This window comes from Stegostoma tigrinum, chromosome 7, assembly GCF_030684315.1.
Source record: "Stegostoma tigrinum isolate sSteTig4 chromosome 7, sSteTig4.hap1, whole genome shotgun sequence".
NCBI lineage: Eukaryota > Metazoa > Chordata > Chondrichthyes > Orectolobiformes > Stegostomatidae > Stegostoma > Stegostoma tigrinum.
In genome coordinates this window covers 101498096-101765595 of record NC_081360.1, presented here as the reverse complement: position 1 = coordinate 101765595, position 267500 = coordinate 101498096, and the positions used below count along the sequence as shown (strand labels likewise).

At 46.7% G+C, this 267500-nt stretch overlaps 4 protein-coding genes and 1 long non-coding RNA gene across 14 annotated transcripts in view; 2 read left to right on the top strand and 3 right to left on the bottom strand.

The window, feature by feature from the left end:
- Positions 1 to 24538, top strand: part of LOC125454451 (anion exchange protein 3) — a 169663-nt gene extending 145125 nt beyond the window's left edge. For 3 of the 4 annotated variants that reach the window (XM_059647564.1, XM_059647565.1, XM_059647563.1), the window contains 4 exons: positions 4119 to 4372; positions 17849 to 18018; positions 23382 to 23555; positions 24151 to 24518. In XM_059647564.1, the coding sequence (XP_059503547.1) occupies positions 4119 to 4372; positions 17849 to 18018; positions 23382 to 23555; positions 24151 to 24228 (676 nt within the window). In that variant the 3' untranslated portion in view covers positions 24229 to 24518. Of the gene's footprint in view, positions 1 to 4118; positions 4373 to 17848; positions 18019 to 23381; positions 23556 to 24150 lie in introns of all 4 variants that reach the window. The other variant, XM_048535249.2, reaches the window with a different exon arrangement.
- A 12755-nt stretch (positions 24539 to 37293) lies between these two features.
- catip (ciliogenesis associated TTC17 interacting protein) lies at positions 37294 to 100024 on the bottom strand. Of its 3 annotated transcripts, none has more exons than XM_059647560.1 (10): positions 99714 to 100024; positions 86394 to 86677; positions 74587 to 74772; positions 69575 to 69630; positions 65815 to 65901; positions 62009 to 62176; positions 60681 to 60805; positions 55602 to 55678; positions 53723 to 53811; positions 37294 to 37609 (listed from the first exon to the last, which is right to left on the bottom strand). In XM_059647560.1, the coding sequence occupies exons 2-10, from the start codon at positions 86656 to 86658 to the stop codon at positions 37388 to 37390; spliced, it is 1275 nt and encodes a 424-aa protein (XP_059503543.1). In that variant the 5' UTR covers positions 86659 to 86677; positions 99714 to 100024; the 3' UTR covers positions 37294 to 37387. The 3 variants fall into 3 exon arrangements, with proteins under 3 accessions (XP_059503543.1, XP_059503542.1, XP_059503544.1); XM_059647559.1 differs by having other exon boundaries at positions 86394 to 86674; XM_059647561.1 differs by having other exon boundaries at positions 37493 to 37609; positions 55606 to 55678; positions 86394 to 86674.
- On the top strand, positions 86597 to 92111 carry LOC132209830 (uncharacterized). Its single transcript, XR_009445969.1, has 3 exons — positions 86597 to 87122; positions 91489 to 91568; positions 91684 to 92111. It is a non-coding gene; the product is annotated as an uncharacterized LOC132209830 (long non-coding RNA).
- Positions 100025 to 106264: 6240 nt separating the features above from the next.
- pnkd (PNKD metallo-beta-lactamase domain containing) lies at positions 106265 to 152096 on the bottom strand. 2 transcript variants are annotated; one of them, XR_009445968.1, is made up of 10 exons: positions 151939 to 152096; positions 143735 to 143850; positions 139759 to 139871; positions 139000 to 139058; positions 137774 to 137866; positions 129124 to 129287; positions 118349 to 118435; positions 115238 to 115353; positions 107412 to 107911; positions 106265 to 107271 (listed from the first exon to the last, which is right to left on the bottom strand). XR_009445968.1 is itself a non-coding variant. In XM_059647562.1 (9 exons), exons 1-9 carry the CDS (start codon positions 152094 to 152096, stop codon positions 107738 to 107740), a joined length of 1080 nt encoding a protein of 359 aa, XP_059503545.1. In that variant the 3' UTR covers positions 106265 to 107737. The 2 variants fall into 2 exon arrangements, 1 of the variants encoding a protein (XP_059503545.1); XM_059647562.1 differs by having other exon boundaries at positions 106265 to 107911.
- Positions 152097 to 177122: 25026 nt separating this feature from the next.
- The window catches only part of tmem198b (transmembrane protein 198b), a 109495-nt gene continuing 19117 nt past the window's right edge, over positions 177123 to 267500 (bottom strand). For 2 of the 4 annotated variants that reach the window (XM_048533734.2, XM_048533733.2), the window contains exons 2-8: positions 248323 to 248483; positions 234146 to 234259; positions 193369 to 193598; positions 191322 to 191557; positions 187221 to 187796; positions 185619 to 185776; positions 177123 to 182297 (exon numbers count right to left, since the gene is read on the bottom strand). In XM_048533734.2, the coding sequence (XP_048389691.1) occupies positions 182148 to 182297; positions 185619 to 185776; positions 187221 to 187796; positions 191322 to 191484 (1047 nt within the window). In that variant the 5' untranslated portion in view covers positions 191485 to 191557; positions 193369 to 193598; positions 234146 to 234259; positions 248323 to 248483 and the 3' untranslated portion in view covers positions 177123 to 182147. The remainder of the gene's footprint in view (positions 182298 to 185618; positions 185777 to 187220; positions 187797 to 191321; positions 191558 to 193368; positions 193599 to 234145; positions 234260 to 248322; positions 248484 to 267500) is intronic. The other 2 variants (XR_009445967.1, XM_048533735.2) reach the window with 2 other exon arrangements.

Sequence of the window (267500 nt, the reverse complement as noted above, 5' to 3'; positions counted from 1 at the left end):
CAGCTTTTTGAACTGAAACCCATACTGTTTCAGTGTTTAACAGGAATAAATTGAGGGCAAAATTATTGACATGGCTATGAGCAATGAAAGGTGTTAGGAAGCAGGCATGGTCATCAAATTCGCGTACCACAGGGATCTATGTTAGGGCACCAATGTTCACATCATTTATTAATGACTTAGATAATGGCATGGATCATATATTGAAATTTGCTGATAACGCAGCTACCTGACAGTGTAGACAGTGTGGATGATAACACAAAACTTCACAGGGATATTGATAGAGCAAATGAATGGACAAAACTGTGACAGGTGGAGTTCAATATAAGCGGGAGTGAAAATATTTATAAAGGATAGATCAGGGATCTTTCTCAATAGAACAAAGAACAAAGAAAATTACAGCACAGGAACAGGCCCTACGGCCCTCCAAGTTGATCCAGATCCTCTGTCTAAACCTGTTGCCAATTTTCCAAGGATCTGTATCCCTCTGCTCCTTGCCCATTTATGTATCTGTCTAGATACATCTTATATGACGCATTCATGTCTGCCTCTACCACCTCTGCTGGCAACGCGTTCCAGGCACCGACCACCCTCTGCGTAAAGAACTTTCCACGCATATCTCCCTAGATGATATGAAATTAAATAAGAGAATGTCGAAAGCGACTTGGAGGGTTCAGATGCATAAATCTTTAAAATGTCGCAAACAGCTACAGGAAATAATCAAGAAAGGTAATGGAATGCTATTCTTTATAAATAAAGGCCTGGAGTATAAGGATGTAGGAGTTATGCTCCAGCTATACAAAAGCCTGGTTCGGCCACACCTGGAGTGTTGTGCCCAGTTCTGGTCACCTCATCACAGGAAAGATGTGGAAGTGTTGGAAAAGGTGTAGAGGAGATTTACCAGGATTTTGCCTGGAATGGAGGGAAGGCCTCACGAGGAAAGGTTGAGAGAGCTAGGGCTTTTCTCTTTGGAATGATGAAGGATGAGAGATGACTTGATAGAGGTGTGCAAAATGATCTGAGTTATAGATAGAATAGACAGCTAGAGACTTTTTCCTAGGGTGGAGGTAGCTATTATGAGGGGGCATAGTTTTAAAGTGAGCGGAGATAGATATAGGGGAGACATCAGAGGCAGGTTCTTTACTCAGAGAGTGGTCGGGGCATGGAATGCATTGCCGGAGAAGATCGTGGAGCTGGCCTCATTAGGGGCATTTAAGCAGCTGTTAGATAAGCAAATGGATGGTAGAATAAAGTAGGGGTGGAGGTTAAATAGAACTTAGGTTTAGCGTAAAAGTTCGGCACAACATCATGGGCCTAAGGGCCTGCACTGTGCTGTACAGTTCTATGTTCTAACCCTGCGAGCAGATGTGCGAACCATATCTTAGGAAAGGTATTTGTTTCAAGTCCAGTCACTCTTTATCTGAAATGATGAAGAAAATTAATCAGCTCTGATGAAGAGTCGCTGGCCTCGAAACATTAACTGTACTTTCTTCCCTCAGGAGTTTCTCCAGCAATTTCTGTTTGTGTTTCAGATCATCGAATATATTGGCCTCAGGGGGAATACAAAGGGAGGTTCACAAGAATGATACCTGGAGTTTGGGGTTTAGATTGGAGGAGAGATTATCCAAATGAGGCTTTTTTCTCAGAATTTAGAAGGTTAAGGTGTGATCTGGTCAAAGTCTCGAGGGATTTCCAGGAAAAGACAGGGCAGGTAAAGAGAAAATATTTCCACAGGTTGGGGATCCTAGAACTAGGGACATAGCCTGAGAGCGACGGTCAGACCGTTCAGGAGGGATGTTGGGAAGCACTTCTACACACAGAGGGAGGGAGAGGTTTGGAGCTCCCCTCCACAAATGGCAGTGGATACTGGATCAGATGTTAGTTTTAAATCTGTGGGAGATTTTTGTTTGTTAAGCAAAGGTATTAAGGGATACAGGCCAAAGGCAGGTGGATGGAGTTAGGCCACAGATCAGCCCTGAGCTCTTTGAGTGGCAGTACAGGCTCAAGGGGCCCGTTCCTATGATGTAAAATTGAATCTCACCTGGACGACTGGGGCTAGTTTTGATTGGGGTTGATAAGCGAGAATGTTTGGCAATGAGGTCTTGTGTCTCTGCACCATCTGCTCAGTCTGCCTGATGTCAACACAATAACAAAAAAGGTGACATTTTAAAGAACTTCTCGAAACATTAGGACTTCCAGAACATTCCTTCACAGTCAATGGAATATGTTGTCAGCTGTTGTTAGTCAGGATTCAGAGATAGCAATAAAATTCATAACCGAATAGCCTATTTTATGATGTATATTGAGGGCAAACTGGGAAAAGGAGCCCTAATGTACTTCAAAATACTGTCCATAGAATTATTACATTTACCCGAGAGGGAAAGATATAATGTCTGACAGACAGCAGCTCTGACAGTGCGGCACTCCCTCAGTACTGATCCTCCGACAGTGCAGTGCTCCCTCAGAACTGACCCTCCCACAGTGCGGCGCTCCCTCAGTACTGACTGTCTGACAATGTGGCACTCCCTCAGTACTGACCGTCTGATACTGCGACGCTCCCTCAGTACTGATCCTCCGACAGTGCAGTGCTCCCTCAGAACTGACCCTCCCACAGTGCGGCGCTCCCTCAGTACTGACTGTCTGACAATGTGGCACTCCCTCAGTACTGACCGTCTGATACTGCGGCGCTCCCTCAGCACTGACCCTCTGACAGTGTGGCGCTCCCTCAGTACTGACCCTCCGACAGTGCGCCGCTCCCTCAGTACTGACCCTCCGACAGTGCGGCACTCCCTCAGCACCGACCCTCCGACAGTGCGGCACTCCCTCAGCACCGACCCTCTGACAGTGCGGCACTCACTCAGCACTGACCCTCCGACAGTGCCCACTCCCTCAGCACTGACCCTCCGTCAGTGCGGCACTCCCTCAGCACTGACCCTCTGACAGTGCGGCACTCCCTCAGCACTGACCCTCTGACAGTGTGGCACTCCCTCAGCACTGACCCTCTGACAGTGCGGCACTCCCTCAGAACTGACCCTCCCACAGTGCGGCGCTCCCTCAGTACTGACCGTCCGACAGTGCGGCACTCCCTCAGAACTGACCTTCCCACAGTGCGGCGCTCCCTCAGTACTGACCGTCCGACAGTGCGGCACTCCCTCAGTACTAACCCCCTAACAGTGCGACACTCCCTCAGTACTGACCGTCTGATACAGCGGCGCTCCCTCAGCACTGACCCTCTGACAGTGCGGCACTCCCTCAGAACTGACCCTCTGACAGTGTGGCACTCCCTCAGTACTGACCGTCCGACAGTGTGGCACTCCCTCAGTACTGACCGTCTGATACTGCGGCGCTCCCTCAGCACTGACCCTCCGACAGTGCAGCGCTCCCTCAGTACTGACCCTCCGACAGTGCGGCACTCCCTCAGCACCGACCCTCCGCATTGCGGCACTCCCTCAGCACCAACCCTCCGACAGTGCAGCACTCCCTCAGCACTGACCCTCCGACAGTGCGGCTCTCCCTCAGCACTGACCCTCCGACAGTGCGGCACTCCCTCAGTACTGACCCTCTGACAGTGCGGCACTCCCTCAGCACTGACCCTCTGACAGTGCGGCACTCCCTCAGCATTGATCCTCCGACAGTGCCCACTCCCTCAGCACTGACCCTCCGACAGTGCAGCACTCCCTCAGCACTGATCCTCTGACAGTGCAGCACTCCCTCAGCACTGATCCTCTGACAGTGCGGCACTCCCTCAGCACTGACCCTCCGACAGTGCGGTGCTCCCTCAGCACTGATCCTCTGACAGTGCGGCACTCCCTCAGCACTGACCCTCCGACAGTGCGGCACTCCCTCAGCACTGATCCTCTGACAGTGCGGCACTCCCTCAGCACTGACCCTCTGACAGTGCGGCGCTCCCTCAGCACTGACCCTCCGACAGTGCCCACTCCCTCAGCACTGACCCTCCGACAGTGCCCACTCCCTCAGCACTGATCCTCTGACAGTGCGGCACTCCCTCAGCACTGGCCCTCCGACAGTTCGCTCCACCCAGACCCAGTGGTGTGGAGTGAGGCTGGGAAGTTGTGTGGATGCTAACCCCATGAACTGAAGGCAGTTTTCCTCCTTCTCAGTCTCATCGTCAGTAAGAAGGAGCGGCGGCTGGTCAAAGGCTCTGGATTCCACCTGGACCTGCTGCTAATCGGCTTCGCCGGTGGCTTTTGTGGCATCTTCGGGCTCCCGTGGCAGACCGGTGCTACCGTACGGACAATCGCCCATGTCAATGCCCTTACGATGATGAGCAAGAGTACAGCTCCTGGAGAGACCCCCAGGATCAAGGAGGTGAAGGAGCAACGTATCACCGGCATCACGGTGGCATTGCTTGTCGGTGAGTCATCATCGCTAAACCCTAACTACTGACCCCAACTGTACACACTGACCATAATCCTAACTACTGACCACAACTGTACACACTGACCATAATCCTAACTACTGACCACAACTGTACACACTGACCATAATCCTAACTACTGACCACAACTGTACACACTGACCATAATCCTAACTACTGACCACAACTGTACACTCTGACCATAATCCTAACTACTGACCCCAACTGTACACACTGACCATAATCCTAACTACTGACCCCAACTGTACACACTGACCATAATCCGAACTACTGACCCCAACTGTACACACTGATCATAATCCTAACTACTGACCACAACTGTACACACTGACCATAATCCTAACTACTGACCACAACTGTACACACTGACCATAATCCTAACTACTGACCACAACTGTACACACTGACCATAATCCTAACTACTGACCACAACTGTACACTCTGACCATAATCCTAACTACTGACCCCAACTGTACACACTGACCATAATCCTAACTACTGACCCCAACTGTACACACTGACCATAATCCTAACTACTGACCCCAACTGTACACACTGACCATAATCCTAACTACTGACCCCAACTGTACACACTGACCATAATCCTAACTACTGACCACAACTGTACACACTGACCATAATCCTAACTACTGACCACAACTGTACACTCTGACCATAATCCTAACTACTGACCCCAACTGTACACACTGACCATAATCCTAACTACTGACCACAACTGTACACACTGACCATAATCCGAACTACTGACCACAACTGTACACACTGACCATGATCCTAACTACTGACCACAACTGTACACACTGACCATGATCCTAACTACTGACCACAACTGTACACACTGACCATAATCCTAACTACTGACCCCAACTGTACACACTGACCATAATCCTAACTACTGACCACAACTGTACACACTGACCATAATCCTAACTACTGACCACAACTGTACACACTGACCATAATCCTAACTACTGACCACAACTGTACACACTGACCATAATCCTAACTACTGACCCCAACTGTACACACTGACCATAATCCTAACTACTGACCACAACTGTACACACTGACCATAATCCTAACTACTGACCACAACTGTACACACTGACCCTAATCCTAACTACTGACCACAACTGTACACACTGACCATAATCCTAACTACTGACCCCAACTGTACACACTGACCATAATCCTAACTACTGACCACAACTGTACACACTGACCATAATCCTAACTACTGACCACAACTGTACACACTGACCATAATCCTAACTACTGACCCCAACTGTACACACTGACCATAATCCTAACTACTGACCACAACTGTACACACTGACCATAATCCGAACTACTGACCACAACTGTACACACTGACCATAATCCTAACTACTGACCACAACTGTACACACTGACCATAATCCTAACTACTGACCCCAACTGTACACACTGACCATAATCCTAACTACTGACCACAACTGTACACACTGACCATAATCCTAACTACTGACCCCAACTGTACACTCTGACCATAATCCTAACTACTGACCACAACTGTACACTCTGACCATAATCCTAACTACTGACCACAACTGTACACACTGACCATAATCCTAACTACTGACCACAACTGTACACACTGACCATAATCCGAACTACTGACCACAACTGTACACACTGACCATAATCCTAACTACTGACCCCAACTGTACACACTGACCATAATCCTAACTACTGACCACAACTGTACACTCTGACCATAATCCTAACTACTGACCCCAACTGTACACACTGACCATAATCCTAACTACTGACCACAACTGTACACACTGACCATAATCCGAACTACTGACCACAACTGTACACACTGACCATAATCCTAACTACTGACCCCAACTGTACACACTGACCATAATCCTAACTACTGACCCCAACTGTACACACTGACCATAATCCTAACTACTGACCCCAACTGTACACACTGACCATGATCCTAACTACTGACCCCAACTGTACACACTGACCATAATCCTAACTACTGACCCCAACTGTACACACTGACCATGATCCTAACTACTGACCCCAACTGTACACACTGACCATAATCCTAACTACTGACCACAACTGTACACACTGACCATAATCCTAACTACTGACCACAACTGTACACACTGACCATAATCCTAACTACTGACCCCAACTGTACACTCTGACCATAATCCTAACTACTGACCACAACTGTACACTCTGACCATAATCCTAACTACTGACCACAACTGTACACACTGACCATAATCCTAACTACTGACCCCAACTGTACACACTGACCATAATCCTAACTACTGACCACAACTGTACACATTGACCCTAATCCTAACTACTGACCACAACTGTACACACTGACCATAATCCTAACTACTGACCACAACTGTACACACTGACCATAATCCTAACTACTGACCCCAACTGTACACACTGACCATAATCCTAACTACTGACCCCAACTGTACACTCTGACCATAATCCTAACTACTGACCACAACTGTACACACTGACCATAATCCTAACTACTGACCACAACTGTACACTCTGACCATAATCCTAACTACTGACCCCAACTGTACACACTGACCATAATCCTAACTACTGACCCCAACTGTACACACTGACCATAATCCTAACTACTGACCACAACTGTACACACTGACCATAATCCTAACTACTGACCACAACTGTACACTCTGACCATAATCCTAACTACTGACCACAACTGTACACACTGACCATAATCCTAACTACTGACCACAACTGTACACTCTGACCATAACCCGAACTACTGACCACAACTGTACACACTGACCATAATCCTAACTACTGACCACAACTGTACACACTGACCATAATCCTAACTACTGACCACAACTGTACACTCTGACCATAATCCTAACTACTGACCCCAACTGTACACACTGACCATAATCCTAACTACTGACCACAACTGTACACTCTGACCATAATCCTAACTACTGACCACAACTGTACACACTGACCATAATCCTAACTACTGACCACAACTGTACACACTGACCATAATCCTAACTACTGACCACAACTGTACACTCTGACCATAACCCGAACTACTGACCACAACTGTACACACTGACCATAATCCTAACTACTGACCACAACTGTACACTCTGACCATAACCCGAACTACTGACCACAACTGTACACACTGACCATAATCCTAACTACTGACCCCAACTGTACACACTGACCATAATCCTAACTACTGACCCCAACTGTACACACTGACCATAACCCGAACTACTGACCACAACTGTACACACTGACCATAATCCTAACTACTGACCCCAACTGTACACACTGACCATAATCCTAACTACTGACCACAACTGTACACTCTGACCATAATCCGAACTACTGACCCCAACTGTACACTCTGACCATAATCCGAACTACTGACCCCAACTGTACACACTGACCATAATCCTAACTACTGACCCCAACTGTACACACTGACCATAACCCGAACTACTGACCACAACTGTACACACTGACCATAATCCTAACTACTGACCACAACTGTACACTCTGACCATAATCCTAACTACTGACCCCAACTGTACACACTGACCATAATCCTAACTACTGACCACAACTGTACACACTGACCATAATCCTAACTACTGACCACAACTGTACACACTGACCATGATCCTAACTACTGACCACAACTGTACACACTGACCATAACCCTAACTACTGACCACAACTGTACACACTGACCATGATCCTAACTACTGACCACAACTGTACACACTGACCATAACCCTAACTACTGACCACAACTGTACACACTGACCATAATCCTAACTACTGACCACAACTGTACACACTGACCATAATCCTAACTACTGACCACAACTGTACACACTGACCATGATCCTAACTACTGACCACAACTGTACACTCTGACCATAATCCTAACTACTGACCACAACTGTACACACTGACCATAACCGTAACTACTGACCCCAACTGTACACACTGACCATAATCCTAACTACTGACCACAACTGTACACTCTGACCATAATCCGAACTACTGACCACAACTGTACACACTGACCATAATCCTAACTACTGACCACAACTGTACACTCTGACCATAATCCTAACTACTGACCCCAACTGTACACACTGACCATAATCCTAACTACTGACCACAACTGTACACACTGACCATAATCCTAACTACTGACCCCAACTGTACACTCTGACCATAATCCTAACTACTGACCACAACTGTACACACTGACCATAATCCTAACTACTGACCCCAACTGTACACACTGACCATAATCCTAACTACTGACCACAACTGTACACTCTGACCATAATCCTAACTACTGACCCCAACTGTACACACTGACCATGATCCTAACTACTGACCACAACTGTACACACTGACCATGATCCTAACTACTGACCACAACTGTACACTCTGACCATAATCCTAACTACTGACCACAACTGTACACACTGACCATAATCCGAACTACTGACCCCAACTGTACACACTGACCATAATCCTAACTACTGACCACAACTGTACACTCTGACCATGATCCTAACTACTGACCACAACTGTACACACTGACCATGATCCTAACTACTGACCACAACTGTACACACTGACCATAATCCTAACTACTGACCCCAACTGTACACTCTGACCATAATCCTAACTACTGACCACAACTGTACACACTGACCATAATCCTAACTACTGACCCCAACTGTACACACTGACCATAATCCTAACTACTGACCACAACTGTACACACTGACCATAACCCGAACTACTGACCCCAACTGTACACACTGACCATAATCCTAACTACTGACCCCAACTGTACACTCTGACCATAATCCTAACTACTGACCCCAACTGTACACACTGATCATAATCCTAACTACTGACCACAACTGTACACACTGACCATAATCCTAACTACTGACCCCAACTGTACACACTGACCATAATCCTAACTACTGACCACAACTGTACACTCTGACCATAATCCTAACTACTGACCACAACTGTACACACTGACCATAATCCTAACTACTGACCACAACTGTACACTCTGACCATAACCCGAACTACTGACCACAACTGTACACACTGACCATAATCCTAACTACTGACCACAACTGTACACTCTGACCATAACCCGAACTACTGACCACAACTGTACACACTGACCATAATCCTAACTACTGACCCCAACTGTACACACTGACCATAACCCGAACTACTGACCACAACTGTACACACTGACCATAATCCTAACTACTGACCACAACTGTACACTCTGACCATAATCCTAACTACTGACCCCAACTGTACACACTGACCATAATCCTAACTACTGACCACAACTGTACACTCTGACCATAATCCGAACTACTGACCCCAACTGTACACTCTGACCATAATCCGAACTACTGACCCCAACTGTACACACTGACCATAATCCTAACTACTGACCCCAACTGTACACACTGACCATAACCCGAACTACTGACCACAACTGTACACACTGACCATAATCCTAACTACTGACCACAACTGTACACTCTGACCATAATCCTAACTACTGACCCCAACTGTACACACTGACCATAATCCTAACTACTGACCACAACTGTACACACTGACCATGATCCTAACTACTGACCACAACTGTACACACTGACCATGACCCTAACTACTGACCACAACTGTACACACTGACCATAATCCTAACTACTGACCCCAACTGTACACACTGACCATAACCCGAACTACTGACCACAACTGTACACACTGACCATAATCCTAACTACTGACCACAACTGTACACTCTGACCATAATCCTAACTACTGACCCCAACTGTACACACTGACCATAATCCTAACTACTGACCACAACTGTACACACTGACCATGATCCTAACTACTGACCACAACTGTACACACTGACCATAACCCTAACTACTGACCACAACTGTACACACTGACCATGATCCTAACTACTGACCACAACTGTACACACTGACCATAACCCTAACTACTGACCACAACTGTACACACTGACCATAATCCTAACTACTGACCCCAACTGTACACACTGACCCTAATCCTAACTACTGACCACAACTGTACACTCTGACCATAATCCTAACTACTGACCACAACTGTACACACTGACCATAATCCTAACTACTGACCCCAACTGTACACACTGACCCTAATCCTAACTACTGACCACAACTGTACACACTGACCATAATCCTAACTACTGACCACAACTGTACACTCTGACCATAATCCTAACTACTGACCACAACTGTACACACTGACCCTAATCCTAACTACTGACCACAACTGTACACTCTGACCATAATCCTAACTACTGACCCCAACTGTACACACTGACCATAATCCTAACTACTGACCACAACTGTACACACTGACCATGATCCTAACTACTGACCCCAACTGTACACACTGACCATGATCCTAACTACTGACCCCAACTGTACACTCTGACCATAATCCTAACTACTGACTACAACTGTACACACTGACCATGATCCTAACTACTGACCACAACTGTACACACTGACCATGATCCTAACTACTGACCACAACTGTACACACTGACCATAATCCTAACTACTGACCCCAACTGTACACTCTGACCATAATCCTAACTACTGACCCCAACTGTACACACTGACCATAATCCGAACTACTGACCACAACTGTACACTCTGACCATAATCCTAACTACTGACCACAACTGTACACACTGACCATAATCCTAACTACTGACCCCAACTGTACACACTGACCATAATCCTAACTACTGACCACAACTGTACACACTGACCATGATCCTAACTACTGACCCCAACTGTACACTCTGACCATGTTCCTAACTACTGACCCCAACTGTACACACTGACCATAATCCTAACTACTGACCCCAACTGTACACTCTGACCATAATCCTAACTACTGACCACAACTGTACACACTGAATATAATCCTAACTACTGACCCCAACTGTACACACTGACCATAATCCTAACTACTGACCACAACTGTACACACTGACCATAATCCTAACTACTGACCACAACTGTACACTCTGACCATGATCCTAACTACTGACCACAACTGTACACACTGACCATGATCCTAACTACTGACCCCAACTGTACACACTGACCATAATCCGAACTACTGACCCCAACTGTACACTCTGACCATAATCCTAACTACTGACCACAACTGTACACACTGACCATAATCCGAACTACTGACCACAACTGTACACACTGACCATAATCCGAACTACTGACCCCAACTGTACACACTGACCATAATCCTAACTACTGACCACAACTGTACACACTGACCATAATCCGAACTACTGACCCCAACTGTACACTCTGACCATAATCCTAACTACTGACCACAACTGTACACTCTGACCATGATCCTAACTACTGACCACAACTGTACACACTGACCATGATCCTAACTACTGACCCCAACTGTACACACTGACCATGATCCTAACTACTGACCACAACTGTACACACTGACCCTAATCCTAACTACTGACCACAACTGTACACACTGACCATAATCCGAACTACTGACCCCAACTGTACACACTGACCATAATCCTAACTACTGACCACAACTGTACACACTGACCATGATCCGAACTACTGACCACAACTGTACACACTGACCATGATCCTAACTACTGACCACAACTGTACACTCTGACCATGATCCTAACTACTGACCCCAACTGTACACACTGACCATAATCCTAACTACTGACCCCAACTGTACACACTGACCATGATCCTAACTACTGACCACAACTGTACACACTGACCATGATCCTAACTACTGACCCCAACTGTACACTCTGACCATGATCCTAACTACTGACCACAACTGTACACACTGACCATAATCCTAACTACTGACCCCAACTGTACACACTGACCATAATCCTAACTACTGACCACAACTGTACACTCTGACCATAATCCTAACTACTGACCCCAACTGTACACACTGACCATAATCCTAACTACTGACCACAACTGTACACACTGACCATAATCCGAACTACTGACCACAACTGTACACTCTGACCATAATCCTAACTACTGACCCCAACTGTACACACTGACCATAATCCTAACTACTGACCACAACTGTACACTCTGACCATGATCCTAACTACTGACCACAACTGTACACACTGACCATAATCCTAACTACTGACCACAACTGTACACTCTGACCATGATCCTAACTACTGACCACAACTGTACACACTGACCATGATCCTAACTACTGACCACAACTGTACACACTGACCATAATCCTAACTACTGACCCCAACTGTACACTCTGACCATAATCCTAACTACTGACCACAACTGTACACACTGACCATAATCCTAACTACTGACCCCAACTGTACACACTGACCATAATCCGAACTACTGACCACAACTGTACACACTGACCATAATCCTAACTACTGACCACAACTGTACACTCTGACCATAATCCTAACTACTGACCACAACTGTACACACTGACCATGATCCTAACTACTGACCCCAACTGTACACACTGACCATGATCCTAACTACTGACCCCAACTGTACACACTGACCATAATCCTAACTACTGACCCCAACTGTACACTCTGACCATAATCCTAACTACTGACCACAACTGTACACACTGACCATGATCCTAACTACTGACCCCAACTGTACACACTGACCATAATCCTAACTACTGACCCCAACTGTACACTCTGACCATGATCCTAACTACTGACCACAACTGTACACACTGACCATAATCCTAACTACTGACCCCAACTGTACACTCTGACCATAATCCTAACTACTGATCCCAACTGTACACACTGACCATAATCCTAACTACTGACCACAACTGTACACTCTGACCATAATCCTAACTACTGACCACAACTGTACACACTGACCATAATCCTAACTACTGACCCCAACTGTACACACTGACCATAATCCGAACTACTGACCACAACTGTACACACTGACCATAATCCTAACTACTGACCCCAACTGTACACTCTGACCATAATCCTAACTACTGACCACAACTGTACACACTGACCATAATCCGAACTACTGACCCCAACTGTACACACTGACCATAATCCGAACTACTGACCCCAACTGTACACACTGACCATAATCCTAACTACTGACCACAACTGTACACACTGACCATAATCCTAACTACTGACCCCAACTGTACACACTGACCCTAATCCTAACTACTGACCACAACTGTACACTCTGACCATAATCCTAACTACTGACCACAACTGTACACACTGACCATAATCCTAACTACTGACCACAACTGTACACTCTGACCATAATCCTAACTACTGACCACAACTGTACACACTGACCATGATCCTAACTACTGACCCCAACTGTACACACTGACCATGATCCTAACTACTGACCACAACTGTACACACTGACCATAATCCTAACTACTGACCACAACTGTACACTCTGACCATAATCCTAACTACTGACCCCAACTGTACACACTGACCATGATCCTAACTACTGACCACAACTGTACACTCTGACCATGATCCTAACTACTGACCACAACTGTACACACTGACCATAATCCTAACTACTGACCCCAACTGTACACACTGACCATAATCCTAACTACTGACCCCAAATGTACACTCTGACCATAATCCTAACTACTGACCACAACTGTACACACTGACCATAATCCTAACTACTGACCACAACTGTACACTCTGACCATAATCCTAACTACTGACCACAACTGTACACACTGACCATAATCCTAACTACTGACCCCAACTGTACACTCTGACCATAATCCTAACTACTGACCCCAACTGTACACTCTGACCATAATCCTAACTACTGACCACAACTGTACACACTGACCATAATCCTAACTACTGACCCCAACTGTACACACTGACCCTAATCCTAACTACTGACCACAACTGTACACACTGACCATAATCCTAACTACTGACCCCAACTGTACACACTGACCCTAATCCTAACTACTGACCCCAACTGTACACACTGACCATAATCCTAACTACTGACCCCAACTGTACACTCTGACCATAATCCTAACTACTGACCACAACTGTACACACTGACCATGATCCTAACTACTGACCACAACTGTACACACTGACCCTGATCCTAACTACTGACCACAACTGTACACACTGACCATAATCCTAACTACTGACCCCAACTGTACACACTGACCCTAATCCTAACTACTGACCACAACTGTACACACTGACCATAATCCTAACTACTGACCACAACTGTACACTCTGACCATAATCCTAACTACTGACCACAACTGTACACACTGACCATAATCCTAACTACTGACCCCAAGTGTACACACTGACCATGATCCTAACTACTGACCACAACTGTACACTCTGACCATGATCCTAACTACTGACCCCAACTGTACACACTGACCATAATCCTAACTACTGACCACAACTGTACACACTGACCATAATCCTAACTACTGACCCCAACTGTACACACTGACCCTAATCCTAACTACTGACCACAACTGTACACACTGACCATAATCCTAACTACTGACCACAACTGTACACACTGACCATAATCCTAACTACTGACCCCAACTGTACACACTGACCCTAATCCTAACTACTGACCACAACTGTACACACTGACCATAATCCTAACTACTGACCCCAACTGTACACACTGACCATGATCCTAACTACTGACCACAACTGTACACTCTGACCATGATCCTAACTACTGACCCCAACTGTACACACTGACCATAATCCTAACTACTGACCCCAACTGTACACACTGACCCTAATCCTAACTACTGACCACAACTGTACACTCTGACCCTAATCCTAACTACTGACCCCAACTGTACACACTGACCATAATCCTAACTACTGACCCCAACTGTACACTCTGACCATAATCCTAACTACTGACCCCAACTGTACACACTGACCATAATCCTAACTCCTGACCACAACTGTACACACTGACCATAATCCGAACTACTGACCACAACTGTACACTCTGACCATAATCCTAACTACTGACCCCAACTGTACACACTGACCATAATCCTAACTACTGACCCCAACTGTACACACTGACCATAACCCTAACTACTGACCACAACTGTACACACTGACCATAATCCTAACTACTGACCCCAACTGTACACACTGACCATAACCCGAACTACTGACCCCAACTGTACACACTGACCATAATCCTAACTACTGACCACAACTGTACACACTGACCATAACCCTCATTACTGACCCCAACCACTAACCAGGATCCCACCCATGAACGTATCCACTAAAACTGTCCATTAACCTTAACCATAACCATTAACCAGGACTCCATCCATGAACCTAAACTCTAACACTATCCATTAACCTTAACCTTGACCACTGACGGTGATTCCATCTCCAACACTAACCACTAACACAATCCACCAACCTCAGCGCTAACCATAACCCTTCCCCTAACCCACACTCAAACTACCGGCCTTCAACATAACCAGTCACCATGATCCCAACCATAAACCTAACTAATAATCATGATCCTAACCATAACACCAATCTCTAACCCTAACCATTATCCCTAACCATAACACTCACCAAATTACTAACCATTAATTTTAATGACTAAACAGAATCGTAGCTACTGATCACTAACCATAACCATTAACGTTAACCATAAAAATTACCTCAAACTACCAGCCGCTAAACATTACCCTAACCTCTAACCATCAACTCGTCAAACAACAGCCTGACACAGTCACACTCACAGAATCATACCTTACAGACAATGCCCCAGACACCACCATCACTGTCCCTGGGCACATCCTGTCCCACCGGCAGGACCGACCCAGCAGAGGGGGTGGCTCAGTGGGATACAGTCGCTGGGTTAAAATCCTGGAATTCCCTCCCTAATAGCATTGTGGGTCAATCCGCAGCAGGTGCATTGAAGTGGTTCAAGAAGGCAGCTCACCCCCACCTTCTCAAGGGCAACGAGGGACAGGCAAGAAATGTTGGGCCCAGCCATTGATGCCCACATCCCACAAAATGAATAGAGAGCAAAAGTCATAGAGCAATCAACTAACCCTATCCAGTGACCATAACCAGTAACAAAAACATTAATCACTAAACATGACCTGAACCAGTAATCCTAAACATTAACCCTATAATCCTATTCTTTAGCCCTATCCCCAACACAAAATCCTTCCAACCAGTGGTAACTAATGAGACTTGGAGTCAGGCGTTGGCCTAATGGTATTATTGCTAGAGTACAAAGAGACTCAGATAAAGTTCTGGGAGCCTGGGTTTAAATCCCAGGGTGGCAGATGGTGGAATTTGCTTTAAAACTAGAAATTAAGAATCTTGGGAGGGAATTCCAAGATTTTGACCCAGCGACAGGGAAGGAATATATTTCCAAGTCAGGACGGTGAGGGGCTTGGAGGGGGTGGTGTTCCCATGTACCTGCTGTCCTTGTCCTTGTAGATGGAAGTGGTCATGGGTTTGGAAGGTGCTGTCTAAGGTTGTCAGGAAGAAAACCTCTCTGTCTTCCTTAACAGACATAGTAAGAGCTGCCGGTGCTGGAGTCAGAGATAACACAGTGCGGAGCTGGAGGAAAACAGCAGGCCAGGCAGCATCAGAGGAGCAGGAAAGCTGATGTCTCGGGCCGGGACCCTTCTTCAGAAATGGTGGGATGGGTAGATTTCTGAAGAAGGTTCCCGACCCGAGACCTGGTAAGGGAGACATTACACAGTGTGCAGCTGGAGGAACACAGCAGGCCAGGCAGCATCAGAGGAGCAGGAAAGCTGAAGTTTTGGGTCGGTACTCTTGTTCAGAATTGGTAGGGTGGGTAGATTTCTGAAGAAGGATCCTGCTCCTCTGATGCTGCCTGGCCTGCTGTGTTCCTCCAGTTCCACACTGTGCTATGTCTCCCTTACCAGGCCTGGCCTACTTGTGGTTGACCTTGAAATGGCTGAGCAAGCCATTCTGTTTAAGGGGCACTTAGGCCTGGACAACAAGTATTGGCCTTGCCACGGATACCACACGAATAACGAAGATTGTGCAGTGGAATTAATCTTCGAGGGAGGAGAATTGGCATTCTGCACTGTTGTTGATGCTGCTTCTTTCTCTCACTCTTTCCTTGTCTCCAGGTCTCTCTGTGGCCATGAGTAAGATTCTCCAGTTGATTCCAATGTCTGTTTTGTTTGGAATCTTTCTGTACATGGGTGTGACATCACTATCAGGAATCCAGATGTCCGAACGTCTGCTGCTGCTGTTTATCCCTTCGAAACACCACCCGGATCATGTCTACGTAACAAAAGTGAGCGCGACGCTTCATTTTGTGATGTTTCAGATTTACTCCTTTGCCCCTGGGAGGGCCACCTCCAGCGCTGGGCTATTACGTCTCTCCTATTTTCATCAAGAAGGAGTTAGATAAGGATCTTAGGACTGAAAGGTATTTGGAGAAAATGGGAAAAGGTGAATGAGTTGCATTCTCCATGGAAACACCTCCACCAAACAGACTGTCCTTGCTGACCAATCAGTACAAGCAATGCACACGGTAGAACTAATGAGCTGGAGTGTGTTTATTTCCATGCAGAGTGTTATAGGTAAGGCAGATGAACTTAGAGCCTGGGTAAATACATGGGACTATGATGTTGTGGCCATTACAGACAGAGAGACAGAACTGCCTGCTCAACGTTCCAGGGTTTTATTGTTTTAGACGAGAGACACAGGAAGGGAAAAGCGGTGGAGGAGTTACATCACCAATCTGGGAGAATGTTACATCTGCACTCAGAGAGGACATGCTGGATGGTCATTGACTGAGCCAATATGGGTACAGCTCCGAAATAAAACGGGTGCAGTCACTCTAATAGGATTATACTATAGGCCCCCCCAACAAGGCATTGAGGAACAAATATGTCGGCAGATTATGAAACGATGCAATAACAACAGGGTTGTAATTGTGGGTGACTTCAACTTCCCAAATATCGACCAGGACTCCCTTAGAGCAAGAGACCTAGACTGGGAAGAATTTGTTCAATGCCTCCGAGAGGGATTCTTGAAACAGTATGTGGATAGTCCAACTAGAGGAGGGGGCTGTACTGGACGTTGTTTTGGCTAATTAGCCTGGCCAGGTGTCTGAGCTTTCAGTGGGAGAGCATTTTGCAAACAGTGATCATAACTCCTTGAGTTTTAAGATTGCTACGAATAAGGATAAGTCAGGAGCTGGTGGGAAGGTACTAACTGTGGGAGGCAAATTATGTCAGTATTAGGCAGGAGCTTGGGGGTGTTAATTGGGAGGGGCTGTTATCGGACATGTCCACATGTGGGAGCTGTTTAAAGACCTGCTGGGGAGAGTTCAGGACTGGAATGTTCCAGTGAGGAGGAAGGCTAAGGATGGCAAGATAAGGGACCCTTAACTAATGTGGGAGGTTGCGAATTTAGTCAAAAGGGAAGAAGAAGCAAATGTAAGGTTAAGGAAGCTAAAATTGGACAGGGTCCATGAGGAATATAAGGAAAGCAGGAAATACTCAGGCAGGGAATTAAAGAGCAAGAACGAACCATGAAATGACCTTGGCAAGTACAGTTAAAGAGAGTCCTGAGGCATTCCACAGATACATTAAAAACAAATGGATAGGATCACTGAAGGATAAAGGAGGGAACTTGTGCTTGGAGGCAGAGGATGTGGATGAGATAATAAATGAGAACTTTGCATCAGTATTCACCCAGGAGAAGGGTATGGAGGACAGTGCGAATAGTGTGGAGCATGCTAACATGCTCGAGCATTTTGAGATCCAGAAAGAAGGGGTGTTGGATCTCTTGAAGAGCATTATGGTAGATATGTCCCCAGGGCCCAATGGTATCTACCCCAGGTTATTGAGAGAGGCAAGGGAGGAGATTGTTGGAGCCTGACCGAGGCCTTTGTATCATCATTAGCCCCTGGAGAGGCCTGAAGGACTGGCGCGTAGCTAATGTTGTCCCTCTATTCAAGAGGGAAATAGGGATAATCCAGGAAATGACAGACCGGTGAGCCTCCCATCGGTGATTGGGAAACATTTGGAGAGAATTCTTAAGGATAGGCTTTATACGCATTTGGAAAAGCATGGCTTAGGGACAGTCAGCATGGCTTTGTGTGGAGCAGGTCATGTTTCACTGACTTGATTGAATTTTTTGAGGGCGTGATGAAAGCGATTGATGAGGGTAGAGCAGTGGATGTTGTCTACATGGATTTGAATAAGGCTTTCAACAAGGTCCCTCATGATAGGCTCAGCCAGAAGATTGAGGTGCATGGGATCCACAGTGACTTGGCCGTGTGGATTCAGAATTGGCCTGCCTGTAGAAGGCAGGGGGTAGTGGTGGAGGGAGTTTTTCTGGCTGGAGGTCCGTGTCTAGTGGTGTCCCACACGGATTGGTACTGGAACCTCTGCTGTTTGTGATATATATAAATCACTTGGATAACAATGTAGATGGGTGGATTAGTAAGTTTGCAGAAGATAAATAGATGGGTGGAGATGTGGATAATGTAGAAGATTGTCGTAGGATAGAGTGAAATATAGATCAGTTGCAGATATTATTAGATTTGATTAGATTCCCTACAGTGTGGAAACAGGCCCTTCAGCCCAACAAGTCCACACGCCCCTTGGAGCATCTCACCCAGACCCATCCCCCTATAACCCAGCTAATCCACACATCCCTGAACACTATGGGCAATTTAGCATGGCCAATCCACCTAACCTGCATATCTGTGGACTGTGGGAGAAAACCGGAGCACCCGGAGGAAACCCACGCAGACACGGGGAGAATGTGCAAACTCCACACAGACAGTCGCCCGAGGGTGGGATCGAACTTGGGTCCCTGGTGCTGTGTGGCTGCAGGACTAACCACTGAGCCACCGTGCTGCCCTAATATGGGTGGAGAAATGGCAGATGGAGTTTAATCCGGGTAAGTGCGAGGTGCTATGCTTTGGGAGATGTTAAGGAAAAGTGTAACTAATGACAGCATTGATGTTTGGGGTTTAAGTCCATAGCTCCCTGAAAGTGACCTTGTAATTAGATAGGGTGGTAAGGAAAGCGAATGGCATGCTTGTCTTTATTGGTCAGGGAATTGAGTACAAGATCAAAAACAAAAACAATACAGCACAGGAACAGGCCCTTCGGCCCTCTAAGTCTGTGCCGACACATTTTGCCCTTCCATACTAAAATTGTGTCACTTACAGGATCCGTATCCTTCTATTCCCTTCCTATTCATGTATTCGTCCGGGTGCTTCTTGAATGAACCATAGTGTCTGCTTCCACCACCTCCTCTGGCAGTGCGTTCCAGGCACTCACCACCCTTTGTGTGAAAAACCTGCCTCACACACCTCTTTTAAACATCCCCCGGCACCTTGAACCTGTGTCCCCTAGTAATTGCCCCCTCCACCCTGGAAAAAAGCCCCATACTTTCCACTCTATCCATGCCATTCACAACCTTATAAACTCCTATCAGGTTGCCCCCCAGCCTCCTGTGTTCCAGTGAAAACCCAATCTATCCAACCTTTCTTCACAGCTAAAGCACACCATACAAGGTAACATCCTGGTAAACCTTTCCTGTACCCCTATCCAAAACATCCACATCCTTCTGGTAGTGTGATGCCCAGAACTGTACACAATATTCCAAGTGTAGCCTAACTAAAGTTCTTTACAGATGTGGCATAACTTGTCTATTTTTATACTCAATGCCCCTTCCAATGAAGCCAAACATGCCATAAGGCTTTTTTACTACTTTATCTACCTGTGCTACCACCTTCAGTAATCTGTGGACCTGCGCACCCAGATCCCTCTGCATATCAATACTCCTAAAGATTCTGCCATTCGCTGTACAATTTTTACCTGTAAAAGTCAGGACGTCATGTTGCAGCTTTATAGGACTTTGGTTCGGCCACACTAACATTATTACGTTCAGTTCTAGTTGCCACATTACAGGAAGGATGTCGAGGCTTTAAAGAGGGTGCAGAAGAGGTTTACCAGGATGCTGCCTGGATTAGAGGGTATGAACTGTAAGGAGAGGCTAGAAAAACTCAGGCGGTTTTCTCTGGAGCAGTGGAGGCTGAGGGGAGGTCCTCATGCTGTGTGAGTGTTGGTTTTCCCCTTGAATTGGTATTCCTGCAAAGTGTCCTGACCAATGCAAGACTAAAAGCTTCCACAAAAATGTGCCCATTTTTAGCAACACTCAGACTGAATTTAACTTATTCCCCTTTCCACGCTGGGATTTGAAACATAGAAAATAGATGCAGGAGTGGGCCATTTGGCCCTTTGAGCCTGCACTACAATAAATTATGATCATGGCTGAGCATGCAATCTCACTACCCCATTCCTGCTTTCTCCCAACTGACCCTTCCAACTGCTAGGGCCATGTCCAGCTCCCTCTTGAACATGTTTAATGAACTGGCCCCAACAGTCTCCTGTGTGAAAAAATTCCACAGGTGCCCAACTCTCTGAGTGAAGAAACGCTTCTTCATCCTAGTCCTGAATGGCTTACCCCTTATTCTTAGGCTGTGACCCCTGGTTCTGGTCTTCCCCAACATGGGGAACATTCATGAGATCACAAGGTGTAGAGCTGGATGTAAACAGCAGGCCAAGCAGCATCAGAGGGGCAGGAAGGCTGACGTTTCGGGTCGAGACCCTTCTTCAGAAATGGGGGAGGCGAAGGGGAATCTGAAATAAGTAGGGAGAGAGGGGGAGGCGGATATATAGAACATAGGACATTACAGCACAGTACAGGCCCTTCAGCCCTCAATGTTGTGCCGACCTGTCATACCGATCTCAAGCCCATCTAACCTACACTATTCCATGTACGTCCATATGCTTATCCAATGACGACTTAAATGTACCTAAAGTTGGCGAATCTACTACCGTTGCAGGCAAAGCGTTCCATTCCCTTACTACTCTCTGAGTAAAGAAACTACCTCTGACATCTGTCCTGTATCTTTCACCCCTCAATTTAAAGCTATGCCCCCTCGTGCTCGCCATCACTATCCTAGGAAAAAGGCTCTCCCTATCCACCCTGTCTAACCCTATGATTATTTTATATGTTTCAATTAAGTCACCTCTCAACCTTCTTCTCTCTAATGAAAACAGCCTCAAGTCCCTCAGCCTTTCCTTGTAAGACCTTCCCTCCAAACCAAGCAACATCCTAGTAAATCTCCTCTGCACCCTTTCCAAAGCTTCCACATCCTTCTTATAATGCAGTAGAAGATAGATAAAGGAGAATATAGGGTGAGAGGAAACAGACAGGTCAAAGAGGCGGGGTTAGAGTCCTCCCTGGACTGACCTATCCCCTCCCTAACTCCCCACCTACATTCACCTTCACTGGCTCTAACCCGACCTCTTTGACCTGTCTGTCTCCTCTCACCCATCTTCTCCTTTATCCATCTTCTATTCGCCTCCCCTGTCTCCCTATTTCTGAAGAAGGGTCTAGGCCCGAAACGTCAGCTTTTGTGCTCCTCTGATGCTGCTTGGCCTGCTGTGTTCATCCAGCTTCACACCGTGTTATCTCAGATTCTCCAGTATCTGCAGTTCCTACTATACCTGGGGAACATTCATTCCTTGCCTAGTGATGTTATCCTGATGCCACCAGCTCCCAAATGGTCTTAGTCACAAACAATCCAATTGGTTTCATCGAACGTCCTTTGCTCGCCTGCAGGTCAAAACGTGGAGGATGAACCTGTTCACAATGATCCAGTTGATCTGTGTCGTGATTCTTTGGGTAATCAAGTCCACCATCATCTCCTTGGCATTCCCATTTTTCCTGATCCTGACCGTGCCGACGCGGCGATACCTGCTGCCAAAGGTTTTCAAGGAGCGGGAACTGATGATGGTGAGTGAGATTTGGGAAGCGGGTGTTGGCTGTGAGCTGGGTGTGCCCCCTTGCTGGGACTGGATCTGATCACCAGTTTGTGGAGTGGACCTGGGCCAGTCACTGTGGTCGCTGGGACCCGGGATCCTTCACCTGGGTCAGAACTGCAGATCACGGGCTGTCCTCAAAGGGAGAGAAATTCAAACCAAGCTGTGGCAATGTACAGAAGAGTAACAAAATAGCAGCAGGCGTGGGCCATTCAGCCCTTCGAGCCCTGACTGTAAAGCATTTAAAACGCTGATCTGTTTGTGGGCACCACTCCATTTTGCTCATCTGCTGGCTGTTTCTGGGGGACTGGAAACCGGAGGGAGGGCTGTGTGCTGCGGGAATGTTTGCATCTCGTTTACACTGCCAGGGCTAAAAGAAAAGTTGGACTCTCTTAAGCTGTCTACTTCTTTTCTTATCTTACTCTAAGTTAAGTTGAATAGTGTCATTTATGTACAGCAAAGGTGCGCACTTTTCACAGTGCTTATATATTGAATGCATGTGGCAATAAATGATTCAATTCGATTCAATTTCTCTCTCTCTGTTTCCTTCCCATTCTGAAATCCCTCAGCTGGATTCTGACGAGACACATCCCAACCTCGATGAGGATGGGCATGATGAGTACAGTGAGCTGCACATGCCCCTGTGACACAGGGCAGAGGAAGGGACCTGCCCCTCTCCCTTGCCCCCACGTCTCCCCCCTCTGCCCACTCCCCTTTCCTCCCCCTCTCCCTGTTGCCAGCTTTCTCCTCCTCCTCCACCCCTACACCTCTTCTCTTAGCCCCCCCCTCCACCTCTCTCCCTCACTGCTGCCCCTCTCTCCCTCCTCTTACACCCCTCCGTCATGCTGTAGACCCTGTTCTGACTCTGCCGCTACCGTCCATCAACCCCCCCACCCCACCCACAAGCCCCCACTCTGCCCCTCTGTTCCTCCTTCTCAATTCCTCCCTCTCTCTTCCTCCTGCTCCCCCCCCCCCCCCCCCCCCCGCAACTACATCAGTGCCTCCTTCCAATTGGCCACCTATCAGTGGGAGCTGTCTCATCGGGGTGCCCCTCACCCCTGCCCCCGGAAGATGGGAGCGGAAGAGAGTGAGCGAGGAGATGAGGGGCGGAGAGAGAGGATGCCGCTGGTGCTGAGAGGTTTCAGTCCCCTTCTGAAGAAGGTTCAGGAAGATCCCAAAACAAAAGCTAAGACAGATTGCAGTTGTGTTTTCTGAGTGTGACCCCTTTTGGGTTGTTTTATATTAAGTACTCAATCAACAAGACAAAACAAATTCCCCCAACGCAAGCTTTACTTGATATAAAAATATAACTGAACGTCTTTATAAAATTAACAGAGATCCTGTCATGTCCGTTCAGATCACTGTTGTCAGGTTATGGGACCCAAGAAATGGTGGGTGAGGTGTGGGTGGGGGTGAAGATGGGGTGGAGGGATCAGTGTATTTATGGGTGGGGGGGAGTGGTTTGCGGTGTGGCAGTGATGGGCTGGTGCAGTGGGTGTGAGTGAGGGAGACGGTGCAATGTGGGTGGGGCTGTGGTGTTGGAAGGGATGTGGTGTGGGGGTGACGGGATGGGATGGTTTGGGTGCAGATGGAATGTGGTCGTGGTGGGGTGTCGAGGTGGGTTGTGTGGGTGGGCGTGTGGGGTGGGGAAGAGGTGGGGGAGTTACACCCCCCCCACCCCCCCACCGTGGGAAAGTTTCTGAATTTCTGCCTTGAATTTCTAATAAAACCTATCCTTACTGAGCACCTTTCATTAACTCAGTCATTTGGAGGGGTTTTTAATAAAGGCTGGGTATTGAACAAGTGTCTGTATGGAATATGAGCAAAGCGATAGCACTGTATCCAATAAACTCTGAGCAAACTGAGATGGGGAATTACAGAGACACTGACCTAACAGATTAAATTTGGTGGCGAGGACTTTCCGGAAACAATAATTTGGAGCAAAATGAACAGGCGAGTTTGGAAAAATGCTGGCTAATTAAGGAGAGCCAGCTTTGATTTCTCAAAGAAAACAAAACTCTTGTTTTACAAACTTACTGGAGCTTTTTTGATGAGGTAACTGAGAGGTGATTAACCATGTCCTTGAGACTCTCTACACTTTTATCAAAGGCCCATAATAGTTTGGCATAGGGCCATTCTCAATGTTCCCCTGACTGGTTTCTGATTTTCCACTCTCTGTAAATGTGAATACATCCTAAACTCTTTCGCCTTTATCCGAACTTGCACCAAGTCCCATTCAGCCCATCGAATCCTCTCTGCCATTCAATGTGGTCACAGCCGATTTGATAATCCTCAACTCCACATTCCTGCCTTTTTCCCATTTCCTGATGAAAAATCTGTCTCAGCCTTGAATATACTTAATGACCCAGCCTCAACGGTGTTTTGTTTATCACACAGAAAGTGGTGAGAACGGGCTGCCAGAGGGGAGGTGAATACAGTTTTGTCATTTAAGAAACATTTAAGCAGGTACATGGATGGGATAGGTATGAAGGCATGTTGACCAGACACAGGCAACCAGGGCTAGTTTAATTGTGAAAACTGGGCAGCATATGCAAGTTGGGCTGAGGGGCCCGTTTCCATGCTGCAGACCTTTATTACTACGAGAGTAAGTGCTGTGCAGTTGGGGAACAGGGTTTACTACTCCCTCTGATCAGGAACTGCTGAAACACTGTAGTGGATCAGGAGGTGGTGGTGTGGGGGGGGGGGGGGGGGGACTATGGTGGGGCAGGCTTGAGAAGGAGGGGAGTTGAACAGGTCAAATTACGAATTTTGGACCTCGGGCACCCAGGATTTTTTTTTACCTTACCTGCTCAGTGGTCTCTCTTTTGCAACTTGTTAAACGGTCAGCCTTGTCCTCATGCCCAGGTCTTGTTAAAACGGCCTGACATTGCATTTCGAATCCTGCACTTTGTGCTGTGTATGGTAACAGACTTTTTTATATCCCCTGCTCCCACAGCTGCCTGGGGGACGGGTGTCGGGTATTTATGTATATGAGCATACATTTATAAATTATTTTATTGAGAATTGATGTAATGACTTAAAAACTGAAGCAAAAATTTTAAAAGAAATATTATTGCTAAGATGTTCCAAGGCAATTTGAATTGTAAGGAACGAGATATATATAAAAGTGACCTTCTTGCATCAACAATTTTACAGATTTCTGATCCTTCTGTATGTTTGAAGCTGTGCCATTCAGTGCGAGCTGTCTGCTTTGTATTCTAACTACAAGAAGTGTTCCTTTTCTTCCACTCTGATTCAGCACATTCAACTTCAATAAAATTTAATGTGTCACAGTTTCTGGCTCCCTGGCATCTCATTTTAATCAATCACAACAAGGATGTGTTGCTGCAGTTGTATAGCGTATTGGTGAGACCATACCAGGAATATTGCACAGCTTCTGTAATAGGGAAGGATGTTCTGGTTATTGAGGGAGTGCAGAAAAGGTTTACCAGATTGATTCCTGTGTCGGCAGGACTGAGGTATGAGGAGAGATCGAGTCGGTTAGGATTGCATTCATAGAACATAGAACAGTACAGCACAGCCCTTCGGCCCACGATGTCGTGCCGACCTATTATCCTACTAGGATCAATCTACCCTGCTTACCGTACATTTTACTATCCTCTATGTGCCTATCCAAGAGTTGCTTAAAAGTCTCTAAATTATCTGACTCCACTACCACTGCCGGCAGCACATTTCAAACACTCCCACCACACTTTGTGTGAAGAACCTACCTCTGACATCTCCCCATACCTTCTTCCAATCACTTTAAAATTATGCCCCCTCCTAATAGTCATTTCTGCCCTGGGAAAAAGTCTCTTACTGTCCACTCCATCTATGCCTCTCATCATCTTGTAAACCTGCGTCAAGTCACCTCTCATCATTCTTCGCTCCAATGAGAAAAAACTCTAGCTCCCTCAACCTTTCCTCATAAGACCTGCCCTCCAGTCAAGGCAACATCCTTGTAAAGCTGGTATTCCTTGGAGTTTAGAAGAATGAGGGGGATCTCAGAGAAACCTGTAAAACTCTACTGGACAGGTTTGATAGAGGAATGATGTTCCCAATGTTGGAGGAGCCCAAAACCAGGAGCCATCATTTAAGGATAAGGGGTAAGGACTGAGATATGGAGAGATTTCTTCACCTAGACAGTGAGGAATTCACTATCACAGAAAACAGTTGAGGCCAAAACAGTATATGTTCTCAAGAAGGAGGTAGATGTAGCTGTTGTCGCTAAAGAGATCAAGGGATATGGGGGAACAGTGGGATTAGGGTATTGAGCTCAATGATCAGTTGCGATTATATTGAATTGTGGAGCAGGCTTGAGGGGCCAAATGGCCTACTTCTGCTTCTAATTTCCATGTTCCCTTGGATATTTATTTGAAAGTGATAAATTTAGAAGGTTACAGGGATTGGGCTGGAGAATGGGACTAGCAGGGTAATTCTTTCTGGAGCTGGTACAGACATGATGGGTTGAATGGCGTCCTACTGTCTTGTAAAATCTGTGTTTCTATATTTCTATGACTTGTGTTGTTCAACATGATGTATTCACCCATATAGGGAATGCTGATGGCTGTCTTCCTAATGCAGTAGTAGCTGTAATTCAGTCCTCATTTCCTTTTAGAGATAGTTCTCCTGTAACACGATAGTTGCGCTCTTGTGTGACCTCGCGCTGTAGAAAATCGTGTTATAGGGAAATCTCTGTGGAAAACACTATTTCTGTACAGCAAAAAGTTAGCTTTATTCAAACAGCATCCACTATTCATCAGCCACGTTACAGCCAATTCACGTTACCGAAACACACGTTATATCAGAACTACCTGTACTTGGGCATGGGACCAGGGAGTCATTGGCCAGGCCAACATTTGTCATTGATCCCTCATTGAGCTTGATCTGACTGGCCCACTTGGACATTTCAAAGGGCAATTATGAGTCAACCACATTGTTGTGGCTCTGGAGTCACATGTAGGCCAGACCAGGTAAAGATGGCAGATTTCCATCTCTAAAAGACATCAATGAACTGGATGGGCTTTGATGACAATCGATGATGGCTTTTATTGGTGTGAATACTTCCCTCAACGTTAGCCCTCTCTGATGAAGGGTCTAGGCCCAAAACGTCAGCTTTTGTGCACCTCAGATGCTGCTTGGCCTGCTGTGTTCATCCAGCTTCACACTTTATATTCATAATGATTGGGTTCTGCTTAAGACAGAGACCTTGAAGTTGATCACAAACACAAACTATTCACACTGTTGTAAGACCTCAGGCTCACACATAGCCTAGGTTCTGTATTGCTGATGTTATATCTATATTACATGACTGTGAGACTACATAGGGGAGCTTGTAATGACTACACACTGCATTGACACCTTTGTACTGTGACTAGAACATAGAACATAGAACAGGACAGCATAGCACAGGTCCTTCGGCCAATGATGTCGTGCTGAACTTTTACCCTTAACCTAAGGTCTATCCAACCGCCACCCTTACCTTATCCTATCATCCATATTCCCAGCCACTCATGACCCCACTTCCCTCTCTGGCAATGCATTCCATGCCCCTACCACTCTCTGAGTAAAGAACCGACCTCTGACCTCTCCCCTGTATCTACCTCCGCTCACTTTAAAACTATGCCCCCTTGTAATAGCTACCTCCACCCTAGGAAAAGGTCTCTGGCTGTCTACTCTATCTGTACCTCTGATCATTTTGTACACCTCAAAGGGCAGGGGAGGAACTTCATGATGAATATTACATATCATGGTGGCATCTAGCTATCTTTTCAGTAACTGCCTTTCTGGGCTCCATACAATAATACAACAGTCATAATCATCATTACTGAGACTAGCTATACATTCCACAATTAGTAACTCCAGTCAGACTGGCAGCAGAGCGGTGTGGAACGTAGGAGCAGTGACATTGAGGTTCAAAGGAAGCAGTGAGAGCAAAGGGCTCCCAGAAACAGACAAGCTGGTGACAGGCTAGTGTGGGAATCGGGAGGTGCAAAGGAGCAGCGAGAGAGGAGAGGCCCCAAATACAGACAGAATGGCATTGGACCTGTTTCAACAATATTTCACCTGATAGAGATTAGTGGGTTCTAGTTATTTGACATGAACAAGAACACTTCTTCCTCTCTATACCTAAGTAGGATTAGTAAAGATAAAAGTCTCCATAATCCTACCAGACACAGGGCTGCTCTCTCATCAGAGAGATAGAGAGAGAGAGAGAGGACTGTAAAACCTGTAAAACTCTACTGGACAGGTTTGACAGAGGAATGATGTTCCCAATGTTGGAGGAGCCCAAAACCAGGAGCCATCATTTAAGGATAAGGGGTAAGGATTGAGATATAGAGAGATTTCTTCACCCAGACAGTGAGGAATTCACTATCACAGAAAACAGTTGAGATCAAAACAGTATATGTTCTCAAGAAGGGGGTAGATGTAGCTGTTGTCGCTAAAGAGATCAAGGGATATGGGGGAACAGTGGGATTAGGGTATTGAGCTCAATGATTAGTTGCGATTATATTGAATTGTGGAGCAGGCTTGAGGGGCCAAATGGCCTACTTCTGCTTCTAATTTCCATGTTCCCTTGGATATTTATTTGAAAGTGATAAATTTAGAAGGTTACAGGAATTGGGCTGGAGAATGGGACTAGCAGAATACCAGACACAGGGCTGCTCTCTCATCAGAGAGATAGAGAGAGAGAGAGAGAGAGGACTGATGGTGGTTTAATCTGAGGGAGATCACGCCTCAAGTGAGGGAAGAGGTTGAGAAGGTGATTCCTTCATGATAACCTCTGTCAGTGTGGAATATGACCCCATGTTGTTCGCATCAGTCCACATCACAAACCAGCCATCCACCCAACTGAGCTACCTGATCCCCTTAAGACTGTAAGAAACAGGGACAGGAGTAGCCCTTGAGCTGGCTCTGCCATACAATAGGATCATGACTGATCTCACATTCCTTAAGTAGGGCTAAATGTTGAAATAAATGCATATTCTATTTAATTAAAGGGAGTTTGGGGGAGATCTGGCCCATCTTTTACACACACGGCCCCATGTGGGAAATCCAAACCGCCCATGATGGTGAGGATGACCACATGTGTAAATAGTACTTCTGGTTGGATTAACTCAAACTCCAGCTTTTGAAACTTGAGGAGCAGCCGGGGATGTGACAGAGTCTCGATGAGACTGAGGACTTCGTGGGAAGGAGGTTTTCAGGATGTGGTCACCCTGCACCTTAAGGGCCTGCAGAGGCAGAGAAAGAAAATGGGTGACTGCCAGACAGGGAAAGGATACTCAGCATTTTTAGAATCCTTACAGCATGGAACCAGGCCATTTGACCCAACAAGTCCACGTTGACCCTTTGAAGAGCATCCCAACCTGACTCAACCCCCCACTATCAGCCTATCCCCGAAACCCCACATTTCCCATGGTTAATCTACTGAGCCTACACATTCCTGGACACTTTGGGAAATTTAGCCTGACTAACCCACCCTAACCTGCACAACTTTGGACTGTGGAGGCACCCAGAGGAAACGCACAGGGAGAATATGCAAACTCTACACAGACAGTTGCCTGAAGCTGGAATTGAACCTGAGTCCCTGGCACTGTGAGGCAGGAGTGCTAACCACTGTGGTAGTGAGGGAATTCCCTCCCGTGCATCCTGCTCATAAACTGTTTTCCAACCTTAGAAAGTGGTGGGAGAGATGATTCCTTGGCGGTGGTGAGCCAACCCTGACGCCAGGACATTATGGGTGAAAGGCAAGTTCATATACAAAGATTCCCAGGTCCCTCTGCAAGTGTCTCATCCCATTGGGGAATAAAAAATCTGCTTCTCTTGGACTCAGAGCACCAGAGAATTAAGGAGTACAATTCTGTATTATTCCACTTTTCCTCTTCAGCAAGGAACAGTCAATCTGAAGTTGTTAACTTTAATAGTGAGCAGGAAATTTTCACATGGAAGTAGTGGCCAATTAAACACAAATTGATCTAATCAGGGCCAGGTGCTCAGAGAGCATTAATAGCAGGCTGTGGGGTTGGTGTAACATAGCTGAGGATTGGTTTAGGAAATTTTTACAGAAACCAAGTTAGAGGTGGGGGAAAGAAAGGCCAAACTATGAAGTCAGTTGCTCTTGTTGCTAAGCCCAAGTTAGCTTCAGTGTTGGGCAAAGCTGAGAAAAGAAAGACTCTGTTCAAGAGGAAAAGCAGATACTCATCCTACATTTATAAAGTGCTGAAGCAGGTAAGGAGTGGCTTGATTCCACTTTAGAACTGTTTTGATCTTTGTGAAACTTCTGCCTTCATACTATAACATAAATACTGAAATTTCTTTCTAGAAAGCCTTTTCACAAGCTTTGTTTTTATATAAGCCTTCTAATGACTAGCAATGTTAAACTTAATTTGTCCCCTGACTCTAGAGCATAACATTACTCATGCACATCCCTCCATCATATCTACCAGACAGTGCAGTATCTGACATGTTGAAGTGACTCCCCTAATGGGGAGGTGTTCTACACCTTCAACCACAAATTACTAATTCTTTAAGTAACAACTCTATTCCTTACAGCACAAAGGGGTTTTGGTCCATTTGAGTCTCTCCTCATGTGGATGTGCAGGGGGAAGGTGTAAATACCACCTTCACCCAAGGCTGAAATCAAACCTGTGTCCTGGTGCTGTGAGGTAGCAGTGCTAGCTACTATTTGTACTCTAATTCTATGCTAGTTCTAATTCTGCATTAGTCCTAACTTAATACATTTGTCCCTTGACCTTGTACTTCAAGTGATTATTCAAATTTTTAATAGCTGGCAGGGTAATTGAAGCAGGAAAGTATTTGGTTTTTCTTTTGCCAATCCCTTTGAAACAACCTGCCTTTCACTTCAATATCCCTCTGCTCACTCCTAGTGTAGAATGACTGCCTCTAGTAGAATTTCAGTAGCATTAAGCTCTTTTGGATTGGTCACTCCCAATTTGTCTCTCCCACAGACTTCTTGCTGTAACTATCTGTCCCTCAACACTAATCTTTAACAATAAATTACTTTTGAGATGCTAATCTTGCATTACTACATAAACATTAAATGTTCCTAACTATTTGAACAAGGGTAGATGGGCAGCATAGACCTTCTCACTAGAGGTTACATGTGGCCCACTGCTATCTTCCTGACAACTGGAAATGGGTTATGGAGTCATACAAGATGGAAATAGACCCTTTGGTCTGACTAGCCCATGTTCCCAAACTAAATTAGTCCCACTTGCCTGTGTTTGACCCTCAACCCTTTCCTAGTCATGTACTTGTCCAAATGTCTTGAATGCTGTAAGATACCTACTTCCACCACTTTACCTAGAAGTTCATTCTGTAGGAACCATGTATTTGCTTCAAAAAGCTGCCCCTAGTCACCTTATTTCCTCACATTAAAAATATGCACCTAACTTTGGTCTTTCCACCCTAGGGAAAAGACTTTGGTTGATCACCTTATTGATGCCCCAATCACTCAAACCTTTTGGGTCTCTCCTTGGCATCTTGTGCTCAGGTATTTAAGTCCCAGCCTTTCCTTGTAACTCAAGCCATCCTCCTGAACCCCCTACCAACTTAATATGCTTCTCATTCTCAGGGTAATGAACTGCACACAACTTGAGGTCTTAATGTTGACATGACATCCCAACTCCTAATTTAGAACTTAATGTAGGCTGTGTTAACACCTCTAAATGTTATACCTGAGATGCAACTTTCAAAGAATTATTTAATTGAACCACTAAATGTTTGAAAACACTACCCAGGGTCCTAATGTCCCTTTTTGTAAAAGAAACAAGACTTCACTTATTCAAACTCAACTCTATTTTCCACTCCTCAACCCATTGAACCAATAAGTGTACGTCTCTGGTCAGTGATGCACTCATGTTGAGTGTGCTTGTGCTCCTTTCTAAATAGTATGGAGTCACTTTTCTGGGGGGGGTGTGGTCAGAACACTGAGCATATTATTACTCCAAATCAACTTCCAACTGAAGTCAGGGATGGTCTCAAGCTTGAACAAGCGCAATTGTGCATTGAGGAGTCTTTCAAATTACAAGATGTAAGCTAAGTTTGAAACCTTTCATTGGAACTATGGAAAAATCAAACAAATGAAGTGGCCCTCAAGGTGTGGTGGGGGGTGGTGGGTGTGGTGTAAAACAAGACTTTTTTAGATTAAGAAATGGAACATGAACAAGTTGGTGGTTCTCTCAATGGAGGATAAAATGACTTCTGAAATAACTGCGCTTAGAAGGGAGGAACTTTGAAACTTCTTTCTGGGCAAACAGAATTATAAACATGTGGGTCCAGATGGTATTCATTCGAGCCTTGTTGTTAATGAGTGAGCAGACACCAAACTTTATCAAGTTTCCTAAATTCAGGAGCTTGCCCTCAGACTGCAATGTAGCAAATATACCCCTGCCCACTTCAAGGAGACTAGTCTTCTGGGTGATGCACTATAATCCCTGTAATAGGAAGTTGAAAAGCCTCACTTCAGTAAAAGGAATTGCAGCTAACAAATCTCAATGTGCTGTGCATACAGCAGTTAGTACTGTTTCACAGCACCAGGGATCCAGGTTTGAGTCTATCCTTGGCTGACTTGAGTTTGCACATCCTCCGAGTCTGTGGGTTCCCTCCAACATATAAAAGATGTGCAGGCTGGGTGGATTGGAATACTAAATTGTCAATAGTATTCAGCAATGCATAGGTTGAGGGTTGCTGATGGACCTGTTTTCATACTGTAGGATTCTGAGCCTTAGCAATACACTGAATGCAATCCAAGATATTGTAGGCTTTAGTTTTTTAAACTAAAAAAGCAAGTTCTGTGTAGAGTCAGTATGGTTTTAAGGACTTAAAGCAAAGTATTAATGAGTTTACAAGATAATGGAGTACCATAAGTACTTGGAACCTTACACATTACAATCAATAACTTGGATGAGGGGAGCAAAAGCTGGATAGCTAGTCACCTGAAATAGAAAAATGTGTTCAAGGGCATCTGTTTGCAGATGGGTAGATAGGAAGCCTACAACCCAATAGCCTCAATATGGACTTTACTAGCTTGAAAATATCCCCACCTGGCAACATCCCATGATCAACCCTGCCTCCTCTTGACCTGTCTTCCCAATTCTGTTCCTCCACCTCACTGTCCCACCATTCTACTGCACTCACCTATCACCATCCTACCTACCTGTCCCAGTCCACCCTCTCTATTTCAGAGCTCCCTTCTCCATTACCCATTTCTGAAGTGTCCTGACCAAAATGTCGGCTTTCCTGCTCCTCTGCTGCCTTTTGTGCTGTGTTCCTCCAGCTCAACTGTTATCTGACTCCAGCAATCAGCAGTTTGTAACATCCCAGATGTAGGTTGATTGGTTGAAAAACCAACCTACCAGATTTTACCTAATCTATCTTCTGGCAGTAAAAAGAAAACATGCATATGGAATGTTCTTCAGAGGGTTGGTACAGACTTGACAGGCCAAATGTCCCCTTTGATACTAGTCACTGTCTATAATGCCACCTAATGTTGGTCAAACTTGGATGTGGCTTTCTCTACACTACCAGTGTTCCATCATACCTGACATCTACCTTCTGTTGACAATGGCTAGCCTAGTCAACTTTGTGCTGCATCTACTTTTGTCTCACTCAGGACTTTTTTAAAAAAACAGGCCCAACCAGGAAACAGGAGTTCCAAGGAGTTGATGCAGAAGAAGTCATCTCTGTTTGACCAGATAGCCACTGAGGCTGCCAGGCTAGCGTTCTACAACAAGAGACACATCATCACCAGCCAAGAAGTTCAGAATGCTCTTTGTTGTCTTCAGAGGATCTGCTAAAACAGCTGGAATAGACTCCTCTGAATTCTGATATAACTTGATGACTGTTTTTAATGTTTTGAATAAAGCTTTATCCATATTGAGTAGTGATGGGTCTTAATCCAACTCTGGCACTCAGCACATTCAGTGTAATATACCAACTACAACAATTCTCATAACCCACTGCAGGAGGCCCAGAATTGGAGGGGGGGGGGGGGGGGGGGTGGAAGGAGGAGTTAAAATGGTTCATGACTAGGAGATGCAGTAGTTTATTGAGAACTAAGTGGAGGTGTTCTGCAAAGCAGTCCCCAAGCCTCCACTTGGCTTCCCCCCCCCCCCCCAAATGTAGAGGAAGCCACACTGGGTACAGCAGATGCAGTATACCACATTGGCAGATGTGCAGGTGAATGTTTGTGGAAAGCCATCTTGGGGCCAGGGATGGGGGTGAGGGAGGTGTGGAGGCAAGTGTAGTACTTCCTGCAGTTGCAGGGGAAGGTGCCAGCAGTGGTGGGGTTGGAGGGCAGTGTGGAGCAGACAAGGGAGTCTTGGAGAGCGTGGTCTCTCTGGAAGGCAAATAATTCTTCTGCTTAGGAACCTTGCAGCCCAATGGTATCAATGTGGGCTTCACAAGATTCAAAATCTCCTTTCTTTCCCTTCACCCCCACCCCAACCCACCAGTGCATCCCAAAACCAGCCCAGCTTGTTCCCCCCACCACCCCATATCCCCCAAAACCAGCTCATCTCATCCCCCACCTCCCTAACCTGTTCTTCCTCTCCTACCCCCTCCCCCTACCTCCAAGTTGCACCTCCATTTCCCACCAACTAATCATCCCACCTTGACCTGGTCCATCCTCCCTGGGCTGACAAGTCCCCTCCTACCTATACTATCCTCTCCAACTATCTTCTCCTCTATCCATCTTCAGTCCACCTCCCCCTCTCTCCCTATTTATTTCAGAACCCTCTCCCCATCTCCTCCCTCTCTGAAGGGTCTAGGCCTAAAACATCAGCTCTGGTGCTCCTGAGATGCTGCTTGGCCTGCTGTGTTCATCCAGCTTCACACTTTATCTTGCTAGTAATGGCCCTTCTCTTTCAATTATCAGCCTTCCCTTCAAAGTTTGCTTTTGTTTTGTTCCTGTGAAATTCCAGGATCCTCAGGATGGTCACTACACCCCAGGTATTGGCCACAAGTGAGCTAGAATTTGAGGTATGATTTTTTCCCTTCCATGTGAGTGAATATTAAGATAAGGATTGAGTGGCATGTTTATAAATACATTGACCCAGCTTCAAGTGTCATCAGAATGAAACCAGGGCTGGGTTGGAAAGGGCACTAGTTCTAAACAGTTTCTTTGCTTGTTGTGATTCTCTGCAAAAGAGACCATTTTAGAATGGCCTGATGAGGATTAAACACCACTATTATCAGAATTTGTGGTGTCATGTAAAAGCATACATTTTTGGCTCAATCACCATCCAAAAGGTGATAGCTATTGTGGGCTTTTAATGCAAGTATACCATGGTTTAGCTTCACTTAGGTTCCCAAGTACCTGGGATACAGGAACAAGTCTGAGTGGATTGTTGCTTTACTGCATTAACACCTGATTGAGAAATGTCTAAATCCTCTCCTTTGGTTGCCTCACCAGCGTTTGTAGCTTTACTGCTGACCACTGTACAACAGGCCAGGCAGCATTAGAAGAACAAGCAAGTTCAGGTCAGCCCCCTTCATGGGGGCCCTTCATTTCCAGCTCCAGCATATCTACGCTGACTCTAGCATCTGCAGTTCTTGCAATCACTGCACACATTCACTTCTGGACATTTGCACTTTGATTTTTCTTTCCTACATGATCTGAAGCTGTGCATTGAGATACCAGACATTTTCTTAGAACAAAACATTTTAGATATCGTGACACAGCCGAATTACATGAAGTGAGAAGCACTTTGGGCTACTTTAATGTGAAGTGCTACACAAACATCGATGGTCAAAAAGCAAATAGTATAACAACAAAATTTTTCACTTTAAGTCTTCCCGTTCTTTGAAGGGGCTTGGCTTGTTTGAGGTGTGGAAGGCATTTCCTTCTGTGTGGAAAGCGGAGAAAGGGGCAAAATATTCTGCAGCAAAGGTGATGACATCCTCTGGTTTCCGGAGGAGGAGAAACTCCAGGAAGTCAGCCAGTAATGATCTCAATTCTGGGTGGTGTCTCAAGTAGCTATTGTAGTCAGCTTTGAGGGCCTCCTGAAAGACAAGAGGTGTGTTATTAACTAGCTTTTTGAACATAGAACATTACAGCACAATGCAGGTCCTTCGGCTCTCGATGTTGTGCCAACCTGTCATACCGATCTCAAGCCCATTTAACCTACACTATTCCATGTACGTCCATATGCTTGTCCAATGATGACTTAAATGTACCTAAAGTTGGTGAATCTACAACCGTTGCAGGCAAAGCGTTCCATTCCCTTACTACTCTCTGAGTAAAGAAACTACCTCTGACATCTGTCCTATATCTTTCACCCCTCAATTTAAAGCTATGCCCCCTCATGCTCGCCGTCACCATCCGAGGAAAAAGGCTCTCCCTATCCACCCTATCTAACCCTCTGATTATTTTATATGTTTCAATTAAGTCACCTCTCACACCTCTCAACCTTCTTCTCTCTAATGAAAACTGCCTCAAGTCCCTCAGCCTTTCCTCGTAAGACCTTCCCTCCATACCAGGCAACATCCTAGTAAATCTCCTCTGCACCCTTTCCAAAGCTTCCACATCCTTCTTATAATGCGGTGACCAGAACTGTACACAATACTCCAAGTGCGGCCGCACCAGAGTTTTCTACAGCTTCACCATAACCTCTTGGTTCTGGAACTCGATCCCTCTGTTAATAAAAGCTAAAACACTGTATGCCTTCTTAACAGCCCTGTCAACCTGGATGGCAACTTTCAAGGATCTGTGTACATGGACACAGAGATCTCCTGGCTCATCTACACTGCTAAGAATCTTACCATTAGCTCTGTACTTTGCCTTCCGGTTACTCCTACCAAAGTGCATCACCTCACACTTGTCTGCATTAAACTCCATTTGCCACCTCTCAGCCCAGCTCTGCAGCTTATCTATGTCTCTCTGCAACCTACAGCATCCTTCGTCACTATCCACAACTCCACCGACTTTAGTGTCGTCTGCAAATTTACTAACCCATCCTTCTACGCCCTCATCCAGGTCATTTATAATAATGACAAACAGCAGTGGACCCAACACCGACCCTTGCGGTACACCACTAGTAACTGGTCTCCAGGATGAACATTTCCCATCAACTACCACCCTCCGTCTTCTTTCAGCAAGCCAATTTCCGATCCAAACTGCTATATCTCCCACAATCCCATTCCTCCGCATTTTGTACAATAGCCTATTGTGGGGAACCTTATCGAACGCCTTGCTGAAATCCATATACACCACATCAACCGGTTTACTCTCATCTACCTGTTTGGTCACCTTCTCAAAGAACTCAATAAGGTTTGTGAGGCACGACCTTCCCTTCACAAAACCGTGCTGACTATCCCTAATCAATTTATTCTTTTCTAGATGATTATAAATGCTATCCCTTATAACCTTTTCCAACACTTTACCAACAACTGAGGTAAGGCTCACTGGTCTATAATTACCAGGGTTGTCTCTTCTCCCCTTCTTGAACAGGGGAACCACATTTGCTATCCTCCAGTCATCTGGCACTATTCCTGTAGACAATGATGAGTTAAAGATCAATGCCAAAGGCTCGGCAATCTCCTCCCTGGCTTCCCAGAGGATCCGAGGATAAATCCCATCCGGCCCAGGGGACTTATCTATCTTCACCTTCTGAAGGATTTCTAATACCTCTTCCTTGTGAACCTCAATCCCACCTAGTCTAGTAGACTTTATCTCAGTATTCTCCTCGACAACATTGTCATTTTCTAGCGTGAATACTGTTGAAAAATATTCATTTAGCGCTTCCCCTAGCTCATCTGACTCCACACATAACTTACCACTACTATCCTTGATAGGGCCTAATCTTACTCTCGTCATTCTTTTATTCCTTAAATACCTGTAGAAAGCCTTAGGGTTTACCCTGATCCTATCCACCAACAACTTCTCATGTCTCCTCCTGGCTCTTCTGAGCTCTCTCTTTAGGTCTTTCCTGGCTACCTCGTAGCCCTCAAGTGCCCTAACTGAGCCTTCACATCTCATCCTAACATAAGCCTTCTTCTTCCTCTTGACCAGAGATTCCACCTCCTTCGTAAATCACGGCTCCCGCACTCTACAGCTTCCTCCCTGCCTGACAGGTACATATTTATCTAGGACACTCAGGAGCTTTTCCTTGAATAAGCTCCACATTTCTAATGTGCCCATCCCCTGCAGTTTCCTTCCCCATTCTATGCTCCCTAAATCTTGCCTAATCTCATCATAATTGCCTTTCCCCCAACTATAACTCTTGCCCAGTGGTACACACCTATCCCTTTCCATCACTAAAGTTTGGATACATCAAATAATTATACATTCTCAGAAATATGTGTGTGTGTGGCAGTAGAGGCAGAATTAGGGCTGGAATAAGGCTATTAGAACATAGAACATAGAACAGTACAGCACAGAACAGGCCCTTCAGCCCACAATGTTGTGCCGACCATTGATCCTCATGTATGCACCCTCAAATTTCTGTGACCATATACATGTCCAGCAGTCTCTTAAATGACCCCAATGACCTTGTTTCCACAACTGCTGCTGGCAACGCATTCCATGCTCTCACAACTCTCTGTGTAAAGAACCTGCCTCTGACATCCCCTCTATACTTTTCACCAACCAGCTTAAAACTATGACCCCTCGTGCTAGCCATTTCTGCCCTGGGAAATAGTCTCTGGCTATCAACTCTATCTATGCCTCTCATTATCTTGTATACCTCAATTAGGTCCTCTCTCCTCCTCCTTTTCTCCAATGAAAAGAGCCGAGCTCAGTCAACCTCTCTTCATAAGATAAGCCCTCCAGTCCAGGCAGCATCCTGGTAAACCTCCTCTGAACCCTCTCCAAAGCATCCACCTCTTTCCTATAATAGGGCGACCCAGAACTGGACGCAGTATTCCAAGTGCGGTCTAACCAAAGTTTTATAGAGCTGCAACAAGATCTCACGACTCTTAAACTCAATCCCCCTGTTAATGAAAGCCAAAACACCATATGCTTTCTTAACAACCCTGTCCACTTGGGTGGCCATTTTAAGGGATCTATGTATCTGCACACCAAGATCCCTCTGTTCCTCCACGCTGCCAAGAATCCTATCGTTAATCCTGTACTCAGCTTTCAAATTCGACCTTCCAAAATGCATCACCTCGCATTTATCCAGGTTGAACTCCATCTGCCACCTCTCAGCCCATCTCTGCATCCTGTCAATGTCCCGCTGCAGCCTACAACAGCCCTCTACACTGTCAACGACACCTCCGACCTTTGTGTCGTCTGCAAACTTGCTGACCCATCCTTCAATCCCCTCATCCAAGTCATTAATAAAAATTACAAACAGTAGAGGCCTATTCTGCTCATCAAACCTGTTCCATTGTGAGACAGTAAGATATACGTGCAGAAATGGGCCCTTTGGCCCAACGAGTCTGCTCCACCACTCAATCTTGGCTGATACCTTTCTCAACCTCATTCTCCTGCCTTCTGCCTATAACCCTTGATTTCTTTACCAATTATTACAGACCAGACCAAACCCCTTCAAAACAAACCAAAGCTCCACTCTAACTTTTATGAAATGCACTGTATTTCAGATGTGATTCGATTGGTCAAACTACTAGGCTTTAAGCAAAAGCACACTTTATCCTTACACAATTCTTACACCGCAGTTAGGATACTAACAAAATAAACACTGGCATAACACTATTGAAATACTTAACAAAATAATATATTATTTAACTACTACTCATCAATTTTTCTAATACGGTAGCATCCCAGAAACACACTCCTGTCAAAGGCAAGTTCAGCAACACTGATTTCCTTCACTAGCTATCCCCTCCAGTCCAGGAGAAGGAACATCGACAGAATGAATCTAGCAGCAGAGAGAGAACCCAAGGTCAATACAGTGTGGAGCTGGAAGAAGGCAGCGGGTCAGGGAGTATCAGAGGTGCAGGAGAGTTGGTGTTTCAGGGTTACACCCTTCATTAGGATTGTGGAGGGGGAAAGGGAGCTCAAATAAATAGAGGGAAGGTCGGGTGGGGTTGGGCGAATGTAGGTGGAATATAGGTAGGGGGCTATGAAGATAGGTCATGGGAAGGGTGGGCAGATAGTGGGTGAGAAAGAAGATGGACAAGTTGTGTCACATCAAGGGAGCAGAGATGAGAGGGAGGGATGGACATGGAATGAGGCTGGTGATGGGGAGATTTTGAAGTTGGTGAATTCTATGTTGAGGCCATTGGGCTGTAGGGTCCCAAAGTGGAACATAAGGTGTGGCCGGATTGGTGGGAAGGGTGGAGCAGATGAGGGAGTTGCAGAGTGAGTAGTCCCTTCAGAAGGCAGATAGGGATGGGGAGAGAACTAGCTCTTTGGTGGTGGGGTCTGATTGCAGGTAGCCAAAGTGGCAGAGAATGAAACTTCAGATGCAGAGGTTGGTGGGGTGGTATGTAAGGACTAGGGGGAATTCTGTCTTTATTTTTGTTGGGGGAGGGCATGTGAGGGCAGAAGTGTGGAAAATGGAAGAGATGCATTTGAGGGCATTGTGAATCGCTGGAGGGGTAAAGTTGTGAACTTTGAAGTAGGAGGACATCAGAAATGTCCGGGAGTGGAGCGCTCCATCCTGGTAGCAGACGTGGGATGCATTCCACGCTCAGACATTCCTGATGTCCTCCTACTTCAAGGACCGCAATTTCCCCTGCTCTGGTGATCAAAAATGCCCTCAACCACATCCCTTGCATTTCCCACACTTCTGCCCTCAAACACCCTCCCCCCACCAAAAATAAAGACAGAATCCCCTGGTCCTCACATACTACCCCGCCAAGCCCTGCATCCAGCATATCATTCTACAACACTTCCGCCACCTGCAATCCAACCCCACAACCAAAGAGAATTTCCCTCCCCACCCCTATCTGCCTTCTGTAGGGACCACTCACTCCGCGACTCCCTTATCCGCTCCACACTCCCCACTAACCCCATCACCCCCGACACCTTTCTCTACAACCGCAGGAGGTGTTACACTCGCCCCTACATCTCCCCTCTTACCCCCGTCCAAGGCCCCAAATAATCTTTCCAAATCCAATAGGGACTCACCTGTACATCCTCCAACCTGGTCTACTGCATCCACTGCTCCTCTACATCAGTGAGGCCAAGCACAGACTCAGTGACCGATGACTCTGTATGAGATAATCAGCAAGACCTTCTGGTTGCCAAACATTTCAACTCCCCCTCCCACTCCCTGGGTGACATGTCCATCCTGGTCTCTTCCAGTGTCATAATTACACCACTAGTAAACTGGAGGAGCACTGCCTCATATTCTACCTCAAGAGCCTACAGCCCAATAGCCTCAACATAGAATTCACCAGCTGCAAAATGCCCCCACTCCTGACCTCCTCCCATGTCCATCCCTCCCTCTCATCCCCACCTCCTTGACGTGGCACGACCTGTCCATTCTCTTTCTCATCTATCTGCCCCACCCTTCCCATGACCCATGCCCACATCCCCGACCTGCATCTACCTACCTTCCCCCAGCACCACCCTGCCTTCCCTCTATTTGTTTCTGAGCTTCCTTCCCCTTCCCCAGTCCTGATAAAGGGTGCAAACCCAAAACATCGACTCTCCTGCGCCTTTGATGCTCCCTGACCTGCTGTGTTCCTCCAGCTGCACTCTGACTCCAGTTCTTGTTATCTCCAAGAGGGAACTCAAGCTTTTGGCAGCAGCAAAGAGACAGTTGCCACGAACAGCTTCGACTCCAAAAATGCAACTTCAACAACTGAAAGTAAAAACTAAAACCCGTATCTATGTGAGCCTGACTGCACCCACTCATGCTTTTATAGTCTACTTTAAAAAAAACCCCACATCTATTTTCACTGCTTTCCATGGGACAAGCACCTGAGCACCAAGTGTACAACAATTCCCTCAAAAGGACCAGGGCAGACAAAGCCCTCTCAACGCACATATCGTTAGACCAATCACGAAACTATCTAACTGTCTTAAATACACTCAATGACTTAACCTCCACAGCCTTCTGCGGCAATAAGTTTCACAGATTAACCATTCTCTGGCTGAAGAAATTCCTGCTCATCTTAGTTCTAAACGGTCATCCCTTCACTCTGAGGCTCTGCCCTTGCATTCTAGTTTCTCCTACTAGTGGAAACATCTCCCCTACATCCACTCTATCCAGGCCTCTCAAAATCCTGTAAGTTACAATCAGATCACCCCATGTCCTTCTAAATTCCATCAAGTTCAGACCCTGACTCCTGAACTGCTCCTTAAATGACAAGCCCTTCATCACTGGGATCATTCTTGTAAACCTCCTCTGCATGGCGAGCATGTCCTTCCTTAGATACGGGTCCCAAAACTGCTCACAACAAAGAGATCTGACCACAGCCTTACAGAGCCTCAGCAGTACATCCCTGCTCTTGTATTCCTATCCCCTTGAAATGAATGCTAACTTGCATTTGCTTCCTGAACTGCTAAGTGAACCTACATTTTAACCTTAAGAGAACCTGAACTAGGAATCTCAGGTCCCTATGTGCTTCAGATGTCTGAACCCCCTCCCCATGTAGAAAACAACCTACACCGCTATTCTTCCCACCTAAAAGCATAACCTCTCACTTTGCCACCTTGTACTCCATCTGCGACTTCTTTGCCCGCTCTCCTAGCCTGTCCAAATTCTCCTGTAGCCTCACACTTCCTCGACATTGCCTGTCCCTCCACACCTATCTTTGAGTCATTTGCAAACTTTGCAACAACGGCCTCAGTTCCTTTGTCTAGATCATTAACGTATAACATGAATGGTCCCAACACTGACCCCTGTAGAAATCCACTAGTCACCAGCTGCCATGCCTGAATAAAGACGTTTTATCCTTACTCTCTGTTTTCTGCCAGTCTGCTGATGCCCCATTTATGACATGGGCTGTTTTTACCTTATTTACTAACCTGCTGCATGGCACCTTGTCAAAAGCCTTCTGGAAATCCAAATAGATCATGACCACTGGCTCTCATTTTGTTAACTTGCTCATTATCTCCTCAAAATATTCAAACAGATTTGTCAGACATGACCTCCCCTTGACGAAGCCGTGATGGTCAGCCCGGTTTTACCATGCACTTCCAAGTACATCCTTAATAATGGACTCCGAAATCTTACCAATGACTGACATGACTCTAAGTGGTTGATAGTTTCTTGTCTTCTGCCGCCTCCCTTCTTAAACAGGGCTGTTACATTAACTATTTTGCAGTTCTATGGAGCTCTTCTTGACTCCAATGATTCCTGAAAGATCACCCCCAATGCCTCTACAATCTCCTTAATTATCTCCTTCAGAACCCTGGGATGCAATCCATCTGGTCCAGGCCATTTATCTACCTTCAGGCCTTTCAACATTCCTCAGCAGCTTCTCCTTAGTGACGGCGACTACATTCATCTCTTCCCCCTGAAGTTTTGGTATGCTGCTTGTGTCTTCCGCTGTGAAAACTGATGCAAAGTTTCTATTCAGTTCCTCTGCCATTTCTTTGTTCCCCATTACTACTTCTCCAGCCTTATTTTCCAGTGGCCTAATGTCCATTCTTGGCTCTCACTCACCTTTTAGATATCTAAAGAAACTCTGGTAATCTTCTTTTACATTATTAGCTTATTCTCATATTTAATTTTTTCAACTCCCCTTTACCTTATTGCTATTTTAGTTATTCTTTACTGATTTCCCAATCCGGTGACCTCCCACTAATCTTCATCACACTGTATGTTTACTTCTTGGTCTTTCATCCCGACTTCCCTTGTCAGCCATGGTTGCCTCATCTTCCCCTTCACATGTTGCTTTTACCTTGTGATAAATTTCTGCTGTGCATCTTGAGTCACTCTCAGAAACTGCTCTACTGTCTTCCCTGCTACACTCTCCTTCCAATCAACTCTGGTCAGCTCCTCCCTCACGCTTTTGTAGTTATCCTTTACTCAGTTGTAGTACCATTACATCTAATTCTTCCTCTCAAACCGCAGGGTGAATTCTATGATTCTGATCATTGCCCCCAGGCGTTCATTTACCTTCTACTCCCTAGTCAAGTCTGCAACATTACACACCATCAAATCCAGAACTGCCTGTTCCCTAACAGGCTTTACCACAAGCTGCACCAAAAAAGCATCCCGCAGACGTTCCACAAATTCCTTTCCTTGAGATCTGCTACCAATCTGACTTTCCCACTGCACCTGTGTGTTGAAATCCTCCATGATTATTGTAATTTTGCCTTTCAAACATGGCTTTTCTATCTCCTAATTAATTTATTCCCCACATCCTGGCTTCTTCTAGGAGGGCTGTATACAACTCCCATCAGGTCTTGCTCAACTTTTCACACTTAGATTCTACACCTTCCAACTCTATTTTACTTCTTGCTATTGATTTAATTTCATTTCTTGCCAACCCATCTGCCCATCCTTTCAATAGGAGGTGTCTCCTTGGATATTTAGTTCCCAGCCCTGATCCCCTTGCAGCCACATCTTTGTGGTACTAACGTTATTATACCTGCTAATTTCAATCTGTGCTACAAGCTCATTTACCTTGTTCTGCGTATATCTGTGGACTAAGTGCAATGCCCTTCTCTGTTCTGCCTGAAGTTACATTCCTGAGCCTTTTCAATAATCCGCCCTATTAGTTGTTGTGAAAACTTCAATAATCGTTGCAGTGCCCTTTCCCCTTTAACATGTTCCATAATTTTCCATGCGAGCAACCCCATTCGCCCATTATTCAATAAATTCTTTGCTGATCTGCTTACAGCCTTGTCTCACTCTCCTGTCTTATCACCTGTTATGGACCAGACCCCCTCAATATATTTTAAGGTAGCCTAGACCCTAGCATTTTCTTATTTGCAACGGTAGTAGATTCGCCAACTTTAGGTACATTTAAGTCGTCACTGGATAAGCATATGGACGTACATGGAATAGTGTAGGTTAGATGGGCTTGAGATCGGTATGACAGGTCGGCACAACATCGAGGGCCGAAGGGCCTGTACTGTGCTGTAATGTTCTATATTGTTCTATCTATCTATATATTTTAAAGGTAGATATGATGTGCTTGGTTCCAGACGCAATGCAACTGGTCAAACTACTTGACATTAACAAAACACAATTTATTTAAACAATATAGTTAAAATAAAAACAAAAGAGGAATTCTTGGGCCTATCAGAATAGGTTAACTATTGGAAGATTTAACAGAATAATATATACAATAACTATAGTAATATCCCATTAACACCCTCTTTGGCAAAAAAGCAAATTCAGGTACAGATTCTCAAATGCAGTTCTCCAATCCAGGAGCTAAAAAATATATCAAGAGAAAATTCAGAGAAAGTAGCAGCTAGGGAATAGGGAATGGAATTTTTGCAGTAAGGTGGTTGGGAGGAGGTGTATGCTAGGTAGCTGTGGGAGTCGATGGGCTTGAAATGGATATCGGTTTCTAGGTGGTTGCCCGAGATGGAGGCAGAGAGGTCCAGGAACGTGAAGGAAGTGTTAGAGATTGTCCAGGTGAACTTAAGGTTGGAGTGGAAGGTGTTGGTGAAGTGGATGAACTGTTCGAGCTCCTCGTGGGAGCACGAGGTGGCGCCGATACAGTCATCAATGTAATGGAAGAAGAGGTGGGGTTTAGGGCCAGTGTAGGTACGGTAGAGGGGTCACATCTGCCAATGTGGTATACTGCATCCGCTGTACCCATTGTGGCCTCCTCTACAACGGGGAAACCAAGCAGAGGCTTGGGGACTGCTTTGCAGAACACCTACGCTCAGTTTGCATTAAATAGTTGTACCTCCCAGTCGCGAACCATTTCAACTCCCCCTCTCGTTCCTTAGACGACATGTCCATCTTGGGCCTCCTGCAGTGCCACAATGATGCCACCCGAAGGTTGCAGGAACAGCAACTCATATTCCGCTTGGGAACCCTGCAGCCCAATGGCATCAATATGGATTTTACAAGCTTCAAAACCTCCCCTCACCCTACTGCATCCCAAAACCAGCCCAGCTCATCCCCACCTCCCTAACCTGTTCTTTCTCTCGCCTATGCCCTCCTCCCACCCCAAGCCGCACCCCCATTTCCTACCTACTAACGTCATCCCACCCCCGTGATCTGTCCGTCCTCCCTGGGCTGACCTTTCTCCTCCCTAACTCCTTACCTACACTCACCTTTAGTGGATCCATCCCCGGCTCTTTAACCTGTCTGTCTCCTCTCCACCTATCTTCTCCTCTATCCATCTTCGATCCGCCTCCCCCCCTCTCGCTATTTATTTCAGAGCACTCTTCACCTCCCCCATTTCTGTTGAAGTGCCTAGGCAGAAACGTCAGCTTTCCTGCTCCTAAGATGCTGCTTGGCCTGCTGTGTTCATCCAGCTCCACACTTTGTTATCTCAAAATCTACACTAGCTCCACTTTCTAGCACGACTCCTGTAGCCTTTAATGTTATGAAACTCATCCAAGTATTTTTTAAAGGTTGTGAGGTTTCCTGCCTAAAATACACTCCCAGGCAGTGCATTCCAGGCCCTCACCACCTTCCGTGTGAAAAAGTTTTCCTCAAGTCTCCTCTAAACCTCCTGCTTTTTGCTTTAAAATTATGCTCCCTTGTTATTGACCCCTTAACTAAGGGGAACAGTTGCTTCCTATCCACCCTGTCCATGCTCCTTATAATCTGACACACCCCAACAGGTTTACCCTCCTCCAAACTTTCTCTCCGAAGGAACAACTTGAGCTTAACCAGCCTCTCTTCAAAGTTAAACTGCTCCATCCCAAGCAGCAACTTGGTGAATCTCCTGTGTACCAATCCCCCAATGCAATCATGTCCTTTCCTCTAATGTGGCACCCAGAACTGCACACAGTGGTTAGAACTGCACATACTTCCTAACCACAGTTCAGTGCAGCTCCAACGTAGCCTCCCTGCTCTTGTAATTTATGCCTTGACTGATCATTTGCCTTCTTAACTACCCCAGAAATCTGCCTTGCCACCTTCAGGGACCTGTGGCAAGCATCCCAAGAACCCTCTGTTGCTCTGAGCTTCCTAGAGTCTTTCTGGTGTTCTTACCCCATCAAAGCTAATTGAAGGGCAGAAAGGGGTGAATGAACTACTTTTGATCATTCATTCAAAGCTTGGGTGGCACGGTGGCTCAGTGGTTAGCACTGCAGCCTCACAGCACCAGGGACGCGGGTTCAATTCCAGCCTCGGGTGACTGTCTGTGTGGAGATTGCACATTCTCCCCGTGTCTGCGTGGGTTTCCTCCGGGTGTTCTGGTTTCCTCAGTGCAGGCTAGGTGGATCAGCCATGATAAATTGCCCGTAGTGTTCAGGGGTGAGTGGGTTATAGGGGGATGGGTCTGGGTGGGATGCTCCAAGGGGCGGTGTGGACTTGTTGGGCCGAAGGGCCTGTTTCCACACTGTAGGGAATCTAATCTAATCTAATCTAAAAAACAGTCAGCTGCCACCCAGTTAACTATTCTTACACTTGTCCTTTTCTACTGCCATCCTAAACGTTATGATACGGTGATCGGTATCCCCTAAATTACTCACTAGTGGCACAGGATCTACTTGGTCCAACTCATTTCCAAGAACCAGGTCTAGCAGTACCACATTTTGGACTGGACACATACTGTTTTAGAAACTAATAATGCTGAACATAATGTAGAGGTTTTTTCTTTCTATGCTTTATGCTACCATTATCCCAGTCTATGGCTGGATACTTAAACACTTTCATTGAAATTTTTGCACCCACGCAAGGTCCTTGCAGATTTGTTCCTCTTCATTCGTTCTCATTGGTAGCCTCTAGCCTATATCAAGCTATATCACTGCACCTTTACATTCCGTGGGTCTAGAGAAGTAAATTCTGTCTCCAGCTCTGAAATACTGTCTTTACTGTCTTTTCCTGTTGTTCATCAAATGCTTTTAGACAAAGTCCAAAAACCTTCTAATTAGAATTTTACTTGAACCTCCACACACCATAAAACCCACCAACCCGCCACCTCACTCTTCCTAAGATTGATTTGAATGGATATTTTTCTAATCAATCTATTAGAATTGTTGTTACATACCTCTAGAGCAAGTGGGACTTGAACCCAGCTGTCCTGGCTCCAAGGGAGAGACACTACCATTGCACCACAAAAGCCCTTACGTGCTTTAATACATTTACTAATTAGTTTACTTACTTTACAACTCTTTTCACTCTTAGATATTTATAATTCTCCGGACACAATTAGATACTAATCACTATCTCTTCTGAAGATCTTGAATCCAGGAACAGTTAACAACCAGCCTTGCTTTTCCTGAATTAAATCTCAGGATATAGCACTGTAATTTCACAATCCATGTCTGTAACTCACCAATCTTACTTACTGTACTTGTGCATTCAGATAAATGCAGTCTAACCCTGGCCTAGAATGTTTTAATTTCTCCCACATTTCAACTCACCCATTAACTTCTTATAATCCATTCCAATTCCAAATATCTCTCCTGGTACTTTGTGCATCCTGATATTCTTCTCTGATAGTCCCCCCTAGTACCCACATCATTGCTAAATCAGCAAAGAAACACAGAAGATAGGAGCAGGAATAGGCCATTCAGTCCCTCAAACCTGTTCTGCCATTTATTACAATCGTAGTTGAGCTCCATACCCTAATCCTCCCTCCATATTCCTTGGCTGCTTTGACCACAAGATCTACATTAACCACCTTCTTGAAAACACATAATTTTTTGGCCTCAACTGCTTTCTGTCTAATTCACACAGCAACATCTATGCATCCTCCTCACAGCTCAACCTTCCACCCTACTTTGTGCCATCTGAAACTTTGAGATATTACATTTACCGCATATAGTCAAGTAAAAGTCAATCTCATGTAAAAGCCCACCCTCTATTTTTAGCCAAACAGTCTGGAATTTTCCACATATTTCATGTAAACGTTGATCCCAGTTCTTCAAAGATAACAGGTCAACATTTGTGAGTCAAGGTATAATCCCGTACATATGTGTGACAATGAGGAAATGAATCCTTTTTTGTGCTGTTATGTATTTTGACATTTTTTCATCATTTTGTGTAAAAATACCCTCCAGAAAGAAAACAAAAAATATTTAGCAGCATTTAGATGTTTTGTAGAGAAGACAATTATAACTGTAGCAGCAAGAGGATTTTGTGTTTCGGAGAAACTTGTGAGAGTCTGGAGAAAGATATCGAACCAACTTCAGACAATGCCAAAACAAATGTTTGCCAGCAGAGGCAAATCTAGAAAGTGGCTACAATTGGAGAAAAAGAGTTGCTGAGGGGAAAATTGTCAAAATGGAGAATGGATTAGTCGTGAAACCATCTAAATCCATGCACGAAACGAATCAAAGAAGGATGGACCTTTGGGTTTTAAGGCAAGTGATCAATGATGCACAAGATTCATGACAATGCATGACTTAGTACTTTCACAGAGAACTCAGATTATATAAAAGCTGCCTGCTGAACTAGAGGATAAGATACTGTAATAATTAGTGTAATTCGTTGTGTTCTTTGTCTTTATTCATTTCGATATCAATTGGGCTTCTGCTAATGATACAGTATTTTGGGCTGTAGCATGAATTTCAGCCCCTTAAAAGTAGTTCCCATGCAATAGTCGACCCATAAATTTAATCTTAAAAAACAGTCTAAAAAATTCAACTTTTACACGAGTATATATGGTAATGCCCTCATCTAAGTTATTAACATATCTTGTGAATAGCTGGGGTCCTAGTCATTCCCTGCCATTCAGAAAACAACCCATTCCTGATGAAGGGTTTTGGCTTGAAACATTAACTTTCCTGCTCTTCTGATGCTGCCTGATTTGCTGCTTTTCCAGCCTCACAACAATAGACTCTGGCTTCCTGCATCTGCTGTCCTTATTGCCTTTATCTATTGCTCTTTCTTTCCCATCTGCTAACCAATTTTCTATCCCTCTCAATACACTATCACTAATCTCGTGCACTTTAATTTTACACATTAATCTCTTATGTGGGACTTTGCTGGAAGTCTTCTGAAATCTAAATAAACTGCATCCACTGACTCCTCTTGATCTACTAATTACAACCTTGAAGCAGACCAGAAGATTTGTCAAGCATGATTTCTGTTTCGCAAATCCATGCTGACTCTGTCTGATTCTATCACTGTTTTCTAAGTGCTCTGTTCTAAAATCCTTGACAATGGACTCAAGCATCTTCCCACTACCAAAATCAGGCTTATTGGTCTATTATATCCTGTTTTCTCTCTATCATTGTTTTTAAATAGTGAGGTTACAATAGTTCCCCTCCAGTCTGTAGGAACTGTTCCAGAGCATAAAGAATCTTGGAAGATGACCACCAATGCAACCACTATTTCTGCAGCCACTTCCTTGAGGACCTCCTCTGGGATGTTGATTGTAGACCCTAGGGATTTGTCAGCCTTCAATCCCATTAATTTCTCCAACACCAGATTTGCTTCAGTTCTTCCCTTACACAAAATCCTAAGATCCCAAACATTCCCGGCATATTATTTGGGTCCCCTTTATGAAAACAGACACAAAGTATGAATTTATGATGTACAAAGAATGAATCTTTGCTCCCCAATACAAATTTCCCCGTTTCTGACTGTAAGGGACCAACATTAGTTTTCATCTATCATTTTCTTTTTTCATAACTACAGACACTTTTCCGGTCAGTTCTGAAGTCCCCTTCTTAACCAAAATTTGGTCCTCATTTACTGACTTCTAAACTGTTTCCAAACCCAGGTCTTTTTTTTTTGCCAGTTTGTGCGCCTCTTTTTTGCACTTAATATTATCTCTAAATCCCCTTATAAGCCACGGTTTGAGCATTGTTCTCTTTGCACACTGGCGCCAGATACAATTAAACAGTTTTTGTACTTCACTTATTTGCTGTTTGAATGGTTGTCATTGCCTATCCACTGTTATTCCTTTCAGTAACATCCATCATAGCCAACTCAAACCTCATAGCATCATTGGTCAGCCATCCCCAAAGGATTTCTCTCAACTACATTGTCAATTATTTCTTTCTCATTGCATAATGTCCAGTCTACAATCGCCTGTTTTCTAGTTTAAGTTCTTTCCAACAGCACTAGCAAAATGTCCTGTACATTTTCCCCAAAGGCACTCATTGTCCTAACTTGGAAGTATATCACCGTTCTTTCACTGTCGCTGGGTCAAAATCCTTTAACATCCTCCCTAATGGTATTGTGTGTGTACCTATTCCAAATGGACTGCAGCAGTTCAAGAAGGCAGCTCACCAGTAACTTCATAAGGACAAGTTTGGGTAGGCAATAAATCCCCACATATCCTGAATAAATAAGAATGCACTTAGACCTGAATCTGTGAAGATGGCTTGTATAGGTGCCTTCTTCCATTGAGCCAGTCCCAGTGTCTCAGGAACCTAAAACCCATTATCATGTATCATCTTTCCTGCGATCTGTCTAATCCACCAATTTCTGTACTCACTTGCTGTTGGCATTATGAGTAGCCTGAGATTACTACCTTTGGGGTTGTGTTGTTAATTTTCTACCTGGTTCCCCAAATAATGTCTGCAGGATCACTATCCCCTTCCTACCTCTGCCATTAGTAGAAACATGGACCACAACTGCTAGTTGCTGACCTGTTCACAGAAGAGTGTCCAACATGTGCTCTGAGTCCTTGGCAATGGCACCTGGAAGGCAGCTTATTGTCCTGGAGTTGTATCCATGACCACAGAAAAGCATGACTGTTCTCCTAATTAATTAAACCCCATCAATACTAATCTTTCATTCTTCCTCCTTGCCTCTCTGCAGCTGAATCACCTATTGTGTCAGTGACGATGGGAACTGCAGATGCTGGAGAATCCAAGATAACAAAGTGTGAAGCTGGATGAACGCAGCGGGCCAAGCAGCATCTCAGGAGCACAAATGTGTCACTGGCTTGGCTCTTGCATACTGTAACTCAACATGCTGAGCAGTGAATCAGCATGCTGCAACTCAATGCATTGAGCAGTGACGCAGCAAACTGCAATTCAATGTACTGAGCTGCTAATCAGCATGTGAGTCAATGTATTGTTACACAGCACACGTATGACATTTTCATCGGTTTCATTTTTGTGGACAGGCAAGAGTTAAAAATAACAAACAAACTTTCAGCATCTTATGTTCAGGCTGAGTGCAGGCCCCAGTACAAGTAGCAATGAATTGGTACCGTTCTGTCGATAAATTTAGAATACAGCTGCAGGTCTTCTTCCCAAATCAAGGGTTTCTTCTCAAATACTGGTTTAGGTTCCTCTTCATCTGCAAAAGTTTAGAAACAACAGAAAATTATCCTTAAACTGCTAATAATTGAAAACTCTCCTGTAAATCCAGAGGAAGGTACAATGAGGATTGAGTCCATCAGAGGGAGTGGGATATCTATCTGGAGCAATACAGGAGGTTAATGACGTGGAAATGTAGAGATGTGTTGGGACGAGTTGTCTTGTAGAAGAGGGTTGGGGCAGGAGTAACTGAGATGATGGTGGCAGTCCGGGTTGAACAACTGAACTCGCTTCCCTTTCCCTTCTGCATTCAATAAGACCATTAGTCCATACAATGTAGCAGCAGAAGTAGGCTATTCAGCCCATCAAATCTGCTCCACTATTTGAGGAGATCATGGCTGATCTGACAACCATTAACGCCACATTCCTATCTTTTCCCCATGACCCTTGATCCCCTTACTGATTAAAAACCTGCCTATTTTAACCTTGGATAATGACCCAGCCTGAATAGCCCTCTGCATAAAGAATTCCAAAACCTCACTACTGATGAGAGAAGAAATTCCTCTTCATCTCTCTGCTAAATGAGTGACTCCTTACTCTAAGATTATACCCTTTCGATCACAGTCTTTCCCACAGGGGAAACGACCTGTCATGCTCCCTAAGAATCTTATATGTTTCAATAATGTCACCTCTCATTCTTCTAAACCCCAGTGAGCACAAATCCAACCTAATCAACCCCTCCTCAAAGATAACCTCTCCACACCCTGGATCAACCTGACGAAACGTCTCTAGAATGCATCCAATTGCCATTGTATCTTGCCTTAGATAAAGTGCCCAAGCTGTTTACAGTATTTCATCAGTGGTCTAACTAGTGTCCTTAGCAAGACCTCCCTATGAATAAAAAACCCTACATTCATACTCCATTCCCTCTGAAATAAAAACCCGACAAAACTGTGGATGCTGTAAATCAGGAACAAAAACAGATGTTGCTGGAAAAGCTCAGCAGATCTGGCAGCATCTGTGAAGAAAAAAAGCAGAGTTAATGTTTTAGGTCCAGTGACCCTTCCTTATTATGGTTCTGCTGAAAGGTCACCAGAACAGAAATGTTAACTCTTATTTTTCTTCACAGATGCTGCCAGGCTGGCTGAGCTTTTCCAGCAATTTCTGTTTTTGTTCCCTCTGAAATAAAGGTCAATATTTCATTTTCCTTCTGTATTACCTGCTGAACATTTAAGCTAGCTTTATATGATTCATGTGATTTATCTGGGTTTGTACTGTAGTGTTAAGTAGACGGGGGCTACTTCAACATCTTTGTAAATTGTCTTTGACAAAGACAAGCACGAGAATCCCTGGAGACCTGGTTTTCAACCATCGATGCAATTAACAAACATGTTGAAATAGACCCCATCTACCTACCGCTCCAGCACAAAAACCAGAAACAAGATTGCACACCATGGCAGATCAGACCATATAAATTCAGAGTAGGGCAGAACAGCAGCGTTTCAAAGAAGACTACACGGACAATGTCACCAAGAAGGAGGACAAAATGTTTGCATGAAAATCAGTCAGCTCGGCGAGCCAACCAACAACTCCACAGCTCCTCTGAACAATGCGGGATTCCATTCAGCCCGTCAAGAATATGTCAGCTCTTTGAAGGAGCGGTACAATTAGAGCCACTTCTCTTTATAGCCCTGCAAATTCACCCTTTTCAAACAAGATAGTTTGGAATCTGCCCCTCCACTGCTCTTTCAGCGAGTGAGCTCCTAAACCCAATAGTCCCAGTGTGAACCATTCCCAGGAACAATGTCAAAGATATAAAAGTTACAGTACCTACTTCTCTCAGGTGAGGTAACTGGGTCAGCACCATTGTAGCTGGGGAGCCCACTTGCACTCTGCTTGTTAAATGCCTACAAGAAGAGTGGATTGAACCATGAACATCACTGATGGTGAGCAGAGACTGTGTCAAACTTGTAGCAACAGCAATGCACTAAAAAAAAGTCTTAAAGTGCTTCATGGAAGCTTTGTTAACACTGAGCTACATAAGGAAATATTACCATGTTAAGGAGGAGGAAATGAAAGTGCACCTTTAAAATGGTAGAGAAGAGGGGTACAGGAAAGAATTTTAGATTTTCAGGCCTAGGCAACTAAAGTCTGAGTTAGCAATGGTGGGTGGTCCAGGATTACGCTGATAATGAGGTTTGTTTACCACGGAATTTCGCAGAACAGAAAGATGCCCTTCAGCCAATTGTGTTTGACAGAGTTATTGAATTAAGTTCATGTCCCTACTTTTACCCTTATTGTTGCATTCCATATTTCTGGGTCAATATTGTATTTGCATGGCCAGTTGTCGAATCTGGCAAATGCTGACTAGTAAATTGGGGACACTGCAACAGGATGGCAGACAGTGACCCACAAATGCCTGATTATTGTTGGCAGCATCTCCCTGTCCTTCTGTCACTTTGTCCACTGCCAAAGAATCTCCTCAATTCCCACGGAGGTAGCAGACTGTCCAAGTTGGAGATATTATACGTGTTGTGGCACAGAGGTAATGTCATTGAACTAGTAATGTAAAACACCAGGCTAATGGTCTGGGAACATGGGGTTGAATCCCACAATGGCAGGTAGTGAAATCTGAATTCAATGTTTTTTTTTAAATAAAAGCTAGTCTAATGGTGACCGTGTAACCAGTGTCGGGGTGGATGTGGAGCCAATCAAGTTGCTGCTTTGTCCTGGATAGTGTCATGGTCCTTGAGTGTTGCTGGGGCAGCAGCTATCCAGGAAAGTGGGGAAAACTCCATCACTGCAAAAGCAGAAATTTCTGGAGAAACTCAGCAGGTCTGGCAGCATCTTTTAAGAGAAAGCAGAGTTTTAATTCCAATGGCCCTTCTTCGGAACTGAACTTGAAATGTTAATTCTGCTCTCTCTCAACAGATGCTGCCAGGCCCGCTTAGTTTTCCCAGCAATTTCTGTTTTTCTTTCACATTACCAGCATCTGGAGTTTTTTGTTTTTGTTTATTATTCATTCACACTCCTGAATTGTGCCTTGTTGATGATGGACAAGCTTTGGAGGTGAGATATTTGCTGCAAAATTTCTAATCCTTGATCCCATCTTGTAACCACTGTATTTATATGGCTAGAAGAGTTCAGTTTCTGGTCAATGGTAGCCCCAAGGTATTGACTGTGTGATTCAGTGAAGGTAGTATCATGGGGCGATAGTTAGGTTCTCTCTTATTGGAGTGATCATTGCCTGAAACTTGTGTGACACAAATATTTGCTACTTGTCAGCCCAAGCCTGGATATTGTCCAGGGCTTCCTTTTCTTGGATGTAGGTTGCTTCACTACCTAAGGAGTTGCAAATGGAGCTGAACATTGTGAGTGGGGAGGCAGTGGTGTAGTGGTAATGTCACTGGTCTAGGAACCCAGGCTTGTGTGTTGGGGATATGGATTTGAATCTTACATTAGCACATGATGAAATTGGATAAAAATGTTGACTGCAAAAATAATTCCAGTCTCGTGGTGACCACATAACCATGTTAATTATCATAAAAATTGATCTGGGTCACTAACATCCTGCAGGGAAGAAATCTGCTGGTCTCCCCTGCACACAACTCCAAACCCACAGCAATGTGGTTGACTCGTAACTGTCATCTGGGTAATTAGGAGCAGGCAAAAAGATGCTAGCTAGCTTTACCCACATCCCACAAATGAACTTTTAAAAAATCCAATTGACTTCAATTTTTCTAGCACCTTGATACCTTAAAGTATAATCAGTCAAAACCAGCATCGGTGACAGCGGCAGTTGCTCTCGCCTTATGTCTGGATGTCAGCCTTTTTGTCCAGGTTTAAATCAAGGCTGTACTGAGATTAAAAGTTGAGTGACACTGACAGAACCTAGACTGAACATCAATAGGCAGGTTATTGTGAAGTGCTGCTAGATAACACTGCTGATGACATCTCCCTTCCATCATTTTACTGATGGTCGAGAGCAGACTGGTGGGTCCAAATGATTTGTCCAGTATTTGCGTACAGGATATGCCTGGGCATTTTTCAACAGGTTGTTTCCATTGACAGGTGAAACTAGAGCTAGAGGGCACAGCCTCAAAATAAGGCGGGGGCAGATTTAGGACTGAGTTGAGGAGGAACATCTTCATCCAAAGGGTTGTGAATCTGTGGAATTCCCTGCCCAATAAAGCAGTTGAGGCTACCTCATTAAATGTTCTTAATGCAAAGATAGATAGATTTTTCAACAGCAAAGGAATTAAGGTTATGGTGAGTTGGGCGAGTAGGTGTTGCCGAGTCCACAAATAGGTCAGCCTTGATTTTATTGAATGGCAGAGCAGGCTTGATGGGTCAGATGACATATTCATACTTCTTATGTTGCCAGGTAGATGTCTGTATTGTAGCTGTACTAGAACAGTTTGGCTAAGGGCACAGCAAGTTCAGGAGCACCAGACTTCTCCTGCAATATTTTCGGGCCTATAGGCTTTGCAGTATCCAGTTTGTTCAACCTGTTTCTTGATATCACATGGAATGCATCAATTTGGCTGAAGACTGGTGTCTATGATGCTGAGGACATTTGCAGGAGGCCAATACAATCATCCTCTCAGCATTTCTGGCTGAAGGCAGTTATACCCATTTCAGCCTTACTGTTGCACAGATATGCTGGGCTCCCACTTCATTGTGCATGGGAATATTTGTGGATCCTCCTCCTCTGATAAATTGTTTAACTGCTCTCATTTATCACAAACTGAACACAATAGGAAAGATGATCAGAGATAATGGGAACTGCAGATGCTGGAGAATCTGAGACAACAAAGTGTGGGGCTGGATGAACACAGCAGGCCAAGGAGCACAAAAGCTGACGTTTCGGGCCTAGACCCTTCATCAGAGAGGGGGATGGGGAGAGGGTTCTGGAATAAATAGGCAGAGAGGGGGAGGCGGACCAAAGATGAAGAGAAAAGAAGATAGGTGGAGAGGAGAGTATAGGTGGGGAGGTAGGGAGGTGATAGGTCAGTCCAGGGAGGACGTACAAGTCAAGGAGGTGGGATGAGGTTAGCAGGTAGGAAATGGAGGTGCGGCTTGAGGTGGGAAGAGGGGATAGGTGAGAGGAAGAACAGGTTAGGGAGGCGGGGACAAGCTGGGCTGGTTTAGGGATGCAGTGGGGGGAGTGGATGAGCTGGGCCTGCTGTGTTCATCCAGCTTCACACTTTGTTATCTTATAAAAGGAAAGATGTTATGCTTCAGTTATACGGGGCACTGAGAGATTACAACTTGAAAACTGTTGTTGGTCTCCTTAGTTAGGGAAGGACATAAATGCATTGGAGGTCACAGCAAAGCCTATAGGCCCGAAAATATTGCAGGAGAAGTCTGGTGCTCCTGAACTTGCTGTGCCCTTAGCCAAACTGTTCTAGTACAGCTACAATACAGACATCTACCTGGCAACATAAGAAGTACGAGTATGTCATCTGACCCGTCAATTATGAGTAGCCTGAGATTACTACCTTTGGGGTTGTGTTGTTAATTTTCTACCTGGTTCCCCAAATAATGTCTGCAGGATCACTATCCCCTTCCTACCTCTGCCATTGGTAGAAACATGGACCACAACTGCTAGTTGCTGACCTGTTCACAGAAGAGTGTCCAACATGTGCTCTGAGTCCTTGGCAATGGCACCTGGAAGGCAGCTTATTGTCCTGGAGTTGTATCCATGACCACAGAAAAGCATGACTGTTCTCCTAATTACAAGATTTGAATGAGTAGTATGTTGTCTTATCCATGCAGCCTGGAGTAGCTGGGTTTCCAGTGGAGTTAAGCAACGTAGGGGGTGATTTTATTCAAGTGTATAAGTTCCTGAATGGTCTTCACAAGGCAGATATGGAAAGTATGTTTTCTCTTGTAAGCGTGTCCGGAACTAAGGGGCACACTTTTAAAATGAGACAGCCCCCTTTCAGGGCTGAGAGAGGAATTCTTTTCCCCCCTCAGAGGATTGTACAGCTCTGGAACTCTTTGCTTCAGGAGACAGTGGGAGCGGAATCATTCAATACTTTTAAGAAAAGTAACGTACAGGTGCAGCACGGGGTGATGTAGGCAATTTACACGCTGGCCTTTAATAGCAGGAAGATGTGAGAACAGGACCACAGATGTCTGATAGAATTATATCGGGCATTGGTTGGGCCACACCTGGAATATTGAGTGCAGTACTGGCCTCCCCCGTATCAGAGGGAGTATGTTCTTGCTATTGAGGGAGTGCAGTAAAGGTTTACCAAACCAGGAATGATATATGAGGAGAGCTTGAGTCAGTTAGGATTGTAGTCACTGGAAGAATGAGGGGGATCCCATAGAAATCTATAAAATTTGTGCATGACTAGATGCAGGAAAATGTTTCCAGTGGTGAAAATGTCGAGAGCCTGGGGGGAGGTCATAGTTTAAGGATAAGGGGTAAACCTTTTAGGACTGAGATGAGGAGAAATTTCTTCACACAGAGAGTGGTGAGCCTGTGAATTCACTAACCTAGAAAATGGTTGAGGCCAAAACATCATGTGGCTAAAGGAATGAAGAGACTGGAGTCTGGGCAAGATTAGGGTCTTAAACTTGATGATCAGCCTAGATCTTATCGAATAGCAGAGCAGATATGAAGGGTCGAATGGCCTACTGTTGTTCCTATCTTCCATGTTTCTAAGCATAGGTGGATAGAATCTTGTCAAGCAAAGAAATCAAATGTTGTCAGGACTGGATAGGAATATAGAATTTAAAACACAAACAGTCTTATGGAACAGCCCAATCATGAGCCTCAAGCACTTAAACTGGCAAATAAAGAAATTCCGAAAAATGCGCATAAAGGATGAGCTAAATAGCTTTGTTTGGCAGCATGACACATCTGCAATACAACAGCAGAGCCTGTCCAGTACTCACCCAGAAGGCAGGAAGTTGGACTGCCAGCTCATGGGGCCACTTCTCTCTGAGTGAATTGTCCTTTGGATGCCAAGAACATCCCGCTCCTGTTTTCCGATCTTCATTGTTCTGTGTCCCAGATTCATCTGTTAAAAGGAAGCATTGTTACAGGACAAGGAAAAATCAAATATCCAGCAGTTGTTGCAATCAGTGATTCAGGAGATTATTTGTCAATTCCAGACAATTCCAGATGCATGAGATGAAAGAATGTAAATGCTGCCTTTCACATCCCCTAGGATATTTTAATATTAGCAATTGCTCCCATAAATAGCAATAGGCCTGATGATGTGCTTATCTATTTGATGTTGCTTGAGACCAGGAAGGACATGCCTGCTATTCTCAAATAACGCCTGATTCTCTTCCATCTGACTGTTTTACTAGCTCCTCAACATTATGGCATTTTCAAAAGTCAGCACTCTGTAGATATTGCACTGCAACTGTCAGTTCATACTTTCCATTCAAACCTCTGAACTGTAGTTATCAGCTCAGGCGTTAGGGTGCAAGGGTGCTAATTTCTGACACATTGTACAATCACAGGAAAATTGCTTGAGGGAGGTATTATGGACCCAAAATACCTGTACAGGCTGTTTGACTGGCCATACAAGATAGGAGTAGGAATAGACCATTCAGCCCTTTAAGCTTAAATCATATAGTCATACAGCAAAGAAGAGGCCCTTCAGCCTGGAGTGCCAATAATACATCTCTCCTACACTCCCACTTTCTAGCATTAGGGCCATTGCCTTGAATGTTATGACACTTCAAGTGCTCATCTGAGTACATTTAAAAGGTTGTGAGCTTTCTCTGCAGACCCCTGGCTATCAAGATTCTATCCCCTCTGCCTTCAAAATATTCAAAGACTCTGCTTCCATCGCATTTAAATAGAAATCCTCAAGACTCATAACCCTCCTTGAAGCAAAAACCATCTCTCTTTATTTCTTTCTTAAACGACAAAACTCTTATTTTGGAGCAGTGATTTCTGCTGTCTAATTAGTCCCATTCTCTTGCTCTCTATCCTTGACACTACTTCTAACCAAATATCTACAGACACAGATATTTCTTTTACAGGAGAATGTTGTTAAGTCAGAAAAATTGCTCCCCTTTTCTTATTTTACTGTGAATGCCCACCTTTGTCCACCTTTCCCTGACAATTACACCCCTGGAATGATGGCAGGGGCTGAGTTTACAGAAACTGAAAGCCAGATTAGTTGTGGGATGTTAATATCGTTGGTAGCCCACTCTGTGCTCAACCCTCACTCTGCTGGTTAAAGGACCCCAGACATGGCACTTACATATGTAGAAGTAGAAAGCTTCATTTCACTGTCGAAAGAAAGAAAGACCATGTCGTCGGAGAATTTGTTTCGTTGGGCTAGGATCCGTAAAAGAGCCAGGTTACTGGCCTCTGACATAAACCCAAGCATTTCTTCCAGACTGAAGGTCAAGGTCTCGGTTGTCACAGTCTGTTCAAATACAGATTAAGAGTAGACTCTTTAACATGAAACTATATAACATCAAAGTATACTGAGCTTACAGCACATAAACAGACTAACTGCTACCCATCTTTGTCTCTCCCCAACAACAAATTCCTTTCTCCCTTATACTTTTAGCCAAACTTCCTTTAAATGTGCCCAACTACTTGCCTCAACTGTTTTATGTGGGAGTGAGTTCCGACTTTTCATCAGTAAAAGGTACAGACATTTCTTCTGAAATTTCTTATTAGATTACATAAAGACCACCTTCTCCTTCTCACCCATAGCTGTAGTCTGTTTGCAAGTAAGAGTGCTTTCTACACATCTACCCCATCATCTCCATTAGGTGATGCTTCAGTCTTCTCTTAGGAGCTCCGGCCTCCTCAGCTTTTACTGATTATCACATTGACTCAATATCTTGAGGATATCAAGCAAGGAGTCTGCTTATGTGATAAACAGTCACATTGGAAGGTTGTGAAAGTCCTGTGAATCAATGCTTTCTTCAGAGTGCCACCGAGACCTTACAGTCGCAGATTCAGTCCCTAATCAATCAGCCAAGGAATTCTAATCTGCTCCTGATATCTGTGACTGTGGAGGGTAAAATTTTTACTTTGAAATTAATTTCTGGGACCTTGGAGGAAGTAGAACGTAGGTCTACAAGAATGTTGCCAGGACTTCAGGAGTTAGGTTATGAGGGCAGATTAAACAAGTTTGGCCTGCTTTCTCTAGAATTTAGAAAGTTAGAGGGTGATCTGAGCGAAGTCTTCAAGATATTAACAGGAAAAGACAAAGGGTTCCAACACATGGTCATGGGTTCTGTGGGTCCTTGTGCGGCTGGTGAATCTGATCCTAGACCCACACATTTGGCAGATGTTTCCCAAAAGTGGAATAAGTCTTTGACATTGAAATCACTGGCATTCCTTTCTCTGGTCCCTTTTCCTCTTGTCAATGGGTGTTCTCAAAGAACCGCCCTTCGTACAGGAGCTTGCTCCTGAATGCTGGGCATCTATGTTGCATTTCTTTAGGGAGTTTTTGAAATGCTTCCTTCTTCCTCCTCTCACTCAAGTGCCTTCCTTGAGCTGAGTGAAGATGATTTACTTTGGTAGTTGGAAATCAGGCATCCAAAGGACATGGCCATCCCAGTGAAGGGGTTTTGGATGATCATGGCTTCGATACTGGTGTTACTGGCTGCTTCAAGGACATTGATGTTAAGTCACCTGTCCTCCAAACTATTAATATCACCTGAGTTCAGAACTGTACCAGCAACAGGAATGTTTAGCACTTGACATCTCTTAACCATGTTCATATTATTTTCATCCAATAAAGCCTGAAGTGAAGTCTGACACCTAATGGTGCAAGGGAACAGACAACAGATATTTTACTTTAGGGTTGTATAAATATGAGACTTAGTGATATGTGGGATGTGAGTTTTGTGGAGTGTGGTTAACTGAAATGAAGCTCTTACTAAAAGTGCGGACTTGGACTATTTAAATACTGTTATCTTTATGGCTGCCCATTTGTTTTCTGAAAATAATACATGAAGAAATTCTGAAATAAAAACAGACATTGCTGGAAAATCAGAGCAAGTCTGGCAGCATCCGTGGAGCGAAATCAGAGTTAATGTTTCGGGTCTAGTGACACTTCTTCAGAACTGAAGAATGAAATTGCTGGATTGTTGTAAAAACCCACTTGGTTCATTCATGTTCCTGAGGGAGGGAAATTTGTAAATATTACTACATATGTGACTCCAGACCCATGGCAACATTTACTCTTAACTAGCTTCTGCAATGATTGAACAATTAAAGCATTCATGAAGGTGCTTCACTAGCACCTTCTTTGACAGCAGTTGGGGACAGATAACCTCTTTGTAGGTTACGTGGAACAATCCCTCTTCCGCACCTACACTGGTCCCAAACCCCACCTCTTCCTCCGTTACATTGATGACTGTATCGGCGCCGCCTGGTGCTCTCATGAGGAGCTCGAACAGTTCATCCACTTCACCAACACCTTCCACACCAAGCTCAAGTTCACCTGGGCCATCTCCTACACATCCCTCATCTTCCTGGACCTCTCTGTCTCCATCTCAGGTAACCAGCTAGAAACTGATGTCCATTTCAAGCCCATCGACTCCCACAGCTACCTAGAATACACCTCCTCCCACACACCCTCCTGCAAAAATTCCATTCCCTCTTGCCAATTCCTTCGCCTCCGCCGCATCTGCTCCCGGGATGAGTCATTCCACTCCCGTACATCTCAGATGTCCTCATTCTTCAAGGACCGCAACATTCGCCCACCAGTAGTGGTCGAGAACGTCCTCAACTGCGTCTCCCGCATTTCCCGCAACTCATCCCTCACACCCCATCCCCGCAATAAACCCCAAAAGAGAATCCCCCTCATCCTCACATACCACCCCAACAACCTCCGGATACAACGCATCATCCTCCAACACTTCCGCCATCTACAATCTGACCCCATCACTGAAGACATTTTCTCATCCCCACCCTTGTCTGCCTTCTGGAGAGACCACTCTCTCCGTGACTCCCTTGTCCGCTCCACACTCCCCTCCAACCCCACCACGCCCGGCACTTTCCCCTGCAACTGCAGGAAGTGCTACACCTGCCCCCACACCTCCTCCCTCACCCCCATTCCAGGCCCCAGATGACTTTCCACATCAAGCAGATGTTCACCTGCACATCTGCCAATGTGGTATACTGTATCCACTGTACCCGGTGTGGCTTTCTCTCCATTGGGGAAACCAAGTGGAGGCTTGGGCACCGCTTTACAGAACACCTACACTCAGTTTGCAATAAACAACTGCACCTCCCTGTCGTGAACCATTTTAACTCCCCCTCCCATTCCTTAGACAACACGTCCATCTTGGGCCTCCTGCAGTGCCACAACATTGCCACCTGAAGATTGCAGGAACAGCAACTCATATTCCACTTGGGAACCCTGCAGCCCAATGGAATCAATGTGGATTTCACAAGCTTTCAAATCTCCCCTTCCCCCACTGCATCCCAAAACCAGCCCAGCTCGTCTCCGCCTCGCTAACTTGTTCTTCCTCTCACCTATCCCCTCCTCCCACCTCAAGCCGCACCTCTATTTCCTACCTTCTAACCTCATCCAGCCCCCTTGACCTGTCTGTTCTCCCCGGACTGACCTATCCCCTCCCTACCTCCCCACCTACACTCACCTCCACAGGCTCCATCCCCGCCCTTTTAATTTGGCTGTCTCCTCTCCACCTATCTTCTCCTCTATTCATCTTCGATCCGCCTCCCCCTCTCTCCCTATTTATTTCAGAACCCTCTCCCCATCCCCCTTTTCTTATGAAGGGTCTGAGCCCGAAACGTCAGCTTTTGTGCTCCTGAGATGCTGCTTGGCCTGCTGTGTTCATCCAGCTCCACACTTTGTTATCTCGGATTCTCCAGCATCTGCAGTTCCCATTATCTCTGACAAAAGCTGGTCTTGCCAGGTTTGCTCAAATCCCAAGAACAAATAACAAAGTCTTGGTGTCAAACATTTATAATTTATGCAATTAATATTTCTGTTTTTTTGCCACGGTGAATTCTTTGATTTTCAACGCTGGGCCCTTTTACATGTTAGCACAGCTAATCCTCTCAAGGATTTACCTGTTTGGATGTGGTTTCGCACGTCACAACATAACCATGCGGTTCTCTTTTAATATCTGTTTTCTTCATCAGCGGTTGATCCTTCAGCTGTAAACAAACAAACCCGCCCCCAACCAAGGAAAGAACAAAACACACGTGAAAGAATTGTTGCCAACAGTCATCAATCATGCACAGGCCTTCTGAGGGATCTTTAATACTTTAGAGGTAACATCTCTGCGGAAAAACCTCAAAGGTAGATAGATCAGAGAATAACATCTAAGCTTCAAATTCTCCCCACTGTACAGCAATTAAACCCTGATTTACCGTCTGTAATACTGGTTTTTAAATAGGAAAGGAGCATCACTGCCAAGGCTGGCGTTTGTTGCCCATACCGAATTGAATGGCCTGCTTGATCATTTCAGAGAAATGTCAATCACAGTACTCTCGAGTCTCATATAGAACATACAACATTACAGCACAGTACACGCCCTTCGGCCCTCGATGTGCCGACCTGTCATACCGATCTCAAGCCCATCTAACCTACACTATTCCATGTACGTCCATATGCTTATCCAATGATGACTTAAATGTACCTAAAGTTGGCGAATCTACTACCATTGCAGGCAAAGCGTTCCAATCCCTTACTACTCTCTGAGTAAAGAAACTACCTCTGACATCTGTCCTATATCTTTCACCCCTCAATTTAAAGCTATGCCCCCTCATGCTCGCCGTCACCATCCTAGGAAAAAGGCTCTCCCTATCCACCCTATCTAACCCTCTGAATATTTTACATGTTTCAATTAAGTCACCTCTCAACCTCCTTCTCTCTAATGAAAACAGCCTCAAGTCCCTCAGCCTTTCCTCGTAAGACCTTCCCTCCATACCAGGCAACATCCTAGTAAATCTCCTCTGCACCCTTTCCAAAGCTTCCACATCCTTCTTATAATGTGGTCACCAGAACTGTAAGCAATACTCCAAATGCGGCCGCACCAGAGTTTTGTACAGCTGCAACATAACCTCTTGGTTCTGGAACTCGATCCCTCTATTAATAAAAGCTAAAACACTGTATGCCTTCTTAACAGCCCTGTCAACCTGGGTGGCAACTTTCAAGGATCTGTGTACATGGACACCGAGATCTCTCTGCTCATCTACACTACCAAGAATCTTATCATTAGCCCAGTACTTTGCCTTCTGGTTACTCCTACCAAAGTGCATCACCTCACACTTGTCCGCATTAAACTCCATTTGCCACCTCTCAGCCCAGCTCTGCAGCTTATCTATGTCTCTCTGCAACCTACAGCATCCTTCGTCACTATCCACAACTCCACCGACTTTAGTGTCGTCTGCAAATTTACTAAACCATCCTTCTACGCCCTCATCCAGGTCATTTATAAAAATGACAAACAGCAGTGGACCCAACACCGACCCTTGCGGTACATCACTAGTAACTGGAATCCAGGATGAACATTTCCCATCAACTACCACCCTCTGTCTTCTTTCAGCAAGCCAATTTCCGATCTAAACTGCTATATCTCCCACAATCCCATTCCTCCGCATTTTGTACAATAGCCTATTGTGGGGAACCTTATCGAACGCCTTGCTGAAATCCATATACACCACATCAACCGGTTTACTCTCATCTACCTGCTTGGTCACCTTCTCAAAGAACTCAATAAGGTTTGTGAGGCACGACCTACCCTTCACAAAACCGTGCTGACTATCCCTAATCAAATTATTCTTTTCTAGATGATTATAAATCCTATCCCTTATAACCTTTTCCAACACTTTACCAACAACTGAGGTAAGGCTCACTGATCTATAATTACCAGGGTTGTCTCTACTCCCCTTCTTGAACAGGGGAACCACATTTGCTATCCTCCAGTCATCTGGCACTATTCCTGTAGAATCTCAACTATGTTAGAACAGGGAATGATACTTTTTTCTGAGAGAATGCAAGAGGACCTGATGGATTTATCTGACAATCAATGTTAATTTCATGGTTACCATTAATAAGACTGTCTTTCAATTCTAGATTTATTAATGGAATTTAAATTCTTCTAGCTGCCATGGTAGGATTTGAACCCAAGTCATTTGATTAAATCCCTGGATTACTAATGTAATGTAATCTCTGGGTCCACATGAACTTTATATCCTAGTGTCTTAAAAGAGTTGGCTAAGGAGGGAATAGGTGCGCTGGTCTTATCTTTCCAAAATTCGTTAGACCATGGAAAAGTTCTATCAGATCAGGGAGTGGCAAATATAACCTGTCTATTCAAGAAGGGAGGGAGATGGAAAAGAGGAAACTAGCGGCCAATTAGCTTGAGATAACACAGTGTGGAGCTGGAGGAACACAGCAGGCCAGGCAGCATCAGAGGAGCAGGAAAGTTGATATTTTGGGTCAGGTCCCAAACCAAAATGTCAGCTTTCCTGCTCCTCTGATGCTGCCTTGCCAGCTGTGTTTCTTCAGCTCCATGCTGTGTTATCTCTGATTCCAGCATCTGCAGTTCTTACTATCTCTGAGCCAGTTAGCTTGCCATCTGTTGTGGGCAAGCTGTTGAAGTCAATCATTAAAGGAGTCATAACTGGGCACTTGGAAAAACTCAAGTTAATTGTGACGAGTCAGCAAGGAGTTGAGAAAAAGAAACTGTATTTCATCAGTTTATTGGAATTCTGTAAAGGAGCAACATGCACACTGGATTAAGGGGAACCTGTTAATGTACTGTACCTGGATTGTCAGAAGGCATGTGACAAGATTTCACATAGAAGCTTATTGCATAAAGTTGGACTTCCATGGTGCATGAGGTAACGTAATAGCATGAACAGAATGTTGGCTGGCTAGCAAAAAACAGGGTATTACACAAACATTTTATTTTCAAATTGGCAGCATGTGACAAGTGGGATCTAACACAGGGGTCTGTGGTGGATCCTCAACTTTTAAAAAAAATTATATCAACGGCTTAAATGAGACGATCAAAGGCATGATGGCTTTTTTTTTCCTGTGAAGTGGGTGTCGCCGGCTTGGCCAGCATTTATTGCCATCTCTATTTGTCCTTGAAAAGGTGGTGTCAGGCTGCCTTCTTGAATTGCTGCAGTGTTGTTGGAGCTGTATTCATTCAGGCAAGTGGGGGTTACTCCATCGTACTTCTGAATTGTGCCTTGTAGATGGTGGACAGGCTTTTAGGAGTCAGAACTTGAGTGACTTGCCAGAGAATCTCTAGCCATAATTACTCAATGTACATATTCTAAAAATTCACAAAATTGTTGGGTTGCTGCTAAAAACTGAACTGGCTTTCTGATGTCCTTTAGGAGAAGAAACAGTGCAGTCCTGCTGTACAGTCTATGCCTTTAGATGGCACCAATGATATATACTAGTGTGACTGATGCCTGAGCACTGTGATATGGAACAGTAAGGCACTCAGTGGCACTCTAATCCAACAGCTCCAGTCATTGACACCTCCTCAGGCCAACTAAAGGAGAAATGCTGGTGTTGCCAGCAATACAATAGATCAGGAGAATTAATTTTTAAAAATGGTCAACAACTGAATCAACAAAACAACTATCTTGCAGAAGGCTGTGAAGGAAAAGCTCTCAACCAGGCAGTGAATGGGATTTGTCAGGAGAGAGAATTCATGGAATACAACGTACGTGTTCTCACTACTGTTTGGATAAGAATTTTCTCTTGAATTACTTTCTGTGTTTATTTGCAACTAAAGCCCCTAGTTTTAGAGTCTGCCACATAAGTGAAAATGTCAAAGACAAAGGTAGTAAGACAATAAAGTACCTTGATATATTCCTGGTGATACTGTTCCAATGTTTCAAGCTCAAGAGAAATGTAAGCTGTAAAACAAAGCCATGCAAATGAAGTTAATTGAAAGAGCTTTTAAGATTGTTCCTTGGGATGTGGCATCACTGGCAATGTTAAAAATTGTTGCCAATACCTTAATGCCTTTAAAGTGAGTGGCTTGCACAACCATTTCAGAGGGGGTTTTGAATCAATCATATTGCCATGGGTCTGGAGTCACATGTACATAGAACACAGAACAATACAGCACAGTACAGGCCCTTCAGCCTACAATGTTGTGCCGACATATTCTCCTACTAAGATCAAACTACCCTGTGTACCGTACATTTTACTATCCTCCATGTGCCTATCCAAGAGTCGCTTAAAAGTCTCTAATGTATCTGACTCCACTACCACCGCCGGCAGCACAATCCATGCACCCAACACACTCTGCGTAAAGAACCTACCCCTGACATCTCCCCTGTACCTTCCTCCAATCACCTTAAAAATGCCCCCTCGTAATAGTCATTTCTGTCAGATGCAGGTAACGATGGCAGATTTTCTTTTCTAAAGGACATTAGTAAACCACATGGGTTTTTAGAACAATCAATGATAGTTTTATGTTGACCATCTTGATTTTCCAGATTTTATTACATGGATTTAAATTCAATCAGCTGTCGTGGTGGGATTTGCACCTTGAGCACTGGCCTCGGCTTCTGAATTACTTATCCAATGTCATTGTCAACGTGCCATCATCTTCCCCAAGCTTTATACACAGTGTTGCTTCATACAGACAACAAAAGTTCACTGGATCTACTCCCTGAGCAGGGAGAAACCAACCAAATTGGCCATAGTTCCAACCGTGGTTCAACAGCCAGCAATTTGGAATACTGTTAAAATATCCCCGAAATTAAAAGTTTGTCGGCAGTGAAATAGACCATAAAATGTTGGACTGCTGTTACAAACTGAACTGGCTTTCTGATGTCTTTTAGGAAAAGGGTCCTGTTGTGTAATTTACACCTTTAAATGATGCCTGAACTATGTCATTGTGGTTGATTCCCCAGCAATGTTATGTTGAACATAACCCAACAGGTCACAGCCATTGACACCTCCTCAGGGCGACTAAAGGACAGGTGATACATGCTGGCCTTGCCAAAGATTCACCAAAGATCCTCAGACAGTACCTTCCAAACCCATGAATATTTCCATCTAAAAGGACAAGGGCAGCAGATATATGGGAACACCACCACCTTCAAGTTCCCCTCCAAGCCACTCAACGTCCTGACTTGGAAATATATCGCTGTTCCTTCATTTTCACAGGGGCAAAAACCTGGATTTCCCTCCCTGACGGCATTGTGGGTCAACCCACAACAGGAGGACTGCAGTGGTTCAAGAAGGCAGCTCCCGCCACCTTCTCAGGGGTAAGTCAGGATGGGCAAGGAATATTGGGCCCAGCCAGTGATGCCCACATCCCACAAAACAATTTTTTTTAAGAAAACCAACATCAGGAGAAATAATTTTTAAAAGATGATTATCAAGTGAGTCAGTGAAGCCAATGTCTTTTAGAAGATTGCTGAGGACAAGTTTTCATCCAGGCAATGAGCAAGGATTTGTCAGGGGACAGACTTCACAGAATTGCAGAATTGGTGCAGCACTGAAGGTGGTCATTCTATCCATCAAATTGGCAGTGGCTCTCTGAATGGGTTATTCACTCAACGTCATGCCGCTACCTTCATCCCATAAACATGTATGTTGCTCCTCTCCAAATAACACTCCTTTTTGAAAGCCTCAAATGTATCTGTCGCTCCCGTACTCAGAGGACACTGTATTTCAGATCCTAGACACTCATTGAACAGTATACATTTTCTTCTCAGCATCCCACTTTTGCTTCTTTTACCAATTACTTTAAATCTGTGCCCTCTCATTCTCAATCTTCTCTCAGTTGGGAACAGTGTCTTCTGTCTACTCTATCCATACCCCTCCTGATTTTGTACTCCGCTATTAGATGTATTTAACTGAATTCTTCAAATTTAATTCTTTACTCAATTACTGCTTAAAGTAAGAACAACTTCACATTTCTGTGAGAGAGATAATGGGAACTGCAGATGCTGGAGAATCCAAGATAATAAAGTGTGAAGCTGGATGAACACAGCAGGCCAAGCAGCATCTCAGCCTTTTCACAGCCTCAGGCAATCTTAAGGTGATTCACAGCCAGTTAAATACTTTTGAAATGTAATTTATGTTGTAATGTGGGAAAATAGAGTAGCAAATTTATGCTCAGTAAGCCCCTGCCCACAGGAATGTGATAAATGACTGGATAATATCCAGTAATTGTTCAGTTGAGGGATAAATATTGGCCAGTTTAACATCAAGAAATCCCCTGCAATTCTTCAAAATAGCTACTTGGGTTCTCTCAGACTGATCAGCATGGCCTTACGTTTCATGGAAAGGTGGCACCTCTGACAGTGCAACATTCCCTTAATACTGCACTGGAGAGTCAGCCTGGATAACATGCCCAAGTCTTCGGTGTTGCACTTGCAGACACAACGTTTCAACTGATTACTGTCTTTATCAATCTCACCTTGCCAACTATATCAATAAGAATAAAATAAAAAACAAAAGATCTGCAGGTGCTGCATACTGTATCAGAAACAAAACCAGAAATTGCTGGAAAAGTCAGCAAATCTGGCCGCATCTGTGGAGAGAAATTACAGTTAATATTTTGTGTTGAGAGACCCTTCCTCAGAACTGATGGTAGCTAGGAAAATTTCTATATAAATGCAGAAGACAGGATGGCAGGTGGGGAGCAAGGAGTAAACAATAGGTGGGGATAGAGGCCAAAGGTAGAGAACAGTTGGACAAAGGAGTGGATAACAATTTGGCTAAGAGCGTGAATAGCTATTAATGGGGGACTTTTAGTGCCAGTGAAGGTGAATGTAGGTGGGGATTTGGGGGGGGATAGGTCAGTCCAGGGAGGATGGACAGGTCAGAGGGGTGGGATGAGGTTAGTGGGTAGAGGATGGGGGTGGGGGTTGAGATGAGAGGAAGAACAGTTTAGGGAAGCGGGGCTAGCTGGGCTGGCTATGGCATGTAGTCGGGGGAAGGGAGATTTTGAAGCTTGTGAAATCCGCATTGATACCCTTGGGCAGCAGAGTTCCCAAGCGAAATATGAGATGCTGTTCCTGCATCTTTCAGGTGGCAATGCAGGAGGCCCAGGATGGACATGTCGTCCAAGGAGTGGGGTGGGGAATTGAAATGGTTCGCGACTGGGTCGTGTAGTTGTTTGTTGCGAACACAGCGCAGGTGTTCTGCAGGTAGTTCTCCTACAATGCAATAGTTGCATTCTTCAGTGACCTCCTGCCATAGAAAATTGTGTTGTAAGGAAACTACTGTAGAAAATCACTTTCGCTGTACAGCAGAAAGTTTGCATTGTCCAAACAGCATCCACTATTCATCAACCGCATTACAGCCAATTTGCATTAATGAAACACGCACTATAGCAGAACTATCTGTACTAGATTGATGCCTGGAATGAGTGAGTTGTCTTATGAGGAAAAGCTGTACATGCTGGGTTTGTTTCTGCAGGAGTTTAGAAGAGGGTGGGATGACTTGATTGACGTGTATAGGAGAGTGAATAGTTTCGAAGAGGTTCATGTGGAAACAGTGTTTCCTGTAATGGGTCAGTCCAGAGCTAGGGGCCACTGTTTTAAAAACAGAAATAACCCTTTCAGGGCTGCGGGCTGAGCAACTTTGGAACTCCCTGCCTCAGAAGGTGGTGTCATTGAATATTTTTATGACAAAAAGTGGATTTTTTTTATTCATTCACAGCTGTGGACATTGCTATCTGGGCCAGCACTTGTGGCCCATCTCTAACTGCCACTTGACCTGACTGGCTTGCTAAGATCATTTCAGAGGGCAGTTAAGAGCCTTATTCTAAGACCTTGTTATAAGTTCAGAATCACATGCAGGCCAAATGTGCAAGGACAACAGATTTCCTTCCCCAAAGGCCATTTGAGAACCAGATGGTTTTTTTACAACAATTAACAATGGTGGTCATTAAGGGAGTCTTCAATAGCAGATTCTCATTAAATTAAATGTAATTACATTTGAAACAACGACACCATCCTGTATCTCTGGATTATTGGTCCAGTGTCAGTACCACTACCCCATCACCTCCCCTTTTGTTAGGCAAGGGAATCAAGGGTCATCAGGTATGATGGGAATCTGGAATCCAAAATACAAACAGATCAGCCAAGATCATACTGAATGGTGGAGCAGGGTCAAGGTCTACTTCATTTCATAAGTTTGTTTCATGTGTTCAGCACCAAACCAGTCAGAACACAATTCTTGGTCTGTGTTGATTTCAGCCAGGGTGCCATCAGTTGGCACTAACTCTGAGTTACTGAAAAATAACGAACCAGGGTTTCTGCTTCTGACTATTATCCAGTGAGCCCTTGGTAACAGAGATAATAGGAACTGCAGATGCTGGAGAATCCAGCCCTTGGCAACAGACAAGTTACTTTTCAGGAAAAGCTCAGCGGGTTCTGGCAGCACCTGTGAAATCAGAATTAACGTTTCGAGTTTGATGACCCTTCCTCGGAACGTGAACCCGAAATGTTAACTCTGATTTCTCTTCACAGATGCTGCCAGAATTTGCTGAACTTTTCCAGCAACTTCTGTTTTTGTTTCTGATTCACAGCATCCACAGTTCTTTTGGTTTTTATTTAGATTACTCTTCAATCTGACTTGTCCAGTTCTAACATCAACTGGATATTACCTTATTATAATTGGTGCCACTAGATCATAGAAATGATACAGTCAAGCGGCCTCCTGACTTTTGCAGACTAAACTGCACATGAAAGACTGCTAGAATGAAGAGGGTTTCCCAATGCCAATGGAAGTGCATGCCAGTTGAAGCCAGTGTTTAAAGGAAATGAGAAGGGAAATTAGGAAAGGAAGTCTGATAATCACTTAAGCTGTGCTATAAATTCTGGAATCCAACAGTGACTTACCTGAGATGGATGTTCCACATGGGATAGAGTCAATGGACCCGTGGCTGTTAGCATGAATACTAAGACCTGGGAAACTATGATACAAGATAGGCTGCATCGTGACAGTAAATTCACCAATCTCTTTCCCTGTATCAGAAACCGTCATCAGGGTCTCTGTGAAGTAAATATTCTTGAATTCCTCCGGCACTGAAACACACAATTCATCAGCAGTGTTATTAAAAATAGTCAATACAGTGCTCTACCCCCAGGGGCATCTGGATTCCATTACATGCCCCGGACTGAGACAACAACATATTCCATTTATATGGGAAAATAAAACAAAGAACAGGGGGATGTTGGAAATCTAAAACCGAAACAACAAATGCTCAAAAAACTCAGCAGTCTGGCAACATCTGTGGGAGAAAACAAAGTTAATGTTTTGAGTCCAGCGACCCTTAAGGTTTCAGCAAAGACTCATAGCTCGGGCTGTGGGTGAGGTTGCTGACTTGCTCACCGAGCTGGCTTGTTCTTGTTCAGATGTTTTGTCACCATGCTAGGTAATTTTATTAGTGAGGCCTCTGATGAAGTGATGTTATTCTACTCCGCTTGGAATTCATACTGTCCGGTCCGCTATGGTGAGTAGTATCATTTCCGATTTTGTTCTGTATCGGTTTGTATTTGGGGTCCAATTCTATATGTTTGTTGATTGCATTATGTGGTTCTCAAACTATCTCCATCCAACTGACCAAAATCTGTGTGCTTAGATCCAACCTTGACTTTGTTATTAAGCCTGTTGATAAGAGTGATGCTGCTGTAATCTGGCATCTCATCATTGCAGAGGCTGAGCGCTACCTCTCTGATGCCTCCTCCTATCTTTCCCTGGGCCACAACAACGGCACATCAGGTCATTGTATTAATTATGATAACTGACCTCATTTCATCTGGTGATCTGCCCCCCACCCCCCTCACTGCCTCCAAGCTGGCAGTTCCCCATACAGCTCACTTCTACCTTGTTCCTAAAATCCACCAACAGGACTGCCTGGATGGACCCATTGTTTCAGCCTGCTCCTGACCCTCAGAACTCGACTCTTCCTACCTTGGTAACAATGGTCCTGGGGAACCGTCAGTTGAAGAAGAAAGTGGGCATTTCGAAGGTTCCTAGTTGAAGTTGGCCTCATCAGAACATATGCAATGGGAATGGAGTAACTGAAAGAATGGAATGGAGTCCCTGGTCCAGTCCTCTGATGCTTTATGCCAGTTTCAGAATTTTCAGTTTGCAGGGTCCAGCGGCCTCCTCATTACCATGGATGTGTAATCCCTTTACACGTCCATTCTCCACCAGGATGGTCTCAGGCCTCCCTGCTTCTTCCTGAAGTAAAGGCCTGAACTGTACCCACCCACCATTGCTCTCTTTTGCTCGTCCTCACCCTCAACAATATCTCTTTAACTCCTCTCATTTTCTTCAGGTAAGGGGGTGGCCATGGGTACCCGCATGGGTCCCAGTTATGCCCTTCTCTTGTGGGGTACATGGAATATTCCTTGTTCCAGTCCTATTCCACCCACACCCACAACTTCTTTTTCCAATATATCGATGAGAACATCAGTCCTGATGCTCTCTCTCATCCAGAATGGGAAAAGTTCATTGATTTTGTTTCCAATTTCCACCCTGCCCTCACTTTCACCTGGTCAATCTCTGACTCCTCCTTTCCCTTCCTCAACATCTGTTTCTATTTATGGGGTTAGGTTGGCCACTAATATCCATTACAAGCCCACTGATTCCCACAGCTACCTGGACTGTACATCATCACATCCCACTTCCTGCAAAGACTCCAACCCATTCTCTCAGTTCCTCTGTTTCCATCACATATGTTCTGATGAGGCCAACTTTGACAAGTGAGCCTTCAAAATGCCCACCTTCTTCCTCAACTGAGGATTCCCCAGCTCCGTTATTGACAGGGCCCTCAACCAGGTCCGATTTGCACTTCCGCCCTCATCCCTTCCCTTTCCTCCCACAACAGCGATAGAGTTCCCCTTATCCTCAACGACCATCCCACCAGCATCCACATCCAGAAGATCATCAGACGCCATTTCCGCCACCTCCAGCGAGGTGCCACCACCAGATACATATTCCCCTCCCCTCCCTTGTTTGTTTTCTGCAAAGACCATTCCCTCTGGTACACCCTGGTCCACTCTTCCTTGGCTCTCAATTGCCCTCTACAGCCCCATGGCACCATTCCCTGAAACCGCTGAAGGTGTAACACCTGCCAATTTACCACCTCCCTCCCCAGCACCCAAAGGCCCAAACATACCTTCCAGGCGAAGCACCACTTTACCTGCACTTCCCACAATCTAGTCTACTGTGTACGCTGCTCACAAGTGGTCTCTTCTATATTGGGGAAACAAAGCATAGACTGGGTGCCCACTTCACAGAACATCTATGTTCTGCTGTAAGAAAAGATACTGAGCGTCCAGTTGCCTGCCACCTTGTCCCTTGGCCAACATCTCTGTCTCAGGTTCCAGCAAATGTTCCAGCAAAGCTCAGCGCAAGCTGGAAGAACAGCACCTCATTTTCCGCTTGGGGATCCTGCAGCCCTCTGGACTCAATACCAAGTTCAGTAATTTTAGGCCTAAACTCTCCCATTGCCTAGCTCCCTACCCCACACACCAGGCCTTGTTATCACTTTTAACACAGTGTGGAGTTGGAGGAATACAGCAGGCCAGGCAGCATCAGTGGAGCAGGAAAGTTGACGTTTTGGATTGGGACCCTTCTTCAGAAATTTCAGAAGAAATGTCAAATTTCCTGCTCCTCTGATGCTGCCTGACCTGCTGTGTTCCTCCAGTCCGCACTGTGTTATCTCTGACTCTAGCATCAGCAGTTCTTATTATCTCTGAGTTTGTAATCACATAGTCTGCCATTACCCATTATCTATTGGTAGCCACTAGCAGTCTCCATTAACCCTCCTAGCCAGATCATTATCAACTCCTTCGTCTGTCCAACTGGTCTTCTCGCTCTTTGGGCTCTATCCCTACCTATCACTTACTCCTTAAACCCTCCCTTAACCCTATCTTCTGCATATAAACTGACATTTTCTTAGCTACTATCAGTTCTGAGGAAGGGTCACCGCACTTGAAACGTTAACTCTGATTTTTCTTCAAAGATGCTGCTGGGTTGGCTGAGCTTTTCCAGCAATTTCTGTTTTTGACCCTTCTTCAGAACTGTTTTCAGTCACTGGACGCGACATGTTAACTCTGCTTTCTCTCTAGAGACATTGCCAGATTTGCTGATTTTCTCCAGCAAATTTCTGTTTTTGTTTCAGATCTCCAGGATCCATAGTTCTTTGTTTAAGATGACTTTCACAGATTAAGTACCAAGTTTGTGCTTTGCCTGCACTCAGAGTGTGTAGTTAAGGCAAGCCTTATTCTCTATCCGACCCCATGCTGTCACTCATCTGGGACCATTTGATGAGGACCATTGTACAGGTGACACTACTCTGGATCTAAACTCATGCCGAAGTGTTTGACAGAAACAGTGGAGAGACAGCTATACTTTCAGTTTAAAACAATGGAGCGAGATCTGTATCTAATGTGCACTGTACGTGTTGTGGGAGTGTTTGATGGAGATAGCGTACAGAGTTCTTTACTTGCAGTTTAAAAGAGTGGAGGCAGCCTTACACCGTATCTAACCCCATGCTGTCCCTGTCTTGGGAGTGTTTGATGGGGACAGTGTTGAGGGAACATTACTCGATATCAAACCCCATGATGTACCTGTCCTGGGGTTGTTTGATGGGGCAGTGTGGAGGAAGGTTTACTTTCAACTTAAAACAGTAGCAAGAACTTTATTCTGTCTCTAATCCCATGTTGAATTTCTCCTATGAGTATTTGATGGAGACACTGAACAGGATGCTTTACCTTCTTTTTAAAAGAGGGACCTTTACTCTGCACTTAATCCACACTCAATACCTTCCTGGGAAGAGGGAAACTGTTATATTGATGACTGTATCAGCACCGCCTCTTGCTCCCACGAGGTGCTCAAACAGTTCATCCACTTCACCAACACCTTCCACCCCAACCTCAAGTTCACCTGGATCATCTCTGATACCTCTCTCACCTTCCTGGGCCTCTCTGTTTCCAACTCTGGCAACTACCTGGAAACTGATACCCATTTCAAGCCCACCAACTCCCACAGCTACTACCCCTCCAACCTCCGGATCCAACGCATCATCCTCCGACACTTCTGCCATCTGCAATCCAACCCTACCACCAAAGACAATTTTACCTCCCCACCCTTGTCTGCTTTCTGGAGGGACTCCCTTGTCCACTCCACATTCCCCTCCATCCCCACCACACCTGGCACTTTTCCCTGAGACGACAGGAAGTGTTACACCTGCCCCCACACCTCCTCCCTCACCCTCATCCTATACCCCAAGAAGACTTCTGCATCAAGCAGATGTTCACCTGCACATCTGCTAATGTGGTATACTGTATCCACTGTTCCCGTTGTGGCCTCCTTTACATTGGGGAAACCAAACAGAGGCTTGGGGACTGCTTTGCAGAACGCCTACGCTTTGTTTGCTATAAACAACTGCACCTCCCAGTCGCGAACCATTTCAACTCCCCCTCGCAATCCTCAGACGACATGTCCATCCTGGGCCTCTTGTAGTGCCACAATGATGCTACCCGAGGGTTGCAGGAACAGCACCTCATATTCTGCTTGGGAACGCTACAGCCCAATGGTATCAATGTGGACTTCACAAGCTTCAAAATCTCCCCTCTCCCTACTGCATCCCAAAACCAGCCAAGCTTGTCCCTGCCTCCCTAACCTGTCCTTCCTCCCGCTTATCCCCTCCTCCCACCTCAAGCCCCACCACCATCTCCTACCTACTAGCCTCATCCTGCCCCCTTGACCTGCCCGTCCTCCCTGGACTGACCTATCCCCTCTCCAACTCCATCCCCACCTCTTTGACCTGTCTGTCTCCTCTCCACCTATCTTCTTCTCTATCCATCTTCTATCCACTGATCCAGATCCTTTATCTAAACCTGTCACCTATTTTCTAAGGATCTGTATCCCTCTGCTCCCTGCCCATTCCTGTATCTATCTAGAGTGCTATAGTGCCCGCCTCTACCACCTCCGCTGGCAACGTGTTCCAGGCACCCACCACCCTCTGTGTAAAGAGCTTTCCACGCATATCTCCTTTAAACTTTTCCCCTCTCACCTTGAAATCGTGATCCCTAGTAATTGAGTCCCCCACTCTGGGAGAAAGCTTCTTGCTATCCATCCTGTCTTGACGATTCTCATGATTTTGTAGACCTCAATCAGGTCCCCCTTTCAACCTCCATCTTTCTAATGTAAATAACCTTAATCTACTCAACCACTCTTCATAGCTAGCACCCTCCACACCAGGCAACGTCCTGGTGAAACTCCTCTGCACCCTCTCCAAAGCATCACATCCTTTTGGTAATGTGGCGACCAGAGCTGTACGCAGCTTTCCAAATGTGGTCGAAACAAAGTCCTATACAACTATAACATGACCTCAGAGATAATGGGAACTGCAGATGCTGGAGATTCCAAGATAATAAAATGTGAGGCTGGATGAACACAGCAGGCCAAGCAGCATCTCAGGAGCACAAAAGCTGACGTTTCGGGCCTAGACCCTTCATCAGAGAGGGGGATGGGGGGAGGGAACTGGAATAAATAGGGAGAGAGGGGGAGGCGGACCGAAGATGGAGAGTAAAGAAGATAGGTGGAGAGGGTGTAGGTGGGGAGGTAGGGAGGGGATAGGTCAGTCCAGGGAAGACGGACAGGTCAAGGAGGTGGGATGAGGTTAGTAGGTAGCTGGGGGTGCGGCTTGGGGTGGGAGGAAGGGATGGGTGAGAGGAAGAACCGGTTAGGGAGGCAGAGGCAGGTTGGACTGGTTTTGGGATGCAGTGGGTGGGGGGGAAGAGCTGGGCTGGTTGTGTGGTGCAGTGGGGGGAGGGGATGAACTGGGCTGGTTGAGGGATGCAGTGGGGGAAGGGGAGATTTTGAAACTGGTGAAGTCCACATTGATACCATATGGCTGCAGGGTTCCCAGGCGGAATATGAGTTGCTGTTCCTGCAACCTTCGGGTGGCATCATTGTGGCAGTGCAGGAGGCCCATGATGGACATGTCATCAAGAGAATGGGAGGGGGAGTGGAAATGGTTTGCGACTGGGAGGTGCAGTTGTTTGTTGCGAACTGAGCGGAGGTGTTCTGCAAAGCGGTCCCCAAGCCTCTGCTTGGTTTCCCCAATGTAGAGAAAGCCGCACCGGGTACAGTGGATGCAGTATACCACATTGGCAGATGTGCAGGTGAACCTCTGCTTAATGTGGAATGTCATCTTGGGGCCTGGGATGGGGGTGAGGGAGGAGGTGTGGGGACAAGTGTAGCATTTCCTGCGGTTGCAGGGGAAGGTGCCGGGTGTGGTGGGGTTGGAGGGCAGTGTGGAGCGAACAAGGGAGTCACGGAGAGAGTGGTCTCTCCGGAAAGCAGACAGGGGTGGGGATGGAAAAATGTCTTGGGTGGTGGGGTCGGATTGTAAATGGCGGAAGTGTCGGAGGATAATGCGTTGTATCCGGAGGTTGGTAGGGTGGTGTGTGAGAACGAGGGGGATCCTCTTGGGGCGGTTGTGGCGGGGGCGGGGTGTGAGGGATGTGTCGCGGGAAATGCGGGAGACGCGGTCAAGGGCGTTCTCAATCACCGTGGGGGGGAAGTTGCGGTCCTTAAAGAACTTGGACATCTGGGATGTGCGGGAGTGGAATGTCTTGTCGTGGGAGCAGATGCGGCGGAGGCGGAGGAATTGGGAATAGGGGATGGAATTTTTGCAGGAGGGTGGGTGGGAGGAGGTGTATTCTAGGTAGCTGTGGGAGTCGGTGGGCTTGTAATGGACATCAGTTACAAGCTGATTGCCTGAGATGGAGACTGAGAGGTCCAGGAAGGTGAGGGATGTGCTGGAGATGGCCCAGGTGAACTGAAGGTTGGGGTGGAAGGTGTTGGTGAAGTGGATGAACTGTTCGAGCTCCTCTGGGGAGCAAGAGGCGGCGCCGATACAGTCATCAATGTACCGGAGGAAGAGGTGGGGTTTGGGGCCTGTGTAGGTGCGGAAGATGGACTGTTCCACGTAACCTACAAAGAGGCAGGCATAGCTGGGGCCCATGCGGGTGCCCATGGCCACCCCCTTAGTCTGTAGGAAGTGGGAGGAGTCAAAAGAGAAGTTGTTGAGTGTGAGGACGAGTTCCGCTAGGCGGATGAGAGTGTCGGTGGAGGGGGCCTGGTCGGGCCTGCGGGACAGGAAGAAGCGGAGGGCCTTGAGGCCATCTCCATGCGGAATGCAGGTGTACAGGGACTGGACGTCCATGGTGAATATGAGGTGTTGGGGGCCAGGGAATTGGAAGTCCTGGAGGAGGTGGAGGGCGTGGGTGGTGTCACGGACATAGGTGGGGAGTTCCTGGACCAAAGGGGAGAAAATGGAGTCCAGATAGGTGGAGATGAGTTCGGTGGGGCAGGAGCAGGCTGAGACGATGGGTCGACAAGGGCAGGCAGGTTTGTGGATTTTGGGAAGGAGATAGAATCGGGCCGTGCGGGGTTGGGGAACAATGAGGTTGGAGGCTGTGGGTGGGAGGTCCCCTGAGGTGATGAGGTCATGAATGGTGTTGGAGATGATGGTTTGGTGCTCGGGTGTGGGGTCATGATCGAGGGGGCAGTAGGAGGTGGTGTCGGAGAGTTGGCGTCTGGCCTCGGCGATGTAGAGGTCAGTACGCCATACTACCACTGCGCCACCCTTGTCTGCGGGTTTGATGGTGAGGTTGGGGTTGGAGCGGAGGGAGCGGAGGGCTGCCCGTTCTACGGGGGAGAGGTTGGAGTGGGTGAGAGGGGTGGAGAGGTTGAGGCGGTTAATGTCTCGACGGCAGTTGGAGATGAAGAGGTCGAGGGAGGGTAGGAGGCCTGGGGGTGGTATCCAGGAGGAGGACTTGTGTTGGAAGCGGGTGAAGGGGTCAGTGGAAGGAGGGTTGGGTTCCCGGTTGAAGAAGTAGGCATGGAGGCGAAGACGGCGGAAAAACTGCTCTGTGTCCGACCGTGACTGGTATTCGTTGATGTGTGGTTGTAGGGGGACAAAGGTGAGCCCCTTGCTCAGGACTGACCGTTCGTCCTCAGTCAGTGGGAGGTCTGGGGGGATGGTGAAGATTCGGCAGGGCTCAGGGTGGCTGTCTCCTCTGGGGTTACAGGCTGTGGAGGTTGTGGGCGGAGCGATGATGTCGTCGGCCGTGGGAGGGGTTCCGTCGGCGTCGACCGTGGGCGGGGTTCCGTCGGCGTCGACCGTGGGCGGGGTTCCGTCGGCGTCGACCGTGGGCGGGGTTCCGTCGGCGTCGACCGTGGGCGGGGTTCCGTCGGCGTCGACCGTGGGCGGGGTTCCGTCGGCGGTGGGAGGATCGGGGTGGGCGGCAGCAGCTGAGGTGAGGGTGGTGTGTGGGCTGTAGTACCTGGAAGTGGAGGCGGTGACTGCAGCAGCGGTTCCGGAAGTGGTGTGGCCGGCGGAGGCGGATGTGACGTCATCGGTGGGGTCTCCGGCCGTGTCCTCATGGTCAATGGCGGCGGGTGCATGGTGGGGGAGGGGCAGGGACTGAGTCGGGATTTGGGAGGCGCAGGAATCCTCTTGTGGGTGGCAGGGGCCAGTGAGTTGGTTGTACTTACGATTTTTGGTGTCCAGTAAAGCTGAGTGGAACTGGGTGTTCAGTCTGTGGATCCTGCGGAGGATAAAAAACAGCAGGGGTCCTGTGCAGGTCTGGGAGAGGGAGGCTCTGAGCTGGGGCAGGCTGGATTGCAGTGCCTGGAGGTGCCGGCGCATGGCTGCAAGTGTCTGTTTCAGGACTCGCAGGGAGAAACACTTCTGGAGGGTCTGAATGCTCTGGGTGTAGAGGTGGTCACGGTTGGGACCAAATTGGGAAGGCTGAAATGTAGACTGTAGTCCCTTGGGGATGATCTGGTTCCGTAGGCAGGTGCTGAGAAAGGTGATGTGGCTGTGGTACCTGGTTTGCTTCAGGACATGGTCGAGCAGTTTCAAGGCCGAAGAGATTACAAGAGAGTTGCAATGGGAGAGAGATTCCCTGAGGTTGGTCCGGAGGGAGGAGGGTAACTTCTTCAGGTTAGGCATCCCTGGAAGAGGCTTCGCAGTGAGGTTAAAATAGTATCAGAGATAATGGGAACTGCAGATGCTGGAGATTCCACGATAATAAAATGTGAGGCTGGATGAACACAGCAGGCCAAGCAGCATCTCAGGAGCACAAAAGCTGACGTTTCGGGCCTAGACCCTTCATCAGAGAGGGGGATGGGGGGAGGGAACTGGAACAGACTAAGGGGGTGGCCATGGGCACCCGCATGGGCCCCAGCTATGCCTGCCTCTTTGTAGGTTACGTGGAACAGTCCATCTTCCGCACCTACACAGGCCCCAAACCCCACCTCTTCCTCCGGTACATTGATGACTGTATCGGCGCCGCCTCTTGCTCCCCAGAGGAGCTCGAACAGTTCATCCACTTCACCAACACCTTCCACCCCAACCTTCAGTTCACCTGGGCCATCTCCAGCACATCCCTCACCTTCCTGGACCTCTCAGTCTCCATCTCAGGCAATCAGCTTGTAACTGATGTCCATTACAAGCCCACCGACTCCCACAGCTACCTAGAATACACCTCCTCCCACCCACCCTCCTGCAAAAATTCCATCCCCTATTCCCAATTCCTCCGCCTCCGCCGCATCTGCTCCCACGATAAGACATTCCACTCCCGCACATCCCAGATGTCCAAGTTCTTTAAGGATCGCAACTTCCCCCCCACGGTGATTGAGAACGCCCTTGACCGCGTCTCCCGCATTTCCCGCGACACATCCCTCACACCCCGCCCCCGCCACAACCGCCCCAAGAGGATCCCCCTCGTTCTCACACACCACCCTACCAACCTCCGGATACAACGCATTATCCTCCGACACTTCCGCCATTTACAATCCGACCCCACCACCCAAGACATTTTTCCATCCCCACCCCTGTCTGCTTTCCGGAGAGACCACTCTCTCCGTGACTCCCTTGTTCGCTCCACACTGCCCTCCAACCCCACCACACCCGGCACCTTCCCCTGCAACCGCAGGAAATGCTACACTTGTCCCCACACCTCCTCCCTCACCCCCATCCCAGGCCCCAAGATGACATTCCACATTAAGCAGAGGTTCACCTGCACATCTGCCAATGTGGTATACTGCATCCACTGTACCCGGTGCGGCTTTCTCTACATTGGGGAAACCAAGCGGAGGCTTGGGGACCGCTTTGCAGAACACCTCCGCTCAGTTCGCAACAAACAACTGCACCTCCCAGTCGCAAACCATTTCCACTCCCCCTCCCATTCTCTTGATGACATGTCCATCATGGGCCTCCTGCACTGCCACAATGATGCCACCCGAAGGTTGCAGGAACAGCAACTCATATTCCGCCTGGGAACCCTGCAGCCATATGGTATCAATGTGGACTTCACCAGTTTCAAAATCTCCCCTTCCCCCACTGCATCCCTCAACCAGCCCAGTTCATCCCCTCCCCCCACTGCACCACACAACCAGCCCAGCTCTTCCCCCCGACCCACTGCATCCCAAAACCAGTCCAACCTGTCTCTGCCTCCCTAACCGGTTCTTCCTCTCACCCATCCCTTCCTCCCACCCCAAGCCGCACCCCCCATCTACCCACTAACCTCATCCCACCTCCTTGACCTGTCCGTCTTCCCTGGACTGACCTATCCCCTCCCTACCTCCCCACCTACACCCTCTCCACCTATCTTCTTTACTCTCCATCTTCGGTCCGCCTCCCCCTCTCTCCCTATTTATTCCAGTTCCCTCCCCCCATCCCCCTCTCTGATGAAGGGTCTAGGCCCGAAACGTCAGCTTTTGTGCTCCTGAGATGCTGCTTGGCCTGCTGTGTTCATCCAGCCTCACATTTTATTATCTTATAACATGACCTGCCAACTCTTGTACTCAATACTCCGTCCGATGAAGGGAGGCATGCCGTATGCCTTCTTGGCCACTTTATCCACCTTCGGGGTACAATGGGCCTGAACACCCAGATTTCTCTGTGCATCAATTTTACCTAGGGCTTTTCCATTTACTGTATACTTCGTTCTTAAGTTGGATCTTCCAAAATGCATCACCTCGCATTTGCCTGGATTGAACTCCTTCTGCCATTTCTCCACCCAACTCACCAATCTATCTATATTCTGTTGCATTCTCTGACAGTGCCCTTCACTATCTGCTTCTCCACCAATCTTAGTGTCATCTGCAAACTTGCTAATCAGACCATCTATACCTTCCTTCAGATCATATATGTATATCACAAACAACAGTGGTCCCAGCACAGATCCCTGTGGAACACCACTGGTCAGTTCTCCATTTTGAGAAACTCCCTTCCACTACAACTCTCTATCTCCTGTCACCCAGGCAGTTCTCTATCCATCTAGCTAGTACACCCTGGACACCATGCGACTTCACTTTCTCCATCAGCCGACCATGGGGAACCTTATCAAATGCCTTACTGAAGTCCATGTACATGACTTCTACAGCCCTCAGAACAGAAATGTTCTGCTTTGCGTACACAGGACAAAACTGGGTATTTTTCCAAATTGTCAAGTAGATGTTAACGTTGTGTCCGTACTGGAAAACCTTGGCTAGGGGCATGGCTAGTTCTGGAGCACATATTTGCAGTGCTGTTGCAAGAACATTTTTAGTGCCTATAGCCTTTGGTTTACACTGGGAATAGAATCAGCTCTGAAAGTCATATACTTACTGAGTGAAGCCAGGAAATGAATGGCTTCTTGATTGGCTGTTGGCAAAGGCTCTGGTAGTTCTAGAGATGGTGAGCGGGCCTCTGTCATGCCCAGAAACGGAGATGTCAGCATTCCAGATGCACCCAAAGATTCAGGACGAGATAGATCACCTGAAGAGATATTCAGGTCTGAGTCTTCTAGTTGTCCCAGGGGTGGTGACATTGCTGGGGATGTTTCCTCGGTGGCCAATTCTCTTAAGGGGTCTGGGAATTCTGAACTCGACATCTCGCAGTGCGCTTTCCTACTAAGCAAAATTAAAACAAAGTGAAAACCTCTGGAGAATGAAGGCACAAGTTTAACCCATCCAGCTAAAATAAGGAATTAAATATTACATTCTCATGAAAGCATCATCACTTCTCTCTCCATCCCTAATACCCGCCCATCACGCTCACTCTCTTCTAGCGAAAGCACTGTTACACGCTAGACTCTATATCTACAGTAACTCACTGTCGTCCATTCTGCACTCAAAATGACACAAGGTTGTTTTTATATTTATTTCTGGAATTAGGCTAAAAGGATTAAAAACCAGTTGCACAGACAAGTTATGCGGACTGGGCTTGTAATTTTTTTATGTATTCATTCACAGGACATGGACTTTGCTGGCTGGGCCAGCATTTACTTCCCATCCTAACCGACCTTGAGGAGGTAGTGGTGAGCTGACGTCTTGAACTACTGCAGTCCATTGTGGGGTTAGTACATGCCTAATGCTGTTAGACAGAGTGCTCCGGGATTCTGAACTAGTGGCAACGAAGGAATGGTGGTAGAGTTCCAGGTCAAGATGGTGTGTGATAGGGTGGTAGCTTGCAGGTGATGGTTTGCCCGCATATCTACTGGCCTTGTTCTTCTATGTGACAGAGGTGCAGGTTTGAAAGGTGATGTCTAATGAAGATTGGTGGGTTGCTGCAGTGTATCATATAAACCAGGACTTCTCAAAGTGACATGGAGTCACTAGCTGCAAGGCAGCTATGAATGGCATGGACGCTGCGCTCTCACAAGTTCTCTACTTAACACAACTCCTCTCAACTCGTACTGAGGTGTTGCAACAATTTTCGTGACTACAAATGGGGTCCAGTGAGGAAAAGTTGGGATTATTGTTATTAACCATACACACTGCTGTCGTTGTGCATTGTGGTGATGAGATTTATTTTTTCCTATTCACTTGTGGGGTGTGGGCGTTGCTGGCTGAGCTCAGCATTTCTTGCCCATCCCTAGTTGCCCTTGAAAAGGTGGTGATGAGTTGCTTTCTTGAACTGGTGCAGTTCACCTGCTGTAGGTTAATCCACAATGCAATTAGGGAGAGAATTCCAGGATTTTGGCCCAGCAACAGTGAAGGAACGGCGATATATTTCCAAGTCAGGATGGTAAGTGGCCTGGAGGGAAACTTGAAGGTGGTGGTGATTTCAGACGTCTGCTGGAGACGGAGTGTATGGTAAGATGATGAATCATGTGCTAGTCAAGTGGGACACTTTGTTCTAGGTGGTGCTGAGCTTCATTGCTCAAGCTGTACTCATCCAGCCAACTGGGGAGTATTCCATCATACACCTGTCAGACTTGAGAATTCAAGAGTTGAATCACTTTCTACAGAATTCCAAGCCTCTGATTCACTCTTGTAAGCTTCTCACAGAATCCCAGTGTGGAAACAGGCCCTTTGGCCCAACAAGTCCAAACCGACCCACAGAGCATCCCACACAGATCTAACCCTCACAACCCACCTAATCTACACAACCCTGAACACTACGGGTAATTTAGCATGGTCAACCCACCCAGCCTGCACATCTTTGGACTGTGAAATGAAACCGGAGCACCCGGAGGAAACCCACGCAGACACGGGGAGAATGTGCAAACTCTACATAGACAGTCGCCCGAGGCAGGAATCGAACCCGGGTCCCTGGCACTGTGAGGCAGCAGTGCTGACCTCTGAGCCATCGTGCTGTCCCCAAGCTGTTGCATTAGTATTTATATGGCTGATCTAGTTCAGTTTCTCATCAATGGTAAACCCCCCAGAAACCTATGGTGGGGGATTCATTTGACTGAAAGACGAATGGTTAGATTTTCTCTTAAAAACCAAAAGGCCTGCGGATGCTGTAAGTTAGAAACAAAAATGGAAGTTGCTGGAAAAGCTCAGCAGGTTTGACAGCATCGGTGAAGAGAAATCAAAGTTAACGTTTCAGGCCTGGTGACCCTTCCTCAGATCTCAGAAGTAGATTTTGTCTTGTTGGATGGAGATGGTCTTTGTGGCACTTGCATGGCATGCGTATTAGGTGTCACTTATCAGCCTGGATGTTTTCCAGGTCTTGCTAAGTATGAACACAGGCAATTTCAGTGCTTGGGGAATCACCAATTTTGCTGAACATTGTGCAATCATCAATGGACATCCCCATTTCTAACCTTTCGATAGAGAGGTTATTGGTGGAGCAATTGAAGATGGTGGGCCTAGAACAGTATCCTGATGAGCTCCTGCAGTGATATCCTGAAACTTAGACGACCAAATACCTCAACCCATGCTGTTTCCACCTTTGGGCATGCACATACTGCATCAAAGTTGTGGCTTCACCAGGTTAACGCCTTATTTTCATGTATGCCTGTTGCTTCAGCACGCTTCATTGAATCATGGTTGATTCCCTCTGTTGTTGGTAATGAAACACATATGTCCTCAACATCAGAGATAATGGGAACTGCAGATGCTGGAGATTCCAAGATAATAAAATGTGAGGCTGGATGAACACAGCAGGCCAAGCAGCATCTCAGGAGCACAAAAGCTGACGTTTCGGGCCTGGACCCTTCATCAGAGAGGGGGATGGGGGGAGGGAACTGGAATAAATAGGGAGAGAGGGGGAGGCGGACCGAAGATGGAGAGTAAAGAAGATAGGTGGAGAGGGTGTAGGTGGGGAGGTAGGGAGGGGATAGGTCAGTCCAGGGAAGACGGACAGGTCAAGGAGGTGGGATGAGGTTAGTAGGTAGCTGGGGGTGCGGCTTGGGGTGGGAGGAAGGGATGGGTGAGAGGAAGAACCGGTTAGGGAGGCAGAGACAGGTTGGACTGGTTTTGGGATGCAGTGGGTGGGGGGGAAGAGCTGGGCTGGTTGTGTGGTGCAGTGGGGGGAGGGGATGAACTGGGCTGGTTTAGGGATGCAGTGGGGGAAGGGGAGATTTTGAAACTGGTGAAGTCCACATTGATACCATATGGCTGCAGGGTTCCCAGGCGGAATATGAGTTGCTGTTCCTGCAACCTTCGGGTGGCATCATTGTGGCAGTGCAGGAGGCCCATGATGGACATGTCATCAAGAGAATGGGAGGGGGAGTGGAAATGGTTTGCGACTGGGAGGTGCAGTTGTTTGTTGCGAACTGAGCGGAGGTGTTCTGCAAAGCGGTCCCCAAGCCTCCGCTTGGTTTCCCCAATGTAGAGAAAGCCGCACCGGGTACAGTGGATGCTGTAGAGAACGCCCTTGACCGCGTCTCCCGTATTTCCCGCGACACATCCCTCACACCCCGCCCCCGCCACAACCGCCCCAAGAGGATCCCCCTCGTTCTCACACACCACCCTACCAACCTCCGGATACAACGCATTATCCTCCGACACTTCCGCCATTTACAATCCGACCCCACCACCCAAGACATTTTTCCATCCCCACCCCTGTCTGCTTTCCGGAGAGACCACTCTCTCCGTGACTCCCTTGTTCGCTCCACACTGCCCTCCAACCCCACCACACCCGGCACCTTCCCCTGCAACCGCAGGAAATGCTACACTTGTCCCCACACCTCCTCCCTCACCCCCATCCCAGGCCCCAAGATGACATTCCACATTAAGCAGAGGTTCACCTGCACATCTGCCAATGTGATATACTGCATCCACTGTACCCGGTGCGGCTTTCTCTACATTGGGGAAACCAAGCGGAGGCTTGGGGACCGCTTTGCAGAACACCTCCGCTCAGTTCGCAACAAACAACTGCACCTCCCAGTCGCAAACCATTTCCACTCCCCCTCCCATTCTCTTGATGACATGTCCATCATGGGCCTCCTGCACTGCCACAATGATGCCACCCGAAGGTTGCAGGAACAGCAACTCATATTCCGCCTGGGAACCCTGCAGCCATATGGTATCAATGTGGACTTCACCAGTTTCAAAATCTCCCCTTCCCCCACTGCATCCCTAAACCAGCCCAGTTCATCCCCTCCCCCCACTGCACCACACAACCAGCCCAGCTCTTCCCCCCCACCCACTGCATCCCAAAACCAGTCCAACCTGTCTCTGCCTCCCTAACCGGTTCTTCCTCTCACCCATCCCTTCCTCCCACCCCAAGCCGCACCCCCAGCTACCTACTAACCTCATCCCACCTCCTTGACCTGTCCGTCTTCCCTGGACTGACCTATCCCCTCCCTACCTCCCCACCTACACCCTCTCCACCTATCTTCTTTACTCTCCATCTTCGGTCCGCCTCCCCCTCTCTCCCTATTTATTCCAGTTCCCTCCCCCCATCCCCCTCTCTGATGAAGGGTCCAGGCCCGAAACGTCAGCTTTTGTGCTCCTGAGATGCTGCTTGGCCTGCTGTGTTCATCCAGCCTCACATTTTATTATCTTGTCCTCAACATCAGCCTGTCACAGGTACAAGATTAGGATTGTTTTTCCCTCCTTTTGTTTCATCACCTGCTGCAGAATCAGTCTATCAGCTATGTCCTTTATGACTCTGCCAGAGTGTTTAGTACCAATGTTACTGAACCACTCTTCTTCATTGATATTCAGGTTCCTCACTCAGAGTACATTTTGTGCCTCCTTCAGTGCATCCTCCCAGTTGTGCTCAATATGAAGAAGAACTATATCAGCAGCGGTGGATGGTAATCAGCAGGAGTCTTCTTGCCTTGATGCAATAAGACCTCATGGAATCTGGAGTCAATGTTGAGGAGTGCCAGGGCAACTCCTTCCTGACTCGCTACTGTGCTGCCACTTCTGCTCAATCTGTCCTGTTGATAGCCCCATGATATTCATAATTAGTACTATGTCGAGTTGACAGGACTGAATTTGCTTTCTGCTTTCATTTTTTATTAACTTTTCCCTTGCAGTTTGATTCAAGTGGGTGGCTTGCTGGGCCATTTCAGAAAGCTGTTAACAGTCAACCACATTGCCATGGGTCTGAGACCAGGTAAGGGCAGCAGATTTCCTTTGTTAAAAATGAGAGATTGTTTTGAAAGTAAAAACAGATTCATGGTCACCGTTATTGTATTTTAATACCAGATGTTTTTCTTTTGTTTTATCAGAACAAATGCAGAAAATTAGAAACTCCGAGTAAGTGTTGGTGTACTGTTTGGGAACTGGTCCAGGTTGCTGGATCACAAGTTACTCTTGTTTGCCTCCCTTCCGTTCTGAAATAGGTGCAATTGGCAAGATCTCATCCATGGGCTCAACATTGCTGACAAGGTCAGACAGAGGTTTCCTGGATCCAATTTTACCACTTGGGACCTACGACAGCATGACTTTAACTCCCAACACAACTTGCCCTGGTAGTACTGAAAACAAAAAATGCTAGAACTGACAGCGGGTCAAACAGCATCCATGGAGGGAAAGGCTGACCCTCTCTACATTTCATGTCAGTTCGACAAAGAGTCATCTGGACTCGAAACATTTATTAATTTATTCCTGAAGAGGTTTTGTCTTAACAGTGCATATCTGTATCAATAAAATAGTTTGCTGGGTTACCACTGTGGATCATCAGATCATCAACAAAATTCATGGACTTTCTCTCTGGCCTCAGAGTTTTCTGGAAATTACTATGTTGCAGTCCTGGGATACACTTCCATAATTTCCTGATTTATTAATTAGCTAATTATTAATTACTTTAGGATTACTAGCACAGTAGCATTACCATGAATCTGAGGCCTCTCCTGGATATAAAAGATGGTCTAATTGTGAACTTTATGGCAATTGAGTTCATTAATAGGATCATTGGGATATGAATACCTCATGTGAGGGAAGTGTAGAACAAGGGGGTTAAACCTTTAAATCTGAGACATTCCAGGGGTGCTGCCAGGTAGAATCTCTTCATACAAAGGGGCTGAAACAGCTGATGAAGCTGGTGTGAGGCGTGGGGGGGTGGTGTGGTGTCAATTGAAAACGTCAAAACTTGTATTAGGGCCGGTATTAGACAAGGGAATTAAACATAAAGGAACCACAACAACTAGATGGATTTGATTAGATTAGTGATGCTCATAGTATATTACAGGACAGCTCGAGAGGTTGAATGATTTCCTGTACCTTTATATACAAGCATTTTTCTTCATCCTGATGGTTGCTGGGGTGTATTGGGACAGGAGCTGGCAATTTCAGCCACTTTGCCCACTTTCCACAAGTAAGAACAGTGAAATTGATCAATGAAACTTGCTGATCTGAATTGTCTTGTAGATGGTTTAAATCAGCCTCTTCAAGCATGTTACGAGTCATGTCACAACCAGGCAGAACTTGAACCTTATCCTTTTGGCCCAGAGGTAGAGGTATTGTGGTTGGTTGGCTCGGTGAGCTGGTTCATTGTCTCTTGGCTGATGTTTCATTGCTCTGCTGCGTGACATCATCAGTGCAGCTTCCGTCGAAGTCCTGTTGTGTTTTCCCACCTGTTATTTAAACTCTTTAGAGTCCATTGAGCTGGATTACCTCACTTTCGGTTTTCCTTTGCAGTGGAGTGTATATGGCGTCCAGCTCTATGTGTTTATCGATGGCTTTCTTTGTGGAATACCAGGCTTCTAGGAATTCCTGTGCTTGTCTCTGCTTTGCCTGCCCCAGGATCCTGGCGTTGACCCAATCGAATTCGTGGTTTTCCTTATCCATGGGGATGGGGATGGGGATGAGTGAGTATTGGTTGTGTCTTTTTGATGCCACTTGATGTTCGTGTGCCCTTTTGGTCACCTTCCTTCCTGTTTGTCCGGTGTAATGTTCGTCACAGTCTCTGCAAGGAATCTTGTGTATGGCATTGGTCCTATCCAAAGTGGGTAGTGGGTCTTTGGTTTGGGTGAGCAATTGGCGTGGGGTTGATGTGGGTTTGTGAGCTACTCTGATGCCCAATGGTTGTAGGACTCTTCAGATCAGTTCAGATGTGTTCTCGATGTAAGGTAGCGTGATAAGCGTGTCGGGGCATGCAGTATCTTCCTGGTGATAGGCATCTTCTGACCCAGTTTTGCGGGTATCCATCATGCTTGAATACTTGGAAGAGGTACTCTCGTTCTTTCTGGTGTTCTGTATTGCTACACTATTCCTTTATCATCCATATGTTTATCCAATGACAATTTAAGTGCCCTTAAACTTGGTGAGTCTATTACTGTTGCAGGCAGGGCATTCCACGCCCTCACTACTCTCCGAGTTCTCATGCAACTTCGTTTGTGTGTGTTAGGGTGGTTGCTAGAACATAGAACATTACAGCACAGTACAGACCCTTTGGCCCTCGATGTTGTGCCGACCTGTCATACCGATCTGAAGCCCATCTAACCTACACTATTCCATGTACGTCCATATGCTTATCCAATGATGACTTAAATGTTCGACAACTGCCCTAATTGCCCAGGGGGCAGTTAACAGTCAATCACATTGCTGTGCGGTCTGAGGTCACATGTAGGCCAGAGCAGGAAAGGAGGCAGTTTCCTTCCCTCAAGGGCATTAATGAATCAGATGAGACTTCCCCCAACAATTTTTTTTTATTGAATTCAAATTCCACTACCTGCCATGGTGGGATTCAAACCCAGGTCCCCAGAACATTGCCCAGGTCTCTGGATGAACCATCCAGCGATTATACCACTACGCTATCGCCTCCCTTTCACTGTCACTGTGTTAAAATTCTGGAAAGTTTCTGGACCTGTACTCATTGAAGTTTAGAAGAATGAAGGAGAATAAGGTGACTTTATTGAAACATACAAGATTCTTGAAGGAGTTGATGGTGTTGTTTCCCCATGTGGGAGTTAAGGATAAAATCTCAGAATATGGGGTTGCATTCATAAAAGGAGGAATTGCTTCTTTCAGAGTGAAGTTAATCAAGGGTGAAACAAACAGATTTTAATCATTAAGGAAATCAAGTGTTGTGATGCAAACAGAATAAAGTGGAGTAGAGGATTATCAGATCAGCCATGATTTCATTGAATGGTAGAGCAGACTGGCTCATGTGTCTCTCTTTTTAACTCATTCATGTGATATATATTGATATTAGTGGTCTAGTAATAATACATTATGCCATCACGTTATGATCTTAACTTCCTCTGTAACAGCCCTGTGGGTGTATGTACACTTTAATGACTGCACCAACTCAAAAAGGCAGTATACTGTCATATTCACCAGGGCAGTCAAACTTCCAGGGTTGTCCTGTGAGGAGTACTGGCCATTGCAAGTCAGCTGCAGGGATGGAGTGATGGTAATGTACCACGGCCAGGGTCACTGTTAGAGTTGGAGAATCATACATTTATAGTCATACTGCTTGGAAACAGACCCTTTAGTCCAACGTGTCGCCAACCAATTTTCTCAAACTGATCTAGCCCATTTGCCTGCATTTAGCCCATATCCCCTAAACTTTTCTCTAATCATGGGTCTGCCCAAATGTCTTTTAAATGTTGCAACCTTACCTGTCTCTACCACATCCTCTGACAGTTTCTTCCACACATGTGCCACCCTCCACGAGAAAAAGTTGCTCCTCAGGTCCCTTTTTAAATCTTTCCCCCATCACCTTAAATCTGTGATACTCTGATGCCCAGTTTTTGCTCCCCTACCCTTGGAAAAAGACCTTGGCTATTCACCTTACCTATGCCCCTCATGATTTTATAGAAGTCTATAAAGTCACTCTTCAGCCTCTGACAGTCCAGGCAAAAACGTCTCAGCCTATCAGCCTGTCCTTACAACTCAAACCCTCCAGTCCCGGCAACATCCTTCCAAATGTTTCTGTCAGTCCTGCCCTGGTTTGCCTTACCAAAGTACAACGCCTTGCATTTATCTAAATTGAAATCCATCTGCCACTTCTCATCCCACTGCTGACTCATGGGGTGGTAGAGTTAGCCTACTCTCAATCATCAGCAAAGTGATGGCCCAGGATGTTACTGCTAGACTCTTAAACCAAAGATAATGTTCTGGGCATGCAAGTTCAAATGTGGCCATGGCATAGGATGGAATTTCAACTCAATAAATAAAATGAAAGATATGCTGGTGGTTGGGTGGATTAGACGTGGAAAATACAGGGATTAGTTTGGGGGCTGGGTCTGAGTGGGATGCTCTGCGGAGGGTTGGTGTGAAATCGACGGGCTGAAAGGCCTGTTTCCACATTGTAGGAATTGCAGTCTAAACTGCAAATTAGACTATAATACAATCATCTAACTATAATAGGTTTACAAGAACTAAGTGGTAGCTTCTGTCCACCACTGACTAAATGGGCCGAAGGGCCTGTTCCAGGCAGCAGACCTCTGGGGCTCTATAACCAGGCAGCCGGCCTTAAGTCTCATTCCCTCCAATCTGATCCTGTGGGATCTGATAGACAGCTATCTAGACCAATGACCGCCAGCATCTGGGACCGCCCACTTAATGGAATGCAAATTCGGACATGGGATTGGCTCACACTCCTTGACGGCAATCCACTCAGCCAATTGCAAGTCCCGCCCTCGAGACAACCAGCCAAACCATAACATAGAGATAATGGGAACTGCAGATGCTGGAGAATTCCAAGATAATAAAATGTGAGGCTGGATGAACACAGCAGGCCAAGCAGCATCTCAGGAGCACAAAAGCTGACGTTTCGGGCCTAGACCCTTCATCAGAGAGGGGGATGGGGAGAGGGAACTGGAATAAATAGGGAGAGAGGGGGAGGCGGACCGAAGATGGAGAGTAAAGAAGATAGGTGGAGAGCAGAGTATAGGTGGGGAGGTAGGGAGGGGATAGGTCAGTCCAGGGAAGACAAACATGTCAAGGAGGTGGGATGAGGTTAGTAGGTAGCTGGGGGTGCGGCTTGGGGTGGGAGGAAGGGATGGGTGAGAGGAAGAACAGGTGAGGGAGGCAGAGACAGGCTGGACTGGTTTTGGGACGCAGTGGGTGGGGGGGAAGAGCTGGGCTGGTTGTGTGGTGCAGTGGGGGGAGGGGACGAACTGGGCTGGTTTAGGGATGCAGTTGGGGAAGGGGAGATTTTGAAACTGGTGAAGTCCACATTGATACCATTGGGCTGCAGGTTCCCTTCTCCCCTTCCCCCACCGCATCCCAAAACCAGCCCAGTTCGTCCCCTCCCCCCACTGCACCACACAACCAGCCCAGCTCTTCCCCTCCCCCCACTGCATCCCAAAACCAGTCCAACCTGTCTCTGCCTCCCTAACCTGTTCTTCCTCTCACCCATCCCTTCCTCCCACCCCAAGCCGCACCCCCCATCTACCCACTAACCTCATCCCACCTCCTTGACCTGTCCGTCTTCCCTGGACTGACCTATCCCCTCCCTACCTCCCCACCTACACCCTCTCCACCTATCTTCTTTACTCTCCATCTTCGGTCCGCCTCCCCCTCTCTCCCTATTTATTCCAGTTCCCTCCCCCCATCCCCCTCTCTGATGAAGGGTCTAGGCCCGAAATGTCAGCTTTTGTGCTCCTGAGATGCTGCTGGTCCTGCTGTGTTCATCCAGCTCCACACTTTGTTATCCCTTAACATAGAACCCGCCCATTGATTGATACCGCTATACACCAGTAGACAAGGGCCTGTGTTTTGATAATAAAATGTGAGGCTGGATGAACACAGCAGGCCAAGCAGCATCTCAGGAGCACAAAAGCCGACGTTTCGGGCCTAGACCCTTCATCAGAGAGGGGGATGGGGGGAGGGAACTGGAATAAATAGGGAGAGAGGGGGAGGCGGACCGAAGATGGAGAGTAAAGAAGATAGGTGGAGAGGGTGTAGGTGGGGAGGTAGGGAGGGGATAGGTCAGTCCAGGGAAGACGGACAGGTCAAGGAGGTGGGATGAGGTTAGTAGGTAGCTGGGGGTGCGGCTTGGGGTGGGAGGATGGGATGGGTGAGAGGAAGAACCGGTTAGGGAGGCAGAGACAGGTTGGACTGGTTTTGGGACGCAGTGGGTGGGGGGGAAGAGCTGGGCTGGTTGTGTGGTGCAGTGGGGGGAGGGGATGAACTGGGCTGGTTTAGGGATGCAGTGGGGGAAGGGGAGATTTTGAAACTGGTGAAGTCCACATTGATACCATATGGCTGCAGGGTTCCCAGGCGGAATATGAGTTGCTGTTCCTGCAACCTTCGGGTGGCATCATTGTGGCAGTGCAGGAGGCCCATGATGGACATGTCATCAAGAGAATGGGAGGGGGAGTGGAAATGGTTTGCGACTGGGAGGTGCAGTTGTTTGTTGCGAACTGAGCGGAGGTGTTCTGCAAAGCGGTCCCCAAGCCTCCGCTTGGTTTCCCCAATGTAGAGAAAGCCGCACCGGGTACAGTGGATGCAGTATACCACATTGGCAGATGTGCAGGTGAACCTCTGCTTAATGTGGAATGTCATCTTGGGGCCTGGGATGGGGGTGAGGGAGGAGGTGTGGGGACAAGTGTAGCATTTCCTGCGGTTGCAGGGGAAGGTGCCGGGTGTGGTGGGGTTGGAGGGCAGTGTGGAGCGAACAAGGGAGTCACGGAGAGAGTGGTCTCTCCGGAAAGCAGACAGGGGTGGGGATGGAAAAATGTCTTGGGTGGTGGGGTCGGATTGTAAATGGCGGAAGTGTCGGAGGATAATGCGTTGTATCCGGAGGTTGGTAGGGTGGTGTGTGAGAACGAGGGGGATCCTCTTGGGGCGGTTGTGGCGGGGGCGGGGTGTGAGGGATGTGTCGCGGGAAATGCGGGAGACGCGGTCAAGGGCGTTCTCAATCACCGTGGGGGGGAAGTTGCGGTCCTTAAAGAACTTGGACATCTGGGATGTGCGGGAGTGGAATGTCTTATCGTGGGAGCAGATGCGGCGGAGGCGGAGGAATTGGGAATAGGGGATGGAATTTTTGCAGGAGGGTGGGTGGGAGGAGGTGTATTCTAGGTAGCTGTGGGAGTCGGTGGGCTTGAAATGGACATCAGTTACAAGCTGGTTGCCTGAGATGGAGACTGAGAGGTCCAGGAAGGTGAGGGATGTGCTGGAGATGGCCCAGGTGAACTGAAGGTTGGGGTGGAAGGTGTTGGTGAAGTGGATGAACTGTTCGAGCTCCTCTGGGGAGCAAGAGGCGGCGCCGATACAGTCATCAATGTACCGGAGGAAGAGGTGGGGTTTGGGGCCTGTGTAGGTGCGGAAGATGGACTGTTCCACGTAACCTACAAAGAGGCAGGCGTAGCTGGGGCCCATGCGGGTGCCCATGGCCACCCCCTTAGTCTGTAGGAAGTGGGAGGAGTCAAAAGAGAAGTTGTTGAGTGTGAGGATGAGTTCCGCTAGGCGGATGAGAGACTCTCCACTGTACCCGGTGTGGCTTCCTCTACATTGGGGAAACCAAGCGGAGGCTTGGGGACTGCTTTGCAGAACACCTCCGCTCAGTTCGCAACAAACAACTGCACCTCCCAGTCGCAAACCATTTCCACTCCCCCTCCCATTCTTTAGATGACATGTCCATCATGGGCCTCCTGCGCTGCCACAATGATGCCACCCGAAGGTTGCAGGAACAGCAACTCATATTCCGCCTGGGAACCCTGCAGCCATATGGTATCAATGTGGACTTCACCAGTTTCAAAATCTCCCCTTCCCCTACTGCATCCCTAAACCAGCCCAGTTCATCCCCTCCCCCCACTGCACCACACAACCAGCCCAGCTCTTCCCCCCCACCCACTGCATCCCAAAACCAGTCCAACCTGTCTCTGCCTCCCTAACCGGTTCTTCCTCTCACCCATCCCTTCCTCCCACCCCAAGCCGCACCTCCATCTCCTACCTACTAACCTCATCCCACCTCCTTGACCTGTCCGTCTTCCCTGGACTGACCTATCCCCTCCCTACCTCCCCACCTACACCTTCTCCACCTATCTTCTTTACTCTCCATCTTCGGTCCGCCTCCCCCTCTCTCCCTATTTATTCCAGTTCCCTCCCCCCATCCCCCTCTCTGATGAAGGGTCCAGGCCCGAAACGTCAGCTTTTGTGCTCCTGAGATGCTGCTTGGCCTGCTGTGTTCATCCAGCCTCACATTTTATTATCTTGGAATCTCCAGCATCTGCAGTTCCCATTATCTCTGGCCTGTGTTTTGATGGTCAGTTGCTGTGGCCAACCTGAAGGCAGGTATAGCCTACTCAAGGCCCACCCACTTCCCGTCGTAGCCAATCCATGCGTACTAGAAGGCGGTACAGACCTAGAAAGACATCCACATCGACCAATTAGTAAAGGGGTCCGGCGGCCTGGACAATAGCGTCAGCCAATCGGCGACCGGTCGATGACGGCCCCAACTCCGCTTCGCGGTGAATGAGGAACGACGAATGTACGAAGTAATTTACTGTTATTCGCCTCAGAAAGGTCGGGGTGAAGTGTTCAGTTTGGTAGGCAGGAACTTTGATTTCGCGTTGAGCGAAGTTTCTCACCACCAATTTGTTGAGGTGTCCCCTCCCGCTGCGGACTAACTGCCGCGGCAGCGGTTACCATGGAGACATGGTGGCCTCTGCCGCAGGACCCCGCGCCGAGCTTTTGGTCGTCCTCCCCAATGCCTGCAGTTACCATGGCAACGAACGCGTTATAGACAGGCCGTTCAGCCCATCTCCTTTGTGCTAGTTTGGCCAGTGATGGAAAAGCTGAATTTTTTTTGATTAACAGTGACTTTTCGTTGAACAAAATACCATTTAAACAATTCTGGAGCATGAACACCTCATTCTTTGTCTATTACCATTGGTTATATCTGTTTGTTATAATATGTCACAAAATAGGTTGCTTGCGGTACCATCCATAAGATGTAGCAGCAGAATTCGGCCATTCGGTTCATCATGGCTGCTCCACCATTCAATCGTGGCTGATATATTTCTCAACTCCATTTTTCAGCCTTCTCCCCATAACCTTTTATCCGCTTTCTAATCAAGAACCCATTTATCTCTTTTCAATTCACTGGGATGCCATGCGCAGCCTTCTGCGGCAATAACTTCCACAGAAACACCACCCTCCACCTGAAAACAATAGGTTTGTTAATAATAAACAAGGGAAGAAGAAAAGATTGATAGGTCATACTGGAATGAATCAGTGAGAAAGGGTTGGAATACTGAAAACAATCCGTTTAATCACAGAATCCCTACAGTGCGGAACATGCCATTCGGCCCCTCACGTCCACACTGACCCTCTGAAAAGTATCCCACAAGACACAACTCAGTTCTCTATCCCTGTAACCCTGCATTTCCCATCGCAACCCACCTAATCTGCACATTCCTGAACACTATATGCAATTTAGCATGGCCAATCCATCTAACCTGCACATCTTTGGACTGTGGGAGGAAATCGGAGCACCCAGCAGAAACCACGCAGACACGGGGAGAATGTGCAAACTCCATACATTTGCCTGAGGATGGGATCGAACCTGAGTCCCTGGCGCTGTGAGGCAACGGGCTGTAGTTACTGAGCGACCATGCTTCCAGAGAGAAGCTGGGATGGGGGTGGGTAATCTACATGGAAGGTGTCGCTTATGCTGTAAAATTGTTACCCAATTTGGAGTCCTGAAGGCTACAAAGTCCCCAAGCAGAAGATGAGAGGTATGTTGTTCTCCAGCATGCATTGAGCTTCACTGGAGCACTGGCCCAAGACTGAAGCATTGACATTGCGATGGTTTCATGTTGTAGGCGACTAAAACGTCATTTTTTGGACCAAAAGTAGACACTTGGCAAAGCAGTCACTCAGTCTGCCTGTCATTCTCCCCCCCCCCCCCCCCCCCCCCCCGCTATATGGAGACCACCACATTGTGAGCAGTGAATAAAGCAAACTAGATTGTACGTGCAAATAAATCACCACCTGGAAGTGAGAGAGTCTGGGACCTTGGACAGTGAGGAGGGAGGAAGTAAACGGCAAATCATGGTAAGGTGCCGGGGGGTTGTGGGGGCAGGGGGGCGGGGGTCATGGGGAGGTGTTGGCATTGGGAGAGGTGTTGAGATTGGAGAAGTGAATCAGGGTGTCCCAAAGGGAATGGTCCCTGAGGAATGCTGATATGGGAGGGGAGGAGAATATATGCCTTGTGATGCCATCCCACTTGGGGAATCACAGAATCCATACACTGTGGAAACAGATCGCTCTGTCCATTGAGTCCACACCAACCCTCCAAAGACCCCACTCAGACCCACTCCCTGTATGCTATCCCTGTAACCCCGCACTTCACACTAACCTACACATCCTTGGACACTATGGGGCAATTTAGCATGGCCAATCCACCCAGCCTGCACACCTTGAGACTGTGAGAACCTCCAAAGCACCTGGAAGAAACTCACAGACACGGGGAGAACATGCAACTCCACACTTGAGGGTGGAATCGAAAGTGGGTCCCTGGTGCTGTGAGGCAGCAGTGTTAACCACTGAGCCACCATGCTGTCCCCATGGGTGGTGCACAGTTTTGGTATCCGTATTAATGGAAAGATATACAGCATTGGCAGTCCAGGGAAGGTTCAGTAGATTGATCTCAGGTATGGAAGGATTTTACGAAAGGTTGAGCACATTGAGTTTGGGGGTTAGGAAAATGAGATGAAACCTTTTGGAAATATAAAAGATTCTTTGGGGGCTTGACAGGGTTGTTGTGGAGAGGCAGTGGGAGAGTCCAAGATGGGAGACTACAATCTCTGAACAATCTCACCCATTTAAGACAGAAATGTGGAAGATTTTTTTCTGACAGCAGTGAATCTATGGAATTCTTTACCGCAGAAAGCTGTCAATGCTGTATCACTAGGTGCATTCAATGCTGAGATAGATATTTATTTGTAGAGAAATAAAAGTGTGATAGGGAAAAGTGGGAAGGTGGAGTGGAAGTCTAAATTCTGAGGACATCAAACTGATCTCAAAGTGTTCAGAGATAGCAAGAACTACAGATGCTGGAGTCAGAGATAACACAGTGTGGAGCAGGAGGAACACAGCAGGCCAGGCAGCATCAGAGGAGCAGCAAAGTTGACATTTCAGGTCAGGACCCTTCTTCAGAAATGGGGGAGGAGTGGAAGGGAGCTCAGAAATGCCAACTTTCCTATTCCTCTGATGTTGCCTGGCCTGCTGTGTTCCTCCCGCTCCACACTGTGTGATCTCAAAATGTTGACTTTTTTTTTCTCTCGCTAAAGATGCTGCCAGACCTGGATGAACACAGCAGGCCAAGCAGCATCTCAGGAGCACAAAAGCTGACGTTTCGGGCCTAGACCCTTCATCAGAGAGGGGGATGGGGAGAGGGAACTGGAATAAATAGGGAGAGAGGGGGAGGCGGACCGAAGATGGAGAGTAAAGAAGATAGGTGGAGAGAGTGTAGGTGGGGAGGTAGGGAGGGGATAGGTCAGTCCAGGGAAGACGGACGGGTCAAGGAGGTGGGATGAGGTTAGTAGGTAGCTGGGGGTGCGGCTTGGGGTGGGAGGAAGGGATGGGTGGGAGGAAGAACCGGTTAGGGAGGCAGAGACAGGTTGGACTGGTTTTGGGATGCAGTGGGTGGGGGGGAAGAGCTGGGCTGGTTGTGTGGTGCAGTGGGGGGAGGGGATGAACTGGGCTGGTTTAGGGATGCAGTGGGGGAAGGGGAGATTTTGAAACTGGTGAAGTCCACATTGATACCATTAGGCTGCAGGGTTCCCAGGCGGAATATGAGTTGCTGTTCCTGCAACCTTCGGGTGGCATCATTGTGGCACTGCAGGAGGCCCATGATGGACATGTCATCAAGAGAATGGGAGGGGGAGTGGAAATGGTTTGCGACTGGGAGGTGCAGTTATTTGTTGTGAACTGAGCGGAGGTGTTCTGCAAAGCGGTCCCCAAGCCTCCGCTTGGTTTCCCCAATGTAGAGGACGCCGCACCTTCTTCAGCACTTTGTTTCTACAGCAAACATTTTGTTAACCAGAACCAATGGGACCCCCGGAATATTTGATCATCTGACCAGGAGCAGGTCAGATGATCAAATATTCCGGGTAATCAAGAAGTCAATATTAAAGCACACACTAAGTACTCAAAACATAATGCAGAGGATATACATAGACATATCACTGTTATATTCTAGTTATAGTATAAATCACTGAAATAAAATGCAACTTTGCCTTAAATAAAACTTACCAGCAGAGAGCCTTCTCACTCGCACCACTGACTGACTACTTGGACATCGTGGTAGATCACAGTATTTGAGAAGAAATTTGAACTGAAACTGAATCAACTATTGATATTTCATCTGACCATTCACTTGAATAAATATTTATATTGAGGCACATAAATCTTTAAAAAAATTGGTCAGCATAATACAGTAAATTCACAACATTTGAAGTATATAATTTTTGCCGGTTTATCGAGCCTACCAGTTTATAAGGTGCCAGTTGAAACAAAGATTGCTAAGCTTTAGGTTTCCAGTTTTGCACTATTTTGCTTTTGTTTTAATGTCTTTGAGGGATTGACACTTGACCTATGCAGTGATCCCACAGCACTATCTGCGAGAATAGAGGACCTCTCTGAGTCTCCTGACATTTCCAAAACTGACATCAGAAAGACACTAAATACAAAATGAAAGAACTGGCAGGCTGTAACTGAGGAAGGGTCACCGGACCAGAAATGTTAATTCCGATTTCTCCTCACAGATGCCACCAGACCTGCTGAGCTGTCCCAGCAACTTCTGTTTTTGTATTACAAAGACAGTATTTGGATAACATCATATTTGCTATCTGTGGTAACTTGCTCTGTTCAAAATGGCTGCCTCATATACTTACATTAGCAGCTACCCTTCCACAAGTGCTTCAGAATGTTCAAAGGCTGTGCAAGGCACTACATAAATGCAAGTTATTTTCTTCACCAAGGTGCTGTGCTCAATGTGACACATCTGAGCTGAGTGTTGGAAACCCTGGCATCAATTAGTCATGAATATTGAGTACTATATTGATGATTATTACTAAAAACAATGAAATGCTTAAGACTTTGGCTTTGCACTCATGAGAACCAAATGGGGACAGCACGGTGGCTCAGTGGTTAGCACTGCAGCCTCACAGCACCAGGGATCTGGGTTTGATTCCACCCTCGGGCGACTGTCTGTGTGGAGTTTACACATTCTCCCTGTGTCTGCGTGGGTTTCCCCCAGGTGCTCCGGTTTCCTCCCACAGTCCAAAGATGTGTAGGTTAGGGTGGATTGGCCATGCTAAATTGCCTGTAGTGTTCAGGGATGTTTAGATTAGGTGGGTTATTGGGGATGAGTCTGGGTGGGATTTTCTGAGGGTTGGTATGGACTTGTTGGGCCGAAGGGCCTGTTTCCACACTGTAGGGATTCTACGAAATCAAGAATGCTAAATTTCAAACGATCACAACAATTTATATCACAGTGAATTGACTGAGTATGACAACTGCTTGGGTAGACGAAGCAACAGGGAACTAGAATCCTCGAGCTCCAGGAAAAAGAATTTGAAATGGTTCAAGGTTTGAACACATTCCTTTTGTTTGCAAAGAGTGGGGCCCTGGTGTATGAACAAAAATCGTTTCCAATAAATGTAAAGAAGTCATGTAACAAACCTGATTATCATCTCAAATTGGCTGTTGGTGTGGTTATTAGCACTGTCAAGGTGATTCAACAAGAGCTGCCAGATTGGGGAGCCTAGAGTCCCCTGCTGACTTTCCCATAGCAACATATTGGAGTTCTCCAAGTCTACATAAACAACATGTTAGCTGTGCTTGTATGGTTAGACAGTATTTGCTAAATTATCCTGGCTGTGCTAAAAGATGCATTAATAATCGAGCTTGTATGGTAAAGACATTTATGTTTGTTAGATGTGATATACACTCATACACAGAAGCCTATTTAATACAAACAAAAGGACTTATGTTGCCAGGAGCCAATAGTTTCCTACTGTTTTTCCATGGAAACTCCTCAGCCAATCAGTACCACTTTCTCAAGTAGTACAAGTTGTGAAAACTGTTTGAAATTTGATTCAGTGCAAAACAAAACAGCTTCAGCAACATATCGTTTATTTTTTGCAAGGTTTAATTCCTGTTGTTATTTGGCAGATGTTCACAAATTTAATCCTGCGCATCAGTGTTTATATTCTCCTGTGGGACATGGGTGTCGCTGGCTGGGCCCAGCATTTCTTACCCATCCCTAGTTGCCCCTTGGGAAGGTGGGGGTGAGCTGCATCCTTGAACTGCTGCAGTCCACCTGCCGTAGGTTGACCCACAATGCCCTTAGGGAGGGAATTCCAGGATTTTTACGCAGTGACAGTGAAGGAATGCCAATACAGTTCCACGTCAAGATGGTGAGTGGCTCGGAGGGGAACTTGCAGGGGGTGGCGTTCCCATGTATCTGCTGCCCTTGTCCTTGTAGATGGAAGTGGTCGTGGGTTTGGAAGGTGCTGTCTCAAGATCTTTGATATAAGTACTACTGGACTAGGTACCTTAACTTACACAAAAGGAAACCAGTGTTCAATTTTACTTGTCACATAAGAATGCAGTAAAAGGATGACAAGTTTTACCAGAAAGGATACCACAAATCTAATCGTAATCTTCCAGCAATTTCCTTCTCATTCTCTCAAAAACTAAAACTGCAGCGCTTTTGCATGAGAGTCAGCCCTCCCAGACCTTCATTAAGGGACACACTTTAATGATTTGAGACAATACATATAGGCTTGTCAGGACTTTTAACCCTGAGGCCAGTATAAAATCATCAACTTTCTTTCCTTCAATCCAATAATGATCATGAAATGTGACAAAGAAAGGCTAAATACAAGATGAAGTAAGGCTTTTTTTTTAATAGAAATTTGATAATACAGCATCCCTGGAGCACATTAAAGATTTGACATCAAAATTAATTTATTAACTTTACACCTGAATTTACAGCAGCAATTTATTTTCTTTCCAGTGAAGTAAATAAAATAAAGATTTTATACCCAGATGTCTCTATCAGGATTCCAAGACCAATTGCTGCTGATTTGGAGAATAGCCCCATTTAATGTCCTGCTGTTCCAACATTACATATTGAGAGAATTCTCTCAAAGTCGATGGAATGATATTACACAAAACACTGCTATCCTGCTTCTGCAGTTCAAGTGCAGTATGCAACCAAGGTCCTACTCTGGGAGAAGTGCCATCTGTTACATAAATCACAATCCAACACATGCTACATATTGCTTTATATTTACGTGCAGATTGATGAGGTGGTGGGGTGGGTTAGTGCTCAAACCCATTTTGTTTCAGGCACCCAGTGCCCATCAAATACTCCCAGGGCAGGTACAGCACAGGGATAGATACAGAGTAAAGCTGCCTTTATGTTGTCTCCATCAAACACTCCCAGAACAGGTACAAAACAAGGTTAATCGCAGAGTAAAGCACCCTCAGTCCTTTAAACTTAAAGAAAAAGATCTCCCTATACTTTTAACCTATAAGTTTAGCATCCTCAACACCGTCCCATCAAACACATCCAGTACAAAGATAACGTGAGGTTAGATACAGAGTAAAGCTCCCTCCAATCTGCTCCTACATCAATATTGCCAAACAAGCATCAACTTGCTGCTATGATCAATAGAAAGTGGAAGTTAATGTTAGTGTCAACCTTACAGTAAAGAGGTGAGAGTTTTTTTACAATCTGACTTTATTTGGTGTTGCCTCTATCCCCATCCTTATTTAACTAAAAACACAACTCAGTGAACACTAGCAGACATCCTGTATTTGAGTTTCTAGTGGTAAAGGCTTCATGTACAATATACTTTGGACATTCCTCGTACCTTCGCAGCTGTGTGTTTGTTTTTGGTGATCTATAAATAAAGGGAGAGCATCCATTGCATTAGCATGACTCACTCTTAGGAAGAAAAATTCAGATGGCAAACATGATAAAGCTGTACATCACATCAAAAAATTCACAGAATTGATATTTACACTACCGAGGGAACTATACCATAGCAAAAAGGCTCCCTGATCGATCAATCGTTCTCATGCAATCTTCTCGATTGTTCTTCGCACCAATGTTTCCATTTGATACTTAGGTGCATGTTGTTGAAACTTCTTGCACAAACAGGAATGGAGAATTGTGAAGACAAAGACAGCACAAAGAGGGAGAAGAATAGGGGGCTAGGGAGCAAGTGAGAGCGAATACTGAGAGCGGGGAAGAAACAGAGAGTGATTCAGAGTCCATTGTGAGAGGGAAAACAGGAGAGAATGATAAGGGATGAAGAAGACAGAAAAAGTAATGATAATAAGGAAAATGGTCCACTCTTCGGAATGCTATCTATAATTGAAAATATCTTTACGCTTGCGGACCTCCTCCAGGACCCTGGATCTGAAGCATGTCCAGTCTTCGTCAAGTTGCCGCTCAACCCCAAGGGCTACGTGCAAATCGCTGGAGTGAGTTCGCAAAAATGGATTGTACTCCTTCTCTTCCCCAATTGTCGAAGGGCACTGCAATGAAGCAAAGAACGAGTTCAGTTTGGAATGAGAACACAATCTCTCGACTTTTTCACGTTCCACTGACTCCCAACGAGAAATCAAACTGATGCAACCACCAGGAACAGAATCAAGCAGCGTGCAATGTGTCGACAGTCAAATGACCTAGAATCTTCCACCTCACACATCTAGTCATGACATAGAAGGGAAGAGTCTTGTGTATAATCACGAGACTATTAATCCAAAGACCCAGGTAATATCCTGGGAACTCAGGCTCAAATCCCGCCACAGCAGATAGTGGAATCTGAATTTAATAAAAAGAGTTTGGGATTAACAGTCTAATGATATTCATGAAACTGACTGTTGGAAAAACCCGTCTTGTTCTGTAATGGCCTTTAGGGAAGGAAATCCACCATCCTGATGTGGTCTGGCCGACATGAGATTCCAGACCCATAGCAATGTGGTTAACTCTCAGCTGCCCTCTGGGTTATTGGGGGGGGGGGGGGGGGGGGGGGGGGTGCAATAAACACTGGCCTGGCCAGTGACGTCCATGTCCAGTGATTGAATTTAAAAAAAAGTACATGACAAACTTGAGGGTGATCTTGGGAAAACAACAGGTAGCATTTCCATCAACAACAAAGATGACAGATGCACACAAAAGAACAGGACAACTGACCAAAACCTTGGTCAAAGCAACAAATTTTACAGGGCTTCTTAAAAGGACAGGGGAGGTAGGTGGGGAAGACAGACGGGGGATGTGGGGGGAACGCTGAAAGAATGCAATGAGAAGAGCAGAGATCTTGAAGAGATGCAAAGCTGGCAGAGGTTACATAGACAGGGAGGTCTGCCAGCGACTGGAAGACAAAAGGCAGTTTTAATGAGTTTTGAGAAGATTTGTAGCTCAGGTTGAGGTTCTGGATGTGAGTTTGCTCGCTGAGCTGGAAGGTTAGTTTTCAGACGTTTTGTCACCATTCTAGGTAACATCATCAGTGAGCCTCCGACGAAGCGCTGGTGTTATGTCCCGCTTTCTATTTATCTGGTAAGGTTTCCTTGGGTTGGTGATGTCATTTCCTGCGTTTGGTGATGTCATTTCCTGTTCTTTTTCTCAGGGGATGGTAGATTGGCTCCAAATCAATGTGTTTGTTGATGGAGTTCCGGTTGGAATGCCATGCTTCTAGGAATTCTCGTGCGTGTCTCTGTTTGGCTTGTCCTAGGATGGATGTGTTGTCCCAATCAAAGTGGTGTCCTTCCTCATCTGTATGTAAGGATACGAGTGATAGTGGGTCATGTCATGAACATCAACTAGCCACAAAACGACATGACCCACTATCACTCGTATCCTTACATACAGATGACAAAGGACACCACTTTGATTGGGACAACACATCCATCCTAGGACAAGCCAAACAGAGACACGCACAAAGATTCCCAGAAGCATGGCATTCCAACCGGAACTCCATCAACAAACACACTGATTTGGAGCAATCTACCACCCACTGAGAAAAAGAACAGGAAATGACATCACCAACCCAAGGAAACCTAAACAGATAAATAGAAAGCGGGACATAACACCAGCGCTTTGTCGGAGGCTCTCTGTTGATGTTACCTAGAATGGTGATAAAACATCTGGGAACAAACCTTCAAGCTCAGTGAACCAGCTTACATCTGGAACAAAATAAAGAACCACTCTCTTGTGGACCGAGAGGAGGAGAGTGCTGTCTTGGAGGTGAAAGGAGGACGTCGGGTTGGCTGTGCACCCTTGCGACCAGTGGATCTTAATGCTGGCTTCGGCCTAACGCTGGTTCAGGGGAGCAGCCAACCTGCAATGATGGCTGCGGCAAGTGCTCGTGCCCCAGGTCAGGGGGTCCGGAACACCATCCGTGTTTCTGTAAAGAAGGTGGATGAAGGTGCACCTGTGGACCGCACCTTCTTCGTGAAGAGGGTCCTGTTGGACTGTTGCGGGTTCGCTGCTGCGGACATTTACTGCCTGCAGGATTTCCCCGGAGGAGGTTTTTACGATGTGACCTTCAGGAGTGCCAAGCTTTGTGAGCGCTTCCTGGAGGTTTTCAAGGAGAAAGGAGGTGAGGGTCCCCTCTCTGTATTGACCGCTGTCCCGCTGTTCGTGATGCCAGCGCAGAGGAGCCGTATGGTGACTGTACACATGTACAACCCGCATGTGCCAGCAGTTGATGTCCTGACCTTCCTCGGAAGTTACGTGAAGGTGGAAGGGGACCTGACATCATGGACCCGTAAGAGGCAGGTCAAGGTGACGCGGAGGATGGGCGCGGACGGGAATGTCGTACATCCACCGTCCAGCTTCGCGATCGGCGGGAGCAGGGGCTACCTGACCTATGCAGGGCAACCTAAAGTCTGCCATGCCTGTGGTAGGTCAGGTCACGTGGCGGCCGACTGCAAAGCCACCATCTGCAGGAACTGCAGGGAGGAGGGACACCTTGCAAAGGATTGCCCACGAGAGAGAAGCTGCAACCTTTGCGGGGAAGCGGGCCACTTCTATAGGGCATGCCCGCGGCAGGGGACCACCTATGCCCAGGTCGCCAGCAGGGGCAATGCGGGACCAGCCCCCCCGGAGGAGAGGAAGGCACCAGGGCCCAGCAAGGACCCCACTAATGTGCAGGAGGGCCAGGCCGTGCAGGAGGGCCCAGCCCCGCAGGATGGGCCCGAGGCCAGCAAAGCACCCCTGCAGGCTCCGATTCCACCCCTGACAACCCGGAGTCGATGGAGGCGGCGACAGGCGACCCAGGGGAGTAGACAACAGTCCGGAAAGCGAGGAGGAAGGTGCATCGACGGGCCCAGGAACCGCAACCATCAGGCGGGAAGAGGCAGCTACAGGGGGGCTATAAGAGCTCCTCTGACGAGGGGGATTCGGAGAGGGCCCACGCGAAGCAGAAGTTAAAGATCTCGGGGGAGAAGGAAAGCAGCACCCCGCTTCCAGGTGACGGGAGGCGTCCTGAGGCTCCCTCCGACACCCAGTCAAGTGTCGCTGGAGCACTGGAGGGCCCCCCGGAACTTCCAGGCGGGAAGGAGGAAACAGCGCGTCCCCAGCCTGACCCGGAACCGGACCCGCCTGCCTCCTCACCCCTGACGGGGGGGATGCCACCCGGAAGGCAGCATGGACGGTTTCCTGAGCCCGGAGAGCGTCCAGCAGTTAGCCCGGGCAATTGGCATGAAGGGACAGATGGAGGGGCTGGACCTTGGGCTTGGGGAGGGTACTGCGGTCACTGCCCACAATGGGGGTACGAATTGCGAGCATTAACGTGCGCAGCATCAAGTCAACCGCGAGATGTGTGTCCACGTTGGCCTACCTGACCACCATCGGGGCGGACCTCCTGTTTCCACAGGAGTGCAGGGTACCGCACCTCGGCAGGTACGGGAAATGGTCCGGCGCCTGGACCTGTGGGCCTTCGATCTGGTCGGGGGGTAACGACTGTCGCTCCTCGGGCCTGGCTATTCTGCTGCGGGGGCGCAACCTCACCATCTCTCAAGTTCAGGAGGTGGTGGGGGGGCGCCTCCTAGTGGCTGACATCACCTATAGGAACGCTCCCCTGAGGCTGATCAACGCGTACGTCCCAGCGGTACGGAGCAAGCGGTTGGCCCTCCTGCAGCGGCTTCCACCCCTGCTGGCTACGTCCAAGCCGGTCATCCTAAGCGGAGACTTCAACTGCATCATCGATGCAGATGGAAGATCCGGCGTGGGGACAGCGGGTGGGGGGAGTCAACTGGACGTCACGTCCAGATTCCTGATGGGCACGGTGAAGGACGCCAAGCTGCTCGAAGTCTTCAGCACCCCTACAGACGGAGCGCAGCAGAGGTACACCTGGTCGCGGCCAGACGGGTCTATCCGCTCAAGGATAGACTTCCTGTTTGTGTCACGGACGTTCTCGGTCAGGTCCACCGACGTCGAGCCGGTGTTCTTCTCTGACCACTGCCTCCTGCTGGCCGACTGTCACTTACAGGACGACCAGCCAGCCGGCAAGGGGACGTGGAAGCTCAACACGACTCTGTTGACCCCAGAGAATGTCGAGGAGCTTAAGAGGGAGTACGCCAGTTGGAGAACCGTGAAACCCCTCTTTGAGTCTCCAGGCGACTGGTGGGAGACGGTGAAGGAGAACATCAAGAGGTTCTTTGTCCTCAAGGGTGTTCAGAAGGCAAGAGAGAGGCGGGGAAAGCTGTCACGACTCCAGAAAAGGGTGCAGAACCTGCTCCTTCTGCAGTTGATGGGGGTCGATGTCACGGAGGACCTCCGCGAGGTGAGGGGCCAGCAAGCCTCGCTCTTCGCCGCGGAGGCCTCCCGGATAATCTTCCGGTCCAGGGTCCGCTCCGTGGAGCAGGACGAGACGTGCTCGCGTTTCTTCTTTCAGAAGGTACACAAAGAGAGCTCTGTGCTTAGCCGGCTGAAGGAGGACGACGGCTCGGTGACGTCGTCTCGGCCCGACATTTTGAGGATCAGCAGATCCTTCTATGCCGGACTGTACGACACGAAGCCCACGGACAGCACGGCCTCCGAGTTGTTCCTGTCGTCTATCACGGAGGTCTTAGACAACGGCACGAGGGAGTGGCTGGACCGGCCGATATCCCTGGACGAGCTGACCAGAGCCCTCAAGTCCTTGGAGAGGAATAGGACTCCCGGAAGCGACGACTTACCAGTCGAGCCGTGTTCCGATCTGTGGGACCTGGTCGGCCAGGACCTGCTGGAGGTGTACGATAGTGCGCTTCGGGCAGGGGAAATGTGCAAGTCCATGAGGAAGGGCATCATCACCCTCATTTACAAGAGGAAGGGGGAGAGGGAAGAAATTAGGAATTGGTGTCCCATTTCACTATTGAATGTGGACTACAAAATCCTGGCCAAGGTCATAGCCAACCGGGTCAGGTCTGTCCTGGAGTCAGTGATTCACCCTGACCAAACCTGCGCTGTGCTGGGCAGGAAGATCGCTGAGAGCCTCGCGCTCATCAGGGATACGATCGCCTACATACAGGACAGGCGGGTGGACACCTGCCTCGTCAGCCTGGACCAGGAGAAGGCCTTCAACAGGGTCTCTCATGCTTACATGAGAGACGTCCTCTCCAAACTGGGGTTCAGGGAGGGCATCCGCAATTGGATCCGGCTGCTCTATGCCAACATCGTTAGCGCTGTCTCGATCAACGGGTGGGAATTGGACAGTTTTCCCGTCAGATCTAGAGTCAGGCAGGGCTGCCCGCTCTCTCCTGCCTTGTTCATGTGCTGTGTGGAGCCCTTCGCCGCATCCATCAGGAAGGACGTGAGCCTGAAGGGCGTGACTATCCCAGGCAGTGGAGGCCTTCAGGTCAAGGCCTCCACGTACATGGACGATGTCGCCGTCTTCTGCACCGATCGTCGGTCGGTGAGTAGACTGTTGGACATCTGGTGCCTCGGGTGCCAAAGTCAATAGGAGTAAGAGCGAGGTCATGTTCTTCGGGAACTGGGACGACCGCTCCTTCATCCCCTTCACCGTCAGGACAGACTACCTGAAGGTGCTGGGTGTTTGGTTTGGTGGAGCTGGGGCGTGCACTAAGACTTGGGAGGAGCGTATCTCTAAATTGAAGCAGAAGCTGGGCAGGTGGACGCTCCTGTCCCTCTCCATCGCGGGTAAGAACCTGGTTGTCAGGTGCGAGGGGCTTTCGGTACTTTTGTATGTGGCACAGGTCTGGCCTATTCCCTGGACCTGCGCCGCTGCGGTCACCCAGGCCATCTTCCACTTCATTTGGGGGTCGAGGATGGACCGGGTCCGCAGGGACACCATGTACAAAGACCTGGAAAATGGGGGAAAGGGTGTACCGAACGCCACCCTCGCCCTGACGGTTACCTTTGTGTGCGGCTGCATCAAGCTGTGCGTAGATCCTCAGTACGCAAACACCAAGTGTCACTACTTACTACTCACCTCCTTCTGGAGTGTGCCTATGCGCAGGAGGTCTGGAGGGGGATGCAGTGGTATTTGTCGAGGTTCGTCCCGAGCAGCTCCATGACGCGGGACTCCGTGCTCTACGGGCTGTTTCCGGGGACACACACCGAGACCAACATCAACTGCGCCTGGAGGACCATCAATGCGGTGAAAGACGCTCTTTGGTCTGCCCGCAACTTGCTGGTCTGCCAGCTGAAAGAACTGACCCCGACCGAGTGTTGCAGACTGGCGCACTCCAAGGTCAGGACTATGGGCTGAGGGACACGCTGAAGCTTGGGGCAGCCGCCGCCAAGGCGCGGTGGGGCAAGACCACCGTATGAAACCCCTCGTCCAGAATAGAAAAAAGGGCCCTATCTGGTAACTGGGCCCAGCTGGCGCCTTCCCCAACTGGTCAGGGGGCCAACTGGGACTGTGTGGGGTGACGACTGCCGGGGTATTTTATTTGCTTTGCTTTGATTTTTTTTTTGCTTTCGTTGGTGTACGTACCCCTGGGTAACCCGGAGCGGCTTGTATGACTGGGTAGGTGTATAAATATGTTTTATTTTTTCGTACATCTTGTGAATAAAGTATATTTTTTCAAATAAAAAAAAAGTGATGAAACATCTGAAAACTAACCTTCCAGCTCAGCGAGCAAACTCACATCCAGGCAGTTTTAATGGCATAGATGTACACCTAGTTTCTTCAGATAAAAGTTAGCCTTTCGCTTGGTTATTCACTTCTAGCTTCTGAATCAGATTCTGCAGAGCTCAATCCTATACAGGGAATGAGAACCAGGGGTCTGGCTGCATATTTTGACATCGTCACCAGTCTGTGAATAAACTGGAAAGGGTGCTGGGGTTTGTCTACTGGAATGCAGACTGGTGACAATGTGAAGCTCACTATCGCAGGGAAAGGATGAGGTGAAAAGCATATTCTAAAAATTCTTCCACAGGATGTTGGTGTCATACTTATGGCCCTTGTGAAGGTGGTGGTGAGCTGTCTTCTTGAATTTTTGCTCTCCATGTGCACAATGCTGTCTGAAAGAGAATTCCAAAATCTGGCCCATTAACACCAAAGGAACTGTAACTGATATCCAAGTCAGGATGTTGACTGGCTTGAAGGGGAACTTGCAGGGAATGCTGATGTCTGCTGTTCTTATCCTTCTGGATGGAAGTGGTCGTAGCTTTGGAAGGTGCTGTCCAATGAGCCTTGCTGAGTTGCTGCACAGCAATTTGCAAATGGGACACACTACTGTGACCGTGAGTCAGTGGTGGAGGGAGTGATGGCTTAAGCATAGACACATTTAAGAGAGAATTAGATTGAAGGGGGGGCAATGGAATACACCGATAGGTTAACATGAGGTAGGCTGGGAAGAGAAGCATGGCCTATTCTGTGATGTGGATTCTATTCATGCTGTTTTACTCACTGTGCAATGTTTCTCGTGCCTCTGGTGCAGTACCCAGTCAAGCTTGTTGAAAATAGCAGGATTGTTTGGTTCAACTGAAGCAGCAAACATCAGGTTATCTTGTGCATATTCGTGACCTGGAAATGAAAAGTGAACAATTCTCATTTCAGATTCCACCTACAATTTGATGGTCCCTGATTTCAGTGCCAAAAACAGGTAACTTAAGAGTTGTTATCTCACCTGCGATAGATCCAAATATGAAATACCAAGAAGTCAGGATTCACAAGACTTCTGTTAATTAATGATACAAGATAATACAGTCTCCTACATGGCTACACAAACAAGAGAGTCAGGACTGAACACAGGTTTTTCCTTTGTTGCATTCAAAAGTCATGGAAGCCAGTGTTTGTTGGGGAAAATGTAGAGAGAGCTTTACTCTGCGTCTAACTCCTTGCTGTCCCTGTCCTGGGGGTGTTTGATAGGGACAGTGTTGAGGAAGATTAAGGATATTTATTTTGAATGTAACCACTACGCCGAACCCAGCCAGCAAATATTCGACAGTGACAGTGTTGAGACAGTCTTACTTTCAGTTCTAGAGTAGAGGGATATTTACACTACAATAACCAAAAAATGCTTGGCTTGGGTCAACATGTTAGAAAGGGAGAAAAGTATTCTCTCCTAACTGTGATTGAAAATATCCTTAAGGAATTCTGAGTGGAATCCTCAGTTTGAATACAAACTTTATTCCTTGCATTTCCTTACCGAATTGAAAATTGTAGAACTATAAACAGCCAGCAGATACCAGAGGCAGAGTGCAGGTAGTGAGCGAGGAGAACTAGTCGGCGGAAGGGGAGGGGAGTTTGGGGAGGGAATGTGATGGAGGTGAAGAGAGAGGATAATTCTATCTGGACAACTACTACCTTGCTGTATTGACACTGCTGACAAATGGTTTGTTCATTTTCCCAGCATGAGGCTGATGAGCTGAATGGCTATTCACAACCATATTCTGTCACCCACATCAGCAGTGGGTTTACAGTGGTGGGGGGGCTTGGGGGTGGTTGAGTTGGGTGGGTGGGGGTGGCCGGGTCGGGGGTTGGGGGGGTGGTGGGCGTCGGCGGGGGGGGGGGGGGGGGGAGTGCCCAACAAACAATTATGTAGACAACAACTACTTAACACAATAAGTTATATGAAATGTCCACTTATGGCTTGCGTTCAACCATGTTTGTTTAAAGTTCAATTTTAGATGAACAGGCTCCCACTAATTTTTACCACATTGAAGAAGGTACATGAAGTTAAGTGTCAATTTCAGTCAATTTGAAACCTAGGGGTAGATGGAGGTGTACTGACAATGTCTTTGGGTCATTAATCCAGAGGCCCAGGCATATACTCTCATGGAATGGGTTCAAACTCTACCATTCCATGTACTGGAATTTAAATCTGTTTAATAAATCTGGAAGTGAAAGTTGGTCTCAATGATGGTGACTACAAAAGGAAGAAATAAAGGGGCATTAAAAAAAAGAAGCAGGAGGATTAGGCCACTCAGCCCCTCAGTAGCACCCGACCATTCTATAAGATCCTCAGGCCTCAACTTTTCTTCCATGCTAGCTCCTCCCAGCCACTAACTCCCTGGAGATTTCAAAGATCTATTTGGCACCACATGCTAGTGAGTACAGAGATAGGAGAACAGGGCAGATGAATGCATGGCTCAAGACTTGCTGTAGGTGGGAGGATTTCCCTGAATCACTAGGACCTGTGGAATCAGGATGGTGTAACGCAGCATGTAATTCTGGTGAACAAAGCCCCAAAATGGGTGGAATGGCATGGTGGCTCAGTGGTTAGCACTGCTGTCTCACTGTGCCAGGGACCTGGGTTTGATTCCAGCCTTGAGCGACTGTCTGTGTGGAGTTTGCACATTCTCCCCGTGTCTGCGTGGGTTTCCTCTTTTGTGTTCTGGCTTCCTCCCACAGTCCAAAGACATGCAGGTTAGGGTGGGTTGGCCACGCTAAATTGCCCACGGCCTCCACGGATTTGTTGGTTAGGTGGATTAGCCGTGGAAAATGTAGGAGTGGGTCCGGTCTCAATGGCCTGCTTTCCACCCTGTAGGGATTCTATGATTTCTAGAAAAGCTGGAAAGGTGACAATGGCTGAGTATTTTCGTGATAGTAAGAAAGGATTTTGGATTGGGGCAAGGTAGATTTTATTAAAATAAGGCATGATTTGGCTAAAGTAAACTGTAAACAGCTACTTGTGGGCAACTGTATCGCAGAACAGTGGGGTGAGAAATTGAGCATTCAAAAGGGAAATGGGGAGAGTAAAGCCAGCATGTCCCCTTTAGGGTGACACAGAGGAGCAACAAGCTCACAGAACCCTAATGGAAGTCTAGGAATATTCAAATCTGGATAAGAATGAAGAGAGACTTTTAACAGGTATGATGGAGCAAATCAACAGGGCCCCTTGGTGGAGTACAGAAAATGCATGGGGTTTCTTAGGAAAGAAATTTGGAGAGCAAAGGAGGAGGAATAAGAAAACACCAGCGGATAAAATTAGGAACAATCCCAAGATGTTCTAGGATCCCATTCTAAGATATTAAGGGGAGAAGGGTATCTGGGGAGGAGTAGGGCTCATTAGGTTGAGTGAAGGCAGGACTCCCAGGGTATGGGATTCCTCCGACTGGAGAGGGCAGGGTGTAATAGAAGAGGTGTTGTAGTATTATTAATCAAGGAGTCGGTTACCCCACTGTGATGTCTTACATCATTACAACCTGACCTCCCCATCCATTTTTATACGGTCAGCAAATTTAGATATGTTACTCTCTGTCCCCTCTAAGTCATTAATGACTAGGAAATCATTGAGCATCTAGTACTGATCCCCGAGGTACTCCATTTGTTTAAACTTTCCAACCCAGAAAAAAAATCTGTGAATGTCTGTCTTATGCAGTAAAATTTTGATGTGGCATCTTAATGATGCTCTGGAAATACAAATACATTATTCATTCTCCTTTATCATGTTTGCTCCTTATATCCTCAAACAGCTCTAATAAATTCATCACACATCCCTTTCAACACTCTCCCTGGTTGAATCCAGTAAACGCTCTTAGGTTCCGTGAGCTCCTGTGCTATCATTTCCAGTTACCTGGCCACAGCAGCGTCTCATCCCCCAGAGCAGCCACAACATCCAGCGAGGACAGCATCAGTGAGGAGCTTCCCTCAAAAATACGACCTGGATTTACAGAAAATACACAACAGCAAGTGAGCTTCACAGGAAGGCAAAAGATACATACTGGGTCTGGGTCAGCCTTACTTGGAGTTTAGTATCTGAATGCTAGTCTTACACAGTGCAGAAATGTCCAAATTTGCTATTTGGAAATAGGCAACCCAACAACAGACATGGTTTTGAGGAGTGGGGAACAGTAGACTTACATGACCTCATGACCTTTTCCCCTCAGTCATGAACAGCTCAGGAACAAAAACAAAGTTGCTGGAAAAGCTCAGCAGATCTAGCACATCTGTGAAGGAGAAAACAAGAGTTAAATTTCGGGTCCGGTGACCCTTCCTCAGAACTGATGCAGAAAATAGGGAGGTGGGTGGGGTAGGGAGTAAACGATAGGATAGAGCCCAAATAGAGGGAAAGACGGTTGGACAGACAAAGGAGTTGCTAATGATCAGGCTGGAAGGGTGAATAGTTGTTAATGGGGACTGTTAGTGACTAACAACAGGGTGTGTGTAATGGCAGGCTTTGTGATAATAAGGCCTGGTGAGTGGGGTAGGAGAGTGGGACATGGGAGAGTAAGGCCCTAAAATTATTGAAGTCAATATTGAGTCCAGAGGGCTGTAGGTTCCCCAAGAGGAAAATGAGGTGTCGTTCCTCCAGCTTGCGCTGGGCTTCACTGGAACACTGCAGCAAGCCAGAGACAGAGATGTTGGCCAGGGAGCAGGGTGGTGCATTGAAGTGGCAGACAACAGGTAGTTCAGGGTCTTTCTTGTGAGGAGAACATAGATGTTCTGTGAAGCGGTTGCCAAGTCTACGCTTCATTTCCCCAGTGTAGAGGAGACCAGATTGTGTGCAGCGAATGCAGCAGTCTACACCCCGGGAAGTGCAGGAGAAGTGTTGCTTCGCCTGGAAGGTATGTTTGGGCCTCTGGATACTGGGGAGAGAGCAGGTAAATGCGCAGGTGTTGCACCTTCGCCAGTTACAGGGGAAGATGCCATAGGGCTGTGGGGAGGTATTGGGGGTGAAGGAAGTATGGACCAAGGTGTCCCGGAGGGAACGGTCTCTGTGGAAGGAGGATAAGGGAGGGGAAGGGAATATGTGTCTGGTGGTAGCATCTTGCTGGAGGTGGCAGAAATGGTGTCTGATGATCTTCTGGATGTGGATGCTGGTGGGATGGTAGGTGAGGACAAGGGGAACACTATCACTGTTGCGGGAGGGAAAAGAAGGGGTGAGGGAGGAAGTGCAGGAGATGGGTCGGACCTGGTTGAGGGCCCTGTCGACAACGGAACTGGGGAATCCTTGGCTGAGGAAGAACGTGGACATTTCGGAGGCTCCCTTGTCGAAGTTGGCGTCATCTGAACATATGCAATGGAGATGGAGGAAGAGAGAGAATGGAACGGAGTCTTTACAGGAAGTGGGGTGTGAGGATGTATAGTCCAAGTAGCTGTGGGAGTCGGTGGGTTTGTAATGGATATTGGTGGCCAGTCTCTCCCCAGAAATGGAAACAGAAATGTGAGGAAGGGAAGGGAGGAGTCAGAGATAGACCAGGTGAAAGTTAGAGTAGGTGGAAACTGGAGGCGAAATTGATGAAGTCTTCCAATTCCAGACGAGAGAGGGAAGCAGCACCGATGATATCATCGATGTATCAGAGAAACTGTTATGGGTGGGGGCCAGAATAGAACTGGAACAAGGAATGTTCCACGTATCCCGTGAAGAGACAGGCATAACTGGGGCCCGTGTGGGTACCCATGGCCAGCCCTCTTACCTGAAGAAAATGAGAGGAGTTGAAAGAGAAGTTGTTGAGGGTGAGGACAAGCTCAGCCAAATGGAGGAGGGTGGTGGTGGGCGGGGATGGTTCAGCGTTTTGCTCCAGCAAGAAGCAGAGAACCCTAATACCCTCCTGGGTGGGGAACGGGTGTGTAAAGGGATTGCACATCTGTGGTAAAGAGGAGGTGGCTGGAGCTGGTAAACTGGAAGTTTTGAAACTAGCATAAAGCGTCATATGAATCATGGATGTACGTGGGTAGGGACTGCACCGGGGAGGGAAGACTTGAGTCAAGGTAGGAAGAGATGAGTTCTGTGGGGTATGAGCAGGGTGAAACAATGGGTCTGCCTGGGCAGTCCTGTTTGTGGATTTTTGGCAGGAGGTAGAAACAAGCTGTGCAGGGTTGGGGGACTATTAGCTTGGAAGCAGTGGTGGGGATAGATCACTGGGTGAAATGAGATCTGCAACTGCAGTGGATACAATCGCCTGATGTGCCATGGTGGGGTCATGGTCCAGGGGAAGGTAGGAGGAGGTATCCAAGAGCTGGCGCTCAGCCTCTGCAAGGTACTGGTCAGTACGCCAGACTACAACAGCACCATCATTATCGAGGGGCTGAATAACAAAGCCAGGGTTAGATCCGAGTGCATGGAGTACAGTCAGTTTGGAGGGAATTAGGTTGCATGTGTGGAAAGGGGCTGTGAAATTGAGGCGACTAATGTCATGTTAACAGTTCTCAATGAAAAGATTGAGTGCAGGTAAAAGGTTGGTGGGGTCCAGGTGGAAGGAGAGTATTGGAGTCGGGCAAAGGGGTCTGCGGGGCGGGGAGTGGACTCTCGTCCAAAGAAATGAGCTCAAAAGCGAAGGCGGCAGAAGAAGGGTTCGGCATCACATCGTGTCATGCCCAAAATTCATTAAAGTGGGGATGCAGAAATATAAAGGTGAGGCCTTTGCGGAGTACAGAGTGTTCAGCATTGGACAGCAGAAGGTTAGGAGGGATAGTGAATACCCGACAGGAGATGGGGGGTTTGGGGGAGGGGGTAGAATCGGAGGGAAGGGGAGGTGAGGTAGGTCCCGGAAGGCCATGGGTATTTTTGAGTTGTTGCATCTTGTGGCCTTGATGCCTGAAAGGAAAAGAAAAAGTTTCTTGTCTGCATGACAACTGAGCCGGAGGATGAAGTGGAACTGCGGAGCGGTGCAGTCCTGAGCCAGCACATTGCGATGCTGTTGGACAGAAATGTTGAGAGTACGCATATGGCACCGCACGGCACGGCACGGAGTGTGGATCTCAGGATGTGGTGAGCGCGGCGTTCCGTGGAATGTTGAACATCACGGAGATATCTGTGCTCCTGGGAGGATTCAAAACATGAGGGACAGAACTTCAGTTGGAATCCACGTGGGTGAGGCTGAGCTGGAGGCAGTCACTGAGGAACGTGATGTGGCTGTGGAAATGAGTTTTAGCAAATCCCTGGTCGAACACCAGGAGTGACAGTGAAATTAATGTTGGTGGACAAGAAGAGAGATTGGAATGGAAATTCTGTTGGAGACAGGGGCAGAACAGTGAGAAAGGTTACTGATGCAGAAAATCTAGATATGGAATCAATCTGGATAGAGCTAATAAGCAATAAGGGGTATAAAACACAAATAGGAGTTGTGTATTGGCCTCAGATAGTAGCAGCAAGTTAAGTGATCGGCACATAGGAACAGTCTATGGCATTAATTAGGAAATTAGAGATGCATGCAGCAAGGAAGCTCCAGTAATTTTGGGTGACTTATCTACATCCAGACTTGACAAATCTTATTAGCAATGGTACTGTGATGGATTAGTTAGAGTCATGGAGTCATATTGATGTACAGCATAGAAACAGACCCTTTGGTCCAACTCATCCATGCCAACCAGAAATCCTAAATTAATCTAGGGATTTCACCCAATCCCTCTAAATCCTTCTATTCATATACCCATTAGGATGCCTCCTCCAGTTCCTCTGGCAATTCAAACGACACATGCACCATCTTCTGTGTGAAAATGTTGCCCCTTAGGTCCTTTTTAGATCTTTCCTCTCTTACCTGAAACCTGTGCACACTAGTTTTGGATTCCCCCTACCCTGGGGGAAAAAAAACCTTGGGAACTTACCCTATCCATGCCCCTCATGACTTTTATAAAGCTCTATAAAGGTCACCCCTCAGCCTCCAACGCTCCAGACAAAATAGTCCCTACCATTCAGCCTCTCCCTATAGCTCAAACCCTCCAACCCTGGCAACATCCTTGTAAATCTTTGCTGAACCTTTTTGTGTTTAACATCTCTTCCATAGCAGGGAGATGGGAACTGAATGCAGTATTCCAAAAGTGGCCTAATCAATGTACTGCACTGCCGCCACATGACCTCCCAACTCCTGTATTCAATGCACTGACCAATAAAGGCAAGTGTACCAAACACCTTCTCCACTACCCTGTCTACTTGCGATTCTGCTTTCAAGGCACTATGAACCTGTTGTTCAGCAATACTCGCCAGGACCTTAACATTAAATGTACAAGTCCTGCCCTGATTTGCCTTTTCCAAAATGCAGCTCCTCACATTTATCTAGATTAAACTCCATTTGCCAATCTACAGCCCATCTGATCAAGGTCCCATTGTACTCTGAGTTAACTTTCTTCACTGTTCACTACCTCTCTGATTTTGGTGTCATCTGCAAACTTACTAACCATTCCTCCTATATTCACATCCAAATCATTTACACAAATGACAATTCCAGAAGTGTATTTAAGGTGGCCATTTAGACCAATACGATGACAAATGAACCAGGGAATAGGCTATCCTAGATTTGGTTTTGTGCAATGAGAAGGGGCTAATTAACAACATAAACAAAAGAACTGTAGACGCTGGAAATCTGAAACAAGAACAAATGGTGCTCAAGCAACTCAGCAAGTCTGGCAGCATCTGTGGAGAGAAAGCAGAGTTAACCTTTCTGAAGGAGGGCCACTGGATACAAAAAACATTAACTCTGAATTATCTCGACAGATCCTGCCAGACCTGGGTTAATTAATAATTTTGCTGCGAGTGGTCTTTTAGTAAAAAGTGATCATACCACAGTATAATTCTTCACTGGGATAGAACGTGCTGAAACTACAGTCAGTCTCAATCCTAAACAAAGAAAACTTAGAAGCTGTGACAGGCAAAGTGGCTTCAACAGACTGGGCAACTTCATTAAAAGGCACAGCAGTCAATAGATAATGGTTAATATTTAAGGAACAAATGCATGTATTGCAACAATTATGCAATTCTTTTGGATGAAACAACACAACAGCAAAAGTGGCCCAACCTTGTTAACAAAAGAAATTGTATCAGATCCAAAGATGAGTCACAAAATCACGAGAAGTGGCAAGCCTGAGAACTGGGTGTCATTTCTAATTCAATACAGGAGGACCAAGAGAGTGATTAGGAGTAGAAAAATATTGTATAAGAGTAAACTTGCAAGAAACATAAAAGCACAAGGGCTTGGTGATAAGCTGTGAGCTTTATTTTTTAAAATATCATTTATGGATTTTGAACTGGTTGCATGTGGGTTTAGGTTTGTTTATATGAGGGGGTTTAAAGATTAACTTGTTAGTATTTCTGAAGCCTAAGTTTTTGAAAGCAGTATGAGAGAGAGAGTTCCTCAAGTGCTAATAGGCATTTGTTTGCATTTGGAAAGTTTACAAGCAGACAGAATAAACACTGAAGAATATTAGGCTACTTACAGTATGAAGCATCAGGATTTGACGTTCTTCCTTCGGGGAAACATCATAACATGAAAAGCAATGGTATTAGTGAAGATAAATGTGGGTCTGCTAAAGTCTGAAACAGAACTGACAGAACAGAGGATAGTAGTGAAAAGCAACTGAGAAGTAGTCAGTTTGCTCACCATAACTGAGAAGGGGATCACAGAGGACCCATGATGAACAGGAGGAAGGGCAAACAACACAGGGCAGTAGTGAGAAATGACTGAGGAGAACTATAGGGAAAGTCTTTCCTTCCTATTGGCAGTATTTAAAAGGGAGGCAAGCTTGAGTTGGTGTGGTCATTCTAGAAAGGGGCTGTGGGGTCAAAGTGTGGCCTTTGGTGAGTGTCAGAGTTTGGTGAAGAGGGCAAGTGGCGTTAAGGTACAGGAAGGGAAGATATTTCTTTTATTTAATCCAACAGTTAATAGAGACATAGTAATTGCAGGTGGAATGGTTGGCTCCTCCTGTGAGAAGTGGGGGTGATCAGAGAGACAAACCATGTCTACAGGAAGCGTGTCTACCTGCAGCTTCTCTCAGACCACATGGGCCTGTTGGAGCAGCAGGTGAACTCACTGAGGAGGGTACAGGAGGTACAGAAATTCATAGCTAGGAGTTTTGGGGACGTGCTCACACTAAAGGTTCGGTCAGATAGATCTTTTTTTCCTCTGATTCCATCTATCGCCTAAATGTGTCATTGGCACTGTCTGATGTACTGCTGGTGCAGAGAGCTGGCCTCTGATCAGACTGGGATGATCGTTCCTCTAACGTTGGCAAGTTGTGAGAGTGTAGTGTTGAAGCACTTTCCAAATTGCTGCTTATGACTGCTGCTCAGTGCAGGTCAGGTCAACACTCACCGTGACTGAACACAGCACAGTTACCCAGACTGTCAGAAACAAAACCAAGTTTAACACTGCGACAGTGATGGCAGAATCATCACTGAAAGCCCAAGGCAAAACATGGTGTGCATGCTGGAATGGATAGAGATAGACAAAGCTGATGTGCTGAAAATTTTGTCAAACATTAAGATTGACAAGTCGCCAGGCCCGGATCAGATTTGTCCTCGGCTGCTTTGGGAAGCGAGAAATGCAATTACTTCGCCACTTGTGAAGATCTTTGCATCCTCGCTCTCCACTGGAGTCGTACCTGAGGACTGGAGAGAGGCAAATGTAATTCCTCTCTTCAAGAAAGGAAATAGGGAAATCCCCGGCAATTATAGACCGGTAAGTCTCACGTCTGTCGTCTGCAAGGTGTTAGAAAGGATTCTGAGGGAAAAGATTTATGACCATCTGGAAGAGCATGGCTTGATCAAATACAGTCAACACGGCTTTGTGAGGGGTAGGTCATGCCTTACAAACCTTATCGAGTTTTTTGAGGATGTGACTAGAAAAGTTGATGAGGGTCGAGCTGTGGATGTGGTGTATATGGACGTCAGTAAGGCATTTGATAAGGTTCCCCATGGTAGGCTCATTCAGAAGGTCAGGAGGAATGGGATACAGGGGAACTTAGCTGTCGGGATACAGAATTGGCTGGCCAACAGAAGACAGCGAGTGGTAGTAGAAGGAAAATATTCTGCCTGGAAGTCAGTGGTGAGTGGAGTTCCACAGGGCTCTGTCCCTGGGCCTCTACTGTTTGTAATTTTTATTAATGACTTGGACGAGGGGATTGAAGGATGGGTCAGCAAGTTTGCAGACGACACAAAGGTCGGAGGTGTCGTTGACAGTGTAGAGGGCTGTTGTAGGCTGCAGCGGGACATTGACAGGATGCAGAGATGGGCTGAGAGGTGGCAGATGGAGTTCAACCTGGATAAATGCGAGGTGATGCATTTTGGAAGGTCGAATTTGAAAGCTGAGTACAGGGTTAAGGATAGGATTCTTGGCAGCGTGGAGGAACAGAGGGATCTTGGTGTGCAGATACATAGATCCCTTAAAATGGCCACCCAAGTGGACAGGGTTGTTAAGAAAGCATATGGTGTTTTGGCTTTCATTAGCAGGGGGATTGAGTTTGAGAGTCGTGAGATCTTGTTGCAGCTCTATAAAACTTTGGTTAGACCGCACTTGGAATACTGCGTCCAGTTCTGGGCGCCCTATTATAGGAAAGATGTGGATGCTTTGGAGAGGGTTCAGAGGAGGTTTACCAGGATGCTGCCTGGACTGGAGGGCTTATCTTATGAAGAGAGGTTGACTGAGCTCGGTCTCTTTTCATTGGAGAAAAGGAGGAGGAGAGGGGACCTAATTGAGGTATACAAGATAATGAGAGGCATAGATAGTCTCTGGCTATCGACTCTATTTCCCAGGGCAGAAATGGCTAGCACGAGGGGTCATAGTTTTAAGCTGGTTGGTGGAAAGTATAGAGGGGATGTCAGCGGCAGGTTCTTTACGCAGAGAGTTGTGAGAGCATGGAATGCGTTGCCAGCAGCAGTTGTGGAAGCAAGGTCATTGGGGTCATTTAAGAGACTGCTGGACATGTATATGGTCACAGAAATTTGAGGGTGCATACATGAGGATCAATGGTCGGCACAACATTGTGGGCTGAAGGGCCTGTTCTGTGCTGTACTGTTCTATGTTCTATGGTGCCTTTGAGGGTGATGGGAGACCAATCAGACTTCGACTGAAGTAAGTTTTATTTGTAATTTATTCATTCACGGGATGAGAGCATCGCTGGCCAGACCAGCATTTACTGCCGCATCCCTAATTACCCAGAGGGCAGTTCAGAGTCAACCACATTGCTGTGGGTCTGGAGTCGCACGTACGCCAGACTGGATAAGGATGGCAATTTCCTTCCCTGAAGGCCCTTAGTGAACCAGTTGGGTTTTTCCTGACAATCGACAATGGATTCATGGTCATCATTAGATTATTAATTCCAGAATTTTGAATTCAAATTCTACCATCTGGTGGAATTCAAACCCAGGTCCCTAGAACATTACCTGTGTCTCTGGATTAACAGCCCAGTGATTAATACCCACTGGCCGTCACCTCCCCAAAAATCCAACTGATCGACTGAACCTGTCTCATTTGCAGGCATGTTACTAAGATTGCTTTTCTACAGCCTGGGTGCCGTCTAATCTCCTGGGAGATACAGATATGGGGGGGGGGGGGGGTTATCCTTATTTAGTTTAACAGAGATCAGCAACTTGGGGATGTAGATTTAAAGTCCTAGGTAGATAGAAATGTTCAGGGGAAGATGACCAAAGGTTTTTCTTCCCCCTCAGGAGGGTAGTTGATGTCTGGTACTTACTGCCTGTGAAACGGTTTTGGACGAAGAAACTCTCAACTCAGTTACAGAGTGTCTGGAGATGCACCTCGAATATCATAACCCGCAGGCTACAGACCGAATGCTGCAAAGTGAGAGCATTTTAGCCAACTGCTTTAAACAGCCGACACAAGCACACCTCTGGGCTGTAAACACACTCTGATTCTGTGTGCACACCATATGCCAAGACATAGCAAGTGTTCTCCAGTCCCTCAAGGTGATACATTGGCCAAAGATTAGATTCTGTTTTGTGTTTGAAAAGATTAGAAGGGTTGGATGATGCAGGAGTGTTGCCCCCCGGTGGCTGAACTTTGCATTGGTCAAACAATGGTGTTAATTTAAAATTTAAATCATTTTTAGGAATAAGACTGAGTCGTTTCGGTTGTTCACCTTTTGGACTGGAGAGATTGAGTGGCGTTGTAGGAAAATGGTCTCAGTGCTGTTGAAACTGAGAAAATAACACTTTGCAGGAGTGGCAGTGGGGTAGTGTTAATGTCACCGGGCTAGTTATCCAAAACCCCAGGCTAATGTTCTCATGGCATGGTTTTGAATTTCATAAGAAGTCAATATGGAATGAAAAGCTAGCCTACTGATGACTATATAACCATTGTAGACTGCCAAAATAATCCACGAGGTTCACTCATCCTTTTGAAGGAAGGGAAAAAAACTCAGATTTGAGAGACAAGTCCTCCCCTGCACAAAACCATGCTGACGATCCCTAATAAGTCCATTCTTTCCCAAATGCAAGTAAACGCTGTCCCTCAGAATCATCTCCAATCCTAGAGTCTCGCTCACAGCCATAGAATTGGCGATCCATGTCCCTGACTGTAGAGTCCCCTATTACCACTGTTCACTACACTGTTAGCTTCCCTGTTGTACAACAGAGCCATTGCTTTTCCCTCACAGGCCAACCCCTCCAACAGTCTCCAAAATGGAATATCTGTTTGAGAGGGGAATAGCCACAGAGGAATCCTTCACTGCCTGCCCCTCCTAGTGGTTACAGCGCCAGGGACCCGGGGTTTGATTCCACCCTCGGGCGGCTATCTGCATGCAGTTTGTACATTCTCCCTATGTCTGCGTGGGCTTCCTCCGGGTGCTCTGGTTTCCTCCCACAGCCCAAAGATGTGCAGGTTAGGTGGATTGGCTGTGCTAAATTGCACATGGTGTTCAGGGATATGTAGATTAGGTGGGTTATAGGGTGATAGGTCGGGGTGGAATGTTCGGAAGATTAGTGTGGACTTGTTGGGCCGAAGGGCCTGTTTTCACACAATAGGGATTCTACAATGATACACTATAATAAGACGTGAGAGCAGGAGTAGGCCATTCAGCCCATCCGGTCTGCTCTGCCACCCAATGGGATCATGGCTGATCTGATAACCCTCAACTCCATCTTCCTGCTTGTCCCCACAGCCCTCGATTTCCTCACTGATTAAAAATGGTCTTGCAGTGAGCCAGCACCAACACGATGGGCTGTATAGTCTCCTGCTGTGCTCTAAGTATTCCAAATTTCTCCATACATTTTTTGGGGCAAGTGGATAAAGGTACATTAGAAAGGAACAGAAGGATAGTCAGAGACGTACAACACAAAAACGATCCTTCGATCCATTTAGTCTGCGCTGGTGAAAAAAAAATCATGTGACTATTCTAATCCCATCTTCCAGCACGTGGTCCTTGATCTTGCATACTTTGGGTTCACAAGTGTATATGTTAATGCAATAAAATGAAGTTGGCTAGGGGCGGTGGGACAGGGAGCAAAATGGAGTACAGAACAAAAAGTGGGGTGAATGAAGTGAGGAACATTGTCCGTTCCTGCACTGTAAAACACCACACCAATAAATTTCTACAAATTAAAAATAACTTGCAAACATGATTTGTGTGAGCTTGATGAGCGGAAAGGAAGTGAGGCGCCTGGTTGAATTTACGTACCACAGCCGGAGAGGAAAATCAAGTCGCCAGAGAACAGGCAGGCAGGAATGCTGGGAAGATTCCCCTCCAGGACGTAGATCACATGGCCCACCGTGTGGCCAGGGGTTAAGAAGGCATGAAATTGCAAGTTTCCCACTTTGATCGTCTCTTTATCTAGAATGGGACTGAAGAGCAGGTGGGGGGAACAAAAGAAAATTGTTAATCTCAAACTGTAGTATAACACCATCCCCCCAACACTTAGGTGGCTGGGTACAACTTCATGTTTCGATTTCTTTCCTTTTACGGTGATTGGGGTGGGGGTGATCCTTTGTATTCAACCACACGCAGTAATTGCTGTGTTTGATGGGGGACAGTGTACAGGGAGCTTTACTCTATCTGATCACATGCTCTCCCTGTCCCTGGAAGTGTTTGATGGGGGGGACACAGTGTAGAGAGAGCTTTACTCTGTATCTAACCCTGCGCTGTCCCTGTCCTGGGAGTGCTTGATGGGGACAATGTAGAAGGAACTTTATTCGGTATCTAACCCCGTGCTGTCCCTATCCTCGGAATGTTTAGGAGATTGGTGCATATTCCAGTACTCATTATTCATAGTGCTGAGCAAATACTTCAGAACAAAAATTAAAACTGAATTAACAAACTGGGAAGTGACTCTGACCGCCAAATTCAAAACTAATGTAACAGTCTAGACAGAGGGAAAGCTGTTTCCCCAGGTCTGTTTATGAATGACTAACGCATTTCTGCACAGCTGTTTGTGGATGTATTCCTCACAGAAATCCCCCTCCGCATCCTGAGGGGCCACGAAGGGGTGCCCTGAATAAACAACTCCAATACTCTGAATGATAACTTAATTGGGCTCTCAATTTATGAGAAATGTTGGATCAACTGCTGGGACTCAGGAAATAGTTCTGTTCCCGGAGACCATTTAACTCTTCCTCAGGGACCGTGAAAAAGCTGCAAATCAGCAAGACAGGTGAGCGAGATAAATTATGATCTCTCTACCTTAGTTTGTCTAGTTTTTAATTACTCAGCTCACTTCTCTCAAATCTATAGGGCAATTCATTTCATCCAAGGTGTTTTTCTATTTGCAGATACATTCTATTTTGTTCAAAAACACACAACTTGTAGCAGTCAGCGTGGCATCTTGCGAGGCAGAAAAAAGCACAAAAGTGAGAGAGAGGGGCGCACAGACAGAGAAAGTGGGGGCATGCGTACAGGGCAAAGCAGGGGTGGTCTGTCCGAGAGAGGGAAACTGGAGAGGGAAAGAGAAGGAAGGCGAGAGAAAACTGGGGTGATGAATGACCGTGAGTGTGTCAGAGTCAGAAAGAGAAAGAGAGAGAAGGAGATAGTGGGACTAAGGCCACTAGGTTGGGCTGCTCACTACGCTTAGTGAGCAAATAGTGGGGGGAAGAGAGAGCGAGAGCGAGAGAGAGCGAGATATAAGAATATACAAATATTGTACAGAAGTTGACACTTGTCAAACCATAACAACAATATCAGATATTTCCTGATTTTCCAGAATTGCCTGCCTGGATGCAGTTGGTTTGTGCTCCACCTACATGGATCTTAACACAATGCTAACATCCTCTCCCACTGGCTGAACTCGAAGATTGTCACAGCACTGGAATGCACAAAGAAATATCTTCATATCTGTTCTTTCACCAACGATCCGAATCAGCGTCCTCTGGTTAATGACCATCATCCGGCAGTCAGCCCATGGTACAAGTTTAATATATGGAGGATGGTGACAAATATGTCTGTCTCCAGGCAGTACACAGGGAAGCCCGATCACTTCCCTGGGGAATTTCAAGAATTTAATCTTTTGTGTTCAAGGAGAAAGACCATGTTTCATGATATAAATGCTTGTGTTGACAATAAGGTCAAAAACAAGAAATGGAAGTGAGCCAAAGCCATCAAAATGCTTGTGTACTCAGTACATCATTCTGCATGTAGAAACAGTGATACCGTTAGCACGAAACAAAAGTTTTTCTTGTTGGTAATGCAAGAAGCGCAATGGGTAATTCATGTCCATTCTCTTCAAACAGTTGTTGAAAATACAGTTAGTGTTATAAAGAAAAACAGATTTCTTATAGAACGAAAGTAGAAAATTGTGCTTGAGATATGTACTAAACAACTGGAGACAGCGGAGAAAGAGAGAGGGAGAAATTAAAAACTAGCTGGAAGAACTTAGGGGCTTTTGAGACTAAAAAAAATGTCGAAAAGATGCATTGGAGCTCATCCATCTCCCTGAGATAATGAGATATTTGAGTTGGAAGAATGACAAAATAGCAGAAGACAGTTAAGTCGTCACTTCACTCATTGAAAAAGGATCTCTCATTAGTAGCATTTTAGTAACAGCTGCACAGTAGGAACAGCAGTCTATCTGCACCCAGACAAAGTGGGAAAAGCAGGAAAAGTCTAATACACTACTGCTGTGATCTCAGTTGATAGTAATACTGAACAAGTCACATCCCAAAGTGAAACATGGTTTGATAGACCATTTGTTTTATTTCTGCAGTTTGGTTGCCATAATGGTCAGTAATGGAAAATACTCAGAACAGGCTGTGATGTATTTTAAACAAAATAAGACAAATTTATCTCGCAAATGACAAAAAAAACCTATAAAATATATAACAATGTGGAAAGAGTTCATCCACAGAAAAGAATTAGAGAAAAATCACCCTCCTAATAACAGCAGACAGTAAGGACAGCAGATGCTGGAAGTCAGTCAGTAAATGTGGCGCTGGCAAAGCACAGTAGGTCAGACAGCATCTGAAGAGCACGGAAGTCAATGTTCCAGATTGTGATAAAGGGTTTTGGCCTGAAATGTTGACTTCCCTGCTCCTTGGATGCTGTCAACTTGCTGAGCTCTCCTAGCTCCATATTTACTGAGATAACAAAGTGTGAAGCTTCCAGCATTTGCAGTTCCCATTATCTCTCTCCAGATTTAGTGACCCCGCCCCTGCTAACAGTCGTGCATTATGAAGCCACATCACCATATCAACTTAACAACAGCTTTTTGCTGTGCTTTGTCTCGAGTCTGACTGGTATTTCAAGAAACATAGCTTGTTTCTTTAATTCACTACTAAAATACCTCTTAGTTGTTAAACACTTGTCTTGTCAAAATTTATTAAACTTTAATAAAATCTGACATTATTTATTAGCTTAGCATCCCAGTCTTGCCCAATGGCACATTTTAGTCAAAACTGAAGGTACATAGTGTTAAGAGGTTAATTCAAGGAATTTTTTTTAAAAGACCAATACGATAAATGAAATAATCTAAACTCCGTTTTAAAATGGAGGAAGTAAAGTGATGGTCTTTTTTTGGTCTATTAAAACTTTTTATGATTTTGAACAGCTCTATTAAATTTCCCCCAATTAACCTTCTCTGGTTAAAGGAAAATGAAACAGTCGCTCTAGTCTCCCATGTAACTGTAACTCCTTGTAAATTGAGTAAATTTTCTCTACGCCCTCTCACAGCCTCACTTTAAACAATGTCCAAAACTGGCCACAATGCAACACAACATCCCTAGGCCTCATCAGATTTTTCACTGAATCCTTCGGTAGTTGGTGTAAATTTGAAATAGGCCACAGCTGCAAGGAAACACCTGCAACACTGTCACTGACCCTCACAGGGGGCCAATGGACGCACAGACTATTAAACCGAGATAGACTTTACAGCAATAGAGTGAAGGATCGCCATCTTTGCTGGATTTCTTCCATCCAGCACAAGTCTCGGACTGGGAGACAATTACCAACGGGGTTACAGCACAAATTAATGCCTGGACCACTGCCATTCACAATCTGGACGTGGGGACAAAATATAATATTTCCATGACACAAAACTAAAGTTAAGCTGGAGGAGGACGCAAGGAAACTTCACAGGGATTTAGATGTATTAAGCAATTGGCTTACATCATGGTAGACAGAATATAATGCAAATATGAAGCTATCCATTTTGATAGGAAAAGGGAGGCTGAATATTTCTGAAATGGAGAAGGGCTGGGAAGTGTGGGTATGTAAAGGGTCCAGCCTGTGAAACACTAGAATTCGACATGCAGATGCAGTCAGCAATTAGACAAATGGTATACTGGCCTTGATTACTAGGGTATGAGTGAAAATGGCTTTCTGCAGTCGTACAGAGCTTTTGAGAGAACTAATCTGGTTTAACTGGAAAAAATTTTGGGTCCCCTTATTCAAGGGAGGTCATACTTGCCATAGACTGAATGTAATGCAGCTTCACCAAACTAAATCCATGGAACAGCATGATGGTATTATAAAGAAAAATTGAAGGAACCAAGTCTGTATTCTCCAGGAGTTTCAAAGAAAAAATGATGTAATTTGATGCTTTTGGAATTTGAATAAGGCAAGACAGCGTAGCTGAGAACTGGATGCTTATCTGTAGCGATGTAACCGCCTCAGGATGAGGGATAGAAAGTTTAAGGCTGAGATGAAGGGAAATCTCTTCACTCAGAGGGTGGTGAATCTCTGGAGTTCACCGTCCCAGAAGGCCGTGCAAGTTCAATAATTGAGTATGCTACAGATAGAATTCTAGTGACTGATGAAAGAAAGGATGTGGAAATAGGGTGGTGAAATCAAATCAATTTTTCAGTTTAAAATTGGTTATTTAACAAAGTAACTGGTGTGGAAACGATGAGTAAAAGGAACCAGAGTGGCAGGTTCAATAAATCATGTGGGACAGTCAGTTCTGATAATCAGGAGAATGAAATGCCCAAGTTGGAACAATGCTGAGAGCACAAAACATGGATTGAGACTTGGGCAACACAAATAACTTGATGATAAAACACATTTTTTTGACAACTCCCTCCCACTGGCACTCTGAATGCCATGCTGCAAGTTAATTGCTTAATTGTGTACAGTGCACTTATTTTGGAGAGGGTGGGAGGGGCATTGGGAGAAGGGCAAAAGTTGAATTTGTCTTATCCCTACATTAGAATGTTATGTTTAGTTTCAACAGGACACTCCCTGTGTCCCTCCCCATCCCCAGGGCAAGCTGCTCAGAGAAAACAGGCCATTTACAGAGAGGAATTCAAATGCTCAAGCCAGAACAGCAGTCCCATTTAAGATCAATTCTCCAAGCTAGCAAACATTGAAAACACAGTTCAAGTCAGACCCTGTAACAGTAGGGGCAGATTTAGGGCAGGGATTATGTCAGCTACAGCTCCATTGGCCTTAAGTGGAAAGATCATGGACTCAAAAACACAGAACCACCAAGAAACATTATGGCACAGAAAGAGGCCACTGTGCCCCTTGTGTGCGCAACAGATTCCTGAGATTTCAGCATATATGCCCTTACTGCAAATGTAGCACAGCTGACTCCAGATCAGAGGACTGTGTCCTCAGATCAACTCAGGCCAGGCTCACACCAAAGCTTGGAGGAAGACAGTGGCGCATTGGTAATGTCTGTGGATTAGCAGTTTGGAGACCCAGGCCATTACTCTGGAATGTGTGGGGCAAAATACCACCATGGCAACTCGTGGAATTTAGATTCAACTGGTAAATCTGGAACATAAAAGTTAGTTTTGTTGATGGTGACCATAAAACCGACTGGCTCACTAATGCCCTTCAGGTAAGGAAATCTGCCACCTTCATTTGCTCTGGCCTACACGTGACTCCATACCCACAGCAACAAGGATGACACTCAACTGTCCTCTTAAATGGCCAACTAAGCTGCTTTGTTCACGGGCAATTAGGGATGGGTCACAAATGTGCCTTGCCAGCAGCACCCATATCTAATGGAAGAATAAAACAAAAATCTAAGCTATGCTAACATACCCCATCTGCCAAATGCGGGGGAGTGCTGCACAGTCAGAGGTGCTGTCTTTGGTATGATTCATTAAACTGTGGCTCTGTCTACCCTCTCTGTTTGGTATTTACAGATCCAACAAGCACTAGAGGAATGAGTGTGTTCCCCTCTGTTCTGGGATAATAGTTATTCCTCAATCAGCATGTTCTCAAGGGTAACTAGGGAAGGGCAATGCCCACATCTCATTGCAGAATCCCTACAATGTGAAAGCAGGCCATTTGACCCATCAAGTCCAAGCCAACTCTCTAAACAGCATCCCACCCAGACACACACCCTGACACTATCTCTGTAACACTGCGTTTCCCATGACTAACCCACCTAGCCTGTGCATCTTTGGACTGTGAGAGGAAACCCACCCAGACACGAGGAGAATGTGCAAACTCCACACAGACAGTCACCCGAGGGTGGAACTGAACCTGGGTCCCTGGCACTGTGAGGCAGCAGTGCTAACCAGTGTGCCACCGTGCTGCCCCAAAAGGGGCAAAACTACCAGTGGGCCCCTGGAGGACTTGAAATCATTTAGTGCTACAAAAAGAAGCCATTTGCTAGATCTTTCAAACAAATGTGTAGACAGAGCTACTCCCTCCTGGTTCTTTCATCATTGGGCTCAACAGCAACAACCTGGTCTTTCAAGGTTGAATAGACTAGAGGCAATAAAAGGATATTTTTTGTGGTTGGGAGAGAATAAAAACAGAGGACAGATTTTCTGGATACAGGGCAGACCATTTAGAACAGACGTGAGGAAACATTTCTTCCCTCAAGAGGGGAGGGAACCTGTGGAATTCTCTACCACAGAAATCCGTGAAGGCTAACTCATGAATATATTCACAAAAGAGAAAAATAAATATTTTCATTTTAAAGGCACCTAGGGTCATGGACAAAAAGTGGGAAAATGGTGCTGAGATACAGCCATGATCGACTTGAAGGAAGGAGCAGGCTCAAAGGGTCAAATGGCCTACGCCTAGTTTCTACATTTACACAGCTTCCTTAACCTAGAAAATGGTTCCCAGGCACATCACACGATCGTAACAAAGCAAACTTACACACTGATCCATACAAGCTGACACTATGGGCAGAACGATTAAAGTTTCTGTAAAGGTTCCGTGGAACGTCAGAAAGAAGGGGGTTTCGGGAAGAGCTTCGGGCACAGGCATTCGCAGGTACCGTTGTTAATGTGGGAGTGGTTGAAATCAGGGTTGCTGAAAAGGCTAGAAATGAAAGAACAGATATCAGGAAAGGGGAGGTTGGAACGCTATGGAGAGATATGAAAAACAAGTAATACTTTCAATCGGAAATGTTGCTGTACATGGATCCAGTGTCGCTTTGAAAGCACAGGGGATAAGGGACCTAGTGCACGTTAGGATACTGGGAACAGAATTTTGGATGGTATCAATATCAAAGTTTGGAAAAAGAAAGGTCAGCCTGGAGAGACAGATTGTGGGTATCCCACTTTACTGCTAGCTTACGGCTTGGAGATAACCTGTCAGATGTCAGGGTGGTGGGGGTCGCTGTGACACCACCTTCTGTCCTGCTATGGCCACAGTCCTGTCATAGTCGTCGGGTTATGTGGCTGATCAGCAGTGACAACTGAGGATTTGATTAGGGTGCTTACATTAAAGGCCAATCCAAGCCTAGATGGTGCCCAGTTCCTGCTGCAGGCTGTCACAGTAATTCCATTATCATAGCACGTACGGATGGAGCTAAACTTTGTGGCATTGTCATTCACTCCTGACCTTACTACTGCATCACTGATGAAATGCTTAGGTCAAGGACATCTTCTGAGAAAGCCCTAAGTGTATTTATTATTGGCTTCTAACACCTGTGACCAAGGTGTCTGGTACACTGGTAGTTTTCAGAGAAGGCAGCACACCTAAATACCAATCAATCACTCAGGATAACATTAAACTAACCAGTCACATGGGGGAAAATGGAGATCCGGTGTAACCACGATCTAACCAAGTGTTGGAAAAGGCTTGAGGGCAGCCTCGTGTTCCTAGGAACATAGGACTTAAGAACCTTTCAGCCCTTCAAGCCTGTTCCATTAGCCTCATGGCTAATCTGATCGCAACTCAGTGATGAGGAGAATGTTTTCTTCCCTCAAAGGCGGTTTGGGAACTCTCTTCCCAAACAGAGTCTTTGGATATTTGTAAAGCAGACATGGATAGATTATTGATGAGCAACGGGTTCGGGTGGAGAGGCTAGCAGGCAAAGGTTATTGGGAAACAGAAGCTGGAAGAACACAGCAAGCTAGGCAGCATCGGGAGGAAAGAAATCAACGTTTCGGGTATTACTCTTCAGTCCAAAATATTGACGTCTCCTTTCCTCAAGATGCTGCCTGGCCTAGTGTGTTGTTCCAGCCTCCTGTCTGTCTACCTTCGATTCCAGCATCTGCAGTTCTTTTACCAAAGGTTATTGGGACTGTGGTGTAATCAGACCAGCCATGAATTTACAAAAACGCACAGCCAGCTTTGAGGGGCTAACTTCCTGCTCCTAACTGACACACTAATACAAAGCTGGAGTTAACAAAAGACAAAGGGGTACGTGCAGTAGGTGACAGAGTGGCTGTGTGCCTGAACATCTCAACTGGTGGCCTCCACCATCCCCCTACTCCCTTACCCGACAGCCCTGTATATTCTCCCTTGTCAGGCAATGCTGCGTGACGGTGCAAAAAACAAATTAATTGAGACTTGTAAATGAATAGGACGTAGTGTTTAAACATCAGTGCAGGGACCGAACCTAATCACTCTTGTTCCAGACACAGAGAACATGCTTCCCTTGTATGCGCACACACACACACACACACACACACACACACACACAACTTACTTTGTAAGCCCAGGAATGTTATCTCTGGAAGTACCATACACCCTACAAGATTTGTAGATTTTCTTCAGTACCTTGTTCCCACCACTGTGATCCCTACACAAAACAAACAGGAAAAAAAAGTGCAACAAGCTTGATCAACTATAGTCCAGACATTAATATGTTTGGATATCAAACATTACCAAACAGATGAAGGATAATGATGGGTCTACAGGATTAGGCCACGGGATCTGTCTGAGCCTCACTGATGGACTACATGACCTACATCTGTACCTTTGGGAGGGGTAAGCAGGTAAAGATAAAAGTAAGTAATCTGAAATGAGTTTGCTCCAATTCACTACTTCACATCTCGCTGGTGTCATCCTGCTGTGAATCAAGCCCCACTTTTCCTGCAGTCAGTTTAAAGGCCATGGACCACATCGCACAGTGATCCCATTATACGTCATAACCCCAGAGCCAAAGGAAGGTAGTGGCGGCGAAAGGCAGGGAGTGAAGCATCAGGTCAGGGATAGGTGAGAGAGATGTCAGGACAAGAGGCAAGAGATAGTGCTTGCCATTAGTGTGGTGGGAATAGGGGAAGGGCATGGCGCAAGGAGAGAGGCAAGGGAACATTAGGACATAAGGATAGTGAGAAGGCCTTGAGGGAAGTAAGGGAATGAGGGGCAGCCAAACACTGGTGGCTTTCCCAACCACCTCTTTACCGACGTTACTGAGGACATGGAGGAAATTCTTACCAGACATACTGTCTGAATCGGGGCAAGAATAAAAATCTGCGCATGCATGTCAAAAGGGCCACGAAACTGCTTCCAGGATTGTCCCAAAAGCCAAAGCTCATAGTCCCAGCTGCTCATCCTGTGACCCCAGTAGAATCCCTGACATTACAGACTTCAAGGCCACTATCAGATCCCAGAGTTTATTAGTAACAGTGAGTCAGCTCCAGCAGACAAAGGCATGGTCCACTGTCATGCAAACCCAAGCCTCTGACAATGGTCCTGTGCTTAGCCCCCATCTGGATCAGATGATCTGATTACAACACGACCAATTAATACAGTTGTGATGCCTTTGCAGTCCAACAACCCAAAACACACAGAGCCCAGGCTTGTGAATAAGGCATACCATGAATACCAGATAGTAGTGCAACAGAAGTCATTGCTTCTGAACAAGTTAAAGAAACAAAAACCACAGGAAATAAAGCTGATAAAAAAAAAGGAAGCAGCTTGTTAACTCACCAGTGCTTGTGTGTTGTGAGAATTGCTTCGAGCGTCGCACCTTCCTGTTCAAGGTATGTCTAAAAATTCAGAATAAAACAGATAGAAACAACACAGTGCTTGTTGCGGGCTCAATGGAATTTCTAGACTCTTGTCCAATTTTCCTACTCGATATCAGCACGAAGTTTGATACAACTTCCCTCTACAGTTTCCCGGATAACTATAGTTCAGGATTAGAAACAGAATAAGGCCAAACAGCATCAATGGGTAAACAGAGTTAACGTTGCGTCTAATATGAATTTTTTCCTCAAATCTTCAGCATCCACAGTATTTTGCTCTTATCTAAGTACAGGATGTTCCTAGATAAAGAGTAAACTCTGTCTACACAAACACTCCCAGGACAGGGGCAGCACGGGGTTAGATACAGAGTTTAGCTCCCTCGACACTGTGGACCATCTACTTCAATCTCAACTTCTGAACTCAGCAGACAACAGAGAAGCATTCTATTGCTTTGGCCCGGATTCAAATTAAGCCTGATTATTAAAAGGTGAAATGTTTAATCTCATGTAACCCACTGTCCAGAATCACATTCACACAAACCATTCCAAGGATAGTGAAAAAGCAGGCAGCAAATTCCAAAGGACTTGAGAGAGAAGTCATTCCAGATTCCTGTTAGCACACAGCTCCCAGCAACATAACATGGGTAAATTTTGGCAGACTTGGCAGGGAAGGCATGGTACATGATTAAAGAAACCTATTAAGCAACAGCCAGCAGCTTACCTGGACTATTAGTGGATCGGAAGGATCAACCGCCACAGCAACATTTGTGTCCAAGTCGATGATCAGGTACCCATAGTTGTCTGTCAGTATCGGGACTGGAAGAATTTTCACACCTAACAGTAACACAGACAGAAATGAAGATGCCAACAGACACTGCCCAACTCGGCAACCCAGCCCCCACCATCACTCACGCCCTCTCCCCATCCAAACGTCACTGGACCCATCAATTCCAAGTCTGTTACTGTCCAGAAGCATGGTACAGCACTGGTGGGGACGGTGCTGTCACCGTACAACACCGGGGTACAGTACCGGTGGAGACAGGTCTGTCGCTGTATAGAACTGGACATTGACCTATCAAGGAAAAATTCAATGTTTACAGTCATCTACACAAAAGTAGCATGGTGTCAGAATTGAGTTACTCCTATCCCTAACATACTTTAAAAGCACAGTCAGTCATTCTTAAATCTTACCGTTTTCTGGAAAATGTAGTTGCAAAAGTGGGTGGGATAAACAGAGACTGCATTTTCCACTTGCAACAGAATCTAAAACAATCGCTGACTTTCATCCTTCACCTACTCAAGGTGTTGCCTCCAGCAAGGGTCAAAGCTCTACAGGGGCCAGACTCTCTGTGAATTCAACGCCAATTATTCCAGCTGAGGCCATTTGTGAACACAGTCCTCATCGCAGTCTTCACACGTGCATCTTTCAACAGGAAGCAGCAACAGAATTTACCGAAAACACTGACATTCTGAAAAAGTGTCATATTCGACTAGAAACAAAACTCTACTGCACCTACCAGACCTGCTAAATTCTGCCAGCACTTCAATTTTTTTTTTCAGAATTTCACAATAGTGTAAAACCTGGCAGGCAAAACAACCCACAAATAGCGATACAGCATGGGCCTTGTCAACATTCCAACAATGGCGCTGAAGGCACCTGCTTCAGAATCAGCCACAGCCCTAACTAATCCAGTAAATACAAATACAAGATCCCGGGACATCTTGTCAGCGGGACATAACACCAACGCTTCGTCGGAGGCTCACTGATGATGTTACCTAGAATGGTGACGAAACGTCTGAAAACTAACCTTCCAGCTCAGCGAGCAAACTCACATCCAGTAAATACAACATTGCCAATTATCCCATAGCACTGAAAACTGCCCAGGTGGGTCCTGTCCACAAAAGAGGGTAAATTAACTCAGCCAATTAGCACTCCAGTTCACTTCTGATCATCAGCAAAGTGATGGATTAGATCACTGATAACGCACATGTAAATAACATATCTTTATTTTACAGTATTTTTGATTGTGGACTAAAATGAGTAAAAGAATTCTTTTGAAAGCCAAGGGTTGTTGAAGGAAAACTGCACTTCTTAAAAAGCAATTTACCTGACACTCATTGTTGGTGCAATTTACACAGATGCTTGCGTTTAGCAGTGGGAGAAGGTCTAGTCTGCAGACGAACTGGTGCCAAGGGGAATATGCGAATGGAGCTTCGGCAGGACAGGTAGCTGATTGGTCAGTGGATTAACGATCAGTTGTCATTGACAAAGGCCTTTCGCCTGCCAACAACCGGTTGTCTCCTGTTTGAGGGAGAAACCATTGGATCATCGGAAGCTGTTTTTGTCGTGATGTAAAAATCATCTCAAGCCTACAGACCGCTGGCTTATTTCCCCTCATCAGTTCTTATAAATTATGTCTTTTAGTAAGGCCTACACCTTTATAAGTATAAAGCAGTCACCCTGTGCCTCCTGCAAACAAATGAAAGTGCCTGGAGAAAAAGAAAATTATGAAGCAACATTTTGAACAGAAAAAGAATTATCTCGGCAAACCTTGTGCACTGGAACTACAGAACTGCATTCCCAGTCTTTCCCTCCATGCATAAGCTTTTCCATATCTGTCTGTACGTCGAGAGGGGCGTTTTACATGTAGTAGAGTTTTAACTAGAATTATATTCTAATGGCTCAGAATTCTTTATCTGTAGTCAAATTTATTTATTTGTCATAAACATTAATTCTTGTTAAGTATATAAACCTGCCACCAAGCTGTCACCCTGGATTGAAAAGACAGTGAAATTGGGGAACCCTGCACTGTTCAGCAGAACTGTTCACTTTTGTGAAGATTCTAGGAATAATAGGGTTTAATTTCCAATGCACCATTCCACTTGGCAACAACTTGCTCGCTGACACTCAGTTTGGGTTAGACAGTGCCACTCAGCTCCTGATCTCATTATAACCTGGACAAAAGAACATGAACTCCAGGGTTCAAGAGAATGTAATCAGCCTCCTCTTGCCTGGATGGCTGAATTCCAAAAGAATTCAAGAATTTCAGCATCATCCGCGACAAAATAGCAGGCTTGTTCAACATCCCATCCACAACCTTCGACATTTTAGCAGCTCACCGGATAACCTTCGACAGCACAAGCCAAATTTGTGGCCCCTCCCAACTAAAATGGCAAGTACAGCAGATACATGGGACAACCAGTGCCTCCAAGGACCACAACAATCCCAATTTGAAACTGCATTGCTGGTTCTTCAGTGTGGCTGGGTCAAAAATCATTAAACTCCCTCCCTAACAGCATTGAGGGTATACTTACTCCAAACCAATGCAGTCGTTAAAGAAGGTAGCTCACCACCATGTTTCAGGGCAAGTAGCGACAGACAGTAAATGAGACCAATCCAACAATTCCCACATCCCGTGAAATTCAAAAACGTGCTTCTGGCCATGCTGTTTAGGGATAACTAACAGACATCACCAGACAGAACTGTTTGTATGTGTGGCAATGGAATCTTATACAGCCACCCTGAGAAAGCAGACAGAACCACAACTGAACCTCGTGACAGACAGAGCCCTTGGCCATGCAGCACCCGCTTAGTGTTACCCTCAAGTACCAGCCGAGACTCTGTGCTCGAGTCTCTGGAGTGAGTCTGAAACCCACAGTCAGAGTCCAAGGCGATGGTGCAAGTCACCGGGGCAGAGCTTATTAATTGGTGCATTTGCTCATTATTCAGAGATGCTGTCAGGTTGGTGTCAACAATAGAACAAAGATTGTTCTCATTGAGTGGAAACACCCACTTGCAAACCTGCTCCTCCTGTACACATGGAAACTATAACAAAAAATGTCAGGGAGGACGTATTTCAAGACTGAGTCCTTCAACCTCATTCTGATGGAGGCTAAAGATATCCAAGACTATGCTCCTTAGACAGCATCTTCTAAAAGGTCAGCAGCGGCAGATACATGGGAACACCACCAAGTGAAAATTCTCCTCCAAGCCACTTACCATCCTGACATGTAAATGTATCACAATTCTTCAAGTTTCACTGGGTCAAAATTCTGGAATTCCTTCCTTAAGGGCACTGCAGGTCTACTTACAGCACATGGCATGCACCAGTTCAGGAAAGCAGCTCACCACCACTTCAAGGGCAACTAGAGAGCAGCAGTAAATGCTGACCTACCCATCTGTGCGAGAATGAACTTTTTAAAGAAATCACCGCTGCCAAATGTTTTCAACTTGGAAGGTTAAGAGAATTAACTTATAAGGCACTGCTAGTAGTGTCGTTTTTTAGGTAACTGTGGCAGTGACTTTGCACACAGCAAAAATGAGATCCCTGATCAAGTTGACCTGTCTACATCAACTGGCCACGACAGTCGCTTAAGTTGTGTGTGAAGGTGTCCCATCGCTTTACTAAGTGGACAGACAAGGTCAGTAAGGCAACTCGAATGGTGGAGTATTCACTCATTGCTGCATGGATGTGTCAAACAAGTTTCAGAAATGGTGCTTAAGCCTTTGTTTCTAAAGGGAACTTGGTAAAGGAAAGTGGTTTTAAGGCAAAATTTGTTAACAGGTCAAAGGATGCTTCCATTGACCCCAAATGTTCAGTTTTCAAACTCTGCCAAACAAGACTGGCATGATTTTAAAGCAAGCAGTCAAGGTGGTGGATGGAGATTTTACCTTCATCAATCCTCAGAGAACTTACCGTTAAGAATTTTAGGGCAGACAACAGAATGGCCACTAGGATAATGATCTCGAGTCTTCTTCAACTGCTTCTTGTGAAAGATGTACCCTAGTCTTGTTCTTGTATACAATGTGTACCTATGAAGATAGCGTTGGATATTAACAGGTGGGGAAAGGGAAAGAGAAACAGCAAGTGCTGTAATGAGTCACATTAAAGGATTGTCTTAAAACTAACTTGTGCAATGATCCCAACACGAGACAAGCCAGAACACAAAACGAAACCCGAATTGTTTCTTGGTTCCTCTATCAACCTGCTTGAATATGTTGTGACATACCTCATACGACAGGTGGAACATGAACCTAGGCATTCTGGCTCAAAGCCAGGAACAATTCCACTCACAAAAGGATCCCAAATTTTGAGATGCATCCATTTTTCTAGTCCATGAGTTTTACTTTTAAAAATCGATGGGTTACCGTATTCACAAGAGGCTGCCAGTGTACATTTAAAAGAAGAACAAAGTTGATTTGACACAAAAAGGAAATATATTTTACACCACATAAGAACTAGTTGACAGTCTCATTATAAATACCAGAAATAAAGATTCAACCCTTTCACCCTCAACAACAACCTTAGAGATGTCAAAACCTTCATGAAGGGTAACGTTTTATTTGAGAAGTCCTTTCTTTAGCTCACGTCGCTGTACTTGATTTCTTTCCAGGTCAACTTCCTCAATTAACGTCTCTTCATGAGACCTTTAAACAAATTGCTAACACAGCTCATATTTCTTAACATGGATTTCTTAAATTTTTCTTGCACAGCTTTCCATTCTACTTTCTGTTACTGCTATTATACCACCTGAGACTTCTTTTCTCCAATGCCAGTTCTGTCAGTTCTTGGAATCTGATAAACTGCACTGCTGCTCTTATACACTTTCTTGTCAAACAACCTACTATAATCTCTGAAAGAAACCTGTACACACACAATCATTCTGAATGGTTCTCATTTTCTAAAAGGAAGCTTGTTTCTGTCTCTGTCTCTCTGCATCAAAGGGCACCTTATTGCTTTGCAATAGCCCAATTTATTTTTCTCTTTTGTACATTGGTTTTCTAAAGCACTGGACAACTGATGTTACGGCTGTTTTTCATCCCCCTCAAAAAGCAGCCTCATTTAATGCACGTAAACACATCTCCAAAGACCATTCTCAGAACTCTCTGAGGGAAGTGTATTGAGATGGTAGAAAACTGGTTGGCAGAGAGGAAACAAAGTGTAGGAATTAATGGGTCCTTTTCAAATTGGCAGGCAGTAACCAGTGGGATGCCACAGGGATCGGTGCTGGGACCCCGGCTATTCACAATATATATTAATGATTTAGATGAGGGAACAAAATGTAACCATCTCCAAGTTTGCAAATGATACCAAATTGGCTGGGAGAGTGAACTGCAACGAGGATGCAGAGGTCCTTCAGCATGATCTCAACAGGCTGGGTGAGTGGGCAGATCAATGGCAGATGTAGTATAATTTGGATAAATGTGAGGTTATTTACCTTGCAAGCAAGAACAAGGAGGTAGATTCCTACCTGAATGGCAGTAAACTGGGAGAGGGAAGCACACAGTGGGACCTGGGTATCTTTGTGCACCAGTCGCTTAAGGTAAGCATGCAGTTGCAGAAGGCGGTAAAGAAGGCAAATGGTATGGTGGGCTTCATTGTGACAGGTTTCGAGTACAGGATCAGGGATGTGTTATTGCAGTTATACAGAGCCTTGATGAGACCACACCTAGAATATTGTGTGTAATTTTGGTCTCCTTTTGAGGAAAGATGCTCTTGACTCAAGGGAATACACTGAAGGTTTACAGGGCTGATTCTGGGGACAGTGCATCTGACGTATGAGGAGAGATTGACTAGGACAGTTCGTCCCCTCTCCCCACTGCACCATACAACCAGCCCAGCTCTTCCCCTCCACCCACTGCATCCCAAAACCAGTCCAGCCTGTCTCTGCCTCCCTAACCTGTTCTTCCTCTCACCTATCCCTTCCTCCCACCCCAAGCCACACCTCCATCTACCTACTAGCCTCATCCCACCTCCTTGACCTGTCCGTCTTCCCTGGACTGACCTATCCCCTCCCCAACTATCTTCTTTTCTCTCCATCTTCGGTCCGCCTCCCCCTCTCTCCCTATTTATTCCAGAACCCTCACCCCATCCCCTCTGATGAAGGGTCTTGGCCCGAAACGTCAGCTTTTGTGGTCCTGAGATGCTGCTGCGCCTGCTGTGTTCATCCAGCCTCACATTTTATTATCCTGGATTCTCCAGCATTTGCAGTTCCCATTATCACTTGACTAGGATTGGTTTTGCTAGAGTTCAGACAAATTGAGAGGGGCAGGGTGGATCTCACAGAGACTTATAAAATTCTAACAAGACTAGACAGGGTAGATGCTGGGAGCTTGTTCCCGATGGTGAGTGTGTCCAGAACCAGGGGTCACAGTCTGAGGATTTGGAGTAGACCATTTAGGATGGAGATGAGGTGACATTTCTTCACCCAAAGAGTGGTGAGCCTGTGGAATTCATTATCACAGCAAGTAGTTGATGCCAAAACATTGAAAGTATTCAAGAGGTGACTCGATATAGCACTTGGGGTGAGTGAGATCAAAGGCTATGGGGAGAAAGCATGATTATGGTATTGAGTTGGACGATAGCTATAATTGTGAAGAATGGTGGAGTAGGCTCGAAGGGCCAAATGGCCTCCTCACGTTCCTATGCTTCTATGTAATAAAATTATGTCCTTCACTTCATGACCCATACAATATTGAAAAGTCAAGTCAAACTTAAAACTATTGAGCATTCTGACCATTTCACAAATTTCAAAACGATACCTTTTTTTAATGCAGCAACTGGTTAGGACCAGAAATGCACCGCTCATGAGTGTGGAGATGGGTTCAACTGAGCATTTTTCTCAAATTCATGGGATACAATCATTATTGGCTAAGCAAGCATTTATTGTGCATCCGTGGTTGCCCTGGAGAAGCTGGTGGTGAGCTGCCTTCTTGAATTGCAGCAGTTCATTTGTTGTTAGGAGGGAATTCCAGGATTTTCAACCAGGGACACTAAAGGAACAGCAACATATTTCCAAGTCAAATGGTGAGCAGCTTGGAGGGGAACTAGCAGATGGTGTTGTGTTCCCATGTGTCTGCTACTCTTGTCCTTCTACGCTGTAGCGGTCATAGGTTTATAGTGGTCCTGGTGTGGAAGATGCTAAGGAGCCTTGGCAAATTTCTACAGTGCATCTTGTTTATGCCACACACTGCTGCTACTGAGTGTCCATGGTGGAGGGACTGTGTGCTTTTGGATGCTGGTGTCAATCAAGTGGCTGCTTTATCTTGAATGGTGCCTGGCTTCGACTGTTGTTGGGTCTGCCCCCATCCAAGCATGCAGGGAGTTTACCATCACACTCCTGCCTTGTGCCTTGTAGATGGCAGACAGGCTTTGGAGAGACAGGAGTCAAGTTACTTGTTGCAGACTTCCTAGTTGCTGACCTGCTCTTGCAGCTATTTATGTGGTTGGTAAAGATTAGTTTCTGGTGCACAGTAAGCCTGGGATTCTAACAGCATAACAACACTAACAGGAGGAGTAATAAAGACCCACTATTCCACAAGTCATAAGGTGGAAACATCCAACTTAAAATCACCAAAATGGTAAATATCTGAAACAAGTGTAACCAAGTTTCTCCATTAAACTTAAAAACAGCTTGCAACAATATAAATATGCATAAGTTATCATATTAGAATTCTTTGAAGAGGTAACAAACAGGGTAAAAGGGAACCAGGAGGTGGAATTTATTTGGATTGCCAAAAAGTGTTTAATAAGATAACATAAATTGGGGTCTTCTTTATTACGTAGCCTATGGTGTTGGGTAGATATATTAGCATGGATAGCAGATCGGCTATCTAATAGGAGACAGAGGGTTGGGATAATTCGGGCGTGGGGAGACTGGAGGCCGAATTTTTAGGATGGCACCTTGTAACTTATGGAGAGCCACAGAGATCAGCATTGGGGACACAATTATTTACAATACATATTAATGACTTTAATTAAGGAAGTGAATGTACTATAACCAAGTTTGTGAGTGGCATAAAAATAGGTGGGAAGGCACATGATGTGGATGACACACGGGTTTTGGATGTAGACCAGTTAAACGAGTGGACAAAAATTTGGGCAGATGGAATATAATGTGGGGAAATGCAAAGTTTTGCACTTTGGCAGGAAGAGTAGAAGCATTAAATATCATTTAAATAGAGAGCCTCAGGAATCAGGATTTGGAAGTCTTGTATATAATTCACAAAAATCTAGCACACACTTTCAGCAGGAAGGCAAACGGATCGTGGCCTTAATGTCAAAGGAAATGGAGTATAAATTAGAAAAGTCTTGCTAAAACTATACAAAATATGAGTCAAACCACAGCTGGAATACCTTGAACAATTTTGGGCTCCTTGTCCAAGGAAAGATAGAATGTAATTAAAAAAGGTAGTCCAGAGAAGGTTCACTAGTCAAATACTGAGTTCGGAGCAAATTGTTTTACAAGGAGTGAGTAGGTTGGGCTTGTACCCATGAAGTTGAGGATCTTGTTGAAACATACACGATTCTTAGGGGGCTTCACAGGGGAGAAGCGGAGATTTGTTTCCCCATGTGGGAGAGTTTAGGTGCAAAGGGCATAATCACAGAAATAAGAGGTTAGGACAGAAAGGAGGATGAATTCCTTCTCTCAGTGGGCACGAATTCTTTGCCCAGAGGGCTGTAGATGCTGGACTGTTCAGCATATTCAAGGCTGAGACAGACTGATTTTTAAATCGGTCAGGGACACAAAGGTATGGACAATGAATAGATTGAATGCCTACTTTTGTTCCCTAGTATTACAGTGACTTGTTCACTAAGAACAAACTGTCACTTTCTTGCTGCTTGGCTGTAAGTCATCCTGTGTAATGGGTTTCACTAAGTTGACACCTTGCTTTTAAAAGTACGCTTAGTGCGGCTTTTGGCAAGCCCTCACTTGTTCATTGAACCAGGGCTGATTTCTTGTCATGACGGTAGATTAGGGTAATGCCAGGTAATGAAATTTGAAATTACATTTGAATACAATTCTACAACTACTGATGGTCTACAGCACCTCACGGGTTCCAGTTTTGAACTGTTAGATCTAGAGTCACATGGCACAGCAATAGAGCATTTGGTCCAACGCAGCCATGCTGACCTGTATTTCCGAACTAAACTACTCCTATTTGCCAGCACTTAGCCCATATCCATCTAAACCCTTCCTAAATCCTGTCCAAATGTCTCTTAACTGTTGTAACCTCATCTGCCTCTAGCACTTCCTCTGACAGTTTCATCCCATATATGGGCTACCTCTAGATGAAAAAGTTGCCTGTTAAGTCCCTTTTAAATCTTTTCTCTCTCACCTTAAACCTATACCCTCAGTTTTGGACTCCCCAACCCTGGGGAAAGGATCTTAGCTATTTACCTTATCTATGCCCCATATGATTTGATAAATCTCTTTAAGGTCACCTCTCAACCTAAGACACTCAGGGATAAGTGTCGCAGCCTATCCAGCCTCTCCTTATAACTCAAACCCTCCAGTCCCAGCAACATCCTTGTTGTACCATCCTTGTGGAACAAGACAGGAGTTGGTGGACAAACTCAGCAGGTCTGGCAGCATCTGTGAAGAAAAAACTCAAAGTTCATGTTTCAGATTCGGCGACTCTTCCTCAGAACTGTGGATCCTTTCTGCATGCTTTCCAATTTAATAACATCCTTCCTATTGCATGGTGACCAGATCTGTTTGAAGTCTGTCCCATTTTATACAGTAATGATGCCACAAAACATGAAGGATAACGTCAGTGCCATTAAATGTCATGGGGCAATGATTGGATTCTGTTCCTTTGGAAATGGTCATTGCTTGGCAATGATCACGGAAATATTGCACTACTGTAAAAACTGATCTGCTTCAGTCATGCCCTTCAGGGAAGGAAACCTCAATCCTATTCTGACATAGGCATTGATCTCTGTCTTATTGCAACCCCATAGCAACGTGATTGATTGCCCTCTTAATTGGTCTACCAATCTTTTCAGTGGTATTTCAGAAGATGACATGCCACCACTTTCTCAATAACAACTCAGGACGGACAATCAGTGACTGTCTTGCCTGTAATGCGAACATCCTGTGGCTAACTAAATAAAAAGAATTAAGTGTTTTAGATCAGGGCCAGCATGCAGAACACTCAGGTCCTCATGCCACTGCATTAATCGCTCAACTCTAACCTCAAAACGTCATGCCTGAATAAGATGAGGCCATGACTCTATGATTGAAATATGCATCAATCCACATAGTTCTGTTTCCAACAAGATGTTTTCAAAAACATTTCATTGTCCTGATATTGCTGTTAATTGTATCAACATCTAATTGAGCAATGTATGATTCTCTAACTTGAGGGATTCTGAAAACAGCCTGTGTTTCTTACTCCCATTTTTACAGAATTTGTTTTTTGCTGGCGTAATTTTCTACATTCAAAATTACTCGGTCGCTAGGCAGCCAGTGGCACATGATGGAGCCTTGACCAAACTCAGCAACTCCAACACTTCACCAGGCTATCAGATTTTTGAGGTGGCACGGTGGCTCAGTAGTTCGCACTGCTGCCTCACAGAGCCAGGAATCAGAGTTCGATTCCACCCTCGGGTGACTGTCTGTGTGGAGTTTGCACGTTCTCTCTGTGTCTGCGTGGATTTCCTCCCACAGTCCAAAGGTGCGCAGGTTCGGTTGATTGGCCATGCTAAATTGCCCATCGTGCTCAGGGATGTGTAGATTAGTTGGATTAGAGGGGAAGGGTCTGGGTGGAATGTTCTAAGGGTCGGTGTAGACTAGTTGCGCCGAAGGGTCTGCTTCCACACTGTTGGGATTCTACGATAAAAATTAATTTCTTTAGTCATTCATGGGTTGAGGGCATTGCTGGCTAGGCAGCATGTAATGCCCATCTCTAATTGCCCAAACGGCAGTTAAGAGTCAACCACATTGTTGTGGATCTAGAGTCACATGTAGGCCTGACCAGATAAGGATGCTTAAAGGGCATTAGTGAACCAGATGGGTTTTTACAACAATCAACAACGGAGTCATGGTCACTGTTAGACTCTTAACTCCAGATATTTTATTGAATACAAATTCCACCATCTGCTGTGGCGGGATTCAAACCTAGATTCAGAGAGATGGGGGGATCAGAGGATATATCTTTGAGTAATCAGTCGCTCATTTAAAACAGAGATAAGGATTTTCTTTCTCTTGGAAGGTAACGAAAACATGGAATCTCTACCACAGAGGATTGTCGAGGCAGAGTCATTAAGCATATTCAAAGCTGACAGACGGATTTCTAATCAGTAAGGCAATCAAGGGTAATGGAGGAAAAGGCAGGAAAGTTAGCAGGCTGGATGGATGGATGAGTACCGATCTCACATCCCACGGTTTTACGATCTCATTCAATGGTACCGCGGAATCAATGGCCCATTTCAACTCCTAATCTTATAGCATTCCAATCTCATCAAATGACGCAGCAATCCATTCATTAAAATGGTCCATTCGCTCCTACGTCTTGCAATATTATTGAACAGAACAGCAATTTCAATGGGTTGAACGGATTACTACTGCCCTCACGTGCTTCTAATTCATTGACAGGCAGAGCAGAATTGATGAGCCCGATTGGCCTAACTCTGCTCTTACAATTTCAATAATGGGCGCAGCAGAATAAATGACAAAGTTAATTCAAACAGAATCCACGGGCTGATCGGATCCGCGCAGCTCCTATGTCTCAAGGGCTGGTCAATTTGGTTGTGCAAACGGTGCACCAGTTTTCGATGGGTACGCGTTAGCCACGAACAGGTTTGCATTGCACCAAACTCTGCACGCAGGGTCGGGTGCGGGAGAAGTATTTGCACGGGCTACCAAATACTCCGGCGGCCATATCAAAGGGCGATTGAGCTAGCAGTTTGCAAGGTGGGATTGATTGACAGGTGCCGTTTGATTGACAGCTTCGGGTTGATTGACACTCCGTCGCTTCACGGGCCCACGCCTGCGCACAACTACCGCCGACCGTTGCCCCGCCGAGGGGGCCGTCCGCCATCATCAATGACACCCCCCCTTCCCCGGTCCCACCCCCATCAAACAGTACCAGCCTAGGACGGGACAAGACACTTACGCGATCCTGAACAGCGGCTTCTCGGTACGAGCCATCAGCCGCCTCGGAATGCCCAGCCAGCAGCGAAAGGAAGCGGCTGCCCACCTCAACGAAATGAACAGCAAAAACAACACCAGAACCCCAAGCGCGAGGCCGCAAGCGAGCGCCTGGCTCAGCATCACCGCGCACGCGCACCCGGAACCCCGCCCCTTCCCCCGGCATTACATGGCGTGGGGGGCGGTGCCTGCCGTGATTGGCAGCACCACTCAACAAACCGACAGCGAATACCCGCCCCCATCGCCAAATAAGGGAGTGGGTTGGGGCGAGGAGAAGGAGGCCCCTCCCCTTTGGGGGCGGGGTTACGGGGTGATTGACATCCGGACCAGTGATCCCGCCCCCACCCCGTCCTGATTCCTGTGGCCCTGGATGATTGACAGCCCAACTGAGGGAGCGTCGCTAAAATCTTCACCAGCCACGGGAGGGAGAAGGATGCAGTTTGCAGAGAGCTGTTGATAGGTTCAGAAAAGTCGTGCAAAAAAAGCTGGCAAATCGACAATAATGTGGGAAAATGTGAAGTCACTCATTTTAAAAGGGAGAGCAAAGTGATATTTTAATGGAAAAAAAACTGCATAAAGTTGCTAAACAAAGGGACTTAGATGAGATTACCTACAGTGTGGAAACAGACCCTTCGGCCCAACAAGTCCAAACCGCCCCCTGAAGCATCCCACCCAGACCCATCCCCCTATAACCCACACACCCCTGAACACTATGGGCAATTTAGCATGGCCAATCCTCCTAGCCTGCACATCTTTGGACTGTGGGAGGAAACTGGACCACCCGAAGGAAACCCACGCAGACACAGGGAGAATGTGCAAACTGCACGAGGGCAGAATCGAACCTGGGTCCCTGGCACTGTGAGGCAGTAGAGCTAACTATTGAGGCACCGTGCCAACCCCTAGTGTAAATGTGAAATTGCCCTTCTCATTGGGGAGAGACAAATGGTAGTGGTTTAACGTGAAGGTCGCCACAGCACAGGTGAGGGGAGAGGTTGAGGAGGAAAGTCATTTTTTTTGTCCTTTATTCATTCATGGGATGAGGGTGTTGCTCGGTAGGCAGCATTTATTGCACATCCCCAATTGCCCAGAGGGCAGTTAAGAGTCAACCACATTGCTGTGGGTGTGGAGTCACATGCAGATGGCACAACCCTAAACCCCACCTCTTCCTCCGTTACAATGATGACTGTATCGGCGCCACCTTGTGCTCCTCGAGCAGTTCATCCACTTCACTAACGCCTTCCACCCCAAGCTTAAGTTCGCGTGGACCATCTCTGATACCTCTCTATCTTTCCTGGGTCTCTCTGTCTCCATCTCTGGCAACCACCTGGAAACCGATATCCATTTCAAGCCCACCAACTCCCACAGCTACCTAGAATACGCCTCCTCCCACCCACCCTCCTGCAAAAATGCCATCCCCTATTCCCAGATAATAAAATGTGAGGCTGGATGAACACAGCAGGCCCAGCAGCATCTCAGGAGCACAAAAGCTGACGTTTCGGGCCTAGACCCTTCATCAGAGAGGGGGATGGGGAGAGGGTTCTGGAATAAATAGGAAGAGAGGGGGAGGCAGACCGAAGATGGAGAGAAAAGAAGATAGGTGGGGAGGTAGGGAGGGGATAGGTCAGACCAGGGAAGACGGACTGGTCAAGGAGGTGGGATGAGGTTAGTAGGTAGGAAATGGAGGTGCGGCTTGGGGTGGGAGGAAGGGATGGGTGAGAGGAAGAACAGGTTAGGGAGGCAGAGACAGGTTGGACTGGTTTTGAGATGCAGTGGGTGGAGGGGAAGAGCTGGGCTGGTTGTGTGGTGCAGTGGGGGGAGGGGACGAACTGGGCTGGTTTTGGGATGCGGTGGGGGAAGGGGAGAAGGGAACCTGCAGCCCAATGGCATCAATGTGGACTTCACCAGCTTCAAAATCTCCCCTTCCCCCACCACGTCCCAAAACCAGCCCAGTTCGTCCCCACCCCCCACTGCACCACACAACCAGCCCAGCTCTTCCCCTCCACCCACTGCATCCCAAAACCAGTCCAACCTGTCTCTGCCTCCCTAACCTGTTCTTCCTCTCATCCATCCCTTCCTCCCACCCCGAGCCGCACCCCCATCTACCTACTAACCTCACCCCACCTCCTTGACCTGTCCGTCCTCCCTGGACTGACCTATCCCCTCCCTACCTCCCCACCTATACTCTCCTCTCCACCTATCTTCTTTTCTCTCCATCTTCGGTCCGCCTCCCCCTCTCTCCCTATTTATTCCAGAACCCTCACCCCATCCCCATCTCTGATGAAGGGTCTAGGCCCGAAACGTCAGCTTTTGTGCTCCTGAGATGCTGCTGGGCTTGCTGTGTTCATCCAGCCTCACATTTTATTATCTTGGATTCTCCAGCATCTGCAGTTCCCATTATCACTGATACAACATCCCCTATTCCCAATTCCTTTGCCGCATCTACTCCCAGGATGAGGCATTCCACTCCTGTACATCTCAGATGTCCTCATTTTTCAAAGACCGCAACTTCTCCCCTTCAGTGGTCGAGAACACCCTCGACCATGTCTCCCGCATTTCTCCCAACTTGTCTCTCACAACTCCTCCCTGCAATAACAACCAAAACAGAATCCCCCTCGTCCTCACGTACCACTCCACCAACCTCCGGATCCAATGCATCATCCTCCAACACATCCACCATCTACAATCCAACCCCACCACGAGACATTTTTCCATCCCCACCCTTGTCTGCTTTCTACAGGGACCACACACTCCATGACCCCCTTGTCCGCTCCACACTCCCCTCCAACCCCACCACACCCAGCACCTTCCCCTGCAACCGCAGGAAGTGCTACACCTGCCCCCACACCTCCTCCCTCACCCCCATCCCAGGCCCCAACAAGACTTTCCACATCAAGCAGATGTTCACCTGCACATCTGCCAATGTGGTATACTGTATCCACTGTACCCGGTGAGGCTTCCTCTACATTGGGGAAACCAAGTGGAGGCTTGGGGACCGCTTTGCAGAACACCTCCGCTCGGTTTGCACTAAACAACTGCACCTCCCAGTCGCGAACCATTTCAGCTCCCCCTCCCATTCCTTAGACGACATGCCCATCCTGGGCGTCCTGCAGTGCCACAATGATGCCACCTGAAGGTTGCAGGAACGGCAACTCATATTCCGCTTGGGAACCCTCAGCCCAATGGTATCAATCTCCCCTCCCCCTACCGCATCCCAAAACTAGCCCAGCTTATTCCCACCTCCATAACCTGTCCTTCCTCTTACCTATCCCCTCCTCCCACCTCAAGCCCCACACCCATCTCTTACCTTCTAACCTCATCCCGCCCTCTTAACCTGTTCATCCTCCCTGGACTGCCCTCCCTACTTCCCCACTTATACTCACCTCTACTGGCTGTATATCCACCCCTTTGACCTATCTGTCTCTTCTCCACCTATCTTCTCCTCTAACCATCTTCTATCTGCCTCTCCCTCTCTCCCTATTTATTTCAGAATTCCCTTCTCCTGCCCCATATCTGAAGAAGAGTCTAGGTCCGAAACGTCAGCTTTTGCTGCTGGGCCTGCTGTGTTCGTCCAGCTCTACTGTTATCTTGAAGGAAGTGTTAGAGACAGGTAAGGTTGCAACATTTAAAAGATACTTGGACAGATACATGAATAGGAAAAATTTAAAGGGATATGGGCCAAATGCAGGCAAATGGTCTTGTTCAGTTTGAGAAAATTTGTTGGCATGAACATGTTGGACTGAAGTGTCTGTTTCCATGTTGTATGATTCTATAACTCTGACCTAAACATCCCTATGCACGATGGGCAATTTAGCATGGCCAATCCACCTACACTGCACAGCTTTGGACTGTGGGAGGAAACCGGAGCACCCGGAGGAAACCCAAGCAGAGACGGGGAGAATGTGCAAACTCCACACAGACAGTAACCTGAGAGTGGAATCGAACCCGGGTCCCTGGCGCTGTGAGGCTGCAGTGCTAAGCACTGAGGCACCGTGGTGATTGTTAATAGTTGTCATGGTCACCATTACTGAGACTAGCAAGTTCCTCAGAGTGATGGTAACCAATGACTTGTCTTGGACTTCCCACTTAGATGTGATGATCAAGAAGGCACAACAATGCCTCTTCTTCCTCAGGAAGCTCAGAAAATTTGCCATGTCTATAGGGACCCTCACCGAACTTCCACAGATGCACCATAAAAAACATACTGTCCAGGTACATAACGGCCTCGTTCGGCAACTGCTCTGCCCCGGACTGTAGGAAACTACAGAAGGTGGTGTGCACAGGCCAGACTGTCACAGAAGCCAACCTTCCATCCATGGACTCCATTTACACGGCTCGCTGCTGCGGAAATGCGGCCAACATCGTCAAATACCCATCGCACCCTGGTAATGAGCTCCTACAACCTCTTCCATCAGGCAGTAGAACAGAAGCCTGAACACACGCATCACCAGGTTCACAAGCAGCTTCTTTTCTACCGTTATTAGACTAATGAATGGACCTCTCTAACTTCCAATAATGCTGGTCTTGCCTAGCACACGCCCTGTGCGATACAACCTGTAAGCCTCTGTCCAAGTGTTTTTATTCACCCAGTGATCTGCTTGTATCACTCGTAAACAAAGCTTTTCACCGTACGCTGGTGACAATCAATCGAACAATCAATTCCAGACGGATTAATCGAATTTAAATTCCACCAGCCACTGCAGTAGGATTTGACCCCGGCTCTTAGTGTACCAATCCATGCCGCTGGATTTCCTAATTCAATGGGATAATTGTGATAGCACTAGCTCCATTCTGTAAGGGAGCCCAACAAGATGTATAGCATCTAGAATCCTGCTTGCATTTTTCATTAGCCCAGCCACTTCCAATAATTTGTTCACATTCCAGGCTTCCCTCTTCTTGCACCTTGATAAGACTCCCCTTTCTCCTTTTAATTCCTATTTTTGACAAGAGCCTTCCAAAACAAATCAAGCAATTAATACGCGTTTTATTTCTTCTGTATCACACATTATAATGCACACAGCAACCAACAGCTCCCATATTTCCTGTTCTTTAAAATTAATTCCACATGTCAAACTAATTCCAAAGCAACTAAAGAAAGTGACTGTCATAGAGGCCTGCAGCACAGATAAAGGCTGTTCAGCCCATTATCTGCCCTGGTCAAAAACAAGTGCCCAACTTATAATCTAACCTAGTTTACAATGATCTCTTTTTTTTATTTTTGTGCTTTTAAAAACTCTAGGCTCAAACGAGAAAGAATGGATCGAAACCAGGGATTAATAAGGATTGCTGGATGTTTGATACCTATTGTGAAATGTGTTTATATGGCTGTGGGTTCCAGCAATGTGTAGTCAAACTGGAGCCAAAGGAGTGTTTATAAATGAAGCTGCTTTATTTGTGAGAGAGTAGGAACTGCAGATGTTGGAGAATCCGAGGTAACAAGGCGTAGAGCTGGATGAACACAGCAGACCAAGCAGCATCAGAGGAGCAGGAAAGCTGACGTTTCAGGCCTAGATCCTTCTTCACCCTTCTTCTTTTTCATTTTCTGAAGAAGGGCCTAGGCAGCCTTTCTTCTCCCCCGATGCTGCTCGGCCTGCTGTGTTCATCCAGCTCTACACCTTGTTATCTCTGCTTTATTTGTGGATGAGGCACCAATTATCAATGACCAAGATCCTCTGCCTGCCTACAGCTATCTGATTAGAAGTAAAGTGGCTGAAAAGTGTGGGCTGTAGGCCATGCATGTTTGTCATGTTTTTTCCCTGTTTGTGTGTGTATGTGGATGCGTGTGAGTGTATGTGCGTGCGCATATGTGTGTATGTGTCCACATGTATGTGTGCGTGTGTGTGCGTGTGCGTGTGAATGTGTGTGTGTTTGCCTGCGCGCGTGTGTGTGTGTGCACGTGTTTGTGTATGTGTCTTTGCATTTATGTGTCTGTGTATGTCTCTCTCTCTCTGTGTCTGTGTGAGTGTGTCAGTATGTGTGTAAGAGGAAGTTTATAAGGGGTTTAGATTTTTAATTTGTAGAGTTTATTTAATTTAGTTTAATTGCTTGCTTAAAGCTTTGTTTGATTTCTTGTTCTAAACAGAAATCCGGTTGGTGATTTCAATCAGTCTGGGCCTGGAGAACAGATAGTGTGGGGCATTTTGTATATTTCTTTAACTTAAACTTTAACTTTTAACAGACCTTTGTGGCCACTTCAGCAATAATGGGACGTGATTTCCAGTGCAGTGAGTCATAACAAGAAAAGAAAATTGTTATCCATATTCGTACATGGCAAATCCCGTTTCTCAACTAAAATCGCATGTTCTCTTCATCAGACAAGAAATCCTCCATGAGGAATCTGATAATTTCTTGGGACAACCAAGACATTTGGTGATTTGCACCTTTATCCAAAGGTGGCAATGATTAAGAAATAGTTTTTAAGAGTTACTGGATGGCAGGTCATTTGGGCCAAGTGGAGCGTACTTCCTGCTTTACGTGTGAAAACCTGGGTATACCATGTCTCTCAGACAAGGGCATCTACAGGAAGTGACTTCGGCTGCACAAGTCGGAGCTCCAGGCTTTGAAATTTCATCAGCGGCTGGAGTCACTGCTATGTGTCCATGAGTCAGAGACCCATACACGTATAGGGCCACAGTCACACCACAGATTAGGAATGTGCTAGCTGTGTGGGGAATGGGGAATTACCTGGCAGCTTAAGAAAACCAGGCAGCTACTGCAGGAGCCCCCGACCCTATCGGGCTTAGTGATTCGTCTTCCAGTTTGGAAGCTGGTAAGGGTGACGGTTCCTCAGGGGAGTGCAGCCTGCGCTGAGCCCAGGGGATTACAGGGGAGGAGGAAGCTGGAAGAGCAAATGGTTCTCGGGGATTCCACAGTCAGGGGAGCAGATGGATGCTTCAGTAACAATAAATGTGACTCCAGGCTGGCACGTCATTTCCCTGGTGCCTGGACAAGGATGTCACAGAGGGGCTGCAGGTTGCCATCCTGGGAGAAGAGCAATTGGCTAGAAGTCACGGGCCGCACTAACACCAACAGTATCAGTTGTGGAGGTCGCTGAGAGCAGACCTCTGTGGGTTAGGAAGGAAATTAACAAGCAGTAATCTCAGGATCACTCCCAGTGCCACATGCTAGGGAGTATAACCACAGGATGATTGATCGAAGGGAAATGTGTACGGCAAGAAAACACAAGGTACAGATGCTACAAGCGTCAAGGTTAGCTCAGGGTGAGGGAGGGAGTGAGTGAACAAGTGTGGGAGTGAACGAGGGAGGGAATGAGTGAACGGGTGTGGGAGTGAATGGGGGAGGGGGTGAGTAAGCAGGTGAGGGGATGAGTGAACGGGTGAGGGAGTGAATGGGGGAGGGGGTGAGTAAGCAGGTGAGGGGATGAGTGAACGGGTGAGGGAGAGAGTGAATGGTTGAGGGGGTGAGTGAAGGGTGAGGGGTGAGTGAACGGGTGAGGGGGTGAGTGAATGAGCGAAAGAATGAATGTGCGAGTGAATGAGTGAGGGAGTGAACGGGTGAATGAGTGAGGGAGTAAGTGAATGTGTGAGGGAGCGAGAGAGGGAGTGAGGGAGTGAATGGGTGAACGAGTGAGAGAGTGAACAGATGAATGAGTGCGGGAGTGAGAGTGAGTGAGTGAATGCTTTGACAGTGAGTAAATAGCCTGGAGATACAGCCTACTCCAGCACATGTTGGGAGGTCTGAAAGCAGACGTTTCATCCCCTCACTAGGTGACATCCTCAGTACTGTGGAGCCTCCTTTGAAGCGCTAGTGTCTTGTGCTGGTTCAAATTTATATGGTCTGGTTTTTGCTGCTTCCTGTTTTAGTGTACTGACCAGGTCTAAAACTATCACAGCGACCAACATCTCACTCAATGGGAACTGCATTAGGACCCTATTTAACAGGGCCACTACACGCTGCAGGAAACCTGATCGGTAGAAGGAAGAAGAACACCTACATCTACAAGGTCTTTGCCAGGAATGGATACCCCCACAGCTTCATCCACAGATGCCAAGCCAACAGACACCAAAACCTGAGACAATAACCACCATACCATATTTAAAACGCACCTCAGAACCTGCAGCCAGACTACTCAGACTGCGAGGAATCATGCCAGCACACAAACCAGCAGCCACGCTACCACAGCAACTGAGATAATGGGGACTGCAGATGCTGGAGAATCCAAGATAATACAATGTGAGGCTGGATGAACACAGCAGGACAAGCAGCATCTCAGGAGCACAAAAGCTGACGTTTCGGGCCTAGACCCTTCATCAGAGAGGTGGATGGGGTGAGGGTTCTGGAATAAATAGGGAGAGAGGGGGAGGTGGACCGAAGATGGAGAGAAAAGAAGATAGGTGGAGAGGAGAGTATAGGTGGGGAGGTAGGGAGTGGATAGGTCAGTCCAGGGAAGACGGACAGGTCAAGGAGGTGGGATGAGGTTAGTAGGAGATGGAGGTGCGGCTCGGGGTGGGAGGAAGGGATGGGTGAGAGGAAGAACAGTTTAGGGAGGCAGAGACAGGTTGGACTGGTTTTGGGATGCAGTGGGTAGAGGGGAAGAGCTGGGCTGGTTGTGTGGTGCAGTGGGGGGAGGGGACGAACTGGGCTGGTTGAGGGATGCAGTAGGGGAAGGGGAGATTTTGAAACTGGTGAAGTCCACATTGATACCATTAGGCTGCAGGGTTCCCAGGCGGAATATGAGTTGCTGTTCCTGCAACCTTCGGGTGGCATCATTGTGGCACTGCTGGAGGCCCATGATGGACATGTCATCTAAAGAATGGGAGGGGGACTTGAAATGGTTTGCGACTGGGAGGTGCAGTTGTTTGTTGCGAACTGAGCGGACGTGTTCTGCAAAGCAGTCCCCAAGCCTCCGCTTGGTTTCCCCAATGTAGAGGAAGCCACACCGGGTACAGTGGATGCAGTATACCACATTGGCAGATGTGCAGGTGAACCTCCGCTTAATGTGGAATGTCATCTTGGGGCCTGGGATAGGGGTGAGGGAGGAGGTGTGGGGGCAAGTGTAGCATTTCCTGCGGTTGCAGGGGAAAGTGCCGGGTGTGGTGGGGTTGGAGGGCAGTGTGGAGCGAACAAGGGAGTCACGGAGAGAGTGGTCCCTCCGGAAAGCCAACAGGGGTGGGGATGGAAAAATGTCTTGGGTGGTGGGGTCAGATTGTACATGGCGGAAGTGTCGGAGGATGATGCGTTGTATCCGGAGGTTGGTGGGGTGGTGTGTGAGAACGAGGGGGATCCTCTTAGGGCGGTTATGGCGGGGACGGGGTGTGAGGGATGTGTTGCGGGAAATACGGGAGACGCGGTCAACGGCGTTCTCGATCACTGTGGGGGGAAAGTTGCGGTCCTTGAAGAACTTGGACATCCGGGATGTGCGGGAGTGGAATGTCTTATCGTGGGAGCAGATGCGGCGGAGGCGGAGGAATTGGGAATAGGGGATGGAATTTTTGCAGGAGGGTGGGTGGGAGGAGGTGTATTCTAGGTAGCTGTGGGAGTCGGTGGGCTTGAAATGGACATCAGTTACAAGCTGGTTGCCTGAGATGGAGACTGAGAGGTCCAGGAAGGTGAGGGATGTGCTGGAGATGGCCCAGGTGAACTTAAGGTTGGGGTGGAAGGTGTTGGTGAAGTGGATGAACTGTTCGAGCTCCTCTGGGGAGCAAGAGGCGGCGCCGATACAGTCATCAATGTACCGGAGGAAGAGGTGGGGTTTGGGGCCTGTGTAGGTGCGGAAGAGGGACTGTTCCACGTAACCTACAAAGAGGCAGGCATAGCTGGGGCCCATGCGGGTGCCCATGGCCACCCCCTTAGACCATTTCCACTCCCCCTCCCATTCTCTAGATGACATGTCCATCATGGGCCTCCTGTAGTGCCACAATGATGCCACCCGAAGGTTGCAGGAACAGCAACTCATATTCCGCCTGGGAACCCTGCAGCCTAATGGTATCAATGTGGACTTCACCAGTTTCAAAATCTCCCCTTCCCCCACCGCATCCCTAAACCAGTCCAGCTCTTCCCCTCCCCCCACTGCATCCCAAAACCAGTCCAACCTGTCTCTGCCTCCCTAACCTGTTCTTCCTCTCACCCATCCCTTCCTCCCACCCCAAGCCACACCCCCATCTACCTACTAACCTCATCCCACCTCTTTGACCTGTCCGTCTTCCCTGGACTGACCTATCCCCTCCCTACCTCCCCACCTATCTTCTTTACTCTCCATCTTCGGTCCGCCTCCCCCTCTCTCCCTATTTATTTCAGAACCCTCACCCCATCCCCCTCTCTGATGAAGGGTCCAGACCCGAAACGTCAGCTTTTGTGCTCCTGAGATGCTGCTGGGCCTGCTGTGTTCATCCAGCCTCACATTTTATTACCACAGCAACTGACCAGGGTTACAGACCCGATAGAGACCATGGACAGGATGAATGCGGTCTGCAAGATACCATGCGGAGACTGCACTACACACTGTGTGGGACAAACAGGCAGACAACCGGTAACCCACTTCCACAAACACCAGCTCACAACTAAAAGTTACAAACAGATGTACTTGGTTTCAATACACTCAGATAAGGGAAAAAAACACGCTTTCAACTACTACTATCACAGCACAAGGCAAACAGCAAACAGCCAAGGAATGCTTGGAGGCTTGACATTCATCTGCAGACTGTAAGAACAAACACATGGAATTAGACCTGATACACTGACCATTACAACGCAAAGCTGGAACCAGCACCTACCAGAAGCAGCAAAACCTGGACCGTATAAATTCAAACCGGCACAGGACAACAGCGCTTCAGGGGAGGATCCATGGCCCTGAGGCTGTCACCTTACAAAGGGATGAAACGTCTACTATCAAGCCTCCCAGCTCGGTGAGTACACCGACATCTACAACCAGCACCCGAGCTACAAATCCTCACTCAAACCCTGGACCTGGCCCATGTCCCCACGCTGGGTGTGTGCCCCTGAGCATGCAGTGTCCTCGCTGCAGCCTTACATTGAGAGGTACTGCAGCGAACCCAGTACAGGTGTGCACTGTCAGTGGGTCAGGGATGTGCCACGAAGCTTCCTAGAGGATGCACAAATTTTGCCGTAACCCACAACGTTTCAGGCCCCTGTAGAATTCCCCTCCTTGTTACTCTGTTTAGGGCAGACCAACCCTTACTGATAAATCCATAAAAAGGTCATCCCAAACTTGAACTGCTTCTCTGAAGGTTTTGCCAGATCTACTGAGTTTCTCCAGAGTTGTCTGCCTTAATATTTTGTACATATTTTATTTTGCGGAGAAATTCTGTCAACTTCCACAGTCTCACTTCTCTCATCTAATACCCAGTGTTTCAGCTGCTCCCTGTATATTTTGGCATTTTCTGACCAACCTGTTTAGAGATGTTATTTCACACGCCTGGAGCTGCTGGCTCAGAGATAGCAGCATTATTACAGCACCACAAGAGGCCTACTGTATTTACGCACAGCGATCAGCCAGGTCATATTGGGGAATTGAACCATTGTCTCCCATGTGGCAGGCAGGGATACTAACCCCTATACAAATGTGGGGCTTCCTATTCCTGATATGTGTGTCTTTTTAGCCCTGTCTGTTCTGAAGGTAAAATCTCCATCGTCCCAGAGAACTACCCTCTCATTAGAGAGAGACCAGTGGTGATAAGTTTAAGCTGGAGGTCACCTTGCCTCAGGCAATTGGCTCCCTAAGTAGTTTCTTTTCCACCACCAAATCACCCAGGATATTTTTCACCTATTACCCTCGAGTAAATCAGCTGCATTCTCCAATTGTTCACATTACATGCAGACCCCTTTAAAGGCAATGCAGTAACATCAGAGGCAAGGGAGAGGTAGAGAGTGATGGAAGGGTCTAAATGAAATGGGAGTCGGAGTGGGAGTTGAAGCGCTGTGCCATCTGTGGTGCCCTGCTCTCTCTCGATAGGCATTGAGAGCATTAATGAACATTACACGGTGGCTCAGTGATTAGCACTGCAGCCTCACAGCACAGGGACGCAGGTTCGATTCCCGCCTCGGGTGACTGACTGTGTGGAGTTTGCACATTCTCCCCGTGTCTGCGTGGGTTTCCTCCAGGCGCTCCGGTTTCCTCCCACAGTCCAAAGATGTGCAGGCTAGGTGGATTGGCCATGCGAAGTTGCCCATAGGGTTCAGGGGTGTGTGTGTTATAGGGGAATGGGTCTGGGTGGGATGCTTCAAGGGTCGGTGTGGACTTGTTGGGCCGAAGGGCCTGTTTGCACACTGTAGGGAATCTAATCTAATCTAATTACATGCACCGTCTCCAAGGACAACCAGGCACAAATGTAGCCATTGAAGAGGGGCAGACAGTTGGCAGCTATGACCCCCTCCATAGCCTGCTGCCTTGACCTGTTAATGGCGCTTTGGCTAGGTCCAGGAAGAGGTCCTCTGATTTGCTCACAGCCCTCTGCACTGAATACAGGAGCCCTGTTGGATATTTTCTAACCAACCCGTTCAGAAATGTTAGTCCAAAGATGTACAGGTTCGGGTGGATTGGCCGTGCTAGTTTGCCAGTAGTGTCCTGAGGGGTGTGTTGGTTGGGTGGGTCAGCCATGGTGAATGCAGGGTTACAGCAATAGGGTAGGGAGCTGGGTCTGAGTGCGATACTGTTCAGAGGGTCAGTGCAGACTCAATGTGCCAAACAGCCTCTTTCTGTACTGTGAGGGTCCTATGATTGTATGAAGTTTCTTTACCCCCCATGTGTTATGAGATGGCATCAAGGCAGATGGAGCTTGAACTGCCTCAGTCCTCCCAGTCTGGAGGCAGGGGCACCAGCAAAGCTCTTCCAGACCCTATTTTACAAGAACCCTAGTTTTAGTCTGGAATGAGCATTGTTTTTATGAGGTAAATTCATTGAGATACTTAGAACAAATGGAAGATATAGATTAGTCATGCTTCACTTAAGTAGCCATCTAGCCTGGAGGGGCTGAATGGCCTACCCACTGTCTTTTATAGTTTAGCAAGATCCCATTGTACTCCGAGGCAACCTGTCTACTATACTACCAATTTTGGTGTCATCTGCAAACTTACTAACTAAGCTTCCTATATTCTTGACAAATTGTTTATATAAATGTGGAACAACAGTGGAGCCAGCTCTGATCCTTGGAGCACCCACTGGTCACAGACCTCCATTCTAAACAACAATCCTCTCCCGCCATCCTGTGCCTCCTACTCAGCCAATTTTGAATCCAACTGGCTAACTTTCCCTGGACCGCGTGTGATCTAACCTCACCAACTGCTCCACCATGCAGAAACTTTTTGAAGGCCTTGCTAAAGCTCATGTAGACAACATCTACCGCTCTGCCTTCCCCTATCTTCTCGGTTATCTTTTCAACAAACTCAACCAAATTTGTGAGGAACAATTTCCCTGGCACAAAGCTACGCCAACTATTCTCAATCAGTCCTTGCCTTTCCAATTACATGTAAATCCTGTCCCTCAGAGTTCGCTCCAACGACTCACCCACCATTGACACCAGGCCCACTGCGATCTAGTTCCCTGGCTTTTCCTTACAACCTTTCTTAATTAATGACACAACATTAGCCACCCTCCAATCTTCTGACATCTGACTCGTTGCTGGCTATGATACAAATATCTCCAAGCAAGGACCCCACAATTTCTTCCCTGTCTTCCCACAATATCCTGGAATACACTTGATCAGGTCCCAGGGATTTATCCACCTTCGTGATTTCCTGTTGTTTGATGTAGACCGTTTTCAAGACATCACTATTTACTGTTCCCAGTTTCCCAGTTTCCATATCTTTCCCTGTCGTTAGGATCTCTCTAACCTCCTGTGGTTCCACACAGAGACAGACTTGTTCATCTTTAAGGGGCCATATTCTGTCCCTAGTTATTCTTTTGCCGTTAACATACTAGTAAATCTCTTTAGATTCTCCTTAATCTTATTTACCAAAGCAATCTCATGTCCTCTTCTTGCCGTCCTGATTTCCCTCTTAAGTACTCGCATATCCCCATACTCCTCAAGACACTCATTTGATCCTTGTTGTCTATACCTGACACTTGCCTCTTTTTCTTGGTCGGAAGCCACATGACACCAGGTTATAACCCAACAGGTTTATTTGGAATCACAAGCTATCTGAGCACTGCTCCTCTGTCAGGTGAAGTGAAGGGAAGTGCACAGGCACAGAATTTATAGGCAGAGATCAAAAGATCATATGAATACTGTGAGTGAAGTGTCAACAGCTGAATAACAGGTGAAGGAATGACCTACAATCTGGTTAATTGAGGCAGAGAGAGTTTTAATTTTTTGTGATTATAAGGTGGTGTTGGACACAAACTAGACGACTAGAATAACACTGAATAAGATCCAGAAGAACTGCGGATGCTGTAAATCACGAACACAAACAGAAATGCTCAACAGGTCTGGCAGCATCTGTGAAGGAAAATACAGAGTTAATGCTTCAGGTGCAGTGACTGTTCCTCAGGACTGGAATAATGCGATGGGTATAAAATTTGCAAGCTGAAGGTCTGACCAAAGTAACAAGTACTCCACCAGTGTACAAACTAATTAAGGTAGAGAGATTGTAACAAGTTATCAAGGTGATGGTGGCAAAACAGGACGGTAAGGAAGATTTTACAGGTACAGAACAGCGTGGTGGGGGTCATATGTCGTGTGACATGAACCCAAGATCCTGGTTGAGGCCGTCCTCATGGGTATAGAACTTGGCTATCAGCCTCTGCTCAGTGACTGTGTGTTGCTGTGTATCTCAAAGGTCATGTGACTTCTGACCTTGTCAACATTGGCACCCCCACATCATTTCTTTCTCTTGACCAGAGCCTTATGGTCCAAGAAGCGACAGATGGAGTTTAATGCAGATAAATGTGAGGTGTTGCATTTTGGCAAGGCAAACCAGGTCAGGACTTACTCAGTTAATGGTGGGGCCCTGGGAGTGTTGTCAAACAGAGAGACCTTGGGGGTGCAGGTACATAGTTCCTTGAAAGTGGTGTCACAGATAGACCGGATGGTGAAGAGGGCATTTGACACGTTTGCCTTCATTGGTCAGAGTACAGGGCTTTGGGACGTCATGTTACAGCTGTACAAGACATTGGCGAGGCCACATTTGGAATATTGCATACAATTCTGGTCACCGTGCTGTAGGAAGGCTGTTCTTAAACTGGAAAGGGTGTAAAAAGCATTCACAAGGATGTAACCGAGACTGGAAGGTTGAGTGAGAAGGACAGGCTGGGACCGTTCTTCTGTGCTGTGTCAGAGGCTTTTTCTATCCTCTCCTTTATAGCTCATACCCTCTAATCCAGGCAGCATCCTGCTAAACCCCTTCTGCACCCTCTCCAAAGCCCCCACATCCTCCCTGTAATATGGCGACCAGAACTGAACATTTTACCCTATGTGTGGCCTAATCAAAGTCTTATAAGACTGCAACACGGCATTCTGATCCTTGTACTCAATTCCCCGACCAATAAAGGAAACATGCTATATGCCTTCCTTACCACCCTATCTACTTGTGTGGCCACTTTCAGGGAGTTATGGACTTGAACCCCAAGATCCTTCTGTACGTCAATTCTGTTCAGGATCCTGCCATTAACTGTATACTTTTCCTTAACATTTGGTCTCCCAAAGAGGGACACCTCACATTTACCCAGATTAAACTCTATCTGCCATTTCTCCGCCCATATCTGCAACTGCTCTGTATTCTTCTGTACCCTTTGACAACCTTCTGCACTATTCACATCTCCACCCATCTATTTATCTTCTGCAAACTTACTCATCCACCCATCTACATTGTTATCCAAGTCATTTATATATATCACAAACAGCAGAGGTTCCAGTACCAATCCCTGTGGGACACCACTAGACACGGACCTCCAGCCAGAAAAACACCCTTCCACCGATACCCTCTGCCTTCTACAGACAGGCCAATTCTGAATCCACACGGCCAAGTCACAAACTTAATCATGAGATTTACACAACATGCCCTTGCAACTGGCGCAGTGGTGAGATATTTGCCAGCACCTTGCATGACTCAGGGCTGCAAGATAAGAGCTATGGTTGCCAAGTCTGACTGAATATTGTGGGATTGTGTTCAACCGTGACCGAGATTGGTGAGTGGTGAAAATATCCTCTTCACTGTGCTTTCACAGTGGCGCACTTCGAGGCAGTGGTGGAATCCAAAATACAGTTTTACAGTGACCTCTTTTAGACACAGCTTGTACATATATTAAAGATTTTAGCACTACGGTGTCACATAGCTATATCTGTTGTACACGAGATGTTGTACACGAGGTGCTGCGTGATATCTGTCCTGGGGAAGCAGGAGATGATTTAAACACTAGCTAAATGCTGGCTGTTACTCCTAATGGGATTAGAATGCCTGTCTGGTCTGAGTTTGCATAATTAAGAGGTCCTTTTGTCTTTAAAGTTAGTAATGTTAGTAGATCTAAATAAGTGAGAAATTGCACTGCACTGAATAAAAGTATAGAGGATATTAAACTGATCTCCTGCAGCTGGGTCGTGAGGTTTCATTTACGACTGCCAGTCTTTGAAATTTCCTACACATTCATTCATGCAGTTTCACAGAAACACTACTTTGATAGTAAGTTTCTTTAGGGGAGCAGTGACCCTATTTAATGTGTATTTATAAAGTGTAAATCCATACGTTAGTACAAGGTGATAGTGCAAAATAAAAATTAGAAATAGGTAGTACAGTGTTATAGAAATTGGTAAGTGTATAAGGACATTTCAATGAGATAAAAAGCACCAGACTGTAGGGAAATGCTGATAGGGGAAACTGTTGGATGTCCTGCAGACTACTCGGGTTTCGAGAGATGTTTACTAAGGGCTAATTAATATTATAATCTTTCTATAGTTTCGAGTGAATGATGGAGACACAATGATGGGGATGGCACTGTTCTGCGTAGGTTACTGTGTTAACAGTTATTCAGGAGTAGCTTTTGTTACAGAAATAGGTCTAAACTCTGTTTGCAGCATGGGGCCAACAAAAATTGCAAGGTGTAAAGAAACAGTAATGGGTTGGCAGCTCAGGAAGGGATGTTTAATTTATTGTATCTTGTAAGAGTAAAATGTACTACAAAAACAGGGTTTTATGAATGAATGAATGGAAATGTGGTGAAGTGCATATAGAGCGCCTGTGAGTAAAGACAATACAATATCTCACAGTCCAATCCTGAGAAGGTGAATGGATAGAGAGGCATAGAATTGAAATGTTAAATCTGTTTCTCTTTCCCCAGATGCTGCCTGAGCAGCTCAGGCACTACAGTTTCTATCTCAGACTCCCAATATCTGCCGAATTTCACTCTTGGGTTGCTGTATGGTAATCAGTGATCAATGGGAAATGGCAAATAATGATGGCTTTATGTCACAGTTAAAGGAGCAAAATGGGTAGATGGAGTTAAAATGTACTGAAAACAAAAAATGCTGGAAATCACAGAAGGTCAGTCAGCATCCAATGTGAGGGAGCAAGCTAACATCTCAAGTTGAGATGACTCTTCATCGGAGCTGAAGTATAGAGCTGTATATTTGTACAGACTCCAGCATCTGCAGCAATTTGCTCCGACGTGGAATTTAAGACGCAGTTTGACCATGAAGTCTGAATGACTGAGACTTAACAGCTAAACATGCCTGACACCTGATCACTGGAATGAAGTCATGGTCTGCTCTGTCAACTAGCACTGACCTGAATTTAGCTGGAAAGATTCTTAACCTCCCCAGGTCCCTGGTCAGAGAGTAACCTGCCGTTCCCCAGCTCTCCACATGATGGCAGGGCTGTGACAGAAATCACAATGGCAAGTGCTAGATCCACTGATAGAAAAAGCATATGTTTCACTCTCAGTGTTTGTATGAAAGCAGCTTCAGCTCAGAACAACAGAGATTTACCAAACCTCAGCTGGAAATTTGTTGTCGATTGATCGAAGTGACAACGTTAAGCAAAAGAAGCGACTTTACACTGCACCACTTCTAAAGAGCAGCTGTACTTTATATTCATTTTACTCTGTCTCTAACCCCGTGCTGTCCCTGTTCTGCGGGTGTTTGATGGGAACAGTGTAGAGGGAGCTTTACTCTGTATCTAACCCCGTGCTGTCCCTATCCTGGGGGTGTTTGATGGTGACAGTGTAGAGGGAGCTTTACTCTGTATCTAGCCCCGTGCTGTCCCTGTCCTGGGAGTGTTTGATGGGGTCAGTGTAGAGGGAGCTTTACTCTGTATCTAGCCCCGTGCTCTCCTTATCATGTGAGCGTTTGATGGGGACAGTGTAGAAGGAGCTTTACTCTGTCTCTAACCCTGTGCTGTCCCTGTCCTGGGAGTGTTTGATGGGGGACAGGGTAGAGGGAGCTTTACTCTGTATCTAGCCCCGTGCTCTCCTTATCATGTGGGTGTTTGATGGGGACAGTGTAGAAGGAGCTTTACTCTGTCTCTAACCCTGTGCTGTCCCTGTCCTGGGAGTGTGCAATGGGATCTTGCAGAGGCAACTTTACCTTCAGTTTAAAAGAGTAGAGGGAGATTTATGGTGTATCTAACCTTGAGCTGTCTCAATGAATGTCATTATTGTACCAAGGAACCATAAAAATAGGGAATTTCAATAATAGAACATACTTAAAGAGTTTGTGTCTTAATGCACGAAGCATTTGGAACAAAGCAGATGAATTGTTGGTTCAAATCGAGGCAAATAGAGCTCACAGGCGGTTAAATAGTCGGTGGAGGAGGGCTCAGCAAAAGTCATTAAATTTCCAGAACAGGTAGCAGGGCCGAGTATGGAAAGGCTCAGGAATCGAACTTCAGGCACAGCAGATAAGGGGACAACTATGAGAAAGGGGGGCAGTCAACGCAGGACTGAAAGTATTCTACTTAAATGCACAAAGACACTGTAAGTGAGCTTATGGCACAGATCGAAACTGGCAGGTATGATATTGTGGATACCACAGGTGAGTAGCTGCCAGGAGGTCAGGGCTGGGAACTAAATACCCAAGGAGACACGTCCTATTGAAAAGATGGGTGTTAGCAAAAAAAAATATAAAATGGTAGGAACGATACAGATCCAGAAGATGTAGAATCTGTGTAGAAGAGTTGAGGACCTGCAAAAGGAAATAGGCCCCAGTGGGAGCTTTATATACAGGCCTCCTTGCAGAGGTCAGGATAAGGGACCTAAAGTAAATCAGGAGATAGAAAAGGCATTTAAGAAAGATACTTTCACAATAATCATAGGGGACTTCAAAATGCAAATGGACTGGAAAAAGCAGGTTGGTAGTGGATCCTGAGAAAAAGTGGTTATTTAGAGCAGCTAGAGGTAGAGTGCTCTGAGGAACAGGCACTTCTGGCTTCAGTGATGTGTAATGAGGCAGGCTTGATTAGGGAGCGTCAGGTGTCCCTAGGGGACAGTGACCATTACATGTCGGCATTCACCCTGCAATTTGAGAGGGAGAAGCTGGAATCAGAAGTAATCGTGTTACAATTGAGTAAAGGTAACTGCAAAGATATGAGGGAGGAGATGATCAGAGATGATTGGAAAGGGAGCTAACAAGGTGTGGAGCTGGATGAACACAGCAGGCCAAGCAGCATCTTCAGAGCAGAAAAGCTGACGTTTCGGGCCTAGACCCTTCATCAGAAAAGGGGGATGGGGAGAGGGTTCTGGAATAAATAGGGAGAGAAGGGGAAGCGGATCGAAGATGTAAGGAGGAAAGGATAGGTGGAGAGGAGACAGACAAGTTAAAGAAATGGGGATGGAATCAGTAAAGGTGAGTGTAGGTGGAGAGGGGATAGGTCAGTCCAGGGAGGATGGACAGATCAAGGGGGCAGGATGCGGTTAGTAGGTGGGAAATGGGGGTGCAGCTTGAGGTGGGAGGAGGAGTAGGTGAGGAAGAACAGGTTAGGGAGGCGGGGATGAGCTGGGCTGGTTTTGGGAAGCAGTGGGGGGAGGGGAAGAACTGGGCTGGTTTTGGGATGCGGTGGGGGAAGGGGAGATATTGAAGCTTGTGAAGTCCACATTGATACCATTGGGCTGCAGGGTTCCCAGGCGGAATATGAGTTGCTGTTCCTGCAACCTTCGGGTGGCATCATTGTGGCAGTGCAGGAGGCCCATGATGGACATGTCATCTAAAGAATGGCAGGGGGAGTGGAAATGGTTTGCGACTGGGAGGTGCAGTTGTTTGTTGCGAACTGAGCGGAGGTGTTCTGCAAAGCGGTCCCCGAGCCTCCGCTTGGTTTCCCCAATGTAGAGGAAGCCACAAAGGGAACAGCAGATGCAATATACCACAAAGGGAGCTGAGCAGAGAAGATAGTGGAGCAGCAAAGGCAGGAGTTTCTGGGAGTGATTTGGGAGGCATAGCAGGAATTCATTTCCAGGAAGAAACATAGTCACCGACAACATAAAAGCAAAAGAAAAAGCATATAATGTTGTGAAGATTAGTGGGAAGCCAGAGGATTAGGAAGATTTTAAAAGCCAGCATAGGATAACTAAAAAAGCAATAAGGAGGGAGAAGATGAAATATGAGAATACGTTAGCTAGTGACATAAAAGAAGATGACAAGAGGTTGTTTTAGATGTATGAATGGTAAAAGTTGAGGCAAGAGTGAACATTGGTCTGTTGGAAATGGGTCTGGAGAAGGAGTAATGGGAAGAAATGGTGGAGGAACTTTGCTTCAATCTTCATGGTGGAAGACACCAGCAGCCTAACGAGAAATTCGAGCGAGTCAAGAGGCAGGGGGGTGGGTGTAGTGGCCATCACAATGGAGAAGGTGCTGGGGAAGCTGGAAGGCCTGAAGGTGGATAAATCAGCTGGCTCAGGTGGACTACATCCCAGAGTCTGAAGGAGAGAGCTGAGGAGATTATAGAGGGACTGGAGGTGGTCTTTCCGAATTCACGGGAATAAGGGAGGGTCTCAGCAGACTGGAAAATGGGTAATGTTACAGCCATGGTTAAGGGAGGAGGGAGGCCGAAGACAGGAAGCTATAGGCTGGTGATCCTCACCTTGGTCATTAACAAGATTTTAAGAGTTGACTATTAAGGATGAGATTGCAGAGTATTTGGAAGTGCATGGTAAAATAGGGCTGGGTCAGCACAGCTTCATCAAGGGAGTCCATCCTTGACAAATCTGTTAGAATCCTTTGAGGAATGAGAAAGTTAGACAAAGGAGAACCAGTAGATGTGATCTATTTGGATTTCCAGAAGGCATTTGGCAAGGTGTCGCACGAGAGACTGGTAGGGGCAAAGTGTTAAGGGGCAAGATACTGGCATTGGCTCCTGGCAGACAGCAGAGAGTGTGGTTAAAAGGGTCTTTTTTTTAAGGATGGCAGCAAATAACTATAGAGCTCCGCGGGGGCCAGTGTTGGAACCAACACTATTCACGGTACACATTAATGTTCTGGACAAAGGAACTGAGGGCATGTGGCCCAGTTTACAGATCACTGAAAGATAGGTGGAGGGACAGGTTAGTGTTGAGGAAGGCTGGGCAGGCTAGGAGAGCGGGTGAAGAAGTGGCAGATGGAGTACAAGCTGGGAAAGGTGAGGTTACACACTTTGTTAGGAAGAAAAGAGGCAGAGACTATTTTTTAAACAGGGAAAGGCTCCAGAAATCCAAAGCACTAAGGGATTTGGGAGTCCTAGTCAAGGTTCACATGCAGGTCCACTTGCAGTTAGGGAAGCAAATGCAATGCTAACATTTGACAGGGGTTAGAATACAAGAGCAGAGGTGAATTGCTGAGGCTGTACAAGACTTTGGTCAGACTACATTTGGATTATTGTGTACAGTTTTGGACCCCATATCTAACGAAGGATATGTTGGCCCTGGAGGCGGTCTACAGGAGGTTTACAGGGATGACCGCAGGGATGAAGGGTTTGACATATGAGGAGTGGTTGAGAACTCTGGGTCTGCACTCGATGGAGTTTAGAAGGATGGGGGGGATCTGATTGAAGCTTACAGAATACTGAGAGGCCTGGATAGAATGGATGTGGGGAAGGTGTTTCCATCAGGAGAAGAGACTAGGACCAGAGGGCACAGCCTCAGGGTGAAGGGACAACCCTTTCGAACTGAAATGAGGAGGAATTTCTTCAGGCAGAGGCGGGTGAATCTGTGGGACTCATTACTGCAGAGGGCTATGGAGGCCAAGTTATTGAGTGTATTTAAGACAGTGATAGATGGATTCTTGAGGATCAAAGATTAGGGGAGAGGGCAGGAGGATGGGGTTGAGAAACATATCAGAATCAACCACATTGCTGTGGGTCTGGAGTCACATGTAGGCCAGATCAGGTAAGGATGGCAGTTTAATTCCCTAAAGGGCATTAATGAATCAGATGGGATTTTCCCCCAACAATTGACAATGGGTTCACAGTCACCATTAGACTCTTAATTTCAGGCATTTTTTAATGAATTCAAATTCCACCATCTGCTGTGGCAGGATTCGAACCAAGGTCCCCAGGATGTTACCTGGGTCTCCGGATTAACCAGGTCCAGCGGTAGTACCACTAGGCCATCGCCTCCCCATACATTCTGCAGACTCCCCCCGTTCATATCATATTCTGGTCTTTTTCTCTGATGTGGGAAGGCATGGAAACTTCCATCCTTACCTGGTCTGGGCCTACACGTGACTCCTGACCCACAGCACTGTGGTTGACTCATAACTGCCCTCTGTGCAACTAGGGATGGGAAATGAATGCTGGTCAGCGACATCCTCATCCCATGAATGAATAATGAAAAAAAAAGTGGCTGTCGTCAGTCAGGACACATAACAAGAACACAGCAGAATTCCAGTAAGTATTTTGTTTTAATGAACACTGAGTTAACATTTTTCTCACTGATTCCAACATTTTGGCACATCCCAAAGAAAATGAAACCAGCAGACACGTTTGACAGGAGGGCAAGGTTTGTGTGTTTTGAAAAAAAACACACAGAACAGCATGTGCCCACGATGGAAAATGCTGCTGATGCAATCAGGAGCAGAGAGAGAGAGAGAGATGGTGACAGGAACCAAACTCTCTCTGTAAAAACAGGAGGGGAACTGGAATGGAATGGGAAGAGAGTTACATACCAGTGCACAACGGCTGTACTCCCATACGTGTGCACTAGCACTACTTGCCTGTAGATCCTTCGGAAGTTCTTCCTGCCATCTCTCCCAAATTTCAATTCTTCCAGCGGCCAACCCCTGTCCCGTCCTCTCAAAGAAATCCCAAAACCCAACTGCGAAACTGGCCCCCTGCTCTTCAAGGTGAAGTGCTTGTCAAAAAAAGACCCATCACCAAGGGAATCGAGGGGTCTGAAAAGGCAGGGAAGTGGGTTATCAGTTCTTCCATCATCTCATCGAATGGCGGTGCAGGCTCAATGGGCTGAAAGGCCTAATTCTGCTCTTGTGTCTTACGGTGTTAAAAACAAAATGACAATCCAAGCCAGAGTTGGAGGAAAAAAATGTTTGCCCCAATGATGATGAGTGACACACCTCAGTTCGACCAGCTATTCAACAATGAGCAGTGGCACCCCCACCATTAGTACATGGCACCCTTTTCCATCTGTTATCAGAATTGTAACAATTCCACACCCACCCCCAACTCCGACCCATCAATCATTGCACAATTCATCAACCATCACCCAGACCCCAGGGACACCAGCAGGTCAGAAAAAGAAGGACCTGCATTTGTGTGAAAATAGTAGGAGCTGCCGATGCTGGGGAATCTGAGATAACAAGGTGTAGAGCTGGATGAACACAGCAGGCCAAGCAGCATCAGAGGAGCAGGAAAGCTGATGTTTTGGGTCTGGACCCTTCTTTGTGAAAAAAAATTAAGGGTTTAGGCCCGAAACATCAGTTTTCCTGCTCCTCTGATGCTGCTTGACCTGCTGTGTTCATCCAACTCTACACTTTGTTATCCCTGCATTTGTATGGCGCCTTTCATGACCTCAGAACATCCCAATGTGCTCTACAGCTGACAAAGCATCTTTCCCTCAGTTTGCAGATGCCTGTGAATACAGGAAATACAGCATCCATTTCTCACACAGCAAGATCCCACAGGCAGCAAGGCAATAATGATCCAATGTTTTCTTATTTGATAAATAAAACTGAGAACTGCAGATGTCGGAAATCTGAGACAAGAACAGAAATTGTTGGAGAAACTGAGCAGGTCTGGCAGCATCTTTGGAGCGAGAACACAGAGTTAGCATTTCCTTAATGAAAGGTTACTGGACTCAAACCATTAACTCTGCCCCTCTCTCTCTCTCTCTCTCTCTCTCCCTCCACAGATGCTGCCAGACCTGCTGAGTTTTCTACAGCAGTTTCTGTTTCTGCCTTTGTCGTTTTGTGAGGGCAAAAAGTCTTGGGGCAAGGCACCAGGGAATGGTCTTCTTCAGCAGTGTGGTTTTAGAATCAGTTATATCCCCCAGACAAGGTAGAAAGGACCATGGTTTTATGTCACGTTCCAAAGACTGCACCAGAGGCATGGCAGCACTCCCTCAGTGCTGTGCTGGGGGTGTGTGAAAATGTGCCACAGTGTCCAGGCTGATACTCGAACCTGTGACTTTGTGCCTCAGATGGTAGAAGATCCATGGCAGTGTGGCCAAGTGGTCTCAGGTGTTGGATTTGGGGTGGCTCAGTGCTTAGCACTGCAGCCTCACAGCACCAGGGACCTGGGTTCGATCCCACCCTTGGGTGACTGTCTTTGTTTAGTTTGCACATTCTCCCCATGTCTGCGCGGGTTTCCTCCGGGCGCTCCAGTTTCCTCCCACAGTCCAAAGATGTGCAAATTAGGGTGGATTAATGCTCAATTGCTCACAGAGCCCAGGGAGGTGTAGATTAGGTGGGTTGTAGGGGGATGGGTCTGGGTGGTATGCTGTGAGAGTCAGTGTAGAGTTGTTGGGCTGAAGGGCCTGTTTCCATGCTGTAGGGATCCGATGAATGTGATTGGGAAGGTGATGCTAGGGCCCTGGATGTTGAATCTGCTTTGTAACAATCATGCAAACATGAACTATCGCTTTCCAGCTTCCACCTGGAAACCTTCACAGATCACAGTGTTCTTAGAGGACGAAGATTGACCTAAATTGGCTACTGGGGCTACCCGGGCACAGATTAAGGCAAGATAGGGAATCCATCAGGATGTCACAAATTGCGCTGAAATTAGCATTCCATTCAAAGATAATGAAATCAGACAACTACCTCAGCGTCAAGAAGTTCATAACCTTTTTAATTCACACTTGCGTAAGTTCACACATTGGGAGAGCAAATGTTGCCTGTGGAGTATTCCAGCTTGGAAAGCCAATGGAGCTAGACTCAGAAATATACAAACAAACCATATTTCAGTAGCTTACTTAGCCGAGCAAAGGAGAAGAACACAGATTTATAACAACAGAATCTGGAAGAATTAATCTTTCTCGGTCTCTCTCACTTTTGCCTCTCTCAACCACTGAAGTCAATGCCCAGTGAAAAGGCAACTAGGGAAATCAGCCATTGGCGAGGAACTTTAGAATTCTACAAATGTCAAATGCTGCGGAGAGAGCAGCTAAATTGTCACACACTCAGAATTCATTCTCAAACCTTGAGGGTTCTATGAATTCTGAGCCATACTTACTGTTATCCTTCTGTCTGTACTAGACATTTATCCAACCTCTTACACACAAACATAGGTAATATGTTTATATGTTCGATGTTGCCTTAGACAAATCAAATCTTTGTCTTGAGTCGGCCATAAAATATCACCTTCTTTCACTTGAGTAAACCTTGGCAATTAGCTCCTCCATTTCTAGTGGGCTACATTTTATTTGAAGCGTGATATCTGGGCTTAAAAGAAATAAAAGTATTTGTTGCAATCAGATGAAAGAGTGGTTAGAAAGAGGGGAGATGACTCCCATCCTGTTGCAAGACATTTATGTACATTGTCATCCCTTGTTATACCATTTCCCCAAATGTTTAATAACTTCTGTGCAAAGAAGTACAGCAAACAATTTTACAGACTAGCAGCTCACCATTTAGTCTAATTTTTCCATGTTGGTGTTTAGGATCGTCCCACACGCACTTCATCTCATGGTATCAGCTTTACCTTTTGTTCCTTATGCCCGCATCGGCTTCCCCAAATTCCCCTTAAGTCCATCTTGACTTTTCGCTTCTAACAGTCCCAGTGGGAGAGAGTTTCACTTTCCCTGTGGTATCTGGGTGAAAAGATTCCTCCCAAATCTCCTGTATGATTCATCAGTCAATGTAATAATTCTGGACTTCCATCTGTCCAGACTCTCAAACCCTTCACAATACTAAAGAACTCCATCAGATCTCCATCAGCTGCCTCTTTTTGAGAGCAAAGAGACCCATTTCTCCCAATCCTTTCTGACAGCATTATCCTCCTTTGTTTTTGGATCATTCTTGTAAATCCTGGAATATAACAACCCTGTGATCTCTCTCTTCACAGGTGCTGAGCTTCACCAGAGATTTCTGTTTTTACTACTTTTTTATAATGTTGGCCAGGGGCAAGATTTTCTTGAGCAAGGGACCAGGGATCGCTCTGCAACAGCGTGGTTTTACAGTCAGTTACATCTGTTGGAGAGGGCAGACCGGACCATGATATACTGTTACTAAACTCCAGTGGTGGAGGGAGTGGATTTTTTTTAGATTAGTTTCCCTACAGTGTGCAAACAGGCCCTTCGGCCCAACAAGTCCACACTACCCCTTGAAGCATCCCATCCAGACCCATTCCCCTATAACCCACACACCCCTGAACACTACGGGCAATTTAGCATGGCCAATCCACCTAGCCTGCACGTGTTCAGACTGTGGGAGGAAACCGGAGCGCCTGGAGGAAACCCACGCAGACATAGGGAGAATGTGCAAACTCCACACAAACAGTCACCCGAGGCGGGAATCGAACCTGGGTCCCTGGCACTGTGAGGCTGTAGTGCTAACCACTGAGCTACCGTGCTGCTCACGGTACCGTGCTACCGTGATGGCACGCTAACCAAATGGGCTTGTTTGGCCAGAAAGGTTTTTAGCTAATAAAATGTGAGGCTGAATGAACACAGCAGGCCCAGCAACATTTCAGGAGCAGAAAAGCTGACGTTTCTGGCCTAGACCCTTCATCAGAGAGCTCTCACATTTTATTATCTTGGATTCTCCAGCATCTGCAGTTCCCATTATCACTGATATAAGGTTTTTAGCTTCCTAATTTGTTGTAAGGGCCTTGTAGAGATGGACCTGTGCCTGGCATATAGAAATAGACTTTGGGATGACAGGAAGTGTGGAATTCTCAGTCTCTGAGCCAACTTTGCAGCCATCATATTTACAAAGCTTGACCAGTTCAGTTTCTGGCTAGCGATAACTACAGGGCATGGACAATGGGGTAATAGAAAAGGTTAGGCCCTCTCTCTTTGGTGATAGTCATTACCAGGCACTTTGTGGCTTGAATGTTATTTGCCACTGATTAGCCCAAGCCTGCATATGGTCCAGATCTTGTTGCATGTGAACACAGACTGTTTCAGTATCTGAGGAGTCATGAATGCTGCTGACCATTGTGTGGTTGCCAGCAAACATCATGTCTTCTGATTTTACAGTATCCCTACAGTATGGAAGCTGTTTATTCAGCCCACACTGATCCCCTTACCCATCCCTCTAACTCTGCATTTCCCATGGGTAACCCACTTAGCCTGCACATCCCTGGATGCTATGTGTAATTTAGCCTCGCCAATCCACCCTAACCTGCACATCCCTGGACACTATGTGTAATTTAGCCTCGCCAATCCACCCTAACCTGCACATCCCTGGACGCTATGTGTAATTTAGCATGGCCAATTCACCCTAACCTGCACATCCCTGGACGCTATGTGTAATTTAGCATGGCCAATTCACCCTAACCTGCACATCCCCGGGCACTATCGGTAATTTAGCATGGCCAATTCACCCTAACCTGCACATCCCTGAGCACTATGGGTAATTTAGCATGGCCAATTCACCCTAACCTGCACATCCCTGAGCACTATGGGTAATTTAGCATGGCCAATCCACCCTAACCTGTCCATCCCTGGACGCTGTGTGTAATTTACCCTCGCCAATCCACCCTAACCTGCACATCCTGAATGCTATGTGTAATTTACCCTCGCCAATCCACCCTAACCTGCACATCCTGAATGCTATGTGTAATTTAGCCTCACCAATCCACCCTAACCTGCACATCCCTGGATGCTGTGTGTAATTTAGCCTCACCAATCCACCCTAACCTGCACATCCCTGGATGCTATGTGTAATTTAGCCTCGCCAATCCACCCTAACCTGCACATCCTGAATGCTATGTGTAATTTAGCCTCACCAATCCACCCTAACCTGCACATCCCTGGATGCTGTGTGTAATTTAGCCTCACCAATCCACCCTAACCTGCACATCCCTGGACACTATGTGTAATTTAGCCTCACCAATCCACCCTAACCTGCACATCCTGAATGCTATGTGTAATTTAGCCTCACCAATCCACCCTAACCTGCACATCCCTGGATGCTGTGTGTAATTTAGCCTCACCAATCCACCCTAACCTGCACATCCCTGGATGCTGTGTGTAATTTAGCCTCACCAATCCACTCTAACCCGCACAACCTTGGACTATGGGAGGAAACCGGGGCACCCGGATGAAACCCAAGCACACACATGGAGAGCGGGCAAACTCCACAGTTGCATGAGGCTGGAATCGAACCCAGGCCCTTTGTGCTGTGAAATAGCAGAGCTAATCACTGAGCCACTGCACTGCACTCCTCATGGTGGAGGTAAGGTCATTGATGAAGCAGCTGAAGACTGTTGGGTCTTTTGGAATTAAAGAAGTTCAGGCCCACATCAATACTGACTCTAATTCCACGTTCTTCCTGATTGCTTCTCTTGTCAATAAGTCTGTTTGGTTTGAATGATACATGAGGCTGAAAATTATCAGCAGGTCTTGAGCAGATAGTGGGGGCTGAAGTTTCACAAGGTGCCTGGGGCTTGCTCATTGTAATTTTTCCAAGATGCTTCTGTGTAAAAGTTAGCTAAAATAAGTTATTTCCAACAAAGGAGTACAATGCCTGTCCCTAATCCATTAAATGCTGCCTCGCCCATCAATGCCAATTTCCAAAACATTTGGAACTAATCAAATACAAAAAAGGAAAAACACCCAGTTTATTTTTTAAGAAGTCTTTTAAGTTTTATGATTGCTATTTTTCCCGTGGGGTTTGCTTTGTAAGATGGCTGCCCTGGAAATTAATCTTTAAATTTCTGGTCACTGCAGGCAGTAATGCTGAGGAGTTGGCAATGCTACGAAAGACACTGACCATCAATAGTCGGGAGGTTCACGCACAAACACATTGCTTTCTTGCTGACTTCAGAAACACAAAATCAGGTATTTCTACAGAGGGACTTAACACAACATCAAAAAATCCACTTTCTCTTCTAATGCCAAACAAGTACCTTCTCCTCCTTAATATTTTACATTCAAGAATAGGTCCTCGGACGAGAGTTTATATGTGTGGGTACATTTCACTCCACACGTACATACATGGCTTGGCGTCATGCAAAATAGAAATAATCTGCCTGATAAGTATTGTTGGGAATCTCCTGCTGAGGTCCTTTATTCCCGATGCATTGATGGAGGAGGTGGTGATAGCTCACAGGTTGAATGAAGTACCCATCACTGTAGGAGGTAGTCACCCTCCTCTCCCTCTCACTGCATCAGCGGTTTCCAGTTCCCTTGTAGGGCACAGAACTAAGGAAAGGATTACAATGGGACTTTGGGGACAATTTCTCCCAGTTTGCTCCCGCTCGCTCTCCATCTCTGTCTCTCGGTGAGGGTCAATGCCATTTATTTTCGGGCGGTGCTCCTGAAAGCACTTCCCATCAACAACAAGATGAGAGTTCCAAAGTTGTGGCATAGTGATGATGCCCGTTGCCAATTCCCTCAGCTCAGAGTCAAAAGTAGTAGAGGGGAGGGGACACACAGGCTCAGAAAAACACCTCTGTGTATTTACATCTTGGAAGAGACAAAATACAGTCTTCATTAAGTCATGTTAGAGAGAGGGAGAGAGAGATAATCGATTTGTTCACAAAAGGTTCGCTTTGCCATTCTTGTAGCGAGAGCCAGTGAGTTGCATTTTCCACTGCACTCTCCCTCCCTTCCCCCACTCCCCTCCCTTTCCCGTCAGGCACCCAACAGCGAGAATCCTCCCGTCACTCCCGTCTCCCCGTGTGGCCTCACACTCGAACGGCGGGTGTGGAGGCCGTGAGAGGCACCATGGAGCTGCAGTCGTAGTCCACGTCAATCATGGTGTGCGTGCTCGTTCCGAAGCCTCCAGAAGGGGCGCCCCCACCTGTCTGGCGTTCCCGAAAGTTCTGAATGTAGCTCTGAAGGGGGTGGGGGGGAGAAAGTAAGTGGGAGACACGACAGATTAACAAGAGGAAGAAGCGGGATTTTGCATTCGTGTAGCACCTGCCATGACAAGACACGAACACACAAACAAAGAAACAGAGTAGGCCATTCGGCCCTTTGAGCCTGCTCCTCCATTCAATAAGATCGTGGCTGACCTGATTTTAACCTCAACTCTACATTACTGCTTATCCCCGAGAATCTTTCATCACCTTGGTCATCAGAGATCGCCCCCTGCCTTGAAACTATTCTTTCATAGATGATAGAATCAGAGAATGCCTATAGTGTGTGAAAACAGGCCCTTCGGCCCAACAGGTCGGCACCAATCCTCAGAGCATCCCACCAAGACCCATTACCCTATAACCCACCGTATCTACTTATCCCTGAACACTATGGACAATTTATCACGGCCAATCCACCTAGCCTGCACATCTTTGGATTGTGGGAAGAAACCGGAGCATCCGGAGGAAACCCATGCAGACACGGGGAGAATCTGCAAACCGAACGCAGATAGTCACCCGAGGGTGGAATTGAACCTGGGTCCCTGGCGCTGAAGGGGATTCCAAAGACTGTCAGCCCCCTGAGAGAAAAAAAAATGCTTCCTCATCTCCAATTTAAACGGGTGACTCCTTGTTTTTAAACAATCCTCCCACAAAGGGGAAACATCCTAACCACATCTCCACAGTCAAGTCTCATCTGGATCTCTTATGTTTCAATTAGGTCACCCCAAAGTAATTGATTATTCATCTTAAACCCAGTTTAAAGGCAACAAGGAGCAAGAGCTTTTCATCTTACACTCATCAGAACTTGGACCTTAAGGGGAGACTTGACCAAAGGCACAGAGATTTATACAGTACAAAGAGAGGGAGCTGATTGGTTGGGTCATCATCAGCTTGGACAGCAGCTAACTGTCAATCTTCATTCCCTGACTCGGCAGGTAGACGCTGATTGGGCAGACCGTTGCCGTGCCAATGCAGCAGGGCTGATCACCTCGAAACCAGCAAATGAGGAGGTAATCGCTTTGCTCCAGGAGTTTGAGTGTGCCAAATAATTACCAATGGTTTGATCAGAAAAATTGCAGACAATTTGCAAACAGCAAACGGCCCAGCACGGGGAATGGTCCTGAAGTAGTCACAGGGCTGGGCTATGGGCTCTGGGGACGCAGGTTCAAACCCCACCATGGGAGCTGCCGGAGTTTAAACTGAGTCGATTATTTGAGAATCAATAGTTAGACTCTGTAATGGTGACCATGTCACACATTGCTAATTGTCAGGAAATCCCATCCCCCTGAACACCCTCAGAAAGAGCTGTGTCGCGACCCCCCCGCATGGTCAATGTGAGCATATATGCCAACTGCGACTAGCCTCTCAATCTGGTGTCAGACAACTGAGTGTCCGACTCCAGAGAATGTTCCGGATGACGTATTCATTATACGGTGGCCTTGCATCTCAGTTGGATGTAACGGATCCCCAGGTCGCTGTGTTAAGGAATTCTCCAATGCTTGGTCATGACCATTTATCTCTCAATTAGAGTATCACCAGAACATAAAACAGTACAGCACAGGAGCAGGCCCTTTGGCCCAGCATGTCTGTGCTGACTGTGATGCCATTCCAAACTAATACCGTCTGCCTGCACATGGTTCGTATCCCTCTATTCCCTGAAAACTCTGGCGAACACAGCGGGTTAGGCAGAATCCATGGGGGGAAAGCAGGATAATATTTCGGGGCTGAATGGCTCTTCACCAGAAGCGTTAGTGTGCTCTCTCTGTCTCTCCATGCATAGAGTTGATAGCCAGAGACTATTTCCCAGGGCAGAAATGGCTAGCACGAGGGGTCATAGTTTTAAGCTGGTTGGTGGAAAGTATAGAGGGGATGTCAGAGGCAGGTTCTTTACGCAGAGAGTTGTGAGAGCATGGAATGCGTTGCCAGCAGCAGTTGTGGAAGCAAGGTCATTGGGGTCATTTAAGAGACTGCTGGACATGTATATGGTCACAGAAATTTGAGGGTGCATACATGAGGATCAATGGTCGGCACAACATTGTGGGCTGAAGGGCCTGTTCTGTACTGTACTGTTCTATGTTCTATGTTCTATGTTCATACTGCCTGACCTGCTGTGATCTCCAGTATTTTTCATTCTCAGTACAGATTCCAGCATCTGCAGTAATTTGCACCCCCCCCCAACCCCTATCCACTGCCTGTCCATGCCTTTGTCTAAACGTCTCTTAAACATTGCTATTGTACCTCCTTCTTCCACCTCCCCTGGCAGCAAGTTCCAGTAAATACACACAGCGCCACCCCCCGCCCCACCAGGGACACCCTGTCAATACTGAGACACAACTCCTCTCTACCCCGGCTCATGGAATCTCTTGTAAATGCTGACACACTCCTCAAGCATTTGTGAAGTCAGGACAGACAGTGTAGAGAGAGCTTTACTCTGTATCTAACCCTGTGCTGTCCCTGTCCTGGGAGTATTTAATGGAGGACAGTGTAGAGGGAGCTTTACTCTGTATCTAACCCCGTGCTGTCCCTGGGAGTGTTTGATGGGGTGGAATATGAGTGATAAAGATAGACTGCTTGGTCAGTGTTTTGTTTAACTGGGTTACTTTCAGCCAGAAATAACAACAGCAATGTGGAATTATACTTCACCTTGCAAAGAATAAAATGTGACACAGGGCCTCCTGAGGGGCTATTTGGCCAGAGAATTAACATCCTGACCAGGGCAGTCAATGTGACAGAATGGTTTTTAAGGAGGAGACGTGCATAGGTTTGAAGAGGCTAGCACAGAGCATAGCCCCCAGCAGCCTGAGGTCCCTCAATCAAGAAAAGGAATAGTTTCTCTCTGAGGAGAGTGAATCTGTGGAATTCTTTCCCTCAGAATGTTGTCGAGGCTAGGTCATTAAATATATTTGAGGTTGATGTAGATAGATCTTTAATCAAGGATTACGGGGGAAGTGGAGTTGATCAGATCAGCCATGATCTCATTGAATGATGGGCTGAATGGCCTACGTCTGCTCTGACATCTTGTGATGCAGTCACCAATGGTGGAGTGACTAAAATCGGGCCGGGTGAGGAGGCTAGGAATGGAGGAGGGTAGAGGTGTTCAGAGAGGCTTTACTCTGTATCTAACCCTGTGCTGTCCGGAGAGAGAGAGGGAGAGAGAGACCGGGATGGGCTTGTCGGTGCGATGGGTGGGTATTGTCAAACTGTCTGAAGGGGAGTCAGTGTTGGGGGGTTGAGCCAGAACGTAGGCGTGTCAGAGCTTCAGGTGAATCGCAACGCCACTTCAAAATGGCGACTCACCGGAGACAGCACATCACCATCGTAGCGACGGACTGGATTTGGCTTTCTCCTGTACACGGGCTCCTGGTATTTCTTGTGGTGCTTCTTCCTCTTCCTCTTGTTCTCCTTCTGTCGTATTCTCATTAGCTGCACCCGTCGCTGCCTCCTGCTGATAAACACTGGGGTTGGGGGAGGGTGGTGATACACACATACACACGAAGATCAGTCAAACTCAGGTTCAGGCACCTCACTGGAGGCCATGTCACCCTGACACACACACACCCCGATTTCACCCTTTCCCTTCTCCCTCCCTTCACATCTCTGTACGACAGGTACGGATGGAAGTTTCCGGAACCTTTCATGCTTTTATTGATTGGAAGCCATTGGGACTTCTTTCCCTTCCTTCTTTCAGACGATGCTGGCAAGCCTGGGATTTTTTGCTTATACCTGACGGACACATTAATTAAGAGCCAGTCATGGGCTCTCAGCTCCTCAGGCCTACTTCCCCCATTCAGTAAAATTGTGGCTGATCATAGAATTGTACAGTACAGGAGGCCATTCAGCCTTCCATGTCAGTTCAGGCTCCTCAAACAGCTACTTAGCCAGTCCCAATCTCCACAGTTTTATCCCTCGCAAACTTCAAAAGTCCTGTGGAATTCGCCTCCCCCATTCTCCCAGGCAGTGCATTCCCAATCCTAACAACTCTCCGGGTGAAGAAGTTCCATCTTTCATCTTTCCTTCTCTCACTCCAGAACTGGTTGGAATGGTTGCTGGGACCCAAAACGTTAAATCTGCTTTCTCTCCACAGACCTGCTGAGTTTTTCCAGAAATCTCTGACAATCCTCAGCTCCACTTTCCTGCCTTTGCCCCATAACCCTTGATTCCCTTCCTGGTTTAAAATCTATCTCAGCTTTGACTTACTGACCCAGCCTCGACAGCCCCTCTGTGGTAACAGAATTCCACAGATTCAGTGCCCTCTGAGCGAAGAAATTCCTCCTCATCTCGGTCAGAAATGGGTGACTCCCTTATTCAGAGATGATACTGTCTGGTCCCAGACTCTCCCACAAGGGGAATCAACCTTTCCTCATCTACCCCACAAGTCCCCTATGAACCTCATAGGTTTTAATAAGGTCTCCTCTCCTTCTTCTAAACTCCAATGAGTACAGGCCCAATCTACTCAACCTCTCCTCATAAAGCAGTCCCTCCTGACCCAGGATCAGCCAAGTGAACCTTGCCTGGACTGTCTCCAATGCCAGTCTATCTTTCCTTAGATAAAGGGCTCAAAACCCTTCACAGTATTACAGCTGAGATCTGACCAGCGCCTTTTATACTTTTATAATATTCTAACTCTCCATTTCCTTTGAAATAAAGGCCAACATTTCATTTGCCTTCCCTGTTACCCAATGAACTTGGATACTGGCTTTTAGTGATTCATGCACAGTACTCCCAAAATCCCTCTGTGCTGCAACTTTCTGCAGTCTTTCAGCATTTAAATAACATTCAGTTCCTCTATCATGGTATGCTTTTCAAAACTCAACATTCCCTGCTATCAGCATCCCAGTTTCCTCAAGGTTTAGCTTCACCAGCCTCTGTAGGCCCGTTGTCCCCGGTTACGGGGCCTACCTTCTGTGTGAGAGTAGCCTTCCGCTGTGACTTTGAACTGCACCAGGACACCGAGAAACGTCAGCACTGGCCAGACGCCTAAGATGACCCAGCTGTACCAGCACACAGGCTGCGCTGGAGCCACTTTCACCCTCTCGTAGATGTACTGCACGAGCAGGAAGAGCTCAATGAAGTAATCCACCGTCACGGTGATGACGGCGCTCCCGAAGACAGAGGTGGACAGCACGGTGAAGAAGCGTTGCCACTGCAGAGTCAGCACCGCAAAGAGCATTCCGGCACCCAGCAGCAGGCCGATGGGGACCCAGACGGTGCGGGGGTGGTAGAACTGCTCCAGCACCACCAGAGTTGCCACGGCGACCAGCAGGCCCAGCAGCAGGCCCACCATAAAGAGGCCGACGCTCCGCACCAGCATGGTGACCAGGCCGCAGAGGATGCCAATACCCAGGCCAATGCCCACGCTGACCTCCATGCTCAGCTGCGTGTCCAGCACCCTCTCCTTGTAGCACAGCATGAAGATGACGATGGAGCCGAACATCAGGCCGGTGAGGAACATGATGGCTTTGAAGCAACGGTAGCCTAAAACACAAAGAGCGAGAACAACAGTTAGGAAAATCTCTCCACTGTAAGAAGGTGCAAAGATCCCAGCTACTAAACATGTACAACTGAACAAGGGTGTAGGAACATAAGATCAAGGAATAACTGCAGGCCATTCAGCCCCCCTAGCCTGCTCCACCATTTAATAATATCATAGCTGATCTCATACAACAAAAACAGAAGTTGCTGGAAAAGCTCAGCAGGTCTGGCAGCATCTGTGATAAAAAAACATCAGAGTTAACGTTTCAGGTCCAGTGACCACTCCTCAGAACTCATCTCAGAGCTGATCTCATCTCAGCCTCAACTCCACTTTCCTGTCCACTCTCCACAACCTTTCAACCCATTACTAAATAAAAATCGGTCTATCTCCATCCTTAAATTTACACAATGTCCCAGCATCCAGCGCACTCTGGGAGAGTGAATTCCACAGATTCACAACCCTTTGAGAGAAGTGATTTCTCCTTATTTCTGTTTGGAATCTGTTACCCTTTATCCTAAAACTATGATCTCTCATTCTAGATTATCCCACATGAAGAAACATAGAACATAGAAGAGAAAAGGCCCTTCGGCCCACAGTGTTGAGCCATAATTTTACCCCAAAGCTAAGGTCTATCTAACCTCCACCCCTACCATATATGATCATCCATTTGCCTATCTAATATCTGCTTAAATGCCCCTAATGAGGCCGACTCCATTACCCTCCCTGGAAAAGCATTCCACACCCCTACAACTCTCTGAGTAAAGAACCTAACTCTGACGTCTCCCCTATATATACCTCCACTCACTTTAAAACTATGCCCCCCTGTAATAGCTACCTCCACCCTAGGAAAAAGTCTCTGGCTGTCCTCTCTATGTCAATATTGTCATCTCCCTTCAGCATCTTCTATATCTTCTGAGAGTGTTGAATTAAACTGCTCAAACTCTCTCCATAAGACAAACTCCTCATCCCTGGAATTAATCTAGTGAACCGAAATGAAATCTGGCTCGAGAGATGTGTTTCCTTATTTAATGTGGTGTTCATTCACTGAAACATATGATTCACTTGGAAACAGGAATTTATTGCATAAAAGGAAAAATAAACAAAATGAGCTGTCAAAGTATGGCACACAGAAAAATTATAATCTTAATTATTATGTAAAATTGTCACTTCACAGCATTTCAATTCCAGAGAAATTACCCCTTTATTTCAAAGGGTCAGGTTTGAATTAATTTATTTTCCTAGTTCTGTTGCGTGTACTGGGAAGTCTTAAATGAATTCCTCATGAATCTGAAAGCTCAGATTTTGTCAGTTTTGTTTTTAATAATCTGCGGATTTCTAACCAACCACTCCTGGTTTGGAATTTTCACAAGCTAAGTCTTTACTCCAAATGTGACTGGGCTTTCCTTGGACTGTCTTACATCCCTTTCTCGGTGAGGCATAATATTTACTTCCAACTTCAATCAGGTCTCCTCCAGAATCATCCTTAAAGTTTTCAGTTAGCGGAACCAAAATAAATTCTCGATTCTTCTGACCTGAAACCAAGGTGATGCCTATCAATGTTTATTCCCGCTGTCCTCAACCCCATAGTATCCACAATCTTCCATTTACATTCCAGGTGCAGTCACCTATTAACTATATTAGGTCTCTGTTCCGCAAGGACTCTCTGACCTTTCTCCTCCCATCACAATGGCGCAATGTTGGTCCCATTCTCTATGATGTTGGTACCACGCTCATCTCAGAGCCAGACGACTGTAGGGTTCGAGCCCTATTGTCACTGGCAAGGCCAGCATTTATCACTCGTCCCCATTGGTCCAGGAACTGAATGTCTTGCTCAACCATTCCAGATGGCAGTTAAGACTAAACCTGTGGGTCTGGAGTCACATGTAGGTCAGACCAGGGAAGGATGGCAGATTTTCTCACATGAAGGACACCAGTGAACTAGATGGGTTTATATGACAATTGGCAGTAGTTACAGGATTATTATTAGACTAACATTTTACAGTTCCAGATTGCTAATAAATTCATGTTTCCACCATCTGCCATGGTGGGATTTAAACCCAATCTCCCACAACGTGAGACATAGGGGCAGAAATTAGGCCACTCAGCCCATTGAGTCTGCTCCGCCATTCAATCATGGCTGATAAGTTTCTTGACATTAGGGTTCGATTCTATCCTCAGGTGACTGTCTTTGTGGAGTTTGCATGTTCTCCCTGTGTCTGCATGAGGTTTGCTCCAGTTTCCTCCCACACTCCAAAGATGTGCAGGTTAGGATGGATAGGCCATGCTAAGTCGCTCCTAGTGTCCAGGGATGCCCAGGCTAGCCATGGGAAATGCAGGGTTATACGGTTGGGGATTTGAGGCTGGGTGGGATGCTCTTTGGAGGGTCAGGGTGGACCCGATAGGCCTAACGGCCTGCTTCCACACTCTAAGGATTCTATGATTAATCCACCAGGTGGGTGGCTTGTTTTATCAGGAAACTGGCTCTGTACTCCCAAAATTCCCAAAGAATAAGGGGTGATTTGACTGGAACTTGGGAAGATTTTGCAAGCCGAGGCAGGGTAAATCTAGATCGTTTGCTTTCCCTTTGGCTGGTGAGTCTAGAACCAAGGGGTATAATCTCAGGGTAAAGGGCAGGCCATGTAGGGCTGAGATGAGGGGAAATTTCTTTATTTAGGGAGATGTGGCAGTGTACTTGTAATGTCATGGGACTAGTAATCCAGAACCCTAAACTATCATTCCGGAAATAATGTGTTTGAATCCCATCATGGCAGAATTCTGGAAATAAAACGACTGTACCTAAGGGATACCTTAATAATCACCATGCAACCATTTTCCATTGGTGTAAAAATCCATCTGGTTCACTCATACCCCCTTAGTGGAGGAAATCTGTCATCTTTACCTGGTCTGGCCTATGTGAGACCCACAGCAATGTATGGATGACCTTTAGCTGCCCTCTGGGTAATTAGGTCTAGTCCATAGCCTCATCCAATGAACAAATTTAAATGGAGTATCAATTATTGAGTCTGGCTACACCCTGATTCAATGGGCAGTGTCCTGAGGTCACAAAAGGTGCTATAGCAATGCAAGTTTTCTGTCTTTCTGATTGGGGGAATCCCATGCCATAACTTGCCTCCTTTTTCTTAAAGTTATTGCGTCGACGAGGATTTTCTGAAACATTGAGATGGGCCTTTTACTAAAACCCATCATCGTTTTCAACACATGGGATGGTGCCTTCTGGTCCGTCATGTGACCATAGAGACCATGCAATAGAGCCCACAGGATAGACCAACACAGCAACCAGACGATACCAAGATCAAGATGGCAGATCAAAGTGACGTCTCATCGCCACTTCTCAACTGCTGTTATGGATGGGGACCAAAGGTTGACCAAAGGTGATGCCCTTCCCATTTCCCGCCAACCATTCAGCGGTCATTCCGTCCACCAATGAGAAACATAAATTTGATAAACAACTATTTCCCCCAACGCCAAGACCCTCCCAACAGCTGTCCCAAGAGTCATTGACTTACCGAAGAAACAATAAATAATCCCAAAGAGGCAGCACATAGCGCAGACCACAGAGGGTACAATATCATACTTCCGTAGGATCTCCTGATCACAGCTATGGGTGGTACCCTGGCCCGTGCCATGAGTCAAGAGTTTAAAGTGCAAAGTTCGAAGTGTCGAGGTCATGGCTTTGTGGGTCTGTAGCAGCAGCCAGTCAGAGCAGAGGTCAAAGGAAGTCTTCCATTCAAAGTTAGCGAGGCTGCAAAAATGGATGGAACGTGTCAAACAACAGAATGAGCGTAAGAACCAGGAGCAGGAGTAAGCCATTTAGCCCCTTGAGCCTGTTCTGTCATTTAATATGATCATAGCTCTGCCATCTTGGCCTCAACTCCACTTTCCTTCCCACTCTCCACAACCCTCCAACCCGTTATTAATTAAATATCTCCTCATTAGATTTATTCAGTGTCCTGGTATCCACCGGACTCTGGGGTAGTGAGTCCCACAGATTCACAACCCTCTGAGAGAAGGATTGAGGGGTAACAGGGAGGGGCAGAGGGTAACTGACTGAGGAACAGGTGGAACATCTTCAAAGCCTTCAGCCTCATGTTGGTCCTTCAATCCCGGCCTGTTTAGCACCCCCTGTTCTTACTGCTCCACCATTGACAGCCATGTCTCCAGCTGCCTTCAACACTCACTAAACTTTCCCTTACAGCGTCCTTCCTTCTGTTCCTCAAAATCCCTCTCCTGGACCAAGCCATTGGTCACCTGTTGCAGTATGTCCTCATGCAACTCAATGTCAAATTTTATTTGAACGTGGCTGCAGTGAGACATCTTTGGGTGATTTAGCCAATTATGACACTACTTCAGACAAGGTTCTCGTTGTGTCTCTGTATTGGATGATGTGCCACTGGACTCCATACTGAGTCAACTCTTGGATTTTTGAGGATCTTCTGATTTTCTTCCCTCTCCCATGAGTGCCTGGGCCCCCAACCACTCCACCGCTAAACCTCGCCAACTCACTACCTGGCTTTCCACCTTGAACACACCCCATTGTCTTGTTATCTTCCCTAACATGTCATTAGTGCTCATTAGCAAATGTTGTTAGGCGGTTAAAGGTGCTACCAAAATACAACAAAGATGGGCTTTTGCTAGAGTCACTAACTCGGTTTCAGTGGCAGGACCAGAGGATCAGAGCTTTAAGAAAATGGTCAACAAAGAGACAGGAGCAGCATGAAGGGACATTGTTGTTACACCTTGCGCTGCTGTGATATGGAAGGGGCTGCCAACATTAAGGATGTTTGAAACACATACACTGCAGCCACTTTCCAAAAGAAAATAGATAAATATTTGAAAAGGCAAAAAAAAATCAGTCTGCAGGGTGATGATGAGTGGAATAGTTCTTTCAAAGTGCCAGCATTGGTCTGATGGGCTGAACAGTCTCCGTCTGTACTGTACAATTTCTATCATTGAGCTCCCTCAATGGGTTTGGCTTGCGGTGAGAACTCTCCTTCTGTCATGATTGTAACAAGGTCAGGCAGATGGATCTCACAGAATGAGAGTTCCCTGATTGGGGCTGTTAAGCTGGTCCAATCAGAGAGCCCTGGATGACAGATATAAACAGGAGTGTCAGAGGCTCTGCTCGCTCTGAGAACTGGCTGGTCAGAGTCCATGTACTGTTCTTGGTGTAAATAAAGGGCGCCTTGCTGATGGGATATTGGCCTCTGTGCAGTTAATTCACCCTCTCCCCAAATTTCCAGCACGGCAAGAAGGGAATAGGTGTAAGGTGAGAGAGGGGCAAGATTTAAAAGGAACCTGAGGAGCAACATGTTCACACCAAGGGTGGTGCATGGATGGAACAAGCTGCCAGAGGACGTGGCAGAGGTGGGTACAATTGCAACATTTAAGAGACATTTGGACAGGTCCATGGAAAGGAAAGGTTTAGAAGGACATGGGCCAAACGCAGGCCATTGGGAGTAGTTCAGTTTAGAAAACCTGGTCAGCATGGATGAGTTGGGCCGAAGGGCCTGTTCCGGTGATGTATGACTCAGTGATGAAGGAGAGGGCACTTACCTGATTATTGTTGGAGCTGGTTGACTCTCTTCCACCCCTTACTGGCGGACAATGTCCACTGGTGGGGGCCAGCACTGAGGGGTTTCCAGGAGACGACCCAAGACTCTGCTCACTCAGTTGTCTCATTTGAGAAGCAGTGGTTCACACTGCACCAGCTCCCAGCTGTTGACTTGCTGAAGTGAAAGTTAAAGGTCATCGATCTCTTTGAGATGGTTCAAGAACAACGTCCCCTAGAAAATAAAATTTTTCAAAGTTGGTGTCAGGAACCTGCAGTCTTCCATTTATTTCTCACACTTCTCCCACTAAAGTTCCGTTTATAGCACACAGGGATTTGCGAGTCATGGTACATGATTCACAAAGACCTAGCATCAACTTCAGCAGTGGAATTCTTTTTTTCTCTCAGTATGGGATGTGGGCGTGTCTGGCTGGACCCAGCATTTCTTATCCATCCCTAGTTGCCCCCTTGAGAAGGTGGGGGTGAGCTGCCTTCTTGAAACACTGCAGTCCTCCTGCTGTAGGTTGACCCTCAATGTCCTTAGGAAGGGGTTCCCAGGATTTTGATCCCGTGACACTATAAAAAATGGTGAGTATGTTGAAGGGGAACTTGAAGGTGCTAAAAACCGAAAAAACTGTGGATGCGGTAAATCAGGAACATAAACAGAAGTTGCTGGAAAAGCTCAGCAGGTCTGGCAGCTTCTGTGAAGGAAAAAACAGAATTAACGTTTCATGTCTGGATCTCAGTTCTGAGGAAGGGTCACTGGACCTTGTGCTGTCCCTGTTCTGGGAGTGTTTGATGGGGACAGTGTAGAGCGAGCTTTACTCTGTATCTAACCCTGTGCTGTCCCTGTTGTGAGAGTGTTTGACGGGGACAGTGTAGAGAGAGCTCTACTCTGTGCAATGCACTTTATCTGTCATGTTTCCTCAACCTTTAACCTTGATGTTGTGGAATGTATTTTTTCCATATTTTCACCATTAGGTTAGCACCGAGGCACTTGCTGATCCAGTGGAAAACACATCAGGAATCTTTTCCTGTGAAAGCTTTCACACTCAAAAGTAGCATTTTTTAATTCTCACATTCTTTAAATAGCCAGCATTGACTCTTTGCTGGTAAATCATGTGAGGTAGCAGAATCTCACTGATCAGAGGTGTTTTCACTCTAATTAATTCATTCACAAAGAAATGTGCCTAACACTTGGGAAATCTTTAATTTGTAGACATTTGCATATATTTGCACAGGTTAATCAGATACAATATTGATCAAATGAGGCCTTTTTCATGAAATGAGACCAGAGATTTGCTCCTTTCCAGTGGGAGACATCCTGCTAGCCGGTCGGGATAACCATCGAGAGTTTTTTTGCAGGAAAAATAAAATTCTGTATCTTTAATTGAAAGCAAACTGTCATTTTCACCTTGTGGCCTTTGTACAAATCGTTATTATTGAACAGGCCAATGTGACAGCCAGAGATAACAAGGTGTAGAGCTGGATGAACACAGCAGGAGAAGCAGCATCAGAGGAGCAGGAAAGGCTGACATTTCAGGCCTAGACCCTTCATCAGAAAATGAAGAAAAACCTCAGTGGATCTCTCTCCCGCTGCAAATCCCTCCGGAAAGACCTCAGTGGATCTCTCACCCGCTGCGAATCCCTCCGGAAAGACCTCAGTGGATCTCTCGCCCACTGTGAATCCCTCCGGAAAGACCTCAGTGGATCTCTCTCCCACTGCAAAACCCTCCGGAAAAATATCAGTGGATCTCTCTCTCCGCTGCGAATCCCTCCAGAAAGACTTCAGTGCCTCTCTATCCCGCTGTAAATCCCTCCGGAAAAACCTCAGTGGATCTCTCTCCCACAGCAAATCCCTCCGGAAAGACCTCAGTGGATCTCTATCCCACTGCAAATCCCTCCTCAGTATGACAGCCATTTGGCTTGCAGTGTGAGGAAGAACTGAACAAAAACAGAAGTTGCTGGAAAAGCTCAGCAGGTCTGGCAGCATCTGTAGAGAGGAATCAGAGTTAACATTTCAGGTGGAGTGACTCTTTCTCAGAACTGTTGGTAGCGAGGGAAAAATGAGCTTCTATGCAGAAGATAGGGTGGGGGAGAAAACGGTAGGGATAGAGCCCAAAGAGAGAGAGAAGGGAACAGTTGGATGGACAAAGGAGTGGATAATGGTCAGCTTGGGAGAATGGATAACTATTAATGGACAAGTAGTGGCTGTTGGAATGAATTTCCTATCGGAGAGAAGCGAAGCTTTTTTAAGGTGGATATGCCTGGAAGAGAGACGGCAGCGAGTTAAATACCAAATAAAAACCTGCCGAGTTTTTCCAGCAACCTCTGTTTCTGTTTTTGTTTCTGATTTCCGGCATCCACAGTTCTTTTGGTTTTTATTTAGTATTTAACATACTGACATGCCTCTTCCTGGCATGCCGACTCTGAAGATGTTTCGCCTTCTCCCTCCAACAGTATATCCATTCCAAGCCAGTAATCATTAATTAACAGCTATTCATTCTCCCAGGCTGAACATTATCCACTCGTGAAGAAATAAACAGACTTAACGTTTCAGGTCCAGTGACCCTTCCTCAGAGCGTTCTGACGAAGGGTCACTGGGCCCAAAACGTTAACTCTGTTCTTACCTTCACAGATGTGAGGAAGAATTGTCTGGCTAACTTCCTATATTTCATTGATTGAATGTGGATGTGGCCAGCTAGGGTCAACATTTATTGCCCATCCCTAATTGCCCAGAGGGTAGTTAAGAGTAAACCACATAGTGGATCGAAACCAGGTAAGAATGATAGATCACTTCCCTCAAGGGGCTTAGTGAACCAGATGGGTCTTTCCCCCCAACAATTAGCAATGATTTCATGCTTGTCATTAGATTCTTAATTCCAGATTTTTACTGAGCACAAAATTCCATCATCTGCTGTGGCAGGATTTGAACCCCAGGTCACCAGAGCATTAAAGATAGCAAGAGCTGCCAATACTGGAATTAGAGATAACACAGTGTGGAACTGGAGGAATGCAGCACACCAGGCAACATCAGGGGTGCGGGAAATTTGGCGTTTCAGGTCAGAACCCTTCAGACCATAAAACACAGGAGCAGATGTAGGCCATTCAGTCCATCGATAGACAGTCACCTGAAATTGAACCTGATTCCCTGGTGCTGTGAGGCACCACGCGGATACTGACCCCTGCCCTCAACAACATTTTTCTCAACTTATTCATCGGCTGTGGGTGTCTCTGGCTGGGCCTGTACTTATTGCCCGTTCCTAGTTGCCTTTGAGAAGATGGTAGTGAGCTGCTTCCTTGAACTGCTGCAGTCCACAATGCCCTTCGGGAGGGAATTCCATAATTTTGACCCAGCGACAGTGAAGGAACGACGATATATTTCCAAGTCAGGATGGAGAGTGACTCGGAGGGGAACTTGTAGGGGGTGGTGTTCCCATGTATCTGCTGGCCTTGCTCTTCTAGATGAAAGTAGTGGTGGGTTTGGAAGGTGCTGTCTGTGGAGACTTGGCAAGATGCTGCAATGCATCTTTTGGAGAGAAAGTTCCAGACTCCACTCCCACTTTTTGTGAGGAAGTGGTTCCTGACATCATTCCTGAATGGCGTGTCTCGAATTTTAATGTTTTGGCCCTAGTTCTGGACTCTCCCACCAGAGTTTCTCTTGATCAATGTGATCAACTCCTTACATCATTTAAAATAAAACCTCTGTAAGATTATGCCTTAATATTCTTTATATATAGGTGGCAGAGTGGTGATTCCACCCTCAGATGACTGTGTGGAGTTTGCACATTCTCTCGGTGTCTGCGTGGGTTTCCCCTGGGTTCTCCAGTTTCCTCTCACAGTCCAACGATGTGCAGATTGGGTTGGATTGGCCATGCTAAATTGCCCGTAGCGTTCAGGGAGGTCCAGGCTGGGTGGGTTAGCCATGGGAAGTGCAATGTTACAGGGATAGGGTAGAGGGGTGGGTCTGGGTGGGATGCTCTTCAAGGGGTCGGTGTGGACTCGATAGGCCAAACAGCCTGCCTCCACACTAAAGAAATTCCAAACCTGTTGGAATATATGCTGTTTCATGCAGGACTATGGTGGCACAGTGGTATTGTCTTTCACCCTGAGCTAGGAGGTCTGAGTTCATGTCCCATCTGCTCCACAGCTGAGTCATAACCTCCCTGAAGAGGTTGATTAGGAAAATATCTCCAAGCTTAGTCCATGGGACATGGCGTTGTGGTCTAACCTTTCCTCATCTTCAAACCAGAGCCTGCGATGCACTTCCATGCTGTCACACCAAGGGGTTAACTGAGGAACAGCTGCAGACTCTGGATCACTGTCAAACTCAGCTGAAGCTAACCTATTAGAAATAATTCTGTAACATAAGCCAGCACTACATTGCTTTCGTTCACTGGGTCTTCAGTGTAACAAGAGCGTTCCCAGGGGAGCCCTCAGTTATTACATTTCCATAGCAACAGCTAATGGTAGAAGGTCCTTTGGAAATAAGCAGTCCAATATTCAGCTGTTTGATCCAGGTGCTCTGTGGAGCTGTGTTTCAGAGAAACCTCTCTGACCCTGCTGTCTCTGAAACGCAGTGAATTCACTGGTGGTTTTCAGGAATTTACAATCGCAAATGCCTTGTCCCCCAGAGCTCTGCTGCCCCTGTCTTATCATGTATCAGATCACATTCATCTCTTGCCCTGTGCTCACTGATCCACTCTGTTTCCTTGTCAAAAACACCTTGATTGTTAAAATCCTTACCCTTGTTTACAAAGCCCACCATGGCCCACTCTATCTCCATACCATGGGATCACAAAAACGGTTGGAGGGTCCAGTCGACACATTGTGACCCTGAGCACTCCAGCTGAACGCTGATCTCTTGCCTTTCTCCCTCACCATGTAATTTGCTTCTATTAACCTGGGCAGGAGGGTGAGCTGTGAGGGAGCATGCAGAGATGCTTCAGTGTGATTCGGACACACGAATGAGTGAACACATGGCAGATTCGGTACAATGTGGATAAATGTGACGTTATCCACTTTGGGAGCAAAAACAGGAGGGCAGATTATTAGAGCTAATAGGAACTGCGGATGCTGGAGAATCCGAGATAACAAGGTGTTGAGCTGGATGAACACAGCAGGCCAAGCTGTGAGCTTTTGTGCTCCTAAGATGCTTCTTGGCCTGCTGTGTTCATCCAGCTGTACACCTTGTTATCATAGGCAGATTATTATCTGAGTGGTGACAGGTTGGGAAAGGGGGAGGTGCCACAAGGCCTGAGTGTCCACAAAAGTCATGGAGTCATAGAGCCATACAGCACAGAAACAGACTCTTTGGTCTAAAACAGTTCACACTGACCGAGTTCCCAAACTAAACTAGTCTGCCTGCACTTGGTCCATATCTCTCCAAACCTTTCTTATTCATGTACTTATCTAATTGTCTTTTATACGTTGTATCTGCACCCACATCCACCACTTCCTCTGGAAGTTCATTCCACACACAAACCACTCTCTGTGTAAAAAACTTGCCCCTCATGTCATTTTTAAATCTTTCTCCTTTCACCTTGAAAATATACCCCTTGTTTTGAAATTCCCCCACCCTAGTGAAAGGACACCCGCGCCTTTCACCTTATTTCTCCCTGTCATGATTTTATAAATTTGCATAAAGTCAACCCTCAGCTTCCTACGCTCCAACTGAAAAAAGCCCCAGCTTCTCCTTATAACTCAAACCCTCCATTCCTGGCAACATCCTGGTAAATCTCTTCTGAACCCCACTCCAGTTTAATAATAACCTTCCCAAAACAGGGCAACCAGAACTGGACACAGTACTCCAGAAGACACCTCATCAATGTTCTGTGCAACCTCAACATGACATCCCAACTCCTATACCCAAAATCCAGAGCAACGAGGGCAAACATTCTATAGTTTCAGAGATAGTAGGAACTGCAGATGCTGGAGAACCCGAGATAACAAGGTATGGAGCTGGATGAACACAGCAGGCCAAGCAGCATCTCAGGAGCAGGAAAGCTGACGTTCCGGGCCTAGACCCTTCTTCAGGCATGGTTGACACACGAGGATCGGTTTGGACGTTATCCTCTGAAGTTTAGAAAAATGGTAGAGGTTGGGGGTTCTCAGACAAGCCTACAAAATTCTAACAGGACTAGACAGGATTATCACAGGAAGGATATTCCTGATCACTGGGGAATCCTGAAGCAGGGGTCACAGTCTGAGGATACAGTGTCGGCCATTTAGGACTGAGATGCGGAGAAATGTCTTCACCCAGACAGTGAGGTGCCTGTGGAATTCTCCGGCCTCTTTTCCCGGCCTGATCTATATCTGACTCCAGACCCGTAGCACTGGGGATAAGTCATTGGTTTGGTTTCCATTTATCAAATACCTTGAAGCCAAATGTCAACACATCTACCCAAAACAGGCTTCTATCTTTCACTGTTAGCTGGTCAGTTTTGATAATTACGAGGAACAGGAAGGGAAATCTCACCAAATGTCATTAGATACACGTACAACCATGAAGGAGAATGGAGGCCATTCAGCCCATGGTTCCTGTGTTCACTCTTTCCTAGTGTGACCCAATGTAACTCACATCTATACCCTTTCCCACATTTCCTCTCACATCTATCCTGCAAACGCTCAAACCTCTTCTCAAGTTACTACTGAATCTCACACCCAGGGATTACATCCGAAGCACAACAAATTTGCTGCATAAAATATTTCTCGACATTACTCACACAAAAGCAAAGCACTGTAGCTTTTATCAGTTTAATTCACCGGATGTGAACCTTATCTGATACCCATCCCTAATCCCCCAGGCACTCCACAGCTTGTTGGCACATTTCAGAGAGTGGTTGAAGAGTCAACCGCATTGGTGTGGGTCTGGAGTCACTGTAGGCCTGGCTGGTAAGGATGGCAGTTTCCTTCCCTGAAGAGCATGAGTGAACCAGATGGGTTTTTACAGCCATCACATGAACTAAACAAGAGTGGACCACTTGGCCCTCCGAGCTTGCTATGTCATTCAATATGATCTGATTTTAACCTCAACTCTACATTCCTACATATCTGCCAATAATCTTCCATATCCTTGGGTCATCAAGAACCTATATCCCTCGGCCTTCCAAATATTTAAAGATTCTATATCCACTGCCGTTTGAGGAAGGGATCTCTAAAGACTGTCAACCCTCCGAAAGAAAAAAAAGTTTCCTCATCTCTGTCCTAAATGGGCAACACCTTATTTTTAAACTATACAATCCCTGCAATGGTAAGGAAAAAGACCATTCAGCCCACTGAGGCTACATTGACTCTCCTATCCCCAAAACCTTGCATTTCCTATGGCCAATCCAGAAATTTCAGATAGACTTTGTACTGGAGCCCTCTTATAGAATCATCACAGAATCCCTCAGTGCACAGAGGCAATTCAGCCCATCAACACCACACTGAGCCTCCAAAGAGCATCCCTATGAAATCCAGAGATAGTAGGAACTGCAGATGCTGGAGAATCCGAGATTACAAGGTGTAGAGCTGGATGAACACAGCAGGCCAAGCAGCATTAGAGGAGCAGGAAAGCTGACATTTCGGACCTAGACCCTTCATCAGAAATGGGGGAGGGGAAGTGGGTTCTGAAATAAATAGGGAGCGGGGGTAGGTGGATCAAAAATGGATAGAGGAGAAGATAGGTGGAGAGGAGACAGACAAGTTAAAGAGATGGGGATGGATCCAGTAAAAGTGAGTGTAGGTGGGGAAGTAGGGAGGAGATAGGTCAGTCCAGGGAAGACGGACAGGTCAAGAGGGTGGTTTGAAGTTAGTAGGTAAGAAATGGGGGTGTGGCTTGAGGTGGGAGGAGGGGATATGTGAGAGGAAGAACAGGTTAGGGAGGCGGGGATGAGCTGGGCTGGTTTTGGGATGCAGTCGGGGGAGGGGAGATTTTGAAGCTGGTGAAGTCCACATTGATACCATTGGGCTGCAGGGTTCCCAAGCGGAATATGAGTTGCTGTTCCTGCAACCTTTGGGTGGCATCATTGTGGCACTGCAGGAGGCCCAGGATGGACATGTCGTCTAAGGAATGGGAGGGGGAGTTGGAATGGTTCGCGACTGGGAGGTGCAGTTGGTTATTGCGAACTGAGCATGGTGTTCTGCAAAGCACCTCTCTGCAAAACGTTGGCCTTCCTGCTCCTATGATGCTGCTTGGCCTGCTGTGCTTATCCAGCTCTGCACCTTATTATCTCAGATTCTCCAGCATCTGCAGTTCCTACTATCTCAGGCAATTTAGCATGGCCAATCCACCTAACCCGCACATCTTTGGACTGTGGGGGGAGGGGTGGAAGGCCCAGAGGAAACCCACGCGGACACGGGGAGAATGTGCAAACTCCACACAGACAGTCGCCTGAGGGTAGAATTGAACTCAAGTCCCTGGGTGTCGTGAGGCAGCAGTGCTAACCACTAAGCCACCCCACCACAGTCCCTCATTCTAGGTTCCAACTCTAGAGGAAACATTCTTTCCATATCCACCCAATCAAGTCCCCTCAGGACCTCATACATTTCAATTAAGGCCCCTCTGTCTCTCCTAAACTCCAGAGGATACAGGCCCAGCCTGTCTGGCTTTTCCTCATAACGCAATCCAATACTTCCAGGTATTAGAGATAATGGCAGATGCTGGAGAATCCAAGATAATAAAATGTGAGGCTGGATGAACACAGCAGGACAAGCAGCATCTCAGGAGCACAACCAGGTATTAGCCTGGTAAACCTTCTCTGAACTGCTTCAAAAATCCTTAATATCCTTCTGTAGGTCCACTGACCAGCTCTGTACACAATCAATAGTTTGTGGTCACCATCCCTGGGACCAGCTTTCAATTATAGATTCATTATTTGACTTTAAATTCCTAGCTGATGAGGTGGAATTGGAGCCTTTGTCCTCAAAACACAACCCTGGGCCCTGTGCCAGTGCCACTCTGCCCACATCACCCCTGACTGATCTAAATCAGCAAGAAAAACAAAAATTGCAGGGAATACTATGCGCCCAACACACTATCTGTGGAGAGGTCAACAGTTAATACTTCATTTTGTGTGATACAACAGTCATACAGACGTACAGTCATACAGCATGGAAACAGACCCCTCGGTCCAGCCACTCCTTGCCGAACATAATCCCAGACCAAACTAGTCCCAGCTGCCTGCTCCTGGGCCATATCCCTCTAAACCTTTCCCATTCACGGACTTATCCAAACATCTTTTAAACGTTCTCATTGTACCCATATCTACCACTTCCCCTGGAAGTTCATTCCGCGCACGAATCCTCAGATTCTGCCAGGGTTTGCTGAGTTTCTGCAGCATTTTCTGCTTTGATTCGCAATCTCACCTCTGGTCAAGTTTCTGATAAGCTTCACTTGTGTCACTCTGGTAAAGGACTTCCCAACAGCTAGAGACAATTCTCCTTATTTAACTGATGGAAGCACCTCGTGGGTTTTGAATAGTCCTATTAAATCTCTCCTTAAAATTATAGAAAAATGGAAGTATAGAAATCTAAAACACAGAAAAAGGCCCGTCTGCCCATTGACCCTGTGCTGGTCAAAAGCAACCACTTAACCATTCTATCCCCAAATTCCAGAGCATCCCAAGAGCTCATCCAAATATTTCTTTAATGTAGTGAGGGTTTCTGCCTCTGCCCCTGTTACAGGCTGCGAGTTCTGGGTGAAAAACCGATTCCTCTCATCTCCACTGAACCTCCTGACCCTTACATTAAATTGATCCCTCTGCCAGGCAGAAAGGGTTTTTTTACCTGACTGTCCTATTTATGGCTCCCATAATACATATCAATCATCTCAACCCCAACTCTGCCTCCTCTGTTCCAAGGAAAATAATCCCAGTCTGTCTAATAATCAACCCAAAGCCGTCTTGAATGTAGAATTAGCTCCCACTATTGACTTGCCTTCTGTCTCTCCAGTATTGTCCAGCAGCGACAAGGCACGAGTCAGGAGAGCGATGGAGTACTCCCCACTTGCCTGGAAGCTTGACACCATCCAGGACAAAGCAGCCTGCTTCATTGGAAACCACATCCACAAGCATCCCCTCCCTCCACCACCGATTCTCAGGAGCAGCAGTGTGTACTACCTACAAGATGCACTGCAGAAATTCACCGAAGATCCTGAGACAGCACCTTCCGAGCGCACAAGGTCCTCCCGCTAGAGGGACGGGTGTATGGAAGCACCAGGTCCTGCGGTTTTTGTTTTCTAAGCCACACTCCAGCTTGACTTGGAAACTGTATCCCTGTTCCTTTGGTGTTGTTGGGACAAAGCCCTGGAACTCCCTCTTAAATAGCCACGTAGGTGTTGCAACAGCCGGGCACTGCAGCAGTGCAAGAAGGCAGCTCACCACCACCTTCTCAAGAGGCAACTAGAGCTGTGAGATAAATGATCCACACCCTCTACTAATTACAGGAGCATCAATGTCGAACAGCATCATTTAGTCTGAACATTTCCTCCAGGTCTGGGAAAGCCCTTTAATTCTGAACTGTGTGGTTTCTTTGTTGGCTCCTTCCAATGGCTAATTGATTGTTAATTCATATAACTATGGCCTTTCCTTCCACTTACAGGATCTCTACGAGGCAATTCTACAGGGCAATGAGGGGTGAGTAACAAATGCTGGTTCACTCATTGATGCCCATGTCCCTTAAACAGGAAGAAAGTACACAGGGAGAAGGTGTACACAGGAAGAAGGTGTACACGGGGAGAAGGTGTATACAGGGAGAAGGTGTACACGGGGAGAAAGTGTACACGGGGAGAAGGTGTACACAGGAAGAAGGTGTACACAGGAAGAAGGTGTACACGGGTAGCAGGTGTATACAGGGAGAAGGTGTACACAGGAAGAAGGTGTACACGGAGAGAAGGTGTATACAGGGAGAAGGTGTACACGGGGAGAAAGTGTACACGGGGAGAAGGTGTACACAGGGAGAACGTGTACACGGGGAGAAAGTGTACATGGGGAGAAGGTGTATACAGGGAGAAGGTGTACACAGGAAGAAGGTGTACACGGGGAGAAGGTGTATACAGGGAGAAGGTGTACACGGGGAGAAAGTGTACACGGGGAGAAGGTGTATACAGGGAGAAGGTATTGACGGGGAGAAGGTATACCTGGGGAGAAGGTGTACACGGGGAGAAGGTGCACACAGGGAGAAGGTGTACAAAGGGAGAAGGTGTACAAGGGGAGAAGGTGTACACGGGGAGAAAGGGAGAGGGTGTACACAGGGAGAAGGTGTACACGGGGAGAAGGTGTACACAGTGAGAAGGTGTACACAGGGAGGAGGTGTACATGGGGAGAAGGTGTACAAAGGGAGAAGGTGTACACAGGGAGAAAGTGTACACAGGGAGAAGATGTACACGGGGAGAAGGTGTACATAGGGAAGAGGTGTACACAGGGAGAAGGTGTACAAAGGGAGAAGGTGTATACAGTGAGAAGGTGTACACAGTGAGAAAGTATACAAAGGAAGAAGGTGTACAGAGGGAGAAGGTGTATACAGTGAGAAGGTGTACTCAGGGAGGAGGTGTACACGGGGAGGAGGTGTACACAGGGAGAAGGTGTGCGCAGGGAGAAGGTGTACACAGGGTGAAGGTGTACACAGGGAGAAGGTGTACACGGGGTGAAGGTGTATACAGGGAGAAGGTGTACACGGGGAGAAGGTGTACACAGGGAGAAGGTGTACAAAGAGAGAAGGTGTATACAGTGAGAAGGTGTACACAGTGAGAAAGTATACAAAGGGAGAAGGTGTACACAGGGAGAAGGTGTATACAGTGAGAAGGTGTACACAGGGAGGAGGTGCACATGGGGAGGAGGTGTACACAGGGTGATGGTGTGCACAGGGAGAAGGTGTACACAGGGTGAAGGTGTACACAGGGAGAAGGTGTATAAAGGGAGAACGTGTACACAGGGAGAAGGTGTACACAGGGAGAAGATGTATACAATGAGAAGGTGTACACGGGGTGAAGGTGTACACAGGGAGAAGGTGTACAAAGGGAGAAGGTGTATACAGTGAGAAGGTGTACACAGTGAGAAAGTATACAAAGGGAGAAGGTGTACAGAGGGAGAAGGTGTGTACAGTGAGAAGGTGTACACAGGGAAAATGTGTACACAGGGAGAAGGTGTACACAGGGAGAAGGTGTATACAATGAGAAGGTGTACACAGGGAGAAGGTGTACACAGGGAGAAGGTGTACACAGTGAGAAGGTGTACACAGGAAGAAGGTGTATACAGGGAGAAGGTGTATGCAGGGAGAAGGTGTACACAGGGAGAAGGTGTATACAGTGAGAAGGTGCTCGCAGGGAGAAGGTGTACACAGGGTGAAGGTGTGCACAGGGTGAAGGTGTACACAGGGAGAAGGTGTATGCAGGGAGAAGGTGTATACAGGGAGAAGGTGTACTCCAGGAGAATGTGTACACCGGGAGAATGTGTACACAGGGATAATGTGTACATTGGGAGAATGTGTACACTGGGAGAAGGTGTACACAGTGAGAAGTAGTACACAGGGAGAGGGTGTACACGGGGAGAAGGTGTACAGAGGGAGAAGGTGGGTTATTGGGACTGATTATAGGGAAGCAGTATAATGAGACTCTTAGCCTGGTGTAGATTTAAGAGCTTCTGTTGGATACCTTGCTCCCACTGTTTTTATGCTGTCAGCTCTTCAATCTTTGAACAGAAAATATCAGAACAGGTGGAGGCTATTCAGCCCCTTGAGCCTGCTCCTCCATTAATATGATTATGGCTGATCTCACCTTGGCCTCAACTCCACTTCCCTGCCTGCTCCTCGTAACCCTTTAACCAATTACAATTCAAAAATTTGTTGCTCTCCTCCTTAAATTTAGCCAGCACTCTGCATCCACTGCACTCTGGGTGAGTGTGTTCCACACGTTCACATTTCTTTTTCCTCCTCACCTGTGTTTTAGATCTGCTAACCTCGAGGCTAAAACTCTGACTTCTTGTTCTAGACTGCCCCACATTAGGAAACATCCTTTCTATATCAACTGTATCAATCCCCTTCAGCATCTTATAGACCTCAATGTGATCTCATCTCATTCTTCTAAACTCCAGAGGGTTTAGTATAGGCCTAAACTGTGGTGTTAACTTGGTTCCTGGACAATAGTGGGAAAGGGCATGTCTTATCAACGCATAGAACACAGAATGTAGAACAGTACAGCACAGGAACAGGCCCTTTGGCCCATCATGTCTGCACTGACCATGATGCCATTCTAATGCTATTCCCACCTGCCTGCACATGGTCCACATCCCTCTATTCCCTGCCTATTCATATGTCTGTCTAATTGCCTCTTACACATTGCTACAGTGCCTGCATCTACCACCTTCCTGGCAGCGCATTCCAGACACTTACCATCCTCTGTATCAAAAAAACTTTCCTCACATGTCTCCCATATACTTCATCATAAGCCTATGCACCTTACTATTTGACATATTCACCCCAGGAAAAAGGCTCCGACTATTCACCCTATCCACGTCTTTGATAATTTTATATACTTCTATCAGGACGCCCCTCAACCTCCAGCGAAACAAGTTTGCCCAACCTCTCCTTATAACTAGTACACCCCAAACCAGGCAACACTGATAAACCTCTTCTGCACCCTCTCCAAAGCCTCTACACCCTTCCTATAGTGTGGCAACCAGAAATGCACACAATAGTCCAAATGTGGTCAAATTAAAATCTTATACAGCTGCAACATGACTTGCTAACTTTTATGCTCAATGAAGGTAAACAATGCTATACGCTTTCTTTAGCACCTTATCCAATTGTGTTACCACCTTCAGGGGATTGTGCACTAGGACCCCATGATCTCCCTGTATGTCAATGATCCCTAAGGGTCTTTATTTTTGTATTTGACCTCAAAATGCATCACCTCACACTTATTCGGACTAAACTCCATCTTCTGTTTCTCCACCCAACTTTCAAACTGGTCTGTATCCTCCTATGTCCTTTGACAGCCTTCCTCACTATCCACTCTCCACCACTTCTTGTCATCTGCAAACTTACTGATCAGACCAGCTATATTTTCACGCAAATCATTTATATATCTTACAAACAACGGATCCTAGCAGAACATCATTGATCACAGACCTTAACTATCCCCTGTCATCTATGACCCCAAGTCCATTTTGTATCCAACTTACCAACTTCCCTTGAAACCCATGTGACTTAATCTTTGAGACCAGCATGACACAGGGGACCTTGTCAAATGCTTTGGTAAAGTCCACGTAGACAAAATCTATTGCCCTACCTTCATCAATCATCTTCATTGCTTCCTGAAAAACTCAATCAACTTTGTGAGACAGGACCTGTCCCATAAAAAGCCATCTTGACTATCCATAATAAGTCCATTCTTTTCCATGTATGAGTAAATCTTCTCCTGAAAAATCTTCTCCAATAATTTTCCAATCACTGATGTAAGGCTCTGCAAGGTTTTGGGGTAGATTTGTAGCTCGGACTGTAGATATTGTGGTTGGCTGGCTCGCCGAGCTGGTTCATTGTTCCACTGACTTTTCATGTCCCTGATGGGTAACATCCTCAGTGCATCCTCTGATGAAGCGCTGTTGTGTTTTCCTGCCTGGTTTTTAAACTCTGGAGTCTGTTGAGCTGGATTACCTCACTTCCGGTTTTCCTTCACAAACGAGTATATATGGAGTCGAGCTCTATGCGTTTGTTGATGGCTTTCTTCAAGGAATGCCAGGCTTCTAGGAATTCCCATGCCTGCCTCTGCTTAGCTTTGCCATCCACAAACACATAGAACTCTACCCCATATACACTCACCACGAAGGAAACCTGAGCGTGAGGCAATCCAGCTCAATGGACCCCAGAGTTTAAAAACCAGGCAGGAAAACACACCGATGCTTCATGGGAGGCTACACTGAGGCTGTTATCCAGCGTGGTTACGAAACAAATGCGGAACAATAACGATCCAGCTCGGCGAGCCATCCAACCATAAGATACAAAGATCTCTGCCAAAGCCCCAGCTATCCCTCCCTGCCTGCCTATGTATCCTAGGATAGATCCCAACAAGTCCTGGTGATTTATCTACCTTAAGGTTTTCCAGGACACCCAGCACTTCCTCCTTCTATATTTCGACATGCCCTAGAATATCAATGTAGCCGTCCCTAATCTAATTGTGTTCTATGTCTTTCTCCATGGTGAATACCAATGTGAAGTGCTCAGTAAGGACCTCACCCATTTCCTCTGGCTCCACATCGAAATTCCCCCCTTTGTCCTTGAGTGGATGTATTCATTCCCTAGTTCCACTCTTGCTCCTAATACATGTACAAAATGCCTTGGGATTTTCCTTAATCCTGCTTGCCAAGGACATTTCATGCCCTTTTAAACCCTTATAATTTCTTGTTTAAGTTCTCTCCTGTTTCCTTTGTATTCCCCAAGGGCCTTGTCTGATTTCAGCTTCCGAAACCGCACACACACAAACACACTTCTGTTTTCTTTTTGACCAAACTTTCACAGTTGTTCACAGTTCCTGAATTTTGCCATCCTTCTTCCTCATCCTCACAGGAACATGTTGACCCTGAAATATGGAAATGTCCCAGATGACAGATGTAGATTTATCCTCAAACAGCTGCCCCCAATCTAATTTCTCTCATTCCTGCCTAACAGTGCTGTAATTAGCCTACCCTTCAATTTAGCACTTTCACCTGGGGCCCAGTTTTATCCTTATCCATAACTAACCCTAAACTTTAACAGTTATGATCGCTATTCCCAAAATGCTCTCACACTGAAACTTTGATTATCTAGCTGGGCTCATTCCCCAGTATAAAGTCTGGCAAGTCCCTTCCCTAGTTGGACTTCCTACATATTGTTTCAATATACGTTGATTAAATTCTATCCCATCCAAACCTGTAAGGAGTCCCAGTGAATATTGGTGAAGTTAAAAGCTATTGTTACAACTATCATCAGATGAAGGGTCTAGGCCCGAAACATCAGCTTTTGTGCTCCTGAGATGCTGCTTGGCCTGCTGTGTTCATCCAGCTTCACACTTTGTTATCTTGGATTCTCCAGCATCTGCAGTTCCCATTATCTCTGATACGATTTTAAACTCACTGCGAAGCCTCTTCCAGGGATGCCTAACCTGAGGATGTTACCCTCCTCCCTCCAGACCAACCTGAGGGAACCTCTCTCCCACTGCAATTCTCTTGTACCTCTCTCCCACTGCAATTCTCTTGTAATCTCTTCGGCCCTGAAACTGCTCGACCATGTCCTGAAGCAAACCAGGTGCCACAGTCACATCACCTTCCTCAGCACCTGCCTATGGAACCGGATCATCCCCAATGGACCACAGTCCACATTCAAGCCTTCCCAATTTGGCCCCAACCGTGACCACCTCTACACCCAGAATATTCAGACCCTTCAGCAACGTTTCTCCCTGTGAGTCCTGAAACAGACACTCGCAGCCATGCGCCGGCATCTCCACGCACTGCAATCCAGCCTCCTCTGATGAAGGGTCTAGGCCCGAAACGTCAGCTTTTGTGCTCCTGAGATGCTGCTTGGCCTGCTGTGTTCATCCAGCTTCACACTTTGTTATCTCAGATCCTCCAGCATCTGCAGTTCCCATTATCTCTGTTACAACTACCCTGTTGTTTTCATGTCTTTCCAAGATCTGCCTACACAGCTTCTCCTCTATCTGCTGCTGGCTATTGGGAGGCCCATTGTATAAGCCCATCACAGTGACTGCACCTTTCTTATTCCTGAGTTCTACCCATTTGCCCTCCAAAATGTTACCCCTGGGTGCAATTCTGACCTCTCCTTAGTCAACAACACCTCCAACCCTCTCACATCCCTTTCTAACATGCCTGAAACATCTAAAACCTGCAACATTGAGCTGCCCATCCTGACCTTCTCTCAACCAAGTTTCTGTAAAGTGTAATTTGTTCAAATATCAACTGCACCCTTTGTCCATGCGGCTGGTAATCAAAATCGTCACAGAGTCCCTACAGCGTGGAAACAGGACCTTCGGCCCAACAAGTCCACACTGACCCTCACAGCACCCCACCCAGACTCATTCCCCCATTCCCCCTAATCTGCCCATCCCTGAACACTACGGGCAATTTTCCATGGCCAATCCACCTGGCCTGCACATCTCTGGACTGTGGGACAAAACTGGAGCAACCGAAGGAAAACCATGCAGACACGGGGAGAATGTGCAACCTCCACACAGACAGCCACCTGCTGGGTCCCTGGCACTGTGAGACAACATTGCTAACCACTGAGCCACTGTGCTGCCCTCAATGATAATCAATGATGTACATTATTTTTAAAAATCTATTCAGGGATGTGATAGGCACTGACTGGGCCCAGCATTTGTTGCCTGTCCCTAGTTGCCCTTTGAGAAGGCGGTGGTGAGCTGTCTTCCTGAATCATAGCCCATCTGCTATAGGTAGACTCACAATGCCCTTATGGAGGGACTGCTAGGATTTTGACCAAGTGACACTGAAGGCCCCAGGGTGATGCCATGTGGCAAAGATCTAAATCTACACCACGGATGAGGGATTCAAAGTGGAAGGATCCTCAAGGTTAACGAGAAATTGGGACAAATAAAGTGATGAAAATCACACAGCACTGAGGCAGGTCAATTGTTTGTGACAGCTCCTTTAATCTATGTTGCAATGACTCCCACTCTTGTTCCCAGCCCCTCTCCACTCTCCAGTTCCGCAATCAGATGGTGACACTGAAAATTAATGAATTAGGAAGCAATTAACCAATAGAAGGAGGTTCAAAGAAGAAGCCACAATGTTCTGAAATAAAAGGGTAACCCAGATCTAGGAGGAACATTCAGGCCTAATGATGTCTTTTTACATTGACACTCCTGTAATTAGTGCAGGTTCCATACCATTTATATCACAACTATAATTAGAATTAAATGTTAGTCTGCAGCTGTTTCCTGCAGTGTGAGGGCTGATCAGGCTTTACTAAACATGCAAAGGAAAGCAATATAAAAATTCTCCAGAATCCAAATTGTATCTCCCTTTTTTTAAAGTAGGTGACTGCTTAGCTGATGCTGTGGTTTGATTAGTAGAAACATAGAACATAGGAGGAGGAGTGGGCCAATCGGCCCGTCTAGTCTGCTTTGCCATGCAACATGATCACGGTTGATCATCCAAGTCAGTACTCTGATCCACTTTCTCCCCATATACTTTCATCCCTTCAGTTCTGAGAAATGTATCTAATTTCTTCTTGAAAATATTCAATGTTTTCGCCTTAAAAGCTTTCTGTAGCAGAGAATTCTACAGGCTCCCCACTCTCTGGATGAAGATATTTCTCCTCATCTCAGTCCTAAAGGGCCTACACTCTATCCTGAGACTGTGACCCCTGGTTCAGGACTTCCCGGTCATCGCGAACATCCTTCCTGTCTTTACCCTGTCCAGTCCTGTTTGATCTTTATAGGTTTCTATGAGATTCACCCCTCCTCACAAGCAACACTAAAACAACAGCCATTAATTAACAATCTATCTCAGCCTTGAATAGACTTCCTGATGGAGCCTCAACAGCCCTCCGTGGTAAAGAATTCCACAGATTCACCACCCTCTGGGATTAAACTAGACTCTCCCATAGGGGAATCAACCTTTCCACATCTACAGTACCAAGCTGCTTAAGATGACAAAATGTTTCAATAAGGTCATCCCTCCCTCCATTCTTCACAACTCTAACTAGTAATGCCCAGACCCACTCAACCTTTCGACATAAGAAAATCCACAAATAGCCTGGGTCGAGTTAATCAGCCTCCAAACCAGTGTAGAGATAACAAGGTAAGGAGCTGAATGAGCACAGCTGGCCAAGCAGCATCATAGGAGCAGGAAGGCTGACATTTTAGGCCTAGACTCTTCTTCAGACCTTCTGAAGAAGGGTCTAGGCCTGAAACATCAGCTTTCCTGCTCCTCTGATGCTGCTTGGCCTGCTGTGCTCATCCAGCTCTACACGTTGTTATCTCAGATTCTCCAGCATCTGCAGTTCCGACTATCTCCAAACCAGTGTATCTTTCTCTTGGACCTGTTTACGATATTCCAGCTATGGTCTGACTACTGCCCTGTACGGTTTTAGTGAAACCTCTGCCTATTTTTATTCACTATTCCCTTTGAAGTAAAGGCCATCATTCCATCTGCCTTCTGTATTACCCACTAACTGGCTGGAGGTCTGGTTACTTGTGATGGTGTGAACTGGGGCAGCAATATACAGGTAACTGTTGTTAGGTACAACAAACCCTTTTCATGCACAGAAGGTCATTCATGCAAATGTCAGGCGGTGGGACGGCACAGTGGCACGGTGACTCAGTGGTTAGCACTGCAGACTCACAGTACCAGGGACCCAGGTTCAATTCCAGCCTCGGGTGACTATCTGCGTGGAGTTTGTGCATTCTCCCCGTGTCTGCATGGGTTTCCTCCGGGTGCTCCGGTTTCCTCCCACGATCCAAAGATGTGTAGCTTCGGGTGGATTGGCCATGCTAAACTGCCGCAGTGTTCAGGGATGTGCAGATTAGATGGGTTATAGGGCAATGGGTCTGGGTGGGATGCTCTGAGGTTTGGTGTTGAATTGTTGGGCTGAAGGGCCTGTTTCTATACTGTAGGGATTCTATGATCTATAATCTGTGACACTTTTCTTCCAATGACATTACTAGTAAGAGCAAACCTAACCTCACTCCTTGGACGTTCAATGGTATTACCTTCAACATCCTGGGGGCTTACCATTGACCAGAGAATGAACTGTGCTACTCATATAGCTACTGTAGATCATAGTCCAGGAGTACTGCAGTGAATAGCTCACCTCCTGACTCCACTAAAGCCTGTCCCCTATCTATAAGGCATAAATCAGGGATGTGCAATTGCCAAAAACATTCAAAGGGCTTGAAACCATCGAGCATAAAGTGGCTGAGATAACAAGGTGTAGAGCTGGATGAACACAGCAGGCCAAGCAGCATCAGAGGAGCAGGAAAGCTGATGTTTCGGGCCTAGACTCTCCCTCAGCACAAAGCAGCCGTTTAATTAGCACCAGATCCACAAGCATCCCCTCCCTCCACCATGGCAGAGCGTGCTGTTTACAAGATGCACTGCAGAAATTCAGCAAGGATCCTCAGACAGCACCTTCCAAACCCATGATCACTCCTATCTAGAAGGAAAAGGGCAGCAGATACATGGGAACACCACCCCCTGCAAGTTCCCCTCTGGGTCACTCTCCGTCCTGACTTGGAAATACATCACCATCCCTTCACTGTCACTGGGTCACAATCCTGGAATTCCCTCCCTAAGGGCATTGTGAGTCAACCCACAGCAGGTGGACTGCAGCAGTTCAAGGATGCAGCTCACCCCCACCTTCTCAAGGGGCAACTAGGGATGGGCAAGAAATACTGGGCCCAGCGAGCAACACCTATGTCTCTTGAGTGAATGAATTGAAGATTAATACAGCACGTGTAACAAATTCGTGGGGACAGAGTGTGGTGAATATTCGAGGATCTGGTTCAAGCTTGGTATGTTGACATCAGCGACCATCCCTAGTCTTTAGCCTCAAAATAAGGGGGAGCAGATTTAGGACTGAGTTGAGGAGGCACTTCTTCACCCAAAGGGTTGTGAATCTGTGCAATTCCCTGCCCAGTGAAGCTTCCTCATTGAATGTTTTTAAGCCAAAGGTAGATAGATTTTTGAACAGTAAAGGAATTAAATCTTATGGTTAACAGGTGGGCTAGTGGAGCTGAGCCCACAAAAAGAGTCACCATGATCTGATTGAATGGTAGAACAGGCCTGATGAGCCAGATGGCCTACTCCTGCTCCTGTTTCTTATGCTCTTACATAACAGCAGAGGAATATCACACACAAACAGCAGGATAATAACGGCCAGAGTCTGTGTCAGAGCCCTATTTCTTACAATGTGAAGGTTGGACGGGGATGGACAAAGTCAGAAATCACACAACACCAGGTTGTGGTCCAATGGATTTATTTGAAAATGCAAGCACACATCTCTCACTAACACCTGAGGATGGAACGAGGCTCCAAAAGCTCGCATTTTCAAATAGGGCCTGTCGGTCTTAACCTGGAGTTGTGTGACTTCTGACCATGTTCTTATAAATTCCGTCTGCGCGTGTCAATGTTCCCTTAGTCTGGCAGTGTTGCTTCAGCCTGGGAAGGTGGCCTCGATGCAGGAATGCTGCTCAGTCTGAGAATGTTGTCACAAGTCTGGGAATGCAGCTAAGTTTAAGCCAAAGAGTTGAGTTGCGGGGAGCTAATTTCGGCATTGACTGTGGGCATTCACCTAGCAACAGCTTTATGACCAACCTAGGCAGTCTGCTCGCTCCCAGTAGGACTGAGTCGTCAGGCCAAAGGAATTATTTTAGTTCTTTTAACCATTGCAGTGCTGAACAGCCAATGTTCTGTAACTGCAGCTGTGTCTGTGTTGGGGACATTGAGAAATATCAGCTGAAGGTGCTGCAGAAAGCTGGGAATATAGTCCACACCGATTGTTTCCAGCACTGCACTGATAGAGTGCCACACTGTCAGAGGGAGCAAGTCTCACATGAGATGTTCATCCAAGTTCAAGTGGCAGTAGAAAATTCCTCTGACATTATTTTGAAGAAAAGTAGGGAGAAACAAAGCCAGCAAGTTGGAGCAACTCAGCAGGTCTGGCAGCCAATGGGAAACACTATCTGCTTCAATAAGGCCACTTCTTATTCTTCTCAATGCCAATGAGTCCAGCCCAATCTACTCAACCTCTCACAAAACATTGGGCCTCATGGTACATTCAAGGGCCTTTCGGTTGACTTACGCGGCCTGTCAGAGGAGAGTCAGGAGGGAGTATCGTCTGTGTCTCACCACAGTTACATAGGACTGTGATATTTCTTTCCCGAGTCCTGTGATTGAAGTGAAGACATCGATTGCGTCTGTACCCTGACCTCATTTTTCCTGGAATAGTTTACCAGGGACTCCGGCTTGACCAGCACTTTTCCGCATGGAGCACAGGTAACTGGGAGTCTCTCCCACTATAACCACGAACCAGCAGCAGATTTACAGGTTGCTTTGCATAAGATGTAGGAGCAGAAGTAGGCCATTCAGCCCATCAGGTCTGCTCCGCCATACAATGAGATCATGGCTGGTCTGATTATCCTCAACTCCACTTACCTCGTGTTTCCCCATAAACTTCGATTCCCTTGCTGATTAAAAATCTGTCTGTTTCAGCCTTGAATATACTTACTGACCCAGCCTCCACAGCCATATGTGGTAACAGAATTTCACAGATTCGTTCCCCTCTGAGAGAAATTCCTCCTCATCTCTGTCATAAATGGGTGACTCCCTTATTCTGAGATGATACTGTCTGCTCTTAGACTCTCTCACAAGGGGAAACATCCCTTCCCCATCTACCCCACAAGCCCTCCAAGAACACTATCTGCTTCAATAAGGCCACTTCTTATTCTTCTCAATGCCAATGAGTCCAGCCCAATCTACTCAACCTCTCACAAAAACGGAAACTGCTGGAAAAACTCAGCAGGTCTGGCAGCATCTGTGGAGAAAAAGCAATGTAAACGTTTCGGGTCCAGTGACCCTTCCTGAGAACTGCTTGCAGCCGGGAAAAGGTTAGAGAAGGGGTGTGAGTGATCGTAAGTAAACAGAGAAACAGCAACATAGCAGTCAAAGACACATCTCTCCCTGGCACGCTGGGTGCTTTCTATGCTCGGTTCGAGCAGAATGCCACTGACGCGGTGACACCTGACCCGTCAGCCCCAGATGCACCAGTGCCCACTGTTGCTGTTTCCAAAGTCAGATTGATCTTCCTGCGAGTCAACACAAGGAAAATGATGGGCCTGGATGGCGTCCCTGGCCGAACACTCGGATCCTGCGTGGACTAACTGGTGGAAGTATTCAACCTCTCCCTCCTACAAGCCAAAACCCCCACCTGCTTCAAGAAGATCACTATTCATCCCCATACCCAAGAGATCCTGGGGACTGTGGCTGAAGAAAGAGACCTTGGAGTGCAGCTTCGTAGCTCCTTGAAAGTGGAGTCGCAGGTTGACAGGGCAGTGAAGGTGGTGTTTGGGATGCTTGCCTCTATAGGCCAATGGATTGAGTATAGGAGCTGGCAGGGTCATGTTGCAGCTGTACAGGACATTGGTTGGGGCCGCTGTTGGAATACTGTGTGCAATTCTGGTCTCCCTGCTACAGGAAGGATGTTGTGAAACTTGAAAAGGTTCAGAAAAGATTTACAAGGATGTTACCAGGGTTGGAGGGTTTGAGCTACAGGGAGAGGCTGAATAGGCTGGAGCTATTTTCCCTGGAGGCTGAGGGGTGACCTTATAGAACTTTGTAAAATTATGAAGGACATGGAGAGGGAAATTAGCCAAGGATTTTTTTCCTAGGGTGGGGGGGAGGGGAGTCAAAGACTAGAGGGCCATAGGTTTAAGGTGAGAGGAGAAAGATTTAAAAGGTCTTAAGGGGCAACTTTTTCTCACAGAGGGTGGTGCGTGTATGGAATGAGCTGCCAGAGGAAGGGGTGGGGGCTGGTACAATTACAGCATTTAAAAGGTATTGAGATGGGTGTATTAATAGGAAGGGTTTAGAGGGATATGGGCCAAATGCTGGGAAATGGGACTAGATTAAATTAGGATGTCTGGCCAGCATGGATGAGTTGGACTGAAGGGTCTGTTTCAGTGCTGTACAGCTCTATGGCTGCATGACTCTAAAGCACATACAATGTGCCTTAATGGCTACCACCTAGTGGCTCTGACCTCCATAATTATGCTTGGCTTCTAGAGGCTGGTTATGGCCCACATCAGCTCCAGTCTCCCAGCCTGCCTCAATCCTCTACAGTTTGCTCACACAATAATGCTGATGTTGATCTTGCCTATCATGATTCTGTCTAAGTCTTTTTCACCCTATGATCTACATGGCCTTGCTTACTATGATCTGCCTGTACTGCTCATAAACAAAACTTTTCACTGTACTTAGGGGCATATGACATTTAAGCGACTGCTGGACATGCACATGGACAGCAGTGAATTGAGGGGAATGTAAGTTAGATTATTTTATTTTTGGATTAGGAGTATTCCACGGCACAACATGGTGGGCCGAAGGGCCTGTACTGTGCTGTACTTTTCTATGTTCTATGTTCTAAATCAATCTCCAAATAAATTATCTTCATTATTAAATGAAGTGAAGATGGATTTCAGAGAGAGGGAAAAACAGTTGATCTGACGAAGGAATGCTCAGCCTGAGAGGATCAATAGATCCTAATGGGAACTGTTAGTGGCTCACAATGGGGTGTTTGTTGTAGCAGCCCATGTGGGGTTTGAGGTAAGGACATGGGAGAACATGCTTAGGCCTTAAAATTGTTGAAATTGTTATTTAGTCCTGGGGGCTGCAGGGTCCCCAAGCAGAAAATGAGGTGTTGTTCTTCCAGGGCTAGTAAGAACTGCAAATGCTGGAATCAGAGATAGCACAGCCTAGAGCTGGAGGAACACAGCAGGCCAGGCAGTATCAGAGGAGCAGGAAAGCTTATGTTTCAGGTCAGGACCCTTCCTCAGGAAAGGCCCTGACCTGAAATGTCAGCTTTCCTGCTCCTCTGATGCTGCCTGGCCTGCAGTGCTCCTCCAGCTCCACACTGTGTTGTTCTTCCAGCTTGTGCTGAGCTTCACTGGAGCACGACAGTAAGCTGGAGTCAGAGATGTTGGCCAGGGAACAGGGTGGTGTGTTGAAATAGCAGATAACTGGAAGCCCAGAGTTAGCTGTAGGGGTTCTACAATGTGGTCACACAGTCTATGCTTTGTTTCCCTAGTATAGAATCATACAGTCTGGAAACAGCCCTTCAGTCAAACTTCTCTGCCTGGACCAGACATCTCAATCTGATTTAGCCCCATTTGCCAGCATTTGGCCCATATCCCTCAAAACCCTTCCTACTCATATCCCTATTCCGATGCCTTTTAAATGCTGTAATTGTACCAGCCTCCACCACTTCCTCCGGCAGCTCACTCCATACACGCACCACCCTCTGCGTGAAAAAGTTACCTCTCATGTCTTTTTCAAGTCTTTCCTCTTTCACCTTAAACTTAATGCCCTCTAGTTTTGGACTCCACTACCCTGGGGAAAAGACTTTAACTACGGTAGACCACATTGTGAGCAGCTACTCTCTACTTAATATCTTGTCATAAGGCAGTTCCTGTACCCCTGAACAGCTTGGTGAACAATTCCTGACCTGCTCAACTGTTTGGCAGCATCATGGACACACCTCCCTTAACTGTCACATTCTGGGGGAGGATATGAAGCCTGGAACTTCTGCCTAAGAGGCAGGGACACAGCTCACTTCACCTCATGACCTGTGGCACATTGGTGATGCTGAGATAACAAGGTGTGGAGCTGGATGAACACAGCAGGCCAAGCAGTATCTTAGGAGCAGGAAAGCTGACGTTTCAGGCCTAGAAACGTCAGCTTTTCTGCTCCTGAGATGCTGCTTGGCCTGCTGTGTTCATCCAGCTCCAGAGCTTGTCATCTCGGATTCTCCAGCATCTGCAGTTCCTTTTATCCCAGGATAACAGGATTATCCTTTGATGAGAGACTGAGTATTTTGCAGCAATATTCTTTGGAAGAATGAGGGGGAAAGCTTTTGAGAATCTGAAAGGTTTTGGCAGGGAAAGGCTAAGGGGATATTCCTACCAGCTGGGGATTCAGAAACTTGAGAGAGGAGGGACACAAGGTAAGGGGCTGATCATTCCACCCTGGGATGAGGAGAGATCCCTTCAGTCATCACAGTGTGAATCTGCGAAAATGCTCACCTCAGAGGGATGTGCATGCTCTGTTATTGTATTCATTTCATGTTGGGATAGGCCAATTTTATTTTTGGTTACTGAGCTGCTTGAAATGTTACTACTCACTGCCTGATTCATGTTTAATTAAACATTTTACCACCAAATTAATGCAGATAGAATAATAAAGCGATTAATTAGTCATGAACTTTCATGATGGAACCAAACAGTTGAGCGGGTCAGAAATGGTTCACCCAGCTGTTCGAGGATAGAGGGACTGCCTTATGATGAGACATTAAGTGGGGAGAAGCTGCACAAAATGTGGTCTGCTGTAGCTAAGTTCTTTACTCAGCAAATTGAGGGATATGGGGAAAGCGGGGTTGAAATTTAAGATCAGCCATGATGATATTGAATGGCTGAGCTGGCTCAGTGGGCCGAATGGCCTTGTCCAATTCCTATTAGTTATGGCTGTGTGACCACTGCCTCACCGGATTAACAAAAACCCATTTGGTTCACTCTTATTGTTCAGAAGCAGAAGCTTGCTGCTTTTCTCTGGTGTGGCCCACTTGTGACTCCAGCCTCGGAAGCTGACTCTTTACCTGTTCAATGAAATTAGCCAACAGGCCGCTCAACTCCATTCAATGCATTTCCCACCATCTCCCTAAGAACAAATCAGGATGGATGATAAAAGTTAAGGATTCCCTCCCTGAAGGGAGAATGGGTTAGGGCTCCTCTTGCAGAGATCTGGCTGTAACCGGGCGGTCATGCCGATGCCATTTATAAGTTTATTTCCTGGATTTTTTTTGGTGACCTAAAACATGCAAGTAGCCAGGAAGGCAGGATTGGAAAAGCCAAGCAGTTGGAGTGGAACACGTAGTATTTATTTGGAGGCCGTCGCTGATGCTCAGTTATGATGGGGGCAATTGGTTGGGGACGCTCCCTGAGGCAGACACGGTGGCACAGTAATATGGAGATGATCCTGCGGATCAGTAACAGCAGGATATTGATTTGGAGATGCTCCCTAAGGTAGACACAGCGACGTAGTAATATGGAGATGTTCCTGCGGATCAGTAACAGCAGGATATTGATTTGGAGATGCTCCCTAAGGCAGACACAGCGACGTAGTAATATGGAGATGTTCCTGCGGATCAGTAACAGCAGGATATTGATTTGGAGATGCTCCCTAAGGCAGACACAGCGACGTAGTAATTTGGAGATGTTCCTGCAGATCAGTAACAGCAGGGTATTGACTTGGAGACACTCCCTGAAACTCAGTCACAGTGGGAATATTGATTTGGAGATGCTCCCTGGCGCTCAGTTTCAGTGAGGCATTGATTTGGAGATGCTCTCTAGCTCATTTGCAGCAGGATATCGATTTGGAGACTGTCTCTGGTGCTCATTTAGAGTGAATATTGAACAAAGAACGAGGAACAGAACAGCAGAGGAACAGGCCCTTCAGCCCACGAAACCTGCGCTGACATATGACACCTTTCTAAACTCGAACCTTTTACGTTTACGAGGCCCATATCCCTCGATCCCCTGCCTATTCGTATATTTGTTAAGATGGCTGTTAGATATCGCTGTTGTATCTGCAGTCCAGGCCTTACCGTCCTGTGGATAAACAGCTTGCCTTGGCATGTCTACCCTGGGTAGAGACTTCAACCGTCCATTCCATCTGTGACTTGGGGACCGCTTTGCAGAACACCTCCGCTCGGTTCGCAATAAACAACTGCACCTCCCAGTCGCGAACCATTTCCACTCCCCCTCCCATTCTTTAGATGACATGTCCATCATGGGCCTCCTGCAGTGCCATAATGATGCCACCCGAATGTTGCAGGAACAGCAACTCATATTCCGCTTGGGAACCCTGCAGCCTAATGGTATCAATGTGGACTTCACCAGTTTCAAAATCTCCCCTTTCCCCACTGCATCCCTAAACCAGCCCATCTCGTCCCCACCTCCCTAACCTGCTCTTTCTCTCACCTATCCCCTCCTCCCACCTCAAGCCCCATCCCCACCTCCTACCTACTAACCTCATCCCACCTCCTTGACCTGTCCATCTTCCCTGGACTGACCTATCCCCTCCCTACCTCCCCACCTACACTCACCTCCACAGGCTCCATCCCTGCCCCTTTAACTTGTCTGTCTCCTCTCCACCTATCTTCTCCTCTATCCATCTTCAATCCGCCTCCTCCTCTCTCCCTATTTATTTTAGAACCCTCTCCCCATCCCCCTTTTCTGATGAAGGATCTCGGCCCGAAACGTCAGCTTTTGTGCTTCTCTGACGCTGCTTGTCCTGCTGTGTTCATCCAGCTCTACACCTTGTTATCTCGGATTCTCCAGCATCTGCAGTTCCTACTGTCTCTGTCACTGCTGCATTAGTCTTCTGTGATAAAGCAATTGATCCAGAGACACTCCTTGCTGCTCAGTTACAGGGTGAGATAATTATTCTGTGCTGTTAAATTAAAAAAAACCTCTGAAAATAGTGGATTTTGTGCCAAAACTGAGATTGTGACAGCTGCTTCAAATGTTACCGCTCAGCACCTGATTCATGTTTAATTAAACATTTTACCACCAAATTAATGCAAGTGGAATAATGAAGCAATTAATTAGTCATGAACTTTCCGCACGACGAAAGTTCTAACAAAAATGGATCAGTATTCTGGCATAGCACTCTGTGATATTTGCGACAAAATCCCATAAAAATTCCAGAGAAAATCCCCAAGCCTGTCGGTGATGATGGGGAGGTCCCTGGGAATAGCCAGTGTAACGATTTCGGAAGTCAGACCACACACAGCAAGCTCATACACAGCCTCTGATGAAGGGTCTAGGCCCGAAACGTCAGCTTTTGTGCTCCTGAGATGCTGCTTGGTCTGCTGTGTTCATCCAGCCTCACATTTTATTATCTTGGAATCTCCAGCATCTGCAGTTCCCATTATCTCTCATACACAGGGAATTGTGATCTGGAACCACATAATAGTGCATCAGGTGGTGCTTTGTCTATAGTTTCTCTATCGCAGGTTTTTGAAGGGGAAACCTACACAATGAAATTCACCATCACCTTCAATGTGCTAACTCGTAGACGCAAACCAGGAACGAGAATCAGTAACTCAACCTCCCAGCCTGCTCTGCTGTTCTATAAGATCGCAGCTGATCTGATTTTAACCTCACACTTACATTCCTGCGTATCCCCGATAATCTCTCATTCTCCTTGGTCACCAAGAATCTGCCTTTGCCTTAAAAATATTTCAAGACTCTGCAACCACTGCATTTTCAGGAAGGCCGTTCCAAAGATTTACAGTGGTATGAGAGAGAAAAAAAAAGTCCATAAAACATGGTAGCAGAAATAGGCCATTCAGCCCACTCACTCTTGTTCAACCATTTGATCATGGCTGATATGTTTCTCAATCTAGTAATCCTACTTTAGGATCATACAATCCCTATATAGTGCGGAAATGGGCCATTCGGCCTATTGAGTATACACTGACCCTCTGAAGAGCATCCATCCAAACCGAGGTCCCGATCCCATCCCTGTATCCCATATTTTCGATTGTGAATCCCCCTAACCTACATATCCCTGGGCAGTATGGGTAATTTAGCATGGCCAATCCACCCTAACCTGCACATCCCTTGGCACTATGGGTAATTTAGCATGGCCAATCCACCCTAACCTGCACATCCCTGGGCACTATCGGTAATTTAGCATGGCCAATTCACCCTAACCTGCACATCCCTGGGCAGTATCGGTAATTTAGCATGGCCAATTCACCCTAACCTGCACATCCCTTGGCACTATGGGTAATTTAGCATGGCCAATCCACCCTAACCTGCACATCCCTGGGCACTATCGGTAATTTAGCATGGCCAATTCACCCTAACCTGCACATCCCTGGGCAGTATGGGTAATTTAGCATGGCCAACCCACCTTAACCTGCACATCCCTGGGCACTATGGGTAATTTAACATGGCCAATCCACCCTGACGTGCACATCCCTGGGCGCAATGGGTAATTTAACATGGCCAACCCATCCTAACCTGCACATCTTTGGACTGTGGGAGGAAATTGCAGCACCTGAAGTGTTCTCATGCAGATATGGGGAGAATGTGCAAGTTCCACGCAGAGAGGAGTCAGCCAAGGGTGGAATCAAACTGAGGTCCCTAGCACTGTGAGGCAGCGGTGCTGATCACTGAGCCACCCTTAATCCTTTTACTCATCAGAACCTTTCTATTCCTGTCTTAAAGACACTCAATAACTTGGCCTCCACAGCTCTCTGCAGCAATGAGTTCCACAGATTCACCCCCCTCTGGCTGAAGAAATTCCTCTTCGTCTCAGTTCTAAAGGGTTGTCCCTTCACCCTGAGGCTGTGCCCTCTGGTCCTAGTCTCTCCTCCTGGTGGAAACACCTTCTCCATGTCCACTCAGTTCAGTATTCCAAACTGCATTGAGCTCAGACCCTGAGTCCTCAACTGTTCTTCAAATGACAAGCCCTTCGTCCCCGGGGTCGAACTTGTAAATTCCCTTGACCGCTTCCAAGGCCAGCACGTCCTTCCTTAGATACAGAGCCCCAAACTGCTCACAGTGTTCCAATGCAGTCTACATCCTCAGCAGCAGATCTCTGCTCTTGAAATGAATGCCAACATTGTGTTTGCTTCCCTTGCTGCCAACTGAACCTGCAAGTTAACCTTAGGAGAACCTGAACTAGAACTCCCAAGTCCCTATGTGCTTCAGATTTACACAGCCTTTACCCATTTTAGAAAATAGTTTATGCTTCTATTCTTCTGACCATAACCTCACTCTTCCCCACATTGTATTCCATCTGCCACTTCTTTACCCACTCTCCAAGCCTGTCCCAGCCCTCCTGCAGCATCCCCAGTTCCTCAACACTAACCCATCCCTCCATCTCACTTTATGCCATCTGTAAACTGAGCAACAATGCGATCGGTTCCTTCATCCTGATCATTAATGTTTAACGTGAATAGTCTTGGCTCCAATACTGACCCCTGTGGAACTCCACTAGTCACTGGCTGCTATCCTGAAAAAGACCCCTTTATCCACACCCCCTGCTTTCTGCCAGTCAGCCAATCCTGTATCCATGCCAGTACCTTGCCCCTAACACCATGGGCTCTTACTCTATTTAACAGTCTCCTGTTCGACATCTTGCCAAAGGCCGTCTGGAAATCCAAATAGATCACATCCACTGGCTCTCCTTTGTCTAATTTGTTCATTACCTTCTCAAAGAATTCTAACAGATTTGTCTGGCATGGCCTTTTTTGACAAAGTTGTGCCCCTAATTTACAATGCACAATGTTTATTCATTTCTGTTTGAAATGGGTGACTGTTAGTGTTAAACTATGAGCTTTTGTGCTCCTGAGATGCTGCTTGGCCTGCTGTGTTCATCCAGCTTCACACTTTGTTACCCCTAGTTCTAGGTTCAGTTTAGTTGACTGAGTAGAGAGTATTTAAGGACCGGGATCTCAAACCAATGATTCCTGTGGTCCTATGGGATTTGAACACTTGAACAGCCTACAGCTAGCAGGTTATGTAGGAGCTGTCCAGAACCTTGGATAGGCCACAGCTGGGGTACAGTGGGCAGTTCTGGTCACCATAATATATGAAAAACATGATTGCAATGGAGGGGGTGCAGAGGAAATTCACCAGGATGTTGCCTGTGATGAAGCATTTCAGCTATGAAGAGGTTGGATAAGTTCAAGTTGTTTTATTTAAAGTAAAGAACGTTGAGGTGAGAGTGGGACAGTTCCTGACAAAGGTGTCATAGGATCATGATGAGCAAGGACAGGATTGGCAGAAAGCAGCTGTTCCCCTTACTCTCGGGGTCAGTAACAAAGGGATGCCATTTTAAAGTGAAAGACAGGAGGTTTAGAGGGGATTTGAGATAAACTGAATCACCCAGAGGAAGTGTGAGGATCTGGAATGCACTGCCTGGAGGGTAGTTGAGGCGGTAAAGCTCAGAACCTTTACAATGCACTTGGATAAACTCTGAAAGTGTCATAACATTCATACGGACCTAATGGGAGAAAGTGGGACGAGTGTAGATTTGGTATATTTTGGCAGTACAGATTTGATGGGCCGAACGGCCTCTTCTGTCTTGTATGATTCTATGAACAACTTTTAAGGCAAGACTATTCTAGTAGATATTGTGTGATGAATTGCTTTGGTTTTCATTCATTAAGGGGATGTGGGTGTTATTGACTAGGCCAGCATTTACTGCCCAGTCGGCAGTTGAGAGTCAATCACATTGCCATGGGTCTGGAGTCACATGTTGGCCAGACCAAGTAAGGATGGCAATTTCCTTCCCTAAAGGGCATTAGTGTATATGCACACAATTCAATACAGCACTGAAACAGGCCCTTTGAGCCACTCAGCCTGCACTGATTCCTAATTCCCAGTGAATCAGAGGGGTCTTTCCAACAATCGCCATTAATTTCACAGTCATTATTGGACCCTTAATTCCAGATTCCTCACTGAATTTAAAACATCAATGTGTCAGGATTTGAATCCGGGTCCGCAGACCATTAGCTGAGTTTCTGGATTAATTGCTGATCGACAATACCACTGGGACATTGCCTCCCAAGAGGTACAGACTAAATGGGCTGAATGGCCTCATCTGTCCTTTTTGATTCCAGCAGACATCTTAAAACACTGGGGCGGGGTCCACCAGCGATACCTCCAGATGATCCTCGAAAGCCAACAGATTGTGACTTTCTTCAGGACTCTGAAGGGGATGATCTACCTTCCAATTAATTGAGGCAGAGAGATAATTGCAAGATATTAAAAATAAAGTGTGGAAGACAAACCGAACGGCTGGAATAACATGATAGATATATGAGTCACATACCAAGGATCTAACCAAAGTTACAAGTAATCCAAGTTGCTGGAAAAGCTCAGCAGGTCTGGCAGCATCTGTGAAGAAAAAATCAAATTTAGGAAATTCAGATCAGAAAAATCAGTTTATGGGAGATATGCGTGGAAAGTTCTTTACGCAGAGGGTGGTGGGTGCCTGGAACGAGTTGCCAGTGGAGGTTAGTGTCTTTTAAGATGTGTCTGGACAGGTACATGTATGGGCAGGAAGCAAAGGGATACAGTCCCTTAGAAAGTAAATGACAGGTTAGACAGAGGATCTGGATCGACGCAGGCTTGGAGGGCCAAAGGGCCTGTTCCTGTGCTGTAATTTTCTTTGTTCTTTGTTCTGTTTAATGTCTTGGGTCCCGGTGACCCTTCCTCAGGACTGATGTGGCATATTTTCAGAACTGAGGAAGGATCACTGGACTTGAAAAATTAACTCCAAATTTTCCTTCACAGATGCTGCCAGACCCGCTGAGCTTTTCCAGCAGCTTCTGCTTTTGTCGCTGATTTACAGCATCTGCAGTTGTTTCGGTTTTGACGCCAAGCAGAGATGTTCCCTCCCAGTTGGGAAACACTTCAGCGGTCACATGTAGCCTCCGATCCTCGCGTATGCATCCTTCAGGCTGACCTTTGAGATACTCGACAACACAGAGCCACCGGGCAGAAACTGATAGCCCAGTTTCATACCCATGAAGACAGCCTCAACAATGATCTTGGGTTCATGTCGCTATAGGTGACCCCACCATACTGTTCAGTGTCTATAACATCATTCTTACTGTCCCTGTTTAGCCACCATCACCTCGACAACACCTTACAATCTCTTTAATTAGTTTGTACAGTTCTGGATTACTTGTTACTTTGGTTAGTCCCTCGGCACACGATTCTTATAGCTATCGTGTTATGCCAGTCATTTGATTTGTCTTCAGCACCACCTTATTTTCAATTTGTTGTAATTATCTCTTTGTCTCATTTAATTGAATTATAGATTATTCCTTCACTGCTATTTAGCTGTTGGCACTTTACTGACACTGTCTGACACTTTTGATCAGCTGCAGAGACATTATTCGACACTTGACTCCCCACCTGTACTCTCCTCTCCACCTATCTTCTCCTCCATCCATCTTCGGTCCACCTCCCCCTCCCTCCCTATTTATTTCAGAACCCTCTCCCCATCCCCCTCTCTGATGAAGGGTCTAGGCCCGAAACGTCAGCTTTTGAGCTCCTGAGATGCTGCTTGGCCTGCTGTGTTCATCCAGCCCCACACTTTGTTACCACCATTTGTATGATGTTTTGATCTCTCCGCTCATTGATCTCTCTGCCTGTAAATTCTGTGTCTGTATGCTTTTATTCACTTCACTTGATGAATGGGCAATGCTGCAAAAGCTTGTAATTTTAAATAAACCAGTTGGATTATACGGTGGCTCAGTGGTTAGCACTGCTGCCTCACAGTGCCAGGGGCCCAGGTTTGATTCCAACTGTCTGTGTGGAGTTTGCACATTCTCCCTGTGTCTGCATGGGTTTCCCCCGAGTGCTCTGGTTTCCTCCCTCAGCCCAAAGATGTGCAGTTTAGGGTGGATTGGCAATGGGAACATGCCCATAGTTGTCAGGGGTGTGTAGATTAGATGGGTTAGACATGGGAAATGCAGGTTTCAGATTCAGTTCTGAGGAAGGGCCACTGGACCCGAAATGTTAACTCTGTTTTCACCTCCACAGATGCTGCCAGACCCACTGAGCTTTTCCAGCAACTTTGTTTTTGTTGTTGATGGGAAATGCAGGCTTACTGGGGAAGGGTACGGATCTGGGTGGGATGCTGTGAGGGGCGGTGTGGACTCGTTGGCCCGAATTGCCTGTTTTCATGCTGTAGGGATCTATGAACTTGGTGTTGTGTGACCTCTGATCTCTTCCAACACCAGCACCTCCAAATTTTTTGTATCTGCAATTTTTGATTTTGGGTGGGGAAGGTGGGGAGAGAGTTTTAAATGTCCACCCCCCCCCCCGCCGACCTTGTGTAAAGGAGTGCATCCTGATAGCACCGGCTCCAAGGTGACGGTGTGCCATTTTGGACATCTCCCAGTTTTTCTCTCTCCCTCTCTCAATCCTGCAAATCCCTCAAATCATCTCAGACACCTTCTATAATCACAGCACTGTATAGAAAGGGACGAAAGCAAAGGAGCAGCTTTGTTGTCTCATTTTGGCTTTGAGTTGGAAAATGCAACAGAGATTTGCAAGAGAGCTTTTCAATAAGAGGGCATTAGGACAATTGACCAAACTCCCTTTCAAACCGGGAGGATTAAAGGAGGCCAGAGAGTTGGAGAGGGAAATCCAGAGATGAAGATCTAATTGTAGCTTCCAGTGATGGAGGGATGAAACAACTGAAGATGTGCAGAGGGAGTTCTGAATCTGTGGAGTTCAGCAGTACTGGAATTTCAGGGAAGTCACTGGGATAGGGATTATATTGGTCAGTGCATTGAGCATAGGAGTTGGGGGGTCATGTTGTAGCTGTACAGTACATTGATTGGGGCCGCTGTTGGAACACTGTGGTCAATTCTGGTTTCCCTGCTTTAGGAAAGATGTTGTGAGACTTGAAAAGGTTCAGAAAAGATTTACAAGACTGTTACCAGGGTTGGAGATTTTGAGTTATAGCGAGAGGCTGAACAGCCTGGGGGTATTTTCCGTGGAGTGTCGGAGGCTGAGGGGTGACCTTATAGAGGTTTATAAAATCATGAGGGGGGGCATGGATAGGGTAGGTAGGCCTCATTTTTTCCCAGGTGGGGGCAGTCAAAGACTAGAGGGGCACAGGTTTAAGGTGAGAGGGGAAAGATTTAGAAAGGTCTTAAGGGGCAACTTTTTCACACAGAGGGTGGTGCGTGTATGGAATGAGCTGCCAGAGGAAGTGGTGGAGGCTGATACAATTACATTTAAAATGCATCTGGATGGGTACATGAACAGGAAGGGTTTAGAGGGATATGGGCCAAATGCTGGCAAATGGGACTGGATTAATTTAGGATATCTTATTGGGTTGGACCAAAGGGTCTGCTTCTGTGATGCACATTTATATGGCTCTAACTGCAAGGCCAAAGAGGGATTCGAAACAGGGGGAATGTTAAGAAGGAGATAGACACGTGGTATTTGGAAGCTAATGTGTGTCAGTCAGCAGTGGGTGTGAAAGATATAGCACCTGAGCATTTCCTCCTGTTATCTTGCCAAAAACTGGTTTAAAACATTCCTGAATCAGTCTCGTCTTTCTGAACTGGGTCCATACGCACTCGGAACAGACATCGCGATTGATAACACGTTGTCCTACATCACAGCTCCTCTCACAACACCTCCCACTCAACTGTAACAGTATGCTTTCTCCACCAACTGACAACACAGCAGGTTACCATTAACACTTCGGGGCTTGCTGTGGAACGATTTTTTTTGTGCAGCTGCAATGATGTTGGGAGCTCCTCAATGCTCAAAAACTGAGCCAGAAATCGGGTGCTAATTAATTTCTACAGAGCTTCAGAAGCACTGAAAGCACTGCCAGTGACTCACACACTTGTAAGCGATTCTTAGATAGGCACATGGAGGATAGTAAAATGTAGGGTATGCAGTGTAGGTTGGTCTTAGTAGGATAATAGGTTGGCACAACTTTGTGGGCCAAAGGGCCTGTACTGTTCTATGTTCTATGGGCAAGGACAACTTTGACATTTAACAGGAAAAGAATCCATGAACATTTTGTATTTTTTTTACATTCATCCCCTCAGTTCGGAGTGTCACGGGTTGGGCCCAGCATTTATTACCCGTCCCTAGTTGCCCCTTGAGAAGGTGGGGGTGAGCTTCCTCCTTGAACCGCTGCAGTCTGTGTTCTGTGGGTTGACCCACAATGCCCTGAGGGAGGAAATTCCAGGATTTTGACCCAACGACAGATGATGAAAAGTTGTTAGATCCTAAAGGGTTTTCACAAGATCCATGAGACCAGAAGTAGAATTAGGCCATTCAGTCCATCAAGCCAATTCTAATTCAGTCATGGGTGATATGTTCCTCAGGTCTATTCTCCTTCTTCCTCACCACAACCCTTGATCCGTTTACTCATCAAGAGCCTATCTGCCTCTGTTTTAAACATCTCTCAATGAATAGGCATTCACGGCCCTCTGAAATAATAAGTTCCCAAAGGTTCGCCCCCATCTGCCTTCAGAAATTCCTCCTCATCTCAGTTCTAAAGAGTTTCCCCTTCACTCTGAGGCCATGCCCACAGGTGCTAGTCTCTCCACCTGGTGGAAACACCTTCTCTAATTCTATGCTCTCCAGGGCTTTTTGTAAATTTCAGTCAGATCCCTCACATCCTTCTAAACTCCATTCAGTACAGACTCAGTGTCCTCAACCACTCCTCACATGACAGGCCCTTCATCGCCAGGAACATTCTTGTAAACCTCCCCTGCACCCCCTCCAAGGCCAGCACATCCTTCCTTAGATATAGGGTCCAGACCTGCTCACAATATTCCACATGTTTTCCCTTTATTTCTTCCTGGTTTTTGAAAAAAAATTTCTTTCCTCTACCCGCTCCCCCCCCCCCCCACCCACCCCCCCCCCCCCCCCCCCCCCCCCCCCCCGCCTCCTGGAGGATGCTGGATTATGGAGGCTGTGTTGGTGAGGCCTATTCATTGAGAGGGCCTGGAGCAGGGCCTTTGGGTTCCACCACGAGGCAGCTGGTGTACCCGGGCAGCACTCTGGCAGTGGGCACGACATTGTGGCTTCTCTGGGGTCCAGAGTGTGGAGATGGCCGGGATTCTGGAACAGAGTGGGCCTCTAATGGGTCTGCGGGAACAGGCAGATCGGGAGTGAAAGTGGGAACAGGCACCAGGCACAAGTCCAGCAACTGTCCCGTATCATTCCGGCCTCCAGACGCTCCTCACCGGCAATTTGCAGCAACAAGGGAAGTTGTGCTGTTCCAGGGATCGCTTCACCTTGTCGCTCCAGACCTCAGGATTCCTCATGTGCTGCTCCGGGATCTGGAATCCCCCACATACCCCTCCGGGACCCGGGATTCCCTGCTGCTGTCGCTCCAGGACCCAGAATTCCCCACATGCCCCTCCGGGACCCGGGATTCCTTGCTACTGCCCCTCCGGGTCCTGGGATTCCCCACATGCCCCTCCGGGACCCGGGATTCCTTGCTACTGCCCCTCCGGGTCCTGGGATTCCCCACATGCCCCTCTGGGACCCGGGATTCCCATCTGCTGTTGCTCCAGGATCCGGAATTCCCCACATGCCCCTCTGGGACCCGGGATTCCCTGCTGCAGGCACTCTGGGACCCGGGATTCCTCAAATGCCCCTCCAGGACACGGGATTCCCTGCTGCTGTCACTCCAGGACTCGGAATTCCCCACGTGCCCCTCTGGGACCCGGGATTCCCTGCTGCCGCCACTCCAGGACTCGGAATTCTCCACGTGCCCCTCCGGGACCTGGGATTCCCTGCTGCTGTCACTCCAGGACCGAGAATTCCCCACATGCCCCTCCAGAACTCAGGATTTCCCACATGCTGCTTCCGGATTCAGGTTTCTTCACGTTTCTGCACGTGAAGAAACCTGAATGCTGCAGCAGGGAATCCCGGGACCCGGAATTCCCCACATGTCCGACCGGGACCCGGGATTCCCTGCTGCAGCTGCGCTGGGAATTTGATCCGTCTGGTCGGTGCTCGTACTAAATTGTCTATAGTATTCAGGGATGTTTAGGTTAGGTGGGTTAGACAGGGGGATGGGTCTGGGTGGGATGCAGTTTGCAGGGGCAGTATGGACTTGTTGGGCTGAATGGCCTGTTTTCATGCTGTAGAGTTCTATGATCTATGAAAGGAAAAGGTACTGGGGACCAGGGAAGCTCTGCTGTTATATTCTAGCGGTTTCGAAATGAATACAAACATTGTAGTTGTTTTCCTAACTGCCAACTGAATCTGCATGGTAACCTCAAGAGAATTCCTGAACTAGAGACTTCCAGGTTCGTTCGCACTGCACATTTCTGAATTTAGAAAATAGTCCACATCACTGTTCCTCCAACCAAAGTATATAACCTCACACTTAGCCACGTCGCATTCCATCTGCCCCACAGACTTCACAGGGGCTGCCAGACCTGCTGAGCTTTTCCAGCAATTTCTGTTTTTGTCTCTGATTTACAGCATCCACAGTTCTTTTGGTTTTTTATTTCAGTATTCCATCTGCTACTTCTCTGCCCACTCTCCTAGCCTGTCCAATTTCCCAGAACATCGGTCTGGGTTTGTAGATCACTAATCCATTAGAGCATTTCAGCCATAGAAAGGGTCATTTTGATGACACTGCTGGTGAGCTGCATGTGCTGGAGGAAGATTGTAAAGTGGTGATATCACGGTTAGTAATCCGAACTCTCACAAATGGTGGACAACAAAGATTGGTCTATCAGTAAAGTCCTTTAGAGGAGGAAGTCTGCTGTCCTTCTCTGCTCTGGCCTCCAGTTAAACTTTCAACAAAAGCTGAAGTACTGCATGAAATTTCATTCACTGTGAGGCCCTGGTCTGGGTGAGGAGATGATAGGTTTTTTTATTCGTTCATGGGAGGAGGGTGTCGCCAGCCAAGCAGCATTTATTGCCCATCCCTAATTGCCCAGGGGGCAGTTAAGAGTCAACCATACTGTTGTGAACTGGAGTCACATGTAGGCCAGACCAGGTAAGGATGGCAGATTCCTTCCCTAAAGGACATTAGTGAGCCAGATGGGTTTTCCCCTCAACGATAGACAACGGATTCACGGTCATCATTAGATTCTTAATTCCAGATATTTTATTGAGTTCAAACTCCACCATCCGCTGTGGCAGGATTCAAACCCAGATCCCCAGAACATTACCTGGGTCTCTGGCTTAATATTCCAGCAATAATACCACTAGGCCATCGCCTCCCCAAAACGAGTGTGATGGGGGTGTTACTAGACCATAAGACCATAAGACATAAGTAAGGCCATTCGGCCCATAAAGTCCACTCCGCTATTTAAATCATGGCTGATGGGCATTTCAACACCACTTCCCTGCACTCTCCCCGTAGCCGTTGATTCCTTTTGAGATCAAGAATTTGTCGATTTCTGCCTTGAAGGCATCCAACATCCCGGAGTGGGCAGAGAAGTAGCAGATGGAATACTGAAATAAAAAACCAAAAGAACTGTGGATGCTGTAAATCAGAGACAAAAACAGAAATTGCTGGAAAAGCTCAGCAGGTCTGGCAGCCCCTGTGAAGTGGATTAGAGTGCTGCTCGGCTGTGGGAGTACTGCACTATCAGAGGCTCTGCCCTTTAGCTGCAGCATTAAACTGTGGGCCCCACTCAGGTGGGGGTCAAAGGTCGAGCAACAGTGATTTTACCAGAAGGTTCCCTACAGTAAAACCTTTCAGAAGGCCTTGTCTGGCTGTAAAATGTTTTGGGATGTCCGGACGCTGTGTAAATATGTAGGTGTGCGTATTGCACAGGAGAGAAGGAATGAGTGTCACAGATGGAATAAATGGGATAGTCTTTCATCCAGCTAAGGAAAGGAGCTGAGCTCCGAAAGCTTGTGTTTTCAAGCTGTTGGGTGTTCACCCCAGTCCAACACCGGCACCTCCTCACCGCAGATGGAATTAGTCAGTTTCCTTTGTGAATACTTCAGGTGCACTCATGCTGTTACAATACAGGATCAGCATTACTATGTTCGGCCAATTTTACAACTCAGCTGGGTGAGGGAATATTCCGTTTATTTGAGTATCTGTAGGTTGAGATCACAGAGCGCCACAGCTGAGGTACAAATAGCTTTCCATCGGCAGTGCCTGCAGACTCTTTAAGATCTCTTAGCGATGTTAATGTAAATAGAGCCCTGTTAAGTAGATCTGAAAAGAGTAATTGATACCAGCGAGTGTCGATTATGGAGTCTGAGATAACCCAGCGCCTCTCTGGGGGGGAGTTTGACAGACACCAGTGCTGTCTGTTTCCATTTCAGTTGATATTTAACAATCAGTACAAGGCTGGTAGTGACAGGAGTTCAGGAAATCTTTAGCCCGTGACATTTCAGCCAGAATTCATTCAGACACTTCCGAGGCAATGTTAGTTCCTCCTTCTCAGTAACAGCACCAACTCACTTTTATATAGCACCACGAATGTGGGAAAGATGATGTTTTATAGTTCAGTGGGTATTGTACCTACCTCTGATCCAGAAGCTACAGGCTCGATACCTGGCCTTGATGTATGAGGAAGGTAGCATTCATAAAATACTAGCTGAGTATCACTTTGTGAATTGGCAGAACAGAGCTTCGAGGTCTGGGGAAAACAAGAGCATTTTCAAAACTTTTCATTCTTTTACTCATCAGGACAAAATGGCAAGAATACAAAATCATGAAGGGAATAAGGAGCCCTGCAGTGTGGACCCAGGCCTTTCAGTCCATACTGACCCTCTGAAAAGCAAGCCACCCAGAACCCCCCACCCCCATCCCAGTATTTTCCACAGCTATTCCCCCTGGCCTACACATCCCAGGACTCTACGGGTACTTTAGCATGGCCAATCCACCCTAGCGTGCACATCTTTGGACTGTTGGGGGAAACCGGAGCACCCGGAGGAAACCCACGCAGACACGGGTAGAATGTGCAAACTCTACACAGTCGCCCGAGGCTGGAATCGAACCCAGGTCCCTGGCACTGTGAGGCGGCAGTGCTAACCACTGAGCCACTGTGCCACTCCAGGGATGAGCAATAAATACTGGCCAAAAGATGCCATCATCCAATGAATGGGAGAGGAACTAATGGAGGACAGTCTTCATTTTCCAAAATCTTTAAACTCAACGTTTAGTCCTGAGGGCTGTAAGGTTCTCAATCGGATGATGAGATGCTGTTGGAGCACTGCAGCAAGCCTGAGACACAGATGTTGGCCAGGGAACATGGTTAAAATGGCAGGCAACTGGTAGCTCAGGGTCATTTTTGGGCATAGAGTGGAGATATCTGGCAATGCGACTGGCCAGCCTGCACTGTGTCTCTTCACTGTAGAGGAGATCATGTTGTGAATAGTGTGGTTTTGCTTCACATTTCCAGCATCTGCAGTTCTCAGTTTGATTTCAGAGTCCTCGAGGTTCTGGTTATATAGTCAACCGGATGATTAGATTAGATTAGATTAGATTCCCTACAGTGTGGAAACAGGCCCTTCAGCCCAACAAGTCCACACTGCCCCTTGAAACGTCCCACCCAGACCCATCCCCCTATAACCCACACAACCCTGAACACTACAGGCAATTTATCATGGCCAATCCTCCTAACCTGCACATCTTTGGACTTTGGGAGGAAACCGGAGCACCCAGCGGAAACCCATGCCGACACTGGGAGAATGTGCAAACTCCACACAGACAGTCGCCCGAGACTGGAATTGAACCTGGGTCCCTGGCGCTGTGAGGCTGCAGTGCCAACCACTGAGCCACCGTGCTACCCCCAGGATACTGGTACCAGCGAATCGCGACTCAATCCTTGTTCTAGTTGGCATGGGAGGGCTGGGGGGGAATTTGGGATTTGCCCAGAGCAGGTGCAGTTCTGTCAGTCAGACCTGCCCCTAAGGTCCCTTTTAAATCTTGCCCCTCTCACCTTAAACCTGTGTCCCTCTAGTTTTGGACTCCCCTATCCTGAGGAAAAGACCTTGTCTATTCACCCTATCAATGCCCTTAATGGCTTCATAAGCCTCTATAAGGTCACCCATCAGCGTCCAATGCTCCAGGGAAAATATACCAGTGTACTCAGTCTCTCCCTTTAGCTCAAACCCCCCAACCCTGGCAACATCCTTGTAAATCTTTTCTGAACCCTTACAAGTTTCACAACATCCTTCCTATAGCAGGGAGACCAGAATTGAATGCAGTATTCCAAAAGTGACCTAACAATGTCCTGTACAGCCACAACATGACCTCCCAACTCCTATACTCAATGCACTGACCGATAAAGGCAAGTGTACCGAACACCTCCTTCACTATCCTATCTACCTGTGACTACCTGAAGCAAAGAGGGGATGTCATTGAGGTGACACCTTGACGATGCCCCCTCCTTATCCCAACTCCCTGTCCTATATTAGTTAGCCAGTACTCTTCCTAAGATAACTTACTATCCCCAACCTACCCCCAAGATGAAACAGTCTTCTTGTCTGAAGCTTGGAGTGCGTGGTTCGAATCCCATCACAGTAACTGGTGCACAATGAATAAATCTGGAATTGAAAGCCAATCTTGTTGGAGATGTGATCACTATTCTTCGTAAAGACAAAACGCATCTGTTTCGCTAATCTCCTTCTGGGAAATCTACCATCCTTACGCAATATAGGCTTATGTGTGACTCCAGACCCACAGCCGTGAGATCATCTCCTAAAGCACCTTCTGAAACCACTCCATTCTGGGGCAATTAGGGACAGGCAACAAATGATGGCCTAACTCGAGACTCCCGTAGGACCCAGGTTCGATTCCAGCCTCGGGCGTCTGTCTGTGTGGAGTTTACACATTCTCCCTGTGTCTGCGTGGGTTTCCTCCGGGTGCTCCGGTTTCCTCCCACAGTCCAAAGATGTGCAGGCTAGGTGGATTGGCCATGCTAAATTGCCTGTAGTGCCCAGGGATGTGAGGGTTATAGAACTGGCACAAACATGAAGGTCAGATTGGCCTCGTTTCTGAGTAGTAGGCAATGTACGGCATTACAACAGGGACAAGGGAGAAACTATTTGAGATTATTAAATTTCTATATATATTTTGCGCCTGTTTTACAAAGTGAGGGATGGGGGGGAAGTCATTTCTGTCAGATACTAGTAATAATTGCAGGAAATGAGTCCTGTTTTAATTGAAGTACTCAGCTCCATCACACGTGTTCTCATATTGAGCTTTATTAGAAAGCGTCATCCCCAGCTGGTGTCTGTATTTACAACCAGACCCTGGTTACTATCTTGGAGCAGAAACAGTTTTCTCCGAAACCGCCGATCACGTCCACGGTGCCTCTCTCAATGACACATTGTCCAGAGTCACAATGTTGTTCCAGCGCTGGGGTGGCCACTGAGGGAGGAAAGCATCAACTAAAGTGTCCTGTGGCAGGTGGGATGTTGATCAGATCTTCTGTCATCCCATCCCTCAGGTGGATGTGAGCAATCCCCAAAACTGCCCTGTTGTTTTGAGGAAGAGCTGTCCGCTCGGGGGTGGGGGAGGGGGGTGGTGGGGGCGGGTTCCTGGAGCTAACATTCACCCCTCAACCAACATCACTGCAAAAAGGGGCTGGGGGGGTCATCATGTCAGGAATCACATTGCTGTTAGTGGGAGCATGCTAGGGGGCTGTTCCAGGAGCCAACACTCCCTCCGCACTGTACCGAGGGTCTGAGTTTCTGCTGCTGAGCCACAGAGTTAAAATCAGGCAGCAACCACCCCCCCCAATACAACCGTCCTCAGGGATAGGAGGGCCCCACTGAATTTTACAACCTACGCCCTGGGGAGAGTGAGCCCCGAAACAAAGAGGGGGCATCATTAAAAACAGTGTAAGAAAGGGACCCTACCCTTTCTCTGGGTTCCACCCAGGCTCTGTGGGTGGCGACGTGCAGGGTAACGGTGAGTAGGGGCAAAGGCAAGAGAGAATGGGGCCAGTGCGGGCATGATGGGTCTCCCCTGTGGCGTAACCATTCGGGGATTCGGTGATGTTCCCGAATGCAGATGATAGTGCGGGGCTCCTCGGAACGGGAGTGAACCCCACGTCGTCCAGGAATATCTCCAACGTCGCCAGGATTACAGGGGAATCACAGAGGTCAAACTATCCAATCCCTGGAATGAGCCTGGTCCAGTCTGGAAGTAGGAGTCAGTGCTCACTCACTATGAAAGCCAACATGCCATCTGCCTTGTTTACCACCCGCTGAGTCTGAATGCTAACTTTCAGCGACTGGCGCACAAGGATATTCCAGACAGCTGGAACATCCCCTACTCTCCATCTTTCCAGCCACTCACATAGAGCTCTGCTTTCTGTGTTTTTCTCATAAAGTGGATAACCTCGTGTTAATCCGAATTCTTCTGCCTCCGCCGTGCATTTGCCCACTTGCTCAGCCTGTACTCTCAGCTCACCTCTGTGTTACACCCAACTATCTTCCTCTGTGCCAGGTGTGACTCCAACCAGCAGTCAGATTGCCCCCCAGATACCCGCTAATTCCGGAAACCCGGCAGAACAGCAGGTACTGGAGATCAGAAACAGAAGTTGCTGAAAAGGCTCAGCAGGTCTGGCAGCATCTGTGGAGAGAATTGGAAGTTCTGAGGAAGGGTCACTTGACCCGAAATTTTAACTCTGATTTCTCTCCACGGATGCAGTCAGACCTGCTGAGTTTTTCCAGCAATTTCTGTTTTTGGTTTTGATCCCCACTGATTCCAGTTTTGCCAGGGCCCCTTGACGCCACACTCGGTCGAATGCAGCCTTGATATCAAGGACTGTCACTCTCCCCTCACCTCTGGAATTCAGCTCTTCTGTCCATGTTTGAACCAAGGCTGTAATGAGATCAGGAGCTGAGTGGCCCTGACGAAACCCAAACTGGGCGTCACTGAGCAGGTTATTACTGAGCAGGTGCTGCTTAATAGCACTGTTACTGACACCTTCCATCACTTTACTGATGATCGAGAGGAGACTGATGGGACAGTAATTGGCCGGGTTGGATTTGTCCTGCATCTTGTGTACAGGATATACCTGGGTGATTTTCCACATTGCTGGGTAGATTCCAGCGTTGTAACTACACTGGAACAGCTTTTTAGATTAGATTAGATTCCCTACGGTGTGGAAACAGGCTGTTTGGCCCAACAAATCCACAGCACCCCATGCAGCATCCTACCCTGACCCATTCCCCTATAACCCACACACCCCTGAACACTACAGGCAATTTTCCATGGCCAATCCACCTAACCTGCACATCTTTGGACAGTGGGAGGAAACCCACGCAGACACGGGGAGAATGTGTAAACTCCACACAGACAGTTGCTTGAGGCTGGAATCGAACCCGGGTCCCCAGCACCGTGAGGCTGCAGTGCTAACCACTGAGCCACCGTGCTGCCAGGGGCATGGAATGAATTTGAGAGCAAGTGGTGGACACAACATTTAAAAGGCATTTGGACAAGTGCTCGAAAGAGGAAGATTTACAGGGATTTGGGCCAAATGCAGGCAAGTGGGACTAGTTTAGTTTGGGAAACTCAGCCAACACGGATGTGTTAAACCAAATGGTTTGATTCCAAACTGTATGACTCTATGATCAGTCAGGATCTCAGTGAATAGCAGAGCAGACTCGATGGGCTGAATGGCCTATTGTGCTCCTGTGTGTTATGGTCTTATCTTCCTAACCATTTGCCGTTTAGAGTTCATCTACCAGTTTACCCAAACTCCTCTATTCTGCCCATTTCTGTAAATTCTCTCCTTTCAAATAATAACCAATTTTCTGTTTCGGTGGACAATTGTTGAGGTTTGTGGGCACGTGTCCCTCTCTGCCTTGGACCAAACCTCTTGATATTGTGCCCTTCGCACCATCCTCCCTGCTACTTCTCCAAGGGGAGGGGAAAGTACACACAGCGATGTGCTCACACTGTGAAAAGATCATCTGATTTCCTGTGTTATTGATTGAGGTTTACATAATGAACAGGATTCTGAGAGAACTCCCTGCTTCTCTTTGACCAGGTAACTCAGGAGACAGATGGAGCTGCAGTTTCAAAGCCTCATTCACAAATTGGCCACCGTGTTTCCTACGTTACAGCAGGGAACACACTTCAACAGCTACTTCATTGAAGCACTTTGGAAGTTCTGGGTTTGTGACAGGCAGCTACGAAAATGCACATACCTTCTCTTCTTTTATGATAAAGGTAGCAGTGTACTGAACTGTGAATGTAACAGTAGTGTAGTCATGCTAGAGCTTTTGTGTGCTGCGTCTGGAATATTGTGTATAATTTTGGTCTCCTTATTAAAGGAAGGATGTCAAGGCATGTGAATCAGTCTAGGCAAGGTTTTCTGGGCTAGAGATGGTTATCTCCTGAGGAAATGTTGACGAGATTGGGCTTGTATCCATTTGAGTTTTTTTCCTTTTATGCATTCGCAGGATGAGGATGTCGCTGGCCAGGCAGCATTTATTGCCCATCCCTAATTGCCCAGAGGGCAGTTAAGAGTCAACCACATTGCTGTGGGTCTGGAGTCACATGTAGGTGAGACCAGGTAAGGATGGCAGTTTCTTTCACTGAACGGGATTAGTGAACCAGATGGGTTTTTCCAACAATCGACAATGGGTTCACGGTCATCATTAGATTCTTAATCCCAGATACTTTTTTTATTGTCCCCAAAACATTAGCTGGGTCTGTGGATTAACAGTCCAGTGATAATACCATTAGGCCATTGCCTCCTCAACTCAGAATACAGAAGAAGGAGGGGTGGTCTAGTTGAAAGATATGAGGGCGACTGATGGAGTGATTACGAACAGATGAAGAGCTTGTTTTGCGAAGAGAGTTTGAACAATTCATTCTTCGACCTTCTGGAGTTTAGAAGGATGAGGGAAGGTCTAACTAAGGGCTATAAGACGCTATCAGGGATTGGCAAAGTGGGCCTTGAGAAGATAATTTCTCCTTCTGGGGCAGTCTATGGAGGTCAGAGTTTTAGGATAAATGGTAGCAGGTTTTAAACAGAGATTGAGAAGGAATTATTTTTCCCAAAGGATCTTCAGTCTGTGGAATTCACATTACCCCAGTGTGTGGTAGAGGCTGAGACATTGGGTAAGGATAAGGAGGAGATAAACAGGTTTTTAATGAATAACAAGTTGTAGAGTTATGATGGTGAGGGGTGTGTGGGGGAAGGGAGGGGCACAGGAAAGTGGGGTTGAAGCCAATATAATCTCAGCTGTGATCCTATTAAATGGTGGAGCAAGTTTGAGGGGTTGAATTACTTTGGAACCTAGGACCACAGAAACAGGAGTAGGCCATTCAGCCCCTTCAGCCTGTTCCAGCATTCATTGAGATCATGGCTGATCTGTGGCCTAGTTCCCTAAGGGATTTGGCCCATATCCCTTAGTCCCCATGCATTGAAAAAAAGTATCTATCGCAGATATAAAATTAACGTCTGAACCAGCATCCACTGCAATTCGTGGGAACAGAGTCCCAAACATCTACAACCCTTTGTGTGTCAATGCACTTCCTAATATCTCTCCTGAATGGTCTGGCCCAATTCTCAGACTATGCCCCTTAGTTCTAGAATTCCCAAACAGTAGAAATAGTTTCTCTTTATCTGCCCTGTCTTTTCCTAGAAATATCTTGAAGACTTCCATAAGATCACCCCTTAGCCTTCTAAAACTGGGAGAAAACAGACCTCATTTATCTAATCTCTCCTCATAACTTAACCCCTTAGGTCCAGGGATCATTCTTGTGAACGTATGTTGAGCTCCCTCCAAGGCCAGCATGTTCTTCCTATGGTGTGATGCCCTGATCCACTCATGGTGTTCCTAAGCAGGGGTCTGTTTAACAGCAGCATCGCTTCTGCGTCCTTGTACTGTTCGTCTGCCTCCTTATTCTTGTAGTCTTACAAAATAAGACTGTGTGGAGTGTGCACATTCTCCCGTGTCTGCATGTGTTCCCTCCGAGTGCTCCCATTTCTTCCTACAGTCCAAAGATGTGGATTTTAAGGTGGATTGGCCATGGTAAATTACCCACCATGCCTGGGGATGAGTAGGTTATGTGGGTCAGCCATGGGGAATGCAGGGTTATAGGGATAGGGTTGGGTCTGTGTGGGATGCTCTTCAGAGGGTCAGTGTAGAGCTGATGGGCTGAACGGCCTGGTTCCACACTGTAGGGATTCAATGATTCCATAATGATAAGGGATATCCCATTTAAGACAGAAATAAGTGGTATCTTAGCTTCGCTCCGAGGTTCGTTTTCTCATAGAATCCTCTTCTTAGGAAAGATTGGAGGCTGGATTATGGAATATATTCACGGCTGACCTTGGCAGATATTTGATTGACAAGGGGCGGGAGGTGGAGTGCGATCTCGGAGGGAGTGCGACAGACAGTGGAATGCAGCGAATTACTGAGGGGCATGCTAGACGGGGGGGCAGGGGAGGGGGGTATCTGACTGACCCACCTGGATCTTCCTGTGGGATGGTCAGTCCCGGCTCTGTCAAAGTGAGAGGTCAAACCGTGACCTCCTGAGTCTGGCTCAACCACGGCAGACAGTGTGGGAAAGTAAAGTAACTATCCAAAGTGATTTTTTCCACTGCTCTAATAATAATAAAAATAAACCACCACCAAAAGCATGAAAAGGTGTTTCTTTTTCTTTTGTGAGATGGCAAACTAATGGTGGTTTTCTTCAAGAGTTGTTGATCACGCAAAATCGATCCTCTCACCGGGTTAACATTCAGGAATGTCTGTGGAACTCTCATGAAGCCCCCCTCCTCCCCACCTCATCCTCAGCCGGTCCCTGAGCCTCCCCATTGTTACAATGGGGTGGTGGCCTTTGAGGATAAATGTAATGGGTCCCCCAGTTGTTGCGTGGATCTCTGCACAGCAGGTAATCACACTCTCCTGGCTGCAGCTAAAGCACACAACCTCAGCGGCAGGCCCTCGGCCCGGACACACACTGACCGCATCCTCGCTGCGGCAACCGTTAAACAGCCGTTCTGGACAGAATGAGTGCAGGCCATGAGATTTTGCCAGGATCGAAATGATATATAAATCATGCCAACTCCGAAACGCACTGAGCTGGCTTCAAAACCCTTAAGCGAGAGCAGGATTTAATGATCGTATAAACAGCCCATTGATAGGCCTCTTGTGATCAGACTTGGTTTGTGAGAATGGCTTTGTCTGGGAACAAAGGGATTCTATCAAATAAAGAGCAAACTCAGGGCTGGCCACTTAGTCACATCAGCTTTCGCTTAAACCCATGACATAATGGGACTTGGCATTAGCATCATGGAGTATCTCCAAGCTCTTCTTCAGGAACATTTAGCCACAGTACATTTCCAGCCCAGAGAGAGACAGGAGGCACTACTGATGCTCAGAATTTAGTGGCAAAATTGGTCAGGACAACAAAGGGAGCAACACGAATGCAGAATTGCCTCAGTTATACTAAACAAAGAACAGCAGTCAACTGCTGTTTAAGGATCGAGGCAGGTTCATAGTGGAGTTACCCAAGGATCACTGGGGCAGCATTGTTTCCTTTAGTTATTTGTTCATGGTTACGTTGTTAGATGGGCTAACATACCTGTCCCTAGTTGTCCCTTGAGAAGGTGGGGGTGAGCTGCTGCAGTTCCCCCTGCTGTGGGTTGACCCACAATGCCCTTAGGGGGTGGATTCCAGGATTTTAACCCAATGACAACAGAGTAACAGCGATATATTTCCCAAGTCAGGATGGTCAGTAGCTTGGAGTGACTGTACTATCTAGCAGACCCACCAAATCTGCACAAATCCCCCATATTTACCAAAGTTACCTCATCTAGCAAACCCCGCACCCCTACAACCACCAAAGGGCAATTTGAAGTAGCCAATCCACCTAACCTGAACGTTTGCACTGTGGGAGGAAACTCACACAGACTCAGGGAGAACATGCAAACACCACACACAGACGTTTGAGGCTGGAATCGAACCCAGGTCCCTGGTGCTTGTGAGCCAGCAGTGCTAACCACTGAGCCACCAGGGGGGTGGTGATCCTGTAAAGCTACTGCCCTTAGCATACAGCATACTTGGAAGAAGCTGTCAAAACAGCCTTGGAGAGTTACTGCGGTGACTCTTGTGAAGGGCACACACTGCCACTAGCGTGCAGGGTGGAGGATGTGAATGTTGTAGGTGATGGAGGTGGGGCTGCTTGAGTACATTGTTTTGTCCTGGATGGAGCTAAGCTTCTTGAGTGTCGTTAGGGCTGCATTCATCCAGGCAAGCAGCCAGTAGACCACCCCAGAGATGGGAGATGGTCAAATTATCTCCTGTGGCCTGGCACTTCATCTTATGACTACCTCCAGTCCTATAACTTAGCCGAAATCTTTCCCACCTTGAGCGGGGTGGCACGGTGGTTAACATTTCTGCCTCACAGCACCAGGGACCCAGGTTCAATTCCACCCTCGGGTGACTGTCTGTGTGGAGTTTGCACATTCTCCCCGTGTCTGCGTGGGTTTCCTCTCCCAATGCAAACTTGGTGGATTAGCCATGGGGATGCAGGGTTGCAAGGATAGGGTAAAGGTGTAGGTTTGGGTTGGATGCTTTCAGAGGTTCAGTGTGGACCTGGCGGGCCAAATGGCCTGCTCCCACACTGTAGGGATTCTATGATTCTATCTCTAGCTACTGGGTCATCCCTGATTATTATTGATCGCTATGTCTTCAGCTGCCTGGGCTCTGGGCTTGGGCTGTAAAAATGGCGTATTATTTTTCATTTTGATACCTCAGTGCCCTTATACTGTCTATATTCCCATCCGCTCCATTTTGAAAGGGCTACAGGCTGCCACAATAAGTGGAGAATGGTGGTGAAATCCTGATAATGACCCTGGATCAATAATCTAGCCTTCCTGACAGGTAGCTTCACCCCAGTGGTTCAGGTCCATTCTGGCAGCTAGTGGAATTTAAATACGCTTACAGAAAGTGCAGTACAAAATATTGTTTTCCATTTAACATACCTTTTCAACTTTTCTGATGAGTTGAAGGCAAAATGCTATGACAATTCAAGGCCAAGATTGATAGATTTTTAATCAGTAAAGGAATCAAGGGGAAAATGCAGTAAAGTGGAATTGAGGGTGATCAGGTTAGCCATGATCTCATTGAATGGCACAGCAGATTTGATGGACTTCTGCTCCTACACTTCATGTGCCCTTTCTCAGTAACACTTCAATTCAGTTAACTTCAAACAAAAACGTACAGAATTCCCCGACAGAAATTTACAAAACTGTGAGAGGTGTGGATGGTAGGAAGCTTTCTCCCCAGGGTAGAAATTAATAATTATCGGGGAGACATAGGTTTAAGGAGGGAGAGGGAGTTAGTCTAAAGGAGATGTGAGAGGCAGATTTTTTTTTACCCAGAAGGCCTGGAATGCTCTGCCAGAGAAGGTGATGGAAGCAGATACAATAGCAACATTTAGGAGGCATTTTAACAGATACACAAATAGGCAGGGAATAGAGGGACACAGACTGCGTAGAGGGAAAAGCTTATTTTAGTTTATCATAGAATCCCCACAGTGTGGAAACAGGCCATTTAGCCCAACAAGAAAACCATCCCTCCCAGACTCATTCCCATACCTAACCCAAACATCCCCGGGCACTTTAGCACAGCCAATCCACCTGACCTGCATGTCTTTGGAAACAAAACTAAAGTTGCTGGAAAAACTCAGCAGATCTGGCAATGTAAAAAAAAAGTTAATGTTTTGGGCCCGGTGACCCTTCCTCAGAGCCTGCACATCTTTGGACTGTGGGAGGAAACTGGAGCACCTAGAGGAAACCCACACAGACATGGGGAGAATCTGCAAACTCCACACAGACAGTCGCCTGAAGGTGGAAGTGAACCTGGGTCCCTGGCACTGTGAGGCTGCAGTGCTAACCACTGAGCCATTGTACTGCTGTTTTTTTTCCTAAGTAAATCTGACAGCCGAATGGCCTGTTCCTGTGCTATACATTTTTTTGTTCTTTGCAACACAAGTACAGGAAAAGACTGCTATAAAACTACAATTCATTATTACTAAAAATAAATTTGGGTCACGAGTGTCCTTTAGGGAAGGAAACTCCCATCCTAACCCGGTCTGGTCTACATGTGACTCCAGACCCACAGCAATGTGGTTGACACTGAACTGCTTCTGAAATGGCACCAGTAAGATACTCACTTCAAGGGCAATTTGGGATGGACTACAAATGCTGGTCTTGCTAGTGACACCCATATCCCCTGAAAGCATGAAACAGAAAAAAAATGGTTCAACAATATTCTATATTTATTCTCATGATGTGCAGGAAGATTTAGGATATGCGTGAATCCCATCCTCCTGCTGCCCTTGTCTGTCTCGGGGTTGGGAGTCATCTGATGGTTCGCTCAGTCGGCTGGGTAGCTGGTGGCTTGAGAGAGACTGGCTTTTAATGCCCTGGGCTACGCTCCGAAAGCTTGTGTTTTCAAATAAACCAGTCCAGCTATAACCTGATGTCGTGAGATTTATGACTCGGTCCACTCCAGTCCAACCTCCACATCATGGCTACTCCCCTCCTATTGAATGGTAGAGCAGGCTTGAAGGGCTGAATGGCCTGCTTCTGCTCCTTTTTCATTTGGTGTCCTGCAGAGCATTGCCAACTGCTCAGGTTCAAGTCCCGTTGTGGCAGAGATCATGGGAAGTGCCTTCTGTGAGCGAGCAGCAGTGACCCTCAGGCCAAGTTCACCATCAGTTACCTCACTCTGACTGGCTCAGTGCTTAGCACTGCAGCCTCACAGCACCAGGGACCCGGGTTCGATCCCAGTCTCAGGTGACCGTCTGTGTGGAGTTTGCACATTCTCCCCGTGTCTGCGTGGGATCCCCCCACGGTCCAAAGATGTGCAGTTTAGGTGGGTTGGTCATGCTACATTGTACATAGTGTTCAGGGGTGTGTGGGTTAGGTATGTCAGCCATAGAAAATACAAGGTTACAGGGGAAAAGGTAGGTGGATGGAACTGGGTGGGATGCACTTCAGACGGCTGGTTGGGCCAGAGGGTCTACCGCTGTGTTATGGGGACTTTTGCTCAATGGTTCTAACTCGTGGAGAACTCTGTCCTGCTGTTTGTATGAGCCAGGTGACATGGTCTGTGCTGGGAAAAGGAATTTGTCAAGCTAGACGCTGCCTGTCAGACACCATCGTAAACAGCAGGGAACATGCAGGGTGGAGGAGTCACGGCGGCAGTCAGTTGTTCCAAGGCTATGTCCTTGTCTTGCTCGGAACATGTTCAAAATAGATTGAAATCCTGGATTGAAACACTCACAATACCCATCCCCACTCTCTTCAATGTTTCACTGCACGAACAATGTCAGCAGTTCCTTCAGTGTTGCTGGGATCACTGTGGCCCACCTTCCCGCGCAGTTACTCTGGGTACCAGAAACCCAATGCCCATTTCTAAAGCAAAGTCCAATGTAAAAAAACACTGCAAAAATCTTACACTCACAATCACAAGTGAGCCTGTTCACGCGATTTTCCCAGGGATCAGTCTGAACCAAGTTACAACCCACTCCATCCCAAGCTCCTGTCATTGCTCAGATGTAGCCTTCTGAGCTAACAAACTACACTGTGAGGCAAGCTTTCTCAAACTGATACAAAACAGTCCACACAATCGCACTGTGTGGTTTTAAACAAAAGTGCGCTCTTTCAGTGTGGCATTTCAAACACATACACACAAACTCTCACACATGCTCACACACACACACACACACACACACACACACACACACACACACACACACACACACACACACACATTCTCACATACACACACACAGTCACTCAAACGCACATATACACACACACACACACACACACATACACACACTCTTTTTCACACTGTCTCACACAAATATACATACACTCTCACTCACACACACACACACACACATTCACACACACACTGTCTCACACAAACCCACACACACTCACACTCTCGCTCAGACACGCAGTCACTTTCTCAACAGCACACACATACACACATGCACACACAGAGACACATACATAAACACACACACACACACACACAAACGCACAGACACACACACACAGACACACACACACACACATAGACACACACATCCCTGCAGCAAAAAACAGAAATACATTACAAGCAGGCAACTCACACCTCACCTTTCGCAGGACAACTAGGGACGGGCAAGAAATACTGGGCTGAGATAATGATCGTCCATTTGCCATGAGTCAATAACAAAGACCTGACTGCTGAGATGTCAGTCACTGAATCATCCCACTATATCTGTCGATAACAAAGTGTGGAGCTGGATGAACACAGCAGGCCAAGCAGCATCTCAGGAGCACAAAAGCTGACGTTTCAGGCCTAGACCCTTCATCAGAGAGGGGGATGGGGTGAGGGTTCTGGAATAAATAGGGACAGAGGGGAGGCGGACCGAAGATGGAGAGAAAACAAGATAGGTGGAGAGGAGAGTATAGGTGGGGAGGTAGGGAGGCTCCTCTGTCATAAAAATCTGCCCAATGTTTCTCCATGTCCATGATGGCAAAGGCCATCCTGATTTTAAATATCTCTGTTAAATCTCCCCGGTGTTCTGAGGAGAGCTATCCCAGCTTCTGCAGTCCATCCGCATAGACTGAAGTTCCTCAAGCCTGCTCCTGTGGCTCTGCATCCTCTCTAAGGCCTTAACTTCTCTCGTTTGAAGGTTAGAATGTTTTGAACTTACTCAGAGTAGTCATTGGCTGGTGTTGGCAATCTGGATGAACATCTTCATTGGCAGAGGCGAAGACTTTGCGAGGATTAGCACTAACATGAAGTGAGTCCCTTCAGGTGTTTAGGGCAATGTGTTCCAGTTCCTGACATCCATACTGTTTCTCCATTTAATGCCTGCGAAACAAAACAAAATGAAAGGGTATTTTTAATTCCCACAGGGTGTGTGTGCTTTGGCTTTGATCTTCGTGAGGGCAGTGCTCCAGCCCTGGTAACGGACTGACCCTGTACCAGCAGAGATCAGCATTTAGCCACCAATTCACCGCTGCCCTCCGGAGCCAGCATTGATGTGAGCTCAGGCTGTCCAGGCAATTAGGCTGTGTACAAATGTGTAATGCAGACGAGAACGAACCTCTGATTGATATAGCAAAGCATATTGTTTGGGCCATCGCATGTGTATTCTGAGGAACAGCTCTCCAAACAGTTCTGCTCCCCTTCCTCACAGCCCTACACAACGTTCCCTTCAAGAACTTACCCAATTCCCTTTTGGAAGTTCCTCTCCTTCCCCTGCCCTTTTGGACCAGCCTGTTCCAGAACACAGCAACTCACTGCATCAAAAATTGTCTCTTCCTCTCCGCTCTGGCTTTGAAATGTGTCTCTCTGACCCTTCCTCCATCTCCTTATTGACTATCCCAACCCTTCATCCTGAACGCCTTGATTAAATCTTCTTCTAACTTCTCCCACGCTAAGGAAAGTGATCCCAGTGTCTCCAGGCTCTCCACATCACTGAGGCTCCAGCCAAAACATTCCCCATCCTGAAGATCATTCTTGTTCTTGAAACAAGGGCTCAGTGTGGAGTGGAGATAGCCAGGAAGTGTTGGTTATGCTGTTTTAAATCAGTCTCTTAGTCACGGGGACAGATCCAGGCCTGTCCTCAGGAGATGAGGCAAGTCTGAAAGGAAATTTAACAGCTATCATCAGAAGGTGATCTGGTGGCCTATTGGTTAGTGCTGCAGCCTCACGGCACCAGCGATCTGGGTCCGATTTCGGCCTCAGGTAGCTAGATGTGTGGAGTTTGCACATTTCTCCCCTACCTGGGGAGGAATGTGGGATCAGCAGCTGTGATCACATTGAATGGCAGAGCTGGCTCAAAGGGCCAACTGTTTTTGTGTTGTCATTTGGAACTAGGAACAGTGATTGTTAAAGCTTCAAGTGCCTTTCTGTTGCATTTTAACTGCCTGCCCCTCTGGGCAATTAGGGATAGGCCTAGCCAGCGATGCCCTCGCCCTGTGAGTGAGAGGGCAAATCACAAACACAGTTGATCAGGAATCTTGCCCACTCCATGTTTTGAAAGGATCTGAACCTGTATGGTCTTGTCATGTACGCACCTTCTCTGGTGAACCACTGGCTCAGAGACAGGGACATTACCCACTGCATCATAGGAGGGGAGGCGATGACCTAGTGGTGTTATTGCTGGACTGTTAATCCAGAAACCCCGATAATGGCCCACCATAGCAGATGGTGGAATTTGAATTCAATAAATATTTTGGAATTAAGAGTCTAATGATGACCATGAATCCATTGTTGATTGTTTGAAAAACCCATCTGGGTCACTAATGTCCTTTAGGGAATTAAACTGCCACCCTTACCTGGTCTGGCCTACATGTGACTCCAGGCCTACAGCAATGTGGGTGAATCTTAACTGCCCCCTGGGCATTTAGGGATGGGCAATAAATGCTGACCTAGCAAGCGACACCCTCATTCTATGAATGAATAAAGGTAAATAAAAAGCCGAGCAGACACCCCGAGAGGGAGATGCGGGTGGATACAGCTACAGTAGCCCACTCCTGGAAATCAGATATAAGTTTGAGACATAGAGAAAGCAAGTTGTATGATAAAGAGTTGGAGAAGCGCCTAGCTCTTTGAAAGAGCCAGCATCAAATCATTGGGTCGAAAGGCCTTCTACACTGTATTAAATAGATAACAAGGTGTAGAGCTGGATGAGCACAGCAGGCCAAGCAGCATTGGAGGAGCAGGAAAGCTGACGTTTCAGGTCTGGACCCTTCTTCAGAAAGGGCCCATTTCAGAAGAAGGGTCCAGACCTGAAACAACAGCTTTCCTGCTCCTCCAATGCTGCTTGGCCTGCAGTGTTCATCCAGCTCTACATCTTGTTATCTCAGATTCCCCAGCATCGGCAGCTCCTACTATCTCCTCCTGCACTGTCTTTTTGGTTTGATTCAATAACTCACAATGTGTACAGTGTCATTCATGGCCTCACTGCTCATCAAACCACTTACAACCTGTAACGTGACTTCACTGCAGTCTTGTAGAGAAGATAACAGCTAATTTTGAGTTATTGTTTGGAGGATACACTTTGGCCCAGGACACCAGGAAGATGATCCTTGTCACAACCAACTGAAAGTGTACACATGTCCCCTGCTTCATGTCTTATCCTCAGTATGGGATCCGATGGTGAAGCACTCCCTCAGTGCTTTACAATATTATCATGTGGGATCTTACAACTCCAGAGAGAGGATCACATGGAGTCATACAGCTGTACATCACAGAAACCTGTAAGCTCCCCTTCCAAGCCAGTCACCATCCTGACTCAGAAATATGTTGCCATACCTTCAGTGTTGCTGGGTCAGAATTCTGGCATTCTCTCCCTCAGGGGGCTGTGGGTCTACCTACAGGGTGCAGTGATTCAATACAGCGTCTTAACCACTCCTGGTCCTTCATGCAGCTGGCTCACATCAGAAAATTTCTCTTAATGCATCTCCACACCCTATTAATCATTATCTTAGACTGATGGACCCCTTGGGACCTAAACAACAAAAGCTTTCCTCTATTTACACTGTCTTAACACATCCACCATTCTTAACAACAATCTCTTAAATCTTCTCTTTGCTCCAGCAGGAACAGTTGGAATATTTTGAGTTTTCTCCTCATAATTATAGCTTCCCAACCTTTCCAGCATCCTACCCTGTGTGTTCCCTAAAGATTTAATGCTCTTTCTGTAATGCAGCACTAGAAATCAAATCAATGGAGGTGGAGGAATGAAGTCAGAGGTTTACTGCAGTTTGAAACAACCAGAGGCAGATGGAGTTGAGACTCTGTGGTCTTTAAGAAATTCCATCTTCTAGATGATGCATTAGGAAGGGCAGGCACCAGATTTCAACAACAAAAGTCATATTAATCAAACAGTATTGTCAAGTCACGGAAACCATAGAAAATAGAAGCAGGGGCAGGCCATTCGGCCCCTCCCAAGCCTGCTCTGCTTTTCAGTAAGATCGCAGCAACTCAATCCCCTGTTCCCCCTTCCTCCCTAGTCTCTTTGATCCCTTTAGCCCTAAGAACTATATCTATCTCCTACTCGAAAAGGAGAGTTACAACACAGAGGGAGGCCATTCAGCTGTCTTTTCCATGCTGACTCTTTCCCCACAAACTATCCTTTTTCCCCAGAACCCTGCGCCTTTCCCCTTATAGGTAATGACTCTATTCTCTCTTAAAGGCCTGTGTTGGATGTGGCTCCACTGTACTCTCAGGGAGGAACCCCACATCCTCACCACCTGCTGTGCAAACAGGTCTTTCCCGGCTGTTGGCTTATGCCTCCTGGTCAGTCTGACGGAGTGCCAGTATTGGATATAAGAGACATGCTCATGATGTTACCTCTGCATCATAGGATATGGTCTGAGGGTATCAACTGTGTGTGTGGAGTTTGCACATTCTCCCCGTGTCTGCGTGGGTTTCCTCCCACAGTCCAAAGATGTGCAGGCTAGGTGGATTAGCCGTGCTAAATTCCCCACTGTGTCCATGGATGTGCAGGCTAGGTGGATTGGCCATGCTGAATTCCCCACTGTGTCCATAGATGTGTAGGTTAGGTGGATTGGTCATGCTAAATTCCCCATTGTGTCCATGGATGTGCAGGCTAGGTGGATTGGCCATGGGAAATGCAGGGCCATGGGGATGGAGTGGGTGTGGATGGGATGCTCTTTGGAGGGCTGGTGAGGACACAATGAGCCAAATAACCTGATTCCGCACTGTGGGAATTCTATGATCTTCAAAATCACAACGGCTCATGACAGAACACTTCTAACGAAAACCTGTTCACCTGATCCAGAAGCAGAGAGCACAGATTTAAACATCATGTGAAATGGTGTGGAGTTACCTCCAGCACCATGTGTTGACCTGATGTGACAAAGTTTCTGTTATTCACTGAATATACAAAAAAGGGCATGGGATATTATCATGTTGAGGAATGCAGGAGAAAGTCTTTACAGTGAACTAGTACATGCAAATATGACATCGTCTGGCACATTAGGCTGTTACTATGATTATGGTAGAATTCCATGCTTCAAGTGATCCAAGGTAAAATAGAGTATGAGAGAAAATCATAGAATTATAGAATATCTACAGAACACATCTAGGCCATTCGGTCCATCAAATTGCAGTGATACTCTGAGGGGATCCCACTGTGTCCCTGTAACCCCACATTTCTCCCCTTTATTCCTAAGAGCCATATCTATCGCCTCCTTGAGAACATTCAATGTTTGGGCCTCAACCGCTTTCTGTGGTGGAGAATTCCTCACTCGCTGGGTGAAGAATTCCATAGAAAAGTGGAGGTTACTGCAATAACTCCACAGAGGCTGGTATCCCATCACCAAGTCCCCGTTTATTTACACGTGTATGGCATTTCACACTGTTCTGGCTCCCTCAGGGCCAGCTCTCGGAGAGAAAAGAGCCTCTGACACTCCTGCACACATCTGCCAGCCAGGGCTCCCTGATTGGACCTCAGTAACAGCCTCCAATCAAGAAACTCAGATTCTATGAGGTCTAGTTGGCTGACATCATTACCATTGCTACAGTGGCCATATGAGTTGGACTCTCTAAGTGAACTGTAGTATTCACACTATCAGCGAGAGTTTGTTCTTTGTTGTTTGTCCTCCAAAATCCCAACCACGTCACTTGTTAAAAGAGGTTCCCTCATTTCATGATAACAAAGTGCGAAGCTGGATGAACACAGCAGGCCAAGCAGCATCTCAGGAGCACAAAAGCTGACCTTTTGGGCCTAGACCCTTCTTCAGAGCTCTAAGGGTCCAGGCCCGAAACGTCAGTTTTTGTGCTCCTGAGATGCTGCTGGGCCTGCTGTGTTCATCCAGCTTCACACTTTGTTATCTAGGATTCTCCAGCATCTGCAGTTCCCATTATCTCTGAGCACAATCTTCCCTCATTTCATGTCCTGTTTTCATTTTTACCAATCACGTTAAACCTGTGCCCAGTACAGCCCCTGACAACGGATGCTGTTTATCTACTCAGCCTTTGTGATCTTTAATTCCAAGATCAAATCTCCTTTTAAAGGCTGGTAAACATCTCAGGTTAACAGGACAACAGAGGAAGAGCATGGGTCAGGGATGCCAATCACCTGCTCACGCAGCACCAGACCAACCCCTGGATTAGCAGGACAACGGTATGAGGAGAGATAACAAGATATAGAGCTGGATGAACACAGCAGGGTATGCAACATCAGAGGAGAGACTAGATTAGTTCGAACTGTATTCACTGGAGTTTAAAAGAATGAGGGGGAACCTCATAGAAATCCATGAAATTCTAGCAGGACTAGACAGGGTAAACACAGGAAGGATGTTCCCAATGACCAGGGAGTCCAGAACCAGGCGTCACTGACTGAGGATGCAAGGTGGGACTGAGATGCGGAGACGGTTCAGAGAGAGGGAAGCGTCTGGAATTCTCTGTCACAGAAAGCAGACGCCAGAATGTTAAATGTTTTCAAGAAGGAGTTCATAGAATCTCTACTTCAGCCCACCATGTCCACACTGACCCACCGAAGAGCATCCCACACAGACCCACTCCCCTTCCCTATAGAACATAGAACAGTACAGCACAGTACAGGCTCTTCGGCCCACGATGCTGTGCCGAACTTCTAACCTAAACCTAAGGTCTATCTAACCTCCACCGCTATCTTATACTATCATCCATATGCCTATCTAACAGACGCTTAAATGCCCCGAATGTCGCCGACTCCACTACCGTCTCCGGCAATGCATTCCACGCCCTGACCACTCTCTGAGTAAAGAACCTGCCTCTGATGTCTCCCCTGTATCTACCTCCACTCACTTTAAAACTATGCCCCCTCGTAATAGCTACCTCCACCCTAGGAAAAAGTCTCTGGCTGTCCCTATCCCTATAACCCTGCATTCCCCATGGCCAATCCACCTAACCTGCACATCTTTGGGAGGAAACTGGAGCACCCAGATGGAACGCACAAAGACATGGGGAGAATGTGCAAACTCCACAGAGACAGCAGCCTGAGGGTAGAACTGAACCTGGGCCCCTGGCAAGCCCACCGAGCCACTGTGCTGCCCCTTAAGGCATAGCTGTTGGGACTGAAGGAATTGAAGCAAGTTGGGAGGAAGTGGGACTGAGTTGGATGATCAGCCACGATTGTACTGAATGGTGGAGCAGGTCCGTGGGGCTGAATGGCCCACTCCTGCTCCTATTTTCTATGTTTCTGTGAGCCTCCAATCACTCACCTGGGTATTTGACACTCTGTGAAACGAGGTTCTGTCCTGTTCCCCCTCAGCTAAATCCCATTTTTATGAGTTGACCATTCTTTGTGCAAATCAGATATTAACCTCTGACACCTCTGAATTCGTTGAGGAGCAAGCAACACTTGTTGTATTTAGTTGTTTAAGTACTAATGTCACAATGCCTGTGTTTTGCTGCACACTACCAGCTCCTTTGCAAGCTCCGTGGGTATAAATAACATTAGCACAGATGTGACCTGCTAATCTCATCAGTGCACGGACAGTCTAATCCCTCCAAGGGAGCAATACGACATAAATAACCTGTTACAGCAAACAAGCCAATAGATTCCAGACAACTCCACTCTCCACAACCCTGGGAAGGAGCATCATCACCTCCTCCATACTCTTCTTCCCTCATCCTTCAAGTGCCCACTTCTGCCACGCTACATCCCTATACATCAAGGGGTGGCTCATTGGTTAGCACTGCAGCCTCACAGCACCAGGGACCTGGGCTCAATTCCATCCTCGGGCGACTGTCTGTGTGGTGTTTGCACATTTTTCCCGTGTCTGTGTGGGTTCCCACCGGGTGCTCCGGTTTCCTCCCACAGTCCAAAGATGTGCAGGCTAGGTGTACTGGCCATGCTAAATTGCCCGTAGTGTTCAGGGGTGCGTAGGTTAGGGTGGAATGCTCTGAGGGTTGATGTGGACTTGTTGGGCCAAGGGGCCTGTTTCCACACTGTAGGGATTCTAAGATTCACAACATTACAGGAAGGATGGAGAGGGTGCAGAAGAGGTTTACCAGGATGCTGCCTGGATTAGAGGGTACGAGCTAAAAGGAGAGGCTAGAAAAACTCAGGCTGTTCTCTCTGGAGTAGTGCAGGCTGAGGGGAGACTTGATGGAAGTTCATAAAATTATGAGAGGCATAGATAAGGTTGACAGTCAGAATCTTTTTCCCAGGGTTGAAATGAATAAAACTGGAGAATATGGCTTTAAGGTGAGAGAGGTGTGTTCAAAAGAGATGTGAGAGGCAAGATTTGTTACACAGAGAATGGTAGGAGCCTGGAAAGCACTGCCTGAGGTAGTGGTGGAGGCAGATACAACAGGGGCTTTTAGATCAGCATATGAATACGCAAGGAATGGACGATATGGACCAGGGAAGGCAGAAGGGATTAGTTTAATTTAGTGTCACATTCAACACAACATCGTGGGCCGAAGGGCCTGCTCCTGGGCCATATCGTTCTATATTCTCTGTTCTACCTTTGCCAAGGCATGCAATATCCTTGAGTTTATGAGGCATAAAGCAAGGAGCGGATGCTGAGCTTGTAAAAGGCACTTGTTCAGCTTCAGCTGGAGAACTGTGCAGTTGTGGACACCACATTATAGGAATGTTGGAGCAAATTATAGAAGATGCGGGAATCTCTCCTGAAATCAACACATTCTTCAGAGGAAGAGTCATCCAAATGGGATATGTTAGCTTTCTCTCTCTCCATGGATACTCCCTGGCCTGCTGTGATCTCCAGTATTTTGTCGCTTTTCAGTAAATTCAGCCCTGGACAGTGCAGAAACGATTTACAACAATGATTCCAGGAATGAGAAAACTCAGGGGTGAGGATAGATTGAAGGCTTTGGGACTGCTCTCCCTGGAGAAAAGAAGATTGAGAGGAGATTGGAAAGAGCATTTCGACATCATGGGCCGGGGTCGCTTCCAGTAGATGGGGAGAAACTCCTCCCCCTCATAAACAGGAGATCAGTGAGACGGAATCGATGTAACAGAGATGTGCGAGGGTGAGCTGAGGAGAAAAGGTCTTCACTCAGTGAGTAGTTAGGGTGTGGAACCTGAGGTGGAGGCAGGTTCAATTGAGATGTTCAATAGGTCATTGGGTAATTATTTAGGGATACAGATATGAGGAGGAAGGCAGGAGATTGGCATGAGGTAGTGATGCTTGCTTGAAGAGCTGGTGCTGTCACGATGGGCCAATTGGCCTCCATCTGTGCCCTAACGCCTCAGTGATTCTGTGACCTGTTGGTCATGTCTGCATTCCGCCACTACCAACAACCCCCTGAACATGTGCTCAACCCCCGAACGTGTGCTCCCTTGCTACTATCCCTCATACAACCACATCCAGCGGAATGTGCAATGGACTTAGGGAGAAACACTAATCTGCAATCAAAAGCCAATGAGGCATTCAGACCCCCAGTTTCGAAACATTAAACAGCATCAAAATGATTGAGACTTTAAATAACTCAGCTATCAGTATTCTATAAATTAAGGAGACCTGTACTTTACAACCTACAGCAACAGCAACAGGCCATTCAGCCTATTGACCCTAGCCCATCGCTCAATGCGATCATGACTGAGCAAACACTTCAATGAGTTTTACCTACTCCTCTACACCACTGGTAATCAGAAACTGATCAAACTTTTGAAGCATAGTCACTGTTACAATGTGGGAAACAGCGCAGCTAATTGGCACACAGCAAGGTCCCTCAGAGAGCAATGAGATAATGGTCAGTTCAGGCTGCAATGTTGCCTGAAGGATGATATTGGCACTTACAGCAACGCCAATAACAGAGAGGAATAGTGCACAAATAGGTCCAATGTCAAAAAGCTCAGGATCGATTTGAAGTGGAAAGAATTAGCCCAGCCAGCTCATCCTGAATTAATCAAATTGACTACTGCTGTGATACCAACACGACACAACGACCTTCCATTCTCAACCCATTGTCTTTCCATGTCCTTCACTCTCAGTCAAACTCCGAGTGCATCTTAGCTCCGAGTGGGGAGAGGCCATTCAGCCCATCAAACCTCCAGCTTTTGTATACAGTCCACAATCCATCCAATTCCGAGCAAAGGTTTTGTTGGTAGCTCACCACCCTGTGTCTCAGTAACTACCCAGTGTCAGTAAATGAGTTATTGTACCTTAACAACAATTCCTGCTTATCCATCACCCCAGCATCCCAAACCTGCTCCTCCACCCCCACCATCACCACAGTCGCCGACCCCATCCCACCATCATCACAAACCACATGCCCCCCACCCCCAACAGCCAGCTCCACCACGCTCACTGGCCTATCCTGGCTCCTGGAACAATAACACTTCAGCTTAAAAGTTTTCTTTGCTGTTTTTAGTGGAGGAGGTGTTTGGTACGCTTGGCTTTATTGGTTGGTGCATTGAGCACAGGAATTGGGAGGTCACGTTGTGGCTGTACAGGACATTAGCTAGGCCACTGTTGGAATTTTCTTTTCTTTATTCATTTACAGGATGAGGGCCAGGCAGCATTTGTTGCCCATCCCTAATTGCCCAGGGGGCAGTTAAGTGTCAACTACATTGTTGTGGGTCTGGAGTCACGTGTAGGCCATACCTGGTAAGGATGACAGCTTCCTCCCCTAAAGGGCATTAATGAACGAGATGGGCTATTCCTCAACAATTGGCAATGGATTCATGCACATCATTAGACTCTTACTTCCAGATTTTGATTGAATTCACATTCTACCATTTGCCACGGCAGGATTGGAACCCAGGCACCCTAGAACATTCTCTGGCAGTGCAGGCTTCGGAGAGATGTTGCCCAGATTGGAGTTTATTAGCTATAAGAAGATTTGGACAAATTTGCATTGTTTTGCTAGAGGCTGAGGGGCGTCCTGATAGAAGTATATAAAATTATCGGTGACATGGAGGAGAGGGTGGATAGTTGAATCCTTTTTCCAGGGGTGAACATGTCAAACACTAGGGAGCACAGGTTAAAAGTGGTGGGGAAAGTTTACAGAAGATGTGCGAGGCAAGTTTTTTTACATAGAGGGTGGGGGGGTGCCTGGAACATGCTGCCAGGGGAAGTGGAAGAAGTAGATACAATGGAATATTTAAGAGTCATTTAGACACACACTCAAACAGGCAGGGAATCGAGCGATATGGACCATGTGCACAAAGCTGGCATTCGTTTAGAATGGCATCATGGTTGTCGCAGACATGATGGACTGAACGTTCTGTGTTCTATGTTCTATGTTCCATATGCAAAATGATTTCGTTAAATGTTATCGTTTCCTTTTGCAAATCCCTTGGCCACATTGGTTGCTATGATGAGTAAGCTGCAGGATCCTGCTTGTATCAGATACCTCCACATCTCTTCCAAATTTAACACATTTGTAATGGTTGTGGGTGTAATCCCATGAAGAACTATGTGGATCACAGCTGTCAGCTTGAATTATCCTTAGTGATCAGTAATCTCCCCCACTAGCGACTAAGGATCCAATCGCTACTTTACCACAGGACCAACACTGGCAGATTATGTGTTTCCTGGAAAACAACGTCTATTCATTAACCACTGCGTAACTATCAGCAAACTGCACTAAATTACTCCAATAAAATGGTCTACGTTCACTTCGAACTATTGCTTTTCTGTTCCTGTTATGTTCGCTTCACTTAGCTGATAAAGAGCACACTCCAATATATCTTTCCCAACAGACATGGTATGCAAAGCCTACGATTTCCCAGGGTCAGCCCTCATTAAAACATTAACCGTTCCTATCAATCTTTCTGGCGTTGTGTTCAATCAGGTGGACACGACCCCTCTGTCCTACCCCTCCCATCGCTCCAACACCAGTTCGCTCTGTGCTTACTCACTGACCCTCTCTGTCATTCCTCACCTCGTTTCAAAGTGCTCTGTGATGGCGCTCTCTCCGAGTTGATTTGATAAATGATGCTGGTAGGAGTTACATCAATCATAAACAGGAACACGCCATTCAGCCCGAAAGCTTGCTCCGCCATTCAGCTGATATCTGACCATATGATCATAGAGTTATAATGTACAGAAGAGACCCTTCAGCCCATCAAGTCTGTACTGCCAAAAATGACCGACACTAGTCCCACTTCCTCGCATTAGGTCCGTATGAATGTTATGACACTTTAGGAGTTTATCCAAGTACTTTGTAAAGGTTCTGAGCTTTACTGCCTCAACTACCCTCCAGGCAGTGCATTCCAGATCCCCACACTTCCTCTGGGTGATTCAGTTTACCTCAAATCCTCTCTAAACCTCCTGCCTTTCACTTTAAAATGATGCCCCCTTCATTATTATCCTTCATCTAAAGGGAACAGCTGCTTTCTATTCATCCTGTCTGAGACCCTCATACTATGAACATGAGTAAGAAATAGGATCTGAAGTCGGCCATTCCGACCCTAGAACCTAGTCCACCATTAAATGTGATCATGCCTGATCCAATATTCCTCACATCCCCTTTCCCACTCTTTCCTGATAAGCCTTGATTTGCTGACTGATCAAGAATCTATCTATCTCAGCCTTAAAAATATACAAGGTTTCTGTACCCAGCAACCCCCCACAGCTCTCTGTGACAAGGAGCTCCAAAGACTCAGAATCCTCTGAGAGAAGAAATTCCTCCTCATCTCAGTCTTAAATTGATACCCCTTTATTCTGAGACGATACCCTAGGCTCTTCCAGGAGGGGAAACGTCCTCCTCAGCATTTACCCTTTCAAACCCCTGAAGAATTCTGTATGTTTCAATGAAATCATCTCTCCTTCTTTTAAACCCCAAGGAGTAGAGTCCCAGTCTGTTTAGCCTTTGGTCATAAAACAATCCGTCCATATCAGGGGTCATCCTAATGAACCTTCTTTGAGCTGCCTCCAATGAAATGATATCTTTCCTTAAATAAGGGGTTAAAACTGCTCACAGTGCTCCTGATGTGGTCTCCCCAGCACCTTGTACAGTTCCAGTAAGGCTTCCTTTCTCTTATACTCCAAATCCCCTTGAAGTAGGGGCCAACATCTCATTGCCCTTCCTCATTCCCTGCTGCACACTGTGTACTAACTTTCTGTGTTTCCTGTACAAGATCCCCCCCGGCCAAACCCTCAAATCCTTCTGTATTACAGCTTTTGGCTGTTATTTCCCATATAAATAATATTCTACTCTTCCTTCCAAACCAAATAACTTTGCATTTTCCCCACATTATACTCCATTTGCCAGCTACCGCAGTTTATCAGTATCTGCCTGTGCACTGTTTGCGTCCCTCACACAACCTGCCGATCCACCAGCGTTTGTGTTTCTGCACATTTGGCCACAGTACATTCACCTCCTTCGTCCGTGTCACTAGCACTTTATCAGAGCACAGGGGCCACACTCTCATGAGAGAGAGCGGGAGCGACTGGGTGGTGGTGTGCCCTGAGGGTCACTGTGCCTTAGGTGAGGGGTGACGTTGAGGAGGTGAGTCTTTCATGGTAATCTCAGCCAATACAGGAATCAAGCCCATATTATTGGCATCTCTCTGTGTCACAAACCAGCTTTTTTTAATTTCAGAAGTATATATTATTCATAAAAAGTATCTTTTTGTGTATATGCATAGCTACAAACGCTGTTCAGTTCTCATACCAAGAGAAGTAAACAAGCACTGGAATTTGATTCAATCCAAACAAACCGTGGATATCTCTTACACATGGATTAAGGCAGAGAGAGGGTCTGATAACAGAACGGACCCCAATTTATCTTCAGCAGGACGGCCTCTGATAGCGGTCTGCACCTTGGCAGCAGCTGCCCCAAGCTTCAGTGTGTCCCTCAGCACATAATCCTGCAACTTGGAACGTGACAGTCTGTAGGACTCAGTCAAGGTTAATGCCTTGCCCAGCCAACTGAGCTAACTGACTCCTGTACTTGATTTGAAAGCACAAGCTTTCTGAGCACTGCTCCTCTATTGGGTGAAGTCACCTGGTGAAGAGGCAGCGCTCCCAAAGCTTGTGATTTCGAATAAACCTGTTGGACTATCACCTGGTGTCATGTGACTTCTGACCTTGACCACACCGGTCCGACACCAGCTCCTTCCCAACTTCTCAGTGAAACTGTTGTTGCTGTGTTGGCCCAAACTCACGAACGTCCATGATCACAGCAATTCATACTGCGGGAGATAAGGCTGCTGACTGGGGGTTTCATAGGCTCTGATTAGCTGAGGCATTGCCGTGGGGACAGAGAATAGGAGCATTTGAACACAAATCCTCAGCAGACTAAAGGAATATGTGCAAGCCTTTTGAGGCTTCCTCGGATTGCGTGGCCTGGGAGGAAGTGTGTCGGATTGGCTAGCAAGTGGACCCTAAGCTGATGGAGGTGTTTTTGCGGTGGAAGTGTTGGATGCCCGAGGATTCATGCAATCCAAGGAAGCCTCAAAAGGCTTGCACATTTGCTGAGGATTTGTGTTCAAATGCTCCTATTCTCTGTCCCCACGGCAATGCCTCAGCTAATCAGAGCCTATGAAACCCCCAGTCAGCAGCCTTATCTCCTGCAGTATGAATTGCTGTGATCATGGACGTTCGTGAGTTTGGGCCAACACAGCAACAACAGTTTCACTGAGAAGTTGGGAAGGAGCTGGTGTCGGACCGGTGTGGTCAAGGTCAGAAGTCACATGACACCGGGTGATAGCCCAACAGGTTTATTCGAAATCACAAGCTTTGGGAGCGCTGCCTCTTCACCAGGTGACTTCACCCGATAGAGGAGCAGTGCTTGGAAAGCTTGTGCTTTCAAATCAACCTGTTGGACTATCACCTGGTGTTGTGTGACTTCTGACCTTGACCGAAAAGAGACAGGTTTTGTGCTAGCGTGTGACAGGCTGCATTGCGTTGGGGGTGACAAACTCTCTCACCTCTAGTCTCAGGCGGTCCTTCTGTGCCTGAGCGATTGTTGTAGTTCTGATCGGGCCTGAATGGCTACCTCAGTGGAGGAGAAAAGGCCAGAGAGACTTGCCTTTCTGTAGCACCTATCGTGATCTTGGAGTGTCCGAACATGCTTTGTAGCCAACGGAGCACTTTGGAGTACTCATGTGGGCAGCCAGTTTTCGCACAGCAAGATCCCATACAGAACAATGAGAAAATGAGCAGAGGCAGCCCACAGGTTATGAACACATTCTGCTTTTGTGTCCATTTTCAACCCAGAGTTATAGAGCTGTACAGCACAGAAAGAGACCCTTCGGTCCAACTCGTCCATGCTGGCCATGCTATCCCAATCTGACCTAGTCCCGTTTAGATTAGATTTGATTCCCTACAGTGTGGAAACAGGCCCTTCAGCCCAACAAGTCTACACCGCCCCTTGATATACCCCACCCGTACCTGTCCCCCTATAACTCACACACCTCTGAACACTACAGGCAATTTAGCAAGGCCAATCCACCTATCCTGCACATCTTTGGACCGTGGGAGGAAACCGGAGCACCCGGAGGAAACCCACGCAGACACAGGGAGAATGTGCAAACTCTGCACAGACAGTCGCCCGAGGCTGGAATCGAACCCGGGTCTCTGGCGCTGTGAGGCTGCAGTGCTAACCACTGAGCCACCGTGCCGCCCACAATTTGGCCCATTTCCTTCCAGACTCTTCCTAGCCACACACCCATCCAGATACCTTTTAAATGTTGTAACTGTATCAGCCCCCACCACTTCCTCCAGCTGCTCATTCCATACACGCACCACCCTCTGCGTGAAAAAGCTGCCCCTTAGATCCACTTTAAACATTTCCCCTCTCACCTTAAACCTATGCCCCTCTAGTTTTGGACTCCCCCACCCTGGGGAAAAGGCCTTGGATATTTGCTGTATCTGTGCCCCTCAGGATTATATGAACCTCTGTAAGGCCACCCTCAGCCTCTGACACTCCAGGGGAAGAAAGCCCCAGTCTATTCAGCCTCTCCCTGCAGCTCAAACCCTCCAACCCCTGGCAACATCCTTCTAAATCTTTTCTGAACCCTTTCAAGTCTCACAACATCCTTCCTAGAGCAGGGAGACCAGAATTGAATGCAGTATTCCAAAAGTGACCTAACAATGTCCTGTACAGCCACAACATGACCTCCCAACTCCTATACTCAATGCACTGACCAATAAAGGCAAGTGTGCTAGATGCCCTGTCGGAGCAAATTACTGCAGATGCTCAAATCCAAGCTGAAAAGAAAAAAATGTGGAGATCACTGTGGGTCAGACAGCATCTAATGGGCAGAAAGCTCTCTTTCCATGGAAGCTGCCTGATCTGAGGCGATCTTCAGCATTTTTTGTTTTCTGCATTTGTACACAATACAGAAAATTATAAAGCAGTTGTCTGTAATTACAGGAAACACAGAGATCTTTAAAATTACACCCCTGTACGGCTTTGCGTTCATAAGTACGAGCGTTGGCAAATGAGATATTCAGGGACCCCCTGTCGCGATGCTGACGCAGGGCCTAATATTAGCCAGGGCACCAGAGAAGTGAGTTCAGAACAGGCGCTACATCAATGCCCAGATTTTACATTCCTTTTCTGTTTAATTGGCAAAAGAGTGGAGAGGTGCCGGTGAGACAAAGGTTGTGATCATTTCACGAGAGAACGGGGTGTGAGTGGGATTTGAGAGGATGAATATTCAAATTAACATTGAGTCACGCATTGAATTGGTGGAGGGGGTTTTATTAATCCTGGGCTCTAAAGTAATTACTGTGATTAGATTGAAACAGGGATGAAGCAGCATGTGTGTTTCTATCTGCAGAACCTGGAGAACATCTGGTTCACAGAAAGGTTTGATGTGAATAAATAAAAAACAGCAGCAAATCAGAAGAAGCAGACAACGCCATCAACATTGGCCAGCAATGACCCAAAACTGGAGAAATCCTGGTGGAGCAATCTCCTGAAATAAACACCACAGAATCCTCAAGAATAACAAGCCTCAACCCCGTGATCACTGTCGATGCATTGTGTAGAATCATACAGTGCAGAAGTGGCCTTTCAGTCCATCAAGTCCATACTGACCCAACATTAAATCTATGCTAGCCACAAAATACCCGCACTAGGCCCATAGCTTTGTCACTTCAAGTGTTCAACCAAGCACCTTTTAAAGGTTATGAGGTTTCCTGTCTCAACTAGGATATACATTTCCTGTTCCTCCCAGGATATACATTTGAATCATAGAATTGTAGAATCCCTACAGTGTGGAAACAGGCCATTCGGCCCAACAAGTCCACACCGACCCTCAGAGCGTCCCACCCAGACCTATCCCCCTAAGTTACACATCCCTGGACACTATGGGTAATTTAGCATGGCCAATCTGCTTACCCTGCATATCTTTGGACTTTGGGAGGAAACTGGAGCACCCATTTGATCTCCTTATTTGAGAAAGGATACAGTTGCATCACAGTCTGGTTATAAGGAGAGGCTAGATAGCCTGGAACTTCTCTCACTGCAGTGTAGGAGGTTGAGGGGGTGACCTTATCGAGGTTTATAAAATCATGAGGAGCAAGGATAAGGTGAATGTCAGGTGTCTTTTCACCAGGGTTGGCTATTTCACAACCAGGAAGCATATTTAGAAGGTAACAGGAGAAAGATTTTAAAAAGCCTTGAGGGGCAAACTTTTTAGAGAGTGGTTCGCGTGTGAAATGAACTTCCAGAGGAAGTGGTGGATGAGGGTACAGTCACAACATTTAAAAGATAATTGGAGAAGTACACAAATAGGAAAGGTTTGGAGGGATATGGGCCAGGGGCAGGCAGGTGGGACTAGTTCAGTTTGGGATTATGGTCAGCATGGACTGGTCAGGCCGGTCTATGCTGTGTGACACTATATACAGTTCGGAGAATGTGCCATTCGATTCTGGGACAAATGGGTTACAGTATGGGGGAAGGTGAGCAAGTTGAAACTGTAACCAACAGAGTACAGCAGAATGAGAGTTAACTTTGATGAAATGATGTTCGTCAAAATCCTAGAATTCCCTCCCTAAATGCATTGTGGGTCAACCTACAGCACATGGACTGCAGTGGTTCAAGAACCACCTTCTCAAAGGGGCAATTCATGGGATGTGGGTGTCACCAGCTGAGCCAGCGCCCATCTCATCCTTAATTGCCCCTTCACGCTGTGTTTTGCTGAGTCATTTCAGACGGTGGTTACGAGCCATTGGCTGTGGTTCTGGAGTTACATGTAGTTCACTCTTAAGCTTCCGTCTGGGCAATTAGGAATGGCCTGGCCAGCAATGCTGTCTCCCCATGTATGAATAAAACAAAAGTAGGCCAGACTGGGTGAAGGTGGCAGATTTCCTTCCAACAGAAATAGTAATCCAGGTGGGATTTTAAAGCGATTGACAACGGTTCCATGGTCATCAAAATTATAATTTTAATTCCTGATTTTCTTTTACTGAATTCAAGTTTCACATCAGCTATAGTGGGATTTGAACTTCTGTCTTCAAAGATCAGAGGTTCAAGATATAAATTACTAGCCCAATAACATGATCACTAAGTCACTGCCTCTCTCTAAAAGAAATCCAGTTAAGCACATTCCTTAATAAAAGCAACATGTTGAGAAAAACCTGAAAGAATTACAGGTGCTGTAAATCAGGAACAAGAACAGAAGTTGCTGGAAAAGCTCAGCAGGACTGGCAGCTTCTGTGAAGGGGAAAAACAGAGTTAATGTTTTGGGTCCTGTTCTGAGGAAGGGTCACTGGACCCGAAACATTAACTCTGTTTTTTCCTTCACTGATGCCACCAGACCTGCTGAGCTTTTCCAGCAACTTTGTTTTTTGTTCAACACATTGAGAATACTGGAAATTTGACATAAAAATAGAAACTGCTGGAGAAACTCAGCAGGTCTGTCGGCATCTTGTGGAGATAGAAACAGAGATGAGCATTTCGAGTCCAGTGCGACTCTTCAATTCCAAAGCAACGTCAGACTAGACTCAGAACGCTGGCTGTTTCTCTATCCACAGGTGCTGCAAGACCTGCTGAGTTTTGCCTCTGAGTTTGAACCATGTTCCTTTGTCCCTTCTCCGGTGCTCTGCTGCTTCAAAGTCGGTGAGCTCAGTTGGCCGAATGGCTGGTTTGTGATGCAGTGATGCTAAAAGTGTGGGGTTTCAATTCCTGCATTAGCTGAGGCTACCATGAAGCTCTCTCCTTCTCGGCCTCTCCCTTTTCCTGAGCCATGGTGGCCCTCAGGTTAAACCACCATCACTTGCCCCTCTCTCCCTAATGAATGAGTAGCCCTATGCTTGAGTAGGACTACAGAGATATTGCCCAATTCTGTGATGAAATCACGTCTCGAACTGCTCTGGGTCTTGTGTAAGGGAAGTTCTCCTCAACCAGTTGCTGTCAATTCCCTTCAATTTGTGTCCCTTTGGTCTCTAAACCTCCCACCACAGGAAACCATTTCTCTTTAATCTCTCCACCTAAAGCTCTCTCCGATCTCCTGCCAGCCTTGACTGCTGTATGGGGAAAATTCGCGGTCTCCTTGGTTACTGCCTGTGAGGATAGGAGGGGAGCTGTAACAGAGGCTCACGGGGCCAGCCAGCTCACCAGGGCCTTCACTTACACAGGGACATAGGGCCGCTCGGCCCATCACGCCAGTTCTGCGAGCTAGATCATGGCTGATACAAATCTTAACAGCTGCAAGAAGTGTGGTGCGCAGATCTTACAGTGGTAGCGGTAGTGTCCCTGCCTTGGAAAGCAGGAGGCTTGGGTTCAAGTCCCTTCTGCTGCAGAGGTGTGTCAAAATCTCTGAATGGGTAAGACTGGGAAAGTCATATTGTGGAGCTGACTTCATAAGATATAGGAGACTTAATTAGGCCATTCTGTTCATCGAAGACTGCTCTGCCATTCGATCACAGCTGATATGCTTCTTGCCTTCAGCCCATCACGAATTAAAAATTTGTCTAACTCCTCCTTAAATTT

Coding starts and splice junctions, on each gene's coding strand:
- catip (XM_059647560.1), bottom strand. CDS start 86,658: ATGTCGAGTTCAGAATTCCCAGACCCCTTAAGAGAATTGGCCACCGAG. Junction 69,631..74,586: donor ATGTGGAACATCCATCTCAG/GTAAGTCACTGT, acceptor TTTGTTTTACAG/CTTACATTTCTCTTGAGCTT. Junction 62,177..65,814: donor GCGAAACCACATCCAAACAG/GTAAATCCTTGA, acceptor GTATTTGAACAG/ACTGTGACAACCGAGACCTT.
- pnkd (XM_059647562.1), bottom strand. CDS start 152,096: ATGCTGAGCCAGGCGCTCGCTTGCGGCCTCGCGCTTGGGGTTCTGGTG. Junction 143,851..151,938: donor AAGCCGCTGTTCAGGATCGC/GTAAGTGTCTTG, acceptor CTATCTTCATAG/GTACACATTGTATACAAGAA. Junction 118,436..129,123: donor GATTTTCCTCTCCGGCTGTG/GTACGTAAATTC, acceptor CTGTAAATCCAG/GTCGTATTTTTGAGGGAAGC.